At 40.9% G+C, this 288,358-nt stretch overlaps 2 protein-coding genes across 3 annotated transcripts; one reads left to right on the forward strand and one right to left on the reverse strand.

Annotated features, from left to right (window-relative positions):
• Nucleotides 1–6,501: 6,501 nt before the first annotated feature.
• LOC124788198 (F-box/LRR-repeat protein 4) lies at nucleotides 6,502–172,535 on the reverse strand. 2 transcript variants are annotated; one of them, XM_047255378.1, is made up of 14 exons: nucleotides 172,231–172,535; nucleotides 117,238–117,331; nucleotides 108,125–108,320; nucleotides 107,837–108,029; nucleotides 107,345–107,488; nucleotides 104,233–104,358; nucleotides 75,146–75,270; nucleotides 74,706–74,815; nucleotides 74,271–74,432; nucleotides 59,173–59,338; nucleotides 50,768–50,959; nucleotides 34,578–34,734; nucleotides 8,001–8,119; nucleotides 6,502–7,894 (listed from the first exon to the last, which is right to left on the reverse strand). In XM_047255378.1, exons 1-12 carry the CDS (start codon nucleotides 172,417–172,419, stop codon nucleotides 34,581–34,583), a joined length of 1,851 nt encoding a protein of 616 aa, XP_047111334.1. In that variant the 5' UTR covers nucleotides 172,420–172,535; the 3' UTR covers nucleotides 6,502–7,894; nucleotides 8,001–8,119; nucleotides 34,578–34,580. The 2 variants fall into 2 exon arrangements, with proteins under 2 accessions (XP_047111334.1, XP_047111335.1); XM_047255379.1 differs by lacking the exon at nucleotides 172,231–172,535 and adding an exon at nucleotides 172,036–172,134.
• Nucleotides 172,536–184,999: 12,464 nt separating this feature from the next.
• On the forward strand, nucleotides 185,000–206,101 carry LOC124788296 (translocon-associated protein subunit gamma). The gene is given in 6 exon segments (XM_047255529.1): nucleotides 185,000–185,251; nucleotides 185,331–185,458; nucleotides 186,853–186,944; nucleotides 203,800–203,849; nucleotides 203,852–203,930; nucleotides 205,948–206,101. Coding segments are annotated over 6 exon segments (552 nt in total). The 5' UTR covers nucleotides 185,000–185,115; the 3' UTR covers nucleotides 206,015–206,101.
• Nucleotides 206,102–288,358: the final 82,257 nt, after the last annotated feature.

Raw genomic sequence — 288,358 nt, forward strand, 5'->3', positions numbered from 1 at the left:
GCCGATGCACAGTAGTTTCTAACAACACAGCACAATGTGAACATATGTTTGCTTTAGTGTAGTATTCATCATAGAATAAGAACATTTTTCTTTTCTTTTTCTGTACACACTTCTCAAAGACCGTGGAATGTTTGACAAAATCGATAGCCCAAAGTGACAGAGAATATTTTTGCCACAACATTAATGTGTGCTGATAAAAAATTTTTGTTGCAAGTTCATTGCTCATGATTTGACACATAATATCGGGTGTATAAAAGGAGATGTGTAGGACACAGACTTCATTTTTCAATAGGATCCCCTATCTGGAAAGGCATAGTTTCGGTGCTGTGCATGTTGATGTTTGATAATAGTGATTTCAATATTTTGTTCTTATTATTTGTTTATTTATTTCAGATCCTCCATATTCTGTTAAAGTGTGTTGTTTGAATGTAGGATGAGTCAAAAAATATGTTCAGTCACCAATAGTACAATACAGAAGATAATTATCATGTTATTTTACAATATTGAATGCAACATGGATAAATAAGACAGGCCAACAGATATGTAAAAGGGAATTAAGACTATATAAAAATAAACAACTGTCCCTTGCCATCTGTACTATTTGGTTGTAGCTGCTGCAGTTTATTTCACTGAGAATACCTTGAAATATGGCTGTTTTGGGCCAGTCGTTTGATTTTTTCCCCTCAGGATTTTTCCTTCCAAGACGCCATAACATCAGTTTAGGTGTCCATTTAATTTATTTTTTCTTCTGTGTATCATGTTAACCAGTGTCATTTTCTCTTTAATTTCTCTTAGTATTTGTGGCTAAAATGTTTCAAATAAATGTCTTGATGGATTTTTTTTCTTAATTCTATATTACGGATGTTGTCTATTAGTAAATTACTCTTACTTTTGAGTGCTAGTTGTCTAGTCATTGCACTTCTCCTTCTAATATCCATTATATTTCTGTTGTCATCTGTGGTATTTCCCAAGCAGTAAAGTTTACATGCATTAATATTTTATTTTCTGTCTTAACATTTGTCCTTATTTGGTTTATCTATCACCATCGTTGTAGCATTTTTTGCAATTATTTTCAGTTTGTGGTTATCCAAGGCATCAGACAAAATTAGTAACATAAAGTTCATGCACTTTTCCGAATCTGGTAAGACTACCACATCATCATGAAGCAGAGTATAATGCGTTTGTTTACCATTAAGTTTGATCACTTTGGTACTCCTTTTCATTGTTTGTGTTGCACTTTCTATCAATAATAGAGTTTTACAACACTATTAACTTTGGTACCTTGTTGGTGCAAAAGCTAACTTTCCGACAGTCTTTTTGCTGCGTCATTCTGCGCTCAGCATCTCCGCTATATGATGATTAGCAACTTTGCATTATATTGTTACATTCCATTTTGGATTTTTTACTCAACAACTTGGATAACTAAGTATTTCTATCAAGCATCCGAAAATTTGGTGTGCTCACTGACTGTGTAATGCAGGCTTTTCGAGCTCTCACACCCATCCGGGCAGTCTAGCAGCCAGGCCATAACGTACACGACTGTAGTCCACTGGCTAAGCAGTTGCAGCCAGGATGGTCAAGCACGTCATGTATGTGCAGAATGTGAGCAATCTGGACATCTGGGGGTAGTCTACCTGTGGGCAAGCTAAAGAGCGCATGGGGCAGTGTATCAAAAAGGATAGCACTATAACTGCCTGATGTAATACAAAGGCACTGCAACTGTTCAAATATTTCATAGTTTATTGGAAGTGTCCACCTGCGATTAACATTCTATATGAGATCTGGAGCTGATCCTCAAGTGATATCAAATGAGAAAAGCAGTCAAATTAACTAAATACTGCATTGCATACATCATTTAAGAACTCATCATTAAGCCAGATTATAGCAATATGATGGATGTTTTAATACAAGCTGTTGTTCTACATCTACATATATACTCCGCTAGCCACCAATCAGTTTGTGGCAGAGGGCACAGTTCGCGCCAAAGTTATAATTCCCCCCCTCTGTTCCACTCGTGGATTGCGAGAGGGAAAAACGACTGTCTGAACGCCTCAGTACGAGCTCATATTTCCCTTATCTTAGAATGATGATCATTACACGATTTGAAAGTTGGTGGTAATAATATATGCTCTACATCCTCGGTGAAGATTGGATTTCGGAATTTAGTAAGCGGCCCCTTCTGTTTAGCACGTCGTCTATCTGCAAGTGTGCACCACTTCAAACTTTCTATGAGATTTGTAACGCTCTCGCGATGGCTAAATGTACCAGTCACGAATCTTGCCGTTCTTCTTTGGACCTTCTCAATATCTTGAATCAGACCCAATTGGTAAGAGTCCCATACAGACGAACAATACTCCAAGACTGGACGAACTAACATATTGTAAGCTATTTCCTTTGTTGAATGACTGCATCGCTTCAAGATTCTACCAATAAACCGCAATCTAGAGTTCACCTTACCCATTACTTGTGTAATCTGATCATTCCATTTGAGATCATTTCAAATAGTCACACCCAGATACTTGACTGATGTTACCGCTTCCAAAGATTGATCATTTATTTTGCACTCATACATTAATGGCGATTTTCGCCTTGTTATACGCAGTAGGTTACACTTACTAATATTGAGAGATAACTGCCAGTCATTACACCACGCACTTATCTTCTGCAAATCCTCATTAATTTGTTCACAACTTTCGTGTGATACTACTTTCCTGTAGACTACAGCTTCATCGGCAAACAGTCTAAGGCCGCTGTCAATACCATCAACCAGATCGTTTATGTAAATCGTAAAAAACAGAGGACTTATTATGCTTGTTGTTGTTGTTGTGGTCTTCAGTCCAGTGACTGGTTTGGTGCAGCTCTCCATTCTACTCTATCCTATGCAAGCTTCTTCATCTCCAAGTAACTACTGCAACCGACTCCCTTCATAATCTGCTTAGTGTATTCATCTCTTGGTCTCCCTCTACGAGTTTTACCCTCCACGTTGCCCTCCAATACTAAACTGGTGATCCCTTGATGCCTCAGAACATGTCCTACCAACTGATCCCTTCTTCTAGTCAAGTTGTGCCACAAATTCCTCTTCTCCCCAATCCTATTCAGTACCTCCTCATTAGTTATATGATCTACCCATCTAATCTTCAGCATTCTTCTGCAGCACCACATTTCGAAAGCTTCTGTTCTCTTCTTGTCTAAACTATCTATCGTACATGTCTCACTACCATACGTGGCTAAACTCCATACAAATACTTTCAGAAAAGACTTCCTGACATTTGAAAGTATACTCGATGTTAACAAATTGATGACCATGTGTTAACCAAGTATGGCTGATGCGGAGCCGGCAAAGGACAACAGGGTCCCTGTGAGTCGCTCGCATAGATGACCGTCACACTTTTGTTGTCTCCTTGATAACACAGAGTTTGTTTGGGGTATGGAGGATGTGCAATGCAGTATCCCACGTCACAAAAACTTTGCAGCGGGAGGCCGATTGGAGATCAGTCTCTGACAGGCCAATCTCCAGAGTTGGCTTATGGGTAGTCTGTTTGGCGGGGGGCTGTCAGCAAGTTCTTTGGCTAGTGTCCCGACATGTCCTGGGGTCCAAATGAAGGTCACTGAATGTCCACTGTTCCCGAGAGCATATAGGAACTCCTGGATAGTCATTACGAAAAGATGTCAAGGGAAGCACTGTTCGAGACCTTGTAGGCTGCTTAAGAAGTCACTAAGATGACAAAGGACTCACCGGTGCAGGAGCGGATATGCTCAAGAGTGCAATAGATGGCGATCAACTCTGCAGTGAAAACACTGCAGCCGTCTGGCAGTAAGTGCTGTTCAGTATGGCCAACTTGAGCTAAGCAAAGCCAACAAGGCCGTCAACCACTGATCCATCTATATAGACTATTTCTGTGCCCTCAAACTTGCTGTAAGGAGAGAGACAGATTCACACCCTCCCACTGGCACGATGAAGAAGGTATTGGGCTTCATCAAACAATGCCACACTCTGCCAATGCACCAGCATCCAAGGCTGATGGTAATATGCCCATTTCAGTCATAGTTGCCGATGCCATGGTGTTCACATTGGCACATGCATGGGTCATCCGCTGCAGAGGCGTATCGTTAGGAGTGTGTTCAGACACACTTGTACTCTGCCCTGCATCGAAATCTGATGTTGGTCACACCACAATTCGCTGCCTTTCTTGTTTTATTAGCCTGCCCAGTCTGCAACTTCTGACATCTGTAATGAGGGATGGCTGCCCAGTCCCACAATGTCTGCACGTGTTTTCGCCTTGTGTTGAAGACCCTCACCACAGCTCTCCTCAAATGCCTGGGCCATCACAAACTGCCCTTAATCAAACTCTGACAGATCGTGCGTCTTCCCCACTCTACACACTGACAGCAAGCCCACTGATAGTTTGTGCATCATGAGTAGGTGTCTGACTAGCAGTAATTCCTTGCCAGGTAACGCCGCTATTGCCTGGACTGGTTTATATTGATAGTAGGTCGGTGGTCATAATGTTCTGAATGATGAGTTTACGTTCCTAACAGAGAGTTTGAATTTGTCACAGAAAAGTTATGCATATTCGTCAAAAGCTACGACAGTCTGTTCTGTGCCTTTTCAGAAAAATCACAGCCATTATTTGGATACATAACCACTCAATCACAGCTGATTGATGTGCAAAATCTCTCTCTCTCCCTCCCTCCCTCCCTCACACACACACACACACACACACACACACACACACACACACACACACACTCGTTTATGAGTGATTGCTCAGGCTGGCAGTTATGTGTGAAGATGAGCAGCATGAGGCAACTAGGAAGGGAAACTAGAGAGGGACATACGGTATAGAGGACAGTTTTCTCCATAGACAGATTCTGACAATAAACATTGCTCTGATGTTAACACCTCGGGTCTGCACTTCTTTAGGCATATGCCTGGCAGCACATGCCATGCTGTTTTCTGCATTAAGAAATACAAAATTCTGTCAAGAGAGTAGGGGAAAAAAAGAAAATATCACAGCTGAAATTATTCTGCACCAAACTGTGAGCCACTGCCAGTAAACACAATTTTATAAAAGGCGATTTGGGATGAGAGGGAGCTAAGGTTTAATATCGTATTGGTCATCATGTTGTAGTGATGGCACGCAATCTCAGACTGGGGAAGGGAATCGGCTGTGTTGTGTTTGGTGTAACCATTCCAATATTTGTAGTGTGTGTGTTAGAGAAACCACAGAAAACTTAAATCTAAATGACTGGGCTGGGATTTCAATCATTGTTCACATGAATGCTCATCCAGTGTATCAACCACTACAACACTTGAGTTGGGGAGGATATGCATCATAAACTCAGTTTCTCTTAGTTAGTACTTCATTTCTCCAATAATGTTGGGTGTCTTAACAATATAGACATCTTCTGCAAACTGAACTCCTGGTTACTTTACCTGTCTGGCCTTTACACTGGTCCTGCATATGGCAGGAAGTGTGTTCCAAAGGAGGTACATCCACTTGAAGCTGGATATGAAGATATCTGACTGTGTAGACTTCAATGATTGAAAGCACCATGAGAAGACATTAGGCAAGAGGAAATATTCTGTCACTACAAGTGTTTTAGCTCCACATTCAAGAGAGCAATGAGCTGCAGCACCATCATGTAGTAGCCACATTATTTTTTGTACCAACACAGGCAAATCTTCCAGCACAAGAGGCAGCGTCACCCGCAGGAAGTGCAGATATGCCCAACCCATGAAGTGCTGTGTAAGGATGGTTGGTCCTATTAAGCAGTCGCCTGTAATTCCCGCCTCCACACTGAGGCTAAACCACACATAATGGTTAGCTGTCGTCATGCTGCAGGGAGCTCCGCAGCCCACAAGTGGGTGTTGTTAAGGTTGATGTTACTGGCCTTCACAAAGGTAGCTTAATCTGTGAATAGGATGGATGACACAAATCTTAACAACATGGTGGCCTGTACAATGAACCAGTGATGAAACCATCACTGTGTAGGCAAGACTGTCTCTCATTTAGCGAAACTATCCAGCAGAGTAAATGGACTGAAATATTACAAAGTGACTTCATTTTTAAAACTAAAATATTTCTCATTATAACTCAGTTTTATTCCTTAGCAAATTCAGCAATTTTCAAATAATGCTAGACATTTTTATGTCAGATGTTTTTGTTAAAAACTGTTAATGTTTTGTAAACCAATTTTCTTATATTTGCATGACTAATCTTTTGAATTAGAGGTGATGCGAAGTAAAGTATGCTGACAATAATTAATTATTATTATCAAATGTAGCTTCTGGTGACTCCTCACATCACTAAGTTGAAACTGACCACGATTTGATCCTGCGACTTCTTGGTTTCTAGGCACATACTTTACTCCTAGACCACCTGGCCCAACAGTATGCCAATTATACATACCAATAAATAAGGTCATAGGTAATGAGTAGTAGTCAAATAAATACTTCAAAGCACAGCTTTAAAAGCAGAACTGCTTGATTTATACTTCTCTTTGTTAAATTGCATACAGTCTCTACAAAAATATACTCACAGATTTATATATATGTAATACATAAATATCACATTACTTAGACTCTGATAAAATAGTTTATCAAAATGTTTTGTTAAAGATGGATGATGTGTAATGCGATTTGTACATTTTCAGAATAACTTTTTAAGTAGTTCCTTGTGGGTACACACAAACAGTTGTGTGTCCAATATTAGAAACAGTCCTTTTTTTTATCATTTACGAGGAATTTACATAGCTGCATTAAATGTTACACAGAACAAAACAGTAACCAAGTAACTCTGAAAATTGTGTGACAATATTATTTGAATGTTTATTTTAACATTAAGAACCTTAAAACAAATCCTTTATGAAAATAACATCAAAATACTCACATGGCACGAATAGAAGAAATCCTGTCTTCAGTAGATTATACAAGAAATAACTGAACCTATTTTATTAAGATAACTTTCTTTAAAAAGGAGATCAATATTAGAGATTTGAAAGACTTATCACAACATACCCTCTATGTTCCAACATCACAATATTTTGTAATTTTTACAGTGGCACTGAATTACTCAGTAATATAGCTTAAGTTCCTATGTAGGCCATCTTGGGCAACATGGCAGAGGCTGTCAATATTCAAATATTTTGCCAATCAGCTGTCAACTACAACAGGCTTCTATGATCCAAAAATGGAATTATACTAGAACAGAAATGTCTTCTGTACAGAATAACAATGTCACTTTGACAGTAGTTGGCATAACATTATCTGAATGGCTACAGTGCCTTCACTACATAATAAAGCATATTACAAAAGGGCTAATGAAACATATCACAGAACTGTTCAATAAATTAACAATTCATATCTTTCAGATACACATATGTAATTGCAATAATAATTTATGAACAATATTGAAACACTATAAGAATGTCCTACTCATTTATGCCACAAACTGTGGCAAGCTAATAACACAGAACTGGAACGCAATGAATCTTAATATCTATAACCAAAATTAAAATTCCTTGTTCAAACAACAAAGGGATTACAAGTAAAAGAATTACACAAAGGTAATGAAGATAGTAAGAGATTACCAAAGATAAATATGCATACCGGGTAAGCTGTCACAAATTGTTGAAAACAGAAGTGCTCTATACTTCTTGCAACATACATATTCGTCACTGACTGCTGAATGTGTCTGTGTTTTAAATTATTATTATAACTACTGAAAACAAGGGTGGTTTCTTAAAGCTTGCTGACAATATTTATAAGTATCTGCTTAAGTGGTGGTGGATGTGATTCCAGTGGAAGTGACTGTTTCTAATCTTCATAATGTTCTAGGAAGTCTAAAATGTTCTGGAATTCTTAATGGAATCTGGACAGTCCAATCAGAACCTGGAACAAAGAATTCATTACTGCAAGGAAGCCTCATTCAGCATCACAGAATACATATGGATAATAAAGCAAAGAATTAATACTAATCACGAGCATGACCACATACCAGTCACCTGCACAACTCAGTATTTGGTGTCTTGTTACATTAATATCAGTGTAGATACATTACTTCTTGCACTCGGGAAAGACACAGTGGACCCGCATCATCGAACATTCCTGAATGACCTGGAAAAAGAAATGATTGGAAATTCAAGTCAGGGAACACAGAAACATCACACAGTCCCAATGTCCAGCCACAGAGGAGCATTCCCCTCGTAACTCAGTACTACCCAGGACTGGAGCAACTGAATTACATTCTCTGCCAGGATTTCGACTACCTCTCGTTGTGCCCTGAAATGAGGAATGTCCTGCCCACTATACTTTCTACCCCTCCCACAGTCCCACCATCTACCAAACCTACACAATATACTCGTCAACCCCTACACAACCTCTCACCCCAACCCCTTACCTCATTCAGGGCACAATCGACAGCCCACGCGTTGTTCGCTAAAACGGCCGATAACTCAGACTGCAAATGCAAGCAGGAACATAAACAGTTGAAAAATGGGCATTCCTTCCAGAAATGGTGGACAGTTATAGGTTGGGCACAATGTGCAGAAAGTGGTGGGGGAGCACCACTTAACAAAAGGCGATGGCAAAAATGGTAGTGCCCAATACGCACCCTAGTTAAAATGACCTCCTCGCAGTGGGACGGCTGAGAGGAAGTAATCCAAGCCACTGGGAGAGGCTTAACCCGGAGCTTATTCCCATGAGGGGAGGACCTGTGGCAATGCCAAAGCGACACCACCTCCTGACAGACGGCATGCAGAGATCATCAGAGGGAATGTAAGAACTAGTGGGCGGAAGTACAAGGACTGCAGCCTTGACAGCAACCTCGTTTCCTGTCAGACCAACACAACCGGGAATCTACATAAACATAACAGTGGCTCCATCAAGAATGAGAAATTGAAAGCTTTCTTGGACCCGTTGCACTAAGGGATGGACGGTGTACAGAGCAGAGAGGCTTCGAACGTCGCCGTTCAAAGCCTCTCTGCTCCACAGATGACACAACTGAAAACACTGTGTCACCGTGTGTACTCCACAGCCTCATACGGGGCGAGGAGCTCTGCTGTAAATACTGAGCATTGTGTCGGAAGCCGAGACCGAAAAATGTCGGTGCCAATAAAGAAGGCACACCTAACACCACAGTCAGTCTGAGGGCCATCAGTGTACACAAACATACTATCACAAAGTTCTATGTGAAGATCATGAAACTGAAGTTGATAGAGTGATACTGGTGTAGTGTCCTTAGGAAGCGAATGAAGGCCAAGGTGAACATGGGCTGCCACGAGAAGCCAAGATGGTGAAGGGTTCACAAAAAAATGGTTCAAATGGCTCTGAGCACTATGGGACTTAAAATCTGTGGTCATCAGTCCCCTAGAACTTAGAACTACTTAAACCTAACTAACCTAATGACATCACACACATCCATGCCCGAGGCAGGATTCCAACCTGCGACCGTAGCAGTCGCGCGGTTCTGGACTGCGCACCTAGAACCTCTAGACCACCGCGGCCGGCAAGGGTTCACACCCACCGGGAAAGTTGCAGGGAGCGAAGTTAATCGGCTGGAGCACGAGCTGAAAGCGAACTGCAGGAGGAAATAGAGAAGAGGGATGTGCCCCACATTGGCAATCGAAGGAGTCATCAAAGGAGGAGGTACAGGGTAAGTGGCCACACATGGCAGACAAACGGCATACATATCTGCTGGGGAGAAAGACAACTCCTGCGTACAGACTCTAAACTGGGCTACTGTAAAAGGCGCCATTGGCCAAACGGGTGCCACGATGGTAGATAGTATTGAGACGGCGTAAGAGAGACAGACATGCAGATGCATAAACAAAGCACCCATAGTATAGTTTCAAATGGACAGGCAAGACCAAGAGAGTTTCCCATCGAGCAAGAGCCCGAAGAATTCTGTACTTTCAATGAATGGAAGAGCAAACAAGCCCAAGATGTAAAGTGGTGGGAGAAACCAATTGCGCTGCCAGAAATTCATACAAACGGTTTTGTCAGTGGAAAAACAAAAGCCATTGTCGATGCTCCATGAGTAAAGATGATTGAGACATCGCTGGAGATGACACTCAATGAGACAGGTCTGTGAAGAAATGCAATAGATGACAAAATCTTCAACAAAAAGGCAGCCGGAGATGACGGGTGAGAGACAGGCCATTATAGGGTTAATAGCGATAGCAAAGAGGACGACACTCAGGACGGAACCTTGAGGCACACTGTTTTCCTGGATAAAGGTGTCTGACAAGGGAGAAAACCTTGAAAACTCTTTTAAAAATTCCTCTACGAAACGGGGCAGGTGGCCACAAAATCCCATGTGTAGGGAGTATGGAGGATACCAGTCTTCCAGCAAGTGTTGTAGGCTTTCTCCAAAACGAAAAACAAGGCCTGGTCTGGGATTTCCACAGAAAAAAATTCATGACATGGGTCAACAAAGTAACAAGGTGATCAACTGCAGAACGGTGCACTCAAAATCTACACTGTGCAGTGGTCAGTAAATTGCAAGACTCAAGCCACCATACCAACCGGGCTGAACCATATGCTCCTCAATCGCAAACACAGCTCGTGAGAGATGGGGTGGTAGCTAGAAGGAAGATGTTTGTCCTCACCAGGCTTAGGTATGTCTATGACAGTAGCTTCACACCAGCATCTGGAAAACATGCCCTCTGCCCAGATGCGGTTAAACGTATGAAGGAGAAAGCATCTGTCTCTAAAAGATGGTTTTGTTCTTAATGAACAGGTGCAGCTTCGAAACAAAAATTTTTTAGACAGTTTCAAACCCCTCATTGCCTTAATGTAATATAGTGTGGCTGACTAGGAGTTATTTTCTTGCTTGTTGATGCCGGTGAAATGCGCTTTTCCTATCTTGTTGGGATCTACATAATGTGATGTTTGTTAATTATGAATTTCAATGTGTATGTGTGGTTAAATGACTACTATGTTTTATTCATACAGACAGATGGTTTCGTTTTATTATAACATTTTGGTTGTTTCGCTAGTATGATTTCACTGCCTACGTTACGCGAGACTCTCGCGCATTACAGTAGTGCCCTCTCTCGTTAGATGTTCCAAGCGCAAGCTTTATCCGTTTGACACTAGGACACAGGTAAATTTGGTTCTATATTTCTAGTTTACATAAATGTCTTTAATTGGCGTGATACGCTTTATTTATTAAGACAAAGTTTGAATTAACACAACCTTTAATAATTTAATGCGCTTATGTATGTATTTATGGAATGTAATATGCGCGAGTCTGGCACATGCAAGTGCCCTCTCTCGGCGAAACAATCTACCTTAGTGCCTTCACACTCGTGTCTCAACAGTTCATAGGTGAAGTAACATTGTTAAACTGTTCGCTTTGATCCTGTACCCATTACACATGTCGTACAAATGGAGATGATATTTTAATTACTGACGACGCCTTTTGGCATAATTGTTTCATTATTCTCCAGTGCATGATGTAATTTTAGTAAGTACTAAAGATTGTGTGCCTGTATTACTTTAGCAATTTCACCGTTATTGAAGCTTCTGTTTCTCACTTTCGTTGATATGGCTTTTCTAATGAATGTGTCTTTCTATTCAGGAAATGTACTTCTGATGAAGGTATGTTTATATGTACCGAAACCTTGGTCAAGAATTTTAATAAAAAAATTCTATCCTGCAACTGTTTTTGGCTCCCATCCTTTATTGTGAAGGAGAAACTGCTGGCCCACGAGAGAAAGTTGCTGCAACACCTGAATGTGAACAGCATCTGGCTCTGTGGCAGAGGATCAGGATGAAGTGAGAGCATGATCTGGCTCCCTCATAGCAAAGGCAGCATTGTAACACTAACGATTCTGACAAGAGAAGGGTATCACCCGAGCCTCCTCCACTCGTTTTCAGTGGAGGAAGGCGGGTGATAGTGGGAGGAGCTCAAAATTTCTGCAAAATGGTGGCACAAGGTGTTGGAGATAGCAATAGGGCCCACGGTAACATCGTCTGCTACTGTCAGGCCAGAAATTGGGGAATGGATCTTGGTCCCAGAGAGCGTTCAGGCATTAGCCCACAAGACGGAAGAGGGGATGGAACTGTTGAAAGAACTAGTGAATGAAATCCAGCTAGCTGTTTTGTTATCCTGAAGAATGTGACAACACTATGCATGCATCTATTTATAGTGAATATCATCATAGGATGATGGTTAAAAACCCGGAGAGCACATCTCTGTGAGCGAATTGCGTCGTGGCATGCCTCAGTCCACCAAGGGACCAGGACATGGAGTGGTAAAGAGGAAATGTGAGGAATGGAACGTTCTGTGATGGTACGGATAACATTTGTAAGATATTCCACCTGGTCATCGCAACTGGGGGAATCATGTTCATCGAAGGTTGTCAGTGTGCACGGAGGTGGGGTAGGAGTCAGCAAACAGAGAGCTCACGGGAAATGGTCACTCGAGTAGGTGCCAGACCACTCGAGATGATGGGCAAGATGTGCAGTGCAGAAGGATAGGTTCAAATGGGAACAGGTGTGCAAGGAGTCGGAAAGGAAAGTGGGTGCTCCAGTGCTAAGGCAGAAGAGGTTGAGTTGCTTAAGAAGACCAGCCAAGAGGGCACCTCTCAGACAAGTTCTGGGAGAGCGCCAAATGGGATGGTGTGCATTAAAGTCACCGAGCAGCAGGAATGGGTGAGGTAGCTGCCCAATAAGCTGGAGGAAGTTGGCCCTTGTGGCGGAGGGAAGTAACTGGTACAAAGGGAAAAGGTCAAGTGAGGAAGGAAAAGGTGAACGTTCCATTCAAGGAGAGTCAAGATGAGGAAAAAATGAAGGGGTGTCAGCTTGGCGGCTGCCGAGTGCCAGCCTGTGAAGACTCGCTGCTACAGGGCACAGAGGCAGGAGGATCCTGCCCCATGAGGTCCACAGAAGCATTGGCTTTCTTCTGTTGTTGGCCTACGGAGTCTAATGCACAAAAAGAGTTGGTGATGTGCACCGGTGACAAGGAGGCCAGCCGGGCAAAGGTATCACATGGCAACACCATTGAAGAGGATATTCAGGTTGGCAAAGGAGAAGACCATTTGCCTTTGTTGGACTTCTTCAAGCATTTCCAGTTAGCAGAGGAAGACTCAAGTGTTGGTTGGCTGGAGGGACGTATGAAGTCTTCACGGAAGTAGTCCTTTTGTCATTTTGCCCTCCTGGTTCTGTACCTGGTGATGTTGCGCATGAGGCGAGAGAGTGATAGCTTGCTGCACAGTTGGACGAAGGGTCTGCAATGCTACCATGACATTGGGTTACTTTCAGAGCTGAATTTGAGGTCACATGTCTGCATGGCCATGTCCTTCATGGAGTGAGATGTATCAAGAACAGTATTGTAAGTGCCAGACGGAAGAAAAGAGGGTTTGTGACTAGCCAGTAACTTGTGAGTGACCAGGTAAGGAACTTTTTCCTTTACCTGGATCTCCTGGGCGTCTGCTCATCAAGATACATGGGAAAATCTCGAGAGGTGGCGACTTGGTGACCACTGCAGTTGATACAGCAGGGAGGAGGAGGCGAACAATTGCCCTCATGAGCATCCCAATCACAGGTTACACATTTGGCCGGGTGTTGACAAGGCATTCGAGTGTGGTTGAAATGATGACAATGGTAGCAGCGCATTGGGTTTGGAATGTATGGCAGGACTATGAGAACCTCACAGCCTGCTTTGATTTTGGATGAAAGCACCACAATAGCAAAGGTGAGAAAAAGAGTGCGTGTGGGCACTAAGGAGGCGTCTCCTTTTTCGTCACCCAATGGATGGCAATGACACCCTGATCAGAGAGGTGTGTTTGGATTTCAGTCTCGGTCAGACTGTCGAGCAGCCTAGTGTAAACAACACCACAGAGAGTTCTATGGGCCTTGACACGAACAGGATAGCCGTGGAGAAGCAAAGTGGCAAGCAGTTGTTGTACTTGGGAATCAGAAGTAGTCCCCAAAAGCAAAGTGCCATTCTGTAAAGGAGAGCAGGATTTCACAGGGCTGGCAATTGTATCAAGATCTTTCTGAATAATAAACGGATTTACCGTTGCAAAGGACTGACCATCTTCAGTACGTGAAACCGTGAGCAACTGTGGTGCAGCTGGGAGGGTCTTTGAATCGTTAGGCTCATTCCATATACGTTTTGTAGATGTTAATTGTGAAGATGATTGGCTCATTACAAGAAAACCAACCCCAATGATTGTCAGCGCCTCTGATGTGATTGTTCACACCACTCAGACACTTGACAGAGGGACCAGTCGGCAATCTGGGAACATAGCAGCTCAGGCAATCACCCCTCCCCGGGCCTGGCCTGTACCAGGGGGTACGTGCAAACCCTACCTGTAGATCCGAGGCTGGGAATTATGCATTACCCAGTCACCTGTTATGCGTCAGAAGCATGGGCCGGCCTTCAGGAGCACACAAGGAGGAAGAAGAAAAAAGAGGAGCCTCAAATGCTGAAATGGAGGACAGAAGGTGAATGAAGAAAGAAAAAAGGAATGAAAAACAGTGGTGGGATTGTTCTTATGTAAGTTACGGATAGTGTGGAACTTTCCCAAAAACACCTCAGACATGTTCCCCAAGGGAGGAGAGAAAGGATAGCAACAGGATAGACATGCAACACGGAAGGGAAAAGATGCTGAAAAGGCTGAAGCCCATGGTAGATTTCTCCCTCATGTGAGCAAAAATCTTAAATACTAACATAAACATCTTTTGTAATGAACTGTTTTTAGATGGAGAAAACAAGGCAAATGGTATATGTGTTTCATTAAGATCACTGTTGTTATTTTACTTCAATAAAACAAAACACATTTGTGACAGAAAGTGACAAAAATATGCATTTCCTTGGAGTCACAAGACAAATTTAAAATACCTTCACTGAGTTGAGAAATAACCTCAGAAAAAAAGTAGGCCTCTTGAAAGAAGTGTATAAGGCAGGGAAGAGTTGTGTAAACCAACACTACAGGTGACCACCAATAAAATGTTGGTACTACTATGTTCTTATTGTCAGTTATTAGTCACTGTGTTATAGCTATTATTTTACAGGTATTTAGTGATTTTTCTCTCGAGAAATATATGAGTACATAGCGTACAAGCTGCCAGTGACTGCCATAATTTTCTTCTTCTTATCGTCCATACTTTCTAATATATAAATTATTTTCTAAGTGCCAAAGTGTACTAGAATAAATAAAATATCTATAAAATGATAGAATAAATAAAATATCTATAAAACGAACCACTTGCATGTACTAGCGTTGAGACAGTCGCAATTCCTGAAATCCATTATCCATGACCTCTTGCCTGCCAAGGAACACTGCAGTCCTGGGTCCTTGGATAAACCATGAAAATCTGCCACCTTATGCCACACACAAACAGACCTGGACTGCAGGCAGATTGGTGAGACTACATCCGATGGTTAGGGCTTGCACATTAGTGGGAAATGACGGGCTTCAGATCAGCAGGCCTTATCCATTACAGGTACCCATAGATATGGCAAGCGGTTTAGGCCTGTCATGGAAGTTCACCAGTGTGGCCTGCTATTTATGTGTCACAACACCATGTTGATGAAATGGGATCACATTGATCAAATCACGCAATGATAACCTGCACAAATACTCTGAGAATCAATACCAATGAAAATAGGAAGCAACTCACTTTAAAGTTGATTGCTGACTTGCAAAGAGGCACACAGAAAAGACAATCACACTCTGACAACTAAATTTTCTGCCATAACCTTTGTCAGAAGACAAGAGCATACACACATTCACACAGTCCCTCAGACACAACTCATGCCTGCATGACCACCATCTCTGGCTGCTGTGTCAACAAACTCTGACAATCAGATCCAAACAAACCACTTTTCCAGGGTGTATATGCGGACAAGGAAAAAAAATTCCCGGATTTCCTGGTTAATACACTTACTCCCGGGTGAAAACACACGTTTTCCATGTTAAGTGACAGTATATTTACCCTATCAATCCTTTGAATGGTTATGGTTTTATACACGGGCGTAGAATTTCCCGGCACTTTAGAAAACGAAACTCAGGGAAAAAGACATGTTTTGGTAATATCTCTGATGTGCAGCAACTTGTACGCTGCGTATTTTCGTATTACGAAAGTATACATTGGAATTGCACCAAACATTGCCTGTTACTTTTCTAATCATTGAAATCGAGATTGCGATGCACGTTTGTAAGCCAGTCATAGGTCATGTCACGTGATCTCGTCAGCCGATGGCAGCGGATATTGAGAGCATAGGACACGTGATGTAGTCAACCAACAGCAACATCACTGTTGAGTAGTACGAACACACAAACAGGGAAAGTTTTGCGCGTTACACTTGAGATATATCACACAAATGTGCCAGTAAAATTTTTAATAATGACATAAATGTCTGATCTTCAGGGTTCGAAATTCTTCTAAATGGCTCGTCATCACAGAGCTGATTTTTAAATGAGAGTCAAACACACTGTGATTTAATAAATTCATGGTACATTCTCGCACATAGTTCAACTTAAGTCAAATGATATTTACTTTGTAAGTGACGCTTTTCAAACAACCATTCGCACTATTTTCCTGCGACCTGTTAGAAATAGGTTCGTTTCAGCAGTTGCCAGAGAGCGCACATAACAGGCAACACCGCACTTACACAGCTATCATGAATTAGGAAGCCAGTATGTACGTACGTGTAAAATATTAAAAGATCATACATTATGTCATAAAAGAAACAAGACATCAGAGGATACTCCAAGAGCATCAGAATTTCGTGAACCATACTAAAATGTGCACATTTAAAGTGCATACTCAAAATGCACATTCGTATGTCCAGATTCCCAATGAAGTAGACCTCGACTTGATATTAAGCTTTTCAGTGTGGTTTTTGGGATGTAAATTTTCTTGGAGCACCAGTACTGTATTATATCATGTTTGGTTCTTTATTATGGCAAAATGCCATATGTGCTAGAAGATGAAAACATGCATTTGAAATGCAGCGAACAGTTGAAACTAGCCAGTAATGTGGAATTAAACATTTCGTTTAAAATACATTGACTGCCTCAGCAGAAAAAGTTCATAAAAGTCAAATTTCTTTAGCAAACAGACAAAAATAACTTCATTGTTCCGCAAGGCGAGTAATGCTTGACTGTCAGAAAAGAGGAAATAAAATAGAATCTGAAACTAATGACATATTTTCGCCTTCCGTAATTATGTGAATGCATTTTAATTCACTTGATAGCTGCCAGCCACAGACATCCATTTTGTTTTCATTTGACGTGAGAGTAAACAAGGGGGAAACAGCAAAATCACTAAATGTAAACACGGGTCACGTGGAGACTACCCACTGTAACTCAGACTGCTCTGCGCATCAGCCCCAGATCTACGACATTTGCAAACCGGGTCAATACTAAAAAAATCGAATTTTCAAAAATATGTTCATCTTGTAGTGCATATCTTTCTGAAAAGTCTGAAACATAAAGAAACACGTGTTTGAGGAAATGTTAAGACATATTATTTGGTCTTAAGTGTGCCGAAGTGCAGTGCCACGTCTCTTCATAAAGCATTCTTCTACCGCACGTCACTGTATTTCGATGTGTGTAATTGAAACGTGGATATTTGGTAATGGATGCCATCAAAATACACTCCTGGAAATTGAAATAAGAACACCGTGAATTCATTGTCCCAGGAAGGGGAAACTTTATTGACACATTCCTGGGGTGAGATACATCACATGATCACACTGACAGAACCACAGGCACATAGACACAGGCAACAGAGCATGCACAATGTCGGCACTAGTACAGTGTATATCCACCTTTCGCAGCAATGCAGGCTGCTATTCTCCCATGGAGACAATCATAGAGATGCTGGATGTAGTCCTGTGGAACGGCTTGCCATGCCATTTCCACCTGGCGCCTCAGTTGGACCAGCGTTCGTGCTGGACGTGCAGACCGCGTGAGACGACGCTTCATCCAGTCCCAAACATGCTCAATGGGGGACAGATCCGGAGATCTTGCTGGCCAGGGTAGTTGACTTACACCTTCTAGAGCACGTTGGGTGGCACGGGATACATGCGGACGTGCATTGTCCTGTTGGAACAGCAAGTTCCCTTGCCGGTCTAGGAATGGTAGAACGATGGGTTCGATGACGGTTTGGATGTACCGTGCACTATTCAGTGTCCCCTCGACGATCACCAGTGGTGTACGGCCAGTGTAGGAGATCGCTCCCCACACCATGATGCCGGGTGTTGGCCCTGTGTGCCTCGGTCGTATGCAGTCCTGATTGTGGCGCTCACCTGCACGGCGCCAAACACGCATACGACCATCATTGGCACCAAGGCAGAAGCGACTCTCATCGCTGAAGACGACACGTCTCCATTCGTCCCTCCATTCACGCCTGTCGCGACACCACTGGAGGCGGGCTGCACGATGTTGGGGCGTGAGCGGAAGACGGCCTAATGGTGTGCGGGACCGTAGCCCAGCTTCATGGAGACGGTTGCGAATGGTCCTCGCCGATACCCCAGGAGCAACAGCATCCCTAATTTGCTGGGAAGTGGCGGTGCGGTCCCCTATGGCACTGCGTAGGATCCTACGGTCTTGGCGTGCATCCGTGCGTCGCTGCGGTCTGGTCCCAGGTCGACGGGCACGTGCACCTTCCGCCGACCACTGGCGACAACATCGATGTACTGTGGAGACCTCACGCCCCACGTTTTGAGCAATTCGGCGGTACGTCCACCTGGCCTCCCGCATGCCCACTATACGCCCTCGCTCAAAGTCCGTCAACTGCACATACGGTTCACGTCCACACTGTCGCGGCATGCTACCAGTGTTAAAGACTGCGATGGAGCTCCGTATGCCACGGCAAACTGGCTGACACTGACGGCGGCGGTGCACAAATGCTGCGCAGCTAGCGGCATTCGACAGCCAACACCGCGGTTCCTGGTGTGTCCGCTGTGCCGTGCGTGTGATCATTGCTTGTACAGCCCTCTCGCAGTGTCCGGAGCAAGTATGGTGGGTCTGACACACCGGTGTCAATGTGTTCTTTTTTCCATTTCCAGGAATGTATATTCAGGACTGGAAATTGAAATGTCCTGTGGTGCCTTTCCTGCTCCCAGTCGGCCGGTTTGACAGCCTGCCCGTCTTTAAAAAAATCTCGCAATTAATAGCGGATGGGATTATTTGTAATCGCGAGAACAAGAACTCTTCAGAAAATTTGCACTCTTTATTGCCTATTAGCTGTTTTGTGTGATACAAAATTAAATATAGGATACATAAAAATTAAATATAGGATACATAAAAACCAATAAAGACGAGATAAACAAGAAATTACACATTTCTTCAATCCTTAGCTCCTAGTATTTTTTTTCTCTCTAATCTTGCTACAGCTTTACATGGCGTGCTTTCCTTTCTGTGAAACAACCTATTACCTCATCAAAGTTCCTCAAACGTTTTGCTACATGAAAAATGGAAATGTTGTTATTAATACTGAAAAAGCTGTTAATACAAATAATACCCAAGACTGGTGTGGTTTCTCGATCTGATTAGGTCTATTTTGTCACTGTCTGCTAGATAAAACAAAATAGGCCTTTCTAATATTGCAGCAATTTTGTAACACACACCAAATAAACAAGACTGTTTTGGCACAAATGTCCAATTTTATAACAACACAGAATATAATTCACTAAGTACCAAATCAAATGCCTATTAGGCCCACTACAAGCAAAAAGCTTTATGTTACAAAATAGTTTCACATTTCATTCATACACAGTTTCTCAAGCATGAAATCGAAAAGTAATATAACGAAACTTTTATACAAATTTGGAATCGTCTTATTCTTTCATAATTTATGTGATGTCCCCTTGTCTTCTCCTTCCTCGTTCTAACAAACAATCTTGTCATCACCAATTCTGTAGCTATTCCTGCCATTGACAAAATTTGTTCACCGACTAACTTCACTAACACTGCCAGAATCACAGGTTTTGTTATCCCGCGATTATTTTCCAGTTAGGTGCTATTAAATGTTCATACAACACGTTTTCCGTGTTACTTCCAAAATAGAACTTAAGCGGCTGCTAGTCGGGGACTGTACAACTGGTCATTACTAGTATAGTGATCTGACCAAAAATTTTCTGTCAAAATTTCATTTTCTTGGATACACCGAGAAGATAATACGTAATCTTTCTCGCCTGTTATGCCTGTCAGTCGTTTATTTCCATTCTGGTAGTCTGAATCTATAGATTTTGCTAGTAATTATAATAACGCTGATCATTCGCAAACCCAATTAACCAATAATCAGACAGCGATTGGCATTCATCCGTTCAGCTTTACTCCGCTCAGCTCGTATAGCCCCGTCCCCTTTTGTCTGCGGAAAGTTTATTTCTAGATGCGATGAGGATTCTCTGACAGAGACTTCACGAATTCAAGAATCAACTTATAATTCATTCAGAAATCAACTTAAAATGTGTTCAAAAACCAACAGGGAAGCGTTTCAAAACCATATGAATAATCGATAGACAAACGTGTGCTGGATGCTAGGCACTTTGTGAAACAAGTTTTTTTTCCTCAAGAATATGAATCTGGTGCCCCCTTTTCCTGTAGCATCTAGCTGCTTGCTGCGACTGCTTGCACAGCCAACAGCCACATTCCTGTAGCCAGAAGCGGGAGAATCTACAGCTCAAACACGACTCAACTGCGCATGCGCACGAGCCCGCTCGTGACTAAAACGAATCTAGTGTAAGCAGTTGTGACTTCACGCTCATCGGAGGCAATTTGTTGTTATGAAGCATTGCATAGTCTTCCTAAAGCCTTTGACTCATTTTGCTGTTGGCAGACACTTGCATGAGCACTTTGTGTCGTCATCGTATATGGCACATTTCCTTTTCAATTTAAGTTGTTTTCGTTTTTTTCTCTTGTTTATGTTTTATTGTTGAAGTATTATTCTGCAGTAGCGGGATACAGTAATATCCTTTGTTAGAGTATCGATTCTTACCTGTCAAAATTACAAGACTTTAACTGAAACTAAAACTGTTATGTCCTAGCCAGTAATGCCACCCGAGCCCGCTGCCAAAAGGTTGGCAGCATCAAAGTCCGGACGCCGTCCGCATAAGCAGCGCCAGCGAGACAGCAAATCGCCGCAAGTCTGCGTGCGCCACCACTGGCTTCTGGCTTCTTAAGCGCTGGAGTCGCGAGCGCTAGGACAGTTCTGTATTCGCTGCTCAGTTGTATACTCGCCACCGAATTGTGTACTTGTTAGTCAGTTGTGTGTTCAGCGCAGCAGAGTTGTTGTTTGTCGTCAGCCGACGCTGACCTAGCCGCTCCGACTCGAACTAGACAGATCTCTGTAGACGCAGAGTTCACTACTGTGTTTCTGTATCTTCATAAATAAAGATAAGTACCGACTTTTATTTAATCTGAGTGTTTGGGCTTTCATCTTTCTGTTCACTGTTCCAGCGGACCGGTCGGCCCGCTATTAAAAGTGTGGCGGTGACTTCGTAAGCCATTTCTACAGCCAAGTGTTTGTCGCTACGAACACCGCCACAAAAAAAACAATGAAAAATTCCTGGAATTCTAAAAAATTCCCAGGTTTTTCCCGGATGAAAAAATTCCCGGGTTTTTCCCGGATGAAAAAATTCCCGGGTTTTTCCCAGATCTCCCGGGGCGTATACAACCTTTTTTCCCGTCTCCCTGCATCTCATCGGCAGCTGCTAGGCTAGTAGCGAGAAATGGTGGCAGCACTGACTGCAGCTGAGGAGAGTCGTAGGAAGGGGAGAAGCAGTAAGAATGAGGGAGTAGGAAAGTGGCACACATACTCAGCTGCAACCAGCCAATGACAACGCATGACATCTCCGTACACAAACCATTTCATCTACTGAGACGAAACGAGATTTTTCCACATATTTCCCTGACATATTTGAAATTCCCTGGTTTCCAGAACTTGTGGCAACCCTGTCATGGCTCATACCTCGGAATAGACCTGGATGTAAGACCTGTCCCATACATCCTCCCACCACCACTTACTCCAATCTGGTCAGAAACATCACCTATCCCATCAAAGGCAGGGCTGCCTGCGAAACCAGTAATGTGATCCACAAACTAAGCTGCAATCACTTTGCTGCATTCTATGTGGGCATGACAACAACAAGCTGTCTGCATCAATGGTCACCAACAAACTGTGGCCAAGAAACAAGTGGACTACCCTGTTGCTGAGCACACTGCCAAAAATGACATCCTTCATTTCAATGACTGCTTCACAGCCCGTGCCATATGGATCCTTTCCCACATCAGCTTTTCTGAAATGTGGAGATGGGAACTTTCCCTGCAATATGTCCCATGTTTCAGTAACCCTCCTAGCCTCGACCTTTGTTAGTCATTGTCCTCTCCATTGAGTCCCTTCTCTGTTCCCATTCCAGCACTCCACAACAGCCCTCATTCCTCCACCACACCCAGTCTTTTTACTTCTCTCCTTTTCCTCTACCCTCCCCCCCCCCCCCTCCCCCCGATCCCTGTCTAACTTCCCCACTGCACATAGCTGCCGCACCCTCTTTCTACTTCATCTCTGTGTGCTCCCCAACAGCATGTCACTGTCCGCCCCTCTACCCTAATATCCCTCCCTCTCCCCGCCCCAGCCTCCTCCTTACCCCCACCCAGTCACCACTCCCATCAGGCACTGGTGCTGTTGTTCACAGTGTGGACGCAGTTGCCCGAGACTGCCGTCATGTGTGTGTGAGTTGCATTTGCATGGGTGTCTGTGTATGTTTGTCGTCTAATTTTCAGGAAGGCCTTACTGGCCAAAAGCTATTTTTGTGACAGTCTTTCTGTTATGCCTATCTGCAACTCAGCATCTCCGCCATATGGTGAGTAGCTACTTTCCTTTTCACAATATTGATACATTACATCCCGGATTTTCCACTGTTTGATTTAAATTTAAAATCATTTATGTATGCTAAGGTATCAGTACTGGCACCCATGTCTACGAAGGGTATTTACAAAGTTTCAATTATGATTCTAGAAACATCCCCCAGGCTGTGGCTAAGCCATGTCTCCACAATATACTTTCTTGCAGGAGTGCTAGTTCTGCTAAGTTCACAGGAGAGCTTCTGCGAAGTTTGGAAGGTAGGAGGCGAGGTATTGGAGGAATTAAAGCTGTGAGGACGGGGCGTGAGTCTTGCTTCGGTAGCTCAGTTGGGAGAGCACTTGCCCGCGAAAGGCAAAAGTCCCGAGTTCGAGTCTCGCTCCGGCATACAGTTTTAATCTGCCAGCAAGTTTCAATTATCATGCTAAAAAAATAAAACTGTATAATATCAATTCAGGCAGGACAGGAAAACATTTTACCATCATAGTCTCAGATGTTATTGAATTTAGCATATGTTAAAATGAAGGACTAAGTAAGGAACTCATATTTTTTTTGTTTTCTCCAAAAAAAATTTCTGCTCCGAGATACAGCCCTCCAAAGATGACCCTGCGCATACCATTTCAAAGACGCGAATTTTGGAAAAAATTTTAAAATGCTGTATATCTGTAACAGTTCTAGATTTTTGTTGTTTTTTTTTATTTGAAAGATAATTGCTTTATGATTACAAAGAAATCCCCCATCTGGACTTATCAGTCAATGTTCTTTTACTACAGTATTCTAAACTTTTTTTATAATTTATGGAAAAAAAATTTTTTTTCTCCCAAAAATGCCAATCCACGAAATTTTAATTTTTTTTCTGTTGATTAGTACCATGTAGTTCTACATTCCCTGAAAAGGAGAGCTTCCACATTTATGTTGAACAGGTTTTATAAACAACTGAAATTTTTGCCATACATAAAACCCATTTTATGTATCACATAACAGGCTCGTAAAAATCAGAACCTAGCCTTATTTAACATAATTTTAGTTTTAACAGATGAGTAAGAAACTCATTTTTCAAGCATTTTAAATGGTCCCAAAATGTATGTGAAAGGTCCAAAGCCTTAAAGGTTTCAATTTATACAACTTCTGTGCACTCTGTTTTGTACTGAAATTAGCCATTCAAGAACTAAAAATGTGTTCCACTGCTTCAGTATCTTCCTTTGATATAGAGTGACTCCTTTCTGTTGAACCAATAGGAACCGGAGCACTTACAATCTTCAAAACATTGTGAACAGGAAGTGAGCACTGATGGCGTTGTTGCTGTCTTTCAGCTGGAAAACTATATACAGCAGCTGGACCATGTAGTAGCATAAAGTTCACTAAAATTTCATTTAACTCATAACTGGCATCTATAATCTCTGCTATCCACCAGTCACAGTTATACACAGACGCCACAAACATCCCCCTTCTCAAGTTGTGAATATGAATGTTATCCTGCTGCTTCTGAGGTGTTGGTTGAACAAACGAAATTTCTTTTTTCTTGTTCTTTAAAGTGTGTGCAATATGAGTTCGCTCTTCACTTTGAGTCCAAAAATGTGTCTTCTGAATTCCTTTCACAGGGGTAGTTTGCACGGACCATTCTTCTTTTTTCTGCACATGAAATACTTCGATTTCCTCTTTGGGCAAAAGAATGAGGGCTGCAGATGTGTAAGATTTAACAACTCTTGTAAAATCCTCAGCATTCTGAATCGTAGCTGTATTTGGTCTGGAATGATTATGCTTTGTAGGATGGTGCTTCAGCAGGTCTCCTACACCATCACATGGCCCATTCCTGAGACCAGCAGCACTGTATACCCAGTCAGTTGGCACAAGCGACTTACTCAATTCAAACAGCTGGTAACAATTTTTAAAATGAGTGGGAGCACCATCAGAAATAATGATGATCTTCTTTGCCTATATTTGCAGTTGAAGTATTTTGCGCATTGCTAGCAAAGCATGTGCTGAGTCATGTCCTCTGTCATCACGTATAACTTTAATACTTGTGGTCTTGTTTTGAAAATATGTCACTCCTGTAAAAATTGAAACCTGGTCATTACTCTAATGATACCCTTGTACTTATTGTGGGAAAATTACAGACTAGTTCTCAGCAAAATCACAGTGAAGCACTAAACATAGTTCTTCAGCCTGTACACACTCTTTCACTTATGCAATGTGTTGTTGCAATTTCTTCAGATGCTGGTGTGTTACTGCTTTTACTGACCATTTACCAAGTTCACCAATGAAAATGTCAATGGCAATAGTTTTCTTAATTAGTTTATTTTCCTCCCAGGCACATATGTAATTTCTGCTATGTCTTCCAGGCCAAGTGTCGGTAAAGGCACTTCTCCCTTTCCCGGGCAATCACCACATTCTTGAAACAAACAAGTCTCTCACTTTACGTCACAGACTAATGACTTCACACACCCAACCAAAGTGTCATATGTCATATGCTCCAGTAAGTTCTTCAAAGTTACCACATAAAGCTCAAAATTCACGCAGTACACACATAAACATATCTAGGTGAGTGTGGCGCTACTCACTTAGGTCGTACTGCATAGAATTTTGATCTTACAATGTGTGAAGTTGTATAGTTGCTCTTATAAATTGCAAAAGTTTCTTTAATAATGCGAGTCATGTACCTCTTCACTTTCACAATTTTTTGACCTTCAACTGTTACAGTTACAGTGTCTTTTTTGTTGGCACCCTGGTGAGAACAGTCCCATTTATCTTCCAGATGAAATGGCTGCACTATTTGAACTTGAGCTGCTACTACAGGATGACAATAATAGGGATCCGGTCTTCCAAAGATTCCTTTTACAGACCTCACATTTCTTGATTTGTCTACCACGTACTTTGATACTGATGGAATGTGGTTCAAAATTGTTTTCTTTGAAAATGTCTCTGTAACAACAGTTAAAACTTGCACATTTTCACTGTAAGATGCACAATATTCAACAGCTGAATTGATATTTGTGAAAAATTCCCGGCAAGAGTGCTTTGGTTCATTTTCTTCTGAAGATGGAATTTCTACTTTGAAGAGTGTGGTCAGTTTTGCTGTAGTGTATTCATCCATAACTTTAGTACAAGGTGTACAACTTTGCTTCCGCCATCATTTGCGGCTTTAATGAAACAAATTGGTTACACATGTACCATTCAAAATATTTTCCACTGCTGGCCACTACTTGCTCCCATCTTTCGGGCAGTGTATGAATCCCCCGTTGAAAAAATTGTTCATCTTTTGAAGCGATCCACAAATCGATCCAATTTGTGACTTCTTCACAAGATCGGAAGTGTTGGTCAGCCAGGCCATGCGCCATTGATATAAACAGGTGATAGTCCGAGGGAACAATGTCTGGAGAATATGGCAGATGGGGTAGAACTTCCCATTTTAATGTTTCCAAGTACATTTTGACCTCTTTTGCAACATGGGGTCGAGCGTTGTCATGCTGCAAAATCACTTTATCGCGCCTCTCGCTGTATTGCGGCCGTTTGTCTTTTAATGCTCTGCTCAAACACAATAATTGTGTTTAATAGTGAGCACCTGTGATTGTTTCACTTGGTTTTAACACCTCATAGTACATGACGCTGAGCTGGTCCCACCAAATGCAGAGCATGATCTTGGAGCCGTTAATATTCAGTTTGGCTGTCGATGTGAAAGCATGGCCGGGATGTCCCCATGATTTTTTGCGTTTAGGATTATCTTAATGGACCCATTTTTCGTCCCCAGTCACAATGCGATGCAGAAATCCCTCCTGTTTTTGCGTCTGAAGCAACTGTTCACAAACACACAAATGCCGTTCAACATCTCTTGGTTTCAGCTCACATGGGACCAAAGTTCCTTCTTTCTGAATCATGCCCATAGCCTTGAGACGTTTTGAAACGGTTTGCTGTTTCACTCCCACTAATCACGCCAATTCTTCTTGAGTTTGACAGGAGTACTCACTCAGCAATGTCTTCAATTCTGCATCTTCGAAAACATTCTCTCTTCCACCACTATGCTGGTCTACAATGTTAAAATAACCATTCTTGAACCGTTGAAACCGCCCACGACACATTCTTTTACTAATAGCATCCTTACCACACGTACTTGAGAGCAATCGATGAGACTCAGCCGCTGTTTTCTTCAAACTGAAATAAAACAGTTACAGCTACCGCAAATGACGAGAATTAGGCTCGTAAACTGACATTTTCAATCAAGAACAACTTTATGATGCAGACACAAATCGACTAATGTTTGAATGAGGTTATGTTGACCGAGGTATAAGCTAAGCTAACTGCCTAACATCTGCGATCTGTTTCTTTCGACCACTGCTTACCGTTGTCACCACCTATTGGCAAATGGTGGAAGCAAAGTTGTACGCCTTGTAATTTCTCTGCACTTTCTTGATGCATAGAACTAATGACTTGACTTCACTGGCCACTGTTTCTTAACCGAACTAACACCTACCTAGGTAGTTGACTGATACAGGGTATTTAATTCTTCCTCTATTGATGCAAAATCTGCTTCATCTGCATCATGGGAGGTTTCACCTTGTTCAGATTGTTGTTATTCTGTCAAACATTAAGAACACTAAAGTCGTCACTGGAAACCTCTTCATTTTGAAACAGAGCCTTCAAACGAGAACACTTATTCCCAACCTGAACAAAGTCTGTTTTTTTGTTTGCATTGTATATCACTCTTTTATGGATGTGCAAATAGTAAGCACACTTCACTCTCCTGTGGCCCCAGTCAGAAGACATTTCAAAACAGTCCTTTTCACAAAACACACAGCAACCGTGTCAACTGGCAAATTCCTCATGAAAACACATAAATTGCTGGATGGTCTCAGATTTCTTAGAAGACTCTTCAGTAAACAAATTAGCACTGAACAACTACAATAAAGAAACCTGCAATAAATAACCACGACAAAGAAACTGACAAGAAACTACAACAAAGTGTAAGAAATATCTGCAACAATGAAGGTGAAAAGAAATAACTGCAACAGAGAAAGTGATAAGAAATAACTGCAACAAAGACAACAGAAATAAAAATTGTAACAAAGAAATTAGTAAGAAACAACTTCAATGAAGACATACATAGCCTTGAAAGTTTAAAAAAAAATGACTTTTTAAAATAAAACCCGTCCAACTTAAAAGTGGAAGCTCTCCATTTTAGAGAATATAGTAAGTACTACATGGTACTAATCAACAGAAAAAAATCTAACTTTTCTGGAGTGGAATTTTTGAGGAAAAAAAAACTGTAAATTATAAAAAAATTTCAAAAGGCGACAGTAAAAGAACTTTTTTTTTTGCGAAAAAAAGGAGGGGGGGATATGTTTCTTACTTACTCCTGAATTTTAATATATGCTAAATTCAACAACGTCCGAGACTACGAAGGTAACCCCCTGTTTGAAGTGATACGGATTATGCCTATATAATTAAATTTTTGTTTGTTTGCGAGTTTATGTTTACAGTCCTGGTACACAATGAAATCTCTGTGCCGCAGCACTGTTGATACAGCAGCACACCACTAGAGGAGCAAAACAAAATTTCAATGTACCTGCAAACTTGAGGTTACATTACCTACAACTGTTTGTGATGAACCTCTGCGATGTTTGGTAATCACTGAGGATGGTTTTAATTCACTGTTTCCCTTTGCTGTGAAGTCTTAGAACAATTTGTGAATACTTGTTGCCATGTTTAACATTGTTTCTCTTGATTATCCCAATGTCCTGAAATCTTAAATGCATAACAAATAATGGAAGCAATGCTTTCTGTATAGTTAAGGCAATGAGCAAGGTGACAGGGACATAAAGGAAATTGAAGTAACTACTATGCTTTCATAGAGCATTCCTCCTTGCAAGTGACTGTAACTGAAATGTAAAACACACCTACCAAGCATGGATACATTTTCTGTGTAGGTTACATTGTTCTGTCCTGCAGCACCACTGAGGTGAGAGTTTTGTTTGGCGCAGTGTGTCAGAGACACGGGATGAGAAGGGAGGTAAGACACAGGGAAGGGAGACTGACAGCTGGAAAGTAAAGGTAGTATGGGGATGAAATAGGAATGCAGCAGTGGTGAGCCATCTCCCCCAGTGTCCACACATACCTGTGGACAGCTTGTTGGTGTTGGCTTTTATTTTTGAAGTTCAATTTTTTCTTTGTGCTACCCTTCAGTCTAGTACCATTCCACAAAAAGAGCTGTGCATAATTTGAGCTCAACAGCAAAAGGACAAGTGGTCCCCAAAAGCCCCTACATTAAGATAAAATAGTAACAATAATAATGAAAAATCTCATAAAATTTTATTTATTTTTCATCTCAAAAACTAATGTTCAGATATAGCAGATTAACCAATAACATAAAAGTTAATAATTAATATTCCTGTTGTTGTTGTTGTTGTTGTTGTGGTCTTCAGTCCAGAGACTGGTTTGATGCAGCTCTCCATGCTACTCTATCCTGTGCAAGCTTCTTCATCTCCCAGTACCTACTGCAACCTACATCCCTCTGAATCTGTTTAGTGTATTCATCTCTCGGTCTCCCTCTACGATTTTTACCCTCCACACTGCCGTCCAATACTAGATTGGTGGCCCCTTGATGCCTCAGAACATGTCCTACCAACCGATCCATTCTTCTATTCAAGGTGTGCCACAAATTTCTCTTCTCCCTAATTCTATTCAATACCTCCTCATTAGTTATGTGATCTACCCATCTAATTGTCAGCATTCTTCTGTAGCACCACATTTTGAAAGCTTCTATTCTCTTCTTGTCCAAACTATTTTTCATCCACGTTTCACTTCCGTACATGGCCACACTCCATACAAATACTTTCAGAAACGGCTTCACTTTACTGGAAATAAACTATTCAATTCCTTTGTTTATAATTTCTGGGATTTGAATGATGTCTACTTAGACCAGTTTTAATATTTTGTCTGTTGGTTCTGTCACAGGATTGCCCCAAGTTCCCAAATATTAAATTCCCCTATTTCTGGACACAGTTTTAGCATTATCTCTGTCAGATGTTGTGGCTTGAAGGGTAAGCAAATAGGTAGATTGGAGAAAGAAAGACAAAATCTAATACTGAATGAAGTTATTGACTCCTTTACAGGATTTATGACTGGATGGATAAGTGAATAGTTAAGTAATGTAAATAAAAGCTATTTTTAGTTAAAGGATTTCTGTGCTGTTGCAAAGATGAATTTAAAACACTTTCAATAATTTTAGAAATAAGCTCAGAAAGATATAGGCCTAGGCCTCTTGAAAGAGGTGTGAAATGGGGGGCAGGGCGGTGCCCTGAGTTGTATAAACCAACACTATAGTGAGCCCAATAAATTTTTGCTTGTACTATGTTCACTACTGTAGGCTCTTAACCACTGTGTTATACCAGTTATTTTACAGGTATTGTGTGATTTTTCTTTCAAGAAATATATGAGCACATAACGTACAAACTGCTGGCGGGTGCCACAATTTTCTTGCTAGCACCGCCCGTACTCTCTCTCTCGAATATATAAACTACTTTTAAAGTGCAAAAATGTACTACAATAAATAAAATGCCTATAAACTGCTGCACTGAACAACACCAGAAACCGTTGCCCTTGACCTCTGGCATGTCAAGATGCACTGCAGGGCTCAGTCTGCAGATAAACCATAAAAATCAGCTGATTTACACCACAAACAAACCGATCTGCCCTGCAGGCAGATTAAAGAGACTAGGTCCGATGGGTTGAGCCTACACGTTAGTCGGAAACAATGGGTTTCAGATCGACAAGCCCAACCCATAAGATACCTGTGGAACTGGTCCACAGTTCTGGTCCATCATGGAAATCTGCTTGTGTGTGGCTAGCTATTCATGCCAATAGTCAGAAGTCACCGACAGCGCATCAGTGACTGAGACGGTGGTGATCAATCTGTGCTACAGATAACTTAGTGAATATTCTGAGATCCAAACAAACCACTACTGGTGACTCCCTACTGCTTTTGTCGGCAGCTGTTCAGTCAGTGGTAAGCAGTGGTGGCAGTTCTGACTGTAAGCTGAGGGGAGCTGTGGGGAGGGGAGAAGTGGTAGGAAGGGGGACACATGACACCCAGCAGCTACTCAGCTGTGTCCTGCCAGCTACGTTGTGTGGAATTTCTATGAACAAAAGATTTCATCCGTTGAGTAAAAAATGATATTTTCTAGTTTTTTTCTGAATTTCCATGACAATGCCCTGATTTCCCAGGAACATTTGAGATTTCCAGAGCTTGTGGCAACCCTGCTCACAAATCAATGCACTGACAATTTTCCATTTAGATTCAGAAAATAAACGAATATTAAAGATGGCCAAGGCAACAGAACACGAGGTAGGTACCATGAATAACTTCTCAATTTCTGTAAAACTACACCACAACAGATAAACATGACTGATAAAAAGACATTTATGAAGCCTACGGATTTGTGCTATGGCTTCAGGAGAGGCCTAAAATCTTGCTTTGATATACACAGTGGCTAGAAAAAACAAATATCGCAAATTATATTATCTTCTTGACATGATAATTCCCATTTCTCATGGAACATGAGTTATTGCAACCAGTAAATAGTTTTCACCATCCACCTTGCATGACAGTTAAGGCCTGGAGCACTGTATGAGATGGTGCATCAATAAGAGAAGCCATAGTTAGTTGTAAAAAAAATTCAAGTACAATTCTTTCTTGTCTCTTGTTCTACTTACGAAATTGGGGTTCAAACAATGCAAATACGTGATGGTATAACAACACTGTGAAAAGGATAGCTTTTTACTCATCACACACAGGAGGCATTACGTTGCAGGCAGCTAAGGTCTTAGCGCCTGGAGACGACAGTGGCCCAGTGCATATGAGTTGTGCATGTGCGAATGCGTGACAGTTTTATTTTGTCTATGTCTGACGAAGGACTAAGTCTGATAGTTGAATAATACCTAGCAATCTTTTTGAATGTGCCTGTCTGCCACTCAGCACCTCCTCTATGTGGTTAGTAGCAATCTATCCTTTTAATATTGCTAAAATTGATGATTCATGACACATGCACTTAACCCAACTGTTCTTTGACATTTTTGTATTGAACTGCAGTTTGAAATTTAATAACATCAATTCAAGACCTAGCATTCTGATAATTTTTCATGTCTGGTATAGCCAGATCTCTGAGTCTACAGCTCATCTTTTTTCCCAAAATCTTGCCATTACCTTGAATAATGTATCATATTATACGTAAAATTTGCCGTTCTTTGCAAATCTTAAATCAAATATTAGGGTTTCCATTTAAAAAAAAAAAATCATCACTTTAACTTCCAAATCACCTCAAAAATCATGTTCGAGGTCATGGTCATTAGCAGCAATTAGTGACCCTCTTTGATACTTCCAACTTTGATCTAAAACAGTTTGCTGCATCTCACCTCTGTCCCAAGTTATTCCCCATTATGGATTAAAATGGTCCACAAATCTCTTTTCAATTACTGAGTGACCAAATAGAAGCTTTCTTCTTAATTCAGTAGCATTGATATTCGAAAAACTATCATGTACTATTTCCTTTATTAACCTCCAACAATCTTGCAGTGTATTTTTACTGCTGATACAAAGCTTCTAATTTTGATGAACTGTTTTGTAGCTTCTGTGTCGGATGCGTGCTCTTTCCCAATAAATCATCACTTCCCACACAGTTTCTGTGATGTTTTGAAGCAAACGCAATTTATACATCTGCAAACTGAATGCTAAAACCATTGAAGTTTATTTGACACACCACAGTTTGCTGCCAGTTATTTAAACAGAGAAATACCTGAGCAAATAAATTATGAATTATCTTCCAAAACAAACTGAAGATAAAGATATTGTATTGCACTTGCTATGACTGCTACTGTCTGTTGAAAGTGTAAATTGAAAGAGATGGTCCTAGTTGTATCATAAAGAGGCTCAGCTTGCTCTGCCTTCTCTGTACCTGTCGTAAGACTCTTAGGTTTGCTGGCCCATCATACCATCTGACCAGTGTGATCTATAAAATGTGACCATTTTCACTTAAGGTTACTAAAGTAACAAGATGTGCATATTAGGTAGTGAATCCGTTTATCAGGCAGAAATAATACTTTGCAAAGTAGGTTTTTCTTTTTTTCTTTTTCTGGTGTTCTCAAATTTGAAGAACGAGAGGCACGGCACTCCTTACACTTGTCCTACTGAGACTATATTAGAAACAGCCCATTTATACATTGGAAGGAATCAAACTGGAGCGTAGCCTTTGAAAAATTTAATAAGTGCCAAACAAGAGCAACACTAATGCCCACATAAAAAGCCATGCAGAAGAAGTTACAGCACAGCTGGTAGATGTCACAACTGATTTTACAGGTGGACCTGCCTCTGATAAGGTAGCATGTGCTGTGATGGAATTGGAGTAGAATGTGTTGCGTATTTACATACAGCAGGACTGGCACCTGTATGTTCTACAGGAATACGTCCCATGTTACAAAGGTGTTGGGAGTAGGTGTGGGATAACAATGGGCCAGAATATTTCATAAAGTGAATGGGTGGGCAAAATACCACACTGTGGGAGGTGGGATGGAGAGATGGCTTGGCAGATCTATTGTGGACATTTGGAGGATGCATTCAGGTGTCCATGACCATTCTGCAGATTTGTTTATGTAGGTGTGGATAAGGATATAGTTGATAAGGTGTATAAGGAATGAGGTGGTGATTTTGGGATCGTCCGTTGGGAGAGAGGAAGCGCTAGAGACAGCAAGATCATGGATGTAGGTTTACAGGGAGGTGGTGGCACATATGATCCACATAACCTCAAATTAACTATCTGCAATTATTTAAAGTGAGAGAATCTTCTATTTGGCCTCGCTAACATTTTGTATAGTGTAATGGAAAGTTGTTCTGCCCTCAATTCTGGACTCCAACCAAGCAGTATCACTGCCTCCCAGTGATGGTGTATTTCAGTTATTTTGAAACTTATTCGTATATTTAAAACAGTGAAATAATTTTTTGTTTAAATTAACAGCCTTATAGTGCAACACTTCTTTAAAATCTGAAAATAAAAATTAAGCTAGCCATTCCATGTTTTATCATACAACAACACAAAATAAAGCTTTCTCTACAATAATTTAAGTTCTGTAGATAAATTATATAAAGCAGTAATGTCAAACTGTGGAGTTTATTGGGTAGATACAACTGTAATGTCAAACTGCGGAATTTATTAAGTGAACACAACAAGACTCATAATGTCTAGTACCTAAAGGGACATGAAAAATTGCCCAATAAAAAGAATTCAGTGATACTTGCTTGAATGGTTATATTTTAAATATGAATCTACTGCTCTCTATATTAAATATATTTTTCCCCTCATAAAATTGTACCTCATAGGACTTACAACAAGTACTACTACAGCAGTTAAACTCAGAATATGATTATAATATGTGTTCTTTTCACACATGCTATCAAAAACGTATTATTACCTCAGATAAATACTTCAAGCAGTTCTCGCTGTGTCAGCTTTGTGTCTTGAGCTTTTGATGACTTCTTCCAGTGCCGTCATCAGACTTCAGTAGGATGTTAGATAGTTCAGTTGGCTGACATATGTGATGATTGTATACAGCCACCTAAAATATCTAATAGCCTAATGAAATATCCTGACAATGATGATGGAGAAAGTCATCAAAACACTTGAGGCTGACAAGTCTGATGCAGAAAGAACTCTGAAACATTTATTCAAGAATGTTGCTGTGAAAAACTATGTTGACATATAATTACCTTTCAGTATGTTGGAGAAATATAACCACTATTTTGAGAGCTGCGCTTGATGCTAACATTTGGAAAAATGTGCCTCCACAGAGCTACTTGGGTGTCCTGTATCTGATCACAAAAACTCAAGTCCAAAAGCCGGAGGCGTCGACATTCTGTCAGAAACCTACAATGAGAAGTTAGAGAAATAAAAATGTGGTACAATGTCATTTTAACATACTTCATTCATCTTTTAAAAAATATGAAGTTAAACTAGCACCAGTGGGAGCATGGTCATTTATAAATTCGAGAATAGAATTGTAATCTTACCAAAAGACCCATTACTAGTATACATGTTTCCAGGTTACACTTTGGTTACAAAGTGTGTGTAGTGAAAAAAAAAAAAAAAATTTAACTGACCCAAGAAACAAGAACTGTTTCAATTTTTTATACTGTCTTGTATGTACAGTATGGTAGTGATCTCTATAAAGTGCTTCTCTGCTTAATTGTTGTCTAAAAATGAAACAACCCCAACAAACAAAATTATTCTATCAGAATGTGGAAGACAGAATGACAATAAAACAAAAATCTAACGATCTACCATTACATATGCCTGTCTATTGTACAAGACCTGCTCAATGTAGTGAGCAGCAATCTGTTTTAATACTCATATTGTAATAATGTAAGTTACGTGTATTTAACATCCTATATATAAAGTTCATAATAAAAGATTGTAAATTATACCTAATTTAACATTATCTTCTCTTCAATGGGGGAAAAATTTATATCACTGATTTGAGAAGTATTTTACATTTGTTGAACTACAAACAATATTTATTTTTGTATGAAATTGGTGAGAACAAAATGGAAAACTAATCATCACTTTTCAAAATAGTCATTAAATTCAACATAGCTGTCTTGATTACGAAAGCAGGTAACCTGAAATTAAATGTACAAATGTTGCTACTGTACATAGTTGCCATTCTTTTTTACTTAATTTATATTACTTTGATTTAGGTTTCAAGAAAGCCTTACCTCAACATTTATGTATAGTATCTTTACATGAGAGTGAAATCGAGGCTGGAGGTGCGAGTAAGAAAAGTATACCCTCCTATCTTTTCTACTTGCTTTACCCATTGTTACATTCACATCCTTGTGCTCAGCCGACAGAATATGAAGACATTGGACAGACTGTATAATTGTTTCAGCACATATTTCCCAGCCTATGTGATTTAACAACATTGTAGCGAAGAAGCAGTTACAGTTAACATAAGCAAGCTGTACTGCCTGCAGTTGTGTAAATAAAAAATAGTGTTAGCAAATAAACTGTGTCGATGACAGGAGCCGGTTTCAGAACTGTACAGTTATGTAGTCAACAGATAAGTGCAACTGATGTTGGAGCCATCCAAGTATACTTCACTGACCAACTCAAAGTTTTAATTTGTCAATCTCTCTTTCTTTGGTAACGCCACTCAAGTTCTGCTGCATGCCTTGGCTGTGACTAACTCATTCTACAAAGTTATTGTGCTGTGCGTGCACTGGGCATAATCAGCCCTAGTTGGTTGGCAGCATTCCTGTGTGTGTATGTTTCAATATAACTGAGACGAAATGCAGCCATCTCAAGATTATGTTCAGTGTAATTATTCGTAGAACGGCTGTAGTACACCTGAAGTTTCAGTGCGAAGGAATTTGTTATGTTTTGTGGTATATGAAAAGGTTCTATATCAAAGTGTAATGTGAACTGGTTTTTGAAGAAGGAAAAATTCCAATAACAAACAATAATTATTGTTGAATAGTTAATTGTCTGTATCATAATTTGCATCTGACGGAATACATATAACTGGCCGAGTGGAGAAATCTTCATAAACGTGATCCAATCACAACAGGGACAAATAGTTAAGTCTGAATTAAAATTTTTGGCACCACCTCAAATGTAATCTTTTATAACAATGAGTAGACAGAAAAAGTGTGAACTGTGATATTTCGCTGGATGAATTTTAAATAGTTTTAATTTTTCTGCAATTTTGTACATTTTTTAATGTGAAATAACAGTCTCAAAAAATAGCTGAAGGATGTGTTAATAGTGACTTAATTGTTGAGAGGGACAGTAATAGTCAAGAAATTGGAGTAAATGATGTATGTGTAGTAGGTTAAATTGATAACAAAGAACTCTCACACCCAACTGTGATGGAGAATGTAAATTAATTCAAATGCTAGTATGTTGAATCCAAAACTCTATGATGAACGATTCTACCATTGTAAATGCTGATAGAATTACACGATTCTGTAATATTTAAAAGAGATGAATGAAAACATGCATAAAACGAATGCAAACACACAGAAAATGAACAACAAACTAGATTAAATTTCTTTTATTTCAAGTCTATAGTCACAAACTTGAAGCTCCTCAGACTACCGGTTTTCAATCAGCAATGATCATATTCAGATCTGTGCACGTTTGAACAAGGGAGAGACACGTGTGCAGATGTGAAGATGGTAACTGCTGACTGACGCCAGTAGTCTGAGGACCTACAAGTTTGTGACCATAGACTTAAAAAAAAAAAAAAAAAAAAATTCTACATTTTTGGGTTACTGTTCCATTCACGACCATGTCGCGGCTTGCGGAAAAACAAACAACCCCCCCCCCCCCCCCCCACACACACACACACACACGCAAACTGAGCACAAACTAGAGGAAAACATGCAAATATTGAAGGAAATGAAGCACTAGACACCAAAAATTTGACAGAAAAAATTTTGAGATGGTTAATTTCAGTTTCAATTAATCTTAAACAGTTAATCTTGTTACTGAACCAACTTCAACAATTCATGATGCCATTGTTGATGTACAAATGTTACAAGACAAAAATAATTTAGACGTTAAAATAGTTTCTGATATATGACAACATTCTTCTCATCTTGAAATTAATGTTAATGAGGTACACTAATGAGCCAAAACATTCTGACCACTGCCCACTGCAAGGTTGAATGTCTCCTGGCAGTGCTGCGGAAACGTGACACAGTAAGAAAAGAGTGTAAGCAGAAGAGGGACTAATTGGCAGTCATTATAGGGAAGATATGGTCTGCAAATGTTGAAATCCACTGATATAAGTGGTTTTGACAAAGGGTACATTGTTGCTGTGCTGCGGCTGGAAATGAGAATATCTGAAACTGGTCACCTGCTGGTGTACACCATCGTGAGCATCTATGAAAGGTGGTTGAGGGGCGGTAAAAGAATGAGTAGACCGTATGCTAGTGGACGACCCCATCTCAACACAAAGCACAGAGGTCAGAGGATTCCCCACTGTGTAATCCACGGTAGGCAGCCATCTGTGGCAGATCTTGTGACAGAGTACAATGCTGGTAGAGGCACAAGTGTTTCGGAGCATACTGTTCGAAGGGCATAATTGAGCAAGGAGCTCAACATCGCATGACCTCCATGTGTTCCTGTGTTGACCCAACGACACTGCCAGTTATGATGGCAGTGGGTGCAGCAACATTGAGTTTTCACATTGGATCAACAGAAACATGTTGCCTGTCAAATGCATCACACTTCTTATTACAGCAGGTTAATGGTTGGGTCCTTACACACCGTCATCTAGGTGAATGGCTGCAAGAAACATACACCACACCACAGATGTGCGATGGTGAGGGTACAATTATGCTATGGGGTACACTGAGACGGGCTTCCATGGGACATGTAGTGGCAATCAAAGGACATCAAGACAGCAGTGAACTGCACTATGTGATCAAAAGTAATCGGACACCTGGCAGAAAATGACTTGCAAGTTTGTGGTGCCCTCCATCAGTAATACTGGTATTCAATATGGCGTTTGCCCACCCTTAGTCTTGATGACAGCTTCCACTCTCACAGGCATACGTTCAATCAGGCGCAGGAAGGTTTCTTAGGGAACAGCAGCCCATTCTTCACAGAGTGCTACAGTGAGGAGAGGTATCGATGTCGGTCAGTGAGGCCTGGCACAAAGTTGGCGTTCCAAAACATCACAAAGGTGTTCTACAGGATTCAGGGCAGGACTTTGTGCAGGCTAGTCCAGGCAGGGATGTTATTGTCAAGTAAGCACTGCGCCACAGGCAGTGCATTATGAACAGGTGCTCGACGTGTTGAAAGATGCAGTCGCCATCCCTGAATTGCTCTTCAACAGTGGGAAGCAAGAAGTCACTTAAAACATCAATGTAGGCCCGTGCTGTGATAGTGCCATGCAAAACAACATGGGGTGAAAGGCCCCCTCCATTAAAAACATGACCTCACCATAACACCACCGCCTCCAAATTTTATTGTTGGTACTACACACTCTGGCAGATAACATTCACCGGATATTTGCAATACCCACACACTGCCATCGGATCACCACACTGTGTACCCAATGTTTTTCCACTGCTCAATCATCCAAGAAGGAATTTGGGTGGAATAAAAGATCAAAAAATAACATGAGAAGAAGAAAAAGGAAGAAGATTGTACACTAATTTCAAAAAGAAGATGAGAAAAAGTTACTGGAACAGAAAGACGAGAAAACAAAATCAAACAATGGAAAATACAGGATGGAATGTAACAATTTTATGAAAAGGATATTTGCTACTTGCCATATAGTGGAGATGCTGAGTCACAGACCGGCACAACAAAGAGACTGTCAGAAAGTGAGCTTTCGGCCAACATGGCCTTCATTGGTGATAGAACACACCCACACCCACACCCACAAACACACGTGACCACAGTATCTGGCTGTGGAGCCAGACTGCGAGCAGCAGTGTGAGATTCGAGAAACCACCGGATGGCGGGGGTAAGGAGAAGACTGGGGTGGAGAGGCGGAGGGGTAGCATGGTAGGGGTGAGGGATGGTGAAGTGCTGCTTGTGGGAGCATATAGGGGCGAGTTGGAGAGAGGGTAGGGCAGCTAGGTGCAATCAGAGGGAGGGGGTACGGAAAAAGAAGTAAAAAGACTGTGGGTACACTGGTGGAGAAGAGGGCTGCTTAGTGCTGGAATGGGAGCAGGGAAGAGGCTATATGGGTATGGACAATGAGTAATGAACGTTAAGACCACGAGGGTTACAGGACTGTAGAATGTATTGCAGGGAGAGTTACCATCTGCACAATTCAGAAAAACTGGTATTGGTGGGAAGGATCTAGATGGCACATACTGTGAAGTAAGTCACTGAAATGAAAAATATCATGTTGGCTGCGGTCCTCAGCAAGGGGGTGGTCCAGCTGTTTGTTGGCCACAATTTGTCAGTGGCCATTCATGCAGACAGACATCTTGTTGACTGTCATGCCCACGTAAAATGCAGCACAGTGGTTGCAGCGTAGCTAGTAGATCACATGACTGGTTTCACAGGTAGTACGGCCTTTGATGGCATAGGTGATGCTTGTGACTGGACTGGACTGGACTGGACTTGGTGGTGGTGGTGGTGGTGGTGGTGGTGGGAGGATGTATGGGACAGGTGTTGCATCTAGGTCTATTACAGTGATCAGCGATATGGGTCGTAAGGTAAGGGGTTGGGAGCGGGGATTGTGTAGGGATGGGCGAGGATATTTTGCAGGTTTGATAGGGGCAGAATACTACTGCAGGGCGGGTAGGAAGGATAGTGAATATGACAGTCTTCATTTCAGGGAACAGCGAGAGGTAGTCGAATCTTCATTGTTGTTGTTGGACGATAAGAACTCACAATAACAGGCTAGACTGTCTAAAATATGACTTGTGTAAAAATAAACTGAGTGTATTATAGAAGGGTGGTATTATGTAATATAGTAACCCACTTGGTGAACATTTGTAAGGCAGTCACATCTCTGTGCTGTGCATGTGTAACCAGCATTAACCAGGTGGAATGGAACTGTGACTTTGTCATTGTTTATTTGAAGTACATTTCATCACTGATAATATTGTTTTCATTCTAATTAATGTCAAACGAGTGTCTATACTATGTTGGAAAAGTATCAAGAATGATTTTAGTCCATGCATATATGTGATTTCAGCGCAGTAACAATTGTGACAATGTTAAGTGGTGGACATGTGACTATAGTGTTCACATATTACAGCGGAGCTTTTGGCAACATGGCCTTCATTGGAGCTACATCCCAAATTCAAGTATTCACATGACATTCTCCAGTAAAGAGAAAAATGTCTACTAAGTTTGTCCAGTACACCTTGAATCCTAAACAAAAACAGTGACACCTGGACACCTGTCACAACCTGACTGAAATGCAAAACATGGCCAATTTTTTTCTAGAAACATCATTACAGGTGACAACACTTGGTGTTTTCAATACAAACCTACCACAAAGTGACAAACTGAAGAACTTCACATGAAAGGTCAATGCTTTGAGTACATAACCAGTATTCAAGCCAAGTGACGTGTGAGTTGAACAACATCCCAAAGATGGACTTTTCTGACAGTTTCACATGGTTGTACAAATGTTCTGTGCATTGTACTCATTTTACTGTAGTGGGAAAAGCCTATGTAGAACATCTGAAGCATTAAAACCACCATTCTCATTCCGCTCTTTTGAATTAATCGAGTCTTGAAAATTTTTGGACTGACAAGGTACGTGTTGTTAAGACACCGTGAATGGCACATCTACTGTTTCTATGTGATACTGCTGTCTATTCTTTATGTTTACTTATGAACTGTTGACATGGCAACACCATCAACATCACCACTACATAATCATGTGCACGCAACTGATTTATGTACATGTGTCACCATGAATTGGAACATGCCCTGCTAGGTGACACCACCAAGCTACAAATCCATAATGCACCCAATATGAGCTTCCAATCCAGCAAAGTGCACAGAATGCATTGCAGAGCTACCAATCCATGGTCCACCACAACATGACCTGCCAGCCCCAGTGAGTGTGGAACACACTTTGTGCTTGTCCGTCCATGATGCAACATGATCAACATGATGTGAAGTGTTATTAAATGTGGTCCTGGAGTCCGTGTATTTGTAAACACAGAGTACGCACTGCCACGAGATGTTGGTTTTGTGTGGCAAACTAAGTGCCAGTTAGGCTTTTAAAAAGCGGAGTACCTGTAAGTGAAGTGAAAGTTTAAAATGAAACAGTCTGCTGTAAAGTGTGTTCACTTATGGATACTAACAAATTCTGAGGCATTTATATAAAAACATTTTTACTGAATTTTAAGTAATTTTATGTGTACATTTTAAAAGTGTTCTGACATTCTAAGTATGCTATGGCTTTTCATGCACATTAATCCTCCTAAGTGGATATACTGCTGTGAGCTGTGTTGCACACAGCATGGTGTAGTGGTTATCAACACTGGCTGATGTGCTGCAAGTCACCAGTTCAAACACAATAACCAGCAATTGTTTGTTAATTAGTACTATTATTTCTACACGGTTCACAAAATTTCTTATGTTTTAATATCTGTATATCCTGGAATATTTGGTGTTTATTCAAATAGCAGCACACTCTATCCAGGTCAGTTCTGTTCCAGCTGTACGTTGGTGTTCATAGTAAACTTGCTTTCAGTGCTAGGTGTTGAACTTCACCGACAGCCCTGCTTTCGATTTTAGACTTGATTCTGGTTATGAGGAAACATTATTTGGTGGAGATGCCAAGTACTTCAAAACATCTACATCACTGTGGCACCAATTAGGCAATATAAAAGTGTCATTTACACGGACAGGCACTGAAATACATGTAGTACATTATCATCATGCCCTGTATATTTAAGAAACCAATGGACTCCAAAACAGCAGTAATTCAGCTGCATATCAGGCATTTGTCACGTGTTTTCTGGAGATGCTGGTCAGGACATGATGAAATGGCTGAAAGCATTTGACTGACTTGCCAAATACAACAGGTGGGAGGACATGACACGTTCGCCAGATATTTACTTTCATTTGGATGGTACAGAAGAGAAGCTCAACAGCTGGAATTAATTCCAGGCTGAACTGCAGAAAATGTTTGGTGATAATCTGCTTAGCAGAAGACCAAGGCATGGGGAAAAGACAGTTTTACATACAGAATGTTTTGCCCCTAGATTTCATTGTGGATTTGAATATGACAGAAGCTGAGAAAAATCTCGCACTTGATGAAAGGAGTTCTTCTGGTGATGGATGTCGTAACAAATGAAGAGTGGTGCCAGCATATCAAGGAAATGCTACAGAAAAATGTTGGATGAAAGAGGTATGACTAATTCCCAATTGTGGTCCCTATGGCAACTGTGGAAGACCACTGTGGCCACACCTCTCTCATACACCAGGTTTTAAGAGAGGAGATACATCATTTTATGGAAACCAGGAATTCCGGAACAAGTAAACAAGAAACATCAGCCATGAATGTCAACCCCAGGAAGTAAGAGAGAGTGTTGAAGAAGAGGTGTGTCGATCTTGTGCACCAATCTCCACCACCATTTGAATGAACCAGGAAGAATGGACTTGGCCAACTTGGAATTATGTACAACCTGCAAGTATAATGCCCCAGAAGAACAGACTTTTGGAAGACAGAGGACAATACGCCAATGAATTTCCACTGTGGTCACTCCAGATACACTGCACACTATTGTAGAGAGAGAAGTCGAGTTTATAACAACTACTACACCACCGGATGTCAACCACAACAACAGTTTTATTCCTGCCAATCACCTGCAGACAACTGTAGTTGACCAGTGGGACAAAACTCATGGCCGTACCCTGGACAAGATTGCTCCCCCACATGCTGTACACATTTCCTGTTGCCGTAAAGATATACTTGCAGCTTGTCTAGTCACCGAATTCAGGAAAACTAAGCAAGGCAATCATCTATGGAGGTGAGGCCACTACAGATGAAAAAGCTACTTGTGCGAGAGTCACGAAATCTAACTGACATCTCCAATCCCACAGGGGCCAACTTGTCTGGGCACTAGTCAATTCAGGGCTTCCTTTTCTGTAACAGTGAATGCTTATCATAAACAGCTAAAGAAGACTATGGGCTGAAAAGTCACAAATGCGAATATGCCAGCAGACAGGAATTTGTACAGCAAAAATAACTATCAATGACATAACACAGCCATTCATATATATTCATAAAGCTATTCTCAGATTGGACTTGTTGCAGGCATCACAAGCAGGCATACACTGTCGAAGATCAGAGGTTTAGAGTGATGAAGTTGTGTCAACAAGCAAAAATAAAAAATATTGTTCTGGGCAGTTGTTCGTTGTTGAAGTTGTTATCCCACCACCACCACCACCACCACCACCGAGACAAGTTCCATTTGTCAATCTAAATGCTCAGTTAAAGTTTGAAGTTTTTGCGTAATTGCTGATATTTGCTTTATGGACATATTGCTCTGCCTAAGGTTTTGTTCTCCAGTGCTGGAGACAGCATCAGAGGCTTTAATGAGTCAGAAGGGAGTTACAGACTCTAGCAAGCTCACCAAGTCATACTGTTTATATGAATCTATTTAAAAACAAAGATGATGTGACTTACCATACGGAAGCGCTGGCAGGTTGATAGAAACACAAACAGACACATACATACACACAGAATTCAAGCTTTCGCAACAAACTGTTGCCTCATCAGGAAAGAGGGAAGGAGAGGGAAAGACGAAAGGAAGTGGGTTTTAAGGGAGAGGGTAGGGAGTCATTCCAATCCCGGGAGCGGAAAGACTTACCTTAGGGGGAAAAAAGGACGGGTATACACTCGCACACACACACACACATCCATCCACACATATACAGACACAAGCAGAAGTCCTTTTTTCCCCCTAAGGTAAGTCTTTCCGCTCCCGGCATTGGAATGACTCCTTACCCTCTCCCTTAAAACCCACTTCCTTTCGTCTTTCCCTCTCCTTCCCTCTTTGCTGATGAGGCAACAGTTTGTTGCGAAAGCTTGAATTTTGTGTGTATGTATGTGTCTGTTTGTGTTTCTATCGACCTGCCAGCGCTTTTGTATGGTAAGTCACATCATCTTTGTTTTTAAATATATTTTTCCTGCGTGGAATGTTTCCCTCTATTATATTGTTTATATGAATCGACGCGGTGGTCAGTTCATGAAGTCGTCAGATCGCTGCCTGAGGTACGGAGTAGCGTTGACATATGCTATGGAGTATGAAGTGAGGAAGAGTTGGCACTGTTGTTTTATTTAGCACTAAAGCCCTCAGCTTGTCTAATTTCAAGCCATCTTCTTTTCTGTTAAAATTGTTTTTGTGCTCTTGAATTTCATTGGCCTCTCTGTACATCCTAATGTAGCAATTATTAGATCTTGCTAAAACCATGGCGTCGGAGAAATGAATCTGATGGTTTTCCAGTTCTAGTGCATGATCTGCTACTGCTGATTTATCCATATTACCCAGGTGGCAAATGCTCTCATGTTCTTTAAGGTGAGTGCTAATGCTTCTTTTTGTCATTCCTATGGGCACAATTTTTGTTAGTTTAAGCACTGTATCAATATGGTGCTTTTCAAGTACTTTACTGATGCGATCTGTGACACTTTTTACAAATGGAAGGAAAACTTTCCCTTTAGTTGGTTCTTTTTCATTACAAGCTATTGATCTTTTAAGACGGTGATGCCCATACCTACAAGACTAAGAGGGAAAAATAACCTTTATTACCCCTTGAGAACTAAAAATAACAATGTGTTCATTAATATTAACACTAATTATGGATACATATCCTGTAAACTGCCTCGCTCGGCATCATTTTGATAAAAGAATCATTAAAATGATCCGTGGAACATGTAACTAACTTACTTACATAAATAATCTACATGCCAGTGATGATCATTGTAGGTGGTCAAGGAGAACTTTGGATGGCTAATTATCATTAGCAGCCAAAACTCATCCCTAAATGTATATGTGTAGGGACAGCTGAACCAGTCCACGAATGGCAGCTTAATGCCAACCAAGAATGCTGCTCCCATATCACTCCACATAATGCAGATGAGAAACCATTATCGAACTGCCAACATATCTAGAGTGACCAGTTAGCTATTCTGAATCAATTTTTGGACGTTTTTAAATGCAGAGTGGAGAGAAGACAGACCAAGCGATTCAAGGGAAAACAGCATATCAATACTGGGAATCATCATCCAACTAGTTGGGACTCATGTAGAGTGTTGCCGGCTGAACGATGGATAAACCAGAAGGAAGTGGAAAAGATATTTCACGATGGCAGACTGAATGATGACATCACTGAACCCTCAAAGTGTCTTTGGTTCCTCCATGTGCACCTTGTGAAGAAGGAGGATGGCATGTAGCATTTTGTGCACTGACTACTGAAGATGAAAGAAGATGTCTACCCATTGTTGTGCATTGGTGACACTTCAGACTGCTTGAGAGGAGCTAAGTTTTTCTCAACTAGGGCCATCCAGACTGGGTATTGGCAAATTGAGGATGATGAGGCTGACTGGGAAAATACTGCCTTCATAGCTCTTTGCCCTCTGTGAGTTCAAAATTATGCATTCTGGATTACGTAATGCTACAGCCACCTTGAAGGGTATGATAGACAACCTGCTTTGTCACCTTAAATGGACAGTGTGTCTTTACTACCAGAATGACACTGCCTTTTTTTGAAGACATTTGAAGAACATCTAAGCCACCTGACAACTGTGTTCAAGTGTGTTCAGGTTGCACATTTCTCCTCAAATTTGAAAATGTGCCTCTTCACTGTCAAAGAAATAAAAATCTTGGGGCACCTAGTGAATGGTGACAGAATCCATACTGATACCAAGAAAATAAGAGCAGTCATAGATTTCCGAACTTGTCAGCACATTTATGATGAAAAAAGTTTCGCAAACAGAATGTGCTCATATTACCAGCAATTCACAAAGGAATTCTGTACCACGGCATGTACCTCGCAAGAACTACTGCATGGAGAAGACAAATTTTTCTTGAACGAGAAGCAAGAATGATCTTTCTTTGCTTTTAAGGAAGCACTATCATCTTAGCCAGTTCTAGCATTGTATGATGAGATTGTTGAGACAAAACTTCACACCCACTTTAGAGGTTATGCGATAGGTGCAGTTCTAGTACAAACTGAGGATGGTGCTGAAAAAGTGAAAACTTCTGGTTCCAGAGTACTCTCCAATCCAGGAGTCTATTACTGAAAAAGAGCGGGTTTGCAAGTTGTTTGGACCACCAATTTCTGGCCGTATTTATCTGACAAACCATTCACTGTAGTGACAGCTGACTATCCTGAAAGATCTGTAAGGTCGACTGGTGAGACTGGCACTGAGACTTCAGGAATAGTTCACTATTGTGACAGCTAACTATCCTGAAGGATCTGTCAGACTGACTGGCAAGATGAGCATTGAGACTTCAGGAATATGGTGTTACAGTGGTACAAAAAAACAGATGCAGGCACAAGGACCCCAACTGCCTTTCAAGAAATCCTGTGATGGAACACACCAGTGTGTATTAAATCTGTCATCACTGCACATTAAATGTGTGGACAAAATCTTGGTCACTGCCATACTAAGTGATGCTACTGCTGAAAAGATGGAAGATTCTGCATTGCTGAAAACCATAAAAATCTTGAAGAATGAGGGCCCAACCAAAGGTGAATTCCAATTTAAAAATTGCATGTCACCTAGCTCATCCACAGCCAGCTATCCTCAAGTTTTTCCATGGCACTCCAGCGTCTGATCACCTGGGATTTTTGAAGACTCTAGACAGGTATCACTGGCCAGGTCTCTACTGATCTGTTAAAACACTTTGTGAGCCACTGTATGAAACACCAGCATCAAAAGCATGTGCCAAAATTACCTCTGAGGCATCTGGTAATAGTTTCACCTGCAGCAGCACCATTCCACCGAACTGAAATCGACCTCTCGGAGAGGTTCCCAACGTCGAAAGATGGGAATCAACAGATAATAGTTTGCACTGACTGTCTCAGCCACTATGGTGTCACCAAAGCCGGCATGGCCACCGACGCTCCAGGAATTGGAAGGTTCCTTGTAGGAGACATCATTTGGGAACACAGAGAAGCCCATGTGATGATCTCTGATTAGGGAAAAGTCTTCCTGTCAAGACTACTATCACATTGTGACACCACCCACAGATGACGGTCTTACAGAACACTTTAATAAGATGTTGGTAGATATGCTCTCGAAGTAAGTTGATGTCAAGCAAAGAGACTGGGATACAATACTGCAAGTTGTGACATTCGCATGCAAACATGGTAAAGATGTTACAGGCTTCACACAAGTCTTTCTGCTCAATGGTTGTGAGGTCAAAACTAAAAAGAATAAACTCTTCTTGTTTCAACTGGACGATACTCAGGATGACTGTGCGAAACGCTTCATTATCAGGACCGAACACAATTGGCTCACATACGGACCTTAGACACACAGGAAAAAGATCAAGAGCACTGTAATGCCACGCACCAACCAGTAAGATTCAGCCCAGGAGATTTGGTATGGATTTTTACAGCTGCGCGGAAAGCGGGACTACCAGAAAAGTTGTTACAGTGCTACTTTGAGCCACATCATATCCTTTTGTTACTTGTCAGATCCCACATATGGAATCGAGGATTAAGATTCTTCACCAAAAAGACAAATGTGCAGGGATGATGGCCACATCTAAAGCCTTATTACAGCTCTGAGGTCCAGAGTGACAATGGGGACATCACATTCAAAGATTTTGAAAGACCTGCTCAATGATTACAGAGCTCAATGATTACAGAGTTCCGATCAGAAGTGTTATTTTCGACACTTATTACAGTGAACAGGTATGACAACACTATCAGAATGAGAGGACCTTCAAGTGCTGCTATACAGAGGACCGATGACATCATCTAGATACAGGGAGCTGTAGCCAGTTTCAGAGAGAACTTCTGATACAGAAGTTTGATGTTTCTCCAAGAGAGGGAGCAATGCCATGAACTGTGCTGCATTCAGTGTGGCGTAGCAGTTAGCACTGCTGGCTGACCTGCTGTCAGTTGACAGGTGAAACCCAATCACCAGTAATCGTTATTTTTGGAAGGTTCTTGAAATTTACTATGTTAGTGTAGTCTGAAATATTAGCTATTTGTATAAACAGCAGTACTCTCCATCCAGGAGGTCACTTCTGTTGTGGCTGCTCTTAGGTGTTCATAATAAACATGCCTTCAGTGTTAAGTGTTGCACTTCACTGACGACCCTGCTTCCAGATTTGAACTTGATTCTTGTTACAATGTGACAATATAATTATTTGATGATTAGTTACCCTCTCTAAGAAGGCACTCTTCAATATCATGATGAGTTTGTTCAATAAGAAAGACTAGAATTTGTTGAATGAGATAAATTTTATTATTTTCTTTTGTGAAGAGTCTGTTAAAGATTTGGTCAAAAACACTGTCAATTTGCTGTTAGCCGAGAACTGATAATCCGTATTAAATGAATAATAACGTTTATCGAGAGCGTAAGCATTAAAACAAACTTTCTGTTGAAGAGAGCCAATTGGAATTTTCTTCCTAATGCATGCATATTGGTTAATAACTGCTTACATTCATCCCACTGCTGTGTTTTCTACAGGGACAATAAATCTCACGAATAATTTTCTATGTCTTGTCTTCACTACCATTTTTTCTTAAGCATTACATTTGTTAAGTTTTTTCCTACGGTATCATTCTTGCATTTGTTTTTAGAAGCTGTATTCTTACCTAACGTTTGCTCTTTTTTCTTCATTTCACAATAAAATTTTAAGTTGCCCTAAACTTCTAGGTTATTGTTTTTTAAAGTCTGGGGCTGTCTGAGGATCTTATATCCTCACGTCATATTACATACTATTTTTTGGAATTTTCTTAAGCTCATTCTTTAGTTTTGCTGCATAGTGAGTATCAACAGTAAGCAGAAACAGATGATTAAGCTGTATGCAGCAGTAAAAATAATTTTTGCCTGCTGACAAAGGTTTGTGAATTATCATTGTTGTAGTGTTGCACACATTGAGTGTAATTCTGAATAGACTCCGACTGGATGATAACAATCTTGAGATGCACGCTTACTTAGGCATACATGTTCTCATATTAACTAGAAATGATATTGTATCTATCTGGACATCATGTTCAGTTTAATTATTTGCACTGTGGTTGCAGTTTACCTGATTTTTCAGTGTGAAAAAATGTGTTGTGGGATATGGGACTTTTCTAAATCAAATTGTAGCTGGAACTGGCTTTTGGTTTATTGTTAATTAAATTCTTTATTGTCCACGTTACTGAAAAAGCACACGATTGGCCGACTGGAGAAAACAATGTGGAGAGCAGTAAATGCAGGACTCTCACTAATATCTTCATAGCAACGTTACATTCAAATTCCATATAACCCCTAAAAACAAAGAGTCCAGCTCAGTTACCAATCTCTACAATTGGATTACGTATAACTGTATTGTTCCTTGAATATTACACAGTTATTTAGGGCATATGGATGAAGATTTCTATTAGTTCAGTGATAATAAAAATAATGTCAATAATGTGGAGATAATAATGGCTTCTCTATTGTGAAGGAATGTTGTGGCTTTTTGTGAGCAATTACTGCAAGTTAATCATGTTGATCTAACTTGTAATATCTATATACTCTTTAAGCCTGGTTTAAGGCTGCTTCTTGTTTGTCCAACAAAAAAAGTCTATAAATTGATATGTGATCTTACATGTGCTAGATGTATCTTTGGAGAGGAAATTCAAGAATGTGGAAAGAAACTGAAGTATCATGTGTTACCCAAGTGCAGTTCTGCAAATAGATTTATGAATTATTTTAATGCTACTGCGTTAATCTGAACTAACTGTGTTCTAACCTAATCTATCAATTTTTCCGAATTCCCTAGAAGACACTATTCATTGTGGTAGAATGATGTATATACAGTTTGCAATCAGATTGCAACAGTCCTGGTACGGGGAACATGCAATGCAGGAAGTGACTGTTCTGCCACAAATTTTTCGCTTGAGGAGAGCTCATTCATAAGCCAAAGGCATATGTACTTCCTGTTATATGCCTTTTCAAGAGTGAAAATGTTTCTACATTTTAAGTACATGTTCAAACTTCCACTATTTAGACAAACTGATAAGTAAGTGGAATGATATGAAACAAGACCTTAAACTATTCTGTAAATGTTGATATTTTGGCTCTGCAATTGATGATGAGCACAATGTCCAAAACTAGTTCAGCAAAAAACATTTACTTTCTGCAACATTTGTCACTAACCATATCACAAAGACCTGCCTCTGCCTTGAAGTGTATTTTGTAGCAGTTAGAATAACATACAAAAAATTACAAGTGAGACAAAATACTCACTTAAGACATATTTCTCTGGAAATACATCTGACACCCATGAGATCAACTTGTTCCATCTTAGGGCAGTTTTCAATGAAAAGATCCAGGTCCCGGTCACTCACACCTCTCAGAGCAGCAAGGAACAGTTTTTTGAGACGGGGGCAGCCTTTAGCCAACGCATGCAAGCTGTCGCCTGGTGTTCCAAAACCAAGACTGCAAAAGTAAAATGAGCAATTCTTCAACTCAAAACTTGAACTCACATCTCTATAAATAGCAGCACTCTCTGTCAAGGTCAGTTCTGTTCTGGCCTTTTGTTGGAGTTCATAGTAAACATGCTTCTAGTGTTAAGTATTGTACTTCACTGATGATCCTACTTTCAGATTTGGACTCTTTTCTGGTTACAATGTGACAATATAATTCTTTGCTCTTTTGCTCATAATCACAACACTTAATAATTAGTGATCCTCTCTAAGTATCATGATGAGTTTGCTTAATAAGAAAGACTAAAATCTATTGATACGAGATGAAATTCATTATTTTCTTTCGTAAAGAATCCTTTAAAGATTAGGTTAAAAATATCACATTACAATTAGTTGATAATTAATAATCTTTAATCATCTCCTGAATCATATTAAACAAATAACACTATTTCTCGAGATCACAAGTGTTTAAATGCATTTCATGTTGTATAGGGACAACTGAAGATTTTCTCACTTGTTGTGGCCTTCAGTCTGAAGACTGGTTTGATGTGGCTCTCCAAGCTACTGTATCCTGTGCAAGCCTCTTCATCTCCGAATAACTACTGCAACTTACATCCTTCTGAATCTGCTTAGTGTATTCATTTATTGCTCTCCCTTAACAATTTTTACCCCTCACACTTTTCTCCAGTACTGAAATGGTGATCCCTTGATGTCTCAGAATGTGTCCCATCAACCAATCTCTTCTTCTAGTCGGTTTTGTCACAATCTCCCCAATTCCATTCAGTACTTCCTCGTTAATTAAGTGATCCACCCAGCTAATCTTCACCATTCTGTAGCACCATATTTCAAAAGCTTATATTCTCTTCTTGTCTACACTGTTTATCAACCATGTTTCACTTCCACACATGGCTACACTCCAAACACTTTCAGAAAAGGCTTTCTAATACTCACATTTATATTTGATGTTAACAAATTTCTCTTCTTCAGAAATTTTTTTCTTGCCAATGTCAGTCTACATTTTATATCCTCTCTACTTCAGCTATCATGTTATTTTACTACCCCAAATAGCAGAACTCATCTACTACTTTGAGTGTCTTGTTTCCTAATCTAATTCCCTCAGCATCACCTGACTTAATTTGACTAAATTCCATTACCCTTTCTGGCTATTCCATTATCCTTTCTGGCTATTGTTGATGTTCATCAAATACCCTCCTCTCAAGACACTGCCCATTCCATTCAACTGCTCTTCTCAGTCCTTTGCTGTCTCCAACAGAATTACAACGTCATCGGCAAACTCAAAGTTTTTATTTCTTCTCCCTAAACTTTAATTCCTTCTCTAAATATTTCTTTGGTTTCCTTTACTGCTTGCTCAATGTTGAGACTGAATAACATAGGGGATAGGCAACAACTCTGTCTCACTCCCTTCTCAACCACTGCTTCCTTTTCATGCCCTTCGACTCTTGTACCTGGTGTCTGGTTTCTGTACAAGTTGTAAATAGCCTTTCACTCCCTGTATTTTACTCCTGCTACCTTCAAAATTTGAAAGAGAGTATTCCAGTCAAAACTGTCAAAAGCTTTCTCAAAGTCTACAAATGCTATAAACATAGGTTTACCTTTCCTTGACCTATCTTGTAAGATAAGTCATAGGGTCGGTATTGCCTTGTATGTGCCCACATTTCTCCAGAATCCAAAATGATTTTCCCCGAGGTCTGCATCTACCAGTTCTTCCATTCTTCTGTAAAGAATTTGGGTTTGTATTTTGCAACCACGACTTATTACTCTTACAGTTTGACAATATTCACACAGTTGGCATCTGCTCTCTTTGGAATTGAAATTATTATATACGTCTTGAAGTCTGTGGGTATTTCGCCTGTCTCATACATCTTGCTCACCACATGGAATAGTTTTGTCATGGCTGGCTCTCCCAAGGCTATAAGTAGAACAGACAGAATGTGGCCTACTTCTGGGGCCTTGTTTTGGCTAAGGTGTTACAGTGGTTTGTCAAATTTTTCTCTCAGTATCATGTCTCCAATCTCATCTTTATCCATGTCCTCTTTCATTTCTGTAATACTGTCTGCAAGTTGTTCTTCCTTGTATAGACCCTCAATATGCTCCTACCAACTTTCAGCTTTCCCTTCTTTGCATAGGCCTGGTTTTCCATCTGAGCTCTCGATATTCATACAGTTGCTTCTCTTGCCTCCAAAGGCCTGTTTAATTTTCATGTAGCCAGTATCTACCTTTCCCCTAAAGATAAATGCTTCTAAGCCCTTACATCTGCCCTCTAGCCATTCCTGCTTAGCCATCTTGCACTGCCTGTCAATCCCATTTTTTAGATGTTTGTACTATCTTCCACCTGTCCCATTTACAGCATTTTCATCCTCTGCAGCCTTCACTACTTCATCTCTCAAAGCTACCCATTTATCTTCTACTGTGTTCCTTTCCCCTGTTCCAATCAATCGTTGCCCAATACTCCCTCTGAAACTTTCAACAACCTCCCATTCTTTCAACTTATCCAGGTCCCATCACCTTAATTTCCAGTCCCCCTTAACAATTAAATTTTCGTATCCATTACAATTTTTACCCCTCACACTTTTCTCCAGTACTGAAATGGTGATCCCTTGATGTCTCAGAATGTGTCCCATCAACCAATCTCTTCTTCTAGTCGGTTTTGTCACAATCTCCCCAATTCCATTCAGTACTTCCTCGTTAATTAAGTGATCCACCCAGCTAATCTTCACCATTCTGTAGCACCATATTTCAAAAGCTTATATTCTCTTCTTGTCTACACTGTTTATCAACCATGTTTCACTTCCACACATGGCTACACTCCAAACACTTTCAGAAAAGGCTTTCTAATACTCACATTTATATTTGATGTTAACAAATTTCTCTTCTTCAGAAATTTTTTTCTTGCCAATGTCAGTCTACATTTTATATCCTCTCTACTTCAGCTATCATGTTATTTTACTACCCCAAATAGCAGAACTCATCTACTACTTTGAGTGTCTTGTTTCCTAATCTAATTCCCTCAGCATCACCTGACTTAATTTGACTAAATTCCATTACCCTTTCTGGCTATTCCATTATCCTTTCTGGCTATTGTTGATGTTCATCAAATACCCTCCTCTCAAGACACTGCCCATTCCATTCAACTGCTCTTCTCAGTCCTTTGCTGTCTCCAACAGAATTACAACGTCATCGGCAAACTCAAAGTTTTTATTTCTTCTCCCTAAACTTTAATTCCTTCTCTAAATATTTCTTTGGTTTCCTTTACTGCTTGCTCAATGTTGAGACTGAATAACATAGGGGATAGGCAACAACTCTGTCTCACTCCCTTCTCAACCACTGCTTCCTTTTCATGCCCTTCGACTCTTGTACCTGGTGTCTGGTTTCTGTACAAGTTGTAAATAGCCTTTCACTCCCTGTATTTTACTCCTGCTACCTTCAAAATTTGAAAGAGAGTATTCCAGTCAAAACTGTCAAAAGCTTTCTCAAAGTCTACAAATGCTATAAACATAGGTTTACCTTTCCTTGACCTATCTTGTAAGATAAGTCATAGGGTCGGTATTGCCTTGTATGTGCCCACATTTCTCCAGAATCCAAAATGATTTTCCCCGAGGTCTGCATCTACCAGTTCTTCCATTCTTCTGTAAAGAATTTGGGTTTGTATTTTGCAACCACGACTTATTACTCTTACAGTTTGACAATATTCACACAGTTGGCATCTGCTCTCTTTGGAATTGAAATTATTATATACGTCTTGAAGTCTGTGGGTATTTCGCCTGTCTCATACATCTTGCTCACCACATGGAATAGTTTTGTCATGGCTGGCTCTCCCAAGGCTATAAGTAGAACAGACAGAATGTGGCCTACTTCTGGGGCCTTGTTTTGGCTAAGGTGTTACAGTGGTTTGTCAAATTTTTCTCTCAGTATCATGTCTCCAATCTCATCTTTATCCATGTCCTCTTTCATTTCTGTAATACTGTCTGCAAGTTGTTCTTCCTTGTATAGACCCTCAATATGCTCCTACCAACTTTCAGCTTTCCCTTCTTTGCATAGGCCTGGTTTTCCATCTGAGCTCTCGATATTCATACAGTTGCTTCTCTTGCCTCCAAAGGCCTGTTTAATTTTCATGTAGCCAGTATCTACCTTTCCCCTAAAGATAAATGCTTCTAAGCCCTTACATCTGCCCTCTAGCCATTCCTGCTTAGCCATCTTGCACTGCCTGTCAATCCCATTTTTTAGATGTTTGTACTATCTTCCACCTGTCCCATTTACAGCATTTTCATCCTCTGCAGCCTTCACTACTTCATCTCTCAAAGCTACCCATTTATCTTCTACTGTGTTCCTTTCCCCTGTTCCAATCAATCGTTGCCCAATACTCCCTCTGAAACTTTCAACAACCTCCCATTCTTTCAACTTATCCAGGTCCCATCACCTTAATTTCCAGTCCCCCTTAACAATTAAATTTTCGTATCCATTACCTAACTGAATTACTTATTTTATCTCATCATAAATTTCTTCAATCTCAGTCCGTAACAATTTACCAAATGAGGTGACACAATATAAGACATTGGAATCGCACTCAGGACCATCATGATTTCAATTCCTATCCAGATTTAGGTTCTCCATGGTTTCTTTTCCCGAGGAAATGCAGCTTTACTGTATGATTAAATGATAATGGCGTCCTCTTGGGTAAAATATTCCGGAGGTAAAATAGTCCCCCATTCGGATCTCCGGGCGGGGACTCCTCAAGAGGACGTCGTTATCAGGAGAAAGAAAACTGGTGTTCTACGGATCGGAGCGTGGAATGTCAGATCCCTTAATCGGGCAAGTAGGTTAGAAAATTTAAAAAGGGAAATGGATAGGTTGAAGTTAGTTATAGTGGGAATTAGTGAAGTTCGGTGGCAGGAGGAACAAGACTTTTGGTCAGGTGATTACAGGGTTATAAATAAAAAATCAAATAGGGGTAATGCAGGAGTAGGTTTAATAATGAATAAGAAAATAGGAGTGTGCGTTAGCTACTACAAACAGCATAGTGAACGCATTATTGTGGCCAAGATAGACACAAAGCCCATGCCTACTACAGTAGTACAAGTTTATATGCCAACTAGCTCTGCAGATGATGAAGAAATAGATGAAATGTATGACGAGATAAAAGAAATTATTCAGGTAGTGAAGGGAGACGAAAATTTAATAGTCATGGGTGACTGGAATTCGTCAGTAGGAAAAGGGAGAGAAGGAAACTTAGTAGGTGAATATGGATTGGGGGGGAAGAAATGAAAGAGGAAGCCGCCTTGTAGAATTTTGCACAGAGCATGACTTAATCATAGCTAACACTTGGTTCAAGAATCATAAAAGAAGGTTGTATACCTGGAAGAATCCTGGAGACACTAAGAGGTATCAGATAGATTATATAATGGTAAGACAGAGATTTAGGAACCAGGTTTTAAATTGTAAGACAGTTCCAGGGGCAGATGTGGATTCTGACCACAATCTATTGGTTATGAACTGCAGATTGAAACTGAAGAAACTGCAAAAAGGTGGGAATTTAAGGAGATGGGACCTGGATAAACTGAAAGAACCAGAGGTTGTAGAGAGTTTCAGGGAGAGCATAAGGGAACAACTGACAGGAATGGGCGAAAGAAATACAGTAGAAGAAGAATGGGTAGCTCTGAGGGATGAAGTAGTGAAGGCAGCAGAGGATCAAGTAGGTAAAAAGACGAGGGCTAATAGAAATCCTTGGGTAACAGAAGAAATATTGAATTTAATTGATGAAAGGAGAAAATATAAAAATGCAGTAAATTAGAAGCAGGCAAAAAGGAACACAAACGTTTCAAAAATGAGATCGACAGGAAGTGCAAAATGGCTAAGCAGGGGTGGGTAGAGGACAAATGTAAAGATGTAGAGGCTTGTCTCACTAGGGGTAAGATAGATACTGCCTACAGGAAAATTAAAGAGACCTTTGGAGAGAAGAGAACCACTTGTATGAATATCAAGAACTCAGATGGCAACCCAGTTCTAAGCAAAGAAGGGAAGGCAGAAAGGTGGAAGGAGTATATAGAGGGTCTATACAAGGGCGATGTGCTTGAGGACAATATTATGGAAATGGAAGAGGATGTAGATGAAGACAAAATGGGAGATAAGATACTGCGTGAAGAGTTTGACAGAGCACTGAAAGACCTGAGTCGAAACAAGGCCACGGGAGTAGACAACATTCCATTAGATCTACTGATGGCCTTGGGAGAGCCAGTCATGACAAAACTCTACCATCTGGTGAGCAAGATGTATGAGACAGGCGAAATTCCCTCAGACTTCAAGAAGAATATAATAATTCCAATCCCAAAGAAAGCAGGTGTTGACAGATGTGAAAATTACCGAACTATCAGTTTAATAAGTCACAGCTGCAAAATACTAACGCGAATTCTTTACAGACGAATGGAAAAACTGGTAGGAGCGGACCTCGGGGAAGATCAGTTTGGATTCCGTAGAAAGGTTGGAACACGTGAGGCAATACTAACCTTACGACTTATCTTAGAAGAAAGATTAAGAAAAGGCAAACCTATGTTTCTAGCATTTGTAGACTTAGAGAAAGCTTTTGACAATGTTAACTGGAATACTCTCTTTCAAATTCTGAAGGTGGCAGGGGTAAAATACAGGGAGCGAAAGGCTATTTACAATTTGTACAGAAACCAGATGGCAGTTATAAGGGTCGAGGGGTATGAAAGGGAAGCAGTGGTTGGGAAAGGAGTGAGACAGGGTTGTAGCCTCTCCCCGATGTTATTCAATCTGTATATTGAGCAAGCAGTAAAGGAAACAAAAGAAAAATTCGGAGTAGGTATTAAATTTCATGGAGAAGAAGTAAAAACTTTGAGGTTCGCCGATGATATTGTAATTCTGTCAGAGACAGCAAAGGACTTGGAAGAGCAGTTGAACGGAATGGACAGTGTCTTGAAAGGAGGATATAAGATGAACATCAACAAAAGCAAAACGAGGATAATGGAATGTAGTCAAATTAAATCGGGTGATGCTGAGGGGATTAGATTAGGAAATGAGACACTTAAAGTAGTAAAGGAGTTTTGCTATTTAGGGAGTAAAATAACTGATGATGGTCGAAGTAGAGAGGATATAAAATGTAGACTGGCAATGGCAAGGAAATCGTTTCTGAAGAAGAGAAATTTGTTAACATCGAGTATAGATTTAAGTGTCAGGAAGTCGTTTCTGAAAGTATTTGTATGGAGTGTAGCCATGTATGGAAGTGAAACATGGACGATAACTAGTTTGGACAAGAAGAGAATAGAAGCTTTCGAAATGTGAAGCTACAGAAGAATGCTGAAGATAAGGTGGGTAGATCACGTAACTAATGAGGAGGTATTGAATAGGATTGGGGAGAAGAGAAGTTTGTGGCACAACTTGACTAGAAGAAGGGATCGGTTGGTAGGACACGTTTTGAGGCATAAAGGGATCACAAATTTAGCATTGGAGGGCAGCGTGGAGGGTAAAAATCGTAGAGGGAGACCAAGAGATGAATACACTAAGCAGATTCAGAAGGATGTAGGTTGCAGTAGGTACTGGGAGATGAAGAGGCTTGCACAGGATAGAGTAGCATGGAGAGCTGCATCAAACCAGTCTCAGGACTGAAGACCACAACAACAACAACATGGTTTCTTTGGAAAGGACATGAAGAATTTCTTTCCCTAGTCCACACCTGTCCCCTGTCTCTAATGACTTTGTTAATGATGACACGTTCAACTGTAAATCTTTCTTCTTTCATAAAATCTTTACAATACTGGGGTCATTATAGATGAACCACTATCTTAACTGAATATGGACTGGGCAAGGAAAAGGTCTAGCTTTCATTCTCACATTAACTGCAATGTTGAATATTGTGAACAACATTTTACTGTTAACTTCTTAAGAACTCAGCAACAGGTCTTACTGACTGCTTGTTGATAGCAGTGACAGGATTGTGAAAGCACCTCTGAACAACAGTTTGTAACTGGATGTCACAAAGTGTTATGTATCTATAATGGTAATGAAGAAAAGTGCAGTTTCACTACAGCGAGGATGAGTCCCATTTTCGCTAAACAAATATGGAAAACTGCCCAAAAACCATACTCATGCTGGCCAGTGTATGAGAACAACAGTCATTAATCTGCACACAAATTCAAATTTCAATAAAAAATACACGTAAGGATATTACCAAGTAAAACATTATTGACTTACCACCAACCAAAATCTACTTCTTCTAATTTGTGGCATTGGCTCAGTGCCTTCATTCCAACTGATGTCAATGAAGTTGCTTTCCAAAAGTCAACAGATATTAAATCCTTGTTGTATTCACCCAAAATTGCTGCTATTTTATCCATGTCTTCCACATGCACACAAGAACCTGCAAGAATTTTACTTGTTGTATCACCAAATAACAAATGCCTTGACAGTTTTCTACAAAACAACAGTGAACAAACTAATGAAGCAAGGAAAAGTAACAATTATTAACACTTATAAGATGAACTGGCACAAAAGTAAAATAAGGGTAATGGAATGTAGACCAAGACAGGTGGTGCAAAGGGAATTAGATTAGGGAATGGGGCACTGAAAGTAGTATAAGAGTTTTCTTAATTCCAGGCCAGAATAGCTGACAAAGGTAGAAGTAATGCAAACGTAAGCTGTAGACTTCCAAGAATAGGATCCCAGGGATCCTGTGCTCGAGATTGTCCTTAACAGGGTGTAGCATCTCCTTTATTGTCTTAGAATGTTGGAGAACAGATCTTACACCTCGTCTTTCCAGAGATCAACCTATTTTGCCGGATGTAGTGCTGCAGAAAGGAATGAATGCAATTGATGGCTCATCATATCTATGTTCAACATTTTCACATTCCCTTTTCTTAAAGAACACTGAACATTGCGTGATCCATAGCTGTTTTTATATAAATGTGCTTAAGGTGATAAATTTCAGAATTCAAGTGGTCTTTGTCAGAAACAGTTATTGCTCTGTGTATTAGTGTACTTAAAACTGCTCTCTTCTGAAATGAATAGTGAGAACTCTAGGCGCTAAGACATAAATCAGTGTGTATTGGCTTGTGGTATACTGAGTTGCCAAGGTATATGTCTGACTTTCATTGTACAAAATCTCAGCAGTGTAGGGAAACAAGCTCTCGATGCACAGAAGAGCCAGAGGTATTCACTACACTGGTTATGTTACGACAGAAGTGGTGGCCCCACCAGCACATGTTGACACCATCTGCGACAGCACTGCATAATTACCAAACAATCAGAAGCCATCTAGGGCTGTGTAAGGCCATCACAGTAACAGATTTGACAGTCAGTTGCTCCTGATGATGATGATGATGATGGGAGTAATTATCGAAAGCTTGAGGTTTTACCGTCAACTGATGTGGCAAGAAATCCGAGAATATTTTTGAATGGTCCAAAATGTGCTGGGACTTTCAAAACTGAGTTAATTAATTCAGCAATAAGCAAATCTTTAGAGCCACAGAATAACGAATTACTTCATGTCATTCTTACTGTTTTAGAAACATGGCATTTTCTCTACGCGGGAGAATAACAACGCCCTGCCATTACAATTGCCTTTAGTACTCTAGGTCTTCAAATTCAACTCTGAACTCAAGTTAGAATCTTCATATTGGTCTGATGCTTCTGACAAATTATCATGCTCCTGTGCATGGTGATACCTCTGAGTTCATCACAACACTACTTTTCTCAACACTCCATCACTTGAAGCACTACAGTCAACTCATGTATAATAAGCTCACCAGACAAAATATTAGTCACTCTCTTCAAACAGCACTCTGGTCACTTTCACTGACTAGTTTAGAGCACTGTAGGTAGTGTAGAACGCACATTATCACTAACAGTTACATTTTAATAACTGTTTTGTGCAGACATGGTTCGTGTATCTATCACAGTAATTTCTGTGTGGCTATAATGACAGAACAAGTTCTTTCCAATGAGCAGTTGGAAGCATTAGTAAATGCATCTGACAGCGAGGAGAATATTTCTGAAGAAGAAAATCAAATCAATGATGACAACACTGATTCTTCATCTTATTGAAAAGACATGGCAGATGCTGATGCCTCTAATAACAATTTGCAAGCTGTTCAACTGACTCACACTAAAAACAAAATCACATGGAGCTTAGAACCTTTTCCGTGAACTGGAACAGCATCTAATGCAAACATTATTGAACTGACTCCCAGTGCAACAGAATACACCATCGCCAAGGTAAGTGATGTAAAATCATCTTTTCAAATTATGTCAAACAATAAAGTTCAGAGCATTATGGTGGAGATTAATAATATTGAGAGTCAAAGAGTTTATGGAGATGGTTATTACTGGCTGGTGTGAATAAATCATATGGTGAATCAACAAAGAATCTGTGGTATCCAGAAACACATAGAGCCATCTTTCCTGCTGTAATGTCACTAAAATGGTACTGTTGCATCTCATGTATTACATTTCGATGACAAGTCTGATTGAAGAGCACGAAGAGTAAATGACAAGTTGGTACCTATAAGAGTGAAAATACTTTCAAAATTATATAATCCTAGCACATATGTAACCGTGGATGAACAATGGTAGCTTTCCGAGGATGCTGTCCATCCAAACAATATATACTGAGCAAAGCCTCGGAATATGCGGTAAAAATATGGACACTGTGTGATAGTACTACTTCTTATGTTTTAAAGATACAAATCTCTACAGGAAAATTACTTGGACAAGCACATGAGAAAAATCAAGGTATGAGGGTTCAATGGATCTGATGTATAAGGTAAAAGGACAAAACATCACCTGACAATTTCTTCACACCATATGCATTACGCTAAGGACTTCTCAAAAGACATCTTGCAATTCTGGGGACTGTCAGAAAAGATTAGCCTAAAATTCCTAATAATATAGCAAGTAAAGATAATGTTCATAGTTCAAAGATCCTTTTTACTAAGGATACCACCACTGTATCTTATGTTCCAAGGAAGAACAACCAGGTTGTCCTAATGAGCACAATGCACAACAGTGAGGAAATAAGCAACAGAGAAGACAAGAAGACGGAAATGTTATTGGATTCCATTCCAAGTAAGGTAGCAACTGACCTATTGTATGCACTTATTGGCACCTACACATGCAAGAGAAAAAACCTACCGCTGGCCAATAATCATCTTCTACAATATTACTGACACTTCTGCCTACAATGCTTTTGTGGGGTGGAGAGAAATAAATCAAGGGTTGAAAAAAATGTTCTTTGGAAAAGAAGATTTCTCAATGAATTGGGAATGCTCCCAGTTACTCCTTGTGCTAAAGCCAGAAAAATTTTGTCATGAAATGAACAGTCAGCAGCCACTGTTAGAAGAATACAAACAGGAAGTCCATCAACACCAAGTTCCAGAGGTGGCAACCAAAACTGCAAACATGCCAGATGCAAATTCTGTCCATAAAGTTGTGACAACAAGAGACCAATGAAATGCTCAAATTGTAACACACATTTGTAAAGCTCACGTTAGATACCAATGCACAAATAGTGGAATTAAGTAATACTCTCAAATATTCCTGTGGTGGACAGTTTATATGCTAAGTAAAACTCTATTGCGCAACAGCTCATTGAGGACCAGATCTTACATCACTGCTGAGATTGCAGGCATATAATACCGTAAAATTTGTTTACACTGTAACGAATAAACCTACTTTTAAAATTGTAACACTTTTTAAGAACTTATAAATGCCCTTTAAATACCATATCGGATCATCATGATCTGAGAGAGCATGAGTGTACAGCTTTTTTAAGGAAAGTGGCAGAGTTAAGTGGGTCAATGTGTGGACACAGAATTGCAGAAAGAAACTACTGTGTTTGGACTTGCCTGTGATTATAAAGTGAATGAATTTGGCTGATTTGTTGAAGTATCAGACTGTCCAATATGTCTACAACTAATGGGACCAGCGATGAGTGTCCCTCCTTGACAGCAACAATCAGTTTCAAGCCAACACAAACTACTGCTGTTAGTGAATTCAGGTCCATCCCAACTAGCTTCCGAGCAAGCAATGTGAAAGGAACTGCGTGCAATGGACAATTGGAGGTGGGCACCTCAGAAAAGGCTGCAGTTCACAGCAGCATATAAAAGTGCACGTATTCAATGGGCCATGTTGTTGTTGTTGTGGTCTTCAGTCCTGAGACTGGTTTGATGCAGCTCTCCATGCTACTCTATCCTGTGCAAGCTTCTTCATCTCCCAGTACCTACTGCAACCTACATCGTTCTGAATCTGCTTAGTGTATTGATCTCTTGGTCTCCCTCTACGATTTTTACCCTCCACGCTGCCCTCCAATGCTAAATTTGTGATCCCTTGATGCCTCAAAACATGTCCTACCAATCGATCCCTTCTTCTAGTCAAGTTGTGCCACAAACTTCTCTTCTCCCCAATCCTATTCAATACCTCCTCATTAGTTACGTGATCTCGTGATCTACCCACCTTATCTTCAGCATTCTTCTGTAGCACCACATTTCGAAAGCTTCTATTCTCTTCTTGTCCAAACTGGTTATCGTCCATGTTTCACTTCCATACATGGCTACACTCCATACAAATACTTTCAGAAACGACTTCCTGACACTTAAATCTATACTCGATGTTAACAAATTTCTCTTCTTCAGAAACGATTTCCTTGCCATTGCCAGTCTACATTTTATATCCTCTCTACTTCGACCATCATCAGTTATTTTACTCCCTAAATAGCAAAACTCCTTTACTACTTTAAGTGTCTCATTTCCTAATCTAATCCCCTCAGCATCACCCGATTTAATTTGACTACATTCCATTATCCTCGTTTTGCTTTTGTTGATGTTCATCTTATATCCTCCTTTCAAGACACTGTCCATTCCGTTCAACTGCTCTTGCAAGTCCTTTGCTGTCTCTGACAGAATTACAATGTCATCGGCGAACCTCAAAGTTTTTACTTCTTCTCCATGAATTTTAATACCTACTCCGAATTTTTCTTTTGTTTCCTTTACTGCTTGCTCAATATACAGATTGAATAACATCGGGGAGAGGCTACAACCCTGTCTCACTCCTTTCCCAACCACTGCTTCCCTTTCATGCCCCTCGACTCTTATAACTGCCATCTGGTTTCTGTACAAATTGTAAATAGCCTTTCGCTCCCTGTATTTTACCCCTGCCACCTTCAGAATTTGAAAAAGAGCACTCCAGTTAACATTGTCAAAAGCTTGCATGGGCCATACAACACAGAAATGGGAGGCATGTAGTGTGGTACAAAAGTTTTGACCAGCTCAGGTAACATGTCCACATATAAGCACAAGGCAGCTATTTTAAACTTAGCAGCACTATTGAATTTTAAAAGTATTCAAACTTTCCTTGGCAAAATAAACTACTATGCACGGTTTATCTCTCACGCTGCCAGTATAACATGTCTGCTTAACCAATTACACCCAAAGGGGGCACAGTCTATATGAATGCCTGTCAACACAGCCATGCAATTGTAGCTTCAGGCAGCACACCTTTACTCCCAAAATTCAGGCTCAACCCACCCTTCCCTGTCATTATAGTAATGGATATATGGCATGGGGATGGTGCTCTTCTAGAATGACAAATCAGGTAAAGAGACATTTACCGTATTTACTCGAATCTAAGCCGCACTCGAATCTAAGCCGCACCTGAAAAATGAGACTTGAAATAAAGGAAAAAAAAATTCCCGAATCTAACCCGCACCTGAAATTTGAGTCTCGAAATTCAAGGGGAGAGAAAAGTTTTAGGCTGCACCTCCAAATCGAAACAAAGTTGGTCCATTGTAGTATGAGACACAATTTAGGTCGAATGAATGATGATACAGCTACAGTAGTTTGGTTCGAGTCGTGAGCTAATCAGGTAAGCTTTACCACGTAGCCATTGCTATGCGTCAGGTGCTCCGTCCGTATTTATACGGGTACCCTTCATTTTTCACGTGCTTTGTCTGGTTTGAATCGACTGCTTATTTTGCTTTGATCTGATAAGTGCCGTTTTCTTTGTTATATGTGTTTACGTCACTCTAAGCTGAAAATGCATTACTGTACTGTGTCATGCATTGTTTGTCGCATTCTGATAGTGCATGTTTACGGCCTGTCGCCGCTCGCGGCATGGCTTGTTTTTGTGCGCGCTACCGCCGCGTACAATTTTTTTAAAAAAAGAGAGGAATTGTCTCATTAGCGAAACAATGGCAAGAGACTGCTATTTTTTGTTACTTACACTGCTGCTTTCTTTGATAATGATAAACAAGAACCAAATAATAGACTGCGTATGATACAACATGTTCTGAACGAGAGTTAGGCAAAATTTTTATCCGTTTGAAAATCTTTGCGGCTGCTTCTTTAGTACATCAAATTCTGCACAGAAATTAGAGTCATCTTAGATTTTAAAATCTAGTCAGTTGCCGTGCTTCATTTCTGACAGTATCACTATTAGGCACAAGAATAATACGAATATAAACATGACACGATACGTATATTCTTCCGCGTTTGCTGTTGTCTCACTCTAGTTTCGTAATTTATTAGGCAGACAGGATTTAAATGAGATAGCAGCAAACACGAGCGCTACATATATTCGACGGCAGAAGTTAGTTGTGGCGGCACCTACTAACATTTTTCAGAACTTCTGCATGCTTTGCACTCGATTCTAAGCCGCAGGCGGTTTTTTGGATTACAAAAACCGGAAAAAAAGTGCGGCTTAGATTCGAGTAAATACGGTATCGCCTTTGCTTATAAAACACTGGTGGCAGTGCAAACAAACTATTCACAGATTGAGCAGTCAGACCCTGCATTTATCTACAGAGTCATCATGTTCCACACATGGATCCAAATTTCACCTGGTTATGGATTGTATGCCTTTGGTAGCTACTTTTGTCCCCAAGTATACATACCTGAATGAGCAGCACATCTGTAATGTTGGGCATTGTTACTTAGTTCTTACAGTTATAAAATACAGCTATATAAAAATAATATATGGCTCCGAAAGCTTGCCAATCAGAACACTCTTTTATGTGTGTGTTCTTCTGCCGCTTGGTGAGTAAATTTTTTATCTATACAATTAAATAATTTTAAAAATAATTACCAGGAACCAGGAAACTCATCAGTACACCAGCGCAGGCACAGTGTCACAACTGCTGATGGGGACAGGTTTGACAGAAATGCAGACGTATGTTTTGACAAACACATTACCACCAAGCAGGCGACTGACATTTTTCCATCATGGCCATCGATACAGCACAGGCCACTGCTGAGGATCATAGCAAGTACGACAGTGGATGCTTCACAGATGGCCTGCTTGCTTGGCATTTTCTGCCACCACTTGCTTACAAATGTATTTCCAGCTCAAATATTGCAGTGTCATTGTGTGTGCTACTGACAATTAGCAATGGGTTGAACCAGCTCATTCCTGTGAACTCTTTATTCATTCACTCACACTCAATGGTGAAGCGTTCAATGAAGCAGCTCAATTTGCCATTCAGCAGCTACTCTGTCCGCTATGCCCCACTCACTCAATAAAGCTACATAATACTTAATAACATTACCAAAAAATGGAAGAACTGTGTAACTTTAGGAATCCAATGGTTTGCACAATTACAGCATCTGATCTAATTTAAGTAGATCATAGTTGAAGAGGACATGGAAAAGGTAAACAGAGAAAGCTATCTTTCCTCTTATAATTCAGTCCAAAACAGGATGAATATGTTTACCACTGCCAAGATGATCTATATACCTACCTTAATCAACTTATCATAAATTTTCTTGTCAATATTATTTTTGTGGAGAGTAATAATCCTTTAAATTCACTGGTACAATTTCTGGTAAAATCTCTCTAACTTTTATTTGGAAAGTAGTTTTTGTATCTGTTTGCTGTTATCTGTTATACTATGGCTAGCAACTTGCAATTACAGGAAAATAGTGAAATTTGGTGTTTCACTGATATAGGTGATAGGAAAGCCAAGTGCAACTTTTGTTCAAAGTCTACTTCGTATAAGAGAGGAAATATATTTGATCGTGCTCGTCATGTTTGTATGATGCATCCAACAGTGTCTTTGTTTGTCAAGCATTTACTGCTTTCTGTTCCTGCACCTTTTGATATTCTTTCAGAAGATAGCCCAGATAATCTGCAACCAACATCAGCAATTGTCAGAACCGAACAGCAGTCAGTTCCAGAGTATAACAGTACTTCAATAGCAGTAAGCCGACCTCAAAATCAAGGAACACTTTCTATGTATTTTGCAAAGCCTCTTCCAACCAAAAGAAATCAGGAGATAGATGTCACACTTCTGGAGTCTGCAATGAAAGATTATGTACTGTTTAGCATAGTTAAGAGCAAACATTTTTCTAAAGTTCGTAGGTAAAGTGAATGGTGCTTACACAATGCCAGTATGGAAGACCATTTCCAAAACACTTCTCCAACAACAATATGCTATGATAAAGGGAATGGTGAAAACCAGCATCAATTCCACAGAAGCAGTTGTGTTGACAATGGATGTGTGGACTTCAATCAGAAATGAGAGATATCTGATGTTGACAGCACACTTTGTTAAGGACCTGGAGCTGGGTCTTCCCCTACAGTGATTACAATACAGTGAAAGGCACACTTCAGAAAATCTCACGGACAAGCTATGATCTGTTACCATGAAATGGGGCACTGAACTGAAAGTCATGTGTATAGTTAGTGACAAAACTGCTAATATTGTGGCAGCTATAAAACTCATAGCTTGTAAACATATCCCCTGTTTTGTACACATCCTGAAGTTTTTTAAAAAAAGTTCACGTCAGTATGAAACTCAAAAAGATGCAGGAACAATTGAAACACTGACACTAAAACAGGATACCATCACAAGGTGGAATTCAATCTTTGCTGTGCCACAAAGAATAGCTGATGTCAAGAATTCCTTGATGTTACTTGTAATTATCAATTATCCAGGTCTTCCAAACTTGACCACAGACAATATAAGACAAGCCTGTGAAGTTCTGAAAGTTTTCAATGGCTGTAAAATGAAGAAATGAGTAGGGATCAGGTGGTCAGTGTGTTGAAGTTTATATTCGTCAACTGGTGGCTGAAGAGCTAAACCAGAATTTCATGGTAGAAAGGATAATTCTACTTTTCCAGAAATAACTTTATTGGATTCTTCATTCAAATTATATGGATTTTCTGATAAAAATTCTGGTGGGAAAGTAAAATTAAGCCTGATCAGGCACTGTGAGAAATACGTGATGCACACATCGACAGCTACTGCAAAAATCCAAATCCCTGTTTCAATCACTGACTCTACTTCTTGTCTCTGGGTTGAATTTGATGAGCTGTTTTTTGAGCTGTAGAGTAATACACGCCCAAGAGATGCTGCAATAGTGGAAGTGGACAAATATTTGCAAGAACACCTATTACAGTGGCACGGCAATATACTTCAATGGTGGTCTGAACGGCTGTCTGTATATGCCCCATACACTGAACTTGCAAAAATGCAACCTCCACACTGTGTGAGAGAGTGTTATCGAAGTCAGGACACCTTATAACAAACAGAAGCAATCGCCTGACAGGAAAAAGAGTGGAACAAATGATGTTTTTAAACACAAATATCTGAACATTAGCTTCAGAATAAATAGGAAGTCCATTTATTTTCATTCATATACTAATTTTTGATTTAATTAGGCTAATCCTCAAAGTGTCATTTAGTGCAAATATGTAAGTAATGTATACAAGATAAATATTCCTACAAGGAGGATTCTCTCTTCATCGTGGATTCTGCGCATGCTTCAGTTCCAGATTCACGAGGTAAGTTGTTTGCTTGCACGCTTGCCGTCTTCACACTGTCAGTGTCTTTGTTTATATCTTTAATGGTGTATGACCACACTGACAGATAGGATGTCACTGTGACATGAAGGGGGGAGAATCATGCAGCACCGACATAGGGAGAGGGAAAGAGGGAGAGTTAGTTAGTTAATTGGTTGCGTGTTCCATTGATCAATCGCACGTTATGGTAGCTGTTATGATGTGGAACGTGTCAAGTGCACAAGAAATGCACATATGAAACAAGATTTTTTAATATATCTATATTACAGTACAGAGTTAAAGTTTAATATTTCTATTATTTACCCCATTCCCTTATATGGCACAACATGCATATACTATATTTATAGATTTATTTATTCCCATGCAAGAATCCATCTATGGTATAGAAGGAGTTGTCAGGGACATATGATTTCAATTTATTTTTGAAGCTATTACTGCTGCCTGTCAGACATTTTATTTCACCAAGTAATTTGTCAAAGATTTTTATAGCAGCATATTTTTCCCCTTTCTGTGTCAAAGATTGGTTGAGTAAAGGATAGTGTAAGTCTTTCTTTTTTCTGGTATTATAATCATGAATGTCACTGTTGTTTTTAAACTGGTCCATGTTGTTGAGAACAAATTTCACTAGTGAGTAAATGTATTGTGATGCTGTTGTAAGAGTTCCCAATCTTTTAAAAAGATGCCTACAAGATGAGCGACTACGAACCCCACACATTATTCTAACGACTTTCTTTTGAGCAGTGAATACTTTTTGTCTAAGTGCTGAGTTAATCCAAAATATTATTCTGTATCACATCAGAGAGTGAAAGTATGCAAAGTATGTTAGCTTACTAATTTCTATATCCTCAAAATTGGCAATTATCCTGATTGCAAAAGTTGCTGAACCTAGTTGCTTTAGAAGACCCAAAATATGAATTTTCCAATTAAGATTCTCATCGATATGTACACCCAAAAACTTAGTATGCTCTACCCTGTCTACTGACTTCTGTTGATGTGTTATATGTATTAAAGGATCTGTACTTTTTGCAGCAAAAAATTGGATTTACTGTGTTTTTTCAAAGTTTAAAGCAAGCCTATTTGCTGAAAACCAATTAATGACTTTTTCAAAGACCTTATTTGCATAATTTTCAATTGGAGTTTCTTTTACTGGATTAATAATGATGCTTGTATCATCAGCAAACAGTGTCAGTTCAGCTTCTTGTTTCAGATAAGAAGGGAGGTCATTCACATATATCAAAAACAGAAGAGGACCCCTGACTGAACCCTGTGGAACACCTAATGTAATTTCACCCCAGTTAGGTGAAGTGGCAAACTTATTTAAATCACTTGACCCATATAAAGAAACTTTTTGTTTCCTGTTCTGTAGGTATGACTTAAACCACTCATATGCTATTCGATTTATACCATCGAATTGTAATTTCTGTAACATAATGTCATGGTTCACACAATCAAATGCTTTTGACAAGTCACAGAAAATGTCTATTGGTGCCATTTTACTATTTAAAAACTCTATTATGTGGACAGTGAAATTGTATATTGCTGTCTCAGTGGAACAGCATTTTTGAAATTGGAACTGTGATTTACTACGTATCCCATTACTGTTGAGATGGCTAACCACTCTTGAATACATTACTTTCTCGAAGATTTTTGAAAATGCTGTAAGCAAGGATAATGGCCATGGCTGAATCAAATGAGTTGCGAATATTATTAAATGTGAGAATTGTGAAGTGTTTGAAATACCAGTTCAATGAAATTGAATGGTTAGCTCACACTTCATACAAGTGAAGCATTCACTTTTAATGACTCAGTCCCAAGCTATCCATCAATCTTGCTGGTGGTGGTGACGAGTGCCGTGTCAACGTTCTCTCAATGAATATGTCCCGTGTTTGCTTCACCATGAACACTGGAACGTGTGCTGGATGAAGAACCTGAGCCTTTGACACGTCAACTGGTCAGCCATTGGCACTGATATTGAAGTCATAGTTCACAAATGTGCCGTCTGCATTTATCAGCAATTTGCACCATCATGTGTGCCGTCTGTACTTATCAGCAATTTCCACTACCATGGAAGTTTGTTCCCTCAGCCTGCATCCACCCAATAGTGGGATCGAATCCGTGCTCACACAATGGGAACATTTCATGACACTATATGGTTAACTATGGACACAATTTCCAGTCACATTCTCATTAACCTCCAGTCAGCCACCACAGACGACATCATCTGGACACTGACAAAATGTTTTGCATTAGAAAACCTGCCATTCACACTGATGTCATGTGATGACCTTCAGTTCACTTCTCAGTTGTTTCAGGTATATGCCAATGGAATTGGTTTGAGCATCTAACGTCAGCACCATTCCACTTGGCATCAAATGATGAGGCCGAGAGGATTTTGTGAACCTTCCAGTTACAGATGAACAAAACTGTGGAAGAATCTTCCACAGAAGTCAACCTTACACTTATTTTGAGAACCTGTTCCAGTAGAAAGGTGAAGTCCCACAGACATACTGCCTGACTGCCAACTATGCACCATCCTCCAACTCCTCCATCTGCAGACATGCAGCATCCAGCAAAAAGCCCACCCATCCCATCATCAACACCCCATTTTCAGGTGGGAAACCTTGTCTTGCATCAGTCTTAAGTCTGTTGACATGGTCAAGTGCCCACCATTGACCGCACCACGAGTGCTATTCATTATTGCTACGGTAGCCAGAGAAGTCACGACACCAGAACCAGTTGTGCTCCACAATCCACAACCATCACAGACCTCTTCACCAACAATAGGATCCACCACAAGAGTGCCACCTACAATTCCGTTCCCATTTCAGCAACTGGCAAAGAACTTGCAGTACCAAGTAAATAGTCATCACAACACTGCTGTCTCCTTGAAGGTCTCTCCCAGCTGGGAAATCACAGACCTTTGTCAGGAGACATTCACCTCTACACACTTGCGGCAGCAGCTCTATGGGATGCAGATTCAACACCAAACCCTGTAATGGATTGGCAGAGTTCGCCATCACTACTGACAACCCAGCTGGAGGAGGCACCACAGCAGGCACCTGCAGAGAAGCCACACCCAGTAATAGCCTCTTTTCCCCAAGATGCAGCTGGCATTGGCCTGATTATTTCTTCCAGTATTCACCAGGTTTAGGTGAGAAGACACTGGTTCTTAAGCCAGCCACAGGCATCAATGTGGTCATCACAGCTACCTCATCCTCACAACCTGCATGATCTATCCAGGCCAACGCACCCTCCAGTCACCTTTTGATGGGGAGACAAATGCTGTGCCCACTGCAATTTTTTTTCTTTTCTCTCTCTCTTTCTTTTTCTCACAGCAAGTGATTTGAGTTATCATCTTTAACATACACAGAGGGCATATGATGACATCTGTAACACTTGAGAAGACTTCAGAAAAATTGCCACTGTAAACTCATTAACAGATAACATTCCAAGCAACAATGGGAAGTGGCAATGTAGCACTCTAGAAAAAAGGAAATTTAATAAAAACAATTTGCAACATCAATATGTAATACAATAATCGACAGTTTTAAAGTGAGGGGGACTGTAGAAAAGCACACAGCATAAGGTATGATGCATGAACTAAAGTTTTTGAAATCTATTGGTCACCATCTTTTAAAAGAATTTAGATAAAATTTAGTAGTGACAATTGTGGGACATATGAACAGCTTGCCAGTAATCAAATTCCACAGAAGATAAATAATGGAAAAGTAGTGGTACAAAGAAATCCAGCCAAGCTGCCTGAAGGGCAGTAGTAAATTTTGGGATTTCCAGGCAATATCTACAGAGACTTTTCAAACTTTATGTTCATTTCTATCTGCATAAATTACAGTGTTGTCCACATCATTAATAGATGAAGACAAGCATCATATAACAGCATTTAATGAAGGGCCTGTAAATGAAAAAAATGTACAACAATTTGGTTTTTAGATTAGATACGTTTTCAAATGTATGCTATTGTTAATATCCAAAATTAAGTTTTGCAGGTCTCTGAGAATACATGTTCACAAAATTTTTAAGAAAATCATTTTCCTCAGCATACCATGTTCAGTGCTGCAACTGTATGTGCTAATCAATGAGGTTCATAACAAGGCATTGAGATTTATGGCAGCAATTTATCAATAAAATTGGTGACCACTAGATGTGATGGTGGTCACATCTTTTATGGGAGTTACACAAAATAAGAACACTTGACAGGCTAACAATTTGTTTTCAGTACTGCATTAAAATAAATTCTTATGAAAAAAAGTCAACTGCTTTTTTAGTCACCTATCTATTTTCTTACTTGTTTCACTAAACCACCTCTGTAGGCTAGTAGTTAGGAGCACTGGTTATTGATGCATCTGTCTCAAGTACCATTCCTTTCATCTCATTTTTCTTTGGTGGAAAGAGCTGGTATAAAATCCACTCTGCCTAGTAAGGCCATGTAAAAAGTGTCCTTGATTAAATAAACATTACAACTGACACTCAAGCCTCCAAAGAAGCATAAAACTGAAAGGCTTACACCATGCTGGAAGCCGAACTATATTTATCAAGTATCTCTATGTTCAAGTTTTCAGTATCACTGGTTTTTGTCACATAAGTCTCATGCTCATTTTTATGGTAATTGCCTTAGGTTCTTTCATGGTGAGAAGATTGGCAGGAGTCATTCAGCTTTATGCATTCAAATGACAATATTCTTGAATAAATAAGAAACTACAGCAAGAAGCAACTGCCTGAGGTGGCATCAGAATGAAAAGCTTGCACCTGGCTGGGAACTACATAACATTTTACTAAAGGATTCTGTCATATGAGAATGACGAGTACAAGAAAATAAAAACAGTTTTTCAGTGTTCGCGAAGAAGCAACTTTTACATGGAGCTGAGAGAGAGCCTCAGTCTATGAATACTGACACCTTTGTGTACACCGATAAAGTCTGCAAGTTAGGTCGATTTTTGTCATACTGATATCTTCTGGCAGTGCTATTTGTCTTGGAAATAGCAATCTACAGCAATAGCAATAAACAGATTATGTTTTCTCCAATATGAATGCAGTGTATCTATGCTTTAACAGGTAAATGATGTTCCACTAAGGTTCATGACTGAGCACCAGTTTAGTTTGGGTCTCTGGAAAGATACAACTGCAATTTGATTTCGTGACTAGGTACTAGATATAAGATCAGCCTGACTGGTGATTAGACTCATTTCTATAAACGATTGCTGTTAAATTTAAACAAAAATAGTGCACTAAATGCAAATATCTTTTACTGGCATTACTAAATAAGGTTCCAAGTGTATAAACCAAATGCTTTTTTTTTTTTTTTTAATTCCTAACTGTTTCCTTGCATTTCTTGCTTATAATTAGTGTACTTCCTAACAGTTGGGAAGTATTGACAATTAAAAACAAAGGCAAAGAAATAAATCTGAATATTCTACATTTTTGAGATTATTCAGCTGGAAACCAAAGTATTTCAACTTTCAAGCAAAATCAATGTCATCATACTTTACCAATGTTCAAGTGCTTCAAGTACTTCAACGCCTTAAGGATATTTTGTAATGGTTCCAGTTCAATTAATGTTCTGTACAGATCCAAGTACTCCAAGTGTTTCAAGTTTGGTACTTTCCTAAACCCTGAATCCAAAACTGAAGTACAATTGCGAAGGCCCAATTCTGTAAAGACAGACAAACAAAATAGCTTAAAAATAACAATAATATATAATTTTATATCTGATATTCATCTTTAATAAAGCTTTGCAGAATTTATCAATGATGTAATGCATCTCAAAAAGTCTTCTAGATGTAGATTTATAGGAAAATAATATTCATTGAATGTTTTACAAATGTAAACTATCCATTCTTCTGTAGGACAGAGATGGCAAACACAGATTAAAACAATACATTCAATGGAGAAAGAATATTATGAATATAACACAGAACACAAACCTTTCAGTCTAGTGCAAGTAAAAGCTATTTTGGAGAGAGCTTCATCATCAATGAATTTACAAGAATGTAAACGTATATGTGTCAGCTGGCTCCCACAATCACTAATAAACCTGAAATAAATAGTAAAAAAATTATCAAACTTCATCTTTATTATTTTATGTAAGTTATATAAGTACTTCAGGAAGACTCTTTAAGTGATATTCAGAACACTAAACAATGCAACTCCCAATGAAAGTTGTGAATGACCTCCTTAACACCAGACTGGCATTTACTTCTACGTTGATTACATCCCGGTCCTGCCCAGATTAATCCCTCATAGCACTCATTTTAAAAATATTATGTTAAATCACTGTATCTGCAAGGTATGAATTCTAGTAAGAGGTTAGCTTAAATGGTTAAGAAATCAGAAGATTAAAAGACCTAAAAATGTGATTACTTACTGAACAAAATCTGCTGACTTAATAGTCTTAGTACCTCCACACCATGACAGATCCAGCTTTTGCAAATGCTGGCAACGTAAAGCTAAGTTATTCAAGGTTTGTCGTGTGACACAGTACCAGTATTCCTGAAAAACAGAATTCATGTTACACCATGATCCTATCTTTCTCCAGATATTATGCCTTAGTACCTAATGGTAGCCACTGAAGAACACACATTAGGCGCTGAATAGCCCAAAAGTGCTTGCCATTTAGCACTGTCCAAGAGGTACGTGTGGCTTACCGACGCTTTAGACTTGGTGAACTACAACTCTATCTTAACTGTAATAACTGAGCTCCTTACCTACGTATACAAAATTAAGAGGATCATAAAATACAAATAACTTCTTCGCAGTTATGTTTATAGTTTCACTTAAATGAAATTCACATTATTAGAACATGAATGGATCACAATTTATTATCTCTGTCAAAGATCCATGTACTTCACCATCTTGGTTGCTATTTTACTGTTCCCCATTTTTCTAACAGTATGTCCTACATTGAAGGCACGTGTGTTCACCAACCTGACATTTCACATGTCTTATTTCACTTTACATACAGAAACAATTTGTAGTGAATTGTATTACTGTTCCCATACAAGCAATCAAGTTACAAACAAAACTTCCTAAATTCTTTCAAGGTTCACAAACATGTATGATATGACTCTCCTCCTTCAATTTACACTGTGATAAAATGGGTAGCTGAATTTAAACAAGACCATGAAAGAGTTTTAAAAGTTCAGTTGCAAAAGAAATGGTTTAAAAATCCCGATATGATCTTGGTGAATCGGAGTACAGTTGTGTGTGAAACTGGTAAAACTGTTGGGATTTCAAAAGAATGCATCCATTACATTTCACACGAAGAATTGCACGTAAGAAAGAATTGTGCAAGACTGGAGGCATATCAACTCAAGACTATTTCCGAACAATGCTTGGCATATTTTTGTAAAAACAAAAGCGTTTTTCTGCATCAGTATTTGACAATGGATGAACTTGGATTGACCATCAAACACTATAATCAAAACAAGAATGGAAACAAAAGTCAGAGGCGACTTCTTCAGCTCCAAAGAAGATGAACAGAATGTCATCACTGGGAAAAGTCATCGCACCAGTGTTTTGGGATGTGAAAGGAACTTATCAATAAACACTTTCAAAAGGGAAAAATAGCTGGGAAACATTATGCTAACCTCCTAACAAATCTGGATGCAAATATTTGAGAAAAAAGAGCTGGTTTGCAGAAGAAAAGAGTCTTCATTAGGACCCAGATTTCCTGTAATATCAAATTAATAATACATGCATAAATATACGTAAAATCCAAAGATTTTTCTTTTTTAAATATAAAACAGAAGTTCACAGTAGGCTAATAAAATGTCTAAGTTAATTCTTAATCAGTGCACTTCTGCTACAAAATACTGAAGTACAAGTGTTTCCTGTTCAAGCATTTAAGTCACACTGGAATGGGTTGCACAATTCATTATACTATTCTTTTCCAAATTCTTTGTTGCCATGCACAGTTTTTTGTCCGACAACATGCTTTTGTAAATAGAGAAGAATCACTCAACTTCACAAGAAGTCAATGGCGCATTTTTATGTGGAGGTATTGTGACAGGAACTATATCCTCATGTGGTTCTACAGTTTCACATTGAAATAAGCAACAGAAAGTAACATGATTTGAGTATCCAGGGTACTTATTCAGCACAGCCAGCAGTTTACTTGAAACTACACTTCTCACTTCACCTGGTACAACATTGATTTTCCAAACTGGATCTTCCATTATCCCCACAGCCTCTTGGAGATGCATTATCGAAGTCTCCAGTCTCTTGATACTATCAGGAAGCCAGCTGAGGAGAATTGTGATGTACGAAACTGAACTGAGCACTTCAGAACTGTTGAGTGCTGACAAGTATTCACTCACAGACACTGCAGGATCAGAAGAAAAGTTCTCCATCACTGACTTCATGGCCTTAAAGTGCTTAGTATAGAAAATCAGAGCTTCAATTCATGATACCCACAGAAGTGTCTTTAGGAAGAGGATAATTGAACTGCAGAACATTGTTCTACCCTTTTAACAAATCTGGACACAAAAATTTGAGAAAAAAAGACCTGTTTTTAGCACAAGGAAAACAGTCATAACTCATCACAACACTGCAACTACCCACAACAGTGTCTTCGCAATGGGTAAACACAAGGGACGTTATAATGACATCTACACTGAAGAGCCAAAGAAACTGATTAACATGCCTAATATCATGTAGCACCACTGTGAGCATGCAGAAGGGCCCCAACACAACGTGGCATGGACTTGAGTAATGTCTGAAGTAGTGCTGACAGAAATTGGCACCATGAATGCTGCAGGGCAGTCCATAAATCCGTAAGAGTACAAGGGGGTGGAGATCTCTTCTGAACAGCATGTTGCAAGGCATCAGAGATATGCTCCATAATGTTCATGTCTAGGGAGCCTGATGGCAAATGGAAGTGTTTAAACCCAGAAGAGTGTTTCTGGAGCCACTCTGTAGCAATTCTGGATGAGTGGGGGTGTCGCATGGTCCTGCTGGAATTGCCAAAGTCTGTCAGAATGCACAATGGACATGAATGGATGCAGGTGATCAGACAGGGTGCTTACATACATGCCACCTGTCAGAGTCGTACTACACATATCAAGGGAGCCATATCACTCCAACTGCTCATGCCTCGCACCATTATAGAGCCTCCACCAGCTTGAGCAGTCCCCTGCTGACATGCAGGGTCCATGGTTTCATGAGGTTGTCTCCATACCCGTACATGTCCATCCACTCGATACAATTTGAAACGAGGCTCGTCCGACCAGGCAACATGTTTCCAGTTATCAACAGTCCAATGTCGGTGTAGACACAGGACCAGGTGAGGCAGAAAGCTTTGGTCGTGCAGTCATCAAGAGTACATGACTAGATCTTCAGCTCCAAAAGCCCATATCGATAATGTTTCATGAAATGGTTCGCATGCTGACATTTGCTGATGACCCAGCATTAAAATCTGCAACAATTTGCAGAAAGATGTTACTTCTGTCACACTGAATGATTCTCTTCATTCGTCGTTAGTCTCATTTTTCCAGGATCTTTCTCCAGCCACTGCAATGTCAGAGATTTGATGTTTTACCGTATTCCTGATATTCACGGCACACTCATGAAATGGTCGTACGGGAAAATCCCCACTTCATCGCTACTACAAAGATGCTGTGTCTCACCGCTTGTGCGCAGACTATAACACCATCTGCCATTGTGGCAGCAGTAACCGATCTAACAACTGCACAAGAGACTTATTGTCTTATATAGGCATTCCCCACTAAAGCGCTGTATTCTGCATGTTTATGTATCTCTGTATTTGAACATGCATGCCTATACCAGTTTCTTTTGTGGTTCAATGTAAAATGATTTTGAAGCATAAATTTTCATTTTCACTATCAGGCCAAGGACTTTTTGGTCCATCGACATACACTGACGACCCTCTGAAATTCTCAAGCCACGCCTCAAATAATTTGCACTCAACTTGAGTACATTACCCTACACAGTCATTCAATAAAATAACCGAACTATTTCTGATGCTTCTTGCTCTCTGTTGAATTTTAAAAGCCCCTCCATTTAGAGAAACTCGTTTACCTTCTGCAGCCTCTGTACATTATCTGCCTCCCCTCTTTCTCCATGAACCATTCTTTCTAAGATACGGCTAGCAGTGAAAGCTCTTGTATTACAGTACAACTCTTGGCCAAATACTATTCAGCTTCGTACGATTCCATCACCTGTAAGATCTCAATCAGAGTATAAATGTACAATGGTATTTTCTACAATAGGTTTCACTGTTCTACAAACCAGTGTTTGCCTTTCTGGAGAATAAATAAATGTTCTTCTGTGGAATGAATAAGTGTTTAATTTTAGTTGACAAGTCTCATGTTCTCAGTTAAAGTATTAGTTTTTATGTTGTTTAATCTTTATCCTTCTGCTCTCTTTGCCCTCCTTCCACATCTCAAACCTTGATTCCACCCCTCAGTATTTAGTAATCCCATTGTAACTCTTTTCTTAAGTTTTCTCTCTTCTTTAATCACTTTTCCGCTTTTTTCATTTTTCCCCAAATCACCACCTTGACCTTATTTGTAGCCCCCTCAGATTCATAACAGCTTCTTGTAACAAAATCTTCTTAACTCACTTAACCTGAAAGACCACTTAATCTTTATTCTAACATATCTGTGATGGTGTTTATTATTAAACTTCCAACTAGCAACACTGTCATTAAAGACAGACCAATGGTACACGTACAGACGATGGGGAAAGGAATCAGTTACACCCTTTTAGAGAAACTGTCCCAGTATTCACGTTATTCGATTTAAGAAAACCAAGGAAAACATAAATTAGGATGGCTGCACTGAGATTTGAAATCTGCCTCTCATGTATGCGAGTCCATGGTCTTAATCACCCCACCACATCACTCTGCCAATAGTGTGTTGAGAATCCACGACTTCCACCAAGTTTCTTCTGAATTTTCAAAGTTTTGCTCAGTTCGCTTTTCTCTCTAGATCCAAAATAAGAGAATTTAAGTGTCATTACTTTAAAGTTATATAAACATTTTTTGCTCCTGCCTAATCTACATGACTAAATACATACTTAGGAACACTTACATATACTGCATTGTAGTTTTTATTAATATGAGTATTGGGATATTAAAAACTCATATGAATGTCTACAGAACATGAAAACATTATTTCAACAATAGAGTACATATTCTCAACCATGGACTGACACACAATGACAAAAGGCAGAAAGCTACACTGCAAACAATTTTGTGTAGGTACATGAATTATCATTAACTTAGGTATGCCGACAAATCATTAGGGAAATGCCCAAAGCGAACAGCAATGCTAATGCATGATTTACAACTGTTTGGGTCATATTTTATGTGCCTGTTCAGAAGTTCTGTAGTATTTTGTACCATTCCTTTCTCATTATTTTTTACATGTTACAAAGGCTCTGTGATGATGTCTTCTACTTGTAACATGTTTCCCATGTTCCATGTGCCATGTTTAGCTCGGTAATCTTGTCTATCCCGATTTATACCCAATATCACAAAAATGATAGATTGGTATTCACGATATAGTGGAGATGTTGAGTCGCAAACAGGCACAACAAAAAGACTGTTAAAAAATTTCAGCGAAAAGGCCTTCTACACACACACACACACACACACACACACACACACACACACACACACACAGTCTTTAGCTGCTGAGTCCCCAGTGAAAAGAGAGTGGTCGTGTGCGCGCGCATGTGTGTGTGTGTGTGTGTGTGTGTGTGTGTGTGTGTGCGCACACGAGTTGTCTACTTCAGAAGAAGGCCATCTGGCTGAAAGCTTACTTCTTTAGCAGTCTCTTTGTCAGGCCTGCCTGCTACTTAACATTTCCCATATACAGTGAGCAGCAATCTACCCGTTTCATAATATTGTCATTATTCTATTCTGGGCTTTCCATTATCCAGTTTCTATCCAGAACTTTTCATTACACTGAACCAGGCAACTTCTCAGGACAACTGGCTCCAATCATGATGTTCAATCACCACTGCAATCTAGCATGGCACTACATAGTTGTCAGTGGTCTGTTGCAGGAGCTGTTGTGAATACAGTTTAACATTATGCAGTCATCACAAAATTATGAGTGTTGGAAGCATTATCAACTTTGCACACAAAGTGCATGAGAACCTGATCTGCTCATTTTTCCAGTTTGCCTGTTGCACAGCTTCAACAATCACCAAAATGCACACAAAATTACATACTAACCTTTGAAGTTAGTCCATTTAGACCAATGCAGTATGCCCATTGATGCTTTGATGCTTCTCCACTGATGTGCAATGCAAAAGAGTGCCTGAAGGCTCTAATTTGATCATGTTAAATAAATAAATTATTTGTATGGAAAAACCATAAAATGCCTGAAAGGGCTCATCAGAAATAGCTGGAGGTGACACTACAAACAAAAACAATTTATCAATTTTGGTACTTGGGATATATAAAAGGCCTGCAAACAAAAATATGCTGGTTATGGATGAAATAAGGCAATTTATGATAGACACAGAGGCCTTTAACGAGACTACACAGATGGAGAAAGGAAGCAGACAACTGGACAGCTATATTCATTTAAACAGTGGTGTCGATAAAGGCAAGTGAGTGAAGGATGGGGTTTCTATATGTATCAACAAAAATTTAGTTAATATCATTAAAGATGGGATGCTATAGATTGTGAAAGTAGAGCTTAGTGAAAGTAGCTTAAGTAAAAGGGTAGGAACTGGTTGTAACTAGAGTGTATGCTCCATCAAATGAGGATGGCGTTATTGCCAAAGATGAGAATGATGAGAAATTAAGCCAAGTGTTGGGGGCTATAAACAGCAGGAAAGAGAATTCATAGGCAGTTTTAATGGTCATGTTGGGTACAGACTGGTGGATTTAGTTGTGGGACGATATGGAGAAAGTGATGGAACTGATAATGATGAACGACTTATTGACATATTTCAGCAGTACTCACTAAGGATCCAAAATGATTATTTTAAGCATAAAGATATACATAATTTTACACGGTCACAAGCTGTGCTCCAAAGAAACCCTGTAACTGACTAGTTCCTTTTTGCAATTTCACAACTTGAGAGTGTATGAAGGTGCAGAACGGAGTACTACCATTGCCTTCTGAAAACTAAAATATTTTTCCCAATAGTGAAATCTTTTATAAATATGGGAGAATGCAATTATGATGAGGTATGCAAAGTGAAATGAATGAATCAACATTATTCCTGTATAGTTTTGGGCTGAATTTCAAACTGATTAATGTAATAAATTCTTCTGAGAATAATAAATATCAAGATACTGCTACATTGTACAGAATGCAATTAAGGAAGCTTTGGGAGTATTTAAGGCAACTCAGAAATTAAAAAGAGGAATGAGTGATCGAAAGAGAACATTGAGAAATTTCTACAGGAAAGGAAGAGAGCATACAATATATGGTTAATGTCAAAGAACATGGAAAATAGGAATGAAATGGGGATAATAGATGTAGACACACTGATCACTAAATTGAAGGTGGGAGATGTAGTGAAGCATGGATAACTCTAAAATTCCTGTGTTTGTAACAAAATAGGAAGAATTCCATTTGCCTTCATTCTTATGGAAGAGTGGAGGAAGTATTATGGGAATATCCTTGCTTCATTAGTGAGAGTCCCTTTTCTCTCACATGTTGGGGTGCTTCATTAGTGCGAGTCCCCTTGCCTCTCACAATTTGGGGTGCTTAATTAATGAAATTAGCCATGAAGAAATTGTTCAAAATTATCCCCATTTGCTTCAATGCATAAAGTCAATCATCTGCGAAAGTTGTCCACAGTTTTGAGCAGCACATCTCGTGGTATGGCTGCACACGCTCTTCGAATGTGTTGCTCCATATCGTTTCGTCTTTCATAAACAATATTTTTTAAATAACCCCACAAGAAAAAAATCAGGGAATGTTAGGTCTGGTGAACGTGCAGGCCACTGAATTGGTCTGCCGCGCCCTATCCACTGACCAGGGGACCATAAATTTAAAATGTTCCATACATTTTTAGCATAATGGGGAGCTGCTCCCTCCTGTTGGGACCCCATTCGTTGCCTAGTTTCTAAATCAACATCTTCCATTAGCTCCAACAAATCGTCGTGGAGAAGTTGTAAATAAGATTCCCCAGTAATATTTCAGTCAAAAAAGTAACCGTTTAAAATTATACAACAGACCATTAACGACCATTTGTGTTGATTGTCAACAGGTCTGTGCCAGCATGGATTGACAGGGGACCAATAACGACAATCATGACAGTTTAATTTGCCATTGTTTTTGAATGTGGATTCATCGGTGAACATAACATATCTAAAAAAAAAATCACTGTCACCTCTTATCGTTTTCAAGGCCCATTGGCAGAAATGCACGCATATTTGCATATCTTTCGGCATTAACGCCTATGTCAGTGTGATATGATATGTATGATATTTATGTGCCTTCAAAATCCTCAAAACAGTTGATTTCGGTATTCCAGTTTGTCTCTGAATCGCACAACTACTAATTTCGGGATCGAGTTGAACACAGGTGAGAACGGTAAGGGTACGAGCATAATTTTCATTGTATTCGCAATGTTGAGGTCGATGGTGCATGTATCCATTTTGAGCTCGTTGGGTGCAATTTCAAATAATGTTTTCGCTTGATGATGTCTGTTTGGGAAACGATCTGCATACAATTGTGCAACTGCAGTGTAATTGTTGTGGCATTCACCTAAAATTAACATCATATCAACAATATCTGTAGGAGGATAGTGAGCCATGTTTCGCTAAAGAATAATTTACTTTTGTCAGTTGATGTTTACGGTTCACAATGTGAAAGTGAAGTGACATCTGATCGCATTGCACCGACCTTTATACTGAGCCATAGTTCGCAGTTTGGCCACGGTAGCACCACAGTCGAGTGAGTAATGCAATTGTGAAGAGTTCCCTAACGAGATTTTAATACCATTCTGTCTACCTCCATCAAAAACTGAGGTGGATAGGATACATTTTGTAAAAAAAAAAAAAAAATAGCTTAATTTGGCATAATGAAAGAATTGGTGGACATTTTGTATTGATTTGATGCATCCTTCTCAGATCATTCTACAGAAATCGGAGTTCCTCCACAATTTTAATTTTTCTCGATTTCAGCGCCATTTGTCAATGGTTTAAAAAAATGTTTCAGACAAAACTCGATTACTTTTTATGGAGAATCCAAATCTGCAATAAAAAAAATCAGAATTTCAATTTAAGATTTAAAAGTTGCCCCACGCCCCACACAAGGGGGCAGAGGCTGGGGAGGTCACATGTAGTATCATTTGATGTCCCCCTTTGAGCTTACAAACTTGTCTTACTGACTATTTTTATCCAATGTATAGTTTTCAAGATAATCTCATCCAAAACTTCAGATGGGCCACCCTGTGTGTGTGTGTGTGTGTGTGTGTGTGTGTGTGTGTGTGTGTTCTCATACTGCTGCTTGGTGAGTAATTTTTTTTATCAATCCAGTTACATTAAATTTTCAAAAATTGATCATTTTTGTTGCATAAAAGTGATGTATGCAATGGATATAGTTTTGTAATTCTTATCAGTGGCCAGGTTCAGCGTGTATTTCATTTTTTACAGTACAACAAATAAAGGTGGAAAAACTAATTAATCAATTCAATACAAAATTGACTGTCATGTCTCGGGAGAAGTACAGGATACCACTATTTGACAACACTAACTTTAGCAACTGGATATTTATATTTGAAACACATAAGTAAGCTGGAATTATTGAGTTTTGTGGAAAATCCTTACACGAAAATTATAAGTCTACTCAGTATTACAACACCGAACAACATGAACAGAAGAAAGCTCTTCTGGGAGAACTTATCAAAAATGGTAAGAAATGTAAGTCACAGATAAACCAAAAAATTTCCAAACTAGCGTGATTAATGGAACTCTCTAACTCAAACTTTTGAGTGGAAAGGTGTGCCTAATCAGCTTTTATGAAGAAGGACTCTCTTGACCATGAAGTTTAATGCAAATGATTGTACTCTCAAAAATATTTTTTGAAGTTTCATAAGTTACGAGGTTGGTTTGAAAAGTTCTCGGAACAGAATAGAAAAAAAAGTACTTACATCGCAGAAACTTATTTTATTTTTCAATGTAGTCTCCCTGTAGATCAATGCACTTGGTCCAACGATGTTCCAGTTCCTTGATCCCATCTCAAAAGTGAGTTTCTTCTAGGCCTACAAAATAGTTGTCAACTCAGGGCATAAACTCTTCGTTTGAAGTGAATCTTCGTCCACCAAGAAAAATTTTCCATATTGGGAAGAGATTGAAGTCTGGCAGAGACATATTAGGTGAATAAGATGGGTGTGGCAACAATTCATACCTTAGTTCATGGAATTTTGGCATGGCGACAGCACCAATGTCTTGTCATGACACCCATCTTGCAGATAATTTTTTCATTTCTAATTCTTCAGTTAAAATGTGATATACCCTATCAGATGACATCTGGCAAGTGTGAGCAATTTCATGCACTTTCAGTCAGTGATCCTCCATGACCATTTTGTGCACTTTTGCAATGATTTCTGGAGTAGTGACACATCTTAGCCAACCACTGCGCGGATCATCTAAGCTCTCCCGACCAAATTTCAATTCATTTGTCCATTTGGCAACAGTTGAATATGAAGCAGCAGAGTCCCCCAGTGTATTCTGGATATCAGCATGAATGTCCTTTGCTTTCAGACCTTTCTTTACGAAGTACTTAATAACTGCTCGAATCTCGATTTTTTCCGTTTTTGCAAATCACTACACGGGAACAACAACAGAGCCATGTCACCATCACAGTTCTCTTCCAAGAGCACTGACATGGCACAGGCTTGCAGGCAACAGTCCAATGAATATCACGTGAACAACTCGTTCGCTAGTGCTGACCTCTCATGGTGATTCCAAGAACTTTTCAAACCACCCTCGTAATACATGATTCGAAAGCATTGGGTGCTAATATTCAAGAAGCTGATAGAGTGTGCAATTCACTACTAAAAATGCCTCCACAATATGAAGTTGTTGTTAGTGCTCTGGAAACCTTGCCAAGTGAGCAAATCAAACTGAGTTTTGTTAAGAGTAGACACTTAGACAAGGAAGCAGAATGTAATAATTCTAAAGGTAACATAAGGTCATTAAATGAATTGCCTTCATTGTAAGCATTTGTCTTGACTGCAAGGTCAAAGGAAACATCAAGTGACAACCATGTATCAGGGTTACAGACATGGGGAAACTGTGTCATTAGGACACAAAGCAAAGTAGAAAGTGTCACAAAAGCATAAAAGTAACAATTCTGCAAATTTAGCAAGAAATGTGCAAGAAACAGATGGAAGTGAATTTTTTTTCCCTCTCTGCTGTTACTGGAAGTTTCCTAGATGGCAAAGTAGAGAGGTTTCTAGACTCGGGGGAACTGAACTTTTAGTTAATGAATCTTTTCCTCTGATAAATGTGAAGGAATTGGAAAATCCAATAAGAATACAGTTTGCCAAAACAGATACATTTTTGTTTGTGAAGAGAAATTTAAAATGAAAGTAAAAGATGTCAGGTTTACTAAGTAACTTATGGTCAGTGTGTAAACTAGAAATGGCTGTTTACTGCATTGTTTTAAAAAATTCTATGGGTTCAATTTGAAAGACTGATAAAGTTATAGCTGTAGCTCACAAAAAGATTCAGGTAAATGCTTAGAACATCCGAATCTCAAAGATATGAAGGAACTTCATTATCTAGAAGAGAGGTGGGACAAAATAAAGTTTTCTGAACCTGTAAATAAATGTCTGACCTGCACAGAGGGTAAGCAAACATGTTTAGCACATATTCAGTCTTATGTTTTGGGCAAATGACCACTTGAACTGATACACTGTGATGTGGTTGATCCTGTAACACCTGTTTCTTTTGATGGAAAGAAATATACAGCATCTCTCTCCAAAAAGTTGTCAGGTGTATTTTCTTTGGTGTTTCAGCAAAAGCTCGTTTTTGCATTGTGTAGCTGGAGTCAGTCCAAACAACTACTGTTCATCGTGTACTTCACGCAATGCAACGTCCAGCTTCGGTTTGTTTCGGAACGAACAAAATGTTTTTTAAAGTGGAATTTTATGTACCCATTCAGTAAAGTGGTCCCAGAGGAGTCTAGGCAGATGTTCATTTTATCAATATGTATTAATATGGACAGTAAAACACGAAGAATAACCAGTACTCCAGCAAAGACAGCTCTGTCCTGGCCCGCACTGACTGCTACTGCCAAGAATGCAGTGCTACTGAGTTGTTGCTGGACTGTTAGTTATTCTTTGACTTTTAGTGACCCTGTTAATAAGTACTAATAAAAAGAATATTGGACTAGACTAATCTGGGATAGATCTATTGAAAGGGCACATAGAATTCTGCTTTAAAAATGATTTTGCTTGTAAGAGAAAAGAAAACCAATGCTTTCCATCAAAACTGGGCATAGCATGACAGACATGGCAAGCAGTAATTGTTTTTGAAATGCAAAAAGAAGACTGTAAACATCTGCTTCTACCGTATCTTCCTTCGCCGTCGGCGTTGTCGTGGTTACCGTGAGACACCGTTATACCAAGAGGAAAGGCGCGTCGATCTTAGAGCATGAGATATGATGACCTTAAGCCATTGACAACACACAACGGTCACGATAGCACCTGATTCCAGAATAGCTGCAGTAGTTAAGATCTATGAACTATCCCCTGTTGACCAGGTCCCCAAAACTTAACTCGTAACGAGATCCCTTCAAAGTAAATTGTCATAACGATCGTCTATAAAGGCTTCGTACAACGAGAATAAATGTTACGGTTTATGGAATAATAACAGATACGACCAAACTGTCTTGTCTCTTCTAATTTATTTAACATAACTTCGTTCACAGTTTCATTTCGCATTCACCACTCATTCACCGAAACCCTTTGATGAACAGTTTTGGTTGCTTGACACCAACAGTCAATGATAATGATACAGCTTTTCTCGTTTTTTTATAAATTGAAGCCCGCTCTCTGTGATATAATAAAAAAAAAAAAACGGTCTCAATACCGCGTCCCTCGTGAGATGCGAATAGACTTATCACGGAATTGACCGCCCTGTAGGTGTACTCAATTTAATGACCACACTTCACTGTCCGCTATTTCGCGTAACTGAATGTCCATTTGTTAGTCTGATTATACACTGTAGCTATTTAAAATTCGCCCCTATATTTTTCACAATGCACAATTAGCACTTCGTTACTTGTGGTGTTTTTTTTTAAGAGTAAACGGAAAAAAAAAGATGCCATATCATCGGCTTAGTCGACATAAAGCAAAACACCTTAATATGCCCAATTTCACCTCTTCTTATAGGATCAGCTACCTTACTCATTAATTTATTACATATTATTTCCAATAACGCTAAACAGGTATCGCCGTTATATTTTAATTGTATTCAAAAGCATGTTACTACTATTATGACCGACCAAATCGTAACAGATCGTGCGGCGTGCGTTTTTAACGATAACTTTACGCTATTCAAGTTCCGTTACAGCTGCCTTGACTCATAATGTTACATGCTGAAAGACCAGAAAAATGTGCCTGGCGACTCTTAGGTGAGACCATGGGTATAGCAACTTTCATTGATGCTTATTCTCACTTTAAGGCAGCTTATACTCTTCAGTCAAAGTCTGAAATCTTTCTTTATTTTAAAGTATACTTTGGAGTGGCTAACGCTCATTTTAACATGAAATTCAGCAGATTTGAATACGACAATGGTGATGAATACATTTCAAATGAAATCATGAAACTCTTTGAAGAAAAGGGATTGTAGTTTGAGTTTACCATAAGGTACACACCTCAGCAAAATAGAATGCCAGAATGACTAAATCATACTATCATTGAAAAGGCTCATCGAATGATTCTTGGATGCAAACTTGGAAGGTATTTTGGTCAGAAGCAGTAATAGCTGCTATTTTGATCATTAATCGTAGTTCTACTTCAGCTTTAGATGGAGATATTCCAGCAATGCTACAATATGGAAGGAAGGCAAATTTGAAGGAACTACTTGTGTTTAGATGTTTTGCATAATTGCTCATTCCAAAGAAACTACTGACAATTAAGTCTGACACCAAGTTGTTAAAACGTTTCATGAATTGATATTGACCCAACTGTTACAGATTATTGTGTCCCAAACTACACAAGATTTTATTTGGAAGAGATGTAATTTTTTAAGAAGCTAAGTTTCTATGTGAAGGAGAAAGTGGTGATGACTGGATTTTGAAGGAGACTGTTCAAATGGACAACATACGACAGAACATGGCAAAATATCAAGGACATCAGAGCGAAAATAACTTTGAGGAAATGCAGAGGCCATGTCTTCAGTTGTGCTGTGTAAGCCTTGAATGCAAAAGCATTTGTGGAAACTTACTTCAGAATTTTGAAGATGTGAAGGGTCAGCATGATGAAAAAGAATGGATAAAAGCAATAAATAAAGAATTGGACTCTCTGTCATCTAACAGAACTGGGACTTGCGCACCACCTCCACCAAATAAAAGAGTCATTGACAGTAAGTGGCGTTCAAAGTAAAGAGATATGCATCCGGGAATACTGTAAGGTATAAGGCATATTTCATTATTAAAGGTTGTGCTCAGGTAAAATGATATGACTATGAGGAGACATATGCTCCAGTCCCTTAACTCACATCATTGAGAACTTTTCTGAATGATTTGTTTATGGAACAAATGGATGTACAAAATGTGTTCTTGCATGGAGAACTGACTGGAGAAATTTATATGAAAGTTCCTCAAGGTGTAAAGAGTAAGGACAGACTTGTATGAAAACTCATAAAACTTTATATGAACTGAAGCAGGCACCACAAACCTGGAACTCTACATTTGTCAATTTTATGGAAGAAATCAAGTTTAGTTTGACAGATGCCTCTATGTCAAAAGCAGTGATGATTACAACATTTACGTGCTACTGAACTTAGATAATATTTTAATTGCTGGGAACCATAAAAGCAAAATCTTCAATATTAAGAAGAAGTTAAAAGTAAAATTTTGAATGCAAGAACTTGAAGAACCAATATCATTTTTTGAATGAATATACAGAGGACCAATGGCAAAATATTCCTTAGTCAAAGTGTTTATCTAAAAAAGATTCAACAAGAAAGACTGTAATTCCTGTAAGACACCATTGGAAGTCAAACCCAGTGAAGATGCTTGTGGTGGCATGGTTCAAAATAAACCACTAAGATAAGTCATAGGTTGTTTGATGCATGAAATGACAGCTACAAGACCAAACATATGTGTATAAGTTATCTATTTTAGTAGACATCAAAATAAAGCAACACAATTCTACTGGAAAGGTTTGAAACGAATTCTTCAATATATTAAAAGAACATTTGATGTTGGCTGTGTTACAAAAAGGGAAATTCAACTACTCTTCTCTGCTATGTTGATTCTGACTGGGGATGTGAAGAAGACAGAAGATCTACAACAGGATACGTACTCCAGGGTTTTGGAAGTACTGTTTGTTGGGCTACAATGTGACACACGCTTCACTATCTTTAACAGAAGTATAATATATTGCTTAGACAACAGCTACAACAAATACCATATGGCTGAAGATGTTCTTGGAAAACTGAAAATATTTGTGAAAGTTACAATAGTTTATGAAGATAATCAGTTATGCCGATGTCTACTACAGAAGTGGGAACACAGATGACTAAAGCATGTCGATATTAAATATGGTTTCATACATATGCCGTATAATGAAGAACACCTGAATGTTCAATGCTTCAAGGAACAAGCGGCACATATTCCACCAAAAGCAACTACGAGCATACAGTTCAATAGACTGTGTCCGAAGGTGAGGAAAGTGAAATTTGCAGATACTCTCCACAACAGTGAGTCATAGTTGGTTGTAGTACAAGGCAATTCAAAACGAATATGGTGATTATAAATAGCTATAACTATTTAATGCTTAGCGGTACAGAGCAAGTGCAATATTTTTACATACTTCACAGGTATTGTGTATGACACCCCTTGGTCACACGGACAACTTCTCAGCTACAAGCAACTTAAAACCACATCTTCGTGATCATATGTGGAGTCATCAACACTAGTGCAATAGAAACATACATTCTGAGCTGTGATATCGTTTTTGGCAATGAAGGCATACACAAGAGGTCTTTCACATAACTCCACAAAAAGAAATGCATCAACGTCACGTCTGGAGATCTAGGTGACCCAGAGCAGAATAAAGAATCATCATGTCCAGTACAAACCCATCCAACAGTTTGGAAGACTTTTCCAATGCCATCTGTGAAAGTTGCTGGCATTTGGAGTTACTTGATTCTATCGCTGACAATATCTCTCTGCACTGTGATGACAGAATGGTAATTGTTAAATTATAACATACAAATGCCTTCTGCATGTGATCCGCTATTTTCACTTATGGCAAGGAACTTGTCACTTATGTATCACTGCACATGTGCCAGCTTCCAATTCACTGTGCTTAAGTAATGATCAAAATTTTGAACTCCGTTTCACATAATCTGAAGCAATTCTTATCTAAGTATCACTTTGTTTTAAATATGAGGGTGTGCTGAAAAGTAATTTCTCCAATCTTTTTTATGTGAAAACTCTTAAAGCATTATTAACATTCAATATCTTTATTCTTCATGTCAACATATTTGCAGTCCTCTGCCACTATACGGCACAGAATTGTAATGTGTAACATGGTGGACTGTAACCTAACTACATTGGTGCTTGGGAAACAGTGTGCTGCAGTCAAGTTTTGAATTTGAAGAGTTTGTCCACAATGGAGCAATCTCTTCTGCAGCATGGTAATACCAGATCACACACAAGTGCTGTGACATCTGTGTCTTGGGTTCATCCTCCATAAAATCCCGTCTTGGCTCATCCAATTTCCATCTGCTTCCAAAACCTAAGGAAGTCCTTCAAGGGCTTAACTTTGATAGTGACAAAGCGTTGCATGCAGAGATGAGGTTGTGGCTCTGACAAAAAAGTCAAACATTTTACAGTGAGGGTATCAACAAACCAGTCTCTCATTGGGAGTCATGTGTTTGTCGCCAGGGTGATTATGCTGAGAAGTAAGTATGTAACATGAAGAACAAAGATGTCAAATGTTAATAATGTTCATTTTATTTAAAAAGCTTTAAAAGTTTTTGCGTAAAAAATTCAGAGGCATTACTTTTTAGCATGCCCCCTTAGTTACAGCAATTTATAACTACCCACGGCCGTCAGTAGTTCCAATGGAATATTGTCTACTCCGGGGGCCTTGTTTCGACTCAGGTCTTTCAGTGCTCTGTCAAACTCTTCACGCAGTATCATATCTCCCATTTCATCTTCATCTACATCCTCTTCCATTTCCATAATATTGTCCTCAAGTCCATCGCCCTTGTATAGACCCTCTATATACTCCTTCCACCTTTCTGCTTTCCCTTCTTTGCTTAGAACTGGGTTTCCATCTGAGCTCTTGATATTCATACAAGTCGTTCTCTTATCTCCAAAGGTCTCTTTAATTTTCCTGTAGGCGGTATCTATCTTACCCCTAGTGAGATAGGCCTCTACATCCTTACATCCCTGCTTAGCCATTTTGCACTTCCTGTCGATCTCATTTTTGAGACGTTTGTATTCCTTTTTGCCTGTTTCACTTACTGCATTTTTATATTTTCTCCTTTCATCAATTAAATTCAATATTTCTTCTGTTACCCAAGGATTTCTACTAGCCCTCGTCTTTTTACCTACTTGATCCTCTGCTGCCTTCACTACTTCATCCCTCAAAGCTACCCATTCTTCTTCTACTGTATTTATTTCCCCCATTCCTGTCAATTGCTCCCTTATGCTCTCCCTGAATCTCTGTACAACCTCTGGTTCTTTTAGTTTATCCAGGTCCCATCTCCTTAAATTCCCACCTTTTTGCAGTTTCTTCAGTTTTAATCTACAGGTCATAACCAATAGATTGTGGTCAGAGTCCACATCTGCCCCTGGAAATGTCTTACAATTTAAAACCTGGTTCCTAAATCTCTGTCTTACCATTATATAATCTATCTGATACCTTTTAGTATCTCCAGGGTTCTTCCATGTATACAACCTTCTTTCATGATTCTTAAACCAAGTGTTAGTTATGATTATGTTGTGCTCTGTGCAAAATTCTACCAGGCGGCTTCCTCTTTCATTTCTGTCCCCCAATCCATATTCACCTACTATGTTTCCTTCTCTCCCTTTTACTACACTCGAATTCCAGTCACCCATGACTATTAAATTTTCGTCTCCCTTCACAATCTGAATAATTTCTTTTATTTCATCATACATTTCTTCAATTTCTTCGTCATCTGCAGAGCGAGTTGGCATATAAACTTGTACTACTGTAGTAGGTATGGGCTTCGTATCTATCTTGGCCACAATAATGCGTTCACTATGCTGTTTGTAGTAGCTTACCCGCATTCCTATTTTCCTATTCATTATTAAACCTACTCCTGCATTACCCCTATTTGATTTTGTGTTTATAACCCTGTAGTCACCTGACCAGAAGTCTTGTTCCTCCTGCCACCGAACTTCACTAATTCCCACTATATCTAACTTCAACCTATCCATTTCCCTTTTTAAATTTTCTAACCTACCTGCCCGATTAAGGGATCTGACATTCCACGCTCCGATCCGTAGAATGCCAGTTTTCTTTCTCCTGATAACGACATCCTCTTGAGTAGTCCCCGTCCGGAGATCCGAATGGGGGACTATTTTACCTCCGGAATATTTTACCCAAGAGGATGCCATCATCATGTAATCATACAGTAAAGCTGCATGCCCTCGGGAAAAATTACGGCTGTAGTTTCCCCTTGCTTTCAGCCGTTCGCAGTACCAGCACAGCAAGGCCGTTTTGGTTATTGTTACAAGGCCAGATCAGTCAATCATCCAGACTGTTGCCCTTGCAACTACTGAAAAGGCTGCTGCCCCTCTTCAGGAACCACACGTTTGTCTGGCCTCTCAACAGATACCCCTCCGTTGTGGTTGCACCTACGGTACGGCTACCTGTATCGCTGAGGCACGCAAGCCTCCCCACCAACGGCAATGTCCATGGTTCATGGGGGGGGGGGAGGGGGGGGGGGGGTTTGAGAGGGTATGTGGTGTTAATTCATTGTGTCAAATTTAGAAAGAACTTACTAGTATGAGCCCACTTATCATTATGACGCCGCACCCCACTGTATTCCTCTGATTTGGTTGGGATGGGTGCCACAGAGCCACTGTATCCTCTCCTGAGGCAAGCTGGTCTATATATGTTGTAACTAGACCTTGATATCCTGGACACTGGCACTGGGACAAAGTTGATGTCTGAACTGGTCCCATGCATGTTCTATTAGGGACAGATCTGAGGATCTTACTGGCACAGGAGTACCTGAACATCCACACAAATGCTGTGTTGTGGATGAGCAGCATCCTGCTGAAAACTGGCACTGCAATACTGTCACATGAGAGATAACAGATGAGGATGCAGGTGGTCCATGATGTACAGTTGTGCCATCACTGTTGCCTCAATCACTACCAGCAGTGATCTGAAGTCGTACCCAATGATGTCACATAGCATGATGTCTGGATTAACACTGCTATGCCTCTCCAAAACATTGGATGAATGAAACATCTCACCCAAACTCTACCACACGTGCCTACTATGGTCACCTGGGGTAGTGCACAAGTGTTATTCACCACTGAACACAATGCAACACCTTTCATCAGCAGAACATGCTTCCCAATTATGGCAAAACTCCAAACGTAGCCGTTTCTGTCGTCTTGTTAATGGCAGCCTATACCCAAGCCAGTAGTTTCCTAGTCTGGGTGCTGTTAGTCTCTGGCCAATAGTGCCGGATGACACAGAATATTTCACGGAGTCTGTTACTTGTTCTCGGGTGGCAGATACAGACGTGAAGGAGTTAGAATGTATTTGGTGCATAATACGGTGATTCCCCCCCCCCTTGTGGTGGTCAGATATGGTCGACTGGAACCTTGACAAGGGTGCCTGCCTTCACACTCCCACTGTCAAATCTGAATGCCTCACAAATCTGGATACTGCACAAATTGTCCAGCCAGCTAAATAGAGATCAACACTGAAGGGCAATTCAGAATCTGTAAGGTGCTGGTAACACTGTTTCACATGAGTGTGTGGCATCTTCATGTCCCTCACGGTGATCACTCTGGTGCTCTTCACACCTCTTAAATACCCTGCAGGGCCAGGAGCACAATACCCTGATCCTCCCTTGTGGTGGTCAGAAATGGTAAACTGGAACCTTAACAAGTGTGCCTACCTTCATATTCCCACTGTCATATCTGAATGCCTCAAAAACTGGATACCACACAAATTGTTCAGCCAGCTAAATAGAGACCAACAATGGAGGGTCTTTCAAACACTGTCAGGTGCCGGTAACACTGTTCCGCACGAGTACTTTACACATCTCTTATATACCCTAAAGAGCCAGGTAACAATACATTCACAAACAGCACTAATGCACTCTGCTTGTTCTACCTGTCACACAAAACTGCGACTCTAATCATTTGCACACCCACCAATGTTGTGTATACGTACAAAGCTGCTTTGACTTCCGACCACGTCTTTCTGGTGCTTCATTTTTTGTGCTGGCACTGTATTAATTGTTACAAGATTATAAATAGGATGGTATCTGCTAATGCATTGCTCCGTCATGTCCATTCAAGGTTTGTTCATGTTTAATTATTGTTTTGCACTCAGTTACGAGTGTGTTATGTCTTAGTTTTGACTCATTACTGTCATACTCTCAGTTCGGGCTCAGTGTTTGTTAGGCTAATATTACCAATCTTCTAGTGCTTTGATGAGTTTCTGTAATAAACATCAGAAATGTCAAACTCAATGAAGCCAGCTCTGCCTCTCCAAAACATTGGAAGAATGGAAATATCCCCAGGTTGCTGCCATACTTGTCAGCGACGGTCATCCACAGCAGTGCAGAACCAACGTTGATCACTGAATACAATGCAACACCATTCATCAGCAATGAATGCTTCCTGATCATGTCATCATTACAAATGCAACCGTTTGTGTTGTGGTGTTAACGTCAACCTATTCGTGAGACAGCAAGTCTGTAATCCAGCTCCTGCTAGCGTGGGAGGACAAATAACGCTGCACAGAGTCCATTATTTGTTCTCACATGGCAGACACAGATGAGAAGGGATTATGATGGGCTTGGTGCACAATACAGCAGTTCTGCCCTATGGTGGTCAGACGTAACCAGCTAGAACCTCAAAGGATGATTATGCCTGTCTTCATATTCCAATGAAGTCCAACAATGTGCCACTGTCACATCTGAATGCCCCACAAATCTGTATGTTATGTTATGTGTCCTTCATGGAGAACATTCAACACCCGACACTCTTCACACCCCCCATACACCATACTAGACCTGGAAACTATGTTAACATGAACAACATTAAAGCACTCTGGTGGCTGTTCTACCTGTCACAGAGAACTGCAACTCCAATTATTTACATACCTGCCAATGGCATGTACATGTATGAAGTTACATTGGGAACTGGGTCTTCAGGGTGGTTCACTTTTTTTGTAGGCTGTATATTTCCACCATGAGTGGACTCCTAAACTGTCTGTGCGCGGCATTTTCAGAGAAAGCAATCAGTAATGTTTCACAGAGCACTTTGTCATGCTAATCACTTACAAAACTGTAATTTTCCTAATTGACTGTTGGATGGAGGATTTGAATACTAGAGGGCTGAGATTTTTTCTACCAAGTTTTCAGTAGACCTTATGGTCAGTCTTTTGGGAAACAGAAGGATTGAATTAGAAACTTAATATCACCCTTGATACAGAGTCTTGCACAAACATTTTTGCAGCAGCTTCAATTTCTATCTCGGTGGATTTGAGTTTCCACCCCATTAGCCTATACTGTTGATGCACACTTAGACTTACCTCAAAAATCTCACTGTTCTCAATTCTGGGTATTAGGCAAATTTCTATGCCTAGTATTATGTGAGCTACATTGCCTGTGTTTTAGGTGTGCTTCAAACCCTGACACTTTGTTGTAAACGCTTCAGCAACTGATCGTTAAACTTATAACAGTCTCAACCATGCGGAGCATTTCTTTGTACTTCATACTAATACTCTGGGGTCTTCTATAGATATCATTAGCCAGGCTGGATGTAAGTCGCCCAATGTAAACAAAACACACACCATGTGCACCCCACAGTTAGCTACCTGTGACGGTAGACTGAATAGAATTTGCATTATTGTGTTGTCAATTATGAAGTACTTAATAACAAGAATCCCCTTCTGATCACAGAAAACAGGCATACTTTGTTTAAAACAACAGTTGAGATCGCAATAACATCTGTTTATTATGACCAGTTTCAGCTTAAGTTAAAGCCATCCTCAGATTTTTTTGGGCCCATTAAAATATTTAGACACCATTATATATTTACTAGGTAGTGCCCTCTGGTAAGAATTCAAAATGATGCCAAAAAATCTGAAGATGACTTTACCATAAGTCGAAACCAGTCATAATAGACAAATGTTATTGCGATTTCACTGCTGTGATCACTGCACTCCACGGATAATGTTGTCTAAATTTATAAACAGGCTTCAACCTTCCCATGAAATAAAAGGTATCAAGTCAATGTTTTCACTGCTATTTCATTATGGTACATAGTGGTGGATCCAGACCTCATCAGTAATGAGATTTTGGAGCACAGAATCATTTTGACTCTCTCAAACAGTCTAAAAATTCATTTTTTGATTTGCTTTTAGCAAGAATTCAACAAAATAAAAGCTTTATCATAGTTTACTCCACATTACATTGCACAGTTCTCTTTCTGTCGATATTCCTATAGTATCAGTTATCTGATACATCTATAGTTGCCATTTTCAAACATCAACTAATCAATGCTTGGATCTGTGGTTTTGGGTCTGAATCTTTCTTCAACAGAAACATGACCCTGCCTGAATACAGCCACCCGATTCTTAACTTCAAAATGAAGGACGGAGTAGGGTAAGGAAACTTATACAAAATGTAGTGAAGTTTAATATTTTCACCATCTCCGTGAAGAAATGATGCAAATCTGAAGGCAACAGCTTACCAATACTGACAGGTTCTGGAGAGATCTTCAAAGTGACAAATCAATTAAACAGCGTCATTCCACTGTACACAAGTACACATACGAAACCTATGAATTTTTTTAGCTTTGCCTACACATAGACTAACACACCACCTGTTCGGTTTGTTTCTATTAGGCAATCAGATTTCGGGCTATGCTACTGATTAGGCTGTCACCACTGACTTCACATCACAAAATAGTAAAAATAATACTGAGTAAATATTGAGAAAAACATTTTCGGTGTCCTCTTGTACTACCAGAAATATGTGTGTCACACGTCCTATGCAACGATTAAAGACCGCGTCACGTTTGAAGGTGGCCCAGTTTTCAGCCATTCTGCACATCCCACTCCACTAGCCACTGGCAGCCAATAATATTCATTCTCTTTCTGAATGGCTAGCAGCAAGTTACTCCCAGACAGTGAGAATTCGCGACAACCGAATTGTTCGTTTAACTGTCAGTTTTTATTATTTTTTTCTTGTAGCAGTATAGGTGTGAATGTGTATCTGTAAATGTTTAAGTGTGATTGAGAGAGAGAGAGAGAGAGAGAGAGAGAGAGAGAGAGAGGGGGGGGGGGTGCAGGTGACCGCAATAAATGTGAAGTGCTTCACAAGCAGGCGAGGGGCATTATTTACAAGCATTTGTAACTTTTTCAAGTGTGAATTTGAAGACACAAGAACGGACTCCAGAACCATGTGGTGTCAGCAAGAGAAATGTAAAGAGAATTGTAAACAAAAGTGTCAGAGCTGTAGGAACGGTAGAAAAAGTTGGTTTCATGTTGCCTGGAAAGCACCAAAATTGCAAGGAACCTGTAACACAAATGGATGGTTTTAACAATGATATTTTAAAGTGTTCCATGTGAATTATGAATGCCTGACATCAAATAACATTTTACAGTTATGTGGGAGAAAATTAGCTTCAATGATAAGCACTTCGTCAATGTAAAGAATTTTAAAAGACGTTGGCTCCTGATGCGTTAAGAAGAGAGTTTTTAGTTCAAAGAAGTGACATAGGTGTAGCAGGAATTACATCCCTTATAAAGATTCACGATATAAGAGAAGGTGGTATTTCTAAAGTCAATTAGAATCATTCCAGGAAATGAGTGATGGTACTGGCAGTTTTAAAGTTTTCATAGGACTAGGTTCTCGGATAATTATTCTGCATGCTGACTCTTCTTCTGGTTATGTTTACATGTAAGAAAAATTGCAGTGACTACCATTTGGGAATGAATGCTGTCAGTTTTGTGACGTGATTCACAATTCATGTCATACCTTGCTTCGAAGTTTGTCATTGCCAGTTATAATCCAACTGTTACAGAGAAAAAAAGTATAAGCACCAGAAAAGTGGATATTTTTCCCTGGCTTAAAAATAATACTATTAAGCACTGTATAAACCAGGCTTGTGTCAATCTCCTGCAGTCCGTTGCATGACAGGACGTACAGACTTGACTTCTTTGCATGTGAATGGGGCCACACAGTTTTGCGTTTACTTACGTGTCACTGTCAGTTTAGCCCTATTGAATTAATTTGGGCAAAGGATAAGACTATGTGGGGGAGAAGAGGGGAGGGGGGTTGAGGGAGAGAGAAACATTCAAGATAACATTCACTGAACTGCTTGTGCATGAGGCAATAGACAACATCCCACCTGTAGCGTGGGCACAGTGTGGCATGCTAAAATGCTTCAGAAAGAATAATTTGACAGGGAAGTGATGATGGATATAAGCCTTAAATTTACAATCAGATTGTTTGGAAAATATTCAAATAGAAGTGATGGTGGTATTGCGATGTAGACTCTGAAACGAAGTAATAATATTTTTCAGTTTTAAAGACTCGTGGTTTAAAAAAAGTGTTTGTCAACATATCAGTTGCAAACATAATAATAAGAACTTCCCAGCCCCCAGCCTTTTTGATTAGGACTTTGTATCCTTTGAATTAGGCAGACTATAATGTTCAACATATTGCCCAAGGAGAAGTTAAGCTTCTCCCACCATATTGTACGAACTAATAACACGTGAGAATGCAGCTAGATAAATTCGTCAAAAGTCCGATATTTCCACATGTAAGCCCCGGTCACTTTCAAGGCACAAACTGGATAAGGTCCTAAAATGACAGTAACTTACTTGGCGAGACATCAATGGTTTTCGATGTTACCAGTCCTCATTCCCTGGAGTTATTTGCAGATGGTGGTTAACTGTTTGCTTGTTCAATGGATTATACATGCGGTCTCTCACTGTAATGTCGAACGAGTTAGTTTACACTCGTAATGCCCATTAACAGCAAAAAATATGACAACTTACTGACCATTTTTACGATAGTCTTTTCATTAGTCTTTTCTACCACTAATTATTTGTTATGTGCAGTGATTCCATTTAACTACAGTCAAACACATCAACACACACACCTTATATACATTTTTAAAAATCCTATTGAGTAAAAGCAGTTGTCAAACAAATATAATGATTTTGGTTTGTGCTTGAAGTTAATTTTGTTATGTATCAAATTTTTACTTATAATACAGTTCAAATTGCAATGAATTATAATTACTGCAAGCAGTTTCAATGATCTTGTCGTTAGACAACTGTCATTTTGAGAAAAATTGTACTTCACGTTTTCAAAAAGCTGTGTCCGCTGTTCTTGCCTCCCGACTTCACGCAGAGTAAATCTATGGAGCAGTGGACACAACGTCATCAAGACGTGAATTAACATTTCTCTCACGACAACTGATCGAAATTGGTCTTAATATTTAATATTCCCCCCTCACAGATTTGAACGTATAATATGATGTAGCCTAGGCAAATGAGCCTGACTGTTGTCCGCAGCAATGCAGTTCGGCAATGTGGACTTTGTTTGCCTGCTCTCTTCAGCTGCGCATACGCAGTTCTCATCCCTTCACTGCTCTGCCTCTATCCACGGAAGCGCCGTCACACATGACGCGAGCTTTAGTTGATATGACGCAAACAAAGCAGGTGACATGTTGATTTATGTGCTTGCAAAGGAAAAGTGTCATATTTATATTTGTCTGCTATAAAACTATGCTGTTAGATTTGCCACATTCAAGATTTCACCAAACCATGTGACTTTTGCAAGATTTGTTGTGCAAAATCGTTGGGATTTATGCTATCCAAAGATAAAACTGTTATCTCTATTCCACATTAAAATAGTCTGATTATATTAAAAATTGAACTGTACAGTACTGATGTTCCACAAAAATATTTATTTTATAGTTTGTTGTGAATTGGTTTAGAGCTTTCTAGGCCATCCTCGGACAACTTCAGATTAAACAGACAGTCCACAAAACATCCTGGTAAAAGGGGGGAGGGAGTTGCAGAGGGCAGCAAGGAGGCAAGGAATATGGGTAGAGAACAATTACATTATTTACAACATATATGTTATCTTATGGTGAGAAAACTTATAACTGGCTGCTGCTACTTTAGTAAGAGTGAATAATGGAACTGTATTTGATCATTAAGGATTATATCATGATTCTGTGTCTGGTATTCACTGATAGTCAGAACTTCAAGTAATGATAGTTTTTGCCTTTAATTGCTCTGTGGAAAACATTATATTCAACATCACAAGAATGATACTGATTCAGACCATGTTCAGCAAAGGTGGAATCTTTCTCTTTCAATCTGCAACATCTTTCAAATTCACAATTTAGGAGTAAAGGAGGACACTTATCGAACAGCAGAAGTGTCAAGACTTTGACAGGCACAAGCAAAAGGCAATGAAAACTTGCTAGAGTTCTTTAGTATCCCCACTAGCAGACATACCCATCGACACAGATGAGCTGCACAAGTATCATATGAACAGCTATAACGGACAGTGTGCGCAGTGTGTTGTAAGGGCAGAAATGCTGACAAAAGTATTTACTTGAAGGTGGCAATCAGCAGGGCCAGGTACTTCCTATTTTCACACTGACTTACATGGACCTGACTTTCACATTATGCTGTGCTCTTTGTGCCGCATTCACCTTGTTTCAGTCATTTGCATTGATCATGTTCTACTTTTCTATGCCAGTCTTTACATGATGTTCGGACTCTCTGGCCCACTTTAGGCTGACTTGCACACCGCATATTTCCTCTTCCAGGATCCAGCTCCCCAGTTTTGGAATCTAGCATTCACTGTCACCTAGAGGAATGACATTTGAGATGGCAGAACGGTTTCGTGGCATTCTCACAGTTGTGCAGATACAAAATTGGCAGCAGGAAATGTTCTTCCGCATATCACACTTCTGCTAACATCTCTGTCATAGCACATCATCTGTATGAAAAGTACATTTTCAGCATGTGACAAAATGCTTTCTCCCCTACCTGCACTCCTGTCATTGAAGGACCACTCCCTCTCTCCACACATTGACTTAACAAGTCAACAGCCAATTTGAGTTCACTAGCTACATATGGCTAATGTTTCCTCAATTATGACCAAGCATATTCTTCAAGACTCAGTGTTTGATTTAAAAGGTCGATGATTGATACTGTTGCTAAATAGAGTGCATTGGGAGGCCGGAGGGGGGGGGGGGGGATGGAGTTATAAGTGACACAAGAAAAGGTGGTGGCTGGGCCACTTCATCACGTACTGGCTCGGTCCGGAACACTTGCATCAACTGTCTTGTTTTTCCATTACTGTTCCAATCTAGCAGTTGTGTCATAATTGTGCGAAGAAACTAAATGTTGCAAGTTGTGTTGACAACATCGATCAGGGATTATGTCAGCATTGCCTCTCTCATGTCTCCCCTCTCCACAATGGCCTAAAATATTTTCGTAACTCCACCATCACCCAGGGTGTGAACCATCCGTCTTTTGTGCCACTTATAACTCGTTTAGTCACATCAAATGTCGACAGGGAGAAAACAGGACGAAGTCGAATGAGATATCAAGTAAGAACGTAGAAATGAGGTAACCTCACTAGGAAGAAATGTAAAATGGGGGAATTTTTAGTGTTGATCTCATGGGTTTTTCACAGGGGCTATGACTTTATGGCGTAGAATCGCAAAAATCATAAAATCAGAGAACTCAAAATTTAAGTTCTACTGTATTCAGTGATGAAACTAGTAAACTTTGGCAAACATGAATACAAGTACTTCAAGCAGAGTTGAAGGAAACATTGAACCATACTGGGTTGCTTATTCAAACTAAATTGCAACTTATTGCCACATATTCATGTAAGCCTGTGTTCACAGTCCCTATTTCTTGTTTCAACCATAGGATGATGATAATCTCTATTAATGACAACACGGCAAAGAGCCTGTTATGTATATCCAGCATGGTGGGTCTCTGCAATGTAGATATTCTGAGGAGGGAGAAATACCTTCGCAATTTAGTGAAAAAGGAATTTCCCATGCCAGCAGAAAATATGGACATTGTCAAATTTCTAGTGTTCAAATATGATCTCCAACAGGCAGTTCTCAAATTATAGTGAAGTGTTGATGGTTTGATGGCATGTCTCAAAGAAAACTTGGAAGTTATGAAAACACTTCCTTTCGAAAATTGTTTAGTTGCAGACTTAATTGTTCCTTAACTGATTTGATTAATGGAGTTAAAATAAGGGTTTCTTCTTTTTAACAATGGAGATAAATGAGATGTGTTATGTCAATAACTTAACGTAATTGATAGGTATAATTTCATTTACAAAATAACACTGAAAAACAATATAATACAACAAAAATATAGAACTTAATTGAAAAATAAGTCATCACACAATATTAATGATATTGGGGAAAAAATAACACTCAATTCAGAAAAAAATAAATTGAATTTTTCCTGTCCCCATGTATAGCTCTTCACTAACCAAAGGTGAATTTGCTACATTTCGGTAATGTACCAACATAACCAAAACAAAGAAATCAGTGACACAAATGTTGTCTCTGCACTGGGTCAAGATCTTTCCTTTCCATCTTACTCTTGTGCAACTGTAGGATGAGAAAATCTTATTGTTCCAGGAACTACCTGTCAGTGTACTTAAACAACACACTGAGGGTCAGTGTGTTTTGAAGATAGGGATGAGAACATTATAAAATGCAGATAGGACATAAAACAAAAAAAAATGAATACCAATTCAACTAAAAAGTGAGCCATGAAAGATAAAACAATGCAATACATTACATCAAGGAAGTTATTAAATTAGAATTCAATTAACAAGTCATACCAATTATGTGCAGTTGATAACTGTGAAACGTGAAAGCAAGAAAATTTCATAATAAATGATAAATGCGGAAATTAAAATCAAATGGAACAACAATCAAGTACTGTTTTTTTGAAAATAACAGTTTTAAACACACAATATTTTACAATAAAATCAAAGTTTACAATGAAAACATCCACTCATAATTAACTTACCTTTAAGTTTAATTCTGTGTAAAGCAGACTATCTGTTGCCAAAGCATAAAAATGTTTGTTAACTAATGAACACTTCCGTAAGGATTTGAGATCTAAGTAACCCAATATTTTAAGGACAGTTTCATCCTGAAAATAAAAGAAACATACAATAAAAATGTAACATATTAATCCGCCACCTCCTCTCTCACCCTTCGGGTAAACAATGGAATATACATATTTTGAAGCACCAAGTTAACTTTAGTTTTATTTCAGCAAAAACATGAAAGCAAAATTGCCAATCTTTATTATACCTTTGTAGAAAAGACATTCTATCTACGATTAGATTAGATGCAGTTCTCGTTCCACAGATCCAAAAAATGAGATGATTCTCGTGGGTGTGGAACATGTCACAAAATATAATGTAAAAAACATTTTAATATAATACTTACTACCCTCCACATTTTTCAGGAGATTGTCACAATAGGTGAACACATTAGTAAACTAGAACTGCTAATATTTACAGACTTAATAAGCTGTCAGAATGAAACATTGTTATGCATTTTTAATAAATTTATCATACACAGAATACCAAATCTTGACTGTTGTGACCAAGTGCTGTCAAAACTGAAATCTAATAGACATTTTTATTTAAGCTGGTCCAACAGTCTCTGTTAAGATATTCATCCATAGAGCAGAAGGAGTTGCTTATCAAAAAGTCTTTCAAACTCTGTTTAAACCGTGCTTCATCTGAAACCAAGTTCTTAATGGTAGCTGGCAATTTCTTGAAAATGTGTATTCCTGTATATTGGACCCCTTTTTGGACCAAGGTAAGTTATTTTAGGTCTTTATGTAGAATGTTCTTATTCCTAGTATTGATACTACGCATTGAGATATTGGTTGGAAATAGAGATATATTACATACAACAAATTTAATTAAGCAATAAATATACAGGGTGTACATTAAGTCCAAGAATACTTTCAATTATTTACTGCACAAGAACTAAACATTGTACAGATGCCATACATATTGCATTTTGAAGAGAAATTCTGAAAGGTTTTTAAAAAAAACATTCGATATGCAAACCATGAGTGACTCTACAGACGTCAATACGGTAATCGAATTCTTGCCATCTTGCCATACCCGTCCCTGTATGGCATAGTCAACTGTGGCAGTCGCTTCCCATATTCTCTCCTGGAGCTCTGCTACATCACGTGGTAGAGGCAGTACATATACCAGATCTTTAAAGTGTTCCCACAGAAAAAAGTCACACAGAATGAGATCTGGTGTGTTTGTCGAACTCCAACACACAGAAAACTATCTCCGCACCTGAGCTCGCCATGTTTGCGACTAGTGCTGACTATCGGCAAATTACCAAACTATGCTGTGGTGGTAGACATGGAGGTAAAAAAAAACACTTTCAGGGTTTCTCTTCAAAATGACATATGTATGACATCTGTACAATGTTTGGTTTTTGTGCAATAAATAACTGAAAGTGTTCCCGGACTTTATGTACACCCTGTACTGAGAAGCATTGGTTAGAATACAACGTTCCTTGAACAGGTTTCTACATGATGTTCTTGGATTCATACCACAAATGAAATAATAGAATGAAAGTAAGCGAAGTACGCAAGATTTTTATAGCTATATCTCCTACATCTGACATCATTCTCACTGCAATTACAGACTTGTTTAGGCGCTTAAGCAATTCTGTGGTATGTCCTTCCCAACTGATTTGTTATTGAGTTGTAATCCCAGAAATTTAACTGTCAACCTCTTCAATCTGCACATCTTCATATGCTATACACATGCTGGAAGGAAATCTCTTACAGGCTCTGAACTGCATATAGTGCGTCTTTTCAAAGTTTAATCACAATGAATTAGCTTTAAACCATTTAGTAATGTCGATGAAAATTTGATTAGCAGCTATTTCTAAATCTGTACTCGACTTGCTACTTACTGCAATGTTTATATCATTTGCAAACTAAACAAACTTAGCATCTGACAATATAATAGATGAGAGGTCATTAATGTACACAAGAAAAAGCAATGGACCCACGATGGAACCCTGGAGGAACACCGTATGTAATTAATTCCCAGTCAGATGCAGACTGATTGCTTACTGCACAGGTATTTCGCAATGACACCCTTTGTTTCCTGTTAGTCAAATACGACTCAAACCATTTCACAGCACTGCTGGTGACAACATAATATTCTAATTTACATAAGAGAATGCTGTAGTTCACACAGTCAAAGGCTTTTGACAGGTCACAGAAAATGCCAGTAGCCTCTAGTTTATTATGTAATGAATTAAGTACATTCTCACTGTAAGTGTAAATTGATTTCTCTACATCATAACCATTAAGAAACCCAAACTGTAACTTGGACGATATATTATTTGCAGTCAGATGCTTAATGAGACACCTGAACACAGCCTTTTCAAATATTTTTGAGAAAACCGGCAAAAGTGAAATTGGTCGATAGCTGGATGGTGTCTCTTTATCCCCCTTCTTGTAAAGAGGCTTAATTTCGGCATTTCAGTAGTTTGGAAAAGTTCTGCTGATAAGAGATTGATTACACAAGTAACTTAAGATATAACTCAACTCACATGAGCACTGTTTGATTAACACCATGGAGAAGAGCGACTGACATCACATGAAACAATTACAATCACAACTGGTTTTGACCATGTTCAGACAATCTAAAGATTCTATACACTCTGTAGTAGGTGAACATAGCATTCATGACACGTCGCGAACACAATGTTGGTCAAATGGTGTCTATGATGAATAGACTCTGAACTGAAAACACTTATGATTGTAATCTTATTGTGGAACTGTATTAATATAAACTTAGCAGAAGTGTTAAGTCAGATAATGATAAACAGATAATCATATTCACAAATAAATAGAGGAAAGAATGAGTCTGCTTAAATGACAGAAATCATTTCAGAGGAAGAATTTTTAAAAAAATTTAGTCAACATCACGTGCAATGTTTCTGAATTGCTTTGTTCTTGCAAATATGAAACACATGAATGACAATATGACTCCATTTTCAGATTCAAATTTTGGTATGACTGTTATCAAATAAATTGAAAACTTGAAACATTGGTTAGTAGAAACAGCAGTACTCACCGGTAGAGCTTCTATTGTTACGTCACTGACAGGTGCTGGACTATCTTTTGGTGGTTCTGGCAATGGTCTAGTTCTTGTCGTGCGATACACAATTCTACGATAGTCATCACTTAGAAACTGGGTGATATTATTTGGTATGTTAGTCTGCAAGTAATAAAAAAATATAAAAAACTCAGTCCTTCATGGCTCTGCACGAAACATGACATAAAGCACACAACTAACTGTGAAAAATAAGCTTATAAGCTATCTTAATGTAGAGCACGTGCTCACATTTCACCAGGGGCACTGTGTCATCTAATACAGTCATACAGTTTGAAGGGGGATGATGTATGGATTGGTTTTACATATTAGGGAGCAAAACTGATACGTATAGCTGAACACTCTGATGTGTGATTAAGTATCTAAATGAAGCCTTTATCCAACCATGGATGTCAAATGGCCAGTGATGATGATTGTGACCTATATATTAATACACTGTCTAGAGAAACTAACCTGATTTGGAATGTTGTGAATATTCAGTTCTTTTATCTGAGATAGAAGCCGGCTGACTTGTTTTCCATTAATTTCAGATGTACTATTAGATTTATTGAATGAGGAAGAAAGTTCCTTCAATCCAACTAATAATACTGCATCCAACTCGGTATAATAATCCAAATGTAAGTGATGGAATTCCAGTCGCAAAACTCTGGAAAAAAGGATAAGCAAATCACAATTAAAAGACATCATTGTTTGATTTCAATTATAAAAGTCTTTACATTATATTAAGTACGATGTTCTTACCTAGTTGGAAAAGAAATGCTCCTAATCCTTGGGGAAAATATTCTGGCCACAGGGCCAACCCTTTGAGGCAAGCCTTCCCACAAAAGTGTCCATGCTTCATTGCTGTCTGCTGCCCAGATTCGTACGAGTGATCCAGGATTATAAGTTTCATAAACTTTTACCTCAACAGGATACACTGCTTGCTCGAATTCTAAATCTGCACAAAAGATTTCAAAATAGTTAGTCAATAATGTCTATCAATTGGATGATCAACTCAGGGTGTCAGTAACAAAACAGTACACTACTAAGATAAAAGACATTAACAAATTATTATTATAGTCTGCTATTCCATGACTAACAATTATTTGCTGACTCTAACAATACAAAATCGATATAAAGTGTTTCGCTTTATGAAAGACCAATTACCACATTGCGCACAGCCACACATGTGAAAACATGTCCTATTTAGAGACTTTTCTACAGTTTACAATGCGCATAGTCACATATTGGGCTTTTTAGGCACAGCATCTTTTTCATTACTTACCGCTCTTCTCCTCACGGACTTAATTTTTCTTCTTGTAAATGAGATAAGAGCATGTAGGTGGATGGGATTATTTTGCACTGTGTTATAAAGGCGTCTTCAGCTGCTGTGTGTACTATATCACTAAACCCAATTTCCACAGTCCCTGGCATCCAACAAAAAGATACTTCCTTCCTTAATTCTGAATATTCAGTCAAGTGTCTTTAATTTTCTGAATCATTCTCTTCGGAAGATATACTTCCGTTACTGACTGGAGGGTACCCAGAGAGTCAAAGCAGATTAGAACTTTCTGCCAAGACAACTTCTAATTTTTTTAAATGCTTTTTGGATAGTGAACAGTTCCACATCATATTTGCTATACATATTTGAGATGCAGAACTTGGGAGACCGTGTGTTGAAGAATAATGGAGCAACCAAAGGTATTTGCCTGCTTGAACAAATCAGAATATTTATTATGTGGTACAGTAAAATCATAATGATAATACAACACACAGCTAAGAACATTACAAGAGGTTTTGTCGTATCTAAAATTAGATTGGGCCTTTTAATTAGACAAAATGGTGACTTGTTTAGGAGATCACTTCCTTTGCTAGTTGCTGGTCTATAAGCCACTCCTAGTCTTGATTTTGCTGGTGTCTGTACAGGTACCATCCAGCTGTGGTCTCCTACAAGCAGTCACCAACTGGCTCCTTGGCATCTCCAAGAGGCCCTAGGTTGGAATTCCATGCCTGGGCACATCTCATGGCTGACCTCCCACCAGAGCTGCTGGCTGACCAATGCATGCGAGCCTTGCTGCCAGAGAAACACTTAGTGCAGCCAAGCTCTGCAAAGCCGCTGACACTGTACTCTCCTGGCATTCCACGACTGCCGAGGAACTGGTTCTTCGCACTCAAAGCCCTGCTCGCCCTAAGTCAGAATCCTGGCACTTAAAAGTGTCAATGGCCAACTGACCATTCTCGCACCACAACAACTGGTGTCAGAAGTAGCTGGTGTCATTGGGCAATGTTGCTGGTCAGCACACAGTTTCATCACTGCAGTGTGACAGGTGAATACAAACGCCCCCCCCCCCCCACCCCCAACCGTCCCGCTTTTTGCTTTTAATCCGTATGAGTTGCAATTACAGAACATGTCGACTGGGGAACTGGTTTTAACGTGTGATTTGTGAAAGCTGACTCAGATATAGATTTGAAAGAATTCAGAGGGAACACCACAGAGCCATATTTGGGTTATGTGCTCGGTTAGATGTACATATTTAGTTTGCTTAGGCTTAGTGCCCCCTGTGATCAATCGTCATTTGCAGTCGAGAATGTGGGTCTCACAAGAAGCGTGCAAGGGATTAATCCCTGTAGCCTGCAGTCACGCTATACTGTTGTGCCCTCGGTGGCTCAGATGGATAGAGCATCTGCCACATGTAAGTAGGAGATCCCAGGTTCGAGCAGGGCACCCATTTTCAGCTGTCCCCATTGAGGTATATCAACAACACCTATTGGCAGCTGAGGGTTTCGATTAATTATCATTCCTTTCTAGAGAAGCTGAATGGTCATCATTGGTCATTTGGACCACATCACTGTACTGGTTGTGGTGAAACAAGCACTATATCATTTGAGATATACAGAGGCGAGCCAGTGTGCCAGGACTTACCCCAGTTCACTGCTAGTAGTGCCACATCACCACAATGCAGCTTTTCAAAGCACGCTATTATTCACCGTAATTTAAGAATAGAATTAAAAGTTAAATTTGGTTTTCCAAACCTTGCCAGCATGTGTTTTAGTATTTTAATGTTTGAACTGTCAAATCTCACATTGATCAGATGAGTATTTTTCCTACATACATAATTTTAAGAAAAAAATAAGTGGTGCTAGATAATAAAGCTAGGAAACCAAAAACTGGTCAGAATGTACAGATGTACGTCAAAATTAACTGGTACAAGTCTCAACACGATCAAAGCAATATTTTGACCAGAATCAACGTTATTAAGAAAAACTGAAGGTGTTAAATACTAGACATAGAAATACGAAAATTTGCATGAAGCTTCAGTTCAACATAAAAATAATAACTATGTAACCCCATTGTGCTACTTCAAATAGTTTTCGAGTAATCTGGTGAAAACTAAATTTGGAACAAAAATGTCCTTCATTGTGGTAGATTAAGTATCTCTTATATTAATGCTAGAAAGGTTTGGTTACAGCATGTGATGAAATCTATTAAATAATAGAGCTATGCCAAGTTTCAAGAACTTGATGTAAATAATAACAAATACAAGGTCTCTTAAACTTGTAGTTCAGAGATCATATCCTACTGTCAGTTTTGTTCTCAAAATTCTAGACGGCAAAGTTTAACTGCAGTGAGCTAAAACTTTTTCAGTGATTTTAATCAATTTAACTAAATACCTAAGAAAAATTACGAAGATTCTAAATTGATTCATGACATTGTTATAAAATATTGTGTGTCCAAGAAAGCAGCCGTTTAGAGGCTGCTATCATGGGCAATACAGCAGATGACAGCACATGTTCCCTTGGCCGTCCGCTGCACCAGTATACAAATACAGCCTGAGAGGGAACACTAGACTTCACTTCGCACCCAGCCACCATACGATTCACATCAGTCAAATGCCAGAGTACGCGCTGTTTCAGATGACGTCACAGATAGACTGCAACTAAACTAATGTTTTGGCTCAAATAGGAAGTGAACTCCAGAGGACTGTCCACCATCCTGGATCACTTAGATTTCACAGAAGTAACTGTTAGTGTGCCACCCGTAAGGTTAACAAATCCGTGTGGCAAGTGGTGACAATTATTTTCCACTTTTGTGGCGAGCAATTATTTTGATTATTAGAAGTCAGGGCAAAAGACAATTTAATAGGAACTTACCACAGAGTGTTGTCTCTGAACTGCTCATAGTGCTGTTTATCATACAGAGATTTATTATTAGCATTAACATAATTAATATTACAATGTTTTGCGTGTGAAACATCACAAAATATACCTATCAATTAGAACTCAACACCTTCATTTGCAGTCATAGTCCTGATCCCACTGAGAAAATAGAGAATAGAAACATTTCTTTCAGTGGGCTGGACAAGAAAGTGGACTTGCAGACTGGGAACTATGGTCAGTATGTTCCGCATCGCTTTCTGGCTGACCTCAGAAATACTTTCCAGGCTCTCGTAAAAGACAGCAAACAATAATTCCAATATTCCAATACTTCCTCCTATTACTTATGACTGACATATTATTATACACTACTGGCCAGTAAAATTGCTACACCAAGAAGAAATGCAGGTGATAAACGGGTATTCGTTGGACAAATATATTATACTAGAACTGACATGTAATTACATTTTCACGCAATTTGGGTGCATGGATCCTGAGAAATCAGTACCCAGAACAACCACCTCTGGCCGTAATAATGGCCTTGATACACCTGGGCATTGAGTCAAACAGAGCTTGGATGGCGTGTACAGGTACAGCTGCCCATGCAGCTTCAACACGATACCACAGTTCATCAAGAGTAGTGACTGACGTATTGTGACAAGCCAGTTGCTCGGCCACCATAGACCAGATGTTTTCAATTGGCGAGAGATCTGGAGAATGTGCTGGCCAGGGCAGCAGTCAAACATTTTCTGTATCCAGAAAGGCCCGTACAGGACCTGCAACATGCGGTCGTGCATTATCCTGCTGAAATGTAGGGTTTCACCGGGATCGAATGAAGGGTAGAGCCACGGGTTGTAACACATCTGAAATGTAACGTCCACTGTTCAAAGTGCCGTCAATGCGAACAAGAGGTTACCGAGACGTGTACCCAATGGCACCCCATATCATCACTCCCGGTGATACGCCGGTATGGTGATGACGAATACATGCTTCCAATGTGCGTTCACCGTGATGTCGCCAAACACGGATGCGACCATCATGATGCTGTAAACAGAACCTGGATTCATCTGAAAAAATGACGTTTTGCCATTCGTGTGCCCAGGTTTGTCGCTGAGTACACCATCACAGGCGCTCCTGTCTGTGATGCAGCGTCTTGGGCAACCGCAGCCATGGTCTCCGAGCTGATAGTCCATGCTGCTGCAAACGTCGTCGAACTGTTTGTGCAGGTGGTTGTTGACTTGCAAACGTCCCCATCTGTTGACTCATGGATCGAGACGTGGCTGCACGATCCGTTACAGCCATGCGGATAAGATGCCTGTCATCTCGACTGCTAGTGATATGAGGCCGTTGGGATCCAGCACGGCGTTCCGTATTACCCTCCTGAACCCACCGATTCCATATTCTGCTAACAGTCATTGGAACTCAACCAACACGAGCAGCAATGTCGTGATATGATAAACCGCAATAGCGATAGGCTACAATCTGACCTTTATCAAAGTCGGAAACGTGATGGTACGCATTTCTCCTCCTTACACGTGGCATCACCACAACGTTTCACCAGGCAACGCCGGCCAACTGCTGTTTGTGTATGAGAAATCGGTTGGAAACTTTCCTCATGTCAGCACGTTGTAGGTGTCGCCACCGGCACCAACCTTGTGTGAATGCTCTGAAAAGCTAATCATTTGCATATCACAGCATCTTCTTCCTGTTGGTTAAATTTCGCATCTGTAGCATGTCATCTTCATAGTGTAGCAATTTTAATGGCCAGTAGTGTATTATCCTCCACTTTGCCCAAGATATGACATTCAAATCAATTTGTTAGCCTACAGGCAGAGCCACATTTCAGCATTATTATGATCTGTATCAAATATGATAAAGAAGACAGCAAAACATATGACGACCCACACATAGGCAAAGTTAGCACCCATTTAAAAAAGAATAATAATAATAATAATAATAATAATAATAATAATAACAATAATAACAATAATAACGGGAATGAGTGTATGGCATCGGTGGGCGGGAGGCCCCATCTGGGGAAGTTCGGCCGCCATGTACAAGTCTTATTTCATTCATTACCACATTGGGCAACTTGCATGCTAGTGATGAGGATGAAGTGATGATGAGGACAATACAACACCCAGTTCACGAGCAGAGAAAATCTCCAACCTGGCCGGGAGTCGAACTCAAGTCTGCTTGCATGGGAGGCGAGAACATTACCACTCAACTAAGCAGGCAGACATTCTTTAAACAAATTCAAATAATGTATGGGTTACATCAACATACAAATTACAGTCACAGCTAGCTTTTTTTATTTATGTCAAAGACATACTCAATGAAAATACATAAGTATACTGATAGTGAATGTCCATTCATGTTGCAGATGATAGTGTTTACTACATACTATCAGCAACTGATAGTCATCCACAGTAATTCATGTCAACCACATTCACGTAAGAGAGCCTTTTTCAGTTTGTGGTTGGTAGGGTAATTAATTTTGTGTTAGACAGCAATGAAATTAACAAAGGACTGAATATACTGACTGCAGTAGCCGTTAAGAATAGGTACAGAAATAAATCCATTGGGGCAATAAACAATAACAACACTTCAACAGTCAATTTGACAAAATATTTCATGATGATGCACAAAAAATACATCATCTCAGACAATCCAACTACAAGATTAACTGCAGTGACTGTAATAAATTCTATAGAGCACAGACAAATAAAGATTAAGAGAAAACCTGAATACCAGTGAAAATAATAAATCATAATTTAGTGTACATTTACACAGTAGCAAACATGCTGCAACTAATAATGAGACACACACTAAGTTCTACATTGGCTAAAATAAAGGCAGACTAATGAATATTTTTTAATAAATTGAAATTTACACTGCTTCCAATAAAAAGCCAGAGTGTGTTCTTAATGAACAAACACATTTTAAACATAGAAACTTCATAGAGAATTTCAAGCATATATTATGTTGATGACTGAAACATAGATAATACTGGTGAGCAATGTATTTCACCGTAATGAATGTTTAATACTTACTCTTCTTTGCTCCTCTTCCTGACTTGAATTTCTGAATGTGAGTGATCACATCAAATCTATGTCATAACAGTATGGCTATATCATATTTGGATGTTTTACTTATGCATGGACTTTCAGTGTTAATGTACTTATATATTATCTTCAGGTATATCTTTGACATAAATCGAAACAGTCATCAGATCGACATTTCATGTAAGGAATGATGATGCTCAGCAATTAGCGAAGGAGGAAAAAACACCTAATAGAGAACATAATGTGCCAAAGAGACAAATGGTTGGGGACGTATTATGAGATGAGTCATTGCTGAAAACTGTTGTTGAAGAAATAGTGGAATGAAAGAATTGCAGGGACAGATGTAGAAGTGAGAATATACAGCATAATGTCTGTGATGTAAGTTGCAGCAGAATTATTGAAACAAATAACACAGCTGTCAAGTGGAATGGAGAACTGCATCGAACATACCTACGGGCTGGGGAACAAACAACAGTTTTGCACTGCAAGGGCCCACACAGAAAAGAACAAATTGCATTTTCTGTTGTTGCTCCAATCCTGAAGTCAAACTGCAAGACTGACAAGTACTTGTTTGCACTGACAGAATTACTACTCTCGTACAATGAGTTCTTAGGAAGTCTCCAAGAAGATTGGAAGCTAGGAAATTGTCCATTTACGTCTTCATTACTCATTTCCTTCATTTTATAAAATGATTTTACTAACAACTATTTTAATCTCACTTTAGCAGCATGTGACATAACTGGATCATCAGCTTTTAAAATTTCTATATACTTACCTGTACCAACACAATTTTGATGTAACTTGTCGACTACTGATAGGAAGTGGTTATTAAAAATTATGTACAATGCTAAAATTATGTGCAATGCTCAAATTATGTGGAATGTATGTAACAGATAAAAATTTAAACTTTTCCTCTCCACCTCATTTCACAAAGGAAGAAGAAAATTTCAATTACCAAAGCTCAAAGTAAAATGTTCAAATGTTCCTGTTTCCTCAGGCACATTCCAATTTATCTTTTCAGTGGAGTGTGTCTTTACAGGTTGGTATGTATATCCATGAATACATATCATTAATCACCAAAAAGAGCAACAGATAAACAACAAAGAAGGGTTCTGGGAAAAAACTGTTTGACAATCTGGAGACCACTGAGGGGACTATGAGAGACACAGGCTGACAAGACAATTCCCCAGGGACATGCTCACATGGATGAATCACATGACTTACTCTGGCATATAGTGGCCGACACAGCTTTCCTCCAGCACTTCGCTGTTTCCACTCTGTGTCAGCTGCTGGATCATATCTGTAGATAAGAGTGTTATCAGATCTTGATTTTGGTTGCATCCTTCTTGACTGTGTATGCACAAGTTTCACTGACAATTCTTGCATTCGTATTACAGCCTTGTACGGATCTTCCTTGCAGACTTGTTTCCTCCCATCACGGTTGTGGTTACTGTCCTTACTTAGTTGAGATTTAAGTGAGTATATTTCATTCTGTGCACCAAAGCAAAAGAAACTTACCTACTGATTGGACTTTTCTACATGCCTGTCCACAGTGTAATACCTTCTCTATTAAATGAGTGCATACAGATGTGATGACAGAGAATTTTTACAAGTTCAAATACTAAAGTGTTGCTGACAGCACAAGTATGGATAGTAAGGAGTCTTCTACATAAGTCATCCTTAATAAATCTTCGTAAGTTATCATTATTCTACAGAAATAACCACTTCCTGAACCACAGAGTGTTGTATGATGCAGTAATTTTCATTTTATCTGTAAGGGAGTTCATGGCAATTATTGGTTCACAGCAGTCGCCAGAATTGTGTTAGCAGGAGATAACGAAACATTGCTGCTGCATTTTCCTGAGAGAGAGACTGTCCATAATCATCAAGGAAGACATATACAAAAGGGATCACTGTTGTTTTGTTCTTGTTCTTATCGTTCAGATTAGTGCTTATGTTTTTGATGGGGCATTTTATAACCCACCTTTGAATAAATGAAACAAGCTGCCTCTCAAATACTTAAGTACAGGACATGTTACACACAAAAATCAGGAATTTTCAAGAATTCTATCCCATAGCATGTGCTCCCACTGTTTGGAAGAAAAGTTATAAGAAATGTACTTATGGAAATTCAGTTATTTTCTTAGAGACTTCATGGTCAAAACATTCTGAAAGATTCCTGCAAAATGAGAGACTGAAGCAGTAGTACACAATATTTATGTTCCCAACTGAATTTTCCATCAATACATCACATCTATAACAGGAAATACAAGGAATTTCTACAAGACATAACAAAATTTAGAAATTTGACCATATTGTGACAACTATGCATAGAAAGGCAAAAGAATTCCAAGATTTACAAAGAGAGAGAACTGTACACTGAACTAATGAGCTCACACCAAAATGGACCAGCAGTATGACACACTGTGAAAGAAGACAATGTAATTCATGAAATTGAGAAGACCTTCTCAATCTGCTGTCTCATATGAAGAAGCATTCTACTAGCCTTTAATGTCCATTCCTTTTAAAATTCTCTCTTCCTCTATACCTTAGTTTCTGTGTTCTGTCATATGAAGAAATCTTAAGGTCAGATGTTTTTTTGCCTTTCCATGTATGGTTGCTCTTCTGAGTAAATAGTATCAGTAAGTACATTACCTATATAATCTTGACTAGTTATTCTGCGGACAGACTGCCGCATATATGGAACTAATCTAGATGGAGCCAAATTCCACCATCTCCCATATGTCCTCTATAACAGAATAATAATTTATTATAATCACATAAACATAAATATCTTTATGACATGTGCTTTAAATAGTACAGAGCTGACACTATATCAGAGCAGTTTGCTTCTGTTTAAACAAACGATAACTGAGACCACTCAACGGGAGAGGAGGAGAAAGGGGGAGGAAACCCTAGCCCCCTCCCACATGAAGCTGGCAGCTTACATCTCTGTCCTGTGCTCCTGCATATGGTCAGAGAAATCGCCAATTCCTTCTGGTGTTGTGAGGGTCGTAATCAAACTTCATCATGGACTAGAAATAGTCTCCTCATTCATTGCCAAATAAGGAAAGAAAACAGTAAGCAACATAAAATACAAAGTGAAGTGGAATATCAAAACATTCGCTAACGGCTATAACATAATTTTTTGGTGACATTGGCAACAATATAAACTTGGTAGTTCACGTGCAACCTCTTCTGGGTCGCAAAAGGTGGACTACATTTTTTTTTTTAGGTATGATGTAAGTACTACTCCTCTCATGAAAAATCCAAGTTATAGACCTTCTCCCCATTGTATGTTTACCCATCATCTAAAAAAACTGCTAAGAAATGGCGCTTTTTCAATTTTTGCTCAGCAGGCAAAAATATGTCATTATCAATTTTTTCATATATAACATGCTGGAAAATTCGGATCAACTACTGAGATATGAGGCTGCGAAAATCTCCAAAAATGTCAAGAAATCACAAAAACTTAGATATGTCGGTGGTTTTGCTTTAATAAATTTTTTAGTGCAGTTTTGTTTCTAATGTACAATAACCAGTGTTGTAGAAGATTTAATTTCCCTCAAGATTCATACAAAATATTTGTAATGACATGTCGAGAAGTACCACATTAACAAGCTTAGCGAAAGTGGAAGAGAAACTGAAAATACCATCCTCGCTCAAAAATTGTGTTCATGAACGTAATTTTATCTTTAAGCCAATATACATGCAATATACAGGTTGATTCACAATTCATGAATATTTCTAGAGTTTGCAGATGGGACTTAGTACGTCATCCACTGACACTACAGAGTGTTAACCCTCGAGCGGGCGCACCTGTGTATAAAGTGCGCCAACCAAAAATAAAATGATTTTGTGTGGTTCTTCTTTTGTTTCACAACTGCAAACCTATACCTATTGCTTCAGGTAACACAGCGATAAATTGTGTTGTCGTACGTCCAAGTGAGCAGCAGTAATATAAAACACAAAGCGAGCTAGACGAGAAAAAATTTATGATCAGTTCAAAAAAATGACCTCAGTTACGAACTAGTAACATAATCCCACATTGAGGCAGTTGTCTACGACATAACTATTGATTGAATAAGCAGCTGAACGAGATCTGATGCAAGTGCACTGCTTAATGCTGCGAATGAGTCATTACTGTCTCTATAACACCTGTCCTTGGCAAAAGAGAGTTATAGTGAAAATTTAATTCATTATTGTTCAATAAAACAGTAGTTATTTCCTCCTTGTTTAAATAAACTAAGATTAAACTGTGATCCTGATCATACATGGCTTACCTTGGTAACATAAGGAAACCTATTCTTTTCATGTGTACAAAGTGTGCCGTGCCCACTCGTGTTATGAAAAACGGCGCACCCACTCAAGGGTTAAAGTTGTAGATGTCAGCGCCTGTAAATGTGTGTGTCTATTCCACGACGATTTTATGAACTTTCTAGAATGATGCAGAAGGATAAATGTATCAATTTGATATAACGGTTGCTGTACCGAAACGAGTGAGTTGAAAGTTATAAGCGAAAAGCACTCTGATAGTGGAATACGTGTACTGATACTTTTGTCGCTAAGATCGTAGGCTAGGCAACTTGAAAATTTCACAGGTGGTAGTATGGACCGTAACACGAAAAAAATGTCAAGTACACATGGGTTCTAACATGCACACCTTAAAAGCTACAAGAATTTGTTCAACAGAGGAGATGTGTTTCACAGGAGCGAAGATGGGCAAGTGTTCATGGCTCCTCAGGTACGCATTTTAGAGCCCATATGTACTAGACTTTTTTTCATGTTATGGTCAATACTACCACCTCTGAAAGTTGCTTAGCACACAATCTTAGTAAAACAGTCACAGTACACTATCCCACTGTCAGCAGTATCAGAACGGTTTTCGCTTATAACTCCCGACTCTTTCTTTTCCAATACAGGGACCCTTACCTCACATTAATACATTCATCCTTCTTCATCATTCCAGAAAGTCTGTAACATCATCAGGGAAACACCCTGTATATACCGGATGGTCATAATTAAACTTTCCCTATTTAACAAGTTATAACAGGGAAACTAATTAAATAACATGTTATAACAAGGAAACTAATGACTGTACGAGTACCAAACTTGGTACCATTACTGTCAAGCACATGGAGAAGAGAAATAATGCAGAATTAATTCAATTGAAACACTTTTAATTTGTTGCTACGGTACATGATACCATGATGCCAGTACCAGCACTGGCACAAAAGGGGCTAAATACGGCACCCATCAGTGTCCAGAAGAGTCTGAAAGCACAGGATTGCATTCTGTACAGCGGAACGAAGCATGTACATAGGTATGTTGGTTATCTCTCTTGATATGTTGCGCTTCACATCAGCACAAATGTGAATGTTCCCCTGGTAAACCCTGTCCTTCAGGTAGCCCCACAACCAGAAACCACAGGGAGTGAGATCAGGTGATCATGCCAGCCAACCATTTGGAAATGACTGGCTGATAATTCGATCATTTCCAAATGTGTTTCGGAGAAGCAGGTGAACTTCACGGGTGATGTGTGATGGGCCCCATCTTGCATGAGAACTGTTGAGTTCAACATGTCTCTCTCCTGCAGTGCGGGCATGACATGCTGGCAAAGCATATCGCAGTAATGTGGGCCAGTCACTCTGCATGTCTTTGGTCCTTTACCTCCAATCAGTTAAAAAAAGAATGGGCCAATGAAGAACGTAGCCATGAAGCCACACCATCTGGTGACACATTCACCATACAGAGGAACTTCATGTCAGTTAGTTTGTTTTGTTTTAGGGCGCAAAAACAACTGGGGTCATAGGCGCCCAAGTCAAAACTATAGAACACAAAGACAGAGAAGAGTTAAAAAATGACTGTGTATCAATCCCAATTGACATAAGAAGAGACAGCTAAAAACAGAGATGCGGAGAAAGGGCTACAAATGACACCACACAGAAACGGAGGTACACAACGAAAAATTAAATGACCTTCACCATATTGATTTGACAAATAAAAAGTAAAACGCAGTCGACAGCCTGCGCATCATTTTCTAAAACGGCTGATACCTCAGACGGAAAACGCAGACAGGAAGACAAACAGTAAAAAAAATGGGTATTCCATAAGGAAGTGGCAGACAGTTAAAACTTGGGCGCAACGTCAACAAAGCGGTGGGGAAGCCCCAATTATCAAATGACAATGGCTAAAAAGTCAGTGCCCAATACGCAACCTAGGTAAAATGACCTCCTCCTGGCAAGAGAGCTGAGAGAAGGTCGTCCAAGCCACTGAGAGAGGCTTAATAACCCAGAGTTTATTCCCTTGAAGGGAGGACCAGAGGTGATGCCAAAGGGACACCACCTCCTGACAGACAGCAACACAGATCATTGGAGGGAATATAGAAACTAGTGGGCTGAGGTACAAGGACTGCAGTCTTGGCAGCAGCATCAGCAGCCTCGTTTCCTGGCAGACTGACATAACCAGGAACCCACATAAACATCACAGTGGCTCCACCAAGAGTGAGCAAGTTAAGTTTTCCTGGACCCGTTGCACTAAGGGATGGGCAGTGTACAGAACACATAGACTTTGAAGGACGCTGAGAGAGTTTGGGCATAGGACACAATTGAAAAATCTGTGTCCCCGTATGTACTCTGTGGCCAGAAACAGGGCAAAGAGCTCAGCTGAAAATGCTGAGCAGTGTACTGGAAGCTGATATCTAAAGACATGGGCACCAATGACGAAGCCAAACCCGACACCACGGTCAGTCCGAGAGCCATCAGTGTACACAAAGGTACCATCACAAAATTCCATCTGAAGGTCGTGAAACTAAAGGAAATAGACCGAGGCTGGAGTAGTGTCCTTAGAAAGTGAATGAAGGCCAAGGTTAACATGGGGCACTTCACTAAGCCAAGGTGGTGAAGTGTTCACACCAACTGGGAAAGTCGGAGGTAGTGTGAAGTTAAGCCACCAGAGCAAGTGCTGAAAGCGGACTCCAGGAGGTAACTGTGAAGAGGGACACACCCCAAAATGGCGATCAAAGGAATCTTTGAAGAAGGAGGCGTAGGATGGGTGGCCACGCATGGCAGACAAATGGCATGCATACCAGCTGAGGAGAAAGTCACGGAGTCAGTAGTAGTTCAACAACTTCATCATACAGACTCTCAGCTGGGCTAGTGTAAAAGGTGCCAGTGGCCAAATGGATGCCACGATGGTGTACAGTGTTCAGACGGCATAAGAGGGATAGACGTACAGACACATAAACAAAGCACCCATAGTCTAGTTTCGAATGGACAATGGACCAGTACAAACGGAGGATGGTGGCTCGATCAGCACCCCAGGAAGTACCATTGAGGACGCATAGGGTATTGAGGGACCGCATACAGCAGGCTGTTAGTTAAGACACATGGGAGGACCAAGAGAGTTTCCTATCGAGCATGAGCCTCAGGAATTTCGTAGTTTCAACGAACAGAAGGGCAACAGACCCAAGATGTAAAGATGGTGGACAAAACTAATTGTGCCGCCTGAAATTCATACAGACAGTTTTGTCAGAGGAAAAGCGAAAGCCATTGTTGCTGCTCCAGGAATAAAGATGATCAAAACATAGATGGAGATGCCACTCAGTGAGATAGGTCCATGGAGAACTGCAACAGATAGCAAAATCGTCGACAAAAAGAGAGCTGGAGATGCCCAATGGGAGACATGCCACTATAAGCTTAATGGCGATAGCAAAGAGGACGATGCTCAAGGTGGAACCCCGAGGCACACAATTTTCCTGGATAAAGGTGACCGACACAGCAGAACCCCCACCCCTCTTTAAAACTTAGTCTTATAAAAAATTCCTGAAGGATACAGGGCAGGCGGATACGAAAACCCCACGTGCCAAGAGTACGGAGTATACCAGTTCTCCAACAGGTGTCGTAGGCCTTCTCCAAATCGAAAAACAAAGCCAGAGTCTGGGATTTACACAGAAAACCATTCAACACATGGGTAGACAAAGTAACGAAATGGTCAACTGCAGAAGGGTGCATTCGAAATCCACGCTGTGCAGTCGTTAGTAAACTGTGAGACTCAAACCGCCACACCAGCCGAGTGTGAATAATACGTTCCATCACCTTGCAAACACAGCTGGTGAGAGAAATGGGGCGGTAGCTACAAGGAAAGTTTTTGTCCTTATCGGGCTTAGGTCTGGGTAAGATGGTAACTTCACGTCAACGTCTGGGAAATGTGCCTTCTGCCCAGATGTGGTTGTACATATTAACCAGAAAGTGCTTGCCCGAAAGAGAAAGGTGCTGCAACATCCGAATGTGGACAGTGTCCAGCCCTGGGGCGGAGGATAGGGATGAACTGACAGCATGGTCTAGCTCCCTCATAGTAAAGGCGGCACTGAAGCACTCATGATTTTGAAAAGAGAAGGGTAGCACCTGAGGAGCCGCCTCCGCTCGTTTCCAATGGAGGATAATAGTGGGAAGAAGTTGAAATTTCTTCAAAATGGTAGCCCAAGGTGTTGGAGATAGCAAAAGGGTCCATGATGACATCGTCTACTACAGTCCAGACAGAAACTGGCAAATGGAAAAAGGAAGAAGAAGAAGAAGAAGAAGAAAAGAAAGCTCCTAGTGAATGAACTCTGGCTAGCTTTTTTTGCTATTCCGAAGAACGTGATGAAACTTTGCACACATAATGAATGCAGTTTGCCATCATAGGATGACGGTTAAAACACGGAGAGCACATCTCCATGCGCGAATTGCGTCACGGCATACCTCAGTCCACCAAGGGACTGAAGGGACTGGAACACAGCATGGTAAAGAGGAAGTGCGTGGAAAGGAACGTTCTGCAGCAGTAAGGATACATTTTGTGATATATTCCACCTGGTCATCACAACTGGGGAAATCCTGATCCTCAAAGGTTGCCAGGGAGGAGTACAGCTGCCAATCAGCCTTAGTAAGCTGCCATTTGGGTGTGCAACGAGGTGGGGTAGGAGTCAGCAAACAGATAGCACACGGGAAATGGTCGTTTGAGAAGGTGTCAGAAAGAACGGACCACTCAAGACAATGGGCAAGCTAGGCCGTGCAGAAGGATAGGTCCAAATGGGAATAGGTGTGCGAGGAGTCGGAAAAGAATGTGGGTGCTCCAGTGTTAAGGCAGAAAAGGTTGAGTTGATTAAGATCAGCCATGAGGGCACCCGGCTCTGGTAGAACCACAAAGGAGATTATGTGTATTAAAGTCACCAAGTAGCAGAAATGGGGGAGGCAGCTGCCTAATAAGCTGAAGGAAGTCTGCGCTGGTGACATCAAATGATGGAGTGACATAAATGGTACAGAGGGGAAAAGTCAGGTGAGGAAGGAAAGGCGAACTGCAACAGTTGGAAGATGGGTTGATTATGAATGTCATAACGTATGAGCAGGATGATGCCCCCACGAATAGAATGGCAACCTCAGGGGGGAGGTCAAAACAAACCGGGAAGAAATGTGAAAGCTCAAAGTGGTCATGAGGACGCAATTTTGTTTCCTGAAGGCAGAGCACAAGGGGACGCCGTGATGCTGAAAGCAGCCGTAAATCCTCTTTGTGGGGCCGAAGGCAGCGAACGTTCCATTGGAGGACAGTCATGATGATGACGAAATGAATGGGGTGTCACCTAGACAGCTGCCAAGTGACAGCCTGCGAAGACTCGCTGCTACAGGGCACAGAAGCAGGAGGCTCCTGCTCCCTGAGGTCCACAGAAGCATCAGCTTGCTTGTGCTGTCAATCTGTGGAGTCCTGCAACATGGAGGCCAGCTGGGCTAAGGTATCGTGTGGCAACACCATCAAAGAGTACCTTCGAGTCGGTGAAGGAGAAGACCGTTTGCCTTGGTGGACTTCAAGACTTTCTGGTTAACAGAGGAAAACTCAGGTGTTGTTTGGCTGGAGGGACGTAGGAAGTCTTCATGGGAGTACTACTACTGTCCTTTCTGGCCAACCGGTTGTGTAGTTGGTGGCTTCGCCTCTTGAGGTGAGGGTTTTATGGCTTGTTGCACAGCTGGATGGGGGGTTGGTGATGCTACCTTGACACTGGGCAATTTCACAACCTCAGGAGCTGAATGTGAGGTAGCATGACTTCATGGCCGTGTCCTTTGTGGAGCAGAAGGACACGTGCCAGACAGAAGAAAGCAGGGTTTGTGACTAGCCAATAGCTTGCGAGCGACTGGGTACGGCACATTTTCCTTTACCTGGATCTCCTGGACAGCCCGCTCATCAAGATACACGGGACAATCCTGAGAGGAGGCAGCACGGCTGCCATTGCAGTCGGTAGGGCATAGAGGAGGAGACGGACAATATCTCTCGTGTGCATGTCTACCACAGGTTACACATTTGGCTGGGTGTCGACAAGATGTTCTAGTGTGGTTGAAACAATGACACTGGTAGCAGCACATCAGTTTTGGAATATACGGTTGAACTGTGATAATTTCATGGCCTGCTTTAATTTTGGATGAAAGCACCACTCTACCAAAGGTGAGAAAAAGACTGCAGGTGAGCACTAAGGAGGAATCTACTTTTTCCAACACCCGATGGACTGCAATAACACCCTAATCAGAAAGGTAAGATTGGATTTCGGCCTCGGTCAGACCATCAAGCAGCCTAGTGTAAATGACACCATTGGAAGAATTCAGAGTTCTACAGGACTCGACACGAACACGATAGCCGTGAAGAAGCGAGGCGGAAAGCAGTTGTTGTGCTTGAGAATTAGAGGTAGTCTCCAAAAACAAAGTGCCATTCCGTAAATGAGAGCAGGATTTCACAGGGCTGGCAATGGAATCAACACATTTCTGAATATTAAAGGATTTACCATTGTGAAGGACTGACCATCTTCAGTATGTGAGACCATAAGGAACTGTGATGCACCTGGAAGGGTCTATGAATTGTTAGCCTCATTCCGTTTAGGTTTCGTAGACGTTGACTGTGAAGATGATTGGCTCACTGCAAGAAAATCCCCAATGATTGCCAGCGTCTGCGATAGCACACTTCTTCCATCTGGGAGCCCCCTTCACATGGGGGCGCACCCGCCTTAGGTGACTGTTCGCCCTCAGGCCACACTTCCTGAACACATGACACAGGGACCAATCGGCAATTTGGGAAGGTAGCAGCTCAGGCAATCACCCCTCCCTGAGCCTGGCCTGTACCAGGGCTATGTGCGAACCATACCTGTCGACCTGTGGCTAGGAATTATGCATTACCCGGTCATCTGTTACATGTCAGATGCGTGGGGCTGGTTTTCAGGAGCGCACAGGGAGGAAGAAGAAAGAGAGAAACCTCAAATGCTGAAGCGGAGGAATGAGAGGAGAAGGGAAACTCAGGAAGGAAAAGGGAACAAAAAACAGTGGTGAGACTGTTCTTGTGTCAGCAACGGACAATGCAGAATATTCCCAGAGTGATGCCCAGTTCTCCAGCTTATTCGAACTTCTTCATCACGCTCTGCACAGCAGGTGCAGAAAGAGGACCCTTCCATAATCCTTTCACTTGGTGATATTCTCAATGTGCAGCTGCAGCATTACTGTTGTTTTGATAACAGAACATGTTCCCCAAGAGAGGCGAACAAGAATAGCAAAAGAATAGACAAGCAGAACGGAAGGGAAAAGATGCTGCAAAGGCTAGGGCCCTGTGGTAGTCAAGAACGAACCCATCAAAGAGTGGCAAACCCCCGGGTGGGGGGTGGGGTGGGGTGGGGGGGGGGGGGTGGGGGGGGGGGTGGGGGGGTAGGAGGAGAACTTCATGCACAATGACTGGAGGTGAAGATCCCCACACTCAGCAATTCTGAGTGTTCACCTCACCCGTCAGAGACAACTGAGCTTCGTCTGTCCATAGGATGGTCCAGGGCCATCTCTCATCAACTTCAATCCTTGCAAGAAAGTGGAGAGCGAAGTCAACACATTGTTGTGCGTCCTGTGCTGCAAGCTGCTCTACGATACGGATCTTGTACGGATACCATTTGAGAATGGTTCGAAGCACCTTCTGTACAGTGGACCATGGGAAGTTCAACCGTTGTGACACAGCACAAGCACTGCCTGACGATTGGGACTTGCACACAGAGTTATTCGCCACAGCAACAGCGATTTCATCAACCACGTGAGGTGCAACCGGTCGACGGCCTCTTACCAGAGTGATGCCCAGTTCTCCAGCTGATTCGAACTCCTTCATCACGCTCTGCACAGCAGGTGCAGGAAGAGGACCCTTCCATAATCCTTTCACCTGGCGATATTCTCAATGTGCAGCTGCAGCATTACTGTTGTTTTGATAACAGAACTTCACCAATAATGCCCTGCTCCTTTTGTCCAAGCTCATATCAACACCTCAACAAGTGCACTGTCACTAGTCAGGTGTGTGAGACTATGAATCACGGTGACCGATCACAGCATCTGGTGGCCATAGTTGGAACTGGACAGAGGTGCTGCAACGCACGGAAATCATACGCCCCATCCTCTAGGCATTAATGCTACCAAGTTTGGTACTCCAATGGTAACTAGTTTACGTGTTATAATGTGTTAAATAGGGAAAGTTTAATTGTAACCAACGGTACATACATTTGCAAATGCCAGCGCCTGTAACTCTTGATGCTCTGTAGTGTCGTTTGATGATGTTTTTGGACATGGGTTCCTGATTAAACCTTTATCTACTAAAACCTTTATCTACTAAGTCCCCTCAAAAGCCTCTAGAAGTGTGTAACATGAATTGTGAAACATCCTGTATGCATGTAGTGCATGAGATTCATGCAAGTTTCCGGGGAATAAGCATTTCTGAAAAAGAAAAACCAATATTTTCAACACTTTTACATATACAAAAAATACCGCAAGAGCTCGTCATTCCCTACTACAATCTTGTACAGAATTTCTCTTGGATGGTGCCATTTTTCCGAAGATGTCAAAGTGTAAATACAATAAAAAATAAAAATAGAAGGTGCATATGTGCTAATTGTGAAAGTTATCATTTCCTTGTCTTATGAACAAGATTCTGTTGTTGTTATTGGAGAAGAAATTGATCTTTTGCTTTCAGTAACAGCTTTAGCATCAGAAAATGTGTTCTTTCGTAAATCTGGAAGGGATAACATAGGAGATGTGCTTTATTCCAAAATGCCCTTCAAATACGAAGATACTGTGGAAAATATTCTATTTCTCCATGTGATAAGTGGTTATGATACCATCACTGCTTTGTCTGGACAGGGGAGAACTAAATTTTGTACCACACCTGAGAGTGGTGTTTCCTACAGGTAAAGTGTTTCTATTTTCAAAAATCAGGCTGCAGAATGAGAGATCATGCAAGCAACTGAAAATTTCCTTGTGGCACTTTATGGAGGTATCTCTAATACTTCTATAGAAGAGTTGTGATATCTTCTCTTTTCTAAACCTGTTGCAAACACCATATTTGATTTGGCATACCTACCTCCAACAACAGATGCAGTTCGATATCATTCATATAGAACTTACCTGCAAGTTCAAATGTGGATGGGGTATGGAAAAGATGAACTCAAATGGGGCTGGGAGAAGGTTATTACAGTGCCAATGAATAAAGGAACAACTCCATAGGAACTGTTGAATATGATTTCATGCTAATGCAAAAAGACTTGGGACCACAAAGCAGCAGCAAAAAAGCAGGACTTCGGTGAACACTGTACATTTTCGCTGTGGATTCAAATTATGTGGTAATGCTCCAGAGGTTGAGTTCAGCATGGAAGAAGGCCCGTTAGCTAATTCATTGCCTACTGGTTGAAGTGATGTATAGTATAATCAACCACATCCGAGCAAAAACAACAGAAACTGATGAAATTTTAACTCAAAAATTTATATGCCTCATTAAAATAAAACTTAATTTTTTTTTTATTTCCAACATTTTTGCAGATTTTTTCCCAGCCTAACATCTCAGTAGCTGTTCTGAATTTCCAACGTGTTATGTACGAAACTTGCAGGAAATTTAACGCTCTTTAAAACTGATACTGGCATATTTGTGCCTAAAATGCACTGGAAGAGAATTACTGATGAAAACCGAAAAAGTGTCATTCCGTCATGGTTTTTTTTTAATTTTTTTTTTATTTTTTTATGTGGCGGTTAATGTAGAAGAGGAAGGTCGTCTAGAACTCAGTCTCTCATGAGAGGGGTACAACATACCTGAAAATCAAAATTTCTTCATCTTCTACAATCCAAAATGCTATCTCTACTGTGTTACTTAAGCAATAAGAAGTCGAACCCCTCTCCCCACATCTAAAACTGCTGTGATAAAATGTCAGCAGAATATCCACAACATTAAACATAATACTATAATAGAAATAACAAAAGTTGCAAGGAGGAAAGGAACTATGATATGAAACTCATGGTTGAGACAAGAAGCCTGATAAACAGTGTTAGATCCTAATAATAAAAAGAGTGATGTAAATAACTACAGAGGTATATCTCTGTTGCAAGTGGGTTTATAAAACATTTTCAACAATATTACTAAACACGGTAGAAGCAACACCTGATAGCCATTTGGGAGAATATCAGTGTGTATTTAGAAAGGGCAGATCTTGCTCAGAATTGATTTTCAACCTGAAGTCCATAATCCGACACAAACTTACAAACTTTAAAGACAAAGCTGTAGCATTTATAGATTTAAAATAGGCATTTGATTCAGCTGACAGGGAAACAGTAGATAAAGTGATCCACGAATTTGCTATCAAATCTAAATTAGCAAACCTTATTTGTGGAATGCTGACACAAAATCACAAGTAAAGTTTCTGGATGAAGTACCCAAGGCATTCAAAATTAAAACAGGTGTAAGGCAAGGTGACGGACTGTCTCTACTCCTCTTCAACTACAAAACAGTAAGAGAATGGAAATTTTCACTCAGCGGCAGAGTGTGAGCTGATATGAAACTTCCTGGTACATTAAAACTGTGTGCCGTACTGAGACTCGAACTCGGGACCTTTGCCTTTTGCCGGAAAGTGCTCGCTCTGCCACCTGAGCTACCCACACACAGCTCATGACCCATCCTAACAGCTTCAGTTCTGTCAGTACCTCATCTCATACCTTCCAAACTTCACAGAAGCTCTTCTGTGAACCTTGCAGAACTAGGATTCCTGGACAAAAGGATATTGCTTTGGCCGCAAAAGGCTATGGTCCAAAGTTCGAGTCACGGTCTGGCACACAGTTTTAATCTGCCAGGAAGTTTCATAAAAGAACATAAGCTATCACCAATAAGACTTGGGACTAGGAATAAAGATATTTAAATTCACTGTCCAGCACTTGAGGATGATTTTGCCACTTTTTTTGAAAATCTAACAAATGCGGAAAAACAAATCAGTCTCTTACAAGAAATAGCCAACAAAGCAGGTTTACCGAGTTTCTGTAGGGGGGTGGGGGGGGGGGGTGGGGGTAGGGGGTGGGGGGGGGGGGAAACAAAGTTTGTGACAAACACAAAAATGCTCCGGAAATTCTAGGAACAGATATTAGAAAGACAAAGAGGGTTAATAAATTTAAATATCTGAGAGAAATAATTCAAGAAAACAGCTTAGAAAATTCGCTGTAGAAGAAAGAGTGTGTAAAATGGAGAGAGCATATGGTAGAACCAGGAACATCAGCACAAAATGTCTATCTAAAAATTATGACACAGTAAAACAAGAATGTCTTCATGCAAGTGAATGTTTAATACTGAATTACAAACTACACAAACTTGAAGTCCTAGAAAGAAGAACAATTCAAAAAATATTCAGTCCACTAAGAAATAAAGACATGTGGAAATTAAGAAGTAATAAATAAGTATATCACAAAATAGACAACATAACTGAAGCACTACAGAAGAAGCGATAGCTATTTTTTGGACATTTATACAGAATGAGTGGCACCAGGTTAACCAACAGATTTTTAAATATCTCTGGAAGAAGAGGTCCATAATAGCCTGGATTCAAGAAATTAGGAAAGATTTGAAAAGAAACAACATAAGTGAAAAAGATGCAATGGAAAGAGAGATTTTTAAGAAGAAAGTGTTAAAATGGAAGGATTCCAAAGTAGGAGGGAGAAGACAGGGCCAAAATGGTATGAGGGGAGAAAATGGATGCATAGTGGGAAAATGAAAGAATACTGGATTAAGAAGAAAGAGCAGCACAGGATGATGACGATGATGATGATTGATTTGTAGGGCACTCAACTGTGCGGTCATCAGCACCCACACAAAGTCCCAATTTTTACACAGTCCATTTTCTGTTCACGATCCAATCTAGTCACTCTCACAAATGATGATGATGATGAAATGATGAGAACAACACAAACACCCAGTCCCCGGGCAGAGAAAATCTCCAACCCGGCTGAGAATCGAACCCGAGACCCTGTGATCCAGAGGCAGCAATGCTAGCCCCTAGACCACAAGCCACGGACAGCAGCACAGAAGGATGCATTGAAATTGCTGTGCGGTTCTTAGATGACACAAGTGGAAACATAATAAAGAAGAAAAATGTTTCATTTGTTGCAATGTCTACACTTACACATACAATCTGCAAACCACATTTAAGAACATACCAGAGGGTACTTAGCATGGTACCATTTGTTAGAGTTTCTTCCCATTTCATACATATGGAGCACAGGAAGAATGACTGCTAAAATGCCTCCACGCATGCTCGGAATTTTGTCCAAGTGTGCTTACAGGCATAACTTATTTGGTCGACTTTCTCGAGATAATTAACACCTATTTTCAAAGGTCTGCCAATTAAGCTTTTTCAACATTTCTGTGACACCCTGCAACAAGTCAAACAAATCTGTGACCATTTGTGTCACCATTCCTTGTATATATTCTTTGTCCCCTGTTAATTCTATGTGGTATGAGTCCCAAACACTTGCATGATTTTCTAGGATGGGATGCACAATCAAGTGTACCCTTTGTAGACTGAGTGTATTTTCCTACTATCCTGTTAAATGAATTGAAATCTGCCACCAGTCTTACCTATAACTGAGCCTATGTGATCATTCCATTTCACATCCCTCTGAATTGTTACACCTAGGTATTCATATGATTTGTTGATTCCAGTTGTAGCTCACTGATGTTGTAGGTGTAGGGAACTACTTCTCTGTGTTCTGTGAAGAGCACTGTTTTACATTTAGTGCAGTACATGATATTCTGTTATTTACAAAGAGGAGACATACAGGCAATTTAATTCAGAAAAGATTTCCTAACACTTGAATAAATATTAGATGTTAACAAATTTCTCTTTTCTAGAAACACACTTTTTGGTATTGCCATTCAGTAATTTATACCCTTTAAACTTTGTCCATCATCACTTACTATGGTACCAAAATAACTAAACTCACCTACTACCTGTTTACTTCCTCATTTTTTAAAGCTTATTTTATCAGCATCTGCCAATTTAGTCTGATTACATTCCATTACTCTTGTTTTAATTTTGCTGATGTTCATCTTATTTCTTGTTTTTCAAGACACTATTTGTCCTGTACAAATGCTCCTCCAAGTCATTTGCCATCTTTGACAGAATTACAATGTAATCGGCAAACCTGACAGCTTTTATTTACTCTCTTTCAACTTTAATTCCTCTTTCTAAATTTCTCCTTGGTTACATTCACAACTTGCTCAATGTATAGACTGAATAATATTCTGTATAGCCTGGGTGCATATGATTTTAATTATTTTTATTATCAATCATACTATTTAAAAATCTGAAAATGTCAATCTAGCTCTAGAATATTCATTCAAAATTACAAATTTTTTTTGTTTATTGTTCACAAACGAGGGGCCACCAAGGGCCTAACCTATATCAGTGTGCACATGGTTTAAAAAACTCTATCTCACCCTGGGGAGCTCTCTTCACTCTGTGATTGTTAGCCATTTTCAGATACTGGATAGCAAGACATGTCAGAACTCCAATAAATCCAGAGATCTTGCCTCATTTACCATGCGGTATATGACCTAGCTGTTCACAACAGCCATACTGATTGTTTCTGCAAAGAGAGCCTAATATAATTCTTGCCGAGTAAAGAAGTGGCATATCTCCCAATAAGCCAACTCCTCCCATATTTATATCATAATTCTTTACAAGCTATACCTGTTGAATATTGGGTCTGTGCTCAGCTATTCTATTCCACCTACTTGCAGAAGCGAGTGGCTCCAAAGTATCCAAATTGGTGCCAATACAGACACATTTATTATCATTACATTTCACAAACAGGATTTCACAACATGTATCAAAGCCAATCATAAGCGCCACAAAGCAATTTTTTCAATTGCTTTATTTGTTGAGCAGGGCAATTTTCAGTTCTGTTTTCTCACACTGTACCTGTTGCCCTAAAGCCAATGTTTCACAGATGCAACAAGAGATTTCAGCTGGTGAAATAGTTGTTGAAGTAAATAGTATGACCCCAAGGATTTTCAACACACTTGAGCATATTTAGCACTACCCTAGATCCAACACCATGTCAGTATTTTTATTTAAACAATAACCATTGGAAGTACACAATGCACGTAGTTTATAGCCAACCTGTATTGGCTTGTCTCTAATTAACTATTTTAGTGTGTGGCGGCTGTAACACTTCACATCATTTCATCAACGCTCAGTTTTTCCAAAAATATACCAGTCTGCCAGAAGAACTTGTTCATCTTTGTAATTAGTGGCCTAACCTTGAAACCTCTACCATGGTTGTTGCCTTGAGCTTGTTCATTATAAAACAAGTGAATTAGAGACGTTATCTTCTGATATCTATTTCGTGACATAGCTTTCCTGATGATTTCCAGTCCTAAGTCGCCATCTTCTGACCAATAATGTGTTTCTGATGGAACTCTGTGGTGCTCTGACAAAAGTAGTAAGCCTAAGAATATTCTCAGTTCTTCTGTGTCGAAAGAAAAGCTGTGTACATTTTTAGAACAACTTGCATATCATACTGATCTTCTCAAGTGATAATCAAATGATATCTTCTCCAACTTCAAATGGCATGAGTTCTTTTATTTTGTTTTTCATTTCTTCTAGAGTTGCCTTAGCTGAAATGTCATTTTTAGGAGTTGCACTATATACTGTCTTAATTTTACTGTAAGTCAGCAGTTGGCTGCAAAGTTTCTTGTGTTTTCTATCTTCACCATCCATTACTTCATTATCAACAGTCTCCAAACATTATTCTGGTACTTTGAAAATGGACTTCCACTGATCCAGGAACATCCAGAACATTCACAGTACCTGTTGCACCATCGCCTGCATCACCTTCATCCGTCAAAGCATCAGTAGCCAAACAAACAACAAACACATCAACATTTTCACTGTCTTAATAAATCAGTTGTTCAAAATTATCATTATTTATTAGGTCTAAAACTTCACCAGTTGTAATACCTTTGAACATTACATCACAGTTTGCTTGCATGTTCTCTATTTTGTTGTGCTACACTGAATAAGTAAACTTCACTCACCAACTCCTCTACTAGAAATAAATGCTATTACTGCACTGCTTTTACTACAACTGTGTCAGCAAATGATGCTGTTTCCTCCCAGTTATTTAAAAACAGATCATATGTGAATAAAATCTTCTTGGTTTTCAAGTCGTATCAATCTGAATAAAATTCTCAAGCTTTTGATGGCTATCTCCACTATCATCGTCAGGAGTAAAACTACTGACTGCTGGGGCTGGCATTATTTTCTGCTTATATACCTACGAATACGGCCGCTGGCACCAATCAGAGATGGCTGAAACAACACTTGTGCTGAATGTGAATTACGAAGTTCATAACAGCTCTGGCCTGTCACGGGACCGAGTGACGCCAGGTGGCATGAGAGGCCAGCACGATGTCTGAAACTGCCGCTCCCACCTCCCTACAAGCACTAAGCATCCGTCATTGCTTCCTTTCGACATCTAAAGTTTTGACATTTAACTCACAGAGGAATTGACATCGAGGATGACAAGGCCTACAGAACACTTGTTAATCTCTCCAATCAATAACTGGACAACAGCTCTGTAGCAGCTCTAAGTAAAGGCCTTAATTTTTCACCAGTCCTGCAACATCTGCCAAATTTGGAGATTATTAGTGGAATAGAGCAATGCATTTAGCATCTCTTGCACGATGAAGCTGAGGATGTCAGACTACCCACCAGTAATATACTGTCGAGAGCTAAGCCACCAAAATCAAATATTAGCCATGAGGAATGATGTGGATTACACTTATAGCATGAGAACAAGAACTTGGTTGTCTTGCCAGCCGACAAAGGAAATGCCACTCTTGTTCTGAACACTGAAGACTATCATCTGAAGGTGCTACATTTATTATAAGATGATGTGTATCAGTAACTTTGTCATGATCTAACACATGCCATAGCCGGGAAAAAAGGGAAGTGATTACAGAAATCTGGTTTCACCAGATGAAGTGGTGAAGAAATTAATGCCTCATGCCGTCTGACCTTCCAGGCTTTATGGACTCCCAAAGACTGGCAAAACATCTTCCAGGATTATTCGCACCAAAACTGGAACATTGTGAACATCATGTTGTAAACTCGCAATGTTTGTTGAAATACTCAAGAAAATGAAAATAGGCCAAAATGACATATGGTTAGTCTGGACTTGGTGTCATTTTTTACAAGAGTGCCAGTATAAGACAGGCTGGATCTTATGGGCCAAGAGTTTCCACCTGGAATTGTCAAGTTGTTCTATCATGTTCTACTAACAACATACTTCTTATGCCACAACGAATATTATGAAATGGTGGATGACACAGCAATGGGCTCACCATTGCAATTTTCTTCATGGAGCACTTTGAGGAGCAGACTCTGAACTCTGTGATATGACATCCATCTTGGTTGTTAAGCTACGTCGATGACACCTTCCTGATATGGCCCTCATGGTGAAAATGCACTGCAGCGGTTCGTGGATCACATGAACAGTGTCCATCAGCTGCGAAAGATTTGGAGAATATAGATCATTTATCATTACGCTTGCTAACCAACAATGTATGCCAATAATGGCAAATTATTTATTTGCAGTATTGTTGTATGAACCTTTTCCTGCTCAGCCATAGTCAACAAACACTAAGAAGTAACTGATAAACACAAAGAGGGTACAAAAGGTACTGTGCTGCATTTGAGGCAATTGTGGTCTCATTTTAAAACATAAGAAAAATCCCACTGTTCATTTGTTCACTAATAAAAAAATTACAACAATCGCTGTAAATAATGTAGGTTTTATTATATAATAATTGGAATTTGATATAAGTTATCCCATTATCAGTTATAAAACAAAAAAACAACAGAATCTAAAAATAGATCACTGGAATGTAATGGGTTAAAATGTCAACAATCTGTCCCTGGAAGCAGGAACACACCAAAATACTGGGATAACAAGTTTTCACTCTTTATCAGGTCTGTTGGTTCGTTGATTTGGGTGAGGGGACCAAACAGTGAGGTCAACAGTCCCATTGGATTAGGGAAGGAAGTCAGCCATGCCCTTTCACAGGAACCATCCCAGCATTTGCCTGTAGTGATTTAGGGAAATCACGGAACACCTAAATCAGGATGGCCGAATGCAGATCCATAATACCTGAGTGTTCAAGGGCTGGTTTAAGGCACAAGCAGCCATATAATATGCCAAGCTGACAGGATCATCAGAGGTACCACAGCACAAGGTTACTGTACAAGGTGCATCGTAATTTGTAGTGAAAACTGATATAGATGAAAGAATACTATAATAAAAGCAAAAACATTCAAGTAAACATGGGTCTACAAAAGAGTCACGTGCAAGATAACTGCAACCCTGTGTTACACACTGCCACTGACTTCTTTATACTAGAACCCCCTACGTATCACTCACATAGGGATTGTGAAGATAAGATTAGAATAATTACTGCATGCACAGAGGCATTCAATCAATCATTCTTCCCACACTCCATATGTGAACAGAACAGGAAGAATCCCTAATAACTGGTGCAATGGGACGTACCCTCTGCGATGCACCTCACAGTGGTTTGCAAAGTACAGATATAGATGTAGGTGTAGATTACTTCCGCATGTTACATTTGGGGAAAGGAGTTTTTCAAAACCCTAATTATTATCATACATTTCCTCAAAAATGATTGTGTGGACTGTCAATTTCAGCCACTGAAGCCAATAGATTTACAGTCTACTTTGAAAGAGTCTGCTAAATTAAAGGCCAGAGAAGTGTCACCATAATGTTGTCATCCAAGGGAAAACCTGTCAACATTTGTACTGAGTAACTGTAGGAATTTTGAATGACTTCATTAATAGAATATTTCTCTTTAGTATCACTCAAAAATACGCACCTTCATTTTGAGTTACACACATGAAATGTCAGACCATGTTTATCGATTTCCATTTTATACACATGTTACACAACTTACACAATTAAACAGTGTCTTGAAGTTCATATAAAATTAAATATTTGTTTGTATTTCTGTCCCATTTTTTTCTGATAGAAAGTGCAACAATTTGTAAATTCCAAAATTTTTAAGTTCCATTGTTGAATTTAAAAAAATAACAAATTCCATATTTCCATTCTTTCTACTTAGTTTAATATATATCATTTTTTATTGAAGTTATAACCATACAATAGGTCTACTCATTTTTGCTTTCAGTAAAAGCTTCAAAAATCTCCTGAATTATTAAATTGAGATGAATTGTTTCTTGTTTTAATATGTAGCACTGGAGTATATTTAAAAATGTATTTCTCTTGCAAAGAAATATCATTGTTGAACTTATTTTCAAAGAAAAAACAATGCACTTTCACAATCACAGGGTTCTGATTTATTTTTAATTGCCTTGCCAAAAACCCAAGGAAATGCAACTAATGTTAGGAGAGGGTGATATATCATACATCACTTGTGTGGAAAAATGATCTCCAATTGGTCCTGGTAACAGTCCTATTTGTGTACCAATATACTGTCTCAGAATTGCATGTAATCTTTTTCAAAAGATGGGCAACTGTACAAGCAGTTCAAAGATTCATAAGGACTCCATTCTGTTCGGTGGGTGCTCTTGTCAGTCTACATAAGAAAAGTTTGTGGTCTGGGGGTAACATTTTTCCAACAAACCAGAATGATACAGGATGGAGCAGAGGAAACACATGTTCTTTGAATCGCTAGTACACGGCGACGAGAGGGGGTATTGACCTAGAATGAATATTGGCAGACTGCCCATACAATGCAGTTTCAGTTTCTATGGAGTGTTGGAGCGTAGAGCATCATGTGTTCGTTGTCGAGCAGTACTTTAGAAACAGTGATTCCATAGACACAGTGCAATGTCTTTTCCATCAAAATTTTAGAGTTTGACATCGAGGTACAGTGCCTAATCGAAATACTGTACTCCAATGGATTGCAGCATTTAGAAGTACTGGATCTGTGATGAAAAAGAGACCACCTTGTCTTCCCTGTTCAGTTCATACTCCAGAAAATGTAGACCAAGTGAGAATGGCAGTTCTTGCTAGTCCGAAACGATCAGCTAGACAACAGGCTGTAGTGCTGGGTATGTCACGTCGTTCGCTTCACCGCATCTTACATGATGATCTTAAGTTTCACCCGTACAAGTTAATGATTGTCCAGCAGCTTAGTGAAGGGGATTTTGTGCACCACAAAGAATTTTGTTGCATAATGGGCAACATTTTTACGGAAGATGCAGATGCTACAGTCTTCACGAATGATGAAGCACATTTCATGTAGACGGTTATGTCAATGTTCACAATTGTCAGTATTGGGCACCAGAGGACCCACATGAATTACACCAAAGACCTCCCCACAGTTAAAAAGTAACAGTGTTGTGCTGCATTTCAAAGATGGAGATTGTTGGACTCTATTTTTTGAAGAGGAAGGAACTGCAGTTACTGTGACATCAGCGCACTACTTTAAAATGTTTAACAACTTTCTTCGTCCAGAACTTGAAAGGCGTCAAGTGAACATGAGAGAAATATGGTTTCAGCAGGACGGTGCCACAGCTCACACGGCGGGAGCATCCATGGGAGTGGTTCGACAGATGTTCCAAGGACATATTATTTCGAGATATGGTGATGTTCACTGGCCTCCTCGCTCACCTGATTTGTCGATATGTGACTTCTTTTTGTAGGGATATTTAAAATCAAACGTCTACATGAACAAGCCTCGCACAATCACTGACCTGAAGAATTCCATTTGTCAGGAAATTGAAGCCATGCCTAATGAAATGTTGGAGAGAACCATGCGTAACTTTCGGGAGAGGATCCAAATTTGTATCCAGCAAGAATGAAAGTATGTATATTTCAAAACTGCATTAAAAACATCTATCCCTTATGGTCTGTTTTTATTACTTTTATCAAACCGTGTCCCAGTCATTCAATAGTGAAAAACGTGTGTTTCCTCTGCTCCACCCTGTACAATGACACGGATAAAGATTTCAACCCTCATTTATCAATGTGTCTCCAACTATTGAAAATGATGTTAAAAAGGCATGTAGTGTTGCTAAATTCAAAGTGAAGAGCAGGACTAATGAAAAGTCTGTAATTTTGTTTGTGCACAGCATGAGAATGTTGAAGGCAATGATAAAATTAAGGTGATGTGCCTTAAAATGTGTGGTCAGTAAGATGGCACAACACTTAAAAAAGCTGGAAACAATATCTCTTACAATGGATTAGAACAAACAATGGGTATAGTAACAGGTCCATGTTTTATTAACAGTGTATTCCATAATATCACATTTTGCATCACGACAGGTGTTTGTTTTTGTTTGAAGAGACACTTAGAGTTGTTAGTCTCTGCTACTGAGTAGTAGCTTCTGCCCACTGCAGCAATGCATCAAAGCACTCCATTTCGTTTGTGTATTGACACAGTTCTCATAAGAAAAGACTTTTTTGAATTTCCTCTGTGTTCTTTAGCTGAACTCTTAAATTCCGTGCTTGATTATGTATTTATTAGGCACTGTTCCGCGTTTTAGTTATTTCCACTATCTTTATATCAGTAGGGACTGTGATTGCTCTCTTCAGATGCGAGTTGAGTTGTTGACCCTTCACCTCCAGCTCCCAGCAGTGCTGGCTTCAGTCACCCAGCTTGAGACTCTTCCCAATGATGGGCACAGCAGGGGGGGGGGGGGGGGGGGGGCATATGTGGGGATCAAAGGGACATCCAGCACATCCCATGTGTCACACTGATTGGTCCACTACTATGGCTGCCCAAGATACTGCCTACACTGAGGTTGACCCATCGCCCATTACCCAAAGTGTAGAAGTAGGTCAATCCAAGGTGCTTCAGGCAGCAAGAAACTTTCTGGGAGGTCAATCAAAGGTCTACACCTGTTCAACTTCAATGTGAGATACTTTTAATAGTTTCCACAACAAAATTTGTCTCGAAATCCAGAAGAAAATCCAAAGAGATTCTAGTCATATGTAAAGTACACCAGTGGTACAAAGCAGTCACTGTGTAATAGCATTGGTAATGTTACTGATGACACTGCCACTAAAGCCCAGTTACTAAATATGGATTTCTGGTATTCCTTCACCACAGAAGACAATGTAAATATTCCAGAATTTGAACCAAGAGAGTAACTTAAGACATAGACATCCTCAGTGTAAGTGCAACAGCTTAAACCACTCAATAGAAGCAAGGTCTCTGGTCCACACTGCATACCAGTTAGGTTCCTTCCAGAGTATGCTGATACAATAGCTCCATTCTTAACAATCATATACAACTGCTTGTTTGTTGAAAGACCATACCTAAAGATTTCAAAGTTGCACAGGTCCAAGAAAACAATTTGTTGACAAACAGTCAAGACAGATTTTTAAAAAAATATCATTCTTGTGAAGCACAGCTAGCTCTTTATACTCACAATCTAATGACTGCTATTAACAGAAGATATCAAACTTATTCCATATTTTTTGATTCCCAGAGGGCTTTAGACACAGTTCCTCATAAGTGACTTTTAATCAAATTGCATGCCTATAGAGTATCATCTCAGTTATGTAACTGAATTCATGAAAGGCCACAGTTCGTTGTAACTGACAAAGTCATCGAGAAAAACAGAAGTAATATCTGGCATTCCCCAAGGAATTGTTACAGGCCTCCTGCTGTTCCTGAGCTACATGAACGATTTAGGAGACAATCTGAGGGGCCATCTTAGATCATTTACAGAAGATGTTGTCATGTACCATTACTACCTTGTGAAGTCATCAGATGATCAAAACCAATTGCAAAAGATTTAGGCAAGACATCTATATGGTGCAGAGTGTGACAACTAAACTCTAAATAATGAAACATGTGAATCAGTTAAATATCAGTTACACATCTAAAGGCTGTGAATTCTATCGAGTACTTGAGGTAATAATAACAAATAATTAAATCAGAATAATATACAGCTAATGTTGCGGGGAAAGTGAACCAAAGACTGCAATTTATTGGTAGAACACTTAAAAAAAGTTCAAACAAGGTCAGCTCATTTTATATTATTGTGGCGTCGATAGGTTGTATCGACCACGAAACTTAATATCTGTGAACTCTAAGTGCTCTGTCGAGCCTCCATCTTAACTTTATTTTAGTCATTTCTTTGTTATACTTCATTTTGTATGGACGCAGTGTCAAGAGTAAATATGTACGAGCTACGACATATATGGGAATTAAGTTTTCTATATCCCAATTACCGATCCCGTTCCCATAGTGGTGACCCCGCATTTCATTCATGTTTCGCAACTTTCGCGCCGGTGTTTATGCAACAGGTTATATGCACAACGCAATGACCATGCCACACAATGTCTTGTTCGAAGATGTGGAAGCACAACTCCGCTCACCGAGTTTCGTCGTTTCTTCACCAACAGCGTATTCATCATTTGTGCACAGTAATTCGCATTCTCAACCAACATCGTGTGCTAACCTCATTAATTTTCAGTGGTCGGCAACCAAACCATTAGAGCGAACAATGGACTCAGGCTTCGTGTCACTGGATTATGCGTATCCGACAGTGAAATGTGAACTGAACAATATTTCAAATTGTGTCTCTTCAAATCGAGTGTTTCAAGAACAAAGTCATCTCCGTTCGAAAATGTGTTTAGCCACCCACCGGCATGCTACATCAGTTACTTTCGGGCCGTATGCAACGCCGCCATTACTACAAACAGCATCAGATCCGTCCCGCGCACATGGTGTTCCAGTTGTGTCTAATTTACATGCACAATTCAGTGTTTCGCGTAACAGGGACACCTTACCTAGTGACCCGCCACATGCACTGCAGGCATGTTATGCATCAGATAAGTTTCCACACGGGTGGAACTTGCGGGAGTCCCCGTTTCCGGTCACTTAACAACCTGCCGCTCCCACAGCACCGCCTGTGTCTGCCCTGCCGGTCTCTCATCCTGTTCCGGAAGCGGGTCGTTTCCATCCAACACTCATCACTCACGGTCCAGTTTCCGGGATCCCCTCTTGTGCCGTCCATCCCCCCATTTCCACGGTACCGTCCGTGCCTGCCGCGCCATGTTTTCGTGACACAGAGTCAACTATGCCAGCTGCCACTACTACGGATTTGCTCGCCTGGTTTAAATCTGGGCCTACTGCACCCATGCCGGCCTCTGACTTAACCTCAGTTCAGCCGCTACCCCAGGAGACACCGAAACCACCGTCATCACCCCCTCCTGGCCACCTGCCGAAGCTACCGCCCTTATACGAGGACAACCCGATATCGTGGTTCACGCTCGTCGAGCATCTGTTCGAGTTACATCTGTGTCTGATGACAACTCAAAGTTTCTCATCACACACCTCCACGACCACTCGAATTTGATTTGTGACCTGCTGCTTTCACTGCCGCCTACACCAAAATACAAGTTTGCAAAGAAGACTATAACGGAATGACTTGCCTGCTCGCCACAAGCGTTAATGATCCAGATTCTCTACGAGGAGCACCTGGGGGAACACACCCCCTCACAACTCTAGTGCTGCCTTTGTTGGCTATTGAACGAGCATACCATGCCTGACGCCACACTATGGGCTGTGTGATCTGACAAACTACCTACTGATCTACGGATCCATCTGTTACCACACTCGTTCGAATCCATCAGCTTCCGCCTACACATCGCTGACCAGTTGTATTCGCTGCTGCGGCAACATCAGCGGGTTCATTCCACACCATTCGTCGGCACAGCCGCCCCCGCTTACCGACCTTCAGCCAGCAGAGGCAAGGCTCACTCCGCCATCACCTCATCTTCTTCTCCTGGCAGCATCAGCTCACTCCAGGATTGCCCATGCACCTTACATATTGGTCTTTTTACCAGAACAAATCAACGAGGACAAGCTGCCTCCGCTGTCACAGTCTCCACCTCATCCTCACCCTTTCTGCTGGTACCACAAAGTGTTCGGCAACGACGCCAAGAAGTGTAAGTTACCATGCCAACACCAAAACGCCGACCTAAGTGATGCCGATTCATGCGGGGAACCTAACAGGCGTCCACTTACATTACACTTTGTTCACTCGTCTACCCGGCCGAATGGTCGTCTCTATGTGACTGACATTGCGTCAGATCTAGCTTTTCTGGTTGACACTGGTGCTGATGTGTTGATCACACCTACTTCAATGGCTCCACCCGCTTCTTCACCGATGAAGTCACTTCTACGAGCTGTCAATGCGTCGACATTACCTATCTCAGGCTCAGTAAAGGTTATAGTGACCCCATCTCCTTCTCTACGTTTTCCTTGGACGTTCTACATTGCCGATATCGATGAACCGATCCTCGGTATGGATTTTTTGTCTCATTACGAACTATCTCCGAACTTCATACACGGTTCAGTGCTCCACCATCCTACGAACACTCACATACAGTGCACCCGCACCTATGTCCAACATTCTGTTTCCACCGCAACATACGATATCATATGCGAGGGCAGAGCACTTGCGGGCAACATTGTGACCTGCGTTACTGAGCTACTGTCAGAATGCGACTCGGCAACGCAACTCCGCCAGGACAACAAGAAGCTGAAACAACGCATCGCATCCACTTACAGCGAGCTTGTCGTGGCTCGTACCTCACTTCTGCAACTGCAGTCCACTGCGCCGCCACCTAAACAAGATTGCTCGGCTGAGCCTAGCTCTCTTGGACAGCTACCACGCATGTTGATAAAACATTCCCCCTCTCTCACTACTCACTGGCCACATGACCCAGCGGCCATTGTAGCCCCACATGTGACGCCAGCACTGCTCTTGCCCGTGCCGGTTGTCCAGTGCAAGGTTAACAGCAGACAATCGCCGCCCGTTCCCTTCGCTTGGTGCTGCGCGCGCACCCACCCTCTCCACACAAACGCACGCCGTGCCCCCTTAAGAGACAAGTGACTTTCGTGCTACCTTTCCCCAATAGCGCTAATGACTACGCCTCATCGTGCCCAACTCGTCCGAAGACTTGGCGCCAGGAGCTTACCAATCTCATGTGCAGTTCTCAGTTTCTTCCGTCACTGATGGAACGACACACAAGATGGTTACCACTGCCGGCCCTCCTATTAGGCACACAGTCTGACAACTCAATCCTATCAAGTTGCGCGCAGCCTGGCAGCAGATTAATGAACTTTTGGCGGTAGGTGGTCTGCAACCTTCAGACAGTAATTGGTCTTCACCAATCCACTTCGTCCCCAAACACGACGGATTTTTTCGAATGTGTGGCGATTACAGATGTTTAAACGCTCGTACTGTCATGGACAATTACCCAGTGCCAAACATCAATGACTTCACTCAAATGTTATCGGGCGCCACAATTTTTAGTGTTACTGACTGTAAATTCACTTACCACCAGATTCCAGTGGCGCCAGAAGACATTCCTAATAGGGCTATTATCACACCGCTCGGTTTATTCCAATATCACTTCATGCTGTTCGGCCTAAAGAACACGGCGCAAACATGGCAACGTTTCACTGACTCTATCTTGCGACAGTTCGAGTTTTGCTTTGCTTATCTGAACGACATTCCCGTTTTCAGCAGCTCAGCGGAGGAACATGAAAATCATCTGTCTACGGTCCTCCAGACCTTGAACTCCAATGGCGTCGAGGTCAACAAAGACAAGTTTCAGTTGTGCCAGGCGTCAGTCTCCTTCCTAGGTTACACCATCCACGCTGACGGAACACCGCCTCCCAAATCTCGTGTGCAGGCTATCATGTCTCTGCCGCCCCCACGTACTTACAAAGAGCTACGCCGATTCCTCAGCACCATCAATTACTATCGTCGCCATCTGCCTTCCGCCGCTGCTGTTCAGGCACCCCTGACGAATGCGCTATCAGGCAAACAAACTTCCGGTATCAAACCCTTCCCTTGGACTGCTCTGATGCTACAGGCCTTCAAGACTCTGAAGACTTCTTTAGCTCATGCTGTGACACTCGCCCACCCTGACCCCTTGGCAGAGTTATTCATCACTACGGACGCCAGCGACATCGCGGCGGGGGCAGTACTGCAAAAATGCAAGGGTGACACGGTTTCTCCCCTTCATTTCTTCTCCAAGAAACTATCTACAGCTCACAGAAAATATTCTGCATTTGACAGAGAGATCCTTGCTGTTTATGAGGCAATTAAACATTTCTGCCCCGATGTCAAGGGACGTTCGTTTTTCGTCCTTGCTGGTCGCAAACCACTGGCAGAAGGGTTCTGCAACCCACCTGACGACACACCCCCTCGACGTTACCACCACTTTGACCTGGTTTCTCAATTCACAACGGACGTCCGTTACATCAAGGGTGCAGATAATGTCGCTGTGGATTTCTTCTCGCGCATCAGTGCTGTTTCCTGCATCGTTGATCTTTCTGATCTGGCCCCCCTCCAAGCTTCTGACGAAGATTCTCAGGCTCTCCTACGAGACCTACAAACATCACTTGTTTTCACAAAGACTAAATTTCCTGGCGTTTCTGACGAGGTGTGGTGTGATTCTTCGACCGGCACCCTATGCCCTTTGCTCCCACCCAGGCTGCGCCGACAGGTTTACGACGCCCTGCATTACCTAGCCCACCCGCGCTCAAGTATATTATTTCCCCTATTGTAATGACATAAAGCCTTTGTGAAGTTTGGAGGTCATGGAAAAGAACTGATGGCAAATAAGAGCTTCGAGTCAGTCCCTAAGGCATTATCAGCTATCATAACAGGCAATTTACTTAGAGTGATACAGTGTTGCTTATCTACTTTTAGCTGTATGAGACTGAAATAGACGTAGCTGTGGGTTAGTGAATAACAGAATCTATCAAATCCTGAAAGCTGTCATCACCCAAAGCACAATCTCTGCATTGAATCTATCAGCCTTTGTGCCCCTGTTGCCACGATTGTCACTGTCTGGCTCTAAATGGAGTGAGGGGGGTGCACCTTACAAGCAATTTTCCACTTGACAATACTGGTGAGGGTGGAAGAATATTATCACAAATCACTGAATGTGAACAAACATGCAGTATGAGTTTTGTGGGCAGCAGACTCCGAATTGACTGTACAAAACTTGGAAATTAATAAAATTTTCCGTTGTCTGACCTCAGTAGCAGATGAAAGTAGATGCCCTCAGTACACTGTCTGATGAAATACTTAAAGGGACAGGGAATTCGTTGAAACTGGCAAAAATATTACAATCAATGAAAAGCACAAGTTTACTTTTGTTCTACATTATTAATTTTTATTGTGTTAACCGGTTTTCGGCTTACAAGACATTTACTGAGTACTGTCACCAAACAAGTTACAACGTTTGCAAACAACACCTTTGACAGTGTGGTGGTAATGCAATAAAAAAGTAAAAAATTGAACAGCAAATAAATAAAAATGGTGTCAACAGGAAAAACTTTAACACAGCAGGCTTACATAACAGTTTCTATTAATAAACAAAACTAATAAAATAAAATAAAAATAGTAATTGACAAGGCTACATCAGAAGTTATAAAACATGGAGAGTGATACACAAACCAATTAAAAGAAGAAACAAGTATCAATGTAACTACAGAATACATACATAAGATAAACAGAAATAAATAAATGCAGGAAAATGGAGGACTTTGAGGGAACATACAGTAAATGCAATCTTTGAGAGTGTGGTGGTACTGCATTTTAACATTAACATTATATTCAAAACTGTGGCTATGTAACAGTTTGCATTAAATAAATGAACCAAAGAAAATATAAACAATATTTGGTGAGACAACTACAAGAGACGTTAAACATGGAACAGGCAGTGTGGGAAGTAATGAAGTAGTAATGTAGTAATGTTCCTATGTATTCCCATTTGCCTGTATTCGTTAAGTTCTTTTGTTTTATTCGTGTTGTCTATGTATTCCATATGGACTGTTGTTTCAGTTGTCAAGGCTTTCTTTTAACTGGTACTTGTATTACTGTCTATGTTTAACACCTCTTGTAGTTGTCTCATCAAATATTGTTTATGAATATAATAGAGGGAAACATTCCACGTGGGAAAAATATATCTAAAAAGAAAGATGATGAAACTTACCAAACAAAAGCGCTGGCAAGTCGACAGACACACAAACAAACACACAAAATTCTAGCTTTCGCAACCAATGGTTGCCTCGTCAGGAAAGAGGGAAGGAGAAGGAAAGACAAAAGGATATGGGTTTTAAGGGAGAGGGTAAGGAGTCATTCCAATCCCGGGAGCGGAAAGACTTACCTTAGGGGGAAAAAAGGACAGGTATACACTTGCACACACACACATATCCATCCACACATACACAGACACAAGCAGACATTTGTAAAGGCAAAGAGTTTGGGCAGAGATGTCAGTCAGGGTGGATGTACAGAGGCAAAGATGAAGTTGAAAGACAGGTGAGGTATGAGCGGCGGCAAATTGAAATTAGAAATTAGCGGAGATTGAGGCCTGGCGGATAGCGAGAAGAAAGGATATGCTGAAGGGCAAGTTCCCATCTCCGGAGTTCTGACAGGTTGGTGTTAGTGGGAAGTATACAGATAACCCGGACAGTGTAACACTGTGCCAAGATGTGCTGGCCGTGCACCAAGGCATGTTTAGCCACAGGGTGATCCTCATTACCAACAAACACTGTCTGCCTGTGTCCATTCATGCGAATGGACAGTTTGTTGCTGGTCATTCCCACATAGAACGCTTCACAATGTAGGCAGGTCAGTTGGTAAATCACGTGGGTGCTTTCACACGTGGCTCTGCCTTTGATCGTGTACACCTTCCGGGTTACAGGACTGGAATAGGTGGTGATGGGAGGGTGCATGGGACAGGTTTTACACCGGGGGCGGTTACAGGGGTAGGAGCCAGAGGGTAGGGAAGGTGGTTTGGGGATTTCATAGGGATGAACTAAGAGGTTGCGAAGGTTAGGTGGACGGCGGAAAGACACTCTTGGTGGAGTGGGGAGGATTTCATGAAGGATGGATCTCATTTCAGGGCAGGATTTGAGGAAGTCGTATCCCTGCTGGAGAGCCACATTCAGAATCTGATCCAGTCCCGGAAAGTATCCTATCACAAGTGGGGCACTTTTGGGGTTCTTCTGTGGAAGGTTCCGGGTTTGAGGAGATGAGGATGTGGCTCTGGTTATTTGCTTCTGTACCAGGTCGGGAGGGTAGTTACGGGATGCAAAAGCTGTTTTCAGGTTGTTGGTGTAATGGTTCAAGGATTCCGGACTGGAGCAGATTCGTTTGCCACGAAGACCTAGGCTGTAGGGAAGGGACCGTTTGATGTGGAATGGGTGGCAGCTGTCATAATGGAGGTACTGTTGCTTGTTGGTGGGTTTAATGTGGACGGACGTGTGAAGCTGGCCATTGGACAGGTGGAGGTCAACGTCAAGGAAAGTGGCATGGGATTTGGAGTAGGACCAGGTGAATCTGATGGAACCAAAGGAGTTAAGGTTGGAGAGGAAATTCTGGAGTTCTTCTTCACTGTGAGTCCAGATCACGAAAATGTCATCAATAAATCTGTACCAAACTTCGGGTTGGCAGGCCTGGGTAACCAGGAAGGCTTCCTCTAAGCGACCCATGAATAGGTTGGCATACGAGGGGGCCATCCTGGTACCCATGGCTGTTCCCTTTAATTGTTGGTATGTCTGGCCTTCAAAAGTGAAGAAGTTGTGGGTCAGGATGAAGCTGGCTAAGGTAATGAGGAAAGAGGTTTTAGGTAGGGCGGCAGGTGATCGGCGTGAAAGGAAGTGCTCCATCGCAGCGAGGCCCTGGACATGCGGAATATTTGTGTATAAGGAAGTGGCATCAATGGTTACAAGGATGGTTTCCGGGGGTAACAGACTGGGTAGGGATTCCAGGCGTTTGAGAAAGTGGTTGGTGTCTTTGATGAAGGATGGGAGACTGCATGTAATGGGTTGAAGGTGTTGATCTACGTAGGCAGAGATGCGTTCGGTGGGGGCTTGGCAACCAGCTACAATGGGACGGCCGTCACAGCGGGACCCACCTCCTCTTCCTCAAAATCACCCTCTCCTAACCTTCCAGGAATTTCTGACTTCCAGCCTTGCCTCTCAATCCTTCTTAAAAAACCTTAATCCTACTCCCAACATCACCACTGCTGAAGCCCAACCTATCCGTGATCTGAAGGCTGACCGATCCATCGTCATTCTTCCGGCGGACAAGGGTTCCACAACTGTGGTACTTGATCGTCGGGAGTATGTGGCTGAGGGACTGCGTCAGCTTTCAGACAACACTACTTACAAAGTTTGCCAAGGCAATCCCATTCCTGATGTCCAGGCGGAGCTTCAAGGAATCCTCAGAACCTTAGGCCCCCTACAAAACCTTTCACCCGACTCCATCAACCTCCTGACCCCACCAACACCCCGCACCCCTACCTTCTACCTTCTTCCCAAAATTCACAAACCCAATCATCCCGGCCGTCCCATTGTAGCTGGTTACCAAGCCCCCACCGAACGCATCTCTGCCTACGTAGATCAACACCTTCAACCCATTACATGCAGTCTCCCATCCTTCATCAAAGACACCAACCACTTTCTCAAACGCCTGGAATCCCTACCCAGTCTGTTACCCCCGGAAACCATCCTTGTAACCATTGATGCCACTTCCTTATACACAAATATTCCGCATGTCCAGGGCCTCGCTGCGATGGAGCACTTCCTTTCACGCCGATCACCTGCCGCCCTACCTAAAACCTCTTTCCTCATTACCTTAGCCAGCTTCATCCTGACCCACAACTTCTTCACTTTTGAAGGCCAGACATACCAACAATTAAAGGGAACAGCCATGGGTACCAGGATGGCCCCCTCGTATGCCAACCTATTCATGGGTCGCTTAGAGGAAGCCTTCCTGGTTACCCAGGCCTGCCAACCCGAAGTTTGGTACAGATTTATTGATGACATTTTCGTGATCTGGACTCACAGTGAAGAAGAACTCCAGAATTTCCTCTCCAACCTTAACTCCTTTGGTTCCATCAGATTCACCTGGTCCTACTCCAAATCCCATGCCACTTTCCTTGACGTTGACCTCCACCTGTCCAATGGCCAGCTTCACACGTCCGTCCACATTAAACCCACCAACAAGCAACAGTACCTCCATTATGACAGCTGCCACCCATTCCACATCAAACGGTCCCTTCCCTACAGCCTAGGTCTTCGTGGCAAACGAATCTGCTCCAGTCCGGAATCCTTGAACCATTACACCAACAACCTGAAAACAGCTTTTGCATCCCGTAACTACCCTCCCGACCTGGTACAGAAGCAAATAACCAGAGCCACATCCTCATCTCCTCAAACCCGTAACCTTCCACAGAAGAACTCCAAAAGTGCCCCACTTGTGACAGGATACTTTCCGGGACTGGATCAGATTCTGAATGTGGCTCTCCAGCAGGGATACGACTTCCTCAAATCCTGCCCTGAAATGAGATCCATCCTTCATGAAATCCTCCCCACTCCACCAAGAGTGTCTTTCCGCCGTCCACTTAACCTTCGCAACCTCTTAGTTCATCCCTATGAAATCCCCAAACCACCTTCCCTACCCTCTGGCTCCTACCCCTGTAACCGCCCCCGGTGTAAAACCTGTCCCATGCACCCTCCCACCACCACCTATTCCAGTCCTGTAACCCGGAAGGTGTACACGATCAAAGGCAGAGCCACGTGTGAAAGCACCCACGTGATTTACCAACTGACCTGCCTACACTGTGAAGCGTTCTATGTGGGAATGACCAGCAACAAACTGTCCATTCGCATGAATGGACACAGGCAGACAGTGTTTGTTGGTAATGAGGATCACCCTGTGGCTAAACATGCCTTGGTGCACGGCCAGCACATCTTGGCACAGTGTTACACTGTCCGGGTTATCTGGATACTTCCCACTAACACCAACCTGTCAGAACTCCGGAGATGGGAACTTGCCCTTCAGCATATCCTTTCTTCTCGCTATCCGCCAGGCCTCAATCTCCGCTAATTTCTAATTTCAATTTGCCGCCGCTCATACCTCACCTGTCTTTCAACTTCATCTTTGCCTCTGTACATCCGCCCCGACTGACATCTCTGCCCAAACTCTTTGCCTTTACAAATGTCTGCTTGTGTCTGTGTATGTGTGGATGGATATGTGTGTGTGTGCAAGTGTATACCTGTCCTTTTTTCCCCCTAAGGTAAGTCTTTCCGCTCCCGGGATTGGAATGACTCCTTACCCTCTCCCTTAAAACCCATATCCTTTTGTCTTTCCTTCTCCTTCCCTCTTTCCTGACGAGGCAACCATTGGTTGCGAAAGCTAGAATTTTGTGTGTATGTTTGTGTTTGTTTGTGTGTCTGTCGACTTGCCAGCGCTTTTGTTTGGTAAGTTTCATCATCTTACAAATATTGTTTATATTTTACTTGGTGATTTATTTAATGCAAACTGTTACATAACCAGAGTTTTGAATATAATGTTAATGTTAAAATGTGGTACCACCACATTCTCAAAGATTGCATTTGCTGTATGTTCCCTAAAACTCCTCCATTTTCCTGCATTTATTTATTTCTGTTTATCTTATTGATATTGCTTAAGTTTCTTATGTATTCTGAAGTTACATTGATAAATGTTTGTTCTTTTAATTGGTTTGTGTATCACTCTCCATGTTTTATACTTCCTGATGTAGCCTTGTCAAGTATTAATTTTATTTTATTAGTTTTGATTATTTAAAAAAACTTATGTAGGCATGCTGATCCTATTTTGTGTTAAAAGTTTTTCCTGTCTACCCCACTTTTATTTATTTAGTGTTAAATTTCTTACTTTTTCATTGCATTACCACCACACTGTCAAAGATGTTTCTGCTTCAGTCTATATGTATTACTTCTCTTCCAATGTCGTTTGCAAACAACATTGTTAACTAGTTTGGTGACAATACTCAGTAAATGTCTTAAGATGGCCTTGTAAGCTGAAAACCGGTTAAGACAATAAAAATTAATACTGTAGAACCAAAACAGACTGGTGCCTTTCATTTATTATAATGTCGTTCTACTAAGAACCGACGGAAGATTCTGTTAACATAAAAATATTACAGTTTCAAAATCAATAGGCTTATGATAGTGGAAATAAACTGTGCATACGGTACTTTTTATGAATTTTGATAGCACCACTAATTCATTACTGATGCATAGAACAGATAATGGGAGGATTAAGTGTTACTAAAAATATTTCAAATATACCCTTAGTTCTTTCATCAATAGGATCATTCTTATACATGCGATGTTAATATGTTTAAAATGTGTTTTTCACAAAAGGAAATGCTGAAGCAATGCAGTGTCAAAAGATGTAGTCCCTCTCCATACATAGACAGCCATACATTACTTGTAGTACATTTAAATAGTGAGATTTCCTTTCATTACTCTTGCTGCCAGCATGGAGAAAGATGGAAGAGGAAATAGTAGAAGTTGTATCATGTCAGATTTCCACTTCCATGAGTGTATTTATGTCATTAGGGATTGCACGTGTCTTGCAGTCAGGCTCATTTAACAGCATCTATCTTCTTTAATCTTCCCCGACAGAAAGAGATCAAATACAAAGACATAGTTTGCAAACCTGAAAATTCTCTTCATTTATAGATTCCAGCATGCAGTTGGTCACACGTTTATTAACACAATAATTCTGCTTGTAATCACATGTGAAATACACTCATCAGCCAAAGCGCTATGACCACTGAGCTACTATCAATATAAATCTGTCCAGGCGATAGCAGCGTCACCCTGACAAGGAATGACTGCAGTCAGACACATGCATGGCAGATGTAGCATCAGTTAGTGTCCTGTCCATTTCTGCAGTGGGGAAGGCGCAAGAGCCACCTATCTAAGTTTGACCAAGGGAAGATTGTGATGGTATGGAGGTTCAGCACAAGCATTTTGGAAACTCCATGACTTGGCAGGTGTCTGGGAAGTGCTGTGGTTAGTGTCTTCAACACATGGCAAAACCAAGGTGAAACCAAGTTCAGACAATGTGGGGCTAGGCAGCCACCCCTCATAACAGATGTCAGACTCATAGGCTGGGCAGACTGGTAAAACAGGACAGGCAGCGAACAGTGGAGGAACTAACATCAGACTTTAATGCTGGGCAGAGTACAAGTGTCCGAACAAACATTGTACCAAACACTCCTACCAATGGGTCTTTGCAACCAACAACCCATGTATGTGCCACTGTTAATACATGACATCAGCAACTACGACATAAATGGGCACGTGATCATCGGCACTGGAAATTAGCACACTGGGAGCAAGCATGGTCTGATGCGTCTCAATACCTTCTTCACAAGGCTGATGGGAGGGCGTAAATCAGTCGTCTTCTAAGGGAACAGCTTCTTGACACCTGTACTGTGGGATGGAAACAAGCTGGCGGCAGCTCCATAATGGATTCATGTGGGCTTTGATGGGTCCAGTGGAGCTTGTGCAAGACACCATGACGGTCTGCACACTGGTTGCAGACCACATACACTGCTTCATGAGTATCATGATTCCCAACACCAGTGGCATTTTTCAAGATAATGTGCCATGCCACAAGGCCAGGAGAAGGATGGAGAGGTTTGAGGAACACAGTTGCATGTTCCAATTGATGTACTGGCCACCACCAACTCGCCAAATCTGAACCTGATCGAACACATCTACCGGGCGAGTAGCGCAGTGGTTAGCACGCTAGACTCGCATTCAGGAGGACAACAGTTCAAACCCACGACTGGCCATCCAGGTTTAGGTTTTCCATGATTTCCCTAACTCACTTAAGGCAAATGATAGGGTGGTTCCTTTGAAAGAGCACAGCTGATTCCCTTCTACATCCTTCCCTAATCCGAGCTAGTGCTCCGTCTCTAATGACCAAATTGTTGAAGGGACATTAAACACTAATCTCCTCCTCTTTGAACACATATGGGATGTGACTGAACATGGCATCGGAGCTCATTGTCCCCCACTCCCTGGAATTTATGGGAATTAGGTGACTCATCTGTAGATGCAGTGCCAACTTCCTCCAATGACCTGCCAAGAGATCATTGCTTCCACATTATCATGCATCGCAGCTGTTATCTGTGCCAAAGGTGGACATAGTGGGTATTAGGTATGGTGTCATAATGTTACGGCTGATCAGTGTACTACATGAAACGGTAAGAACAGTTGCTTGAAGGCACGATTTTCACTTTAATGTGCTGTGTTATTTAATTTTATCAACTTTCAGTTCATACACCCTCTATCTCAAATTGCAGCCACCTTAGTGACTGAAAAATGCTTTTTTTGGAGGGGTGGGGTGGGAGTGGGGAGTATTTCAGCAACATTATTTCATAAAAAGGGCATCACTTTTGCATATCAAAGTGTTACAATATTGTGAAGATTGTAAATGCATTTTCACTGAATGAAACAAATATTTGAATGTCCAAACAACACAAATACAGGAAACCTCAAAATAAATGCAGCAACTGTGTCTAATATTATAGTTATTATTTCAGTCTCTTGCTTCTTTGACTTACTTTCCTGTTTCTGGCATTTCAACAACTCTTTTCTGCTAATAAACTTTGTTCTCAATTTCATGAAGCAATTTAATACCAAATCTGTTACAGTTACAGTACATACATTTGGCGACTAGTTTCGATGCAACTGGTTCATTCTCAACACCAACCTACTGAAGCTGCACTGGAAGTGCCCGATCTTAAAAACGGACTTCAAAATGGCAATGTATGCTTTCCAAAGTAACTGCAGGGTCACAATCACCATGTGTCTGCTTAGCTAGACAGAACCTTGCTAAGAAGGCACATGTTGAATGTGGCAGCCATCTGTGATTACTTTGTAAAGCATGTATTACCATTTTGATGTTATTAAGATCAGGCACTTTCAATGCAGCCTCAGTAGGCCTTGCTTGATAACAAACCAGTTCATTTGAAGATACTCACCAAACATTAGTACTGCAACAGTGACATATTTGTTAATAAACACTTCATGAAATATTAAAAAAGGTTGCTGGTCCTATACCAACAAAATGTTGAAACTGAGGATTTGTTCTTTATCACGTTACCATTCTTTTGGAAAAGTCATGGATACTTGCATGTTCAAAGTAAAATAATATGCTCCTCAATATGAGTGCTTCAGATAGGTGGTGATTATGTGCTTTATGCAGCTCAATAAACATACTGCCTTTACAAATTTTTCAATGTATTGTATAAATAGCATCAAGAAGCAGAACCTGTGTCCTGACACTTATCACAGTTTCACAGAATAATAAGGAAAGTTAAACTAACCCCTTTGGTATGTCCATGGGAAATTTTACATAGTATTATATGGCAACATTTTAAATTAGGAGATCCTGAATAGTCACTTGTTTAGAAAATAAATCATGAGGTGATAGCAATTTTCACAAAGACAAATGTTAAGACAAGGCTCTTCTTTAATGCACGATATGTAACATTTACAAGTTAAATTTACTAAACACTATAATATTGGGTTGATCCACAACACTGGAAAGAGTTAAGGAACTTTTTAAAAGTAGATCAATTCCAGCTGTTAATTTTAAGGGGAGTTTTACGAGACTTGTACTACATACTCTGTCGTTCTAGTCTTTTACATCTCCTGTCAATGACTTGTACAATACTTTTATTTTTACACTGAGTTCAAAACAACTCAAGTGACAAAAATTAGTTAAGTTATGAATTCCTCTCCTGAAATTTTCTTTCTGTGAATCCTGGCTGCAGTCTATAGTAAGGAACCAGTCACAGGAACAACTGCCTGTCAGTAACTAGCACGTTTTTATTCTTTCAGGGATGTTTTACATAAAATTTTCATGATTTATTGACATCACTGATTTACCTATTGCGCATGTTGTGCTTTTCAGCAGCGATATGTAATGTGTTCACGTGTTTTCACTTTTTCAGCAGAGTTTTTATTTACAAATTTCTTGTTCATTGATTTACATCTTGTGCATGTTGCATTCACAATGTAGACTATATATTTGTGATTCCCATTCCAATCATGTACTGAGTAAGGTGACTACACCGGTCTTAATGCACAGGACTCACATTCTGGAGAACTGGAGTTTATTGCTAATCTAAACATCCTGACTTAAATTTTCCACAGTTTCCCCAAGTTACTACGCTGAATGCTGGAATCGTTCCTTTGATAAGGCCTTGCCTGACTTCCTGCCCTATCCTCACCTAATTTTATGCAACTTCGTTAAAGTAATGTATCTGACATGTCCAATACTATTGTACTAAATGGTCTGTGGACAAATTTTTAAATAAGTAAGCATATTTTGGCAGGTATGGGACTCAAGAGAAATCACAAACCAGGTAGGCACGCCAATGGCTGGTGTAGCCAAAGAATTTGGTTTGCCATGGGTGATATTGTGATACAAAGCAAGTAGCAAAAGTCTCACACTGTGTAAGTTTAGTCCTTGCACTAGGACAATGGCTTTTTTTCAATTGCAAAAGTGCACTATCCAGTAAAAAAAGAAATTTTGCAGGACAGTGCATAGCATATAAAAGGGAAAAAGAAAATACCAAACCAACTTACTACTGGAAGGCCAGGCAGAAAATGGTACACATCATTTAAGGAAAGATATCCCCTTCTGAACAAGAATGTGGTGACCATCGATTACCAATGACTAGAATGAGGAGTGATCTATCTTCGGATTCAGTGAGCTTCGGAAAAGGTTCGGACTTTGGTTATTTTTGTCATGTTGTACTATATATTTGTTCGATTGTGCATGAATAAAGAGTGCTTGATTGTAAAAGTTGGTTGTTTCTATCCAGGGACTCATCAATGTCAACAGTAAACCCACGTTGGTGACCCGAGAAAACACCTGCACCGACACCTGCTACTGGATTCTATGTTCGTCATGTAGTTTTTTCTGCATGAAATTCTGGCTTCCTCTCTTTGGAGTTTCTATCTCACTCCACCATGCACCACTTGGCTGTACAGTTTCAGGGCCCACATATACGGCTTCCCTCTCCCCAGTGTGGATCGCCATTATGTGCGTAACACACCTTTGACGTGGACTTTCTCACCAATTGCGCTATGCCCTTTAATCTGCCCACTTTCGCACTAGCCAAACAGACACTCGAGTCAACTGCACTGAATTACCCCTGCATCTACTTAACCTACCACGCTGCATAGGTCTCAGGCGATGTCCCAGCTGTGGCTCCACCTTGCCACTAAGCACTCAATTGCGATTTTGCACCTTCCATCGGGAATCGATCCATGGCGGTTGTCAATGCTTCCGCGTCAGGTTTCACTCGTGGTCATGTGCTGGCGCCTCCTACACAGACCACGGCCGATGGATCACCAGCAGTACACCTCGGCACCACTGCTTTCATTTCACCTGTTTTGCTCCACAATTCTTCCATGCCATTGTGCTGTGTTCGTCATGTGGCAATAAAAGCCCCTTCTCCACACGACCTATGAGTGCTGGGTGTCATACCACACCAACACAAGTGCTTGATTTTCATCAGAACACCACTGGATGATACTTCTCCAAACCTTCGCATGGTCTGCACCCTAGCAACACTGCTGCCAGATCATTTTCCAAAACTGCCGTTGATATAAATGGACAATCCCATGATGTGGTTTACCTTGGTGGACAACTTGTTGGGCATACATGGTGTCATAGATGATGACACTCATTTTGTTTGTTTGGTGAACTATTTGCATGACCACCCCAATCTTATTAGTGACTTGTTGCTAAACCCACCTGAGCATAAAAAACAAGGTTTTGTTCGTGCACTTCTCACCAAGCATCTTTCACATTTGTCAGTAGACTCAGTCATGGCACAATTTACAGCTAGAGTTTAGATGACAGAACACAATCCCAGTATGGCAATGCCTCCATGCTCAGGTCATGACAGAGGTCTTGTCAGACTTGCCTCTCGGGACATTCTGGTTAGTTAAACTGCCACAGGAACTACAATTACAACTGCTTCCTCATATCTTATCATCTCTGGAGGCAAAACTCTGGTTGGCTCATCAGGCATATGACATTATTGGACACCACTGCCTACTTCCCTTGCAAAGCGCAGCGTCTGCTACTGAGGTGGTAGCAAATATATTACAAGGAAAAGATAGTCATATCAGATAACAAAATAAAGACTATATGGGATATAGTGAAGGAGGAGACCGGTAGAACCAGACATGAAGATGGAAAAACAGCACTATGAGTAAATGATACATTGGTGACAGACATGTATAGTGTTGCAGAACTTTTTAACAAACATTTTATAACTGTTACTGACAAGATGGGGTTGTCAGGTTCTGTAGACGCTGCTATGGAATACCTCAGACCAGACATTTCAAGTAATTTCCATAATATGAATTTGACCCTTACTACCCCAGCAAAAATAATATCCATCATAAAATCATTAAAATCAAAAACATCTAGTGGGTATGATGAAATATCAACAAAGTTAATTAAAGAATGTGATTCTGAGTTAAGTAACATATTAAGCTATCTGTGTAACCAGTCATTTATCAGTGGAATATTTCCTGAATGGTTGAAATATGCTGAAGTTAAGCCACTGTTTAAGAAGGGAGATAAAGAAATACGTCAAATTTCCGTCCAATTTCACTTTTATAACATTCTCAAAAATTTTAGAAAAAGTAATGTACAATCGGCTTTATAACCATCTTACCTCAAATAACATACTGTCAAAGTCACAGTTCGGATTTCTAAAGGGTTCTGATATTGAGAAGGCTATCTACACTTACAGTGAAAATGTGCTTAATTCATTAGACAAAAAATTGCAGGAAACTGGTATATTTTGTGATCTGTCAAAGGCATTTGACTGTAAATCACAATATCCTTTTAAGTAAATTAGAATATTATAGTGTAACAGGAAATGCTGCAAAATGGTTCAAATCTTATATATCTGGCAGGAAACAAAGGGTGTTATTAGGAAAGAGACATGTATCATCAAGCTATCAGATATCATCCAACTGGGAACTAATTACATGTGGGGTCCCACAAGGTTCCACTTTAGGGCCCTTACTTTTTCTTGTCTATATCAATGACCTTTCGTCAGTAACATTACCAGAAGCCAAGTTCGTTTTGTTTGCCGATGATACAAACATTGCAATAAATAGCAAATCAAGTGTAGTCTTAGAAAAGTCAGCTAATAAAATATTTATGGACATTAATCACTGGTTCCTAGCCAATTCTTTGTCACTAAACTTTGAAAAAACACACTACATGCAGTTCAGAACTTGTAAGGGGTGTCCCACGAATATATGCCTAACATAAGATGACAAGCAGATAGAAGAAGTGAACAGTATTAAGTTCTTGGGATTACAGCTTGATAATAAATTCAACTGGGAGGAGCACACCACAGAACTGCTGAAGCGTCTTAACAAATCTGCTGGTGTTTCAGACATAGGGGATATAAAAATGAAAAAGCTGGCATACTATGCATACTTTCATTCCATAATGTCATATGGGATTATTTTTTGGGGCAATTCATCAAGTCAAGTTAAAGTTTTCCGGGCACAAAAACATGCAGTAAGAGTTATATGTGGTGTGAACTCAAGAACATCTTGCAGAAGCCTGTTTAGGGAACTAGGGATACTAACTACTGCTTCCCATTATATTTATTCCTTAATGAAATTTGTCATTAAAAATATATCACTTTTTCAAACCAACAGCTCAATTCATGGAATCAATACTAGAAATAAGGATAATCTTCACAAGGATTTAAAGTCACTTAGTCTTGTACAAAAAGGTGTGCATTATTCAGGAACACACATTTTCAATAACTTGCCAGCAGCCATAAAAAACTTTTTTATTTTAAATTCAGTGCATTAGTATTTGTAAAATAATTCTTTCATATACCGTTCATAAAAAATGACAACCATGCTTATTTGTTTCAGTTGTAAATATTTGTCATGTATTGTTGTTTTTCTGCCATGTTCTACATCCTGGAGGACCTCCTCACTACGGATCAATTGGAATGAAAGTAAATCTAATCTAATCTATGCCAGTGCCTATACTTCCTCCATCGACTGATAGACATCCATGTGGGCACACCTTGAGCAACGCAATGAACCATAGAAACTCGATGACCAGCAATGGAAACCACCAGCTGCTTCTCGCCTAACTTCACGAACTACAGCCGAGCCAGCATGCCCCTCCACCACCTCTGGCGCCCACCAATCCCCTCTTCAGCTGCCACAGGAGTAATAGTGGTCCAAACTGACTCACCCACAGCCCCACACCCAGTATATCCCCTATGCTAGTTCCATGCAACTTTTGGGGATGCTGCCCACCCTGTGCATTCCCAAACACTTTATTTGGGCCGCAGTAGGCGCCAAGGCTCTCGAAGATAACGAAGGGTGCCTACAGATGTTGCATTCTGTTTGATCCTCTACTCCGTAAGACACCTATACGTCCTGGATTTGTGCTTGTGTCATCATTTCCTTGTTAACAACTCTCATTCACTATAGTGGATGTGATACCATTTCCTTCACACTGACAGCATAAGCATGATACCTATTAAACTCATCCCTGGTGAACCATTCACATGGTTCTTCGATGTGGCCGACGTCGAAGACCCAGTACTTGGAATTGATTTCCTGCTTCACTTCAGCCTGTCACCTGACCTGCTGCCATCTGCTTTACTGCACTATGGTTCAGGAACAAATATTGCACACTCAGACGCTCCATCAGCTCCCACTCCCTCTGAGCCCTCTGACAATACTGAAGCAGCTCTCACTGAGTGCTCTTCTCTGGTGAACTGCCTTGCCACTTCTATCACTCGGCTCCAATGCAAGTGTTCTGCAGTCTACGACCTTCACATTCACAAAGGAACATTGAACCACAGTGAGCAACACCTCATAAGCCAACTGTCTCGACACCAGCGATGCGCCTCTTACAGCTACAGGCTACCCATCCTCGCCTGCACCGATGGCATCTCACATTAGTGACTCTTGTGTGCCACCGACTTCTGCTTGAGATGTCCACTTGTGTTCAGCAGTTCAAATGAATGCTATTCATAACAGGATGGCACATAAAATTTTCAGAAGACATGGTGCATCATAAAACACGAGGCCTCCCTCCACACAAATTGCACCTTGCTAATAGTCGAATTGATGAACTTCAGCAAGCAGGCATTGTTCGACTGTCGGACAGTAATTGGTCTTTCCCCGTGAAATGGAACAAGAATGTGAGGATTGTGGTAGGGAAGCTGAATGGTCGACTTTGGTTTATTGGGAGAATTTTAGGGAAGTGTAGTTCACCTATAAAGGAGACTGCAAATAGGACACTAGTGCGACTTATTCTTGAGTGTTTGGGACCCACACTAGGTTGGATTGAAAGAAGACAACGAAGCAATTCAGATGCAAGCTGCTAAATTTGTTACCAGTTGGTTCGATCAGCATGCAAGTGTTATGGATATGCTTCAGGAGCTCAAGTGGGATTCCCTAGAGAGAAGAAGACATTCAGAGAACACTACTGAGAAAGTTTAGAGAACAGTCATTTGAAGCTGACTGCAGAATGATCCTACTACTACCACCATACATTTTGCATAGGGACCACGAAGATACGATACGAGAGATTATGGCTCTTACAGACAGCTATTTTTCCTTCGCTCTATCTGTGAACGGAATAGGAAAGGAAACGACTGGTTTTGGTACAGGGTACCCTCCACCATGCACCGTACAGTGGCTTGCAGAATATGTATGTTTGTTTGCATATATGTATGTATGTAGATGTAGATACACTCAGACCCAAAAAAGGACGGCACAGTGTGCCTCAGCAGTGACTATCGTCATTTTGATGTGCATACTGTAAGAGACAATATCCTATTCTAATATTCAGTACCTTGCCCAGCTACTTAGTGGAGTGTGCATTTTCAGTGTTTTGGACTGTCGTAAGGCATATTTACAAATACCTATGAAAGAGAGTGACATAACAAAAACAGCCTTGATCACCCCCCTTAGGCCTTTACAAATTCTGTTACATGGCTTATAGCCTCAAAAACACAGCTCAAACTCTGTGATGTTTCATCGGGTCACTTCTCTTTAACTGCTCTTACTGCTATGCACACCTAGATGAGATTCTCATTTTTTCCTCCCCTGACTAAGAACTTGAGCTACACCAGGCCATGGTACAGACTAGCTGGCATTGACTGCATTTGTAATCTACCACTCCCAGTGACTTCTCACAAATGGTGCCGGTTTTTGGGGACAATAAAGATTTACAGACGTAACCTGTCGATGGTACCAGGTATTCAAATCCCCCCCTCCCTTACGGATGCATTAGAGCAAACAAACTTCCGGTAATCGCAGGGCACAGTGGTCTGATACAATGCAAGCTTTCGTCGATCTCAAAACAGCTTTAAAATATGCCATCACTCTATGGCACTCTCGCCCACCCCTTGCCAGATGCTCACACCTCTATTACAGTGGATGCAAATGATTTCACAACACGTTGGTGACACTACTCAGCCACACCATTTTTTTTCCCTCCAAAAATACTATGGATCAACGTAAGTGGTCGGCTCTCAACAGAGAACTTGCAGTGTACAAGGCCATCAAATATTTCCAAGAGGCCGTCAAATATTTACAAGCAGACATCGAAGGAAGGAATGTAACAATTTTCACGGATCATCATCCCCTCGCAGCTATTCGCAATCCTGCCACTGACCTTCCCTCACACAGGTTTCAGCCAAGCATCTTATCTGTCAGTACATGATGGACATCTGACATTCGAGGAACTGGCCCGCTTACAGGACAATGATATTGAACTGCAGGACCTACATCAGGCTTTTTCCACTTCCCTACACCTCCTGGGCTCGGTCATGCCATTATGGTGCGATTCATCCATGGACATTGCTCAGCCTATTGTCCCGGCTGCTTTACATTGCCAGGTTTTGGCTGCTTCGCACAATCTTTCATACCCAGACTGTGTATCTTTCTGGATAGCTAGATTTGGGTGCCCAACATCCATAAACGTTGGTGGGGAGGCTTGTGTGCCTCAACGATACAGACAGCCGTACTGTAAGTGGAACCACAACAGAGGGGTATCTGTTGAGAGGCCAGACGAATGTGTGGTTCCTGAAGAGGGGCAGCAGCCTTTTCAGTAGTTGCAGGGCCAACAGTCTGGATGATTGACTGATCTGGCCTTGTAACACTAACCAAAATAGCCTCGCTGTTCTGGTACTGCGAACGGCTGAAAGCAAGGGGAAACTACAGCCGTAATTTTTCCCGAGGGCATGCAGCTTTATTGTATGATTAAACGATGATGGCGTCCTCTTGGGTAAAATAGTCCCCCATTCGGATCTCCCGGCGGGGACTACTCAAGAGAACGTTGTTATCAGGAGAAAGAAAACTGGCGTTCCATGGATCGGAGTGTGGAATGTCAGATCCCTTAATTGGGCAGGTAGGTTAGAAAATTTAAAAAGGGAAATGGATAGGTTAAAGTTAGATATAGTGGGAATTAGTGAAGTTCAGTGGCAGGAGGAACAAGACTTTTGGTCAGGTGAATACAGGGTTATAAATACAAAATCAAATAGGGGTAATGCAGGAGTAGGTTTAATAATGAATAAAAAAATAGGGGTACGGGTAAGCTACTACAAACAGCATAGTGAACGCATTATTGTGGCCAAGATAGACACGAAGCCCACGCCTACTACAGTAGTACAAGTTTATATGCCAACTAGCTCTGCAGATGACGAAGAAATTGATGAAATGTAATGATGAGATAAAAGAAATTATTCAGGCAGTGAAGGGAGACGAGAATTTAATAGTCATGGGTGACTGGAATTCAACAGTAGGAAAAGGGAGAGAAGGAAACATAGTAGGTGAATATGGATTGGGGCTAAGAAATGAAAGAGGAAGCCGCCTGGTAGAATTTTGCGCAGAGCATAACTTAATCATAGCTAACACTTGGTTTAAGAATCATGAAAGAAGGTTGTATACATGGAAGAACCCTGGAGATACTAAACGGTATCAGATAGATTATATAATGGTAAGACAGAGATTTAGGAACCAGGTTTTAAATTGTAAGACATTTCCAGGGGCAGATGTGGACTCTGACCACAATCTATTGGTTATGAACTGTAGATTAAAACTGAAGAAACTGCAAAAAAGTGGGAATTTAAGGAGATGGGACCTGGATAAACTGAAAGAAACAGAGGTTGTAGAGAGTTTCAGGGAGAGCATAAGGGAACAATTGACAGAAATGGGGGAAAGAAATACAGTAGAAGAAGAATGGGTAGCTTTGATGGATGAAGTAGTGAAGGCAGCAGAGGATCATGTAGGTAAAAAGACGAGGGCTAGTAGAAATCCTTGGGTAACAGAAGAAATATTGAATTTAATTGAGGAAAGTAGAAAATATAAAAATGCAGTAAATGAAGCAGGCAAAAAGGAATACAAACGTCTCAAAAATGAGATTGATAGGAAGTGCAAAATGGCTAAGCAGGGATGGCTAGAGGACAAATGTAAGGATGTAGAGGCTTATCTCACTAGGGGTAAGATAGATACTGCCTACAGCACAATTAAAGAGACCTTTGGAGAAGGGAGAACCACTTTCATGAATATCAAGAACTTTGATGGAAACCCAGTTCTAAGCAAAGAAGGGAAAGCAGAAAGGTGGAAGGAGTATATAGAGGGTCTATACAAGGGCGATGTACTTGAGGACATTATTATGGAAATGGAAGAGGATGTAGATGAAGATGAAATGGGAGAGATGATACTGCGTGAAGAGTTTGACAGAGCACTGAAAGACCTGAGTCGAGACAAGGCCCCGGGAGTAGACAACATTCCATTGGAACTACTGACGGCCTTGGGAGAGCCAGTCCTGACAAAATTCTACCATCTGGTGAGCAAGATGTACGAGACAGGCGAAATACCCTCAGACTTCAAGAAGAATATAATAATTCCAATCCCAAAGAAAGCAGGTGTTGACAGATGTGAAAATTACCGAACTATCAGTTTAATAAGTCACAGCTGCAAAATACTAACGCGAATTCTGTACAGACGAATGGAAAAACTGATAGAAGCCGACCTCGGGGAAGATCAGTTTGGATTCCGTAGAAATGTTGGAACACTTGAGGCAATATTGACCCTACGTCTTATCTTAGAAGAAAGATTAAGGAAAGGCAAACCTACATTTCTAGCATTTGTAGACTTAGAGAAAGCTTTTGACAATGTTGATTGGAATACTCTCTTTCAAATTCTAAAGGTGGCAGGGGTAAAATACAGAGAGCGAAAGGCTATTTACAATTTGTACAGAAACCAGATGGCAGTTATAAGAGTCAAGGGGCATGAAAGGGAAGCAGTGGTTGGGAAGGGAGTGAGACAGGGTTGTAGCCTATCCCCGATGTTATTCAATCTGTATATTGAGCAAGCAGTAAAGGAAACAAAAGAAAAGTTTGGAGTAGGTATTAAAATCCATGGAGAAGAAATAAAAACCTTGAGGTTCGCCGATGACATTGTAATTCTGTCAGAGACAGCAAAGGACTTGGAAGAGCAGTTGAACGGAATGGACAGTGTCTTGAAAGGAGGGTATAAGATGAACATCAACAAAAGCAAAACGAGGTTAATGGAATGTAGTTGAATTAAGTCGGGTGATGCTCAGGGGATTAGATTAGGAAATGAGACACTTAAAGTAGTAAAGGAGTTTTGCTATTTGGGGAGCAAAATAACTGATGATGGTCGAAGTAGAGATGATATAAAATGTAGACCGGCAAAGGTAATGAAAGCATTTCTGAAGAGGAAAAATTTGCTAACATTGAGTATAGATTTTAATGTCAGGAAGTCACTTCTGAAAGGATTTGTATGGAGTGTAGCCATGTATGGAAGTGAAATGTGGACGATAAATAGCTTGGACAAGAAGAGAATAGAAGCTTTCGAAATGTGGTGCTACAGAAGAATGCTGAAGATTACATGGGTAGATCACATAACTAATGAGGAGGTATTGAATAGAATTGGGGAGAAGAGGAGCTTGTGGCACAACTTGACTAGAAGAAAGGATTGGTTGGTAGGACATGTTCTGAGACATCGAGGGATCACCAATTTAGTATTGGAGGGCAGCGTGGAGGGTAAAAATCGTAGAGGGAGACCAAGAGATGAATACACTAAGCAGATTCAGAAGGATGTAGGCTGCAGTAGGTACTGGGAGATGAAGAAGCTACCAATTTAGTATTGGAGGGCAGCGTGGAGGGTAAAAATCGTAGAGGGAGACCAAGAGATGAATACACTAAGCAGATTCAGAAGGATGTAGGCTGCAGTAGGTACTGGGAGATGAAGAAGCTTGCACAGGATAGAGTAGCATGGAGAGCTCCATCAAACCAGTCTCAGGACTGAAGACCACAACAATAACATGTCCATAAACAGGGAGCTGGGTAAGCAGTTTGAATCATTGTTATTTAACAAACTCTAGACACTCTGTGGTGCGGATAAATTTTGCACTACAGAATACCACAAGCACAGGGCCTGTCGAGTGTTGGCATAGCACCCTCGTGCTACAGTGGTCAGTGATCTGACACCCTTTCCTGGGTCATGTTAGGTATCTGCACAGCTTACAAGGCAGACCTCCTAGTGTCACTTGCTGAGGTTGGTTGGTTGATTTGGGGGAGGGGACCACACAGCGAGGTAATCGGTCCCATCGGATTAGGGGAGGATGGGGAAGAAAGTCAGCCATGCCCTTTCAAAGGAACCATCCCCATATTTGCCCGAAGCGATTTAGGGAAATCACAGGAAACCTAAATCAGCTTGGCCAGACATGGGCTTGAACAATCGTCCTCCCAAATAAGAGTCCAGTGTGCTAACCACTGCAGCACCTTGCTCGGTTTCAACTTGACGAGATCCTGTATGGCAAGGCATTGGCCCTCCCTGTTGAGTTAGTCAACGATGTTGCAACTGTCGACTATCTGACCTCTCCGCTCTTGTTGAGCAGGTCCGGCCACACACAGCTGCTATCTGTATGTGCCTCCTCAACCATAAGCACACCTGGCCCCTGGTTTTCTTGCATTTGGCCCTGGAATCGTGAGTTTATTATGTTATGGGATAACACAGTCAAAGCAACACTACAGTCGCCTTACTCTGCCCTGCATCGGGTATTGGCACAAATGGCTAAGACTACGGACATCCTCATCAACAGTCAGCATCAGATACGTTCACTTCAGTAGGTTGAAACAGCCTGGATGATCTAGGAATCTGTCCCACCACAGCCACTCGAGTCAAGTTCTCCACCACTGTGCAATGTCCCTAAAGCACATACCACCCCTCTTGCCATCAGCTGCTGAGTGGTTGCGTGTGATGATCCCCGTCTCCTGCCTCACTCAGACTGCGTGCATGTCGATCCATTGCCTCAGTTTCAACCACACACTGCATGTGACATTAAATCATTGCAAGTGCTGTCACCTGTTGTTCCCCTGTGTTCCAGTGTTTCTCTCTCCTTTTTCTCCCACAGCACCCCCTATGACTACCATCAACGAAATTTGTATTTGTATCAACATTTCTGGGTGCCCACGTGAAAAGCTTTTCTTACAGCACCAAGGCTGATCACTCTTCATCCTTTGTGTGAGGTAAACTTCACATGAGGCCACACCCACTTTACATGTAACCATCCTGTGCATAGGCCCCATTCCAGATAAGGTGAATGCAGCTGGAATAACAGCGACACTCAGCCCCAATGGAACGCTCAATATACGTGAACCCCTCTTTGCTACTCCTCCGATACCACCACCTTCACACAGTTCACACATGCCGGGCGACCAGACCATCCTCCTTTCTGGATGTCAGACTGCACTCTCTCTAGTGCAACCTGCATGGACCTCCCTGACTGCAAGAAAATCCACCCATGCCTTCCCTTCGGGCTATCCATGGCATGGGTGGTCATGCTACCTTGCGTATTTGACAATGCCCATTCCCCCCCCCCCCTCCTCTTCCCAGTGCCCTGCACTCCCGGAGGGAAGAGGGGAGGGGGGTGCACATGCCCTGCAGTGACCATCAATTGCCAATAACTCTAGAACAAGGAGTGCTCTATCTTCCGATTCAGTGAGCTTTGGTAAAGGTTTGGACTTCAGTTGTTTTGTCATGCTGTGCTATATCTTCATGTGATTAGGGGTGAATAAAGTGTTTCTGATTGTAAAAGTTGGTTATTTCTATCCGGGAGACTTGACAATGTTGATAGAAAACCCACAAGACAATGACACGGAGCTTGACAATTTTTCATGAAAATGTCTGTGAGCAAGAAATTTGTACGTGGTCTGCAGAAACAAAACAATATTTGAAAGAAAATCAAATTTTGGAATTAACGAAGTATAATTTTCAATTCAGATGAAAGTGCACTTTCTCGAAGTCTATAAAGTTATGATACAAACAGGTAAGAAACCTGCATAGTATTAAGAATGATGAGGAAAAAAAAAAGATGTGCTTGTAACAGCATATGATACTGGTAAGCTTGCTACTTCCATGACTTTCCCCCCCCCCCCCCCTCCATATATGAGAATTCCTAGTGTAATAGCTAATGGTATACCGAGAACATAAGGAATTAGATGATCTGAAAGTCACTGGATGTGTTCTCCCGTGTTCTATGAATACACAACAAATGTTTTACTGTCTTGACTAACTGAACAAGAAATACAAATGGCTATCATATTTTTTACTGACAGTCATGTATTTTATATGGCATTAAGCTTGTCTGAGTTCTGTACTCAGAATGTTGTAATGCTTATTAAATTGTTCCCTAACACAACACATATTTCACAGCCATGGATGTTTGTGTATTTACTCTTTTAGAACAAGAATGGAAAAAATATGTGAAAAATGGTGTTTATGAAACTTTGTAAAAAAAAAAAAAAAAAAAAAAAAAAAAAAAAAATAAATGGACCTGTACTTAAAGGAAGCATTGTAGTGCATTAGTCCACAAACAGTAAAGAATGGTTTCAAACTTCTGGATTGTGTCCGTCCAATGTGAAAATGTAAACTTCAACACTACTCCAAAGAATTTGTAATGATGAGAATGGCCTACCACTTTTCAGTGAAATTATGGTATTTTCACAATTATTCTAATTTAGAGAAGTCTGGAGCATTTTAAGAAATCACCATAAGTCATAATATTGTAGTTTTGGAGAGCCATAATGCAGAACTTCAACATTATTTTTTTCAGTAACTCTGAAATAGTGATGGGTCACATTCACTCTCAACCTGTATGAATTGATATGAAATTGCCGTTCCATCATTCATCGCACCAATAGATACAGCTGCGACCCACAATAAAATGCTTATGTACACCACAAGTGCACTTTTACAGAGAACTGGCATTGGGTCAACGAAGACACCTCAACAATCAATTGAAGAAAATGTTAATTCACTTCACAGAGTGTGCGATAAAATTAACCAATAAATTGACAGAAAATGCAATGCCTTTTCCTTCTCAAATAATAAGTTTGATGGTCCACAAAATAAGGCTTTGTGCTCAGGACAGTAAGAGTCAGTCCAGTTCATCAAAGGACAGTAAGAGTCAGTCCAGTTCATCAACTTATGAAAGCAGACATACCCTCATCTTTCAAGAGGATTCTCTTTTGACCTAAGACAAGGGCCAAATCCATAAGGCGCAATGAAAAAATTGAAGGAATGGCAAACATGCCATAAGAAAAAGGATTATGAGAAATAAAGGAAAATTATGGAGGAAAAAGAATCAACATATAATGAAAGCTTCCACAACCAAATGTTTTAGCTGCTGGTAAAGGTTTCAGGTTGTACAGCCATGGTGAATGAAACTTTTTCCATTTCCAGCATTTTGTCCATACCTGTGTTGGATGTCTTCAGATGTTCTCCTGTTCCATTGAGTTGGCAAGACTAAAAAAAACATAGGGAATAAAAAAGTTTGATGTACCATGACCATGCAACCCAGAAGATTCACCAGCACTAAACAAGACAAAGAGAAAGTGTGGCAAAAAAGGAAAAGGAAGAAAAACCGTGTGGCAAAAAACGAAAAGAAGGAAGAAAAATCATTAAAAATGACAAGCTATGAATGGTGGGTTGCCGATGGAGACAATCTACTAACGTTGAATTAAATGACAAATCAGAGAAGGAAATGTGTTGAATTGCAGGCTTTGAAAAGTGTGTGTTGGGGCTTCATACTGATGTAGTTTTATGGAGGCAAATGGAATTCATAGTTTAGATATACAGGTATAGAGCAGCATATAGTTTTAGAGGACACTGAGGTGGAATTAATGTTTACAATATATGTTACAGATGATAAGAAAGTCTTCAAAATAGATGCAGATTATGTTAATGTGGTACAATAAGACTTCAGGATTGGAAAGTTATCAGCTCCTAATCTAACAAATTTTACTGTGAATAGAGAACCAAATGATTCACAGTGGCAGTACAAGATGAAAGGAGTTCAGAGGGTAGAGCATGTAATAGATAGTGTGTGAGAGTGGGGAGGGGGGTGGGAGGGAGGGAGGGAGGGAGGGAGGGAGGGAGGGAGGGAGAGAGAGGGAGAGAGAGAGAGAGAGAGAGAGAGAATGGGGTGTACATGATCTAGATAGTGAAAGAGAGGTGTGGACAGAAGAGAGAGTCAGGGAAAGGTAAGAAGATGCGTTGTGAAATAAGTTACGAGACTGAGGTCCAGGGAGCAGATATTTCCCTCAACCATGTAGGCGGGAATTCTCTCTACAGCGCTTCCTGCATTGTCACAATACCCCAGGTCTTAATCTCTGATAACCATTTCACACTACCTCACCTTTTCTTTCACCTTCTCTCTTTCGTCCACACCACTCCTTTGCCGTCTATATCATGTACTACCTTCTCTCACCACTCTTCTTCCCCATCCCCCTCGTGTTGTGTCTCTCTCTCTCTCTCTCTCTCTCTAGCCCCCTTCCTATTCCACCGCGTTTCCCCCCCCCCCCTTTCCCTCATCATCTCCACCTTCCTCTCCCTTCTTTTCCTCCACCTTCACTCTATGCTCTACCCTCTGAACTCCTTTCATCTTCTTGTGCTGCCACTATGGGTCATCTGTCAAAATGATCTGCCTCACTATATCCCACTACCCCATCCTTATCTCCTGCATCCTTCCCCACCGCCATCAGCCCAGGCAACTACTTTTGATAATCAATAATCAGTGTCACCACAGTTGTGGGAGTGTACATTTGGATGTCTGTGTGTGAATGTGTACACTTTTACTAAAAAAAAAGGGCTGTTTTCCGTTACATGGTTCTCTGTCCTCTGCACAACACATCAGCCCACTACGGGTGAATGGTTGCTTTCCCAAATGTTCTATCCAAGAATTTCCATTATTATTGAAAAACTAACTAACAACGGCCAAATTAAAATACCTGTTGCCAAAGCCTGTAGATGTATTTGGAAGACATGGATGTCTTCAAGGTTGTGAAAAATTTTCACCATATCTTTATATTAACTTTTATTTTTTTTGGTCCCAATTCTTCTGGAACTATTCAGAACACTATATTTCTATCAAATTAACATGTTGTGCAACTACATATCTGCTAATCATGTTCACTTGAAAGAACTGATCTCTGAAATGCCAATGTTTATTTATGTGTTTATGTCTGGAGATCCCCCAAACTATTGAATGTATCTGATAACTGCCCATATTGAATTTGACATGTCTAATACCAGACAAACAAATTTAGCAAATGATAGCACCGTAACAATTTGTGGAATAATACCATCTAAGAAGGTGAAATCCATTATTTGTGGGTAGATTTCATGCAAACGTAAGGTAAACAAATGTATCCTAACGGTTTCTGATACGTATGTATTTTCATCGAAACGACACTTTACTGCATCATATATTCGAATTCTTCAGTCTTCCCATACAAGAACAGAAGTTATTTCAGAAAACTAACTACAGTACATCCCTGACGTAGGCATAAGTATCGCAGGTTCAACATAGGACTCGCATATACTACAAGAGTCTATTAATTACAACTCAAAGTAAGCTGTCGCTAGAAAAACTGTACTACTGTAAAATGCATTGCAAGATTCAATATGTAGCACCAAACAAGTTCAATGTATATGAATGAAATGGATTTTAAATTGTATGTCCAACAACTTCACTTTACGTAACTATTATGGAGGGCACTATAGCAACGCCGAGGGGGGGGAAAAAAGTGAAAGAGAATGTCTAAGGTAATGTTCCTGTCGGCGGTTCACAAGAGAGAAAACATGGGAAATGTAAAGGTACAATACCTGAGTGAGAAAGTCCAACGCAAAAGTGCCAAATATAACTCTGTTTTCCTTGTGTTGAGCCATAACTACATTCACACTCCAATGGATAAGAAATGCAACAATCAGTTGCAAACACTACCATTGTTTACACTTACAAGTTACTAACAATCGGAAGAACTGAGCACGTATGCTTAATAACACCTGTAAATAGCTCACCATCACGAATGCCTGCGGAAAATCTCCATAATTCGGATACTTGCTTGGTTTACCAGTTATATTGTAAGCGGTGTAGGATATTCTTATATCGCTACCGTACTGAGAACTGAACCCAATTACATCGTGTACATACTGCTCTATTACTACCGGACTCTTTTCGGTATCACTAACTTGTAAATCGTCCTCCATCTTTTCTAACGTTTACTAATAATCCTATTACTTCAATCTCTTTAATTCAATATCCATGACAGCATAAACAAAATACTGTTGGCTGTACTGCAAATGTCTACATTCAACATTGCAAGTCTTTCTGTTGCCTACACTGTAAAAACCAAGGACGTTAGAAACAATTTCAATATTGTAACATCTTTAGTGAAACAAACTTGTGGAACCCAAGGAACATAGAACGTTAGAAACAATTTCAATATTGTAACATCTTTAGTGAAACAAACTTGTGGAACCGAAGGAACATAGAATAAAAAGTGGAACCGTCTAGCTCTAGCAGAAACGGAGAACAATCGCCTATATATCGCATCAATAGATATCTATGCGACTATCAGACAGTTCTCCACAGTCTAGTTAAAGGAAGATGTGAGTGATCTATTTATACATAGCTTTGCCAAATATTTACGGTACGGTAATATTCAAAAATGGATGTCGTAGGCAATGTGAGAAATGATGGAAGGATTTTTAAAGTTTCGACGGAACACTCATATTTTTTTGATGCGTGAGAAGGCCTGTGAAAGAATTACATTCTGTCCAATTTCTATGTACAAAACCCAACATTTCCAATAATATTGGATTACTACAGGACAGAGGTTTCGAGATTAGATGGGGTAAACATCGAAAAATAGAAGATTCAAATCGAAAAGGAAATTAATTACAGATTTGTAAAGCAGAGTGTTCCGAAATGGCGTCTACAAAGGCGGCTGTTTACAAATCACCTTCATGTCACATTTAAGTATGCTGCTGGAATCTGTGAGACCCCTAACAGACATTATTAATGGGGGACAGTGAATTTATACAAAGAAGGGCAGCAAAACTGATTACAGTTTTTGTGATACCCACCAATAAAAGACTAACCAGCTCTCTCTCTCTCTTTCTATCTCTCAGCCCTTCTTGCTGTCTGTCCACCCTGTACAGGATGTCTTGAACCAACATTGGCACATCACTCACAGTAGTGGGCTCTTTGGGGAAAATCTGAGTGTAAATGGGAAACGGAACTGGTATATCTGTTACAGTAGACAAGAAATTTAAATGCACTGACATAGACGTTGAAGCTGCAGGTGATATTGTTTGGGCAAGACTCAATATCAAGGGTCCTTCTATTAACCACCAGATTCTCCTTGTGATGCAACTGAAAACTTTAGATAAAACCTCATTTCGCTTGCATATAATTTCCCTAATGATACTGCAATCACTGGAGGTGACTTTAACCATCCAACAATCAATTGGGATCATTACAGTTCTGTTAGTGGCTGGTGTGACAAGACATCCTCTGAAACGTTATTATAATTTAGCATTTAATGCCTTCTTGGAAAACTAGCTAGGACAGATAGTTCAGAACCCCCCGCCCCTCATGATGGAAATACATTAGATATAATGGTAACAAATGGATCTCACCTCTTTGAGAAAGTCCACATCAAAGCTGGAGTCAGTGAGAGTGAGGCAGTAATAGCTACAATGAATACCAAAACGCAAAGGACCACTAAAACAAGCAGATAGATTTATATGTTCAGCAATCAAGACAGAGAAGCACGAGTGGCATAACTCAATGAACAACTTGAAACTCTTACCTCAGGACAACAACATGAACAGGAACTATGGCTCAAGTTTAAAAGAACAGTTGACCATACACTGGATAACTATGTATGCAGTAGTGCAGTTCGTAATGGGAGAGATCCTCCATTGTATGGAATCACTGTAAAGAAACTTCGAAATAAACAAAGACTATAACATAACAGATATAAAACCAACCATAAGGCTATAGATAAAGAAATGCTAAATAAAGCGCATTTGGCAGTCAAGAGAGCAATGAGTGAAACCTTCAATGACTATTGCAGCAGAATATCGTCGAATAATCTTTCACAAAACCCAAAGTAAGTCTGGTCTCATGAGAAGGCTATTAATGGCACCAAAGTTAGTGTCCAGTCACTCATAGAGGAGACTGCAACTGAAGTTGAGAATAGCAAACCAAAAGCAGAATTGCTTAACTTTTTATGCTGGGAAAATTTCAAGACTCACAATGCCTAACTTTGTTTCCAAACGTTCCTTCGCAAAGGAACAACCAGGAGTATTGCCTCAACTTAATTCTCATGCCACTGAAAAGAAGAGTGAAACATATATTAGTGTCAGTGGCGTTGAGAAACATTTGAAATCGTTAAAACTGAACAAGGCCCAGGGCCCAGTGGAATTCCTGTTAGATACCATACCCAATTCGAAGCTGTGTTAGCTCCTCTGTTAACTATAATCTGTCGTAGATGCATCAAACAAGTTGGTAGAAAGCACAACAAGAAAGGTAGCAGAAGTGATCCACAAAACTACTGTCCAATATCCTTGACATGTATTTGTTGCAGGAACTTAGAACATATTCTAAGCCCAAATGTAATGAGGTGTATCGAATAGAACCACCTCCTCCATGCCAATCAGCTTGGATTCCGAATGCATTGACCACATAAAAGCCAACTCATATTTTTCTCACACGACATCCTGAAAGCCATGAATCATCTTAGTCTGCTGGATGCAGTACTTCTTGATTTCCGAAAAATATTTGACTCAGTACCACACCTATTCTTACTATCAAAAGTATGATAATATATGGTATCATGAGATATGTATGACTGGATTGAGAATTTTGTGGTAGGGAGGGCACAGCATGTTGTCTTGGATGCAGAGTAATCTACATATGTAGAAGTAACTTAGGGTGTAGCCCAGGGAAGCATGTTTGGTATGTTTCTGTTCATGTTGTGCATTAATGATCTTGACGACAGTCTTGATAGCAGCCTCAGACTTTTCGCAGATAACACAGTTATCTGTATCGGAACTCAGTCTCAACGAGGCTGTACAAATGTTTATTCACACCTTGATAAGATTTCAAAGTGGTGCAACGGTGGCAGTTGCTTTAAAAGTTCAAAAATGTAAAATTGTACACTTCACAAAACAGAACAAAAACTATCCTATGAGTATAATGTTAGTGAGTCACAGCTGGAATCTATAAACTCGTACAAATACTTGGATATAACACTCAGTAAGGACATGAAGTGGAACAACCACATAGGACCAGTATGGGTAAAGTAGATAACAGACTTCACTTCATTGGTAGGGTACTAGGAGATTACTCACAAGTCATTCATGTGGGCTGATCTAGAATCCTGCTCACGTTTGTGGGATGCACACCAAATAGGACTGTTAAGGGATACTGCAGGTATAAAGAGCATGCCAGCACGAATGGTACAAAGTTTCTTTGACTTGTGGGAGAACGTCACTGAGATATTGAAAGAACTGAGTTGGCAGACTCTTGAGGATAGGTGGATAACTATAACACGAGAATGTAATAACAAAGTTAGAAGAACTGGCTGTAAATGATGACTCTAGGAATATACTACAACTCATACATAGCGTTCCTAAAGGAAATATTGAGGATAAGATTAGATTAATTACAGCATGCACAGAGCCATTTAAACGATTATTTTTCCTGTGCTGCATACGTGAATGGAATAGGTAAAGTCCTCATAACCTTTACAGTTGGATGTGCCTTCTGCTGTGCACTTTACAGTGGTTTGTACAGTATAGGTGTAGATGTAGAGATGTAGATATAGACACTTCACGTCTAAACATCGACACTTAATTCATTGCATCGAAAGTTAATCTCTAATATCATTGCTCTAAGAGAATGAACGTCAACAGTTATTCTCACTGAAGTTAGCTAATAGCACTGAATTACATACCTCAGTGTTTACATTCAGAATAGTTACACTGAAATCATATTCCAGTTACATTTAAGTTACATATAAATGGTCATGCCCCATCATAACTGGCTGATCTTTTCATATAATACACATGCGATGTGGATCAAAATTCGGCACACAAAACATTTTCACCAGCAACACATCCAATTCCCAATGAAAGCCAATGGCATCTGTCCTAAAATAACACATCGAGGTGCAGAAAAAGTTCATGGCGCACGGATGCAGGAAAATGTTAACATATGCACATCTTATCGAATCAACTAACCTTCTCGCAACATTAACTGAAATCCTCTTACATGACATGATTGTGTCTTATTAAATTATGTGAGTAATAAATAAATGGTAGATCAAAATACTCAGTACTAGTTATCACAGAAATGTGACAGTATTTGTCTATCAAAACTAGCATGTCACATGTGCCACACCTTATCCCTGTTTTCTTATTTTTCGTTTCTTCACCTAATTATAATTTTGTGTTCTTCTTTTAAAGATATAGTATTATTAAAGTATTTTAGTTTTCTTTCTTATGTACTTAAATTCTCTAGTTCTTCCTCTTGTTTTTAGTAGGTTAAATGGTTAAATTTCTTTAATGGGTTATGGAGAAAACCTGTTGGTAATTTTTGTTCCTTTTCTAGGCATGAATAGAATAATACTAGTTGTTTTTATTGAGCCCAGTCCCCTGATATATATATATCACACAGTTTTAATCTGCCAGGAAGTTTTATATAAAATGTGTTTGTTTTACAGAAATTATGTCATTTGTCTCTCCAAAATTTTCTATGCAGTTGATAATCAAATAGTTAAAACTACGAAGTTCTTCAGTAAGCTTTGCCCAATGTCCTTGTTGGTGCTTCATATCTGATGTTTGTTCTGGGCGCCATTGAAGTTTCGAAGCGTTCTGGCAGATGGCAAGCCATAGTACAGCGTCAAAATTAATATGACTCACGTTACAAGTAGCGTGCTGTTATTTAATTCTTGTATGCAGGAAAAGAAACCGTGGTGAACATCCATAAAAGTTTGTGTGCAGTGTATGGCGATGCTTCAGTTGATAGGAGTACAGTTGGACCTTAGGTAAAGAAAGTTACAGCCTAAGGAAATGCAGAAACCTAGCTCCGTGATCACCCATGCTCGGGATGTCCTGTCACAGCCACTGCTCCAGACATGCTTAATCGTGCAGATGCCATTATGCGTGCCGACCGCGGCATCACAACTCTACAATTGGGTCTACAGTTGTCGGTCAGCATTGGAAGTTCGTCTGCAATGGTCAAGACTCTTGGATATTCAAAAAGATTGGGTTGGATGTCATTGTCTCATCCACCCTTCAGTCCAGAATTGTCACCCTCAGGCATCTCTCTGGGCAGCTTAAAGATTCTCTATGGGGAACACACTTCGAAGATGATGAGAGTGTCAGTCGTGCAGTGAAAACATCGCTATGCCTACAGGACAAGAGCTTTTACCAGCAGGAATATATTCTCTTCCACAATGTTGCCTTATGGCCATAGAATGTGATGGAGACTACGTATAAATATAGGACATGAACAAGACATGTTAATGTATGTTGTCACCAAATACAGACTCTAAACCATAAATATGTTCTGAGGAAAAATGTGGGGCGTTAGTTATTGAACGACCCTTGTAATTGCATATAAAAATATATGACCACTTTATCTTTTTTTCTTTATTATCTGATCCAATTTTATTCATAAGTCCATCATTTTTTGTTTTTGTTGCCCCAATAGATATACTGGAAGAGATTTTTGTAAACAGGACAGCAACTATTCTGTAATGAATCTGTTTTTGTCGCATTGTAGCTAGTGGAACTGAATGAAAAGGGGCTTTCTCGACGTATTTGCTGCTATATGTTGTTAATTCTAAACCATCTGTTAATGGCTCAAATTCCTGTTTCGTTTGGATATCTTGGTTAATATAGCTATAAATTATTGCTTTCAGTGTTGTAATTCCATTTTCTTTAGTTAATGTAGAAGCAAATGTTTCTTTAATCTTCTACCTAGCTAATTTCAGAAATTTTTAATGTGGTAGCTAAGTTGTTCGTTAACTTCTGGACTTATTAAATACCAAATAAATTTATTATAGATTATCACTATAGAATAAGAAGTTATCCATGTTAAGTAGCCTCTTCCTACAGAATATTTATTATCTATTACATTCCATTCTTTGTCACATTCTCCTTTTATATAAAATTAAAATTGTTTGTTAATTACCTACACATTTCTTCTTTGTTAAAAATTCCTTCAAAAGCAAGTGTTATGTCTAAATCAATTAAATAATAATGGTTCTTTTTTAACTACTTCTAAAATTTCTCATAACTCTCTTAAAAGTGTATGTAATTTAATGTCAGGTAAATCTATCTCATAAGGTACAGCAACAGAAGTCTTATATTTTTGCTTTATAATTTTTATATCATTGCTAATAATGGGTTTAATACCTTCAATTATTTGTCTATTGGAGTCTAATAAATATTAAATTTTTGCATTAGCTCCATATCGTACTAAATTAAATTTAGAAAATCGAGAAGATGTTGAAAACTATTACAACTTCCATTAGCTTATTTTTTACAAAAAATTTCCTATTTTTCATTTTTTGCTTCTTAACCTATAAAATCTGTTATTTTAATGACCATAATACTGTCGCAAAATGGTTCTGTAATTGGCTTAAATTCTTCTAAATTTTGTTCCTCTTTTCTGCAGACAATATCTCCAATGTTTCTCTAAGTAACCAATACCCACGAAGTTCTGTTTAGAATGTAGTGCATATTTTATTTTCAACTTCCATTTATATAGGAAAATTTAAATAGATGTGTGAAAAAGTAGTTAAAACTATATATCCAATATTATTATTAAAACACAGAAAAATTTATAAAATAGTTTTCAAAGATAGTTGAGATTGGGGTACTTGAAAGTATGGTGAACAGATTTTCTTACCCATGAATTTTCGAATCCAAGAGATGCCTTTTGTTGAGATAAGACTAATATACCAAAATTAAGAGCTAGAGAAGATGGCGTTTTCACAAAAATAAAATATAATGATGTGCACAGTCTTTATCCAACTGTACAATAATAAAAATATTGTCTGGAGTGACATCCAACAAAAATATATAGACCAAGATACTAGACTAAAAACTGGGATGGGTATATACAATGTTAAGTATCGGCACGTAGAGAACTGTATCATCTAGTTTACCAATAAAATAGACATCGATAAAAATGAAAGTCTCTTAATTCCCTTGTGTGTCAAATGTGCAGAAGAAAAAAATAAATATAATCACAACAATGATGTAAGTAGTTTTATTGGAACTTGGGCAGTTGATGAAAGAAAGAAAGCTGTAGAAAAAGCATATAAAATTTTACTTATCTATGAAGTGTGGGATTTTAGAAATAAAAGCAACATATCACTTAAAATTTATGTAAAAACTTCATAAAAATAAAATAAGGAACAAGTGCTGATGATGTTGAATGGAAGGAGTTATATAACAAAACCGTGACAGGAAAAATTGGTGTTAGACTGGATTACTTTGTTTACTTTCAAAAAATGTTTTCTAATTTGTTTAAAAAAAGTTAGTGAGCTACAAGTAAATGAAACTTCCTTGTAGATTAAATCTGTGTGCCTGACCGAGACTCGAACTCAGAAACTTTGTTTTTCATGGCACATGTTCTACTAACTGAAGTATCCAAGCACAACTCGAGACCTATACTCACAGCTTTACTGCCGCCAATGCCTTGTCTCCTACCTTCTAAGCTTCACGGAAACTCTCCTGCGAACTTGCAAGACTAACACTCAAGAAGAAAGGATGTTGGGGAGACATGGCTTAGTCACTGCCTTGGAGATATTTCCAGAACGATATTTTCACTCTGCAACCAAGTCTGCACTGATTTGGAACTTCCTGGTAGATTAAAACTTTTTGCCACTTCAAATCAGCATCCTGGATCTCTGCCATTTTCCTGTGCAGGCTTAAGAATAATCTTCTGCTGCTTTCATCTTTCTTTAATTAAACACTGATTTCACGCTCATGGTTATTGATAACTGGCAGATCGTCTAAACTTTCAGGTAGCAAGACAAGGCATCAGCCATGACATTTTCTTGGCTTGTGACGTAAATAATTTGAAAACTTCACTCTTGGAAGCATAGCGATCTCCTTGCAACCCCTGCATGTAACAACTTACAGCTTGAGAGAAAACTGATCGTGTGAAGTTGTTAGTTAGTGTGAAGTCCCTGCAGGTAATAATAGAAATGTCTAAATGTTCACACTACAAGTAGAGCTTCAAGTTTTGTAGTTGAGTACGACCTCTCATCTCTAGTGAGGTTTCTCTTGCAAACCCAATGGTACTGATGGCTGTTTTACCATGAACAGGATGTATCTGGAATATATGCAGCCCCAGAAAAATGTGAGCTGTGTCTGTCAACATGCAAAAGTCTTCGCTCAAGTGAGGATGCTACAATGCCTTGGACTTTCAAAGCACATGTTTAGTGTTCTCAAAATCCTGTTGACGTTCTCTTGATCATTACTGCTGTATGTACTTTTTCAGACCTGTGAAAGTGGTTCATTATTCAGTTGCTGGTTAGGGACGAAATGATGGTAGAATGACAACAACCCAAGTTATTTTCTAGACCAGCATACTGGAAATTTCTGTACTGGACGAAATTTCGAAGTGTCCATCTCAGTGACTTCTGGTACGATTAAATGTCCAACGAATGTTATAGTATTGGTACAAATTATGACTTTTGTTTATTTACTGTTACACCAGCATCCTTGACTTCTGTAATACCTTCTGTAGAAATTGAAGGTGCTTAATCCAAGTGGAGATTGCAGTTAAGAGATCATTCATGAATAATGTCATTCCATAAAGCAGGGCAGAAACAAACCCTCCACAGCTCACATTGAGGCCAGACGGCAACACCTTGAATTGATACCTAAGGCCAGCAAACATAAACACAATATGCGTACATTGTTCCTTGGCTAGTGGAATCCGCCAGTATGACCCTGTAAGGTCTGTACTCGATAGTCTTGAATCTTTTTCTTTCATTTTTTTCATGTTTGGTCATACTGGAACCAGTATCTCATTTATCGCCCTTGCATTGAGTACTATGTACACATTGACACCTGGTTTCCACACAGCTAAGAGTGCACAACAATGAGTGCAAACATCAGGTACACACTCAATCCAGAGATAACTCCAGGCTGTTCTTTGAATAAGGTGTCATCAGTTTTTAATAATTCGTCCAAGTCAGTTTGTTGCTGGGTGGGCAAGCGGTTCTAGGCGCTTCCGTCCGGAACTGCACTGCTGCTAGGGTCGCAGGTTCGAATCCTGCCTAGGGCATGGATGTGTGTGATGTCCTTAAGTTAGTTAGATTTAAGTAGTTCTAAGTCTAGAGGACTGATGACCTAAGATGTTAAGTCCCATAGTGCTTAGAGCCATTCAGTTTCTTGCTGGGCATGGAGAGAATTGAATTCTTGTACTTTTTGATGAGTGACTGAAACTGCTCACTGATTGACATCAGACTGTAGGTCAGGATTTGGGAGAAATCTCATCTTTAGTCCCCAACAATTTTTTCCATGGCCCATAGCTGCAGTGACTAAATCCAAGGTGATGTCGATGTTGTGAATACCTACTCACGCCTGCAGCTTGCCACCATAGAGTTCGATTATTATGTTTCTCTCGTTTAAACAGTCACTGCCTACAAAGTGTTCAGCAGCCCCTCAACGTCGAAGAATGAGTGTATGCACTTCATTTCCCCTAACCTGACCTGCAACAAGGTCTGGATCTTTACACATTTAGATTTGGGGCTCACAGCTCCAACAAACTTACACCCATTTACAGGGCACATCAGAAAGTGGCTTAGCTCACTAATTCATCTGAACAGACTAACAGAGATGGCGCTAGCTGTGCACCATTACCTAGAATTATCATCACAGGTAATTTATTTACTGTCATCCTAATGGCAGGGTGAACATAACATTCCACATGCTTGTTGCATTCGTTGTGCTCCTGACACAGTTCTTCAGACATACATTCACCATCATTTAATCCAATAAGATGAACACAATGTTACATACTCCCATGGTTTGTACTGATGCTATCAGAAGGGCTCCTTCTGGTCTCATCTAGTTTGGTTTTTTGGGATGAACATCTGATGGCTTTGGAGCCAGTTTTCTTGTCCTTCTAAGTGATGTTTCTGTCACCATCAGTTTGGTTGTTATACTTTTAGTTGCCATCACACTTATCATGGAAATCAAGGTTGATGTAATACTCCTCATGTCTCTCACGCTATGCACTGTGACTATAGGATTGTGATCTGTCATTTAATCGGTGCCACTCACACTGGAGGCAGCAGTTCTCTGAACAGTGAGAACACTGATTGTTGAAATCACACAACCACCATTGTTGTCAGTTTCCAAAGTCACACACTCTGTGCTGCACTTGGATCTCCGTGTATCAAATCAATTTTACCAACGACTAACGAAAATTTTTCCAGATCTTTTAGTGGTGCATTGATGAGTTTATCTCGTATGGAGATCGGAAGATTTGCTTTTAAAATACACAGCACATCACGATTCATGATTGCCTCATCGCAGTCCTTGGTCTCCTTAAAACACTTTTTAAAATAGCACTCGTTCCATAGTTCTCGGTCAAATACTACTTCTCTTACTCGCTCTTGAACGTGTTGTGAACAATTCTTGGCCAAGAAGGACCGTTCAAACTTATCATAACTTTTACAGGTATCTGTGGTCTCTGTCGCCCAGAGAGCGGCGTTACCCTGTGTGTCTCCACTAACACATTTTATTTTGTGAATCTCACTCCATTGGTGAGGCGGATCCCATGAAAGTATTAGATGGAAGCTGATTTCTTATTGGGTGTGAGCACGCCAAACTGTCTAAACAGAATAACGCTTTCCCGTAAAACTGCATTTGCATAAGAGGAGTATTCCCCACTCCACACACGGCAGTATTGTTTGCTGGAACATTAGGTTACAGCTCGATGTTTGGCGCAGATCACCACACAGAAATATCACTGGGACCAGACACATTGTTGTCTGATGTAATAGATGAACTGTTGCCATCTAATACTCGGTTAATATGTGCTATATCTTGCTTAACTATGGAATCGTGCCATACTTTAAATTCTGTTGCAACAGAATCATTCACAGTCTCAGTTTGTTTTGCTAAGGTCTACATGACACGCTTCTTCTTTCTGCTATACTATAGTTTTACCTTTTGGACCAGACTTCCTTAACTCTTGTGCAGAAAGGTGTGCAGTATACTGCTGCATCCATTTTCAATAAGCTACCACGAGAATTCAAAAATATTGGCAGTAATTCATGTGGTTTCAAATCCAAACTGAAGAGCTTCCTCATGCATCACTCCTTCTATTCTGTCGATGAGTTCCTTGAAAAATTAAACTAATTTTTGTTGTCTTGTTGATTGTGTTTACTTAACTAATGGATTGACTTTTTTCTGTTTCATAAACATTTTATTTCAGTCTTTTATTACTTTTATGTTGTAATTCCACGTACTGACACTTTCCATGACCTTGGAGATTTGCTCCTCAATTTATTTCTACAGTACTTGACGTGTAAATAAATAAATCAGGTTGAAGGTGGTTGTTTCAGTTGACCGCTGTTGTCTGAAGCCATTTTGACATCCAGAAATAATATTATTCTTGTTGAAGAATGCATTTAGTTCTGAAAAGAACATTTTTTCAATAATTTTCGAAAATCCTGACAATAGTGACACGGGCCTATAGTTAACCATACATTGCTGATCATCTTCTTCATATAGGGTTATTACTTTTGCCATTTTCAGTTCCTGTGGGACGACACCACTTGATAAGCATAAATGGACTATGTCTAATAAAGGAGAAAGTATTTGTCTTGCTGTTATTTTTTATAACATAATCTGGAATATCATGAATATCAGGTGATTAATTACTCTTCTGTGAATTTATGGTATTTAGGAGATCAGATGGGCCTACTGGACTGACGAATATGGATATATTATTAATTTCAATTGATGAAAGTTTTACAGTATTATATGAGGTGGATCACCAAATTTTTCCATCTCTAATTTTCGTGCGGTATCGCAATATTTTTGTGGGTTATCTTCTTCCCCGTACGATCCTGCACTGCTTTCTACATGGGCTTAGTTTTATTGGTTGACTTCATAATATATTAGTCTTTTTCCTGCGTTATGCCACTACCTGTGTTGACCCTTCTGTTGCGTGTGTGAACCCGGCCATGGCAGTTTCCCATTTGAACTTAAATGCAGCTGATACTTGTGACTGAGGCGTACACTGAACAGGTGATGATAACCATTTGTTTTTGTAATGCTGGAAGTACGTGGGTAAAAATGCGTCATCCTTTAAATGTTCCGATTCTTCTGACGATGAATATGAAAAATGTTTACATATTTGTAATGATATTTATTTCAGAAAGTGGTCTAAAAATTTAAATTAAGAATTTATATTGTCGAGACATGAGACTACTTTTCTATTTTACGTTCTCTCCGTGTTACCTTTTTTTTATATATATACTTGCTGTGTGTTCATTTTCGATGTGTTGACAATTTGCATTACGCATCTCAGTGTTACTTGCGAAAAGCACAGCATTATGCTCAGACAATAGGCCTACTATCAATCAATAACTTTAATAATTTGAATTTTTTCGTACAATGTGACGGCTGTATGGTGTAGTAAGCCAAAAAATGAGAATGTTAACGAACACCACGTTGATGGTGTTGTATTTGCGCCTGCGATCAATGAACTCTGCCTGCAAGCGCTGATGCAGTAACTTTGCTACCACCGTCGAATGACGTGTAAGCTCATGTAGTGTGTTGGCGTGCTTTAAGTGTGTCGTCTGTTGGTCACAAGGTTGTGTTGCTGCTGGTGGAGCTTGTTAAGAAACTATGAAGGGTGGCAAACAAGCTAAAGCGTTTACGAAGGAAGAGGAACTGTTGCTACAAGATTTCAGTAGAAATGTGTCGACCAAATCCTCCGCATTGTTTTATGGAAATGCTTTTATAGTTTCTGCTATCCCCATATGTGAGTATATTTCGTAGGTCTGAAGAAGATATAGCGAAGTAATTTTTTTCATTCACAACATTGCAATGTATGATTCCAGGGCTCTTTTGGAGGATCCACATGATAGATGTCTACTCATCTTTACTATCGTTCGTAATTGTTACTCTCTTGAGCACATACCTTGTTGCACTGGCGTATAAAAATACGAAGTTTGTTTTGAAGCATAAGGTAAGTTCTTGTAAAAAAAAAAAAATTGTCAAACATTTGTCTAGTTTGGGTACGGGAGTGAAGGTAACTTTTGGGGGCGAGAACTTATTTTATTCGCATGATCTTTCTCACTGACGCTGCCTCTCATACGACTCGTGATAACCATATGTAATTTGTGGCTCTGATAACCGTTGCGACACGCTTTGTCCAAGTACAATATCCTATTAATCCTATTTGCTATAGGGCACACGCAACTCATCAGTAGTCTTTAGAGTTATGAGAGCGTTTAGTGCGGTATCCCCGTTGCCGACTGTTTACTTTTTCCCAAGTATCCTACCAGTGAACTGAAGTTTAGCATCTGCTATAACTATTAGTGAACCTATATGATTATCCCATTCCTTAATCCCATAAATTGTTACTCAGGTATTTCTATAAATTTGTTTAAAGATTCTGAAACACATATCAAAGATAGTGGATTATTGTTTTGTGGATCACTTCTGCTATCCTTCATGCAGACATTTATGACCAATGTTTTCAGGCACAGTTTATTTTTTCAGGGATATTTGGTATGTTATAATTAGGAGTATCTAATAGTCACCAATTCTGTGTAGAATCTTCCAAGGAGTCCCATCAGCTACTGCAGTGTTGTATAATTTTAGAATTTCATCTGTTTCTCAGTGCCTCTGATAAAACAGCTAGGTCTCAGTTTCAGTCCCAGTCAGTAACAGTTTTAATCTGTCAAAGTTTCAAGTCTGTGCACTCTGCTGCAGAATGCAAATCCATGCTGAAATGATTGACTGTCTCTGTGTAAGCAGGAACTGCCAAATTTTTATCTTCACTACCTTTACAAGGCCAATGTGTAAAGGACTGAAGAGCACAGGTTATTGTGTAACCTGAAATCTCGTTTTTGTCATTATCTTTAGTTTCTTGAGATACAGGGCTTATGTTGCACTGTTTATGAAACTGTTAGTCGTTTTGCATGAAGCATTTACACTGAGGCTATAATCAAATTTAGGCTACTGAAAAGTTGTATAAGCAATGTTCGTGTAAACAAACTAAAGTTTTGTAGTACCTTACCAATAAATGAAAGATTGCTGTTTGTATAATTTAAATCTGAATCAATGAGGTTTCTTTCACTTATAGTGTGATAATTCATAATAAACCTAGGTTTGTATTTGAGTTTTGTTGCTGTTGATACGTCAGGTGTGGATGAGCTGTTCATAAATGGTACATGTCAAATACTATTCAAGTAATTATTTTGTCAGAGGTAGAGGATGCCAGGTATTTCCTAGTGTTAAGTGACTTTCATTTGTTAGCAAAAAGATACATAATTCAGTTACATATCTTACAGCATTATTTTCTGTAAAGTATGTACTCTTTACATCTTGATATTTGGATACAACATCTTTGTCCAGGTTGCTGTTAAACGTGAGGAAGCTGTTACCAGAGAAATGACAAAGAAATTGGCAGAAGATAAGAAAATGAGCAAGAAAGAAAAGGATGAACGGTAATATATTTTAAGCTGATGAATGTAATGACAGTTAGCAGAAAATCATGGAATGGAATAAGCTTGGAGTTAAATAACACAACTGCTCTTGTAACCATATGAAAAGGATAGATTGCTATTTAGCGTGCGTGCATGACACATTTACAGTGTTTAAAAGTTTAAATTTTGGCATTTTTTATATATTTTTTGAAAAGTCTGGATTTTTTACTTTGTGGCAACAATGGGCTGTGGCCTGTTATTGTTTACCCTCCATAATTTGTAGCCCTTCTTATAATTCCATATGTTTTTCATGTGATGAGAATGTAAGTTATTGGAAATTTTGGACCTTCATTTCAACTAATTGGCAGGTAAGAAATAGCATATCATTATTTATATTACTGTTACATACCATAGGGTGTATTGCATAAAGAGTATAAAACTGAAGTAGGTAAATTATATGTTGAGGTAAACAATATAATACAACAGCATGAACTTTCATGTAATATGAGTCACTTTCATGTAATTAAGTTTTTATACCAAGAGAGACATTAGAGATAACTTAGTGTTCAATAATTTACTTCTTACTGTGATTGTGTACCTACTATCACTATTAAAAATTTCCCAACTCTAACCAATGCTGTTAAAACAGAAAATTAAATATGTAACAGGAGTCATGTAATCTGAGTCACAGTTGTATTATTTTAAGATCAGAAGAACAGGATTCCATTAGCAGCAGCACAAAGACAGAGTAGGAGGAGGGAAAAGTTAGAGTGAAGGAAAATGTGAAGAATATAAGAAGCAGCATCTGGAAGAGGCTCAAAGAGGCCAGCAGAAGCAGAGACAACAGTTTCTATAGTTGAGTCAACATAAACAAGGACTGTTATTAGAAGGCAGAAGAGATAAAAATAGGGAGAGAGTTAGAAAACATAGGCAACATACCAGTAAGATGCAAGATTAGCAACCTAGTAAAGCAAGTTTGTCACCGTAAAAGTCACTTAGTGCTCTGGATAAAGCCATGGCTCAAGTGCTGCAATTGATTGCATTAGCAAGGTACTGTCAACTATACCTGAAAGTGTGAAGGTAGTTTTGATCTGGTCAGATTTACCTGCCCCACAATTTAAACAAAAATATTTTACTGATGCTGTACCTCAATTTCAATCATTTCACAATGTAAAAATCTATTGGAACTTCTTTGCTACATCCCATGGAAAAAAAGCCGTAGATGGAATTGATGCAGTTGCGGAATGGCTAGTGGAGAATGTAGTAAAAAAGCGAAAATTCATAGTAGGTGGTGGTGGTGGTGGTGGTGGTGGTGGTGGTGGTGCTGCAGCAGCCTGTTTACTCTTTTTTTATTATTATTCTGTTGAAAAATCTGCGCACTTTTCCCTTCTGTCACTTTGCCTGTGACAGATCTGGGTAAGACAGCTGTAGGAGGGCCTGCTCCCTTCAAATGCAGAGTCCTGGGGACACCTATCTGCTCTCTTAATTCTCTCTCTCATCTCGTTTTTTTGTTTATGATCCAACTGATGTGCATTACATTTTTTAACTTTGCCCTTGTACTGTTCCGGATCTCTCGACCAAAAGGTAACGTTTGCTGTGTAGTTGTTGTGGAATCAGATTGGTGGGGGTCGGATGCAGGTGGTGTTTCTCTTGCAGTGGCTAAGGCCTGGAAGACCCCTTGTCTGCTCTAACCTACGTACCATTTCGATCCATATGCTTTTACTTCCCCATAAATTGATTTCAGCTCTGGCATCTGTATTGCTTAGTGCCTCTTGTCACCAGCATCAGTCAATCACCAGCTCAGTAGTTGGCTTTGTAGCTTATGGCCAGGCCCTTCATCCCCTGCAGATACTTTGTAACCCTTGTACAAGCATACCAGAAATAAAGACCTGAACATATTATGATTGTGTTCCTTTGGCTTAATATTCGGCCTTACATTCCAAACCCTATGCAGTGCTATAAATGCCAGTGTTTCAGCCATACAACCACGAGTTGCTGAGGTGAAGTGATTTACTGGAATTGCGGAAAAGCCACTCATGATGTTGGGACTGACTGTCCATTCAACTGCTCTGGGAACCACCCAGTCTGTAGCCGAGACTGCCCTGTTTTTGCTGAGGAATGCAAAATACAGGAAATAAGTGACCAAGCGGATCCCCTATGCTGAAGTCAAAAAAGAATATAAGGCAATGAAATCCCGCCTTTGCCACCTCATATTCTTCCATGGTGCAGAAACCTGTTTCCAAGGCAGACGCTTTGACACAGACGATGTCTGTTGTGCCTGTATCCACCACAAGCACCTGTACATGACAAAGAAATCCAGGCAGCTGCACCAGGAAAGACCAATAAAAATCCTGCAGTGAGCATCCAGAAGGTACAAAAAGGCAGAGTGCATCTCAATGCCCCCTTTCCCTCTCATCCTTGAAAGCTGTTCAGAGTGCCGTAAGGTGTTGTTTTTTCCTGTCTGTCTGATGAGGAGGACATGATGGAGTTAGATACCTTGTATCCAGGCAGCCCCTCCTCTAAAAGTGCTTCACCTCTGCGGTGCAAAGATAGGGAGAAATTAAAATCACATCAATGAAATGGCTCCCATCCTACAGTGAAACTTAAAAGGGTTCAGGGTGCTTGTGGAGGAACTCAGTCTCTTATCTTAGGGTTGACCACTGTGTGTGTGTGTGTGTGTGTGTGTGTGTGTGTGTGTGTGTGTGTGTGTGTGTGTGTGTCCTGGAGACCAATTTGTGCGTCCCTGAGCTACAAGGCTATATCCTACACAAAAAGGATGACATGCGTGGAGAGAGAGCTAAAGATGGTGTAGGTATTTTCATCAGTACCGACTACCTCTCCTTGCCTCTCTCCCTCATGACAATTTTACAAGCAGTTGCCATATCAATGCACATATGTCATCCATTGACGATTTGTTCCCTTTACTTGCCCCCATGTGATGTGCTTGATGAAGAGGCCCTAACCAATCTTATTACACAGCTCCCCCACTCCTTCATCCTCTGTGGTGATCTTAATGCACACAATGTGCTTTGGGGCTCTGAAATAACTTGGCCTTGGGGTAGAGCAATTGAGAGGCTTCTCATGTCATGCGCATACTTGCTAAATACGGGACAGAGCTCATGTTTCTGCACAGCAACTGGGTCGTTCTCTGCCATTGAACTCTCACTTTGCTCTCCACCTCTTTGCTCCCCCTGCTCAGTGGGAAGTGGTTGACAACTTGCCTGTTTGTAATCACATCCTGATCTGGACTCATTTGCCAGATGTAGTTTAACCTGAAAGGAAACCACTGTGATGGGTGCTCAGTAGAGCAGACTGGATACTTTATTGCCAGTTGGCTCAGTTTGAACATTGTGCCAATGTCGAGGCGTGGGTGGATCATCTTACCAAAATTATCCACCAACCTGCTGCAGCATCCATTCCATAGACAAGGGGGTAACAGAAGAGGCAGTCAGGACTAGGCATGCGGCTCTGCATAGGTTCAAGTGTCGGCCAACTACAAGAGAATCTTGCAGTCTTTCGGATGGCAAGTGTTGCCTAATTGCTTGAGAGAACAAGAAGAGGTCATGGCAACAGCTCCTGAACACCACTAATTGTTCCACAAAGAGTTCTGTTGTATGTAAGACCATCAGCAGAATTATTGGGAGAGGAGGTAGGTGCCCCATGGCTGCTGCAATAGGGACCAGCACTGTCCAAACCGATCCACGGGACATTGCCCAGCCTGTGGTGTTCTATTTTGCCATAATTACTGCAACTGCCAGTCGGGATCCAGGTTTCCAGTGCCATAGATCAGTTGCCAAGAGATGTAGTTGGGACTTCTGGTCCACCACTGAAGAAGATTACAACTGCCCATTTTCCATGTGGGAGCTGGATTCTGCATTGTCTATGGCTTGCACATCTGCTGGTCATGTCAGAATCCATTACAGTATGCTGTGGCACCCACAAGGTGAAACAAAGATATCCTCCCCCCACTATTTAATGCCTTTTGGGCTTCAGGTCACTTTCCTGACTTGTGGCTTGAAGCAATTTTAATTCCTCTCTTAAAACCTGGGAAAGAGACTGTACATCCCAGAGTAGTTAGTGTTGTGTTGCCCTCACTAGCTGTGTGGGAGAAACCTTGGAACAGATGGTCAGCCGTCACTTTGTCTGGAGATTAGAATCCAGGCATCTCCATAGTTGCTTTCAGTGTGGGTTCAGGAAGTATCGGTGCACCTTTGATAATCTGGCCCTACTGGAGGCGGCTATACAGTAGGCTTTCCTATGCCAGCATCACCTTCTAGGTATACTTTCAACATTAAGGCCTACAATCCTGCTTGGAGGCACCCTATCTTAGAGCAGCTTCACAAGTGGTATTTTCATGGTTGCCTTCCCATTTTTATTCAGTCCTTCATCTCGCCACTATATTTTAGGTACTGAGTCAGTGATGTCCTGTCTAATTGTTTTGAGTGGGAGAATGGTGTTCTTCAAGGTAGTGGTTTAAGTGTGAATGTCTTTGCCATAGCTGTTAATAGCATTTTGTTCATAGTGAAAAGTCCTGTCCAGTGGTCTTTGTTTGTGGATGACTTCTGTATATTTTGGCTCTTCAAGCCTCGCAGTGACATGTCAATTGCAACTAACTCTTCAAAGTGTGGATGAATGGGTGCAGAAGAGTGGTTTTAAGTTTCCCTCTGAATTCTGTGTGTGTTTATTTTAACCGTTCTCATTTCATTTTAAAATTTCCTGAGTTGAGGATGAGGACACTGTCCTTTCTTTTAAAGACACAGTGGAAGTTTCTGGACTTCATATGTGACTCTAAGCTTACATGATTACATCTTAAGGACCTGAAAAAACAATTGCTTGAGGCTTTAAGCATTTTAAAATGTTTTGGCCACAGTACATGGGGAGCAGAAAGGACTTGCTTGCTCCAGTTTTCCAGAGTATTTGTGTGATCTCAGCTTTATTATGGGTACACGGTGTATGGGTCTGAGAGACCCTCCTATTTAAAGATGTTGGACATGGTGCACCATGAAGGGATTCGATTGGCCACTGGGGCTTTCAATACAAGCCCCATACCAAGTCTCTGTGCCGAGGCTGGTGAATCGCCACTTCACATCAGGCAATGGTTTCGTATGGTGCACTATGCCTATAAAGCAGAGTCCACGTCAGACACACCCGTCTACCTTACCATTGCTCAGCATCCACTGGAAAGCCTTTTTCGTAACCCAACGAGGCCCTATGGGATTTGTGAACAGGATTGCCTTCTAGAGGTGGGTGTGGCCGGTCTTCCTGTTTTACATCGTGGTTGGAGCAGACTTCCACCTTGGCTTCTTCGGAGGCCCAGATTTATTTTAGACTTGACCAGTTTTAAAAAAGATCAAATGCTAGATATGACATTTCAATCTCTGTTTTTTAACATTTTAGACTTGCACCACAGTTTCACAGTGTACACTGATGGCTTCAAACAAAGGAATTCCCTTGGCTGCTCTGTCGTGCTTCCAGACCATGTCACCAGGATTAGCCTTCCTGACGAGTATACTGCTTTCTCAGTGGAGCTCCATGCAATCCTGATGGCATTGGAGAAGATGCGTCATATTTGGGGTAAACGGTTTCTCAACTAATAAGTTTCTTGGGCTTCCATCCGTGTCAAGTGTTTTAAAATCCACAAGCTTTCGACAGAGTACGCCTTGACCGTCGTCAAGTGGCGATTGTCTTTTGGTGGCTGCTGCCGTTCTTATATAGCCGCTCTGCCTTCCTTCCGTGACGTCACTGGTACTCGCTCTGGCGCCGTATATAGTAACGTTTGCGTTACACGGCCACCATGCCCGCTTCATCCTTCTGACGGCCGGGTCCCATTCTGTGCTTAGCTGCAGGCAGCCATCTTTATTGAGTATGTTGTCACAAATTTTTATTTCGATGGCTTCTTCTATTATGCTATCCCAAAAACTGTTAGTCCGTGTGGTAATAGATGTCTTGTCGAATGCAATATGATGACAGTCTTCTTAAAGCATGCTCTGCTCCTGCTGATTTCTCCGGGTACCGTAGACGAAAACATCTCTCGTGTTCTACACAGCACTGTTCAATAGTATGCACAGGCTGTCCAATGTAGAACTGTCCACACCCACATGGTATTTTATATACTCCTGGCAGTCTGAGGCCTACGTCGTTTTTCATAGGCCTCAAGAGTTGTCGAATTTTTGCTGGAGCCCTGAAGACCGAATCAATTTTATGCCTCTCTAGGAGCCGGCTTATTTTTCCTGTTATTGAGCTACAGAATGGCAAGAATGTGAACTTCTTCAGAGTCCTCCTCGGTGTCTTTCTGCTTACATATTTTCAGACAGATAGCTTGCGAAATCTTGCAGTTGTCGTAGCCATTTTCCTTTAATATTTTCCATAAGTTGCTCAGCTCCTTCAGCGAGTTTTTAGAACCTGAGACGGTTTCGGCTCGATGCACTAAGGTCCTAGGAACAGAATGTTTCTGCGACGGATGGTGATAACTGCTAGTGTGCAGATATCGGCCTGTGTGGGTGGGTTTCCGGTAAATGCTGTGGCTGACACACCCATTTGCTTTGCGACAGCCGGGGACATAAAGGAACGGCAAGGCACCATCTGTCTCTATCTCTATCATGAACTTGATGTTGTCATGGATGTCAGATTCCCTCATTGCGTTACAATCGTTACAGAACTTGTGCCCAGCAGAGGAGTTGATGCAGCTGATATATGACCAACTGTACTTGCTCCAGTTGCAGGATAGGCAGGTCTCATTCGCCAAGGAGGCCTGTGGAGGACAGGATGTGGCACAGTGTCCTATTCCCCTACAGGCTCTCGTTTCTGCACTACACAGGAAGTGTATGCAGTTGTGGAATGAGGAATGGCTGGCGGTGATCATCAATAGAAGTCAGCAATTCAGCATTGGCATTCCTCCTGCCAGTTGCTCAGGCGGAATGAACTGACTCTCACATGTCTTAGAATTGGGCACTGCCCTCACATCATATTCGGCACTGCCCTCACATCATATTCGGCACTGCCCTCACATAGTTTTTTACTCCAGCAAGAGGATCCCCCGTTTTGTGATGCTTGTGGCATGCACATCTGTATCCACCATATTTTTAACATTTTATATAGTGATGCAAGGGCAGAAGCAAATATTGATGGGGATCTGCCCTCTATTTTAGCTGGTGATGACATGAATGTGACTAAGGTTCTAAAGTTTCATGATGTGTCTGGACTCTGGCCTAAACTTCTAGGCTGAAGGTTTTAGTGTGTTGCACAGTGGCTGGCTCCTCCTTTTTTCCTCTTGCAGTCAGTCAGCCAGCCGCGGCCATCTGCTTATTGTTTCAGCTCCTTATGCCACTTTCATCCTGAGTAGTTAATGTTCTAATATTGACACAATACTTCGTTCTGTGCTTCTGTGTGGTTATGCACATAGTTTGCCAATTTTTGGTACCTTTGTCTTCCGTGCTATTTCACCTTTCTGTTCTGTGTATTTTGCCAACACTTGTCTCAATCTGTTTTCGTGTGAGCACCAAAGGCCTTATTGTCGTGTGCCCATACAAACATCTCTGCTCCACTTCTTGCTCAGTTTGGCCATTTTGCTGTGGTGTGTAGGAACTTTTCTCATGCATTACTGTATTTTACGGACTATAAGACACACTTTTTTCTTTGGATAATTACCTCCAAAGTTCAGGTGTCTCTTATACCCAAAAATTAATATAAAAATGTCCAGTGTTCAATTAAAAATTCCCATCAGTCTTAGAAATGGCCATATACTCCATGCCATTGGAAACCTCTCTGTCTGGCAATATTGGATTAACTGGTAGCAGCAGTGCACTGATGCCAGGAACAGGAGTTGCTAACAGTGTCACCCTCCCACATCACCGTCAGATCCAGAAGACTGTCTAGCTTGTGACGCATCATTGCAGTCTACAGTGCAAGTGAACTTGAATTGATAGCGATTTATGTTATCGGTAACAGTACAATATTTTTTGTTAATAGGTAGTTTTGTAATGGAAAAAATAAGATATTCATATGATGCGCGCTATAAATTGAAAGTAATAGTATATGCAGAACAACATGGAAACAGAGCAGCTGAACAGAATTTCAGCCCTCCACCAATAGGAAAAACCATTCACGATTGGCGGGCTAGTAAAGAAGAACTGAAAAAAATGAGGTAGACTAAACGTGCAAATAGGACTGAAATTTAAAACAGCCAAAACCAGATGATGATTTTTTTTTCAAGGATTTTAAATGTCGGCTCATTTTATAAACTAAGAATTTTTTAGTCCAGGTTTGCACTCTAATAACAAAAATGGTAAAAATGTATTTTTTTACAAAAATTGCTTAAAAATTAAGGTGCTTCTTATAGTCCATAAGATATGGTATTCCATTTTGCTGGAATCTTTAAATTGCTTATTTATGAATTTGGTCCCATTGTAACCCTCAGAACTGAGATTTTGTTTCCAGTTTCTTTCAATCAGTCTCTTAAATTCAAAAAATATAGGGAAAGTTTCATGTTTTAATTTTAAGAAAATACACAAATCTGTATGAAGTGCAGTCACACTTGAAATCTGTGTAAAAGAGTGCACCTTCGAGGTGCAAATCTGCATGGATGCATTCCCACGGAGGTTTATATCTTGAGTCCAAATTTGAGTTAAATGAGTTTCTTGTAGTTTTGCAATAATGTCATGATTCATAATGGAGATTTTTGTTTTTAAACCAGGAACTAAATTAGTCATATTCTCCAGACCTTTGAAATGGAAGTGTCCAACAATCTAGTGTCAGATTATTGTGGAGTTAAAAGGAACAGGATTTGCTTGTAGTAATCTAGATGTTTTATTAGTCATTTGATAAAATGACTCTCCACCTTAATTCAACTAAACCTGAATTGCAATCTTCCATTCACTTATCAAAAATAACTTTTGATTTCTCTCTTTGCCACAGGTCCCACAGAAAATACAGTTTTCTTTTGCTAAGGAATGTGTAATTTGTTTCCCTAAGTGAATGCTTGCCATTTTCCCTCAACTAAAGACCACACTTGAAGGGGTTAAACACCTTATGCTTTAACAATAGAGCTGTTTCCAATTTGAGCATAGAAGTCATTGGATTGAGTTGACTTAAATGTTAAACCAATCATTGCATGGTGTCATATGTTCAAATATTTTTACAACCTGGAGCAGAAAAATTTGCTTGTTCTGCACTGAAAGCCTGATTATCAAGCTTCATGTTGAGTTCTGCACTCAGATTTAAAATGTCCCCTTTTGTAACAGTGATAACATAAAAACCAGGTTCACCAAGATGGCTTGTAAATTTTTTTGATTACTGGTTTCAACAGAGCAATGCTGTCATCATTGGATCTGAAAGTTTAATATACAAATATTCAAAGTCAAGGGGACTAATACACCTGATTTCATGTGAACACTTCATACATTACTGAACCATTAGAGCACAGAATGAGATTTTCACTCTGCAGCGGAGTGTGCGCTGATATGAAACTTCCTGGCAGATTAAAACTATGTGCCCGACCGAGACTCGAACTCGGGACCTTTGCCTTTCGCGGGCAAGTGCTCTACCATCTGAGCTACCGAAGCACGACTCATGCCCGGTCCTCACAGCTTTACTTCTGCCAGTATCTCGTCTCCTACCTTCCAAACTTTACAGAAGCTCTCCTGCGAACCTTGCAGAACTAGCACTCCCGGACCGGGCGTGAGTCGTGCTTCGGTAGCTCAGATGGTAGAGCACTTGCCCGCGAAAGGCAAAGGTCCCGAGTTCGAGTCTCGGTCGGGCACACAGTTTTAATCTGCCAGGAAGTTTCATATCAGCGCACACTCCGCTGCAGAGTGAAAATCTCATTCTGGAAACATCCCCCAGGCTGTGGCTAAGCCATGTCTCCGCAATATCCTTTCTTTCAGGAGTGCTAGTTCTGGAAGGTTCGCAGGAGAGCTTCTGTAAAGTTTGGAAGGTAGGAGATGAGATACTGGCAGAAGTAAAGCTGTGAGGACCGGGCGTGAGTCGTGCTTCGGTAGCTCAGATGGTAGACCACTTGCCCGCGAAAGGCAAAGGTCCCGAGTTCGAGTCTCGGTGGGGCACACAGTTTTAATCTGCCAGGAAGTTTCATTAGAGCACACCTTGTAATGTATTAACAGAAGTTTATGATGATCACAAACTTGCCAGCCACATCATAATTTGTAATTAAGGTACCAAGGAACGTCAGCAAGTCAGACATAAAACACAAATTATGTTGGGCTGATGTCCTATTGTACTCTTTCACTTAACACTACAATGACAATTGAGCTGGTACCACATTTGCACAGATGATTTCTTATACAGGAGTTCACATTCCAGTATTCGACCATCAATATGTAATTGCGTAAGTTTCAAGCTATATGTGCCACAGTATAAATTATCTCTTCATTCCAATCACATTAAAATTACTTTTCACGGATTTAGGTAACATTTTTAAATCACAAATTTATGATAATTTTAGTTTTGAAAATACAGTATCATTTTTCAAAAGTGTTAATACATTACAAGGTGTGCTCTAATGAAACTTCCTGGCAGATTAAAACTGTGTGCCCCACCGAGACTCGAACTCGGGACCTTTGCCTTTCGCGGGCAAGTGCTCTACCATCTGAGCTACCGAAGCACGACTCACGCCTGGTCCTCACAGCTTTACTTCTGCCAGTATCTCGTCTCCTACCTTCCAAACTTTTTCAAATTGTTCAGATTATTCATCTACACACAGTATATGCATCAACAGCAATTAACAGAAGTAGATCACTGTGATAACTGTATGCAAGTCTATAAAGACCACCTTCATTGGATCATACCTTTTTCTAATACAGCGTATGGTGGAGCTCATGTTAAAACTCAATATGGTGTCTGATGCCAGCTCAAAATTACATCCATAACCAAAATCACTGAAATACACGTACAATATGGCAATGAAATGACCCTTATTACATAATCATTCTAAGACAGACTTTAAGGTTTACATAAAAGTAATCGTTACACCACACAAAATAAACTACAAAAATCATATAAGTGTATGACACAGTGCTAGTAGTCTATGTAAGAGCATGACCATTTAAGAGTAATTTTGAGTAGCCATCAGGCACCGTACTGACGTACACACAAACTCCACAATATCTTGTGTATGTATATACATATATATTTTTTCTTAAAAAAAAAAATGTGGTCCAATGACTGGTCTTTACTGTTTCGTGTACTTTTACCGCAGTGTATCTACAGTGTGTAGATGATTATTTGAAACAATATTTATAGTGAAAATTTGCATTTTAAAAAAGTGAGTTTCAAAATATAATTTATTGTAAATTTGTAATTTAAAAATGTTACCAAATTCAAAAGTAATTTTAATGAGACTTGAGTCAAGAATGAATTTGTATTGTGGTATATGTAGTTTGAAAGCTATGCAAGTACGTATCGATTGTTGAATACCACAGTGTAAACACCTGTACACAGAATCATCTGTGAAAATATTGCACTAGCTCAGTTGGCATTGTGGTGTTATGTGAAAGACTGCACTAAGACATCAGCACAACATGATTTGTTTTATATTTGTGGTATTTTATGTTTAACATGCTGGTGTTTCATTAGACCTTTTATTATTAAATGACACAACATCACAATGTGGTGTGCAGGTTTGTAAAGATCATGAATGTGTATTAATATGTTATGTGGAGACTTGAACGTGGATCTCCTGCTTTACAGTCAAACACCATTGCCACATAACCATGACAGTGCAGTTCTTGCAGTTTGCTCAATGTTGCATATCTTAAGCTCAGAGTGTTCACTTTTTCTCTTTCATTTCTTTTTTTCCTAGAGTTTTTGATGAACTAATTTAGTAGTAAAAATTAGTAAGCTGAGGGGGGTGCGATGGGGAGTTTCCCTTGTAAGCAGTACTTCGAATTGAACTGCGAGAAATCTGCATCCTTTTTCTCATAATTTGTCACTTTAGAGTGGCCTGTGATATAAATAGCTACCTTGTCATTTTAATATGGTTTCCCGCTTGTGTGATATTGGACCCCCCTGAAATCTTGGTTTTGGTGGTAGACTGATTTATGGCATAGCCCAAGGTCTAGGGTAGATTGGAAGGTATTAATTCGGTTTAGAGTTCATGAAGCCAACAGATGGGAATGCCAGAATATTGATAATGGCTGCAGATTGACTTGTAGCATAGCCTAATGTTCCCATTTGTGCCATATTTAATGCACTTGGTGATGTTCCAGCTGTTTTCGTCATAAAAACGAAGACTGCGAGGTAAATACAGAAAACATAGGTTATGTAACTGACAATTCCCTGTAGAGAATTTTAATGAATGTATGTGGCTGAGGGACTGCGTCAGCTTTCAGACAACACCACATACAAAGTTTGCCAAGGTAACCCCATTCCCGATGTCCAGGCGGAGCTTCAAGGAATCCTCAGAACCTTAGGCCCCCTGCAAAACCTTTCACCTGACTCCATCAACCTCCTGACCCCACCGACACCCCGCACCCCTACCTTCTACCTTCTTCCTAAAATCCACAAACCCAATCATCCCGGCCGCCCCATTGTAGCTGGTTACCAAGCCGTCACAGAACGCATCTCTGCCTACGTAGATCAACACCTTCAACCCATTACATGCAGTCTCCCATCCTTCATCAAGGACACCAACCACTTCCTTGAACGCCTGGAATCCTTACCCAATCTGTTACCCCCAGAAACCATCCTTGTAACCATTGATGCCACTTCCTTATACACAAATATTCCGCACGTCCAGGGCCTCGCTGCGATGGAGCATTTCCTTTCACGCCGATCACCTGCCACCCTACCTAAAACCTCTTTCCTCATCACCTTAGCCAGCTTCATCCTGACCCACAACTTCTTCACTTTTGAGGGCCAGACATACCAACAATTAAAGGGAACAGCCATGGGCACCAGGATGGCCCCCTCGTACGCCAACCTATTCATGGGTCGCTTAGAGGAAGCCTTCTTGGTTACCCAAGTCTGCCAACCCAAAGTTTGGTACAGATTTATTGATGACATCTTCATGATCTGGACTCACAGTGAAGAAGAACTCCAGAACTTCCTCTCCAACCTCAACTCCTTTGGTTCCATCAGTTTCACCTGGTCCTACTCCAAATCCCATGCCACTTTCCTTGACGTTGACCTCCACCTGTCCAATGGCCAACTTCACACGTCCGTCCACATCAAACCCACCAACAAGCAACAGTACCTCCATTATGACAGCTGCCACCCATTCCACATCAAACGGTCCCTTCCCTACAGCCTAGGTCTTCGTGGCAAACGAATCTGCTCCAGTCCGGAATCCCTGAATCATTACACCAACAACCTGAAAACAGCTTTCGCATCCCGCAACTACCCTCCCGACCTGGTACAGAAGCAAATAACCAGAGCCACTTCCTCGTCCCCTCAAACCCAGAATCCCCCACAGAAGAACCACAAAAGTGCCCCACTTGTGACAGGATACTTTCCGGGACTGGACCAGACTCTGAATGTGGCTCTCCAGCAGGGATACGACTTCCTCAAATCCTGCCCTGAAATGAGATCCATCCTTCATGAAATCCTCCCCACTCCGCCAAGAGTGTCTTTCCGCCGTCCACCTAACCTCCGTAACCTGTTAGTTCATCCCTATGAAATCCCCAAACCACCTTCCCTACCCTCTGGCTCCTATCCTTGTAACCGCCCCCGATGCAAAACCTGTCCCATGCACCCTCCCACCACCACCTACTCCAGTCCTGTAACCCGGAAGGTGTACACGATCAGAGGCAGAGCCACGTGTGAAAGCACCCACGTGATTTACCAACTGACCTGCCTACACTGTGATGCATTCTATGTGGGAATGACCAGCAACAAACTGTCCATTCGCATGAATGGACACAGGCAGACAGTGTTTGTTGGTAATGAGGATCACCCTGTGGCTAAACATGCCTTGGTGCACAGCCAGCACATCTTGGCACAGTGTTACACCGTCCGGGTTATCTGGATACTTCCCACCAACACCAACCTATCCGAACTCCGGAGATGGGAACTTGCCCTTCAGTATATCCTCTCTTCTCGTCATCCGCCAGGCCTCAATCTCCGCTAATTTCAAGTTGCCGCCACTCATACCTCACCTGTCTTTCAACAACTTCTTTGCCTCTACACTTCTGCCTCGACTGACATCTCTGCCCAAACTCTTTGTCTTTAAATATGTCTGCTTGTGTCTGTATGTGTGGATGGATATGTGCGTGTGTGCGAGTGTATACCTGTCCTTTTTTCCCCCTAAGGTAAGTCTTTCCGCTCCCGGGATTGGAATGACTCCTTACCCTCTCCTTTAAAACCCACTTCCTTTCGTCTTCCCCTCTCCTTACCTCTTTCCTGATGAGGCAACAGTTTGTTGCGAAAGCTTGAATTTTGTGTGTGTGTTTGTGTTTGTTTGTGTGTCTATCGACCTGCCAGCGCTTTTGTTCGGTAAGTCACCTCATCTTTGTTTTTATATACATATATTGTACACAAGCTATGAAAATGAAAATGCGAAGGGATCCACAGTGTAATTTGTACCCAATTATGTCGTATTTCAATTTTACCATTAACTAATAGACTATGTAATTAATCTTAGGTTAGCGCCAAGGATAATACACTTGAGTATTTAGTGGTAGAAATATACAGACGATACCTTGTAAACTCAAAATTCCAGCTGTGGTCAAGATAAAAAAAGCAATGAATAGAAAATAAAGATGAAAAAAATAAACAAGAGTTGAGGTATATCTGTCGCAATAACAGAGCTTCTTGATCAATAACAAATCTATTAGTGAGGGCATAAGCGAAGAGTGGTCTAGTATTAAGTCTATGAAACTGATAGCAAGTAAATTGCTAGGTGAAAAAACATAGAACCAGTTAGAAAAGATTCTTAAAAAATTGGGTTGAAGAGAGAGGAAAAAGCCACAAACAAATGGATAGTGTATAGTTAGAAGCTAAAGAGAAATACAATTGGAAAAGAAACAAAGCAGAAGCAATAGTAAAATCAGTACATAGGATATTGTGGGACAAGTTTATAAGCAGATTGGAACATGATATCTATGGCAGACAAGAAATAGCACACAAATTAAACACTTCGACAAAGAAGAAAGAAGTGTCATAAATCTAAATGTAACACATACATGAGAAGGGATAACACATTATAAAGAACAATGGTACAATTCGGAAACCAAAAAGCAGAAATAGATTACATAGATTTGGTGAACTGAAGATTATATTTAAAAAAAATGAAAGTTCATAATTGTCAGGATAGGTGGAATCAATTCTGAATTGATTGAACACAGAAGAATTCTCTTATAAAGAATAATGCAACGTCTCTTTAACATATGTTGGGTAAAATATGAGATAACGGAGGAATGGAAAATAGCAAATATCCTTTTGGTGTAAGGGAAAGGTGTCAGAAGTAATAAATCTAACTACAGGTATACAAGTATTCTGAATATTGCTTACAAAATCTGCAGCCAAATAATAAATGAAAGGCTATGAAATATCTCATGTGATTTTAATGGAGGCACAAGCAGCTTCCTGGAAGGGAAGATCATGCATACATGGTGTTTTCACACTGAAACAGATAATAAAAGAGAGGTGTTGGTGGAATATGAACAAGCATTGATAAGAGTCAGGGATAAGCTATGAACGATAATGGAAAAAGAGAAATCCTGAACCAGGTCGGTTCTCTGCTTAATGGCAGGTGTTAACTGTGGTTCCTTCAGAATAATCATGAAAAATTTAAACCATATTTCTTTGTCCTTTCCACCTGCTACATCACACCTCTTCCACCTGGCTCCTCCCGACCTGTCCCACATCCTCCTTGCACTCTCTCCTACTGAACTGAAATGACTTTACAAATAAACAAATACTCAGCAATTGTATAAATGTCTAATGAGCAAATTAATTCTAACTTAAATATGTTTACACCGAATGACTGAAACACAAACTTCACCCATGTGGCTGCAACAGCTACTGCTTGACAGCAGTCGATTTTAAAGGCTGGCATGAAATAAGGAAGTCGCTATCAGCCCAAAGTGGTTAGATTTCTGCTGATTTAGCATAAATAAGTAGAGAAATTAATTTATTATTATTCTTCAGTTTGCTTAATGCAAATTACTCTGTTGAGGAATATTGACCTAAGTTTGTAGTTCACGTTTGGTTCATGCAGGACACTACTGTGTAGCTCAGGGTGAAATTTTGAGATCATGGAAGTAATTGTTTGTACTTGGTGTCAGATGAGGATTAAATTATAGATCACCAGTTCTCGCACGCCAAACTTGGAGGAGACTGAATTGTGAAAGGATTTGTGAATTGGAGTGGCAGGTTGTTCAGCATGCAGCATGTGTAAGACACAGTTATAGTCTCTGATTACTCAAGGAATTATCCAAAACAAGCTGATGGAGGTAAAGACATTTCTAGCTGCATGCATAGTGGAATGCAAAGCAAATTCAAGCTGGTATATGATGATGAAGAGGGTTGAATGTATGTTAAAATGCAAAACACTAGCTCAAACTTCCTGCATGTTTCGACAAAATTTGCTTGCGTATCTGCATTGTATAATCTAAGAAAACACATGGCTGCTCTTACGATACAAAATATTGGTAAAACAGTTTGTAATTTTGATTGGTCGGAATGTGTGTAAAAAAAAATAAGTTTTTCAAAGAGACTCTGCAAAAATTTATTTGAAATATCATCTTATTGTTGACTAAATATGGTACTCACATTATGCTAACAATAACTAACATTTATATTCATGTTATTCTTGTTATAATCAGTTTTTACATAAAATTGTTGATGATAGTTTTCTCAGATTACTTTGTTTTCTCAGATTACCTTGTTTATGATGTGACATCTATACATTTATCTTTATTTCCAGAATTCTATGGAAGAAAAATGAAGTTGCTGATTATGAAGCCACAACGTTCTCCATTTTTATAACAATGCACTATTTCTGGCGCTAGTTATATTTTCCAGCTTCTATATACTAAAGACATTTACACCTGCAGTGTATCCTTTTTTTAAATTGTTTATGTATTGTGTGTGTAAGTTATCAGGGGAATACTAATGTAGAGTGTGCTCCTCTCTCCCTCTCTCCCTCTCTCCCTCTCTCCCTCTCTCCCTCTCTCCCTCTCTCCCTCTCTCCCTCTCTCCCTCTCTCCCTTCTCCCTCTCTCCTCTCTCCCTCTCCCTCTCTCCCCCTCTCTCCCCCCTCTCCCCCCTCTCCCCCCTCCCCCCTCTCTCCCCCTCTCTCCCCCCCTCTCTCCCCCCTCTCTCCCCCCCTCTCTCCCCCCTATCTCCCCCCCTCTCTCCCCCCCTCTCCCTCTCTCCCCCCTCTCCCTCTCTCCCCCCCTCTCCCTCTCTCCCCCCCTCTCCCTCTCTCCCCCCTCTCCCTCTCTCCCTCTCCCTCTCCCTCTCTCCCCTCTCCTCCCCCCTCTCCTCCCCCCTCCCCCTCTCTCCCCCCTCCCCCCTCTCCCCCCCTCTCCCCCTCTCTCCCCTCTCCCCCCTCTCCCCCCTCTCCCCCCTCTCCCCCCTCTCCCCCCCCTCTCCCCCCCCTCTCCCCCCCTCTCCCCCCTCTCCCCCCGTCTCTCCCCCCCTCTCTCCCCCCCTCTCTCCCCCCCTCTCTCCCCCCCTCTCTCCCCCCCTCTCTCCCCCCCTCTCTCCCCCCCTCTCTCCCCCCCTCTCTCCCCCCCTCTCTCCCCCCCTCTCTCCCCCCCCTCTCTCCCCCCCTCTCTCCCCCCCTCTACCCCTCTCTCCCCCCTCTCTCCCCCCCCTCTCTCCCCCCCCTCTCCCCCCTCTCTCCCCCCTCTCTCCCCCCCTCTCTCCCCCCTCTCTCCCCCCCTCTCCCCCCCCCTCTCCCCCCCTCTCTCCCCCCCTCTCTCTCCCCCTCTCTCCCCCCCTCTCTCTCCCCCTCTCTCCCCCCCTCTCTCTCCCCCCTCCCCCCTCTCCCCCTCTCTCCCCCCTCCCCCCTCTCCCCCCTCTCTCCCCCCTCCTCTCTCCCCCCTCCCCCCTCTCCCTCTCTCTCCCCCCTCTCTCTCTCTCTCCCCCCTCTCTCCTCTCTCCGCTCTCTCTCTCTCTCTCTCTCCTCTCTCTCTCTCTCTCTCTCTCTCTCGCTCTCTCTCGCTCTCTCTCTCTCTCGCTCTCTCTCTCTCTCCGCTCTCTCTCTCTCTCTCTCTCTCTCTCGCTCTCGCTCTCTCTCGCTCTCTCTCTCTCTCTCTCTCTCTCTCTCGCCTCACAATTTTTATAGATCAGTGTAACAAAAGATGGATTGTTTAAGGGTTCATTCCTAAAATGAGTAAAAAGAAATTTTGAATCTCAGGATATGTAAATATTGTTAAGCCAGGTGGATGCTAAAAGTGTGTACAATAATATTGTTGAAAGAATGAGTTTTATTAACCTGATTTGGAGGGGAGGGTGTTGGGCAGTTATGTGGCATGATTCAACAAAATGAATGTGCCCCTTTCATAAATCAGCAGTATGGAAAGAATGTAAAACACCTGTTTGCAGTCATTTCGTGTAGTTCACCTTTTGGTCACAACGTAGAACACAGGGATTTTCTTGGACAGTGTACGATAGATCATAAGACATGTAAATCAATGTAATCCACAGTGCCTTTAGTGAGTACTCCTGGAGATAATGTCTGCATATAACTGAATTCTAATTGGTCTGGATAATAACTCATTTAAGTGCAGCAAAACAACTAATTACTGTAAAATTTTGATAGAAAATAAAACAAAATACAGTCATTGAATTGATGCCTATATTAAAAAAATAGTTTTTGGTCTATTGCATGAAATAAGATATTGTTGAACAATTAATTACACATATATTGAATAGTCACCATTGTTTAATACCTCTTTACATAACGTAATTACTTGTTGGGAGTTTTAAACTTTGGTCCTGATATATTACACAAAAAGAAACTGGAATTTTCTGTGGCTTGAAGGGCTCGATCAGTACTCAACAGCTTGCTCTTATGTGACTTCCACAATAGATAAGTGAATGGTTTTCCTTAACATTGTATACAGTAATTATGTATTTTCAGTTGGAGCAGCAGGTGGTTTGTTGGCATTGCTATCGACTGGCTCACACTGAACAGATTTTCACATGTGGAAAGTGTTGTCATCAGTATCATTTCTCATTAAATGTACTTTCCATTTTTGCAATAAATTATGAAGACTGGTTTATTGTGTTCCATGTGTGTTACCTGATTTCTTGTGCAGTGGTTATATTCAGATTAATGAATACTGGCTATTCGGCAATTAGAGGCACGGACAGGGACTGCAGTGTCGCTGGTTCCGAGTGACAGTTGCAGTACGCACGTACACATGCTTCATCTTGAGAAAAGCTGTTATCATACAAATTCTCATATTCTTATGTAGATTTTGTCGATCATGGCACCAGCTATGACAACGCAACAAATTGAATAGTTTCAGAACTCCCTGTGATCATGTTTAAACTCCTGTGTTGGCTGTGTCACTAAAGGCAGGACAGTCGGAATGCTGCTGAACGCTCATTGACTGTCGGAGAATGTGTGAAGTATGAGCCCAGAACAAGTATTACTAGACTGCTGTCATTCGCGACTCTGACTGTAGCTAATTGCATGTTGTGTGGATCATAATTCCAACCTCTCATTATATGGAATGAGTTATTTTTAGTTTAAAAGAAGACTTTACTGCAGAACAGAAAAAAGCAATTAAAACCTAATGCCAGATTTATAGAGTTATATTTAGCAGTATGCATCACGTTATCAAAATAAACTGGACCTGAAACATGTTGCACATTTTGAAGAATATCTCAGCAGTAAAGTGGTTATTAGAAATTGGCACACACATTTCATTGTGATCATATAATAAATCAGTGCAGTAGGTTCCTTAGGATTGAAGAGCGGAATCAGTTGATTGAATATGGGTTGAAAGTACTACATTTATTGATCACTTGGACAGAAAATACAAGTTTGAACAAACAACCCATCCAATTAACAGAAATCGTAGTTTAGCAAAGCAATGAATTTTCAATAAATATTAAGTCCAATAAAATTTAACTTGGTAAATTTAAACCACAAACGATAGATACAATCCAGTTCCAATACATATTGAATTTAAAGCTCAAAGATTTCGGATACTAAAACCAAATCCATTGACATGACAATCAGTTATTTACCCAAGATTCAAATCAATTAAAATTCAAATCGTGCTTAAGACATGTGATAGGGAAAGAAGTTGGTGAAAGCAACTTCAGGAAAATCTGAGTTTATGTAAATGGGAATGTTCAAGACAACTGTAGCTTCCCTTATGTAGTCCATGGCCCTCAGTTGGTGCATTGTTCCGTAAAATGTATCTTGGTATTTGATCACAGGTCCACCTCAGCATATACGAAAACAAGGAAATACACCAGAGCTACCTGAAAGAATTCAGTATTAAAAGCAGGCAATGACCTTTTCTTATTCTCTGAATGTGTGCTGCCTTTGTTGCCCAATTTGTCATATGGAACCATTAACGACAATGTACAAAAATATATAGGCAACTGCCTATGGGGTTGATCACACACCAACAGAATATCTGTATTGCATACAGCAGCATAATACAATTTGACAGCAAATGTGATGTGTTCAATCCCAACGCATTCTAGTGACACACTGGTCATTGATAGCTGTCGAAAAATGCCAGCATTGCAAGAAGCAGATTACAGCACCTGTTGACAAGAGAATGCTCACTAGCACAACTACCTACCTACATATGTACATTACAAATGTGCATTATTCTGTGTGTCTGACATAACAGGAGCATTAACACATAATAACAGGTTCTGATGACTCAAATCTGCTTGAGCAAGCTATCACACAATCACTACTGTACATAAGGCGACCACACGACAAACACACTCAACTCTCAGCTTGCGGCCACATTTCCATCTCTGACCAGCTTCACCGACCATTCTTCCTATTTGCTGTTTATGCATGTGGCAACAGCCTGTCTGTCAGTGTGAAACCTAGGCCAGATAGTGCCGCTCTTGGCACATACTCCCCTCCACTCCCCCCCCTTAAATCCACAACATGCTGAGAAGAGCCAGTTTAGCTGTGAGAAGCAAGATTGACATGAGACAGGTGATCCCTAACTTCCTTGCCCATTCAGACATTCTCTAACAAAACAGTGGTGGTGTAAGAAATTTCTTATCTCAAATGGACCATTAAATCTGGACAACAAATTCTTGGTGACCCTTTGAGGCCTAGTCGACACCCTGAAAATGCCTGATAAAGACATATCACCCACTCAGTGTTTGCTTACTCCTCCATATTGTAATGTATAGCTTCCCTCTTATGAGCCTCGTGAATATGACTCATAGAAAGTCTCCATTGTGCAGATTAGATTAGATTAGATTGGTTTTTCGTCCCATAGGTCCATGCTGAGGAGATCCTCGTGGATGTGGAACATGTCAATTTTTTTTAAAGCTGAAATAATAATACTAATAGTATGAATATATACAATACATCATTTGTTTCTATTAAAAAATTCATCAATGGAGTAGAAGTAGTTGGCCACTAGTAAGTCTTTCAGGCTCCTTTTAAACTGTTGTAACTAAATTTTTATGTTTGCTGGCAAATTATTGAAGATGAGTGTTCCTGAGTAGTGGACCCCTTTTTGAACTAAAGTAAGTGCTTTTAAGTCCTTGTGCAGATCATTTTTGTTCCTGGTATTATATGTACGAACTGAGCTGGTTGTTGGAAAAAGAGATATATTATTTAGAACAAATTTCATTAAGGAGTAAATATACTGAGAGGCAGTAGTTAGTATACCCAGTTATTTGAAGAGGTTTCTACAGGACGTCCGTGAATTTACTGCACTAATAATACTTATTATACGCTTTTGGACTCTGAAAGCTTTTGTTTGACTTAGTTACCCCAAAATATTATACCATATGACATTATGGAATGAAAGTAGGCAAAGTATGCAAGCTTTTTCATTTTTGTCACCTATGTCTGCTAACACTCGAATTGCAAATACAGATTTGTTAAGGCGTTTCTGCAGTTCCGTGGTGTGCTCCTCCCAACTGAATTTATTATGAATTTGTAATCACAGGAATTTAAGACTGTCAACCTCTTCTATCTGCTCTTCTTCGTACTTTATGCATATGCTGGGTGGAAACCTCTTACAGGTTCTGAATTGCATATAATGAGCCTTTTCGAAGTTTAATGTCAGTGAGTTGGCTTTAAACCAGTTATTAATATCCATGAAAATAGCTTTAGCAGATCTTTCTAGAACTACACTCGACATACTATTTATTGCAATACTTGTGTCATCAACAAAACGAACTCTGTTTCTGGCAGTGTAACTGATGAGAGATCATTAATGTAATTTATTCCCATTCTGATGATGACTGATCACTTAATTCACTAGTCCCTTGCACTGACACCTTTTGTTTCCTGTTAGCGAGGTATGACTTGAACCATTTTGCAGCACTGTCCGTGACACCATAGAATTCTAATTTATTTAAAAGGATGTTGTCGTTCACACAATCAAATGCCTTTGACAAATCACAGAAAATACCTGCTGCTTGTAATTTGTTATTTAATGAATTAAGTACATTTTCACTGTAGGTGTAAATAGCCTTCGCGATATCGGAACCCTTCAGAAATCCAAACGGTGTTATTGATAATGTTATTTGTGGTCAGGTGGTTGAGAAGCTGCCTGTACATTACTTTTTCTAATATTTTTGAGAATGCTGGCAAAAGTGAAATCGGTCTGTATTGTGATCGTATGTCTTTATCCCCTTTCTTGAATAGAAGCTTAACATCTGCATATTTTAGCCAGTCTGGAAATGTCCCAGTTATAATTGACTGGTTACACAAGTAACTTAGAATTGTACTAAACTCACAAGAACATGCTTTAATTAACTTAGTTGATATTTCATCGTAACCACTAGAATGCTTTGTTTTAAAAGATTTTATTACGGAAGTTATTTCTTTTGGTGAAGTGAGTGACATACTCATGTACCTGAAGCTATTTGTAAAGGCTAGTTTCAGATATTCAAGGGCATTATTTACTGATCCTGACGATCCCATTCTATCAGTAACGGATATAAAGTACTTGTTAAATAGATTTGCCACACTATGCCCATTGGTTACTAATGTGTCATCTACCCTTAATGCTATTTGCTCCTGTTCCTCTCTGGTTCTACCAGTCTCCTCTTTCCCTATATCCCATATTGTTTTTATTTTGTTCCCTGACATTGCTATCTTCTTCTCATAGTGCATTTGTTTAGATGACTGAATTACTTTTTTTAATATTTTACAATATTCCTTGTATTTAGCTAAATCATCAGCATTGGAGCTGTTCTTGGTCAACAGATACATTTTCCTTTTTGTCTTACAGGAAATCTTTATTCCTTGTGTAATCCATGGTTTTATTATAGGCTTCTGTTTAATTTGAGTAACTTTTAGAAGAAAACAGTTTTCAAACATGGTACTGACATTGTTCATGAATGTGTTATTTTTTAATTCATGTCAAGAGCACTATAAACATCTTTCCAGTTCATATATTTGAGCAGTTTTCTAAAACACTCAATTTTTGGTTGATTGACTTCTCTCCTGTATTCAGATTTAGCAGTCTTGATAATCTGCTTAGAATTTACATCTAAAACAAGGAGCTGCACGTCATGATCTGATAGTCCATTTATTACAGGTTTTATGATATGATTTTTTTCCTTCGATTTGTCTACAAAAATGTTATTAATGGCTCTCCTTGAAGATTTAGTGATCCTAGTTGGCAAGTTTATGGTGTGAGTTAGATTGAAAGACAACATTATTAACTGCAGTGAATGTTTACTGGAAGATTGCATTAGAAAATCTGTATTAAGGTCACCAGCAATCAAAATTTCTTTGTTTCTTCCTGTTAAATAACTCAAAAGAGCTTCTAGATGATTTATGAATAGATTATAATTTCCTGCAGGTCCTCAGTAAATAGTTACTGTTATATAGGATCTGTTAGGGAACTCTACTTCTGTTGCACATGCTTCTAGATGCTACTCTAAACAGAATTTATTAATGTCAATGTTCTCGAATTTATGGCAGTTTTTAATAAATGTGGCAACTCCTCCTCCATCCATATTTACTCTGCAGAAGTAGGAGGCTAGCTTAAATCCTGAAGTGTCTAACATATCTATACCAGTGGTCGCTTGATGTTCAGAGAGGCAGATTATGTCATAGTTGCTGTACACTTGCCCAAGAGCAAACTTGTGGGTGTGCACTGATGGTTATCTTGACAAATGGTCTTAGAAGTCATAGTTAATCAAGGGAGTGAGTGGTCCCATCCACCTTGGTCACTGCTGTGATATAGTCTGTCAGGGCTGACCTAAGGTTTGTATTAATGCATTCTGTAGGCTAATAAGATATGACACTCCTCCATGCTCAGGCAAAATTGCTTGAAATAATGTGCAGTAAATTAAGTCGGATTGTCACTATAGACTGCCATGGACCGAAGGTTTTGAAAATCTCCTGTAAATTATGGGCAACTGAGCCATTGCCACCATAGTAGGTGAACAGGAAATAAATCACCTAAATGCATTAACACAAACCAAAATAAACCTATTTCCTGCCGTTGATCCTGGCAAAATTTCCATAAAATTTATATACAATCTTTAAAAAGACCTTGCTGCTGTGTTGGATGCCAAATATCCTATGTTATTGATCTAGGCCAGATCACTGACAGCACACACATCACAACTAGCTACATCTCTATGAATGTCATTATCCATCCCTGGCTGTATAAACTGCTGTCTCACACTTTTTACACTCCTAGGAGATTCATGGTAATATAGTAACAGCAACAGAACCTGTTCCTTGGACACCACTATCTTAAACTCGTTACTTTCCCTTGACTTGAAACACCACTTTCTTTCCCAAAACATAGGGATTACAGTTTTATTTTGCTGGAGCATCTCCTTTATTTCATAAATCTATTCACCCTGATCCTGTAGTTTCCTAATGTCATGAAATAAGTGAATCTAAGTGAGAATTGCAGTCAGATCTGATCGGTGCCACAATCTTTGCCCAGCTGATGGTCTCCTGGGTTACTGTCACTACATTCAAAATATGACACAGCCCATCAGTGACCATGTTCCCTTTCCTTCACATCCCCTCCCCCCTCCCCTCCCCCTCCCCTCCCCTCACCACGAGTTACTCTCCTACACTAGCTTGTCTGTCTTAGACTTGCACTTGCAACCTACCTTTTCAAGTATTTGTTGGATTTATTCCAATCTCTGTCTTCCTCTACAGTTTAACCCCCTACAGCTCCCTTTAGTACCAGGCAAGTTATTCCCTGATGTTTTAACACATGCCGTGTCATCCTGTGCTTTCTTGTCAGTGTTTACCATATACTCTCTTTCTCACTCATTCTGTGGAAAGATGTACTGATTCCTTACATTTTCAGTCCACCTAATTTTCAACATTCTTCTGCAGCACCACACCTCAAATGCTTCAATTCTCTTCTGTTCCGGTTTTCCCACAGTCCATGTTTCACTACCTTAAAATTCCGTGCCCCAAACGTACATTCTCAGAAATTTGTTCTTCAAATTAAGACCCATGTTTGACACTAGGAGACTTCTCTTGGCCAGGAATGCCCTTTTTGCCAGTCTGCTTTCATGTCCTCTTTGCTCTGTCTGTCATGGGTTATTTTGCTACCTAGGTAGCAGGAGTGCTGAACTTCATCTATTTCTAGATCATCAATTATGATAAGGTCCTCGCTGTTCTCATTTCTGTTACTTCTCATTACTTTCATCTTTCTTCAATGTGCTCTTGGTCCATATTCTGCACTCAATAAAATTCAAAACATCCTGTATTTCTTCTTCACTTTCACCAAGGATAACAATGTCGTCAGCATATATTATCATTGACACCCTTTTCCTTGAGTTTTAATCCCACTCTTGACCGGTTCTTTTCTTTTCCATCATAGGTCGTTTGATGTATAGATTGAAAAGTAGGGGCAAATGACTACATCCCTATTGTACACCCTTTTTAATCCAAGCACTTTGTTCATGGTCTTCCAGTCAAAGTCCCTTGTTGGTTCTTGTACATATTGCGTGTTACCTGTCTTTCCCTACATCTTACCCCTATTTTTCTCAGAATTGTGAACATCGTGTACCATCTTACGTGTTGAATGCTTTTTTTCAGATCTACAAATCCTATTAATGTGTTTTGATTTATTTGTTCAATTTTTTTCCCAGTCTTGCTTCCATTATCAACTGCAGTGTCATAACAGCCTCTCCGATTGCTGTTTAACAGATCCTCAATTTTCATTTGCATTCCTCTGTACGTTATTCTTGTCAGAAACTTAGATGCATGAGCTGTTGCACAGATTGTATGATAACTCTTGCCCTTGTAGGCTCTTGCTAGCTTCGGAATTGTGTGGATGATGTTTTTCCGAAAGTCTGATGGTATACCACCAGTCTCAAACATTATACTCACCAACGTGAATTGATGGAATGCTGTCTATCCCTTCTGCTTTATTTAATCTTAAGTTGTCCAAAGCGCTTTTAGATGCTGGTTCTAATACTGGTTCCTCTCTCTCTCTCTTTCCTGTCGACTTTTGTTTCTTCTTCTGTCGTGTCATCAAACAAGTCCGCCCTCGCATGGAAGCCATTAATGTAATCTTTCCACCTATATGCTCTCTCCTCTTCATTCAACAGTGCAATTCCCACTGCACTCTTAACATTACTGCCCTTGCTTTTAATTTAATGTAAGGTTATTTTAACATTTGTGTGTGCTGAGCCAGACCACCTTACAGTTGTTTCTTTTTTGATTTGTGCACATTCCTCGTGTAGCCATATCACCTAGTTTCATTGCAATTCCTAAGTATTTTGGATTTCTGTATGGCTGAAGTTCTGTGAACATATTTATACATACTTACTTACTTACTTACTTACTTCGTCAATCAACTGACGTATTACCCACGGTTTCTTCACACTTACCTTCCTTATACCTTTGTTTTTCTTTCCAAGTTCAGTGATTGCCCTTTTTAGAGATGACCATTCCTCTTCAAATGAACTGTCAATGTAGCTGTTCATTATCGTAGTATCTATAGCCTCAGAGAACTTAGTGTCCCTCTTCATTCTTTAGTAGTTCCTTCTCCTTTCTTGGTTGTTCTTTCTGACTAGTCTCTTAAACTTCAACCTACTCTTCATCATTACTAAATTGTGATCTGAATCTATCTGCTCATATGGAGTGTGCAAATAAGGTTTCAAGACTGGTCGAGGAACACAAAATTTGTTTAATACTTTCATACATCAGACTAAAATTCTTCAAAATAGGTTTGCTTGAGAATCTACACACCACTGCCAATGAGATTTTTACTGCTGGTATGATCCCTAGAACTCCTTAACCGGAATGCTATTCAAAACCCTTTTTGAAGCCTTTTGAACTGCTGCAACGCTGTCAAACCGCTTCCCTTTCATGTTTCTCTCCATCCGTGGGAACAAAAAGAAGTTACCAGGGGCGAGGTTATGGCTATAGGGTGGCTATGGCATAGTTGCCACTTTGAACCGAGTCAACACTTCTGTGAAGGCGAAGCAGGTGTGAATGGCGCATTGTCTTCTCCGGGCAGACCTGATCCCTCAAACGGCGGACCGCTCCAGTATAATACTGACCATTGACAGTCTGTCTGGCAGGCACAAACTCTTTGTAGATCATACCTTTTGTGTCAAAGAAAGCAATGAGCATGCTTTTCATGTGTGACTTGCTCATGTGGGTTTTCTTCAGCTTTGGTGATGCAGAGATGTGCCACTCCAAGCTGTGCCTCTTCGACTCAGGATTGTATTTGAAGGGTCAGGTCTCATTACCAGTGACCACTTTGTCCAAAAAATCAGGTCTGATTTGTAAACATTCAAGCATTTCCTGTGAAACAGCCAGGCACCGCTCCTTCCGTTCCTCAGAGAGCACTTCAGGGACAACTTTCATGCAGTTTTCTCATCATTAGATCTTCTGTCACTAGCTGAAACACAGTTTGGTGATTCAAACCCACTTCATCTGCAATCATTCTGATGCTGAGACGTTGGTCACTGTTTAAAACTTGACGTACTTTGGCCAGATTTTTGTCAGTTCTGCTTGCTGAAGGTCTTTCAGTGTGTTCATCGTCCTCAGTCTTTGCGGCCATCTTTGAATCTCTTGTGCCACGTGAAAACCATGGCATGTGACACGGTGTATTTTTTATAAGCCTCTTGAACCATTTTGAATGTTTCCATACCGGTCTTGTTTAGTTTTACACAAAATTTGATCGAACACTGCCGCTCAAAGAGCGCTAGGTTTTTGACACTCCGATTTCTCGATGACATTTTGAAACACACTCTCTTCACTTGCAATGTTGTCACTCCAGCATTTCGCCAGCAAACTCTGACGCTTGGCTAGCTTAGCCAACACCCCCCACCACCTGGCCCAGGTGGTGGGACTGGTCTGTGTGTGTACTGCTGCTCAGAAGAAAGTCAGTCTTGAAACTTTTTTACACACCCTGTAGGTATGCCTTACAGCCCAATATTTGATTTCAGAATCTTTGCCTGACTATGATATTATCTAATTGGAATCTTTTTGTATGTCCTAGAGTTTCCCAAGTATACCGCATCCTCTTGTGATTCTTGAACAGAGTAGCTGCTATTACCATCTGAAGTTTATTGTGAACTCAGTCCTGCTGCTCTCTCATTCCCGCTAACAAACCCATATTCTCCCATAACCCGTCCTACAACCGTATTCTAATCCCCCATGACTCTGAGATTTTCATCTCCGTTTATGTAATGAATTACCTTTTCAATATCCTCATATGCTTTCTCTATTTTTTCATCTTCTGCTTGTGAAATCAGCGTGTATACTTGAACTATCGTTGTCGGTGTTGGTTTGCTGTCAATTCTGATGAAAACTTCATCATCACTGAGCTGTTCACAGTAACTCATTCCCTATCCATAACAAATCCTACTCCCATCATACCATTTTATGCTGCTGTAGATATTAAACTGCAATCATCTGACCACCAGTTCTCGTCTTCTCTCCATTTGACCTCTCTGACCCCTACTGTATCTTGACTGAGCCTTAAAATTTCCCTACTCAGTTTTCCCAGCTTTCTTAGCATATTCAAACTTCTGACATTCCATGCCGCCAGTTGTAGAATGTCACCCTTTCCTTTGTTGTTTAATCTTTTTCTCATGGTCACCTCCTCCTTGGCAGTCCCCTCCCAGAGATCTGAATGGGGTACTGACCAAGAATCTTTTGCCAGTGGAAAGATCATCATGACACTTTGCAATTATAGGTACATTGTGTGTCTTTAATGCAGTGGTTTCCATTGCGTTCTCATGCTGTTGATAATTGCTGATTCTTATGTCTTTTAGGGGCAGTTTCCCACCCAAGGGCAAGGGAGTGGCCTTGAACCTCTTTCCATACCTCTGCCTTCTTTTGACTAGGCTGTTGGCAGGACCAGAGTGACTTCTTATGCCGGAAGTCTTCGGATGCCACTGCTGATAATTTTTCTCCAAAATTTAAGCAGTGGCAAGCTTCGAACCTGGGATCATGAATGTTTCGATTACTAGTCAAAGGTGCTACCCATTCAACGAAACATTATTGATATGGGCTTTCGGAGCCAAAGGCCCACTCATGTACCCTTGCTGACTGCACAACACAAAGCTTTACACCTCGCCTGGGCCTGTCAACACTGACATTAGATCATTGATGACAGGAAACATGTGACCTGGTCAGATGAATCTTGTTTCAAATTGTATTGAGTGGATGAACGTGTATGGATATGAAGACGACCTCATAAATCCATGGACCCTGCATGTCAGCAGGGGACTGTTCAAGCTGGTAGAGGCTCTGTAATGGTGTGGGGCATGTGCAGTTGGAGGGACTTGGGACCCCTGATATGTCTAGGTACGACTCTTGGCAGGTGACACGTACGTAAGTATCCTGTCTGATCACCTGCATCCATTGATGTTCCTTGTGTATTCTGACAGACTTAGGCAATTCCAGCAAGACAATGCGACACCTCACACATCCAGAACTGCTACAGAGTGGCTCTAGGAACACTCTTCAGAGTTTAAACACTTCTACTGCCCACCAAACTCCATACATGAACATTGTTGAGCATATCTGGGATGCCTTGCAACATGCTCTTCAGAAGAGATCTGCACCCCCCTCATACTCTTATGGATTTGTGGACAGCCCTGGAGGATTCATGGTGTCAATTCCCTCTAGCACCACTTCAGCAGATATTAGTCGAGTCCATGCCACATCATGATGTGGCATTTCTGCGTGCTTGCGGGGGCCCTACACGGTATTAAGCAGGTGTACCAGTTTCTTTGGCTCTTCAGTGTATATTGTAATCTGGTATGAGCTATGAAGTAAGGGAGACATGTTAACCCATCATTACAGCTGGAGCTGTACACAAAAAAACATTGCATGTAAAAGACAGAAAAGTTACCATGAAACTTGGACAGATTGGAGCTCTTTCAGTACCTGCGCCTGTAGCAGAAGGTGAACAAGTCACACTTCATGGTCTAGTGGCACAGCATTGGAGGTCCACAATAGTAATTAAGTTCAGAAATGGCAGTTGCACATTATTTGTGAGATAAAGCTGTCTAACCTTCTGATTAATTAGTTAAACTTAACAGCACTTAAAGAAATTGACTAATTTAATAACAAGTTGACGTCGGTCTAAGCAAACTTTAGAAGGCTAACTACTTAGTTTTATAACGGAAATCTCCATCAGGTTGCAGAAACTGTGTGTTGGGGTGCTTAATCCTCCTCCACATAGTCCTGAGAACCCAACATGTGAGGATCTGATGTTTTAAATAAGTCAACTACGCTATATCTTTGTTCTGACAGTTGTATATTTTCTAAAACATAGTTACACAGACTTTCAATCACAGATCACCACCACCACCACCACCACAACCTGGAACTATGGTACTTTCCTTTTTGGTTTAACATGCAGCACTGCTTATATTCTTTCTTCATAATAGATACTCTTTTGGTCTCATCATTTACAGAATAGATGTATCAAGTTACAATTGGAAAAATTTCATTACAAAATATTCTGTCAATGCAATTTTGAAAGACATTTATTCATTTATAATGAATATAGGTTCAAGTGATGAGGTGTGGTTAACAATACGTGACGCAAAATTATGGATTTCTTATTAATTACTGAATAACTTCTTTATGCTGACATAAACTGGATAACTTTATAGACTGTGGAATAAGATTACAAGCGTCACATTTTATACAAAAAGTTTGTCAGAATTTCAAAAATATTAATTACAAAATTACAGGTGTTCTGAGTCTGGTATCTTTAATTACATGATTCCTTAAGATCCTACCTGAGTTTAATTACTTCTGCCATGAAACAATTTTAATAGTTAATTTTGTTTTATGTGAAATAATTGGATTTTAGAGATTAATTTGCTAATTAGTTACAAGCTGGAATTCAGTGCTAACATTGTCACATCTTCACCTACTGATTTCAGAATTCACATAATTAGTTTTCCCGTAACTGTTATCAAATTGCTGATTCCAAAGTAATGCAGTACTGGTAACTGCGGATTCTTGTAAGCTGGTAAGCTAATTAGTTATACTACATCATGTCTGGAACGTACGCATTAGCATCTGATCATAAATTGTGAAGCAAAAGATGTTTCATTACATAATGTAGATCAAGTGGTATCAAATAGTTCATAGTGCCCCTCACTAAGTCCTATTACAGCTGGCAGAACAAGCTACTGGATGACACATCGTACATGGAATGGAACAAATCCATTTTGGCACCTTAGTGCAAGATTCAGATTACTGGTGTGAAAAAGGAGCATTCATGATTTTCAAGAATTTTGACAAGGATAATAGAAGATACAACCCAAGTTAATAACTGAAGATAATATTGAGCATTTGCAATGGTGTTGCATGAAATGATTTGATTAATCATGAAGAAATTGTTTAATTTGTGTTAAAACTGAGGAAGTGTTAAATATTTTCAAAATGTTGGACACCAGATATTAGTTGACCATAGCAATGGGGTCAACTGTGAAAGATATTCCCTCGCTTAAATAACTTTCACCATGTCGTCGCATCCAGCGATTGGTCTAGACACCTAATGACATATGGAATGGGAGGATGGTCTGTCCAATTGGCTACATGGAGAAGAGTAACAGAATAATTTGAAGGAGTTATGGAACTCGGTCAGAAATGTACGAACAATTAGGCAAGACTTGGATAACCATAGTCTTTAATTGCTCAATGGAGCAAACCTGAATAAGTGACCTCTATGAATGTACACTACTCCTAATTGTCTTACACCTATGGAGAGAGGTGCGTAGCTAATTCAGAGGCGTGAACAGGGCCAGGGAAAAACTATGCAAGTCCCGGGCCTGACCTGCACGGAAGTCCCTCTTGGACCGCTTTCTGAACTGAACTACTACTTCGGGTGCTGCCACTACCGCCTTTGTGGGCAGCGTTCACCCCTTCCACGTTGCTGTCTGGCCACCGCCCTTCCGGCCCTCGTATGTTACCATATAAGGTTACCACCAACGCTTGAGTTGTGCATCACGCTTCACCGTGTCTCCTCATGTTATACCATGTGAGCCTACATCACTCATCTGGTCAATGCCCATCCTGTGGCTTTGCCTTTGTATTCTCAATAAAACTTACTCTTTCTGGCTTCTCTTCTACTAGTGACTACAAATTTTTATACAACATTCTTACTTGCTCCATTCATTTCTTATAATGGGGAGCATACACATTTGTTTTACAATATTACTTCAACATACGTAGATATTTACAGTTTTCCACAATGATGTATGTAAATCAGTCTTCTCCTGTAAAAGAACACTTTTACATTTCACACTTTACATCGATTTTACATTCTTATACATACATTTCACTTTCAAATAGGGGACATTGCATATCATGATTACACTTTTCTTCTCTCGTAGTATAAGTATACATTTTCAGTTTACAATTTACTTTCCTGATTGGATGAGTATACACTTTTATTTTACAATCACTTTTACAATCAACTTCATCATCAGTTACACTTTATACATTGTTGCACACTTCATAACATGATTACATTTCATTTCATGACAAAGGAAACACTTAACAATTTTTTTTTCCACACTGTATCCCAGTTCAACACTTTGTTAGAAACTACGTCAACACTTTCAGCACTTGTCCATTTTAACACTTTGACAGGTACTTCAGTGTCACTTCGCACATGTCTAGCAGAAACTACAGGTCTATCAAAAATTATCTCTTCATTGTCTTCCAGTGCCCTCCTTGTAGGACAATACCTTACTACATCTCTATCTACATCTCACTGATTTATGATAGTGTTTTTAACACATATTTTTCTGCAACAGTCATCACCCATTATTTTGAATACAACTTTAAAACAGTCCTTGCAACACTTACAGTACTTGCATAAACAACAAATAATTACTATTATTACCACACCAGAGCTCATGAAACTCCAGAAAGAAAACTGACTTGACAAGAAATTGCGGAATGCACTTCTCTCCTGATGCTCCATTTCACTCTGCAACTCATCCAACTTCCGTTCTGCAGCAGTTAGGTCATCTGGCTGCCTAACTACAGGCTGTATCAGCAAATCTACCTTAAGTCCACTAATATTTTTTCTCTTGTTGTTTACTATGCAGCAATCTATTTCCATACTCAAGTTTGGCATAATGTCACTACTAGAACATTTGTTCGTATTATATGTTCAGACTATTACCATTTGAGCTGTATATCCATGATATTTACCTAAAAATTTCAATTTCCCTGTACCTTGGAGCATGATATCTGTTGGTCTTTTTTCATGACAGAGGATAGTAATGCCCTCATCTACTGGGGCAATAAATAGCCTTTCATTATTACTTAGTGGTGTCCACAGACTTTTGTTCAATTCTATTAACTTTTGTACACAATCCTTCAGAACTTCTCGCTCTGGCTGCGTATCTTTGCCTCACATCTCTCATGGTCATACTCAAATAAGAGAATGAAAACCTGTTTGCATATTCTGAGGCTCTGATCTACTGTTGTGCACCATAACGCCTCGTTATTTAACTTCACATACTGCCGTTTCGCGTCATCAATTAGCAGTAGCTCTTTCTCAGGGGCTATATTCATAAATAAACTCCTTGTTCTGTCCCATTCTGATAGTAACGGTATTATTCGGTAGAGGTTGTACGTATTGTCCCCTACTAGCAAGATATTCAGCACGTAACTTAAGATGTTTCCAGCTATGAAAACATCCAGATCAATAATTCCGATCAATTGGTAACCGCTGTCACCCTAAAGTGCGACAGGGAAGTGCTTATCCTTGATGTTGTCTTTTGTCAGTTCTGGATATATGGTGGCCACAGAAAAATGGGAACAGTTCCGCAATCCAATAAAACTAGAAGTGATGAAGGAAAGAAATTGCATTCATAGCAATTGAAACCTTACAACTTTGCCATTTATGACACATTGGTGACATTTATCATTTAAAAAAAAGTTACATCCTTTAGATGGCATCATCCTGTACAAATACTTTGGTGAAATCTGCTGCTGAGATTCCTCATTGACAGCTGAAACATCTCAGCTGGTATCCTGTGAATTGGATCCTAAATTCTCTGTTTTAACTCATCCAGGGTTTCTTGCTTGAGTCGTGTAGCCTTTGCTCCTGAGGTGGCCCCACAAACAGATAAATCTGGTGATCGAGGGGGCCAGGAAATGTTACCAAATCGTGAGATCACACAGTTACCAAACAATTCTCTCACATATGCCGTTGATTGCCATGCTGTTGACTGCCATGGTGTGATGTCACTCGGTCCTGTTGAAACCAGGCTTCTTGATCGTTTGGAAAGTTGTTCAATGCAGGTGTAATGAAAGTTCATAACCTCTCCATGTAATGATGAACATTGACAGTTATTGTGTTTTCCAGTTCATTTGCAAAAAAAATATGGTCTGATAATCCCATGTGATGAAACACCACACTATACTGTCACTTTACTAGTGTGTAAAGGGCGCTCATGAACGTCATTAGGATTTGTGTTTGCCCAGTAAAGGAAACAAAAGAAAAATTCGGAGTAAGTATTAAAATTCATGGAGAAGAAATAAAAACTTTGAGGTTCGCCGATGACATTGTAATTCTGTCCGAGACAGCAAAGGACTTGGAAGAGCAGTTGAATGGAATGGACAGTGTCTTGAAAGGAGGATATAAGATGAACATCAACAAAAGAAAAACAAGGATAATGGAATGTAGCCTAATTAAGTCGGGTGATGCTGAGGGAATTAGATTAGGAAATGAGGCACTTAAAGTAGTAAAGGAGTTTTGCTATTTGGGGAGCAAAATAACTGATGATGGTCGAAGTAGAGAGGATATAAAATGTAGGCTGGCAATGGCAAGGAAAGCGTTTCTGAAGAAGAGAAATTTGTTAACATCCAGTATTGATTTAAGTGTCAGGAAGTCATTTCTGAAAGTATTCGTATGGAGTGTAGCCATGTATGGAAGTGAAACATGGACGATAAATAGTTTGGACAAGAAGAGAATAGAAGCTTTCGAAATGTGGTGCTACAGAAGAATGCTGAAGATTAGATGGGTAGATCACATAACTAATGAGGAAGTATTAAATAGGATTGGGGAGAAGAGAAGTTTGTGGCACAACTTGACCAGAAGAAGGGATCGGTTGGTAGGACATGTTCTGAGGCATCAAGGGATCACCAATTTAGTATTGGAGGGCAGCGTGGAGGGTAAAAATCGTAGAGGGAGACCAAGAGATGAATACACTAAGCAGATTCAGAAGGATGTAGGTTGCAGTAGGTACTGGGAGATGAAAAAGCTTGCACAGGATAGAGTAGCATGGAGAGCTGCATCAAACCAGTCTCAGGACTGAAGACCACAACAACAACAACAGTAACAGTAGTTCTGTTTATTCATATAACCTGTGAGATGAAAATGTGCCTCATCTGACATCCACAACTTGTTTAGAAATTCATCATCATTGTTTATTTTTGTTATCATTTGTTGACAGAATCCTAATCGTAACTGGTAATTGTTGTACCATCTGTAGTCTGAATGGATAAAATTTTAAATCAAGATGAAGAATTCTGCGAACACACTTTTGGAACATTCCAACCACCACTGCTTGCCCACGACTTGAACGCCATAGACTCCGTAAGACAGACTCGCGTACAACATCAATGGTCGCTTGAGAACACACACTTCTTGGTTGTCCTGTTGGTTTCTTCTTGAGGGCAGATCCAGTCTCTTTAAAGTTATTAATCCAACAGTTTATCGTATGTTTCGACGGAATGGCATCGTGATGCAACAAATTATAAAAACATCAAAACTCCCTCTGCACCACTAACAAACTATCACTGTTTTTATAAAAACATTTTTATGGCTAACGCACACTGTTGTCTGTTCCACTGATCCATGATTACTAAAATGGTGGACTGTTTACTCGCTAACTGTCACAAACCCACAGTGCTAGCACCTGCCCATGGCTGCCACTACTCATTCCAAACATTCCTGTTATTCTGTGTCACCTGTATTTCACCATCTGTTTTGGATTGATCAGAGGCAGCTCCAGAACGCCTTTCTGAGTGTTAACAATTACTGATATTAACATATCGTATTCCTGCTCTAGCTCATTGACTATGCCCGTGAGTTGTATAAACTGTTCATTAACAGTGATCAAAATGACTGCTTTCTGTAACTGTTTGTCAGTACTGTTCTCAAATTCTACTATGTGCTGGCTTAACTGTTTCATTCTGTGCATGATAACCTCTTTATTTTTTGCTATGGAGTTTACCATTTGCTTAAAACTAGTCAAGGTAGCTTTAACTATGGTCACTTGCTCCTTCAGAAGTCTGAGCAGCTGTTTCTCTTCTCCTCCTATGACATCTATCTTAGCCTTGAAGTAAGTAGTGTCATCTTCGTCTAGGGTTCCCAACAAAATTTTACTGACCTCGCCCACAAAATTTAAGATCCCTTATTTCTTTATATAGGTTTCATGCAGTGCTAATTGCCCAGTTTGTCCCTGCACCTTTTCAATTTTTTCTATATGCCAATTTAATGCCAATTCCCCACTTTTACACTCTGCTGCACTCATGTTCAGTAATATTAATCTATCCTTACAATATGTTGTTGCCTGCCTCGTGAGAACCTAGGTGTGCATAAATTTTTCTTTCAGTTCCATCAAGTTGAAATAACACACAGTTTTCTAAGTTACATTGTAAATTTTCACTTGCCTCCATATTATCATAATACAATCTGGGTGACGTATGGAACTTCATTACTTGCGTATACGTTTCTTGTGTGGTGTGCTCAATCCCTGTGAGCAGGAGAATAACACTGGTGATGCAGAAGGACGCTGACATCTGGAATTAAAAAAAAACTTCTTCAGTCTATTGGCAGGAACCCTTAGTTGTTTTGTTTCAGGCAGATTACCGTATTATGCCCTTCATTCGTACTTCTGTGTACGGACCTCACCATTACGTATCTAACTTCCACAATCTGCCTCTTCGTACACTCACATCAAACAACGGAACCTTATCCCCACAATAAACTTCCTTGGGATTCTGCGTTCTGTCATAGTATTCCTTATTTTTTACTTTACGTTGTGCATCATACTCTCTTGCACGCCGGTGCATTATACCTCATTCCAGCCAGATCTTTCTGCAGTATCCATGGAATATTACATGTTCTTCCAAGGAACAACTCATGTGGCGTATATCCTCTCGCTCTGTGTGGTGTCGTATTATATACAAAAACTGCAAATGGAACCCAACAGTCCCAATTTTTCTGCACTTTAGTCACATAGTGCTGCAACATCTTTATTAACGTTTGGTTCAAACTTTCTAATGCCCCGTTTGTTTGGGTTTGGTGGTTGGTAGTCTGAATCTTTTCAATATGCAGCATTTTACACACTCTTTTCATCATTTCACTCATGAAATTACTTCCCATATCACTTGGAAACAGAAGATACTGTATGCATGCCGTGGCATGCTCACTCTCCTGATTTGTATCCCACTGAGCATATCTGGGAGATGGGTTGCATCACATCAACATCCACCAATCACTCTCCAAGACTTGCAAGCAGCTCTGCTGGAAGAATGGATGTTATTTCCTCAACATGACATTGATGATGTTTTTCACACCATCCTATTGCTGCCAGAGGTGGTCACACCCTATATTGAGCCCATTAACCAGTTGTCAGAATGTGCGTGCAAACCTGTTAAGTTGGAAAAAAAGAGAACATTTGCATCTACTGTTCTGCATGTTGCAGTTGTTTACATTCTGTTTTCTTTACATTGTTTTTACTTTCCTATCACTAGAGGTCTGTGTGGATAAGAAAAGTGCAATCCGCATCCGCAAGGTCCTAATCCGCAACCGCATCCGCAGCAATTAATCCGCATCCGAAAGTTCCTTATCCTCATATATTTAAGTTTTGAATGAGTAATTAATAGTAATAGACAGCAGTACTTATAACTATGGTATGTAATGACGTAGTTCTTGTTAGGGTGCCATTTCTGCGACAACTACTTTTGACTTCTTAAATCACAGGAAATGCTCTATACCATCTCTAACACAGACCATTCCAAACAGGAAAGCATTGGCGCTCCGGAGCACACACAGTAGCGGCTCGGATCTCGTGAGATTGGAAACGCTATTTTAAAAAATAAAATTCAACGTAATAGTATTAAATTATGAAAATGCGTGTGTATAAACAATTATATTTCGCTGCTCTTGTGCCAAGGCAGCTGAAAATGACGATGGTTTTAAACTGTTACTAGCACATTGCATCATTTACTGACAGTTTTTTTGTACTCACTGCTTGGATGTGTCAAATTTTTAAGCCATTCATGTCAGCTGATGATTATATTATAGCTTACGCGTTCAGTCCTCATCATTTCCAGGTGAAAATATTTACAGTATTAGGCCTACACTGCAAAACGCTGGCGCACCTGTGAAAAAGTTTAACTGCCAGCAATAATTGACGTTGTCTGGAAGAAATAACTCGTCTTCCGAAGAGTAACGACAAAATCAGTGGTTATAGAAATTATGAGTCCATTTAGCTTTAGCTAAAAATACGATTGAAATCTCGAACCTCATCTTTTGGCTGATTAATCGAATTAAGACCTAGCAATAAATGAAATGTCTGTTTCATTCTCAACTAAACAAAGTTTTTCACACTTTAAAACATCCTCAACATTGGTCTAAATTACTAAGACGAAATTTGCAGTAGATTTCACAGTTAATACTTTCAATGTAAAAAATAACTTTTTTCAGAGTTTAATGGAACTGCAAACGATTTCAAGATGTCTATATAAAAACCACTGTCCCATAACTTCAAATGTTAGGCATTGTTCCTTGTTAAGCAACTCCGAGTTACAGTTAAAATGTTCAATTTTGTTACGAATTTCAGCCCTTATCTTTACTAATTGGCTGGTAAATTAAAAGATACATTATTATTTTGGATGATTTGAATATTTTGTAAGTTTTAATGTGATCAGAATAATCTTTCACGGACTATCGCAGTCACAGCTTGTTGGTGGTCGTGAGCCGTAGTTTGAAGTCCCACTTGTAATTAATTACAAGACCCGTCATGCCACCGCTCCGGTCGGGCTGTTTCACTGTTCACAAAGAGCGACAATGCTCGGTGGCTGCAAATGTTACTGTAGTGCACGCTAAAATTTAGGTAGGCACTTATGAGATCATCATTACCTAGTTTAATAATATTGACGTGTTAGCTGTTGAATGTTCTTGTCGCGAAGAGTAAAAACTTAAAATTAAGCTCTTTAATATGAAAATTACAACAAAACAAATTGCTTGTTAAATATTTCCTTCTTTTACCTAATGCTACTTAAATGTTCTTGTTGGGAATAGTAAAAATACTAACAATATATCGAGGAAATTCTTTACTATAAATATTACAATAAAAACTCACAGGCTTCAGATTAAATATTTTTATCTTCTGCTTGCATCTGATTCAAATTCTGTAAAAGAAAGAATCATATGAAAAAAAATTGCAACTAATTCAGATAAGCCCAAAAAATACAGTGAAGTAGGAGAAGCTGTACAAGTACCTTTTTACTTTGGAAGATTACTATGCAGGAACATGATGTCATCAATCGTCTGTGACGCCAAAGACGTGCGTCGGTCCTGCATTATTTGTCCCGCAGTAGAGAAGCTTCTCTCAGATGGCGCGCTGGACGCTGGAATGCAGTGCACAAAGTATGAGAGTTTGGATAGACGCGGATAGACGTTTCCACGTCCATGCCACCAAGCTATCAGGTCGATGCCTTCCGAAAATTGGACTTCATCATTCGTATATCTGAGAATTTCATCTGACGCAAAGTCAAGATCTCTCGTCGATTCATCTTCTGAGGAATCTTCACATTCATTAAAATGTACGTGAGACTTCTGTTTTTTTTTGCAGGAATTCCAGATGTTGTTTCCTTCTTATCTTTTAACTGTGGACAATTTCTCGCAACATAATTTTTCGCTTCTTTTACAACGTCATCTTTTTCGGCACTGCTCAGAAATTTTAGGTTTTTATATTTTGGATTAAAAAACGTTGCAAGTTTGTGGGTTACTGTTATGCCCGTTTTGCTGATTAAAATAGATTTGGCTGTACTCTTTAAATCTATCAGAAATGGGCTATCGCCATCATTTTTTTTCAAGGAAGGAGAGAAGTTTTATCTTCCACAACACACACAAATAAAGCGTAGGGGTTTTGGAGGCTTCGACATCATAAGAAGCTATTTTAAATGGTGTCAGAAAGGTTATTATATCTTCCAACATCCTCTTGTCTATAGAATCAATCAAATTATCTTGATTTTTCTCTGACAAAATTTACAGAACTTCAAACCATTGTTAATCAATAGACTCAAACATATCCAATTTACTGTTCCATCGTGTGTCTATATCTACTTTCAGTGACTTCTGAAGGCGATTCTGAAGACCAGATTTTTTAAAGAAAGTTGTGATAGCTTGACAGGAATTTATTAGTTGCTGCACGTCACTCTTCTCATCATTCGTATCACCTCGAGTCGTGTGCTCCAGCACAGTATTAAGAATGTGTGCTGAGCACAAGAGCCTCTTGTATGACGAAGTACTGCCACAATATTTGGACCTCTATCCGTAATGAACACGATGTTATTCACAGCACTGAATAAATCAAACGACCGTAGTATCTTAATTAATTCAAGTTTAATGTTTTCCCCCTGTCTTTTTATTATTTTTTTAAATTTTTTTTTAATTTTTAAGCTCACTCTCATAATTTCTGATGCACAACACTCGATCCTCAAGTTTCACTTCTTCATAATTAACATAATGTGCAGTCACTCCCATATAGTTTATTTTACAGTACGAATCAGTCCATAAATCGACAGTTGGTGCTCCACCTATATCTCTGAATATATTCTTCACTTCTGCGGAGACAGTTTCACACAGACGATCAGCCGTTTCCTTCAAATTTCTGGATATGGTGGTTGGATGAGGTAGCAGTTCCTTAGCACTCACTGCACCGGACTTGGCCCCCACATTAATGAGAAACTGTGCCGTCTCGAGAAACCCAGATCCACACGCAACTTCGAATGGTAAAATATCTTTGCTGACAAGATTGATAAGTTTTTCTGTCATGGCTGTCTTCAAATTTGGCGGAACTTCAGGGACTTTCACGTCTCTCTTGGTATTTAAGTAAGTAATTATCCTACTCTCTCCAGCCTCACACGAATGTTTTAGCAAATCTGAAGTTGTACTTTTGTGTCCAGTGTAGGAATATTGAAGCCACTATATCTTTTATCTTTTCATTGCCATCAATTACGTATCTGAATTTTTTCCAAGTTGGCGATTTCAATTTGTTTTCCTTCACTAATGTGAAATCACCTTTTTTCACCTTACACGAAGTTGTATCCATCGATATGGTGTTCATTTGAAGAAAGAACTCTCACTGATATTTGCTTCGATGCACGTTGTCACTCAGTCACAAGAAAGCGCTAACTGAAGGCAGCGGAAAATTGCAATGGGCCCCTGTCTAGTAAACAGTGGGCAGGTTTGCCACCCAGAGAGCACTTCACGGGCCACACAGAAGACACGGTCGCGGAAACTGATTAGGCGCAGGTCTCTTGGGTACAGCTACGTCGGTCGTAGCCAGGGGCTGAGGACAACAGACATCCGCTCTACTCGGGCCCTGCAAGATTCCACGAATGTCAATAGACTTGAAGTTTTCAACTAACATTGCAACATACGTGCTGGGCAGATGCCTTGCTCATTATCCGCAGATGACCCTCGGATATTCGCGCCGGTCGCGATTTTATCCGCCAAGTAACAAATACCGCGGATATCCGCATCTGCGCAGACCTCTAGCTATATCCTTTTTATATTGTTTTGTGGCAAAATAAATGCAACCCTGGAAAATTTCCATTTGTTGCTTTAGTTCTGGATGCCAGTGTGTATTGCTCTGTTGTGTAAAGCACGGGAAGAAATTCTAGCATGACATCACCACACAAGTGTGAACTGAACTGTTCGATTATCTTAAACTTCCCAATTAGAAGTCTATTACTTCCACCTTTCAGCATGCCAATGGGCTGTGCATATATCAATTGTGGTTTAGTGGCTAACACACTCTCCCACAGTCTATTTCATTATTACCCATAGTAGTCATTATTACCCATAGTAGAGGCTTCCTGAATTATCAAAGACTTTCATTGTGAAAGCTAGCTAATTGTGGTTTTATTACACAAACAATCTAACAATTGAGGAGGGAGTTTTTGGGAATTAGATATGCCTCTTGGTTTGTTGTGTACAAATTTGTTTCTGGGATCCTGTTGGGGAAGAAAATTCCTACTCAAGGCACTACCAGCTGCTCACTCTCGATAACACAGTATCTCACAAGGTAGGTTGCTCTCATCTCAAGTGGCATGTGAGGGGTGGACAGGGAAGGGGCATGCAAACTTTGGCTCAGATGACAACCAGGAGATGGTGACTTGAGGGGAGGTGAGAAGAGTGTGGAGAGGTCTCAGTAGCGTCCATGTTGCATGGTAGGAAACAGCTATGTGTGAAAGGGGCAGGAGAGAGGTAAGGGCGAAGTTTAAAATCTGTTTCTTAAAGGTGGCATCCCACACATGCGGTCTATTGGCAGATTTAAATACTTGTCGTCAACCTTATGTCCATCTGGTAGGATGATGTTAATGGTTAATTCATAAACAGTACCAAAATCACAAGAGCTTCACAGTTATTTTCAGATGCTTTCACTAAGTGCTACTTTGTAAGTGGCTTTAATTGTTGTTGGAATATGTGTATTCAGTCTGTACTTACCATGTTTCTTAATTTCACTTTCATACACTTTATCATGTATTACAACAGAACGATATACAAGTGGTGTTTAGGAAACCATACTGCTGGTAGCTCTAGAACCATCACACTTTAAGTGTTTAAATTCCTAAGGGAAGGACAACTTGAATTAAACTAATCAATTAAAGTGCCAGTAGACAATGCAGAAGTGCACTGAACAGTAGCAGAAGAAAACAATTTAACTCTACTTCTCCTTATGACAGAATTCAAATGTAAGAAAAACTGCGGTAACGTGGTATGACAAAGACCTCTGAACCAAACATAGGAAGGTAAATTACACATCACTTAAGTCTCATATATAAGGGTGTGGAACTGATTCTAATAAGTGGAAGTAATTCTAAGGTGGTTCTCTTTGATTTTGTATCATAGTAAATAGAATTATTCTCCATCAACCAACAGAATGTACAGGTGTAAATGATTTAAAGGTCTAAGAATGATTTGAAGTTACTGGATACTCAGCATTTTAGTAAATCAGATACTATTGAAAGCAAAAGCTGTCTTTTCAAAAGCAATTAAGTTTCATGGTTTCACTTCTTAAAAGGGTCATGGATTAATATGCTCTCAGAGAGTGATAAACTCAATGTTAGATTCAATGGACAAGGTGATGCATTGTCCAAGGACATCTGTTACTGCTCAACAACACAGCGTAATAATGTAGGTGTAATTGAGCCACAAAGGCCAGATGAAAAAAAAGTATCTATAATAGAAATGGAGATAGCCAGTACACATGTTGTGATAACTTACAGCAATGCAAAACAATATTTATGGTAAGGGATAGGGGGACACTCTGCTTAATCCACATCTGTAGTGGAGATAATCATTATCTTAACCACAAATGCAGTAGAAAGTGAAAACATAGCGTAAAGGTCCATCAAAATAAATGTACACAAACTGGAATCGTGGCTTGTTTAGCAGCGCACAGCAGTGTGCGGCAAATATTCACACATGAGGTGGCAAAGGTAGGAACCGAAAAAGACATCACTACAGCGGTTAACAGTGGTTTATTAAAGCAGAATAAGCCTTATGGCAGCAAACTGTGAGCAACTCTTTCTCAGGCAGTGGCATACATTTTCATACATAGAAAAGATGGGAGGGTCTTCCTGCAACAGCAATTTAAGTCTTTTTACTGAACCAGGCACACATAACAGCAACAGTTTAGAGGGGGAAGGTCAGGGTTGTGCCAAGGGCAGTGGTTGCATCTTTTCCAGGCTTTGCATGTTTTTTATCCATGTTTTAGTGTCTTCTTTACATTGGGCCTAATTATGTCTACTTTTATGCTACTGTTGGTGAAATCCTCATTTTCTTCAATAATTTGTGTGATGTCCTTTTCTTCCAAAACCCTACTTCCTGGACATTTCGTCGCTATGCTAATGATCTCATCCTCCTCATGGACTCACGTGTTTTGCTTGCTGGCGGGCGGGGATGGGTGGATTGGATGCATCTTGGACAAAGTGCTTGCCGCTTGGCAGCCCGACTGACTCAGCAGGCAGGGGAGGTGTGGCATTTTTCATATTGGATTTTTAATTTGTCATTTGGCGAAGGGGGAGTAGTGTCACCTTTTTATTGCTTCTCTGCCTTTTCTGGGGATAGCTCTGTGGTTGTCAAGTTGCAGCTTTCTGACTGAAAACATCCACACCCTGGCACTGCTTTTCCAGGGGTGCTGTGGGTTTGGATGCACCTGACTGCAGTTGTAGCCCTGACTAAGTCTTCCATTCCCTCAGTTTGTTCTGTTACTGGGTGGAGCATCATGGCCATGACTTTGTCAGTTTTGTGAGTGTGGACAATGCATTCTTAATAGTCCTACCAGGTGGTAGTTTGGGCAATAAGGTGCCTGACACAGGTTGGCAACATAGCCAGATTGACCACATTGCCGGTGTTTTTCCAACTGTGTAAATACATGGCTCGTTGGTTCATTGTTCTGCGTGGGGTGGAAATGAACCAGTATGCCTCTTCCCATGGAAAGGCTACCCACACTGCTAAATGCAGGGAAGTGGGGGAGGCCTCTTCAACTTGAACATCCACTTCCAGATCAGTTCCATATATAACCACATCTATGACTCTTGACTCAGCTTCCTCTTTTAATACTTTATTTCAAGTCGCATCAGTACAATGGGTAAAGTTTTGCAGGATACTACAAAAATGTGGTCTTCACACATTTCCAATTCCTCAAATGGTTTTGCTGCAAAGTGGATAACGTATCATGATAATAGCCTGCATTTCTCTTGGCAACATATCTATCCACTAACCCTCTTACTAAGACTTCAAAGCTCCCTGTGTTTTTTTAAGGTTTCAACAGAAAAGAATAATATTTTAGCATCTCTCTCTAATTTCAATTTTGTTACCGACAGTAAAAATTCATCTTTCCAATCACAAAAATGACCCATGTCATAAATATTTTCCAAAAAGAAGTGGACATTTTCACAAGATTTTCCTGTGAACGACATGATAAAAGCAACTGCTGGAAAAGTGGGAGCAGCAGTGGTGAATCCTGTTTTGCTTCTCTCTACTCCACTGCAAGATTCATAATTCACTCTAATAATGGAGCTAAACTCCTTGTTGTGCTATCTGTCTCACTGGCCTTGTTCGGTGGTGTACAAGTAACTGGAGGAAGAGGTCTGCAGGTCCTGGCTCTTCAAAGTATACCTATTTCCCCTCATCCACACACTGTGGGGCTGTTCTCTCAAAATTTACCTGTGTACCTTTGTGCTTATGTGAGACAGAAGTTTGCTGCTTTAATTTCTCCTCCAGCTCTCCTTTCCTTGTTAGAAACTGTTGATACTCCTGTTCCTGGTTGGTATTATCTAGAACAGCGTGAATACCAATGTCCATGCCTGTATTTCTTTCAGTCGGTGTTCTTACTACATTGGAATGAGACTTTACAGTGGCAGCTTGGACATGCAATTGCTCATTCTGAGCAGAAAAATCTACATTTGCTATCACCAATCGTTTTTTTTTTCTTTTTCTATAAGCCTCTGTACTTGTTTCTAAAATTCTTCAGTTGGGTCTAGTCGGTCACCCCCTGCAGTGCTCGCAGACCTACCCCAGTATGTGCCTGGTTACAACAAGTGTGGACTCAGTATTGAATGATTCAAGAGATAAAATACCTCCCACTCTGCTTGGTTGAGTGGTACTGCAACCATAGGATTATTCTTGAATAAAACAGTCTTGGTTGTGAAAGTATTGCTTTAATGATGCATTTCACTCTTGCAGGGCATCATCAGACTATCAACAAATAATAATAATAATAATAATAATAATAAAGGGGATAAAATAGTTAAGGTATGGTCCTATCATGCATGGCTGTGATAAAATACCTAATTACATTTTTAGAAACTGTGGATTAAGAGACATTTGTGGAACTATTATGCTGTGGAATAAGCATATGTCCAGATGGAGCTAACTGGGGATTGTGCCTAGACAATGAACACAAATTGATATAATGTAGTGGTAAGTCAAATAAAGTATTAAAATGCAAAATAATACCTTCAATACATTCATGATGGCTAGTGCAGTGGTGCAGCAATAGGACCACACTTACAAAATGGCACACATCTTGCTTCACTAAATATAGTGCAATGAACACCAGTTATTGCACTAGGAGACATCGAGTGTGTATAAAGTTGAGCAACAGACTGATTGCCATGTTTTGTTAACTAGCTAGAACACATGCCAATGGCATTTATAATGAAATAACAAATGTGACAGGATACACATTAAAAATTAGAAAGATTTGGAAGAAACAAATCTGTGTAATGCACCAATAAGCCACGTGCATAGCAGCACATGATAGCAAGGGATTGGGGCCACAAAAAGAAATACAAAATAGAACCAAACACATGGACAACAGTTTAATACTTTCTAACTAGCCACACAGATTCATACGTTTTACCAAGAAAAGGAAAGTGGTTAGCAAGACTCACCGAAACAGTGAAGACAGTGGTGGCGACATTGGAGACAATGATGGTGTGTCATGATGTAGCTGGGTCCAGGATGGTGAGGTGATGACAGCAGCAGCAGGAAACAGTGGCAGTAGTAAATACCACCTCACACCAGACAGTGGAACAGTTTCAGCAGACATGCAGCAAGACTTGCAATTGGCAGGATCTCAGCACAGTGCAATAGTAAATGGCATTGGCATGGAGTTGTCTCAGCGGTGTGTTTGCTGGCAGCTGGTTTTACTTGTGCTAACAGCATCTTTCAGACAGCACAGCTACGAGCTAGTTCATGTGACAGTACATATGGAAGTGGCAGTACCCGACATCAAAGGAATGTGCCTTGCAGCATGACTGGACCTCATGGTTTACAGCATTGGTTTGCAGAGGCAAGCGTGCTGTGGACTGAAAACCATGGTAAATGGTCTGGCTTCTGATTGTTCACCAACAAGATCTGTGGCACCCTGCCATAAAATAAGGGTTATCATTGAAGATTAGTGGCCTGTAAGGCAGTTACATATCATGGTTCCGATATCAATTGTTCAGGTTGGCTGTAACAAATGGAAGAAGTGTAGCAGTGTAGACACACCTCTGTTGTACCAAATGCCATGACAACAAACAGTGTGCTTATATGTATATGGATCATATTATTTTTCATCCCATATCCCATCTATTGTTGCACACTTCACTGATATCCTATAATGACCATGTCCATGTTCACTTTGGAGCATCCATGGCTATTGTGTAACTACAATGCTGCTATGGTGCCCCCACAGTGTTCCATATTTCATACACCCAGATGGCAGTTTTCCTGCTATGATTCCCAGGGTTGTGGATAACACACTCCATGCATCTCAAGTTATCAAAGTGGTAATGACATTCTTCATAACAGTGCTCCGACAGTGAACAATGGTGCTAAACAATGGAGTGCATCAGACAACCTATTCTGCAATTTTGCAGTGTACTCTGCACCACTTGCCACCTAGGCTACTTCTGTGCCGCATCAATCTGACCAGTTGCATTTGCATTTGCGTGCTTTGACAAAGGTGTCCTCGGTGCCATGCATTAATTCAATCACTCCAGGCCTCAATTAGCCAAATGTACTCTCTTCTGACCTGCCTATTGTACAAGTTGTACCCTGTATGGAGCCAGATTGCACAGCTTTTCCCCTCTAACCTGGGGACTCATCTTAAGCTGCCGCTTTTTTGACTCAATCAACCAAGTCTGTGGCTCATCATCATGAAAAGAATGTTTGCTTTGAGTGACATCATCACATCCAGCATGAATTACATCACACTGCTTAGTCACTTGGGTGAACGCACAGATACTATCAGCAGTATCATCCTTGACCCACCCGTAGAGTGAAACAACATTCCTCTACTAACTCACCCACTCACTGTCATGTCAAAATGGTTCAAATGGCTCTGAGCACTATGGGACTTAACATCTGAGGTCATCATTTCCCTAGAACTTAGAACTACTTAAACCTAACTAACCTAAGGACATCACACACATCCATGCCCGAGGCAGGATTTGAACCTGCGACAGTAACAGTCGCACGGTTCCAGACTGAAGTGCCTAGAACCGCTCGGCCACAGTGGCTGGCACATCACATCATCTATGATGAAGATTTAGAGGAAAGGAGTCCATCACAACTATGGTGTCAGTTATGCACTCAAATTGATTTGCATCTCATGTTCAATCACACGCAATGGGCAATATAGGTCTTTGTTCTGCCACCTGGCCATTGTTACCATGAGAAAGAGCTACTAGATGCATGCTTCAAACTTGTGGATAGAGTATTTTCTGCCATTGAACATTGACAGGGTGTAATTAATAGTGCAGATAACAATGGTGTCAGACATGACTTACAATCACAGTGAGAGCACAACTGACCTCCCCCGTACGACAAACCGAGCCAGTCTCACGCATCCTATGCTGACCTTGACATCACCACTGCCAGCTGGTGCAATGACCTCTGTGCCACCACAACAAACCCCCACCCACCTGCCCATCACGGCTGTGCACGCACAGAACTGCTTCTTCTGGTACAACATGATTCAGTGACTGTGTCTGCAACTGTCGTCTGCCATATAACTTCCCACCCTCCACGGATGGTTCACAGGAGGTTCACCAAATTGTGCAGGTTATATAAGCTGACTAGATTCTCACAATGATCGTGGTGGCCCTCTTCTGCTCCGTCTTCATCATGACAATAGGCTCTCCATTATTAACTCCATCGGTGGCCAACTGGTTGACTCGGGCTCGGAAATGAGTAATTCACTGACCTCTTCTCCCTCCTCAATGCATGCTTACTCAACCCTACAGCTTCATACAGCAATGAATTATTAATCCGAGTCTATGGCTCTCAAACTTGCGTGCTGGACCTGGGTTTTGATGACATTTGTAGTAGCAGATGTTACTGAGCCAGTACTCAGTGCAGACTTCCTTTGAAACTTTTGTTTCATTACTGATCTGTAGAGCAGCATATTGACTCACCCTGCTAGTGACCACACTGTCAGACACGATGTCCATGCCCCCTCAGCAGCCCAGCACAACGGAGCTGCCCACTTTATGCAATAGCTTCTGTATACAGCAGAACACCTGGTGGCCACTGGTGTCTTCAGGACTGCCTTCAAACCACTGATCACATTCAGAAACTACAGCAGCTGTATTTAAACTCACTTTTGATGAACATCCTCTGTAACGCAAAAATGATGTCATCCACTGCAGAATTAACAAAAGCTGAGGAGGAACTCCAACTGGCACTGCACCGTCTTACCAGCTTTGTTGACCACCTCCACCCTACTCCAATGTACTATCTGTCTCTCTGCACTGACCCAACCCTGAAGCTCTTTCATCGGACGTGAATACACCTACAGTATCATCACTGTCTGCATTTTTTTGTGTCATCAGTCTTCTGACTGGTTTGATGTAAGCCATCACAAATTCCACTCTTGTGCCAACCTCTTCATCTTAGAGTAGCACGAGCAACCTATGCCCTCAATTCCAATCCAAGGGCGTACCCAGGATCTGAACTGGTTGGGGGGGGGGGGGGGGGGAGGGGGAGGGCAGGTCATACTAGTCTCAGGAAACAAGGACTCGAGACAACATACAGCACTTCTTATTAAATAAAACAGTAAACCAGTGAAAAACTGCTTTTAGTAAACATTTTAAATACAAGAATGCACTTGTACAATCCAAGAAAACATGCAGCATTTCTTATTAAATAAAACGGTAAACTAGTAGAAAACTGCAAATATCTTCTAGGGGTGGGGGGGGGGGCAACTGCCCTCCCCCCCCTGCCCCTCGCTGGGTAACGCCCATGTTCTAATCTCTTTCTTCCTCTACAGTTTTGCCGTATACAGCTTCCTCTAGAGCTGTGGAAGTCATTCCCTGATGTCCTAACAGATGTCCTATCATTCTGTCCCTTCTCCTTGTCAGTGTTTTCCACATGTTACTTTCCTCTCCAATAGCACAGAAAAACTCCTCATTCTTTGTCTTATCAGTCCACCTAACTTTCAACATTCATTTGTAGCAACACATCTCAAATGCTTCAATTCTCTTCTGTTCCAATTTTCCCACAGTCCATGTCTCACTACCATACAATGATGTGCTCCAAAAGTACATTCTTAGAAATTTCTGCTTTAAATTATGGCCTATGTTTGATACTAGTAGACTTCTTTTGGCCAGGAATGACCTTTTCCCCATGCTAGTCTGCTTTTGATGTCCTCCTTGCTCGATCTGTCCCATGGTTTGTGTCTGTCAGCAGTGGTTTATCTTGTAGTGAAGTCGAAGTAGATACTCTGTGCGAATTGGTATGGGTGGAGGTTATACTTAACAGCCGAACTAAGTTGTTAATTGGCTCCTTCTACCGACTCCCAGACTCCGATGATATAGTTGCTGAACAGTTCAGAGAAAATTTGAGTCTCGTAACAAATAAATACCCCACTCACACGGTTATAGTTGGTGGGGACTCCAACCTTCCCTCGATATGTTGGCAAAAATACTTGTTCAAAACCGGTGGTAGGCAGAAAACATCTTCTGAGATTGTCCTAAATGCTTTCTCCGAAAATTATTTCGAGCAGTTAGTCCACGAACCCACGCGAATTGTAAATGGTTGCGAAAACAAACTTGACCTCTTAGCCACAAACAATCCAGAGCTAAAAGAGAGCATCATGAATGATACAGGGATTAGTGATCACAAGGTCGTTATAGCTAGGCTCAATATCGTTTCTTCCAAATCCACCAGAAACAAACGCAAAATAATTGTATTTAAAAAAGCGGATAAAGTGTCACTAGAAGCCTTCCTAAGATACAATCTCCATTCCTTCCGAACTGACTATGCAAAGGTAGACGAGATGTGGCTCAAATTCAAAGATGTAGTAGCAACAACAATTGAGAGATTAACACCTCATAAATTGGTAAGAGATGGAACTGATCCCCCATGGTACACAAAACAGGTCCGAACTCTGTTGCAGAGGCAACGGAAAAAGCATGCCAAGTTCAGAAGAACGCGAAATCCCGAAGATTGGCTAAAATTTACGGACGCGCAAAATTTAGCACGGACTTCAATGCGAGATTCCTTTAATAGGCTCCACAATGAAACATTGTCTAGAAATTTGGTAGAAAATCCGAAGAAATTCTGGTCGTAAGTAAAGTACACAAGCGGCAAGACACAGTCAATACCTTCGCTGCGCAGTGCCGATGGTACTGTTACTGACGACTGCGCCGCTAAAGCGGAGTTATTGAACGCAGTTTTCCGAAATTCCTCCACCAGGGAAGACGAATGGAATATTCCAGGATTTGAGACACGAACAGCTGCTAGCATGAGTTTCTTAGAAGTAGATACCTTAGGTGTTGCGAAGCAACTCAAATCGCTTGATACGGGCAAGTCTTCAGGTCCAGATTGTATACCGATTAGGTTCCTTTCAGATTACGCTGATACAATAACTCCCTACTTAGCAATCATATACAACCGCTCGCTCACCGATAGATCTGTACCTGCAGATTGGAAAGCTACGCAGGTCGCACCATTGTTCAAGAAGGGTAGTAGAAGTAATCCATCGAACTACAGACCTATACCATTGACGTCGGTTTGCAGTAGCGTTTTGGAGCATATACTGTATTTAAACATTATGAATCACCTCGAAGGGAACGATCTATTGATACGTAATCAGCATGGTTTCAGAAAACATCGTTCTTGTGCAACGCAGCTAGCTCTTTATTTGCACGAAGTAATGGCCGCTATCGACAGGGGATCTCAAGTTGATTCCGTATTTCTAGATTTCCGGAAAGCTTTTGACACCGTTCCTCACAAGTGACTTCTAATCAAGCTGCGGGCCTATGGGGTATCGTCTCAGTTGTGTGACTGGATTCGTGATTTCCTGTCAGGAATGTCACAGTTCGTGGTAATAGACGGCAAATCATCGAGTAAAACTGAAGTGATATCAGGTGTTACCCAGGGAAGCGTCCTGGGACCTCTGCTGTTCCTGATCTATATAAATGACCTGGGTGACAATCTGAGCAGTTCTCTTAGGTTGTTCGCAGATGATGCTGTAATTTACCGTCTAGTAAGGACATCCGAAGAGCAGTATCAGTTGCAAAGCGATTTAGAAAAGATTGCTGTATGGTGTGGCAGGTGGCAGTTGACGCTAAATAACGAAAAGTGTGGGGAGATCCACATGAGTTGCAAAAGAAATCCGTTGGAATTCGATTACTCGATAAATAGTACGATTCTCAAGGCTGTCAATTCAACTAAGTACCTGGGAGTAAAAATTACGAACAACTTCAGTTGGAAAGACCACATAGAAAATATTGTGGGGAAGGCGAGCCAAAGGTTGCGTTTCATTGGCAGGACACTTAGAAGATGCAGCAAGTCCACTAAAGAGACAGCTTACACTACACTCGTTCGTCCTCTGTTAGAATATTGCTGCGCGGTGTAGGATCCTTACCAGGTGGGGTTGACGGAGGACATCGAAAGCGTGCAAAAAAGGGCAGCCCGTTTTGTGTTATTACGTAATAGGGAGAGAGTGTGGCAGATATGATACGCGAGTTGGGATGGAAGTCATTGAAGCAAAGACGTGTTTCGTCGCGGCGACATCTATTTACGAAATTTCAGTCACCAACTTTCTCTTCCAAGTGCGAAAATATTTTGTTGAGCCCAACCTACATAGGTAGGAATGATCATCAAAATAAAATAAGATAAATCAGAGCTCGAACAAAAAGGTTTAGGTGTTCGTTTTTCCCGCGCGCTGTTCAGGAGTGGAATGGGAGGGAGATAGTATGATTGTGGTTTGATGAACGCTCTGCCAAGCGCTTAAATGTGAACTGCGGAGTAATCATGTAGATGTAGATGTAGACCATCAATCCTGATGTTGAGTTTTCTCACTGTTCTCATTTCTGCTACTTTTCATTACTTTTGTCTTTGTTCAGTTTACTCATAATCTATATTGTGTACTCATTAGACTGTTCATTCTTTTCAGCAAATCACGTAATTCTTCTTCACTTTCACTCAGGATAGCAATGTCATCAGCAAATCGTATCATTGATATCCTTTAACCTTGATTTTTAATCCCACTTCTGAACCTTTATTATATTTCCATCATAGCTTCTTCAATGTACAGATTGGACAGTAGGGATGAAAGTGTACGTCCCTGTCTTACACCCTCTTTAAACCGAGCACTTCGTTCTTGGTCACCCACTCTACTGTCTATCCCTACAGCTTACCCCTATTTTTCTCAGACTTTCGAACATCTTGCATCATTTTTCGTGATTTCTCGTGTAAAGTTTGCTGTCGCATCTTATGTCTTACAACATATAGGTGAACGGCAATGCGTCTACATCAGTCGATGAGTGAGTTTATGATAACTAAAGTATGTGACGTAACATACCGAATTTTCGATTGCATTGACGTAGAAGCTTCCATTTTGTGTAGAACGAAGAGACCAAGTACGTGACACAAACTTCCACTCGATACCTGTAACCATTCCCGAGATAAATGCGCGCAATGTGATATTCTGACATTACAACAGTACCATACGAAAACAAATCACAAAAATAGAACATTATTGTAAGATTTTAATACAAATTAATATTTTTCCCGTTTTCTTGTGTAATGTTGCTGCCGCACCTCGTCTCCTGTTAAATATTACGGTTGTAGGTCAACTCTATGCCATCTAAAACGATCAATAAGTGAGCGTTCGGTAACCAAAATCTGAGACGTAGCATGTCGTACTTACTGATTGTATTTGGTTAGAAGCTTCTATTCTGTGCTTAACTTCAGCTCTGAAAAGTTCGAAACATGCAACACTTTAGTACAAACGTGTTCACATTTAGTTATAACTATACATTTCGAGAAAGTCGACGTAAAAATTTTCTGGCATCATGGTACAATAATTTACTAAACTTTGAGCAGTCATATAGGCCGTCGATTCCACCGATAGCGCTACTTTAAATTTCATCTTTTCCACTGTACACCTTTCCTAAATAGTAAAATTCTCCGTTTTATCATCTGAAGACTCTGAGAATCATTTGCTTCAGCGTTTACGAAGCTAAGCTAAATGTAAGAAACACTAGGTAAAACAGTCAAAGCTAGTGTTAATACCAGCAATGTAGAATTTCTCGTGTATAACATTCACCGTGGAAAATCACGAAGCTTGCAGACTTTGAGGAAGATGCAATATCTCATCAGCTGTATGATAAGTGTTGAAAAATTTCTTTCATCCTATAACGTTGCAAAAAATACTCCCTTCCTCATCCAGCTGTTTTCCAGAATATTTCTAAAGTGTTCCGAGCTCTAATTGAATTCTCCACAGCTGAAATATCTGCTGAATGCACTGAGCTCATAAAACGGTGTGGTTAATTAATCGAATACACATAATGACTCCAGATGCAGAGGCTGAATTCAGTATCATCCAGCATGTATTCGAAATAGTATCCTTACTCATAATATGAATTATATCGCTGTAAGGCTATAAATTATCAGAGACTCAGGTCTATTCGAGGTTTTGGACGCAACTGGCTAGTTCAGGTTCCAGTCGCCAGGGATGCTAGTGGACTCACCCCAAGAAACTCAACACCCATTGGTTTACTTCTTGCTGACATGGGAGGAGGCACGGCATCCTATTTAAGCCCCAGGATCCTTGTGTACCCCCTGATTCCGATACAGCCAGCCAGTCCATCTGTCATGAAGAGATCTTCAGCCAACTGCAGCGGTGAGGGGAAGCGCCCTCCCATGAACGAGGTCCCACGTAAGTTATTACTTTTGTATGAGTGTTACTTAGTATGTGAAACCCTGTTAAGAATACAGAACTGCTCTGTGCATGTATGAAATTGAATTTTTTTCTCCCCATTTCAGCATTCCCCACTGAGGTGCTGGACGTGCTGGGTGATGTGCTGGGAAGAGGGATTCTGACTCCATCAGCTCAAAAACGTATGATTTTTTTTGTGTTTTCGTAATATCTCAAGTGTGTGATAATAGTGTAATATAACGTATACTTCTTTGGAGGTGTTGTAGATGAATTGAGAGAGGGGACAGTGCAGCCTTCTAATACATTTTTGTGTGCAAACATTTTCTCTAATTCTAATCTCTCTCTCTCTGTTTTTTTTTTTTTTTTTTTTTTTTTTTTTCTACAGGGGAATTGGATTCACTAGATTCTTTAAATGCGCAATTTCAGTGGGAGGCATTTATCGATGCACAGTTTGTGGCAGATGGGGACTTTGATGCCGAAATTCAGGACGAAGGGCCGGCTGCTGTGACTGAGCTGTGGTCCAGGAATGAAACAGGTGACTATTATTATAGCTTTCATATTCTTCTTCTTCTTCTTATTATTATTATCACTCATACTTCGATATCAATCTATTTAAACCAGCTCTATAAGAAGATGCTTATTATTTTTTTTCACAGGGGTGAAGCCTCAGATGGCCGTAGCACATGTGGCAGGTGTCTGAGCGCAGCGCACTGTCATTAGAGCTCCAGTATGAAGAGCAGATGTGTCACGCCCATCAATGTGAAGCTATCGGCCGAGGTTCAACCCTCCCGGACCTGCGCATCCCGGAGTCAGCCATTGCCGCGTCCCCACCCCCGTTCCGCCCTGTCCTCGGTCACCCGTGGAGCTGGGCAGGGGCAACAGACGGCTGCCGATGCCTCAGAAGTTGGTGGTGAACTGGCCAGTTCAGAGGTGAGCCCGCAGCCTCGGTCCAGTGTTATTCACTATGCCCTGCCGGCAGCTAGGCCCAGCTGTTCCCACTGGCCGGACAGCGGCGTCTCACCCCTGGCTCCACCCACCCACCACCACCAGCAGGTAAAAATGCAACTGCAAGCACGTCACGCCAGCTTATTCATCCACTGGGTGGACAACTCAACCTAGTAGTTGTAGTAGTAGTGGTAGTAGTAGTAATGATAGTGAGCCCATGGCTAGTGGCAGTTCCCTCTCCTGTCCTTTTAGTGAAGGACATCAGGTCAGTGATACTATACTGCAGTTAGAGTACTCGGTGGTTGCAGACACTTTTGAGGAGCGAATCTCGTTCACCAGGATCGAGAACCTGGCAGGGGGTACTGTGACCCTGTTGCTTTTCTAAGAGTGTGCCTTCCTGTCGTGGAAACAGAGCTCCTCAAGGTAGTCAATGATCTGCAGTATCCCACTATTAAATCCAGTGTGGTGCTTTGCATCGAACTATCGCACCCCCCCCTCCCCCCCCCCCCCCACCGCCAAAATTGAAGTGGTGGTGAAGGGACCTACTACTACTACTACGTGATCAGTCCCAGTGGACTGCACGCATCTACAAGTTTCCTCCCCCCACTGTATTCTGTCCATTGCTGCTATCCACCATTCGTCCACATCTATTGACATTTGTTTTAAATCTTCATGGAGTCCATCCCTCCAACGCTTCTTGGGTCTCCCTGGCGGTCTCTTTCCTGTAGGTGTGAAATCCAGGAGCTTCCGAGGCCATCTGTGATCCTCCATCCGGGCCACATGGCCGGCCCACTGCATTCGTTTGGCTTTGACAGCTCCTGCAATGTTGGGCTGCTGGTATAGTTCCTCAAGCTCTTGTTTGTATCTGATCCTCCATTCCCCTGTATCTGCATCCAGAACCGGACCAAAGATCTTCCGAAGCACTTTTCTCTCAAAGACAAGGAGCTTATGGAAGTCCTGTTTCCGGATACTCCATGTCTCACAGCCATATAGAACAACAGGCTGGATCAGGGTTTTGTACAGTCGAATCTTGAACTGTCTGGAGAGAGATTTGGACCGAAGCAGTTGTGCTAGGCTGTGGTAAGATCGGTTTCCTGCTTGTATTCTGGCATTGATCTCTGCTTCACATGACGAGTTCTCAGTGAAAAGTGCCCCTAGGTATTTGTATTCTTGCACTCTCTTGTAGGAATGATCCCCAACCTGCAGTGATTGTAGATGATCAGCAGTCTGACAATGACCACGCGTCATAACGAGGTACTCTGTCTTAGCTTCGTTTATGTTCAGCCCAAATTTGCTGGCAGCCTCCTTTAGTGCTTTGGTCATTTGCTCCAACTCCTCTTCCGTCCTAGAGAGTAAACAGACGTCGTCTGCATAGGCTAAGTATGCCAGTCTCTTTCCTTCGATTTCAATCCCTTTGTTCTCTTGGAAGGTCTCGCGTATGATCTTCTCGAGGGCAAAGTTGAACAGGATAGGGGACAACCCATCTCCTTGCCTGAGTCCTGTCACAATTTCAAATTCCTCAGTTACGCGATTTCCCATCTTCACCTTTGCATGTGTCTCGTTCAGACAGATCTTTATCAGATTGATGAGTTTCTCTGCTATGCCAAACCCCCTTAAACAGTTGAGCAGGCTCTTGCGATGTGTGCAATCATAGGCCTTCTTAAAATCAACGAATAAAATATGCAAATCTTTACTATAATCACCCAGTTTCTCAGTGAGCTGCCGGAGACTGAAGATGTGATCTACTGTTGACCGTCCTGGCCGGAAACCTCCCTGGTACTCCCCAATCACCGATTCTGCCACTGGCTGAATTCTATGTATGAGGCAATTGGACAGGATCTTATAGCAGACGTTAAGCAGGGCGACTCCTCCATAGTTGTCACATTTCAGTTCGTCGCCCTTCTTATGTATTGGACAAATCAGAGCTGTTTTCCATTCTCCTGGTAGTTCTTCTTTGGTCCATATTGCCTGTATCAGTCGGTGTATTTTTTCTACAAGTTTCTCTCCTTCTGCCAGGATCATTTCAGCCTCTATTCGATCTTGACCTGGACTCTTATTCTGTTTAAGGTGTCTGATTCTGGTTTTTATCTCATCCAGGGTAGGTGGGGGATAGTCTGCATCGGCTGTAATTGGGTACTGGAAATCAAACTGCAGTTCGGGTTCATCACAATTTAGCAGCTGTCGAAAGTACTCTTTCCATCTCTCAGCTATGTCCCTATCGTTCGTCAGGATCTTATCACGGGAATCTTTGACAAATTTCTGCTTGGCCTGGTGACCTTTGCAGAGGTACTTCACCCTCAGAAACATTTCCCTCGTCTTTTGTCCTCTGAAGTCTGTTTCTGCTTCAGGTGAAGGGACCACTGTTCATTACCTTTGTGGGGAAAATGGCGTGATAACGCGAAGCACGTCAATCGCCGAGTGGTTTCGTAAATCCGCCTTGCGTGCTGTACTGGTCTGGTTTTCCGAGATGGAAGTTAGAGAGTCAGCTAAAGCATTCAGCTGAATGCTGCACCTGGACATCCATACACATGTCTATGATCCAGTAAATGGAGGGTCAGGCTATATCAAGCTCCCTAAAGATATAACTAGCAAGAGGGCATGCATTAATATCGAAAATAGGAACAGGCTTGTTTTGCATGGTCAGTCCTGACTTGCGAGAGTAATTACAATTATAGAGATCATCTTGAGCGTCCTAGTACATACCATGTAGGTGATAATATTGTAGGCCCTACAGTCTGGAACCGCGCGACCGCTACGGTCACAGGTTCGAATCCTGCCTTGGGCGTGGATGTGTATGATGTCCTTAGGTTAGTTAGGTTTAAGTAGTTCTAAGTTCTAGTGGACTCATGACCCCAGAAGTTAAGTCCAATAGTGCTCAGAGCCATTTGAACCGTTTTTTGATAATATTCGTGGGTATTATAACTTTTATGCATCGATTTTCCTGTCAAGATCCAGGATATACCTAAATTTGACGCGCAGAATACTGGCATATCAGTTCATGTTTATGGCCTGGAGAAGAAGAGCAAGACAGATGAGCAAGACAAGAATATTGTCAGTGGCCCCTTCCATTCCTCAAAATTTGCCGGTGAGCGTGAGATGCATGTAAACGTGCTGGTCTTCTCTAAGGTGATAATTATCACTATGTTTGGATCAAAGACATGTCCTGACTCATTTACAGTCAGTTGTCATAAAAGGAACCTAAAAAGCATATTTGCTTAAAGCACCTCAATTATTGCACCTCAGGCGCATCTAGTAGATAGCACTTCAAATAAACCGTTACGTGTTATTATGCCTACTGAGGACAATAAATTCATAAAGTTCCAGAATGCTCACCACCAGGAACGATCCCCATTCGTAGTGTACGCTGACTTTGAATGTCTCCTCTCGCCCTTGTGACCCGCTGTGAAGGTGACCCTACAGCCTCACACACCACCTTTACAGAGAAACACGCACCATATGCGGCAGCAAACCCAATTGTATTGTCCTATGATTCCAGTCTTAACCGCTACAAATCTTATGTCAGGGATAATCCTGCTCTTTGGCTGCTTATTGAGCTCGAGAAATTTTCATGGGAGGAAACTTCTTGTAGGGACCACTGTCATCTTATGGGGAAGTTCTGTGGCGCAGCTCACAATGCCTACCTCGACACATACCCGTTTTCTTCCACAATTTAAGTAGGTATGACGCTCACTTTCTAGTTGAGCACTTGGCTGATTTCGGTTGGGAGAAAAATTACGTCAGTGTCCTAACTGACAGCGTTGAGAAATACATTTCACTCTCCAGACGAATGGCGTCAAGAATTAAGCTCTGCTTCCTTGATACGCAAAGTTTTATGATGAGGAAAAGTTTCAACTTGTGACTAGGAAGAGGGTTTTCCCATATGAGTATGTGGATATTATAGCGAAACTCAACAAAACCAGGCTACCCGACATAACTGCATTCTCCAGAAACCTTACATAACAGATGTAGGGTATGAGCATGCTGTGAATGTCTGGCAGGAATTCAATATTTCCACTTTAGGAGAGTACACATGGCCTTACATGGACACAGACGTGTGCTTCCTTGTGGACGTTTTCGAGAAATTCCGGAGTCTATGCATGACCACATATTTATTCTCTGGATCCCGCCTTTTAATACAAGGCACCTGGGTTGTCTTGGGATGCAATGCTCAAGAAAACGAAGTGCAGGATTGAATTATTGACCGATGCTGACAAGCTTCTTCTCTTGGAGTGAGGGATGGCTCTAATGGTTCAAATGGCTCTGAGCACTATGGGACTTAACATCTGAGGTCATCAGTCCCCGGAGTGAGGGATCTGTAGTGGACTTTGCCAGTGTGTCCATAGGCACACGAAGGCAAATAACCTAAGGGGGGGGGTGGGTGACAGGTTCACCACATCCCTTGATTCGAGCTACATAATGTACCTGGGCGTAAATAACTTATATGGGCACGGCATGCAGCAATCACTGCCGATTGGTGAGTTTCGATGGGTGCCCAAAGATGAATGCAAGGGATTAGGTGGAAAAATCATGGGGGGTGTGGCAGCTGATTCTGATGTAGGGTATGTGGTGAAGGTAGAACTCACGTACCCTATTACTTTGCATGATGTGCAAGCCAATTTGCCACTCCAGAGCAACTAGTTCCGCGAGGAGGCTCCACCCCAAAACTGATCACAGTGCTTGGGGGATAAGCGAAGATACATCATTCATTATCGTAATCTCCAGAAGTTTCTCAGCTTAGCTATGGAACTGGTTAGAATCACCTGGGCTATCTCCTTCAAGCAGTCCCCCTGCTTGAAGAAGTATATCGATTTGAATACGAGATGGAGAGCTTCTGTGACGTGTGACATTGAGAATTTTTTTTTATAAATTAACGAATAATTCAATTTTCGGTAAAACAATGGAGAATTTGAGGGAAAGTCGTGAAATTTTGATTAGAACCGAACGGGATGGGCGTTATGGCGTAAGAAAATGCATTGCCAAACCAAATTGTAAGTGGGTCACCATATTCAATAAGAACTTTGTTGCTGTGGAGATGGCGAAGATTGCAGTAGAGTTTACAAGACCTATTTATGTGGGGATGTGTATACTAGACCTATCCAAAGTCCACATTTTCCACTTTCGTTATGAGTTTGTGAAAACTCATTTCGCAGATCCTAAGTTACTTTATATGGATACAGATAGCTTCATCTATTGGGTGAAGAACTGTGATCCATATGAAGTAATGAAGTGCCATGGTAATGAATTCGACACGTCCTCATACACAACTGATAATCCTTATGGTATTATTCCACAGAGCAGAAAGGTTATCGGTCTTATGAAAGGCGAGGCAAATGGATTGCCCATTGTGGAGTTTGTAGGTCTACACTCAAAAATGTATGCGTGTTACACATTGGAAGGTGCCACCCAGAGGCAGGCTAAGGGTGTGCGTCGTATGGCATCGAGAGCCTTCTCAATCGAAGATTATTTGCGGTGCCTGTGCAGTGATGTTTGCGGTGCTGCACCTCAACCACCACATATGGTACGACAGACCAGTATTCAATCGAGAGGACATGAGGTGTATACTTTGCTGCAGTCTAAAATCGGTCTGTCGCCTCATGACGATAAAAGGGTCATTTGTGATGACAGGATTATAAAAAAAAATTCTACCAGTGTTAATGTTGTAGCGTCTAAGTTAAAAGTATTTTTTCATTGTAAAAGCAGAGTCAATTTTTAACTCAGGAATACTATATTATAACTCAGAAACTACATTTTACTTCAAGAGCTATATTGCATTTGTGTGAACTGAATAAACCAAGAAAAAAATTAGTCACCATACGTCTTTGTTGTTGTTATTTACAAGAATACCCTATCCCCTATTGCATTATGTATACAGAGTGGTCAAAAAAAACGTATCCATTGTTTAAAAGTCCATAACTGGTTGTCTCATTTTTGGTGAAAGTGTAGCTTAAAGTCCAACTTAAAGATTTCACTGTAGGTGTTCGAAACAGTCACCATTAACCCCCACACACAAACGATGCCACCGAACTGCAGCACGAACTACTCACTGCAACGTGTTCAGTTGGATATTTGCACATGAATGTACAATGGATTCTCGAAGTTCATCCAATGTGCGTGGCTTTTGTCGATAAACGACGTCCCTTAGTGTTCCCCACAGGTAAAAGTCCAGAGGAGTTAGGTCTGTGCAACGTGGTGGATACTCCACACATCTCTACGGCCTATCCACCTTCCTGGTAGATTTTCGTCGAGATACGCGCTACACGATTTTGGTAGTGGGCTGGGGCACCATATTGTTGAAAGTAAACTCTCCCGTCTCCATACAAGTCTCGGATGGCAGGTAAAATGGATTTATGAAGCTTCTGAAGGTACACCAAACTGGTAACTGTGCCGTCAAAGAAGAATTGTCTACATGGACGTTCGGATTTTCGGCGGCCCAGTAGATGCAATTGTGGCGATTTACTGTACCATTGAGTTTGAACTGTGCCTCATTAGACCACAAAATCATCTCTGCCAACTCTTCATCCTTGTGCACCATGTTAGTAAACCACTCGCAGTACTCCACTCTACGATCTGGGTCGTCCTCGTTCATTGCGTGTAACAATCGTGGGATGTAGCACTTCTACTTTGCTGTCTTCAAAGTCCGCCGAACACTTGAGCGACTCACTCCAGTTTCACAGGCACACTGTCTCAGAGACTTCTGTGGTGAGTGAGTGAATTGTTGTAACACACGACGGGAGTTAGCTGGACTTGTTACTGTTACAGGTCGTCCAGATCGTTGTTTGTGTACATCTCTAACACAGCCTTCGGCTTCAAATTTGTCTCGAATGCGACGAATCGTTAAACGTGTCGGTGGTTCTGTTTGATACTCATTTCGCCATTGCCTTTGAACATCATTAATGTTTTCGTACTTAAAATAACACTTCAAAACCGACTTCCTTTCATCGAATGTAAGCCTTGCGCCAGCCATGTTTACTTGAGTAACTAGGTACAACTAAGAACAAAACAGTGACTATCTGGCGACTGTCATCTAACAAAACAAAACAACGCAATACAACGCTTGTGTGGTGTTTGCCAGAACTACAAACTATTACACTACCAAAGATGAGACAACTCCGTCAATTAGCTTGCCAGTTATGGATTTTTAAACAGTGGATACATATTTTGGGACCCTTCTGTATAAAGGCCGTGCTTGTCTCAAATGACATTGGTTTTGCTGAAGATGAGCGCTATTAAGTAGGTGAGGTTTAAGATAGAACAAAATATATGTAATGATTGCATATATTCGCATAACGTGCTGCACTTATAGGTTTTTGAGAACAGTTGGAGCATGATCGTACCAAACATGGCTGAAATTATATCTCCTGTACTTGAACAAAGCCACAGACAAAGGATCTGGGCAAAGCTACGTGCTACCTAAGTAAGAGTTAGATAGAATGAAAGAAAAACACAATATGTGAGGTAAAAAATCATTTATTTTCTTTAATACAACTTAAAAGTAATTTTATATTTTTATAAGCAGACACAACACTATTTTCACACATCTTCTTCTTATTCTTGAGCTTATGGATAGCAGGGCACCCGTAGAATTCAAGGTCTTGAATAAATGCAAACTAGAAGATTCGCTGCATCCATGCGCTCTTCTACTTGCCTTTGACGTAGATCATGGTCTCATGCCATCATTTATTTGTAAGGTATACCAGGATCATCCCAGTGGAGTCTATGAAAGAAAAGTGTTAGCCACTTTGCACTTTTCCTTGTTTTAACGCACTTCACATCCTTGAAAGGTTTCGGCGATGCAACGCTTGCTGTGAACGTTTCTATTATTCCATCACTTTGACACCCTGCAGGTTTGGGGGTAAGAATAGGCCCGCGGTATTCCTGCCTGTCGTAAGAGACGACTAAAAGGAGTCTCAAACGTTTCAGCCTATATGTGATGGTCCCCGAAGGGGTTTGACCACTACCTTTCAAAATTTTCTGTTGGGGAAGGACGCCTTACGTGGTGTATTATATATCCATCTTGCTCTAAGATCAGGCACATTCGTTATTGTCTTGGAGTTGGACTTACACCGAGCTTCCGGCCACATTGGCTGCCGTGTGCTCTGGTTAACATACATTCACTCCATTGTGCACTTCCATCTTCACCCTCTTGATATACATGGATATTCGACACCCAACATCCAGCACGGTAGCCAGTCTGTTGTGGTGGGGTCGTCATGTATCCTCTTGGTGGTAGCCCCGTGACTACACAAGGATTGCACTGCTGATGCCTGAGATGCTACATCCCCACGTATGCCGATGTGTAGATGCCTATCCCTCTGGGGCATCAGGACTCCCAGCAAAGGCCATCCTGCCAGGTGGTCTTTGCTGTGGCTAGGTGGCGCCTGTGGGGAGAGCCTCTGGTCAGAGTGGGTGGCATCAGGGCGGATGACCCGCAATGAAGCATGGTACATCATCTCTCGCTGGTGGGCCTCCACCAGCAGTCTCTAAGTGATCGAGGTCTAGCCTCAACAGGATGAAATATGATCCGAGATCATTTCCCTCCCTGGCCACTCCATGGGAGGAACGTATGGCTAAAGACAGCAGTGCAGATTATTCACCCCTGTACCTCGACTGTACGTGAGTTGATGGTGACTCATTTATACTGACGAAGCCTCAGTTTTTTGGGGAGCATTTAGAGGACAAGTTCTGGGAGGTGGAGGGCTTGTCCAAAATGCGCTCTGGATCAGTTCTAATCAAAACAGCATCCTATGCCCAGTCACGGAGGTTGCTCGCTTGTGACAAGTTGGGGGATGTTTCCATTACCATCGCGCCCCATTAGAGTTTAAACATGGTCCAGCGTATTATATTCCACAGGAATCTTCTTCTGCAGTCAGACAATGAACTATGTGCCAACCTAGAATGACGATGTGTTCATTTCGTCCGGCGCGTCCATCGAGGTCCAAGGGATAATCAGGTAGCCACTGGTGCCTTCATCTTGGCCTTCGAGGGTGACTTCCCCGAAAAGGTCAAGGTGATGGTTTACCGCTGTGATGTGAAGCCCTATATCCCTCCTCCGATGCGGTGTTTTAAATGCTGTAAGTTTGGGCATATGTCATCCCAATGTACTTCCAGCATCACTTGTCGAAATTGTGGACGTCCTTCACATCCCAATACTCCATGTGTCCCGCCTCCTATCTGTGTTAACTGCGGAGAACACCATTCGCCCTGCTCGCTGGACTGTAGGATATTCCAGAAAGAATGGAAGATCATGAAATATAAGACCTGGACTGCCTGACCTACACTGAGGCTAAGTGGAAATATGAGAGGCTCCATCCTATGCCAATGACGTCAATCTATGCCACTGCTGCAACAACGGTTCTCCCATCTCCCGTGTCTTCATATACGGTTGGCTCTGTGATCTGTCGGGATCCACCTGCCCCCTTGATTGTGAGGGGCACTTCACTCCCTGTTGCTCCTTCTCCATCTACTTCAGGAGCAACACCCCCCCTCCCCCAACCATCGGGGACATCAGTTCTCCCTTCCCAGTCGGAGAAGTGTAAGACTTCTTCAGCTCCTCTCGCCAGGAAGGGATCCCTTCGGGGACCTCCCTTCCCTAGTTCAGACCAGCGGAAAACCAGATACCTGCAAGTGGCTGAAACAACCACCAGTCGCTGGTCATAGGGCATCACGGTCGTCGTCTGTCCCTGAGACTGACCCAAGGAAGCCCTCCCAGCCAGAACCACCAAAGGGACAGCACGAGAAACAGAAGAAGAAAAAGGTTCCCAAGAATCCCAACACTGCGGTGGCACCCATCCCACCACTTTCTACAAGCTCAGTTTCTGAGGATGAGGTCGAGATTCTGGCATCTGCTGAAGACCTGGATCTCGCCAGTCCCTCAGACGCAATGGACGTCACTCGTGCAGGTACTGAATCAGTGCCAGCAAGTGACCCAGCTGCGTAAACTGCCTCCCCAGTCCCTTCACGCCTTTCTCAGCCATGGACAATACCATCCTCCAGTGGAACTGCAGCGGTTTCTTCCATCATCTAGCTGAGCTCCGACAACTTCTCAGCCTTCACCGTTTCCTCTGTATTGCTCTACAAGAAACTTGGTTTCCAGCAATGCGAACCCCCGCCCTCCATGGCTATCGGGGTTATTATAGGAACTGGGCAGCTTATGAAAGGGTATCTGGTGGCGTCTGCATCTATGTCCTTTACTCCCTTAACAGCGAGTCTGTCCCTCTACAAACACCTTTAGAGGCTGTCGCTGTTTGGGTGTGGACGCCACAGGCTGTTACTATGTGCAGTCTTTATCTTCCACCGGATGGTGATGTCCCACAGCATGTCCTGGCTGCGCTGATAGCCCAATTGCCGCCACCTTTCTTGTTACTAGGCGACTTCAACGTCCATAACCCTCTGTGGGGTGGGTTAGTGGCAACAGGTCGAGACGCCACTGTTGAGCACGTACTGACACGGCTCGACCTTTCCGTTTTAAATGATGGTGCCTTCACACATTTCAGTGTGGCGCATGGCAAATACTCAGCCATTGACTTTTCGATCTGCAGCCCTAGCCTCTTACCGTCTGTCCAATGGAGTGTGCATGACGACCTGTGTGGTAGTGACCATTTTCCGATCTTCCTGTCACTGCCACAGCGTCACTATTCTGGGCGCCCTTGCAGATGGGCTATGAATAAGGCTAACTGGGACTTGTTCTCCTCCATGGCCGCTATTGCGCCTCTTTCTAATGAAACCATTGATGCAGTGGTTCACTCGGTCACCACCGGCATTGTTGCTGTCGCAGAATCTGCCATTCCCCGTTCTTCTGGGTCCCCTCGGCGGAGGACTGTGACTTGGTGATCGCTTGAGATCGCTGAGGCGATTAAAGATCGCTGGCAGGTGCTCCAGCGTCACAAGCGACATCCCTCAATAGAACACCTCGTCGCCTTTAAACGGCTGCATGCGTGAGCCCGCCACCTTATTCGCCAACGCAAGCAGGAGTGCTGGGAACGATATGTCTCCACCTTTGGGCTCCATATCTCTCCATCGCAGTTTTGGGCCAAGATTAGGCACCTCTATGGCTATCGGACCCCTGTCAGTGCCCCTGCGCTCTCACTGAATGGAGCAGTTTGTACTGACTCTGACATAATTGCAAACCACTTGGCAGAGCATTTTGTTCTGAGTTCCGCTTCTGTGAATTACCCACTGGCCTTCCTGAATCTTACAATGTTCCATTCAGTGAGTGGGAAGTAATTCTGCTACCTAGGCAGTAAAATAACCAATGACAGACGGAGCAAGGAGGACATCAAAAGCAGACTCACTATGGCAAAAAAGGCATTTCTGGCCAAGAGAAGTCTACTAATATCAAATACCGGCCTTAATTTGAGGAAGAAATTTCTGAGGAGGTACGTCTGGAGTACAGCATTGTATGGTAGTGAAACATGGACTGTGGGAAAACCGGAACAGAAGAGAATCGAAGCATTTGAGATGTGGTGCTGTAGACGAATGTTGAAAATTAGGTGGACTGATAAGATAAGGAAAGAGGAGGTTCTACACAGAATCGGAGAGGAAAGTAATATATGGAAAACACTGATAAGGAGAAGGGACAGGATGATACGACATCTGCTACGACATGAGGGAATGACTTCCATGGTACTAGAGGGAGCTGTAGAGGGCAAAAACTGCAGAGGAAGACAGAGATTGGAATACGTCAAGCAAATAATTGAGGACGTAGGTTGCAAGTGCTACTCTGAGATGAAGAGGTTAGCACAGGAAAGGAATTCGTGGTGGGCTGCATCAAACCAGTCAGTAGACTGATGACGAAAAAAAAAAAAAGAGTGGGAATTCCACAGTGCCCTAGCCACTTGCCCTGATACAGCTCCTGGGCCAGATTGCATCCACCGTCAGATGCTCAAACACCTTTCAGTGGACTGCCAGCGACGCCTCCTCGACCTTTACAATGGTATCTGGGTCGAGGGTGAGTTTCCATCGCAATGGCAGGAAATCAGTGTTATCCCCGTTTTGAAACCTGGCAAGAACCCATTGGAGGTGGACAGCTACCGCCCCATTAGCCTCACCAACGTTCCTTGCAAGTTGCTCGAACGCATGGTGAGCGAGCAGTTGAGTTGGGTGCTCGAGTCTCGGGGCCTTCTGGCTCTGTCTTAGGGTGGGTTCCGTAAAGGCCGCTCTGCCGCCGACAATCTGGTGAGCCTGGAGTCAGCCATCCGTACAGCCTTTGCCCACCGTCAGCACCTCGTCGCTGTCTTTTTCGACATGCGGAAGGCGTACGATACGACATGGCACCATCACATCCTCTTTACGCTTCATGGTTGGGGTCTTTGGGGTCCACTGCCGATTTTCCTACGAAATTTTCTGTCGCATCGTACCTTCCGCGTGCAAGTCGCGGCCTCCAATAGTTCCACCCGAGTTCAGGAGAATGGGGTACCACAGGGATCTGTCCTAAGTGTCTGCCTGTTTTTAATTGCGATTAACGGGCTCACTGCGGCGGTGGGAACGTCTGTCTGAGCTTCCTTGTATGCTGACGACTTCTGCCTCTACTATAACTCCATTGGCATTGCAACTGCTGAACGTCAGCTGCCAGGGCGCTATCCGCAAGGCGCAGTCTTGGGCTGTAGTGCTTGGCTTCCAGTTTTCGGCTGCCAAGACCTGTGTTATGCATTTCTGCCAGCGACAAACAATTCACCCTGAGCTGCGGCTTTATCTTGCCGTTGAACTTCTTGCTGTGATGGAGACACATCAGTTTTTGGGTGTGGTTTTTGATACCCGGTTGACTTGGCTCCCACATATTCGGCAGCTTAAACAGATGTGTTGGCGGCATCTTAATGCTCTGCGTTGCTTGAGCTACACCAGCTGGGGCGCCGACCGATATACCCTCTTATGCCTCTACCAGGCGTTAATCCAGTTCCGTCTGGATTATGGGAGCCTGGATTATGGTTCAGCATCCCTTTCTGCGTTGCGGGTGCTGGACCAAATCCTTCACAGCGGAATACGACTTGCCACTGGTGCATTTTGGACCAACCCTGTGAACAGCATACTTGTGGAGGCAGGTGTCCCTCCACTGCAGTTACGGCGCCAACGTTTACTGGCCGCTTATGCTGCACATGTTTGTAGCTTGCCTGGGCGTCCTAATCATCGTCTCCTGTTCCCTTGGTCAGTTGTCCATCTCCCAGAACATCGGCCCCGGTCGGGTTGTACGATCGCGGTCCGCATCAGAGAGCTTCTCTCCGGGCTTGAGGTTTTCCCTCTTCCACCTCCTTTATAGGCCCCTCTGCGTACAGAGGCCCGCCCTTGCCTTCAGCTCGAATTGGCACAGGGCCCGAAGGACTTAGTCCATCTGGAGGCCTACCGCCGCCGCTTTCTTTCCATCCTTACCACGTATCAGGGCTCTGGCGTTGTTTACACTGACGGTTCGATGGTTGCTGGTCATGTCGGTTATGCTCTCACTCTAGGGGACCATTAGGAACAATATTCGTTGCCGGCTAGCTGCAGCGTTTTAACTGCTGAGCCGGTCGCCATCTTTCGTGCCCTAGAGTATATTCGCTTCTGCTCAGGTGAGTCCTTCGTTATCTGTAGCGACTCCCAGAGCGGTTTACGAGCTATCGACCAGTGTTTCCCTCGCTCTCGTCTGGTGATGGCTATCCAGGAGTCCCTCCATACTCTTGCCCGTTGCGGCCGCTCTGTGGTCTTTGAGTGGACCCCAGGTCATGTTGGGATACCTGGCAATGAACATGTTGACTGCCTGGCCAAACAGGCCACCAGTAAACCATCTCTGGACATTGGCCTCCCGGAGACTGGTTTGCGAGCGATATTATGCTGCAAAGTTTTCGAACTTTGGGACACTGAATGGCGCAACCTGACCAGACCAAACAAACTCCGTCCTATTAAGGAGACGACGAATGTATGGTGGTCCTCCATGCGAGCCCCTCTAAGGGACTCAGTTGTCCTTTGTCGGCTCCGCATTGGCCACACCTGCTTGACACACAGCCATTTACTGTGCCAAGAGGACCCGCCTCCATGTCGCTGCGGGTTGGCTTTGACAGTGGTCCACATTTTGTTGGCCTGTGCCCTTTTAACTGTGCTCAGGCAGACGTTTGCACTGACTGATACGCTCCCTGCCCTTTTAAAAGATTACACTGCTATGGCAGACTTGGTTTTGCGTTTTATTCGGGCAGGGGGCTTTTATCACTTAAACTAAATGTTTGTCCTTTTTATATTGATTCTGGCCTTTGGCCTACGATTTTAGTCTGAGTTTTAATTGTGTTTTTCGGTGGTTGGCTTTTCCTTTTTTGTCTCTGTGGTCGGCCAACCACTGTCACACTCTATGTGATTTTAATTCCTTTTGCCTGGTCTCTGTCTGCGTCTTTCTTGCCCTATGTCGTCTGTTGTCATGTTCCTTGTTCATTTTTATTCTGTCTGGGTGTTTCATGTTTTGGAAAAAGGGACCGATGACCATAGCAGTCTGGTCCCTTTAATCCCACAAACCAACCAACCATCACTTTGTGTGAAGGCTATTATTGCACAGTCTTTCATTATGAATCGCTTGCGTTCTTTGTAATAGATCCCTTGAACGTCAGCTACGATCCTTACACCATGGAGAATGTCGTGAACTGTGCTGGAGCTAGCAGGGCACCAATTAATTTATACAACTCGCTGCACTGACTGTATACATTGCTGTCCCATGGTAGATGTAAATTCTCGCATTGATAGTATTCCGAATTCAAGTAGACTTTGGCGTTAGTTAGCTTGCCAGTGGTCAAATTCACTTTAGTCTTTTGATACATTCCCTCGCCTTCGAGTTTGTAATGCAAGTATGATGAATCGAGGTGCCTCCAATTGAACTGATGTATTAATAGCTCACGTAAGTGTTAATGCTGTAGGTAAGACAGGGTATTCAAAAAGCTCCCAAGAGCGGAAAGTTAGAGGCAGGTAAGTGCCGGCATTCAGAAATTTCAAGCGTTCCTCGTCAGCAGCACTGATGTGAGGCATTTTCCATACTACCCTATTAATCGTGATTTCCACGTCCTCTGCCTCTGTTTGAGGATATGAATTGGCATCACTTGCACTCTGCACCAAAATAAGTTCCTGTTTGGTGTTCATAATAACTCGTTGAATGTCCTCAAAGTAACCCATAAGCATTTTTAGAGGTACGCAGGCAGTAAATAGAGTGTATCTGACATCTGGCGCGTCTGTGACACGTCCCGCATTTTACAAGCTGTTCAAATCGGAGGTTGAGGGTGAAACATACGTCTTAAGTGTTGATGCTAGCTCGACATTACGAGTGCGGTCGATTTCTGTTCCATCTCTTGAAACAGGAATGCTGGAGAATTACGTGTCAGCTTCGAGAGTGTTACTGCAGCGCCATCAGTTTTCTTAAATGTGCAGTCCAGATGTAAGAAGCTCTTGCAAGATAGTGTTAAAGCGTCCTAGTGTTGAATAACAATCCTAATTCATTATTTCTGTTAAATGTGGTTGAAGTGTAGGGCTTATGTGAGTGGAATTCATGACACATAATTCGATCATCATACTCCACTGACAGCGTTACGCTGAGTGACGTCATCACGCGGCTTGAGACAAATTGAAATAAGGAACTCGTAATTAAGGCGTGTTATGACCTTGCGCTTCTGTGGCACACTGACTGACTGTGAGCTCTGCGTGCTAGCTTTATACCTTACCCCCATCTTGTTTTGGATTCTGATGAAATGATTTCTCCACCCTGAAAGTCGACAAGTTGATTATTCTCATCCACAATACGTAGCTCCAGGTAGTCCAATGTCTGAACTGTCACCGAGAGGTACATCGCGCTTGTGGGGGTCTGAATCATCTTATACCCGGTTTCAACTGTAGGGAAGAATCCGTAAATAGAGTGAATCAACTTATCGTTGAGATATGAGTTTGTAGCTATAATACACTCCAGGTGGATTGTGCTTGCTGGTAGTATCAGCCTGATCTGATGCTTAAAATTTATTGGAATCATACACCAAAACATGGTTTTTCGCAAAACCTAGCAGTGAACTTAATGAATCTTTCTGCCTAAAATCGACTGTCGCATTCTCTGTCCGTATTTCAGATTTAAGCGTATTGATGTTTGCACATAGTTCAGTTCCTTTTCCAGAGTGTTTTAAGACTTCGTTTAAATCATCAATGTTGTAGGCATCAGTTTGTATTTCTAGAATCTCCTTCTGACCGTCAATTTCCAGATGCAGTTTATTGTTGGTCTTTGTGATATTTGGGATGCTGTTATACGTCTCCAGAGCAATCAGCACAATACTCCAGTCACCAGAACTTAAATCGATAGTTCTTTTAACTTCGGAGTGTATGACATCGCATCCAAACCTCAACTGATGGGGGCACGTTCAGTGATGATTCTTATATACATCAACCGTCCTGGATGTTGAGCATGCTCTTATTTTTGGTGTAGTATTATATGCCGTTTCACCATAGATGTGAGGAGGAACATGAGGCAAGAAGTCCACACAAGTATGTGTTAAAGCCCTGAAATCGCTGAAAATTGTGGAAGACTCGACTTTTGCTGGTAAAGTATCGTTGCAGTTCTTCAGGTGGCTGTAAATCTCCAAATGAATCAAAATAATAAAGTGTATTAGCACGTTTCTTGATATATGAGACCCAGTGGGTTCCTGGACCTCTGCAACATCTAAATTCACAATTCTGCATTCATTAGTTCGCCACATTGCCTTCGGTAATGTATCTCGCTTAAAGACACTACGGAATCCTGGAACGTGGTTTTTCTTTGACAACCTTAAGGAGATCTTTATTCATGAGCACTCGATTAGGTAGAATAGCTATTTTTTATTTATGAAGAGGCCCAGTCTTTTCTTGTACTGTTTCAAGTATAGATCGTTTCCAATGGTTGCAGCTTCCATGACACGATTATGACTTCTTACCTCCTCCAGCTGTGCCTGGGCGTTTTGAGCATTCTTGGCTGTTTCCGTTACAGCTGCAGCCCCTTCTGTGAGTGAGCCTACTGCTGATGGAGCTGCAAGGGCTGGAACGATGAACGAAATAATTCTGCCTGATGTCATGGGGAGGTAGAACGCTAGGTGGTTTAATTTGATCCTTCTTGTTGTTGTTGTTCTTCTTCCTCATCATTGCATGCTTAGCTGCACACATCGAGGTGAGAACGAAGCTTTTCAGGTAGCCTGATTTTCTTCTTCTTCTTCTTTTTCTTCTTCTTCTTCCTCTTCTTCCCCAAAGCGAATCACGCAGCTTTCATAATACGTTTGAAATTCGTCACTCCTGACCCTAACTCAATTTTACCACGCATGGTTTTATCAACAACGAATGCAGCCACACATTGACCTATACCAATATCTTTTCTTCTGTTTGCGACGTGACGTGCTGGGAGATCTTTATCTGCGGCGTAGGCTAGGTCGTGGTCCAGGCAGGCTTCGTTGAGTAGGTTAATACCTCTATCGCCACGTGCCAAGCGTTTCTGAAGCTTTGTTGCTGGTCCACAGAAGTTATATCCCGGAATGTGTAATTCATCCGGTAATTTGTTGAGAATACCACCTCCACCTCTTATTATGGTGTGTTTCCTAGCATGCATTGTACGCTACTGAGGTAATTGAGGTCTACGCATCCTATTGTATACTAATTCGTCTGCATCAATCCGCCTGTTTTCTGATGAGGGAAGTCCCAACGATTTAACCAGCGCTCTATTCCCACAACATCTTATTACACGTTCGATGAGGAATACATCTGTTACAGAGCTCTTTTGCAATTCCTCTGTGCAAAAGCATCCTGCAGTTTCTTCACCCTTGCTATCCTGTCAGATATATGTTCGAGGATTCGATCTCTGCACTTTGGATACTGAGAATTTTTCAGCTGACCAGGTTGGTAAGTAGAATTTCTCAAATGCAGTCTTGTGCTTTGAAATACATACTAAGTCACCTACATTGAACCTTTTTTTGCGTGGATCCAGCATTTTAATGCGGAAATATACCGACTCCACGAGCGAATTGTCACGAACATAGATCGGGCTCATTTTTATTGTACTATGTTTGGTTCGATTATACCGTGCTATTATCTGCAGCTTGATATCCGTCCCCTCATACGACCCACGAAGATTAAATCGCTTCCAAATTTGAGCTTTCACTGTTCTGTTCAGACGCTCCACAGTACTCGCTTTCAGGTGGGTAAACGTTGAGTAGTGGTGTATTCCGTATCTCTCCGTCAGTCTTGAAATGTTGCTTGTAACACTCTCCTCCACGATCGGCTGAAGGTTGTATGAACATCGATTCATTCCTGTTTGCAGCAAACGCTCGAACACCGCAGCAACATATCTCTCTGTTTTTGTTTTCACAGGTAATGCCCATGCGAATTTAGAGTATGTATCAATGACCATTAAAATATAGTTGAAACCTTTATACTCACGGTTGAACAGACCCATATCCACAAGAACCGCCTGCCATAAGTCATCCAGTCCTTTAATCATCACATGTCTGCGAGGGTATGTTCTGTGTGCTAGTGTGCGCAACTCCTGTACTACTTTTCCATACTTGCTATTATTATTATTATTATTATTATTATTGGATGATTCCTCTTTCTCTAAGTTCTGAAATTATTGAGACAACTTCATTAGAATGTGCTGTATTACCCACTGTAGCTAAAGCCATCAACAGCCGAAGTCTATCTGTTAGTTCATCTGCCTCATCGTAATGTATATACTGGGGGAGAGGGGTTGATTGCTCACTCGTTTATGTTGAATGTCAAGACCTTCACCAATGCTTTGGGGTTGCTCATTCAGTAAAGGTTGTATAATGCTAGTGTATTTAGAGTTTTGTGGGCTTTTTAGTGTTCTGTCTGCATTCTTATATACTTCAGTCAACTGTAGTATTTCTCCGTATGCCCTGCGATCACTGGCAGAGTATTTTAAGTTTTTTGAGGCTCTTAGGAAGATGAGTTTCCTTAAGCCAGGTACTCTTTTAAGCTCTTTATCCCCGATCTGTATTGAGCTATCAGTTAAACTTATAGATTGAGAGCCGAGCATGTACGGTCTCTCCTTGCTGACACAGAATGTTCTGTCTATCCAAGTCGTATACTGGTTAGTGAAGTTTGGATCATTCTCAACATTGTCATCATCTCGTGAGCTAACTTTCTGATAGATTCGGTAACGGGTTTAAATGTCTCTCTCTGTGTTTGTTCCCGCTCCATATGCCCCATCCTCAACAAACGTAATTTCTCTAGAACAGCTTTACGCACCTGAATGGCTTTATCCTTAGTCGACATCTTGACGCATACTAATCTGAGCTCTGTATATCGCGAGGCTTTATATATGCTTTTCCCTTCTTCTTCTTTCCCAGATCCTCCTCCCCCTCCTCCTCAATAATAAGAACCACAGCTTCTATTTTCCCCTCATTGCGCTAATTATTTTCTCTAGCTGGTGTTGGTCAAACGCAAAATCTTTCTGATTGTCGTTTAATTCCCTTACAGCCTTACCGAGTTTGCTGAGTCTTCCCTCAAGAGTTTGAAAATTCGTATCAGTATACATGCGAGCATTTTGTCTACGTAAACCTAACCTCTCAGATGGAGCGCCCGACATGCGTGTGAACTTGTCCATGGGGTAGAGTATACTGATGCATTCACCTATTTTGTACGATTATATATGGAGAAACTCCTGGCTGTTCCGATTGTACCTACCATCATTCAATTTTCGAGTTTTATCAATAGCGAGAAACCCATACTGTGAGTGATTCCAGCAATTTTCACATATCTTTACAAATTCATTTACGACATGTTAGTTCCTACATGAGCCTGATAAATGTGTTTTAAATTGAGATTGTCTTGTCTGAATGCTATAATGAGGTTGGTGTTATCCCTGACCAACTGTTTTGGGATCCTGGAATATGTGTGACTCAGATAAAATATGTCAACACCCATATGACGACCAAAGCAGAAATATCTATGGATCTGGTCTTGCTTTTCAACAGCTACGTAGTAAAATATGAAGACCCTGTTTGGCTTCTTCATGTGGCGGGATGTCTTCGCTTTCTCTGAATGCCCTGTACATTACAAAATCTACACCATCTAATATTCTCTGCAGTAACTGATACTTGGGTTGAAATAGTGTTTTGGAGAATATGTAGACATGCTCGAAGAGGACTCCATCAATGTCTGTTAGCAGAGCCATGAGGAAATTTGTTTTGCCACAGTTGGAGGGACCTACAATTATAGCTCGTATGCTTTTGGGGTGGAGCACTCCATTCTTCTTAGTCTTCTTCTCCAGATCTTCATAGTCGCAGTACCAGTCACCTACAACAAAGTCCTTGTGGCGAGTATGCTTCATCCAGCTTGCCATGATACCTACTCTGTTAGGTCCTGGCGTGCAGTAGGCCTTTATATAGAAAAGAAAATGTGCATAACCGCATGTGACATTATATGCAGGGTCATTTTGTCTAGAGAAATAACACACACGAATTTGAGATAATAAATATATTTCTTTAGTCACCATTGACAATTATACATAGCATTATCACCATCAAAAAATCACTTGCTTATTTTTTTTAATTGGTGCAGCAGCAGTGCAGTATTTGAAAAATCACTGCTTTTTATATCCTGCCATGTTATCAGCGCATTGGAATAGTCTGGTATTCCATAAGAAAATTTATATTAAACATTTTCCACACCTATTCGACGAATAGCGCGAGTCTTCGGCACTGCACTTATACAACTACTAAAACAGAGATCTATATCTTCTATGTGAATGCTACATGTGTGAAGCCAGTTTATGATATCAATGTACACAGCTTGAACGTAAGGAAGCCATCTATTTAGTCTTTCCATCATAGTAGTTATCGCTGAGTGCAGATTGAACAAGTTATCAACTGTTGAGTTCTGCATGTAAATACCCTGCCCGTCAGCACTTTTAACTTTTAGTGTAGCATCATCTTACATTATACTCAGTTAGGCCTCCAGAGTAGATGTCCTGGTAGGATTGGGCCGGAACATATTCTGTAGTCATATGCCTCTTCATGTAAGCTCTTGCACGACAGAGTTCATCCCACTCATAGTTTGAAAAACGCACTTTACTATGTTTTGGCACATTTTCGAGCACTAACACAGCTGACACATCACCATCTTATAAAACTTCAATTCCTAGATGAAGACGTTTTGAACTGCTAGTTATTAAGGTATAGTATGAGGCTAGTAGTAATGGTGGCAGTGCACTGGGGATGGGTAGCTTCTCATCCACAACATCCACACCAAAGCAGTTAGCCATCTGTTCTTGCACTGATGCTGGAATGTCTCTTGCACTTGTCTCAATGGACAGTGCGTACAATGGAGCTCAGTATGATGTTGGACTCCCGACTGTATCGAGTGGCACAGACAATAGAGTCTCATTATCCTGATCCAGCAAGCTGAGAAGCTGTGTTAGAGGATCCTCCATGGCTGAGACCACAACCACTGATGCCCCGGGTGCGGATCTCTGCGGGTTGGAATATGCCGACCCTGACAGGCTGGAGCTTGCCACCACCGCGTATGTGGGACCCAATGGGATGGAACTTGCTGGTCCCGGAAGTTTGGATCTTGCCAGCGCCATGGTTGTGGTTCCTGATGGGGTGGAACTTGCCAGTGCTGACAGGTTGTCTTGGATCTTGTTGACACGTTTGCTGATCCTGACTAGCTGGAGGGTGACTCTATGGATACATCTGGTGGAGAGAGAAGAATAATCATCGGAATCATATATTGCTGCTACAGAAATAATAATAATTATAACAGAGCAATGTAGATACTTACTTTTCTGCTGCTTCCTCCTCCTGTTCTGCTGGGCTGACTGGCGCTTCATCATCCTGGCTGGCTGATGGAGATAGATTTTGAGCTGCTGCTGGGCTCTCCTTATATACACAATGCCTGCATCATCATGATGCCGTGCTCCTAATGGCTGAACTGCACGATCACGTGACCTATCACAGCTCCCTCTAGCGGTGAACTCGTTAACTGGCTCAGTTCTTTGGTCTGCTGGATTAGAGGCAGTTGTCTCCTGTGGAATGGGAGCTTATATGTAGTTTTTAGAAATGACAGACGGTTCCAACAGAGACAGATGTTTCCATGTGTTGTGTAACGCATCTTCAATTCATCTCGATGCAAAGCATTTATTTGCAGGGCTGTGTTCTTCCTCTTCATATGTTCAAGTATTAATGCTCGCTTCCATTCTACATGTAAGAGGCTATGGGTGCAATCCTCAGCTGTATGCTTACAGGTAACATGTCTGTGAAACTCCTCCCAGTCAGGCATGAATACCTCTTCGATAGAACACATTCTGCACAGCCATGAGGATGGGGATGAGGAGTTGCTCTTCAATGGTATATATCGCGTATACAAATATGCTTCCACTGAAGCGAATTGACACCAACTGCCTGCCTCTTCCGTTTTGGGAGAGTGGATGATTCATGTTGAATATCTCGACAGTTCGCGCATGCACATAAGCATGTATTGGTTACGACCTGCATCTTGGCTCCATCCCTCTGCATTGTCGCAATCTGCTGAACTGAATTCTTCTGGTTCTTTTTCCAACACTCTTCCGTTATCATAGTCTTCCATACCTCACGTAGAGAACTGTGGCTACAGTCCTCATTCGAATGTGTGCATGTAATGCAGCTATTGAAAGCAGCTCTATCCTTCACATTCATCTCGATGATGGAACGTATCACGATGGTTTCACAATGACAGCTCAGCAAAGACTGAACGTGTGCCACCAATTATGGTCACATGAGTGGAGGAAAAAAACCCTCCAAAATTCGAAATTCCCGCCCATTTTCCAAGAGGATGAAGCACCATCATGAAGTCGGAAAGGGGGACAGATAGAAACACATAATTCAATTTCCCGCCAAAATTCAAACTCTCCGCCAGGCGGGCGTGGCACTTTTGCCGCCAAAAGTCGCCATCTTGGATAATGGTATCAGCTGACGTCATGGCCGCCACCTTGGATGACGTCAAAGTGGGGACACACCGCCCTTGTTCTCCTACTACTGTAAACTATTACACCACCCTTGTTCTCCTACTACTGTAAACTATTACTTTGTGGCCTAATAGGTAATGTTCAAATTTCTGTAGCCCAAATATAATTTATAGAGCTTCCAGCTCCGAAATGCCATAGTTCTTTTCCGCCTGTTGCAAAGATCGACTAGCAAACGCGATCATTTTGTGAACTTGGTTTTCTCCTTTTGTTTCAATTTGGAACAGTTCCACCCCAAGACCAGAACCACAGGTATCTGATCCAAGACAGAAAGGTTTGGCAATGTCAGTATGGTTTAAGATCTGACTATTTAGCAGCACCTCTTTAAGTTCTTCAAAGGCCCTCTGACACTCATTTGTCCATCTAAACGGTACATTTTTCTTTAATAGTTCCCTCAGACAAGGTGCAATGAATAATTGCCCAGGCACAAATTTTCGATAGAATCCAAAATGGCCAAACATACCTTTTAATTCCTTTCGGGTAGAAGGTGCTAAATAGTCCGTAATGGATTTAATTTTTTCAGGATCGGGCATAATTCCTTTTACACTAACAGTACGTCCCAGGAATTTTATTTCTTTCCTCACAAAATCCATTTTGTCTAATTTGAGTTTCATTCCACCCCTTTCTATTGCTTCTAAAACCTTATCCAACAACATACATTGTTCTTCCCAGCTGGGAGTCGAAATCAACACATCGTCCACATAACCTGAAATTTTTTTTATAACTAGTCACCTAGTACTTGGGACATTGCCCTAACAAATGCACAAACCGTGATCTTTAACCCAAATGGCACAACCTTGTACTGATAGCACCTTCCCTCGATCAGGAAAGCCGTGTGTTTCCTAGATTCTTTCACTAAGGGTACGTTCCAGTAACTACAAGTTACATCCATCGACGTGGAAAATTTTGCCCCTTTAAATTTTTGCAGCAATTCTTCTATATTTTCAGGTCTGTCACTGTCTTGCAATATATTTTGTTCAAAGCTCTAGCGTCCAAAACGAGCCTAATCGAACTATCTTTTTTAGGTGCCACAACCAATGGCTTGTTACACACACTAATTCCCCTTTCTATAATGTCCCATTTAAGCATTTTCTGAATCATATCTCTCACAGCTGCTTTATGTATTTACGCAACAGTGAATGGCTTAAGGAAGAAATGTGCATCCTCTTTTACAGTTAGATCACATTCGTAATCTCGAACTAGTCCTGGCTGGTCAGAAAGCAGTTCGTGATGCCTGCTCAAAATTTGTTTAAGCCCATCCTTTTGTGTTTCTGTCAAATCCGATAATCCCTGTGCCGTGGCGCGCACAGCCACTGAAATGCAACGGTCGGCTACCGCGGCAGAGTTAAGTGGCGCCTGCAACTTAGTGCCGGCGCGTTCCTCCAGCCAGTGCTAGAGGCGTTCTCGCCAAACATTCAATCAGCCGCAAACTACGCACGAACCTTTTTCTCGCGTGGATGGTCACACTATGATCTCATCATCCACCTGTCAGGGATCGCCAACGCCCGCCAATCATCACCCCGGAATCAGCAGAGGAAGACTGGAGCCGACAGCTTAATTAGCTGGAAGAAAGGGTAACAGGCGCCCTCCGTATACGCCTCCCGTCCCTCACATGGATCCTCTATGACCTCATTCTTTTCCCCCATCTGCTCCTATTCCTCGAACATATCTGCATATTCTACACCTCCCGCCACCTTGATCCCCCTCACCCCCTGGTTGCTCCTCTCCTCTCCCATCCCCACCCCCCTGCCACATCTTCACTGTTGTCCCCCCCCCCCCTACCCTCCATCTCTACACGCTTCATCTCCTTTCCCAAGGTAGCTTCCATCAACTACCCCTCCCAGATGATGTCCTCTCTCCCTCCATTTATTCCTCCTATCAACTCTGATCCTCACCCCCCTCCTTTTCTCCATCCTTTCCTGGGTTCCCTCTCGCCCCCTTCCATCCTCTTTTTTCTCCACCTACTCTCTCTCTGCCCTCTTCTCTCCCCCGAGTCCTTTTACATTTCCCTCCTCTGCCTTTTCCCATTCCCTCTTGCGTCTGCCCTGCCCTGCCCCCCCCTTATGAGTCCTCTACCTCCTTCGCTTCCCCCCCTTTCGTTTTTCCTCTCCTCCCTCTTTGTTTTCCCCCTCATCTGTCCAGGTCCCCCCCTCCCCCCCCCATCTGCCCTTGGCTATGGTATATCTTCGTCATGCCGACATTTCCGTGCAGTGTGTACAGTGAGTGTTCAGTGTTGTGTGTCTTTCCCGAAGTGTTGCAAACGGAAATCATACTGTCGCTGGGTGTGATTTTTATATCTCTTGCGAACAGAAACCAGACTGTCGCCATGTTTTTTTTAATTGTCTGTCTACTATTTTACCTGTCTGCTTCCTGTGTATTTTATTAGCATTGCCAACCCTTTGTTTTATGTTTCAACTTTCCACAATTTTCCGCTGTTTTACAATTTAAGTCACCATTTTATCGCCTGCTTTTATTGTTTCTTATCTTCTTCTTATGCTTTAAATAGTCTGTACGCTGAAGAGCAGCGTACTAAGCTGCTGCCAGCCCGCTCGCTTAGCGGGGAATCGAAATTCAATAAAGGGAAAAAAAAGAAAAAAAAAGAGGAAACAGGCGTCTTCAACCCGCCGCGGACTGCCGCCCAGAAGATACTTCGACGCAGCCGGATCGTCCAAGTGCCATGTCTTCGCTACGCCGCCAACGTCCCCAGACTCTGCACCCACCTACTTCCTCGGCATCCACCGGAAAGCGTCAAGAGAAAACCCGACAAAGGAACGTAAATTCAGTTCAGTTGCTAATATTTCAATTCAATAAGGTGGCATATTCTTTGGCTTGTTATTAAATTTGGGTCGGAGAAGAAGCTTTTTGTTGTCAAAGAAAGTTTATCTTTTTGTAAAATTAAGCGGTGGCCTTGCTCCACCTAATAAAAGTTTTTGTTCGCACATGGGTGTTAATCTATGGATATAACACCTGTACTTTCGTTAATTCTTATTGGGATGTTTTCTACCTCAGAAGGATCTACTTCCTTCCTTTCGCCATACTCATTATAACCCTCAATATCCTCTTTCTTTCTACACTAATGTATAGGCATCTCACTTTGCTCGTGTGATTCATATTGCCTTTTACCAATAAAAGGAATAGCTACTGTTCTTCCCTGCACCACAATGACCACTTCATTACGTCCAAAATCCCCTTTTCATTTGTACTTTTGTAAGAAATCTGTTCGTACCAGCATTTCACGCTTAAGCCATTTATTATCAGAAAATTCTGATCCAACTGTACATCACCGATCCTGACAAGGAAGCATAACTTCGTGTTTAACTACTTTCTTACTTTTCCCTGTCGCTGCAATAATATTTATGCCATTCACTGGCATTATAACCATATCATTACTAGCAAAGAGGGCAGTCACAAAACCCTGTGACACTGCACATAAATCTGAACCACTATCCAGTAAACAAGGAACCTTCTCATTAAAAATAGTAACTTCTATTATAGGCTGTCCTGCAGTTTCCTCTCTGATTTCAGAATCAGGTTCGTCTAACAAATCTTGCACTACATCACGTCTATTGAATCCTACACCTTCTGTGGAAGTTACGCACATATTCATGGAGTCTTCTTCCTCTTTAACTAGGCGCTGCAGTCTGGAACCGCGCGACCGCTACGGTCATGGGTTCGAATCCTGGCTCGGGCATGGATGTGCGTGATGTCCTTAGATTGGTTAGGTTTAAGTAGTTATAAATTCTAGGGGACTGATGACCTCAGAAGTTAAGTCCCACAGTGTTCAGAGCCATTTGAACCATTTTTTCCTCTTTAACTGTGTGAGCTTTAATTAGTCTGTCCACTACTGGCAAATCAAAACACTTCTCCAAACACTCTTTAATAATAATAATGGATTCTGCAAACCTTCATATCATGTTGTAAGAATGATCAAAATAACCCCCTGCTTCCTCCATTTCTGTTCCTTCTTCGTCACTGTCAGACACATCTCCTTCTAATCTAAGTAAAACTTCCTCTGCCTTTTTATATTCTTCCTCAGGTACCTCTAATACCATTTCCACTATTACAGTGCTAATTCCACAGTTCACTGTAAGCTCCTCATCTGCATTGCAGTGCCCACTCACACGAACATCGTTATTTTCTAATAGCTGTTCCTCATTAACGTGGTTCCTGGAATAGCTGTTATGACCCTTTCTTTCGCAAAAATCTACTACACTTCCCTGAAAAACACATATTTTAACAGTGTCCCTCTCCTCTGAAACATCTGTTTCTACTATACCAACCTCAAGATGTTCAGCTAGTAGCTGCCCTATAAAAGGTTTTGTTGGCGATTTAACCTATGCTGACGCAGCCTGAAAACACTAGCACCATTACAGACTGCCATTAGTTTTCCCCCTCTCGTACGCAGTCATTGCCACTGACATTTCTTTCGGCTGGCTTTCTACACCACTCTGTCCAGTCAGCGAACTGCTGCTGTCTATACTCGACGTTTCATTCTCTGTCATTATGTCTGCTTCCAACAGGACCCCCTTGCCCTCGGTACCTGCCTCTGTAATAACTGGATCTTTGCACTCCTATTCTATTTACATGTGCCTCAGCTCTATTTCCAGTTTGCTTAATGGGAGGCCTATAATCCCTCCTACCATTCGCCTCCTCGTTTAGAAGATATTCTACCTTCTCAAGATAATGAATAAATTTATCAGTATCATCCCTAGGTGCTGAGATTATTTTATTATACCAGTACAAAGGCAACTTATCTTTACCCCCATAATGATCTGTTCCATCTTCACTTTAGAGCTCAAATATGACGAAGTTGTGACCCAGTTTTGCACAAACCTCTTAGTAGTATCTTTCTTCGGATCATATTTTTTACCTGACCAGAATTTGTTTAAAACTTCCATCTGCTTTCGTTTGCCCCAATATTCCTCAAAAAATGCCTGTTTAAAATCCTCTATCTTGTCATATTCATCTACTGCCCAATTTCCCCACACTCTAGCTTCACCCATCAAATTTCACGCTATGAAGCCAATTTGTTGATTATCATTCCATGATTTTGGAAAATGTCCTCAAAATCATTCCAAAATTCTTTAGGATGTACATTTTTACTTGGATCTGATCGCAAAAACTGTCGATGTGTCACATATGCAATTTCTGACGGAACTACGACACCAGTAGATATTACATAGCCACTACTGTTAGTAACACTTTGTTCTACTCTTTTTTGGTTACGCAGTTGTTCACCTACAGCTGTACTAAATTGAGTTATGTTAGTTTCCAGGTTAGTAAATTTAGCAGCCACTGCACACCAAATTTCTCACCCACATCCTTTCCTTCCTTGATTTGATTTCCCATTATAGTGTGACTATCCTCACATTGTTTTTCCACATTATTTACTTGCTCCTGTATTTTATTTAAATCTACATTTACTTGTTCCCCTAACTGTTTGCTGCCATCGGCAACTTGCTTAATCTGAGATGTCAATTCATTTTTTACTGTTACAACGGAATTCTTACATTCTTGTTTTACTTTACTAATTTCACTTTTTACACTGTCACTAAACAAAGTCATATCGTTTTTCCACGAATCTGTTAATTTAGACATTTTGTTTCCCATTCTGAACTCCATTTCTACTGACATGTTAGTAAACCCTTGATGAAATTCAGAAAACAATCCATCAACTTCAGTATGCAACCCATTTATTTCAGTGTTCAACCCATTTATCTCAGAACTTAAAGAATTATTTATATCAGAACCCATATCCTTCAATTTAGTGTTAATATCAGAGCTTAATGAAATTTTAAGTTCGCAACCCAATCCATTTATTTTAATATTCATATCCCCCATATGTTTCAAAATATTTGCTAAAATTTCTGAAACTCTATCTTTCTGCTCACAAGCAATTGACGATGGTTCTGGTTTTATTTGTGTAACAGTAACAGGTGTAAACTTAACTTTAACCTCAGATTCTGCTACACTTTTTCCCTTCCGAACAGGAATAGGTGTGGCTATTCAACCTTCGATTCCCGTTTCAGCCTTTGAATATGAAACTTGACATCGGTTTCCACCGTGTTCTGTTCATTGTCTGTCCCATAATTAGCATGCATTGAATCTGGCAAGCCACTATCATTTGCTTGTGAAGCATCGAAACTAAATTCATTACCGACTGCATCATCTGCATGTATTACTTTCTCCAAATCTACCCCCACATTCTCGTCTGCGAAAGCAGGGTTATTATTTTCCTCCATGTTCACAAGTTTCCTTCCACACACTCGCCAAACGAAGTAGAATACAACTTAGCTTTTCTCGATCGTCGTCAGCACGGCGAAATGTTACAGTGGGTCCTTTCGCCAAGCTCTGCCCCTACAGATATAGTTTCTGGGTTCACTCCGTCCACTGCTGCCAACTGCCACAGACTCTCAGCTGCTGTCAAGGAGGTATATAAACTACATAGAGTGGCTATCTGTGAGGTAACAGCGCTCTCAGCGGCAGGAAAAAGCAACACCGGCCGCCATTTTTTGAAACGTCTACATGTCGGTATATTTACATTTGGTGTATAGTACTGGCGTTAGAAAATCACTGTTTTCCGGTTGTAATTTGTTTTAAAAGTCTTATTGACCGATCGCGAATCATGCCCAGTGTATGTGCAGTGTACAATTGCGCTAATACAAGTGATAAAACAACTGGAATATCATATTTCAGGTGAGTATCTAAATGCGTGTTGTACTTAGCGTCTTGTGCATCATTTTCGTGTTTAAGCTGTATACAAAACGTAAATAAGCTACTGTATACACGTCTCTTTATTTTTAGATTTCCTCTGAGAAAGAAAGAGCTTTTAAGTCGGTGGCTAGCCAATATGAGGCGAGATAAGTGGCAGCCAACTCAATATAGCTACATATGCTCGTTTCACTTTGAAGATAGATACATGTATAGTACAAATGAGAAAAGGCGACTTCTGGCAAACGCAGTACCGATAATATTTACGTTTCCTGACCATCTGCAGAAAACAACTATAGTATAGAGACAATCAAGGAAACGGCCTGTCAGTGAAGAATCAGCTTCCTTATCAAATGAACCAGGTAAAATAATTTGCTGTTATTTATTTGCTATATGGGTTATGTGTGCATTTTACTATAAAACAATGTATGTTTAAAGAAAAATAAAACTTAATGATAATACTTCATTTTTGTAGGTGAAAGAGTGAATCAGAATGATCATACAGATCATTCTTACTGTCTGCCTAGCCCCAAAAAATTGAAACAGAATTATGAGGCACTACAGAAAAGGACCGAGAAACTGAGGAAGCAAACGAAACATGCAAGGCAAAGTGTTTCGAGAAAGAAGAAACAAATTGTGACGTATAAAACAGTAGTTGTAGGCCTAAATAAGATACTTCAAGACTGTGCTTCTGAACTGATAGGATGTGGCAAAAATAGTGATATTCTGAAGCAACTTTTTGCAATGCAAAACAAATGTTCAATTCCTGAATATCCTAAAGAAATAAGACAGTGGCCTTACACTCAATCTTTACTCCTCCAAAGCTTATAATTATTTGAGTAAGTTTGTTAAATTATCCCATCCTCAAACACTCTGCAGGTGGGCAACTACAGTAAATAGCAGTCCTAGATTTACAGAAGATAGCTTAAAAACATTAGCAGATGAGGTTCAACATAGTTCAGAACCTATTTTAGCTGCACTTATGTTCGATGAGGTGGCTCTTAAAAAAGAACTTAATATGGGATTATAATAAGGTCTGGGGTTATGTTGACTTAGGGCAAGGATGTGAGGAAAGTGATGATAGCCAAATAGCAAAAGAGGCACTAGTGTTTATGGTCACTGGGATTAATAAGAGTTGGAAAATTCCTGTTGGCTTTTGTTTTCCTAATGGTTTAACAGCAAGTGTGAAACTTAATTTACTGCAGCAGTACCTCTGTAAATTGGAGGAAACTGATGGAAAACAGGTTTCATTGCAATAAAATGTATGAAAAATAGTTTTTATACTGCTTCAAAGGGTGTATTCAAATTGTTAACAGTGGCAGAAAGCGTTTTCAGGGACTGTCAAACCTTAATATGGAAGAAGAACTTCCTTCTGTAGTTGTGTGTGGAATTGTTCATAATGTTGGGTGACAAGCCAAATTTATTTACTCGATTTTGGCCATCTAATGGTACTAGCTGAATTTGGAGAAGAGTCACATTACTCTTTTCTAGTCAGGATGGTGTTAAAATAGTATTTTAACTGTAGGTTACACCATTTGTGCAAAAGCCAGGCCAATGGAAGAAAGAGGGAAACATATTCGGCAAATATATACAAACTTATATTGTTTAAGGGACAATGAAAGGTCCTGCGCTGTCAATTGATCGTTTTTGGACCTACTGAACTATTTAAAATTGTTTTTGACCTAATCTATATGGCATTGCAGGAAATGAACTGCAACATTTCGTAATAAACTTTTCAATTAATCGATGTCAGAAGTGTGTTTCATTTCTTTTAGCCTTCATCACTATATGTTTTACAGTAGAGAAATCAGATTGCAGTGCAGATTGGCTTTTTTTTTACACCATGCATAGTAAACAATAACAAGATTCAGTATTAGCAGACGACGTGTAGGCTGCACCTTGACGTTACAAGACATGGCGGCTGAGTTTTCAAGTTGATTCAAAGATGGCGGTGCCATAGCCAGTCTATGTTGTTTATACAGGGCTATTACAAATGATTGAAGCGATTTCATAAATTCACTGTAGCTCCATTCATTGACATATGGTCACGACACACTACAGATACGTAGAAAAACTCATAAAGTTTTGTTCGGTTGAAGCCACACTTCAGGTTTCTGCCGCCAGAGCGCTCGAGAGCGCAGTCAGACAAAATGGCGACAGGAGCCTAGAAAGCGTATGTCGTGCTTGAAATGCACTCACATCAGTCAGTCACAACAGTGCAACGACACTTCAGGACGAAGTTCAACAAAGATCCACCAACTGCCAACTCCATTCGGCGATGGTATGCGCAGTTTAAAGCTTCTGGATGCCTCTGTAAGGGGAAATCAATGGGTCGGCCTGCAGTGAGCGAAGAAACGGTTGAACGCGTGCGGGCAAGTTTCACGCGTAGCCCGCGGAAGTTGACGAATAAAGCAAGCAGGGAGCTAAACGTACCACAGCCGACGGTTTGGAAAATCTTACGGAAAAGGCTAAAGCAGAAGCCTTACCGTTTACAATTGCTACAAGCCCTGACACCCGATGATAAAGTCAAACGCTTTGAATTTTCGGCGCGGTTGCAACAGTTCATGGAAGAGGATGCGTTCAGTGCGAAACTTGTTTTCAGTGATGAAGCAACATTTTTTCCTTAATGGTGAAGTGAACAGACACAATGTGCGAATCTGGGCGATAGAGAATCCTGCCGCATTCGTGCAGCAAATTGGCAATTCACCAAAAGTTAACGTGTTTTGTGCAATCTCACGGTTTAAAGTTTACGGCCCCTTTTTCTTCTGCGAAAAAAACGTTACAGGACACGTGTATCTGGACATGCTGGAAAATTGGCTCATGCCACAACTGGAGACCGACAGCGCCGACTTCATCTTTCAACAGGATGGTGCTCCACCGCACTTCCATCATGATGTTCGGCATTTCTTAAACAGGAGATTGGAAAACCGATGCATCGGTCGTGGTGGAGATCATGATCAGCAATTCATGTCATGGTCTCCACGCTCTCCCGACTTAACCCCATGCGATTTATTTCTGTGGGGTTATGTGAAAGATTCAGTGTTTAAACCTCCTCTACCAAGAAACGTGCCAGAACTGCGAGCTCGCATCAACGATGCTTTCGAACTCATTGATGGGGACATGCTGTGCTGAGTGTGGGAGGAACTTCATTATTGGCTTGATGTCTGCTGAATCACTGAAGGGGCACATATCGAACATTTGTGAATGCTTAAAAAAACTTTTTGAGTTTTTGTATGTGTGTGCAAAGCATTGTGAAAATATCTCAAATAATAAAGTTATTGTAGAGCTGTGAAATCGCTTCAGTCATTTGTAATAACCCTGTATAGGTCGTTGGCTGCTGTTGCTAGTTGTCACGCGATGTTCAGCTGTTGCCGACGTCGTCAGTCGCCTTCTGCACCGTTTGTTCTAGCCGCTAAATCTTCCACTTCGCTATTGCTGTCCTTTCTGAATCATCTTTCCCTTGATCACATGGTTCTTCTGTGTTTCTATCGTGTTTATTTATGCACGTGTGGGTCTTTCTTTTATTGGGTTAGCTACACTGCTGCACTCACTCGAACTTCAGGTTTCCTGGCTGATGCACCAACTGAGGCAGGGCGGGGTCTGTCGTCTGTGTGTTTCTTAACGCTATCGTTCAGTTCACCTACCTCGATAGGATTCTTGCCGATGTCCCTTCACTCTGTGGTAGCAGAAACGTCCTACGCAGTGTAAAGCAGTGTTGATGAAGCCACTACCTAATAGCTACCACACAGAGGCCGCGTAACACTAGCTGAAAGTCAGTTCCTGAAAGTTCATGATTAAAAAATCGGGCGTTCAGGATATTCAGTGTACTTGCAGTAAGCGTTTAAAATTAGATTATCTGTTTTTTATTTATGTTGAAACACATGAAATGGCTAACAAGTCCGTATTTAATACGGTGAAACGTTATCATTGAGAGTTCACTGTCTGTATAAAAAATATTCACTCGAAAAGCAGCCAGAATTTTAGCAAGTCCGACCCGACTAATTTTCACGTTCTACCAATCACAGACCCACAACTATTCGCGAGTTAAACATTCGGTCGTTTCAGTGGTCCTCTTCGTAAGAAGTGCTCGCCAAAATATTCCGTACAGAGCACGAAACACGCCACCGGAGTTGTTACTACAACCAGAAAGTTTACACACTCATATCCCTCAAACTATTTAACTTAGAAACACCAAACTTTCATTAAAATGTTCGTAACTCCAGTCGCTTCAGTCACGATATGTTCGAACCGAAATTAGCTCACTATTTCCTTATCTTACAGAGTATTTTACGGAGCGATCTGGCATTGTTTTATCCGTAGGTCAGCTAACAAGCTACTCTACCGAGGTACTCCCTTCTCTGGTCATTCCTCTATTCGCACGGGAACAGCTTAATTCTGATTGCCTGTTGAACTAAACGACCAATCAGAATGTGTACCTTCCTGATCATTCTCGCAGCAAATCTTGCCTTATCCAATCACTAATTTGACAGTAATTAGTCAGCAAAACTTCAATTTCTTGTATTATGTTTAATCAAAATAAGCAAAGTGCGAAATATTCTTCAAATTTATAAATAAACGTATTCCGCTTCTAACTTCCATTCTGGCTACCTTTTATACAAAAGCATGCTCACCCAAACATACGTCACCTGAATCGTGGTTGCAACATAACTTTCCTACGGTTCGTTTGTACAAGGTTTTACGTAAAACGAAATATTAAATTTTTACGTATGTCCCACAATCACTTTCTCAACCATTCTCACGCAGTCACACAACAAAATATAGTCAAATAATAATTTTCACCGATTTTTGTATTACTAATGCAAAGTGACTAAACGTTTAAAAAGAAAATTCTAATTAATTGATTTTTATGCATTAACAACTTTTTGAATGGCTTCAAATGATAGTGAAAGTACTAACTTGGTTTTAAAAAGACAAGCGTAGGTTTTAAGACTTTTAGGTAATTCTTATTATCTCCAGAACTACCGGGTGATCAAAAAGTCAGTATAAATTTGAAAACTAAATAAATCACGGAATAATGTAGATAGAGAGGTACAAATTGACACACATGCTTGGAATGACATGGGGTTTTATTAGAACCAAAAAAATACAAAAGTTCAAAAAATGTCCGACAGATGGCACTTCATCTGATCAGAATTTATTTATTTATTTATTGTTCCGTGGGACCACATTAAGGAGAAGTCTCCATGGTCATGGAACGAGTCAATACATGCAATTATAACACGATTGTAGAAACAGATAAAATGAAATATAAGAAACATATTCAGTTGTAGATTGTAGAAACAGATAAAATGAAATATAAGAAACATATTCAGGCGACACGTCGTTAGTTTAAATAAAGAAAATCAAGAATGTATCACTGGAATTTGCTTAATTTTTTAGCTCTTCCAGGAGCTCCTCGACAGAATAGAAGGAGTGAGCCATGAGGAAACTCTTCAGTTTGGACTTAAAAGCGTTTGGGCTACTGCTAAGATTTTTGACTTCTTGTGGTAGCTTATTGAAAATGGATGCAGCAGAATACTGCACTCCTTTCTGCACAAGAGTCAAGGAAGTGCATTCCACATGCAGATTTGATTTCTGCCTAGTATTAACTGAGTGAAAGCTGCTAACTCTTGGGAATAAGCTAATATTGCTAACAACAAACGACATTAAAGAAAATATATACTGTGAGGGCAATGTCAAAATTCCCAGACTATTGAATAGGGGTCGACAAGAGGTTTTCGAACTTACACCACACATAGCTCGAACAGCCCGTTTTTGAGCCAAAAATACCCTTTTTGAATCAGAAGCAATAATTAGCATAACAAAGTAAGACAAAACAAAGATGATGTTCTTTACAAGACATGCTCAATATATCCACCATCATTCCTCAACAATAGCTGTAGTCGAGGACTAATGTTGTGAACAGCACTGTAAAGCATGTCCAGAGTTATGGTGAGGCATTGGCGTCGGATTTTGTCTTTCAGCATCCCTAGAGATGTCGGTCGATCACGATATACTTACGACTTCAGGTACCTCAAAGCCAATAATTGCACGGACTGAGGTCTGGGGACCTGGGAGGCCAAGCATGGCGAAAGTGGCGGCTGAGCACACGATCATCACCAAACGACGCGCGCAAGAAATCTTTCACGCGTCTAGCAATATGGGGTGGAGCGCCATCCTGCATAAACATCGTGCGTTCCAGCAGGTGTTTATCAGCCAGGCTAGGGATGATGCGATTCTGTAACATATCGGCGTACCTCTCACCCGTCACGGTAGCAGTTTTGTTGTCCAGCGCCATCCCTCGGACATTTTGTGAACTTTGTTCTTTTTTTTGGTTCTAATAAAACCCCATGCCATTCTAAGCACGTGTGTCAATTTTTAGCTCTCTATCTACATTATTCCGTGGTTTATTAAGTTTTCAAATTTAGACTGACTTTTTGATCACCCGGTATATCAAATAAAAATCGGAAATTTTGACAGCATCATTCCATTCATAACAAAAGGCTGCGTACTGAATTTGAACAAAATCGGATAATAATTAATATCGATTATTTAGATTCGTAGAAGGTATGAATCTTCGTTATCGACTGAATGTTAAGCTATGCAGTTCTCAGGGCAGGCAGCGTCAGCACTGCGGTGAGCAGAGCGAAAAATACATAGACATGCTGTAGCCACCGTACTAGATGGTTGTGTGCCTTACTGCAACGAATGTAATCTCGTAATAACTCGTTGCGTTACAAGATCATCAAATTGCTCGCCTTTCTCTAGGGAATGATTATTGGTTTCGAGTGGAAATTGATGTACGTACTAATGTATCCAGGCTCTTCGTTTTGTACGAAATAGAAGCTTCTAAGATAATGCAAATCGACACGTACGGAAAATTACGGCTCATGTTTTGGTTATCGAAGACTCACATATTGGCCGTTTTAAGTGACTTGCGTTGACTTAGGACCGTAATTTTTGGCACGAGGCGAGGTGTAGCAGCAACTTTATAGGAGAAAACGCGAAAAGTATTAATTCGTAATAAAAGCTTAAGAAAACGTTCCGGTTTTGGTATCCAGAGCTAATAGAGAGCATCATGACTGATACAGGGATTAGTGATCACAAGGTCGTTGTAGCTAGGTTCAATATCGTTTCTTCGAAATCCACCAGAAACAAACGCAAAATAATTTTATTTAAAAAAGCGGATAAAGTGTCACTAGAAGCCTTCCTAAGAGACAATCTCCATTCCTTCCGAACTGACTATGCAAATGTAGACGAGATGTGGCTCAAGTTCAACGATATAGTAGCAACAGCAATTGAGAGATTCATACCTCATAAATTGGTAAGAGATGGAACTGATCCCCCATGGTACACAAAACAAGTCCGAACGCTGTTGCAGAGGCAACGGAAAAAGCATGCGAAGTCCCGAAGATTGGCTAAAATTTACAGACGCGCGAAATTTGGCACGGACTTCAATGCGAGATGCCTTTAATAGGTTCCACAACGAAACATTGTCTAGAAATTTGGTAGAAAATCCGAAGAAATTCTGGTCGTATGTAAAGTACCAAGCGCCAAGACGCAGTCAATACCTTCGCTGCGCAGTGCCGATGGTACTGTTACCGACGACTGTGCCGCTAAAGCGGAGTTATTGAACGCAGTTTTCCGAAATTCCTTCACCAGGGAAGACGAATGGAATATTCCAGAACTTGAAACACGAACAGCTGCTAGCATGAGTTTCTTAGAAGTAGACACCTTAGGGGTTGCGAAGCAACTCAAATCGCTTGATACGGGCAAGTTTTCAGGTCCAGATTGTATACCGATTAGGTTCCTTTCAGATTACGCTGATACTCCCTACTTAGCAATCATATACAACCGCTCGCTCACCGACAGATCTGTACCTACAGATTGGAAAATTGTGCAGGTCGCACCAGTGTTTAAGAAGGGTAGTAGGAGTAATCCATCGAATTACAGACCAATATCATTGACGTCGGTTTGCAATAGGGTTTTGGAGCATATACTGTATTCAAACATTATGAATCACCTCGAAGGGAGCTATCTATTGATACGTAATCAGCATGGCTTCAGAAAACATCGTTCTTGTGCAACGCAGCTAGCTCTTTATTCGCACGAAGTAATGGCCGCTATCGACAGGGGATCTCAAGTTGATTCCGTATTTCTAGATTTCCGGAAAGCTTTTGACACCGTTCCTCACAAGCAACTTCTAATCAAGCTGCGGGCCTATGGGGTATCGTCCCAGTTGTGCGACTGGATTCGTGATTTCGTGTCAGGAAGCTTGCAGTTCGTAGTAATAGACGGCAAATCATCGAGTAAAACTGAAGTGATATCAGGTGTTACCCAGGGAAGCGTCCTGGGACCTCTGCTGTTCCTGATCTATATAAATGACCTGGGTGACAATCTGAGCAGTTCTCTTAGGTTGTTCGCAGATGATGCTGTAATTTACCGTCTAGTAAGGTCATCCGAAGAGCAGTATCAGTTGCAAAGCGATTTAGAAAAGATTGCTGTATGGTGCGGCAGGTGGCAGTTGACGCTAAATAACGAAAAGTGTGAGGTGATCCACATGAGTTCCAAAAGAAATCCGTTGGAATTCGATTACTCGATAAATAGTACAATTCTCAAGGCTGTCAATTCAGCTACGTACCTGGGTGTTAAAATTACGAACAACTTCAGTTGGAAAGACCACATAGATAATATTGTGGGGAAGGCGAGCCATAGGTTGCGTTTCATTGGCAGGACACTTAGAAGATGCAACAAGTCCACTAAAGAAACAGCTTACACTACACTCGTTCGTCCTCTGTTAGAATATTGCTGCGCGGTGTAGGATCCTTACCAGGTAGGATTGACGGAGGACATCGAAAGGGTGCAAAAAAGGGCAGCTCGTTTTGTATTATCACGTAATAGGGGAGAGAGTGTGGCAGATATGATACGCGAGTTGGGATGGAAGTAATTAAAACAAAGACGTTTTTCGTCGCGGAGAGATCTATTTACGAAATTTCAGCCACCAACTTTCTCTTCCGAATGCGAAAATATTTTGTTGAGCCCAACCTACATAGGTAGGAATGATCATCAAAATAAAATAAGATAAATCAGAGCTCGAACAGAAAGGTTTAGGTGTTCGTTTTTCCCGCGCGCTGTTCTGGAGTGGAATGGTAGAGAGATAGTATGATTGTGGTTCGATGAACCCTCTGCCAAGCACTTAAATGTGAATTGCGGAGTAATCATGTAGATGTAGGCTTGTTTCCGTACTGTCGTATTGCCAGAGAATCACATTGCTCGCTTTAGTCTCGGGAATGGTTATTGATAACGAGTGGAAATTTGTATCAGGTCCTAAGGCATCCGGCCTCTTCGTTCTTTCAAAATAGAAACTTCTAAGTTAATGTAATCGACAAGTACGCCATATTACAAAAGCTGAACGAGGTGAAAATGAGCGTAAGGAGAGCAATCAGAGAAGCGTTCAATGATTTCGAATATAACACGTTGTAAACCGACCTGAGTAAAAACCTTAAGAGGTTTTGGCCGTATGTAAAATCAGTAAGTGGGTTAAATCATCTATTCATTCTGTCAGCGACCACACCGGCACCGAAACGGAAGATAACAGAGAGAAGGCGGAAATACTGAATTCGGCCTTCCGAAGTTGTTTTCACCGCGGAAGATCGTAACACAGTCCCTGCTTTCAGTCGTTATGAGAACGTCGAAATGGCAGATACTGAGATAACCGATCGCGGAATTGAATAGCAGCTACATATGCCTAGTAGTGGAAAGGCTTCAGGACCAGATGAGATACCTATAAGATTCTATAAAGATTATGAGAAAGAACTTGCTCCTCTTCTAGCAGTAATTTATTGTAGATCGCTTGTGTTACGAAAGGTTCCAAACGACTGCAAAAAAGCGCAGGGCATTCCCGCTTTTAAGAAAGACCGTAAGACAGATCCACACAATTATAGACCTATATCGTTGACGTCAATCTGTTGTAGAATTATGGAACGTGTTTTATGATCAAGAATTGTGACGTTCTTGGAAAATGAACAGATCCTCTATAAAAATCAACATGGATTCCGCAAACAGAGATCCTGCGAAACTCAGCTCGCTCTGTTCTTCCATGAGATCCACAGTGCAGTGGACAATGGCGCTCAGGCTGATGCAGTGTTCCTTGATTTGGCATTTGACACCGTCCCGCATTGCCGTTCAATGGAAAAAAAACAAGCTTACGGAGTATCGGAGCAGACCTGCAATTGGATTCAAGACTTTTTGCAGATAGAACACAACATGTCGCTCTTAACGGAACTACACTCCTGGAAATTGAAATAAGAACACCGTGAATTCATTGTCCCAGGAAGGGGAAACTTTATTGACACATTCCTGGGGTCAGATACATCACATGATCACACTGACAGAACCACAGGCACATAGACACAGACAACAGTGCATGCACAATGTCGGCACTAGTACAGTGTATATCCACCTTTCGCAGCAATGCAGGCTGCTATTCTCCCATGGAGACGATCGTAGAGATGCTGGATGTAGTCCTGTGGAACGACTTGCCATGCCATTTCCACCTGGCGCCTCAGTTGGACCAGCGTTCGTGCTGGACGTGCAGACCGCGTGAGACGACGCTTCATCCAGTCCCAAACATGCTCAATGGGGGACAGATCCGGAGATCTTGCTGGCCAGGGTAGTTGACTTACACCTTCTAGAGCACGTTGGGTGGCACGGGATACATGCGGACGTGCATTGTCCTGTTGGAACAGCAAGTTCCCTTGCCGGTCTAGGAATGGTAGAACGATGGGTTCGATGACGGTTTGGATGTACCGTGCACTATTCAGTGTCCCCTCAACGATCACCAGTGGTGTACGGCCAGTGTAGGAGATCGCTCCCCACACCATGATGCCAGGTGTTGGCCCTGTGTGCCTCGGTCGTATGCAGTCCCGAATGTGGCGCTCACCTGCACGGCGCCAAACACGCATACGACCATCATTGGCACCAAGGCAGAAGCGACTCTCATCGCTGAAGACGACACGTCTCCATTCGTCCCTCCATTCACGCCTGTCGCGACACCACTGGAGGCGGGCTGCACGATGTTGGGGCGTGAGCGGAAGACGGCCTAACGGTGTGCGGGACCGTAGCCCAGCTTCATGGAGACGGTTGCGAATGGTCCTCGCCGATACCCCAGGAGCAACAGTGTCCCTAATTTGCTGGGAAGTGGCGGTGCGGTCCCCTACGGCACTGCGTAGGATCCTACGGTCTTGGCGTGCATCCGTGCGTCGCTGCGGTCCGGTCCCAGGTCGACGGGCACGTGCACCTTCCACCGACCACTGGCGACAACATCGATGTACTGTGGAGACCTCATGCCCCACGTGTTGAGCAATTCGGCGGTACGTCCACCCGGCCTCCCGCATGCCCACTATACGCCCTCGCTCAAAGTCCGTCAACTGCACATACGGTTCACGTCCACGCTGTCGCGGCATGCTACCAGTGTTAAAGACTGCGCTGGAGCTCCGTATGCCACGGCAAACTGGCTGACACTGACGGCGGCGGTGCACAAATGCTGCGCAGCTAGCGCCATTCGACGGCCAACACCGCGGTTCCTGGTGTGTCCGCTGTGCCGTGCGTGTGATCATTGCTTGTACAGCCCTCTCGCAGTGTCCGGAGCAAGTATGGTGGGTCTGACACACCGGTGTCAATGTGTTCTTTTTTCCATTTCCAGGAGTGTATATCGACAGACGTAAAGGTAATATCCGGAATACCACAGGGAAGTGTGATAGGACCGTTGCTGTTCACAATATATATAAATGATCTTGCAGAAAGCGTCGGAGGCTCTTTAAGGACATTCGCAGATAATGCAGTTGTTTATACCAAAGTAGCAACGCCAGAAGATAGTAAGAATTTGCAGAACGACCTGCAGAGAATTGATGAATGGTTCAGACTCTGGCAGTTGACGCTGAACGTAAATAAATGTAACATATTGCGCATACATAGCAAAAGAGACCCACTAATGTACAGCTACACTATTGATGACAAACAGCTGGAGTCAGCGTCTGCCGTAAAATATCTAGGCGTAACTACCCAGAGCGGCCTTAAGTGGAATGACCATATAAAACAGAAAATGGGAGAAGGAGACACAAGGCTCAGATTCATTGGAAGAATCTTAAGGAAATGTAACTCATCACGAAAGAAGTAGCTTATAAGGCGCTTGTTCGCCCGATTCTTGAGTATTGTTCATCTATCTGAGACCTCTATCAGGTAGGACTAGGACTGATACAGGAGATAGAGAAGATCCAACGAAGAGCGGCGTATTTCGTCAAGGGATCGTTCAGCTGCCGAGAGAGCGTTACGGTGATGCTAAACAAATTACACTGGCAGACGTTACAAGAGAGACGTTGTGCATCACGGAGATGCACTTTTCAAGACAATATGTTACTTCCCCCCACACACATCTCGCGTATTGACCACGAGGGGAAAATTCGAGAAATTGAAACCAATACAGAGGCTTACCGACAATCATTCTTCCCACGCACTATTCGCGAGGGGAACAATGTTGTAGGGATCAGATAGTGGTAGCGAAAGTGCCCTCCGTCACACACCAATAGGTGGCTTGCGGAGCATGATGTAGATCTAGATGCTTTGGTTATCGAAAACTCTCTTATTGACCGTTTGAAGTGCCATGCAGTTCATCAAGGACCATACCATGTTTTACGAGGCGAAGTGTAGCAGCAACGTTACCCAAGAAAAGGCGAAAAGTAATAAATTGTAATAAAATTTAAAGAAAATGTTCCGTTTTTGTCATTTATTTTCGTAAAGCCGTAATGCAAGAACATTACATTGCTAGCCTTTCTCTTGTAAATAACAGTCTGGAACCGCGTGACCGCTGCGGACGCAGTTTCGAATCCTGCCTCGGGCATGGCTGTGTATGATGTCCTTAGGTTAGTTAGATTTAAGTAGTTCTAAGTTCTAGGGGACTGATGACGTCAGAAGTTAAGTCCCATAGTGCTCAGAGCCATTTTGTTCTTGTAAATGATTATTGGTAACAAGTGGAAATTTGTGTCACATATTAAGGTATCCGGACTCTTCGTTCTTTAAAAGATAGAAGTCTCTAAGATAATGCAATCGAAAAATACGCCATATTACGTCTCATGTTTTGGTTATCGAAAACACATTTATTGACAGTTTTAAGTGCCATATAGTTGAGCTAGTACCGTAATATTTGTCACGAGACGAGGTGTAGCAGTAACGTTATACGAGAAAATGCGAAAAGTATTAATTTTTAATAAAAACTTAACAAAACGTTCCGTTTTCGTCATTTGTTTTCATACTGTCATAATGCCAGAACATCACATTGCTATCCTCTCTCGGGAGAATGGTTACATTTATCACGTGAAAATTTATGTCACGCACTAAGGTATCAAGTCTCTGCGCTCTGTACAAAATAGAAGCTCCTAAATTAACGCAATCGACAAGTACGCCATATTACGGCTCATGTTCTGGTTATCAAAAACTCACATACTGACCGTTGTAAGCTCAATGCATTTGCCCTAGGAACGTAATATTTGGCACGAGACGAGTTGTAGCAGTAAGTATTAATTTATAATAAAATACTAAGCTTACGTTCCGTTTTTGTCATTTGTTTTCGTACTGACGTAATGCCACAACATCACATTGCTCGCCTTTCTCTCGGGAATGGTTCTTCCTATCGATTGGAAGTTGATGTTACGTATACGGGCACTTCGTTCTGTACAAAATAGAAGCTTCTATGTTAATGCAATCGACAAGTACGCTATACTATGGCTCAAGTTTTGGTTATCGAAATCTCACTTATTGACCGTTTTAAAAGCGTTGCAGTTCACCTAGGACCGTAATATTAGGCAAGAGACAAAGTGTAGCAGCAAGGTTAAGAGAGAAAACGGGGAAGGTATTAATTTGTAATAAAATCTTATGAAAACGCTCTGTTTTTGTTATTTGTCTTGGTACTGTCACAATGACAGAACATCACATTTGCGCGCTAACACCCAAAGATGTTCGGGCTCACATGTGGTTCCTCTTTGTCGAAGTGTCTTGGCTCAAATTCGCCTAGGGGTTGAACAGCACGTGTCGCATTACATGCAGTAAATTAGTCACTTCTGACCCTTTGGTTAAGTTGCCTGACTGATGGCGAGTTTGTGAAACTGTATGAAACAAAGTTAATATAACACATAAATACTGTTATTATAATATTGAGAATTAAAATAATGACCCACAAATGATGTAGACCACACAGTTGCGATTTGGTTAGAATAATGTTTATTCAGGATCTGTTTGACACAGTTCGATCACTCACAATATCATCGCGAAACACTAGTCCAATACCCCACCTCGGTGTTTACAAGAAGAGTTAGTGTTCACACCAGGCATGCGGCTGCTCACTGACCAAAGACCGCAATACCACTCCTAGCTCCCTGAAGACGACTGTCCGCTTTCGCGTCTCAATCCGAACTGTAACCTTTGATGTCTCCAGCCGAACTGTCTGCTTTCACGTCTGCACCAACACTGTCCCTCTGCCCGTCCCTGGCCACGTGTCCCACGCACCGAATATCCTCTCTCAACTGACCAGGGCAATACCCTTTCCTGAAGCCATCCATCTGATTGGCTACGGCTTATTCAACATTATTTTACAATTTAACATATTTAAATAATCAAAGTTTGACCACTTTCACATTCTAAATGAAGTAACAATTGTAGCGGGACTTTGAATTTCGCCGCGCTACACTCGTTCAAAAAGAAATGGCTCTGAGCACTATGGGACTTAACAGCTGTGGTCATCAGTCCCCTAGAACTTAGAACTACTTAAACCTAACTAACCTAAGGACATCACACACATCCATGCCCGAGGCAGGATTCGAACCTGCGACCATAGCAGTCGCGCGGTTCTGGACTGCGCGCCTAGAACCGCGAGACCACCGCGACCGGCTTACACTCGTTCCCACAGATATAAATTATACCGTCGCAGCTGTATGAGCGCCCGACGGCAGAGAAAATATTTATAAGAAAATGACGGTACAAAAATTGTAACTCTTTTTGTTTTCTATCCGCTTTTGTCTTTTGAGAGCGGAAGCTTAACTTACTTATTAGCTAGTCTTGGTCTGATTAAGACGGAACTAACTTATTACTGTGCAGACGTACTGTGGAAGTTTATGTGAAACTTGGAGGATGGAAGCAGCAACGTAAAATACATTGCATTCAACATCAAGACGGTTTTAATTTGTGTACATTATTAATTCCTGGACAATGAAATTTATTCC

The sequence above is a fragment of the Schistocerca piceifrons genome, chromosome 3 (genome assembly GCF_021461385.2).
Source record: "Schistocerca piceifrons isolate TAMUIC-IGC-003096 chromosome 3, iqSchPice1.1, whole genome shotgun sequence".
NCBI classification, from domain to species: domain Eukaryota; kingdom Metazoa; phylum Arthropoda; class Insecta; order Orthoptera; family Acrididae; genus Schistocerca; species Schistocerca piceifrons.

Excerpts from the sequence above, each read along its gene's own strand:
- LOC124788198 (XM_047255378.1), bottom strand. The coding sequence starts at position 172,419 with ATGGAGGACGATTTACAAGTTAGTGATACCGAAAAGAGTCCGGTAGTA. Across the intron at positions 117,332-172,230 it reads TTCCGCAGGCATTCGTGATG|AGGACATATGGGAGATGGTG; the intron begins GTGAGCTATTTA and ends ATTCTGTTATAG. Across the intron at positions 108,030-108,124 it reads AGCATTTCTTTTCCAACTAG|AGTTTTGCGACTGGAATTCC; the intron begins GTAAGAACATCG and ends CCTTTTTTCCAG.